This window comes from Chiloscyllium punctatum, chromosome 25, assembly GCF_047496795.1.
Source record: "Chiloscyllium punctatum isolate Juve2018m chromosome 25, sChiPun1.3, whole genome shotgun sequence".
NCBI classification, from domain to species: Eukaryota; Metazoa; Chordata; class Chondrichthyes; order Orectolobiformes; family Hemiscylliidae; genus Chiloscyllium; species Chiloscyllium punctatum.
This window is the reverse complement of record NC_092763.1, coordinates 23,405,538-23,693,895: the sequence shown is the minus strand read 5'-3', so window position 1 is coordinate 23,693,895 and position 288,358 is coordinate 23,405,538. Positions and strand designations below refer to the sequence as shown.

The following is a 288,358-nucleotide window of genomic DNA, read 5'->3' as shown; positions in this document are numbered from 1 at the left end:
TTAGGCAAATGGAATTTAATCCTGATAAGTATGAAGTGATGCATTTTGGGAGGACCAGTAAGGGAAGGATATACACAGTGAATACCTCGTAGGGAGTACTGAGAAACAAAGGGACCTTAGCATCCAAGTACACAGATCCCTGAAGTTGCCAACACAAGTAGACAGGTTAGTAAAGAAGACAAATGCAATGCTTGCTTTCATTAAATGGGACGTGGAATATACGTGCAAAGAAGTCTTGTTCCAAAATTATAAAGCATTGCCTAGGCCACAGATGGAATACTGAGTGCAATTCTGTTGCCACACTGTTAGAAGGATGTGATTGCATTGGAGAGAGTGCAGAGGAGATTCACAAAGACATTGCCTGGGATGGAAAGTCTCAGTTATGAGGGAAGGCTGGATTGGCTGGGTTTGTTTTTCCCAGAGGAGAGGAGGCTGAGGGAGGGTCTGATGGAGGTATTCAAAATTCTGAGAGTGTATGAGAGAGTGAGAACCTTTTCCCCATGGCACATGTGTCTATGACCGTAGGGCATAAAATTAAAGTGAGGAAGAAATGGTTTAGAGGATACCTGAGAAAATAAATTATCTCCAGGGTGATAGAAATATGGACAAGCTGCCTGGTAGGACAGTGAAAGCAAACACTCTATCAACATTTAAGAAGCATCTGGGTGAGCACTTACAAACTCAGGTCATTGTAGGTTATGGACCAACCACAAGGACTGGTGCTGGGTCCACTGCGTTTTGTCATTTATATAAATGATTTGGATGAGAATATAGAAGGCATGGTAAATAAGTTTGCAGATGACACCAAAATTGGTGGCGTAGTAGACAGTGAAGGAGATTATTTCAGAGTACAACAGGACCTTGATCAGATGGGGCAATAGGCTGAAGGGTGGCAGATGGAATTTAATTTAGATAAATTTGAGGTTGCATCACTTTGGTAAGTCCAAAATGGTAGGGTCCTGGGAAGTATTGCCAAACAGATACTTCACGGTAGAGGTGTATCGTTCCTTGAAAGATGAGTTGCAGGTAGACAGGATAGTGAAAAGGGTGTTTAGCATGCTTGTCTTCATTGATCAGAACATTGAGTGTAGAAGTTAGGATGTCATGTTTTGGCTGTACAGGACATTGGTGAAGCCACTTTTGGAATACTGCATTCAATTCTGGTCTTCCTTCTGTGGGAAGGATGCTCATCAACTTGAAATGGTTCAGAAAAGATTCATAAGGATTTTGCTGGGACTGGAAGTTTGCTCTATAGAGAGAAGCTGAATAGGCTGGGACTTTTTTCCTTGGAGATTCGGAGACTGAGGGGTGACCTTACAACGGTTTATAAAATCATGAGGGGCATGGATGAGGTGAACGTAGAATGTAGAAGAAGTTGTCCAACGTAGAAGAGTCCGAAACTAGAGGGCATAGGTTTAAAGTGAGAGGGGAAAGATTTAAAATGGGCCTGAGGGGTAAAATTTCATATAGAGGGTGGTACTTGTATGGAATAAGCTGCCAGAGAAAGTAGTGGAAGCGGTACAATTACAGTATTTAAACGGCATCTGGATGGCTATATGAATAGGAAGAATTCAGATGGATATAGGCCAAATGGGGGCAAATGGGACTGAGTGAGATTGGAATGTCTGGTCCACATAGACGATTTGGAATAAAGGTTCAGTTTCTATGCTGTGTGACCCTTTGACTCATTAAGTGCAGGTAAATAGGGTTCGAGTTGACCGGAATTCAGCTGGTGACATTGCTGACTTCATGTGTTGACTCTGATCTCCAGCTCTCTCACTTTCTCCCAGGTAAATAGTGTTAGTGTAGTTTGGTATTTGTTATGATTTGGAGATGCCAGTGTTGGATTGGGGTGTACAAAGTTAAAAATCACACAACACCAAGTTATAGTCCAACAGGTTTAATTGGAAGCACACTAGCTTTCGGAGCGACGCTCCTTCAACAGGTGATTGTGGAGGGCTTGATCGGAACAAAGAATTTATAGCAAAAATTTACAGTGTGATGTAACTGAAAATATACATTGAAACATTGATTGTCTATTAAGCCTTTCATCTGTTAGAATACAGTGATAGTTTCACTTCTTTTATGTGTAAATCATAAAACCTTTTTTTAAAAGTTGCATTCTCGGGTTAGCTGTTAACAATGGTGATAGCTAGACAATATGTTGAAGGTGTTAGCCCCTTGCGTTCTCTGTCTATGACCTGATGTTTAGATTGATTCTATTCTAAAAAGTGAGATAACAGAATTTTGCATAAATTCATGCAGTTTTTGAGCTCAAAGTTCGACATGAATGTATGTAGTTTTTGAGCAAAGTGCAACGTAACTCTGCGAGTACAAATTCACCACACAAAATATATGTGTGCATGTGTGTGTGTGTGTCTGTCTGGGGTGGGGGTTGTGAGTGTGAAAAAGTGTGTGTGTGTGTAGTGAGTGCAGAGTGTCTTAAGTCTGTGAGGGGTGCATGTGTGAGTGTGGGAGTGTGTGTGTCTATAAGGGTGTGTGTGGGTGTCTGTGTGCGCGTCTGTGTGTACCTGTGTCCGTGTGTATGTGAGAGTGTGTGTGTGTAGGAATATCAGTGTGTGTGTGTAGTGCAATGGTGATCACCTGTAATGTGACATGAACCCAAGGTCCCGGTTGAGGCCCTCCCTACGTGTACCGAACTTAGCTATCAGCCTCTGCTCGGCCACTTTCCTCTGCTGCCTGTCCCGAAGTCCACCTTGGAGGATGGTCACCCGAAGGTCCGAGGCTGAATGTCCTGGACCACTGAAGTGTTCCCCAACTGGGAGGGAACCCACCTGTCTGTTGATTGTTGTGCAGTGCCCATTCATCCATTGTCATAGTCTTTGCTCGGTTTCCCCAATGTACCATGCCTCCGGGCATCCTTGCCTGCAACGTATAAGATAGACAACGTTGACTGAGTCACATGAGTACCTGCCATGTACAAGATGGGAGGTGTTCCCACACATAATAGTGGTATCTATGTCCACAATCTGACACGTCTTGCAGCGTCCACCATGACAGGGTTGTATTGAGTTGTCCTGAGAGCTGAGCAGTTTGCTACGAACAATGATCTGTTTGAGGTTTGGCGGTTGTTTAAAGGCAAGTAGTGGAGGTGTGGGGAAGGTCTTGGTGAGGTGCTCATCCTCATTGATAATGTGTTGCAGGTCACGAAGAACATGGCGTAATGTTTCAGCCCCTAGGAAGCACTGAACAACAAAGGGTACCCTTCATTGGTATTTGTTGGTCAGCATAGACATGTCAGGCTAAAGGCCTGTTTCTATGCTGCATGACTCCAACTTCATTCTGATGCATTTCTTGTGGAATCGCAAGCTCTGTCTAGCACTTGCTGTTTGACAAGCAGATGAGCAGGTACTTTCTCTGACCTAATAACTCTCCGGCCCTGAGCAAAGAACAGCAGAGAAACGCTTCCCTAGGAACCTGATATAGGGAATGTTAGAGAACCTCAGCAGGATCCGTGGAGAGAGAAACAGAGTTAACATTGCAATGCATTCAGATTTGATTTATTGCTGTTGTTAGCCACCACTGTCACCCTCTAAACCCTTCTCCAGCTGCATTCCCCAGCTTACCCTGTGCCTCTTAACATGAACCATTGTACTGATATTTGGAGCAAATGATTTGACTAAGGTTGATCTTAGATTAAAAAGGTGAGTCATTTGCCAATATTGAACTTTGTGCTCCAATCACTAACCCTGCAAGGGAATTCTGCAGTGTAACAGTTCCTTCTCTTGCTTACTGTTTGAAATCTCTAATACTTCACCTATCTCCACAGTTGTTTAGATTTGAGCCCTCGATTCCCGGAAGGAGCCTATTTCTATCCAACCCATCCTACCTTACATCATTTTAAATGCACACTTTCCTCATTCCTGAAGAAGGGCTCATGCCAAAAACGTCGATTCTTCTGCTCCTTGGATGCTGCCTGACCTGCTGCGCTTTTCCAGCAACACATTTTCAGCTTTGATCTCCAGTATCTGCAGTCCTCACTTTCTCCCATTAAATAGCAGCACCCTCATGTTAAACTGTGTCCCAGATTCTAATTCCAAAACCAGGGGAAACAACTTATCTGCATCTACACTATTTCTCCCTCTAAGTGTTTTGTAGGTTTGAAGCAAGTGATGAAAGTTTTGATAATGAGCAGGATGAGACCTGACAGAAAGGGAACAAAGTGAATTTGAGACTGAGATGGAGCCATCACAGTTCCAGGAAAGGAACACACCGGTTTTGCCTGATTTCCCGATCCTGATCCACTAGAAAACCATGTTTCACTGTCCTTGTGATGATTGGCTACAATCAGAAGTGCAGACCACACTCTGTTGTACACATGGTGTGAGAGTTACTTCAGAATCCTTTAAACTGATGAAGGAAAGTACAATAGGGGGGAAAAGAAGGCTTTAACCTTTACAAATTCAAAAACAATCCATTCAACCAAATTTGAACTACAGTTTAAACAAAGGATCTTTATTCAATGAGTGGGTCTGACTAAGACTTCAACTCCACATTCTTGATGGTCCCACATATCTCTCATCTCTCCAAGTGATTAAGTTTTGTCATTTTTGGTTAGGACTTGTGCTTGGGACTAATGGCAAGGGTTCAGTCTGGGATTACACTGTTAGATATATGGTCAGGGTTAAGCTTTCGAACGCACAATAGACAACGTCAGTGTCACCAGAATTGTCCTTCCTCGTGTCATGATATTATTGGTATGGCTGCTAAACTTATCCAGTTGTGATTCATTCCTTTTGGGAAATTTCACCCAGGTCCAATCTGTGAACTGTTGTTGACATCTCCACAGTATCCAGGACTTCAGACTTAGGGATTTTTTTTAACAGCTGTATGTGGGTCCAGGTATTCTTTTGGCTAGTTTCAGTCCTCAAATGGTTTCAAAAGGTTTCCAATAATTACCCATCACCAAGATGCACCAGTTGGCATCAGATTCCACTGTGATATCTCACCCATTGCCTGACCTTTGATCTTCACTACAGCTGGTTTCATCACCCTGCCCATTCCCTGGTTTAGAACACAGAACATAGAATGCAGAACAGTACAGCATAATACAGGCCCTTCAGCCCTCGATGTTGTGCTGACCTTTTATCCTACTCTAAGATCAAACTTACCTACATACCGTACATTGTACTATCATCCATGTGCCCATCCAAGAGTTGCCGAAATGTCCCTAATGTATCTGACTCTACTACCACTGCTGGCAGTGCATTCCACACATCCATCATTCTCTGTGTAAAGAACCTAACTCTGACATCTTCCCTATAGCTTCGTCCAATCATCTTAAAATTATGCCCCCTTGTGATAGCCATTTCTACCCTGGGTAAAAGTCCCTGGATATCCACTCTATGTATGCCTCTCATCATTTTGTACATCTCTATCAAGTCACTTCACATCCTTTAGGGTGGTAGAGTGTCTCAGTGGTTAGCACTGCTGCCTCACAGTGCTAGGGACTTGGGTTCAATTCCAGCCTTGGGTCACTGTCTGTGTGGAGTTCTCCCCACGTCTGCGTGGGTTTTCACTGAGTGCTCTGGTTTCCTTCCATAGCCCAAAGATGTGCAGGTTAGGTGAATTGGCCATGCTAAATTATCCAGGGATGTGTAGGTAAGATGCATTTGTCAGGGATAAATAATGGGTCTGGGTGAGTTACTGTTTTGAGGGTTGGTGTGGACTTGTTGGGCCAAAGAGCCTGTTTCCACACTGAAAGGATTCTATAATCTTCTTCAGTCCAGTATGAAAAGCCTTAGTTCCCTCAACCTCCCCTCATAGGACAAGCCCTCCAGCGTAGACAGCATCCTGGTAATTTTCCTCTGCACCCTCTCCAAAGCTTCCATATCCTGCCTACGATGAGGTGACCAGAACGGAACACAATATTCCAAGTGTGGTCTAACCAGAGCTTTATAGAGCTGCAACATAACCTCTTGGCTTTTAAACTCAATCCCCCACTAATGAAAGCCAAAACACACTCTACACCTTCTAAACAACCTTATTGACCCGGGTGGCAGCCTTGAGGGATCTATGGACGTGAATCCCAAGATCTGTCTGTTCCTCCACTCTGCCAAGAATCCTGACTTTAACCCTGTAATCTGCATTCAAATTTGACTTTCCAAAATGAATCACTTCACACTTTTCCAGGTTGAACTCCATCTGCCATTTCTCAGCCCCACTCTGTATTCTGTCAATGTCTCGTTGTAACCTACAACAGCCCTCCAAACTGTCCACAACTCCACCAACCTTTGTGTCATCGGCAAACTTACTAACTCATCCTTCCACTTCCTCATCCAAGTCATTTATAAAAATCACAAAGAGCAGAGGTCCCAGCACCGATCCCTGTGGAACACCACTGGTCACCGAGCTCCATGCTAAATATTTTCCATCTGCTACCACCCTCTGTCTTCTATGGAGCAGCCAATTCTGTATCCAGACAGCCAGATTTCCCTGTATCTCATGGCTCCTTACTTTCTGAATGAGCCTACCTTATCAAACCCCTAGCTAAAATTGACCTGTTCCGATTCCCATTTTACTGACCAACTGTGAGTGTTCCCTGGATATGCTTTGAGACAGGAAGGCCATTCTCACTGCCACTTCCACACCATAAACAAGCAGGTGCTGTCCACCTCTGTTCCCCTGGTCTATCTTTAATTCTCCGATTTCTCCCACATCACGTGCTGCAGAATCAAGGAGCATGAATTCTTGTTGGAGACTGATAGAAGGGAGTTGATTGGGGGACACAAACCGAGGAACAAACCCAACAGGAAGGGGAAAGAAGCTGTGATTGGTGGATCAGTGCATATGGGAGGAGATAGGGAAGTTGTGGTTGGTGGATCAATGAGCATTGTGAGAGTGATGGAGAAGTTGTGATTGGTGGATCGGTGAGGGCTGGGTGGAGGGATGGGAACATTGTGATTGGTGGGTCAGTGAGGGCTGAAGGGGATGGCGAAGTTGTGTTTGATGGATCAATCAGATATGGGAGGGGATGGGGAAACTGTCATTGGCAGATCAATGAGCATTGTGAGGGTGATGGAGAGATTGTGATTGATGGATCAATGAGCAGTGGGAGGGAATGGAGAAGCTGTGATTGGTGGATCAGTGAGCAATTGGACCTATTGTGATTACTGTATCTGTGAACACTGGTAGGTGATTGGAAGGTTGTGATTGTTTGATCAGTGAGCACTGAGAGGGGATGAGGAAGCTCTGATTGGTGGATCAGTGAGCACTGAGAGGGGATGAGGAAGCTCTGATTGGTGGGTCAGTGAACATTGAGAGGGGATGAGGATGCTGTGATTGGTGGGTCAGTGAACATTGAGAGGGGATGAGGATGCTGTGATTGGTGGATCAGTGAACACTGAGAGGGGATGAGGAAGCTCTGATTGGCAGGTGGTGAACATTGAGAGGGGATGAGGATACTGTGATTGGTGGGTCAGTGAGCTCTGTGGGCAAGGGGGATCGTTGGGAACATTATGATTGTTGAATCAGTGAGCACCAAGTGGAGAATTAAGCATGACCTTGTAAGTGCTGCTTTAGAAATTTCCAGAGGTCAGTTTTATCTGGTAAAGTTTTGAGTAGATGAGGAAAGTCCCTCACATCAGCTGCCTCTGGGGAGTCAGGTTAGGCTCCACCTTGAGTGAGTGATACTCCACCTTTAACACATTTTAAACCATTCTTTTGTATTCCATTTTGCAAAATGTTTCTGAACAATTATTGTTCGCATTAATCAACATGAATGAGTTTGTGATGGTTATGTAGTTTGACAGCAAAAGAGATGAAAACTAGCCTCATGGGAATGCAATTATTAACCCTCCAGCAACTTATCTAAGTCATGTATCATCAAAGCCATGCACTGCCAATAAAAATACTTAAAAATTAAAAGAAAATATCGCAGGGAATGCTGAAAATACTCATCAGGACTGCCAGCATCGATAGAGGGGAATAGAAAGAGATGTTGTCTTGAATAAGCCTCTTCTTCAGAACAGAAGCAAGGTAGAAATGTATCAGACTTTGCATTTGAAAGTGAGAAGGATTCGAGGAAACGTGAGAGCAGGTCTGGGAAAGGGGAGAAGGTAGGCACGCTAAATTACAACAATATCATTGGCTTAGTTAGCCTTAAAGTTCATAGAATCTCTATAGTGTGGAAACAGGCCATTCGGCCCAATGAGTCGACACCGACCTTCCGATGAGTAACCCATCCAGACCCATTTCCCCACCTATTACTCTATATTCCCCCGACTAATGCAAATAATCTACACATCCCTGGACAGTATAGGCAATTTAGCATGGCCAATTCACCTGACCTGCACATCTTTGGATTGTGGGAGGAAACTGGAACAAACCCATGCAGACACGGGGAGAATGTGCAAACTCCACACAGACAGTCACCTGAGGCTGGAATTGAACCCAGTTCCCTGGAACTGTGAGACAGCAGTGCTAAACACTGAGATGGTTATCCACTCCTTTGTCTGTCCAACTGTTCTTCTTCTCTTCGGGCTCTATCCCCACTTACATTCACTCCTTACTTTCCACCCTCCCCACACTTTATCTTCCGTGTATGAACTGATACATTCCAAGCTACCGTCAGTTCTGAGGAAAGGTCACCGGACCCAAAACATTACTCTGCTTTCTCTCCAGAGACGCTGAAAGACCTGCTGAGCTTTTCCAGCAATTTCTGTTCTTGTTTTTGGTTTGCAGCATCCGCAATTCTTTCGGGTATTGTTTCTTATTAAGTGTGCGTTGAGTTTCACTGTCACTGCACAGCAGACCAAGGACAGAAATATGACAACAAGAGCTCAGCGCTGTGCACTACAATGGAAGCAAGAAGAAACTTGAGCTGTGAGCACATTCTGCAAAGCCATCACCCAATCTCAATTTATCTCCTTGATCTCGAGGCGACCACATTGAGGGCAGAGAATGCAGTGGAATAGATTGAAATAAGTGAAGCGATCATTTACCTGGATGGAGTGTTTGGGGCCTCAGAAGGAGTAAGGATAAAGCAACTAAATTATGTGGGATGATGCCATGTCAAGGGGGGTGAGATGTTGGGAATGATAGAGCAGACTGGTAAGGAGGAATTTTTAAAAAATTGTATGTGCTGATGGGATGTAGGCATTTCTGGCTAGGCCAGTGTTCCCTGCCCGTCCCATAATTATATCCAAGATGGTGGCGGAATGACAGGGCTGTGTGTGGGCTCTTGCCCAGGGTTCATCCGTTCCCATCTGCTTTCTTTCTGTTTCTTTTCATTTCTGCTCTTTATCTTCCATTTTCTTTCTTTTATTTTTCTTTTCCTTGGTGTGTTGGTTGGCGACATTGGTGCAGTGTCAAGAGTGGGCAGTGTGCGATGTGGCGGCAGCCTCCTGACGATTGGTAGTGGTAGCGGGGACATCCTCCTGGCGATCAGGGCTGGTGGCAGCAGCTGGTGGCTAGCTCCTCCAATGGCTAGAGATGGCAGCAACAGAAATCTTCAAGATGGCGACATGGGCGAGGAGACATCTCGGAGGAGGGCAGCTGGAGCAGAACTCTTGGCATGGTGGTAGCCTGGTCTGGCAGTGGAGTTAGGGACTTCTGGTTGTAGGGTGGGGGGGGCGAGTATGGGTTTAGTATAGGATTCAGCAGCAGCAAGGTGGGTGAGGAGATGGCATCTATAATGTGTTGGCTCCTACATTGGTGGGTCCTATGTGAATGGCAGTGAGGTGGTGGAGGAGGGGTGGCAGTGCAGTTTTCGATAGTGAGCCAGCTCAGGTCTAAAGACTCATGGTAGTGGGAGTGGAACAAAGACAAACTCTCTTTCAGCTCTATCTTTTAATTCTTAAACTGTTCAAAATGGTACCGGATTATGGCAACAGTTGAAGCTTTCACTGTATTCTGTATTCACTATGAAATGCAAGTGACAAGAAATCAGTCAGTACAGAATGAGCCATATTGCTGTGGGTCTGGAGTAGATTGCTCACATCCACAATATATTTTAAGAGAATTTGGAGATTTTGATATCCAAAGTTGCTTATCTCACTGGGATATGCACTTTATTAGTATCCATGAAGATTCAAAGAAGTTTGTGGACCAGACCAGGTAGGGACAGCAAAGTTTCTTCTTGACAAGGTACTGGTGAATGAGATGGGATTTCAGAGTGGTTGCATTGGCAGCCATTAAACCTGTAATTGAATACAAATTTCACCATCTGCTGAGATGAGATTTGAACCGCTGCCCCCAGACTATGAGGTAGAGGTACTGGGTTGATGGATCGTTGACATTACCACAATGCTACCTCATCCCCGCTTCGGAGTGCTGACAGGGGAGGAGAGGATATGTTTTGATGCGGGCCCCGTACTGTACGTGGCAAAAATGACAGAGGATGATCCTTTGAGTACAGAGGCTGGCGGGTTAGAAAGTGAGGAGAGGGGAACCCTGTCATGGATCCAGGATGGGGCGGAAGGGGCAAGGGCAGTACTCTCAGAAGGTGGTAAGACACAACAGGCAGAGCTATTAACCACTTGTTTGAGGACAGAGACAGACAATGCGGAAGCACTGTTGTGGAAGGTAGCATCATTGGACTAAATGCAGTGGAGAAACAGGGAGAATGGAACAGACTCCTTACAGGATGCAAGGCGCGTGATGTGGAATTGAAGTAACTGTGGAAGTCAGTGGACTTGAATTCCAGTCCCTCTGCAAAAATGGCAGCAATGAAAACAAACAAAAAAAGCCAATTTCTGAGGTGGCCCAACTGAAACTGAGGAAATTAGAAGCAATGACGATGTTTTTCAGTGTCAGGAAACAATCGTTCTGTCTTCAACAAGTTAGAAAAAGTTTGGGGAAGGGAGCTTGTGAAGGACAGAAACAAAAGGAAGGAGTCCCACATACCCCATAGCAACACCTTTTGTTTGGAGCAACAGAAATGAATTATTGTCACCAGCAGCAGATTGTTCAGGGAAAAGACAATGGAATGAATAATCCACAGCTCTGAAAACAACTGAAAAGCCCTCACAGCTATTCAATTTACACATGAGCTTCCAGTTGTTGGCCTTGGATCGTACATTCCCCTGAATGGATCTGTGTTAGTTGGAAGGACATGTTTACCCTGAGGTCTTTGATTCTGTGAAGCTTCTGCTGCAGACAGAGTACAATGCTTTTTGCTTCTTGACAGAGATAGAAGACGATTGCAGCATAGGGAGCTGTGGCTCTGCACTGTGAGCTCTCAGCTGTTATTGAAATGTTGACAATGCACAGAACAGGGCACTTAGGAAGAAACTCAAAACACCTACACATAAAAGCAGCTCTCAACAATTGGCCAAGGGCAGGCACACAGCCTTGAGGAACATTCTCAGTAGTCCCTACAACCTTTCAAAATAAATTGTGAATTCCATTAAATTGCTGTTTCAGGAGCTGGAAGCTTTGAATGATAAATAAACACCTGGGCTGTGTGCAAAACCTTCAACAGTTCTTTAAAAGTTGGCTGCTGGAACAAACTTCAAACAAGTGACTTGCCTGGAAGCCAGAGTCACAAGAAACCTTTCACTGACAAAGTACTGCCATCTCCTCTGCTCAGGCCCACACTGCAACTTGGTGTAAAAGCGGTGAAGAGCTTGGACACAGAGGCATGACAGTAACCTGTCGTTAAGTGGAGCTGGGCCAAGTCATTTCAGGTGAGCAACTCTTGTTCACCCAAGCACCATCTTGCCAAATGACCTCTCTCCAGGAGAGACAGCTGCTGCAGAATGCATTGGCACAGACACAGGCCAATGGAAAGGTTGTGCCAAAGTGATCCCATTTCCTGTCATTTGAATCTTCGGCAATGCCATTGTGTTCGTGGTCCACATGTTGCCATCGCGGGTGAAAGGGTATTTCTGCTTTCTCAACCCCTTTGTCAGTCCAATCAGCTGGGCTTCACTCAGCTATGAGAAGGGTCTCATCCCTCAGAGAGAGGCAACGATATTGTACTTAAGCTGACCCCAATCAAATCTGAATGAAGCTCGTCACGACACTTCTGATTTTCCTTGAAATTAAAATTCTCTCAAATTCCCTTTAACTGTCAACACTCTTTAAACACCACTACCCTTTCCAAGCCATACATCATCCTGACATAGAACGACAGAACTGTCACTGGATCTCACCCCTCGAATTCCCTCCCAAAAAGCAATGTCAGTTACTACACCAGATGGTCCACAGTTATTCAGGAATCATTACCTTTCTATGGATGATTGGAGATGGTCAACAAATTCTGGCATAACCAGCCGTGCCCATCTCTCATTATAAAGAAGAAAGAGGCGGGTTGAGAGTCAATGGGAATTCTGGTGAATATGACAATGCTCTTTTATGTTTTTCCTTTGTTGTGATCTAGTGACTTGATGCAAATGACTTTGACTTTGTCACAGCTTTTAAACTAGAACAATGGTAAAGAGAACACAGACCCACATAGTGTTCTCATGGCTACTGCACACTTCAGCATTATCTATGCCTGTTATTGTCAGACTGCAATCACTCAGTGGTATTTCAATTGAGAATTCCCCTCAGGTTCTATACAAAGAAAAGCAGCAAGCCACATAATGATAAACACAGGAAATAAAGTTGAATATTGAACGAGCAGAAGAGCAGTCGGAGAACTCCAACTTATTACACATTCCCTTTGAAAACTTTATGTTAAGTTATACTTGCATGTTCAGTCTGTTAATGGATTTCATATTGTTATGTTGCTGTGGAAAGATTTGACTCCAATCTGTCAGATTATTAATTTAGACTCTGAATTTCCAATTTCAGAATGTGAATGCTACTGTATCTCGACCGGACACCTCACAGAAATTGCAAACGCAAGTTGTTTTTGAAAGTGTTGCGCATAGGAAGAAGGTTTTGTATTTATATCATACCATTCACAACTTCAACACTTCCCCAAGTACTTCACAGCTGCTTAGTTACTGCTGAAACGTGGTCATGGTTGTCATGCCAGAAACAGGCCATCCAATTTGCAATCACCAAACAACGAGGAGATAAGATTAAATAATCCGTTTGGTGTTGCTGGTTAAGGGATAAATATTCCCCACAGCATGGGAGAAATTCTCTGTTCTTCTTCAAAATAGTACAGGTAGTTCTGGGATAACGTTGCTGAAGAATTAGGGAACGACATTTTTGAGAACACTTACCTCTGTTTGCAATATCATGATTCCAGCAAGGATTAGTCTACAGGCTTTGTTCTGCGCAAGCGCCAAAATCTCTGTGCCATTCTACACATGCGGTGATGTCAGCTGCTGACAGAGAAACCTTTTGTGAGAGGTACTACACAGAGAGCAGCTTTCTTACACTTTTCAATGTTCTGTGTTAAATTTGCTTTTGTTTCATGAATAAATATGATTTCAACCTTCATTTGGGCTGTGCTATACTTTGCGTTAGACTTTGGGTGATGTTTGAGCAATCGTGAATGAGGTCTTTTGCTGGTCTGCCACAACCCCACTTTTACCATCGGCCCCATTATTTACATTAAGTGATTTTCTATTAAACAAGGTTTTGCTGGAACACAACTGTGGACTTATAAGAGAACTAGCTGTACCTTGGAAGATTTTACATCTATGAGAGGGAAGACTGAATCTCAACATCTCATCCGAAAGACAGCACTTCAAGCAATGTGGCACTTGTTCAAAATTGCATTGTTGTGTCAGTCTAGATTGTACACTGAAGACTTGATGCAGGATTCTGACATTCTAACATGGAGGTGAGATGAGCTTTGTTGAGCAGTGGCTGGCACATGATTGCTATTCTTATTATAGCTTCTGCTTACTCAGATAGAGAATACTGACTGAATGTCACTGGATATGCAGATGCTAGAGTTAATGTTGTGATGAATTGCCAGAGGTCAAATTCTCTGCTAATTTGTACATGTCTTGATGTGCTCCTGGTCTCCCTGCTGTAAGAAAGATGTTGCGAAACTTGAAAGGGTGTTTCTGAGGTTTACAAGATGTTGCCAGACTTGGAGGATTTGAGCTATAGGGAAAGGTTGAATAGGCTGGGGCTATATTCCCTGCAGTGTCGGAAGCTGACCTAATAGAGATTAATAAAATCATGAGGGGCATAGATAGGATAAATAGACAAGGTCTTTTCCCTGGGGCAGGGGAGTCCAAACATGCACCACCCTCTCCTCCTCAGGTCCCCTTTAAATCTTTCCCCTCTCACCTTAAACCTATGCCCTCTAGTTTTGGACTCCCCTACTTTGGCTATGGAGAAAGACCTTGGCTATTCACCCTATCCATTTCCCTCATGATTTTATAAACCTCTGTAAGGTCATTCCCTCAGCCTCCAACGCTTCAGGGAAAACAGCCCCGGCTGATTGAGCCTCTCCCTGTAGTTGAAATTCTCCAATCCTGGCAACATTCTTGCAAATCTTTCCTGCATCCTTTCAAATTTAACTTGGTGATGGGATACCAGCCTCTGTGGGGTTGTTTCATTTTGTGAGAAGGTGTAGGGTGTGCTGATAAGGGCTTCATTCTAGGTATGGACAGAGTGACCTGTGATAGAGTTTTGAACGTGGTGGGACATATTGAGAACAGCAATCCCTCGAATTTTCCTCCCAAGCTGTGTGGACCTCTGAGGCCTCTGTGCTGCAGTGACTTCCAGACACAGATGTCACTGCCGTGTTCGGCATGCCAACGCCATTGCTTTGTGAGGGATATTGGAATGGCTGCTCAGCCAATGGTTCACATTCACTGATCATGCAAGAGCTAAGCCACACAGATGTGGAGTTTTGCACCTGAGATGCATGGGGACATGCGAGGAAAGGCACGCCCCTGCAACAGGGGACATGGCCTTGAATACAGTGGCCGTGAGGACGGTGGAAAGGAACAGTCAATAGCTTTGAAAAAAAGTCCAATGGTCGCCAAAGACAGGAAGCTACTTGCAGGGCTATGGAGATAGGGGTGTGAAAACGTAGACAAATCCAGTCAGTCCCAGACAGCAGAAAGGGTCTCAAAGTGCTAACAGGTCTGTCGATATGACTTTTTAAAAATTCATTTCTGGGATTTGGGTGTTTCTGGTTGTGCTGATATTTCTGATTACCTTGAGAAGGTGGTAGTGAGCTGCCTTCTTGAACCACTGCAATACTTGTGCTGTAGGTACATCCACAATGCCATTGTGGAGGGAGTGCCAGGGCTTTGAGCCAGCAATACTGAAGGAACAGTGATATAATTCCCAGTCAGAATGGCGAGTGGCTGAGAGGGGAAATTGTAGATGGACTGTTCCCATCTACTTGCTGCATTTGTCCTTGTAGATGGTCATGGTTTTGGAAGTTAGTTTTGAGGATAACACACACTAATGAAAATCTGCGTCAGTGGTGGAGATTGTAAATATTTGTGGATGTGGTGCTAAGCAGGTAGCCTCTTTATTCTGGATGGTGTCAAATTTCTTGAGTATTGTTGGAGCTGCAGTCATCAGACAAGTGGGGAGTATTCCATCACACTCCTGACTTGTGCCTTATGTATGATGGACAGGCTTTGGGGAGATAAAAAATGAATTACTCACTGCAATATTCCTAGTCTCTGGCCTGCTCCTGTAACCAGGTTTTTATATGGCAAGTCTAGTTGAGTTTCTGGTCAATGGTAACCCCCAGGAATGTCCAAAGCTGGTAATTCAATGATAGTTAGATTCTCTTTTTTGGAGATGGTATTTGCCTGGCCCTTATGTGTATTATAGAATCGTAGAATGCCTACAGTGTGAAAGCAGGCCATTCAGACAATCAAGATCTGACTAACCCTCGGAACAGCATCCGACCCAGATCAACTCCTCCGATCTTATTCCTGCAATGCTGCATTTCCCATGACTAATTCACCCAACCTAGACATCCCTGGACATCAAGGACAATTTAGCAGAACCAATCCACCTAACCTGCATATCTTTGGACTGTGGGAGGAAACCTGAACATCCAGAGGAAACCCCGTTTTATAGCCCAGACCTGGATGTTGTCCAGGTCTTGCTACATTTGAACATGGACTGCATCAGTAGCTGGGAAGTCACAAATAGCGCTAAACATTGAATAATCATCATCGAGCATCCCCACTTCTGATGGTGGGAAGGTCAATGAAGAAGCAGCTGAAGATGGTTAGGCCTATGACACTACCCTGAGGAACACCTGCAGAGATATCCTGGAGCTGAGATTACTGACCTCCAACAACCACAACCATTTTCCTGTGTGACAGATTTGACTTCAACCAGTGGAGAGTTTTCTCTTGATTCCCATTGACTGCAGTTTGGCCAGGGGTTCTTCAAATAGTAATATGGTTAAATGGTCAACTGGCCAAATGTGGCCTTGCTGTCAAGGGCTGTCACTCTGACCCCATCTTTGAAATTCAGACTTCTTAGCTATGATTGCATCAAGGCTGCAATGAGGTCAGGAACCAAGTGGCCCTGCCTGAACCCAAGCTGGGCATCATTGAGCAGGTTAGTGCTGAAAAGGTTCTGCTTGATGGCACTGTTGTTGACACCTTCCATCATTTTACTGATGATCAAGAGTAGACTGATGGGGCGATAATTGGATGGTTTGGATTTGTCCTGCTTTTTGTGTACAGGACATACATGGACAATTTTCCACATTGTTGGGTAGATGCCAGTGCTGTAACTGCAGTGGAATAGCTTGGCTATGGATATGGCAATTTTTGGATCCTTTCTTCAGTACTATTGCTGGCATGTTAGATCATCAGACCATAAGACATTGGAGTAGAATTAGGCCATTCAGTCTAATTGAGTCTGCTGTACCATGGCTGATATGTTTATCAATCACATAATCCTGCCTTCTACCTGTAACCCTTGATGTCCTCACTAATCAATAACCTATCTTTCTCTGTCTTAAATACACTCAATAACTTGGCCTCCACAGCTCTCTGTGACAATGAGTTCCACAGATTAACCATTCTCTGAACAAAGAACAAAGAAAATTACAGCACAGGAACAGGCCTTTCGGCCCTCCAAGCCTGCACTGATCCAGATCCTCTATCTAAACCTGTCACCTATTTTCCAAGGATCTACATCCCTCTGCTCCACGCCTATTCAAGTATCTGTCTAGATACATCTTAAGTGATGCCATCGTGCCCACCTCCAACCACCCCTGCTGGTAACGCATTCCAGGAATCCACCACCCTCTGTGTAGAGTACTTTCCGCGCGTATCTCCCTTAAACTTATCCCCTCTCACCTTGAACTCGTGACCCCTAATAATTGAGTCCCCCACTCTGGGAAAAAGCTTCTTGCTATCCACCCTGTCTATACCTCTCATGATTTTGTAGACCTCAATCACAACACCTCTCAACCTCTGTCTTTCTAATGAAAATAATCATAATCCATTCAACCTCTCTTCATAGTTAGAGCCCTCCATAACAAGCAACATCCTGGTGTGCTTACTCTGCACCGTCTCCAAAACATCCACATCCTTTTGGTAATGTGGTGACCAGGACGATACGTAGGATTCCAAATGTGGCCGAACCAAATACTTACACAACTGTAACATGACCTGCCAACTCTTGTACTCAATACCTCATCCAATGAAGGAAAGCATGCTGTATGCCTTCTTGACCACTATATCGACCTGCGTTTCCACCTTCAGGGTACAATTGACCTGAACACCCAGATCTCTCTGTACATCAATTTTGCCCAAGACCTTTCCATTTACCGTATAGTTCACTCTTAAATGGATCTTCCAAAGTGCATCACCTTGCATTTGCCTGGATTGAACTCAATCTCCCATTTCTTTGTCCAACTCTCCAATCTATTTATAATCTGCTATATTTTCTGACAGTCCCCTTCACTATCTGCTACTCCATCAATCTTAGTGACTGAAGAAGTTGGTCCTCATTGCAGCCCTAAAAGGTTGTCCCTTCACTCTGATGCTGTGCCCTTGGGTACTAGTCTCTCCTACTATTGGATAAAATCTTCTCCATGTCCATTCTATCCCAGCCTCTCAGTATTCCATAAGTTTCAATCAAATTCCCCTCTCTTCCTTATAAACTCCATCAAATACAGACCCAGAATCCTCAAATGCTCCTCCATAAGACAAGCCCTTATCCCTGGGATCAGTCTTGTGAACCTCCTCTGGAGCCCGCCCCCCCCCCCTCCCCCCCAAGCCAGCACATTCTTCCTTAGATATAGGGCCCAAAACTACTCACAATATTCCAAATGTGGTCTGATCAAAGCAATACATACTCTCTGCTTTTGTATTCTAGACCCTTCAAAATGCCAACTGAGCCTGCATGTTAATCTTCAGGGACTCCTGAACTAGGACTCCCAAGTCCCTATGAGCTTCAGATTTCTGAAGGCTTTCTCCATTTAGAAGATAGTCTGAGCCTCTATCCTTTCTACCAAAGTACTTAATCTCATATTTTCACACCTTGTGTTCCATCTGCCACTTTTTTGCCCAACTTGCTTGCCTGTCCAAGTCGTTCTGCAGCCTCCCCTCACTTCCTCAGCACAGTCTGTTTCTCCACCTACCTTTGTATCTTCTGCACCTTAGCCACAATGCCCTTCATCCAGATTGTTAATGTAAACCATGAATAGTTTACCCTCCAGCAATGACCCCTTCGCCACTCCTCTAATTACCAGCTGCCATCCTGAAAAAGACCTCTTTATCCCTGCTGTCTGCCTTCTGCCAGTCAGCCAATCCTTTATCTTGCTTAGTCCTATTTAGGCTCTTATCCTATTTAGCAGCCTCTAGTGTGGCACCTTCTCAAAGGCCTCCCTGAAATCCAAATAGTTCATCCCACTGGCTCTCTTTTATCTAACTTGCTCAATACCTCCTCAAAGAATTCTAACATATTTGTCAGGTCTGACCTCCCCTTAATGAACCTGTGTTAACTCAGCCCTATTTTACCATGCATTTCCAAGTACTCCACAATCTCATCCTTAATAATGGACTCTACAATCTTACCAACGACTGAGGTCAGACGAATGTGCCTCTAGTTTTCTATCTTCTGCCTCCCTCCCTTCATAAAAAGGAGTGTTATAGTAGCTATTTTCCAGTCCTCTGGGATCCTCCCTGACTTCAGGGATTCCTGAAAGATCACCACCAATGCCTCCACAATCTCCTCAGCTATCTCCTTCAGAACTCTGTGGTGTAGTCCATCTGTTCTGGATGTTTTACCCAACTTCAGACTTTTCAGCTTCCCCACCACCTTCTCCTTAGTGATGGCCACTACACTAATCTCTGCCCCTTGATCTCCTTGTAGCCCTGGTATGCTTCTTGTGTCTTCCACCATGAAGACTGATGCAAAGTACTTGTTCGGTTCATCCGCCATTTCTTTGCTTCTATTCCCACTTTTCCAGCCTCATTTTTCCAACAATCCAGTGTACGCTCTTGCCTCTCTCCTATTTTTTGGATATTTAAAAAAAATTCTTGCAATCTTCTTTTATATTACTAGCTAGCTTATTCTTGTATTTCATCTTCTCCCACTTCTTCCTTTTTTAGTTACTCTCTGCTGAGTTTTTAAAGGCTTCCCAGTTCTTTGGCTTCCCATTAACCTTTGTATGCTTAGTCTTTTGCTTTTATGCTGTCCATGACTTCCCTTTTGCCACATCCTAACCTCAGTATGATCCTTCCTCCCTGGGATAAATTTCATCTGCGCCTTCTGAATTTCACCCAGCATCCCCTGCTGTCATGTTGTCAGGTCGAATAGCCTTTGCAGTATCCAATGATTCTAATTGTTTTCTGACATCAATGGAGAATCGAATTAGCTGAAGACTGACATCTGTGATTCTGCAGACTTGTGGAGGAGGCTGAGATGAATCATCCACTTGGCACTTCTGACTGAAGATTGTTCCAAGTGTGACAGCTTTATCTTTTGCACTGTTGTGCTGGGCTCCACCATCTTTGAGGATGGGGATGTTTGTGGAGCTGTTATGAGACCGCAACTACTTCAGTTAAATCCTTAACCTTTTCCTGAAACTCAAAAGGGTTCAGAAAAAGATTTACAAGGATGTTGCCAGGGTAGGAAGTTTTGTGCTATAGAGAGAGACTGAATAGATTGGGACTATTTTCCCTAGAGCGTTAGAGGCTGAGGAGTGACCTTATAGAGGTTTATAAAATCATGACGGGCATTTCTATCTCAGATTTCTCAGATTTATTATGGATTTAATCCAGTGAACTGTGGAGTACTCTGGGTGGATTTAGACAGAATCTTGATTGATAAGTGAGTCTAGGATTCTAGAGACTGACAGGAAATTAAAACTGAGTCTCCAGACATATCAACAGTTACCTTCTTGAATGGAACTGCAGGATCATGGGGTATGAAAGTCTCTATTGCTTTCTTTACAAATTACCTTCCACCTGTACCCTCTTGTACTTGATTCTTCCAACAATTTCAAGCATTTGTCTCTCCCAAATCTATGCAGTTGTCTAAAGATTTAGAATAAGTGGGGACTGCAGATGCTGGAGATCAGAGTCAAGAGAGTGGTGGTGGAAAAGCACAGTAGGTCAGGCAGCATCTGAGGAACAGGAGAATTGACGTTTAGGGCATATAAGCCCAAGCATCGATTCTCCTGCTCCTCGGATGCTACCTGACCTTATGTGCTTTTCCAGCACCATACTCTCGACTAAAGATTTGGACTGTCTCTATCAAATTTCCTCCTGACATCTCCTCAACAGAAAAGACAATGCCGACTTATCCAATCTACTTAAAGTTCTTCGTTCCAGAAATAATTTCTGTGGATATTTTCTGTACCATCTTGGAGGAAAGAGGCAGCCGAACTGTGGGAAAACCACCATATACAAGGTTCCATTAAAGCCACACACTATCCTAACTTGGAAATATATCATTGCTCCTTGAGTGTTGCCAGTTCAAAATCCTGGAACTCTTTCCCTAACACAACTTTGGATGCGCCTGTAGTCCAAGGGGTGTAACGGTTCAAGAAAGCAGCTTTTTAAGGGCAATTAGGAATGAGAAATAAATGCAAGTTGAACCAGCAATGCCCACATTCCAAGACTGAATGAATAAATCTCTCCCCTTCTTTTTAAAGTATGAAAGACAGAGCTAGATACAATAGTCGAGGCCAAAGCAGAGTTTCATACAAGAACTTGCTTTTACTGTGTGCACCTATTGATAAATCCCAGGGTAACATAACCTTTATTAACCACTCTGAACATGTCTTATAACTTCCAATGCTTTTCAGATATGTACATCTGAGTCACTCTGCTCCTACACCCCATCCAGAATTCTGTCCAAAACCTTTCTAAATGTATGAGTTCTCAATTCTTTCTGCACTAACTTTCATCTGCCATTTGACATCCATTTCACCAACTAGCCTATATTCTCTGAAGTTTGAAGCAAATCTACCCTTCACAATAGCTCCAAGTTTTGTGATATTTGCAAATTTTACATTGTTATAACCAGAGCCCAAGGAAGGTTCTCTAATTTATTTTGGCTCCAGATAATCACAGTCATAGAGTTGTACAATATGGAAACAGATCCTTTGGTCTAACTTATCCATACCAACCAGATATCCTGAATTGATTTTGTCCTATTTACCAGCATTTGGCCCATATCCCTCTGAACCCTTCCTATTCATGTACCTATCCAGATGCCTTTTAAATGGTGTAAGTGTACCAGTCTCCACCACTCCCTTTGGCAGCTCATGCCATACACACATCTGCATGGAAAACTTACCTCTCAGATTCTTTTTACATTTTTCTTCTCTCACTTTAAACCTATGCCCTCTAGTTTTGGACTCCCCCACCCTGAGAGAAGGACCTTGGCTATTTACCCTATCCATACCCCTCATGATGTTATAATCCTCTAGATGGTCACCCCTCAGCCTCTGATGCTCCAGGGAAAATAGCCCCAGCCTATACAGCCTTTCCCTATAGCTCAAACTCTCTAGTCTCAGCAACATCCTTATAAATCTTTTCTGAATCCTTTCAAGTTTAACATCTTTCCTATAGCAGGGAGACCAAAATTGCATATAGTATTCCAAAAGTGGTTTAACCTATACAGCTGCAACATAACATCCCTATGCCTATACTAAATACATTGACCAATAAAGGCAAGCATACCAACCACCTTCTTCACCAGCCTGTTTACCTGTGACTCCACTTACAAGGAATGATGAACCTGTACCCAAGGTCTGCACCACAAGATGAGAAACCACAAATTATCAAGCTCTTGGGTGAGAAAAGTGTTTCCCTTCTTCAGTCACCCATCCCAGCTTGCCATGGTTCAAAATGATCCCCTCTTTTGTTGATACTGTTCTCCAAGATCCAAGTGAATTTATACTTTATAAGGAGCCAATTTCACTAGGTTTTTTTTAATTAACAAAACATGAGTTTATTGGTTACAAAAGAAGTAACATGTCCACACAGATTAGAAATGAAAAGTGAGTGCAAAGTAAGATAATTATTCAAAGATGTACAGAATTATTTCTTTGATTTTTTCATGAAAATTTGATAGAATACTAGAGAATGAACACTCATAGTTAAGAGTGAATCAAGATTCTTGGCCTTGGGGTTTATGGAAATTCCTTTGTCCTGGTTCTTTTCAAGAATGACGGCAATTAGAGTGAGTTGAACCCTTTCTTTACCTACAGTGCAGGGATGCTTAATGACTGTTCTCAAAGCCACCTGACCCTCGCTCACACTAGAACCACATTCTCACATGTGAGACGACTGATCTAAACCAAGGTTGAGGCTAGCTTTTAGCTCCATTATTGTGTATTCTTGGAAGGAAATTTGTAAATGGGTCTCTTATTCTGATTGCTGCCCTTTTCTTTTACCATTAAGTTCAGAGTCTGAGACAATTATTACAAATTAGTTAGTGGTGTATTTTGCCCTTTGAAATTTCTTTTATAGAAGTAAATGGGACATCCAGAGTTCATCTTCAGACAGCCTCTGGATTTACATCCACAGTCATTTTATCTGTATCAGTCCTCTGTTAATAAAAAAATGCAGAATTTAAAAGTTTGATATGTTCTTAGGTGATCTGAAGTTATGACCATTCAGCACCATCTCTTTGTCAATTATATACACTATGGGCAGCATTGTGGCTCAGTGGTTAGCACTGCTGCCTCACAGCGCCAGGGACCTGGGTTCGATTCCAGCCTCAGGTGACTGTCTGTGTGGAGTTTGCACATTCTCCCCATGTCTGACAGGTTTCCTCCAGGTGTTCTGGTTTCCTCCCACAATCCAAAGATGTGCCGAATAGGTGAGTTGGCCAAGCTAAATTGTCACATAGTGTTCAGGGATGTATAGGATAGGTGCATTAGTCGGGGTAAATGTTGAGGAAAGGGTTGGGGTGAGTTACTCTTCAGAGGGTAGGTGTAAACTTGTTGGGCCAAAGGGCCTGTTTCCATACTGTAGGAATTCTATGGACAGGAAGGACAGGGGTCGTTGAAACACAATCACAAATTTCTTCCAGTTCATAAAATAACTGTTAACCACCTCTGTCTTTTGTCAATCAGCCAATTTCAAATCCATACTACATCTTTTATTCCATAAAATTCAATTTAGCTCAAAAGTCTATTGGACAGCATTTTAGCAAACAATTCTGGAAGTTCACGTGCACCGTATCAACATTACCCTAAACAACTATCTGTTATCACAAAAACCTCAGTTAAACCAATTTGCCCTCAACAAATCTGTGCTGAATTCACCTAATATCGGTGTATCTGTTGGAGTGACAATTAATCGTGTCTCAAATTATTGGTTTGAGAAGCTTCTCAATCACTGAAGTTAAATTGATTGGCCTGTAGTAGCTGGGCTTACATTTAGATTCTTTTTGAGGTTGTTACATTTACAATTCTCCTGTTTTCTGGGGGCCATCCCTGAATCAACGAGAGCCTACAGAAGTATAGCCGGTGTCTCTACAATTTCCACGTTACTTCCATCAGCATCCTTGAATACATTTAATGGGGTCCTGATGTCTGAACTTAAGTCAACCTACCCAATATTTCCTGCTCATCAATTGTAGTGCCTGCAACGAGGTCAGCCAGATGGACCTATTAGAATATGAGTTCCCTGATTGGGGCTGCTAACCTGGTCCAATCAGGGGAGGCCTGACTGACACATATAAACAGGTGTGTCAGAGGCTCTGCTCACTCTGAGAGATGGCTCTGAACGAGCTGGAGTGGTCTCACATCAATAAAGGATGACTTGGTGACAGGATACCTGCCTTTGTGGAGTTACTTCATCATTTATAAAGCCATCATGTATCTGAACTGCCTCCTTATTCACCATGACCTGTGCAGCAGCATGTACCTTGGTCAAGAAGGATGTAAAGGATTCATTTCATCCCTTAATCTTGTTCCCTACCTCCATGTATAAATTCTCTTAGTGATCCCTGCTTAGACTTATTTTTCCATTATTGTTTACTTGCTTGTAGAAACTGTTTGTATTCCCTTTAATGTTACCCACTAATCTCTCGCATATTGCCTTTTTTTTTCTTAATTCCTTTTCAATTCCCTCCAAACCTTTTATACTCAGTCTGGTTCTCGGTATTATCCAAATAACATCTGTGTTGCATGCTTTTTCTTCATCCTAAATCGGTATTCCTTTGTCATTCAGGGATGTTGGCACTATCTTTCCTGTTCATGGGAGAGTGTCCTAACTGTGCTGGAACTCTGTTTTCTTTGTTGAGTTACAGATTTGCCTGCCAAGTTTCAAATCCAAGTTAACTTGGTCAGATCCAATCTTATCCCATTCAAGTTGACTTCTCACAGTTAATCATTCTTACTCTTGATGCTTCTTTGTTCTTTTCCAGTGACAACATAAATTATCCAACTCTCACTGTTCTCTGTTATATTCTCTCTCCTCAGCACTGCAATGTCCTCTTTAATCAATGCTCCTACCCTTCCACTTTTCTTATCTTTGCTGCACATCTTATATCAAGAAACAGTTAATACCCAGTCTGACTCTTCTTTGCAACAGGTCTCTGTGATAGTTGCAATATGATATTTCCACTTGACAATCTGAGCCTATAACACATCAATTTTATTATCCACATTCATGCACTGTTACCCCTAACTCAGATTTCACTATTATCCCTCCTATGCTGAACTCACTTATTAACTTGCCATTTTCTATTCTAGTCCTATCTATCTCTCCAGGTTTTCTGGGCTCTGGTGTTACCTCCTGGCACCCAGCTTAGGTTAAACACGCAGCAAAAGCACTTGCAAATCCTGCACCTATTTTCTGTTTCTAGTGATGCATAACAGAAAAAGCAAGGGTCCCAATAATGACCTTGCTGAATATCACTTCAAACCTTTCTCCAGCCCCCAAAGCACACTCAGACCACCACATTCTGTTTCCTAATTCTCAGCCAATTTTGTATCCATATTACTATTGTCCTTTTTATTCAATGCGCTAAAACATTTCTCGCAAGATGGTCAGCACGATGGCTCTGTTGCTTCACAGATGCCAAGGACCCAGGTTTGATTCTAGCCTTGGGTGACTGTCTGTGTGGAATTTGTACAAATGTCAGACCACATTTTTAATATTGTGAGCAGTTTTACAAGCCTCCAGAGGAGGTTTACAAGAATGATCCCAGGGATGAAGGACTTGTCATATGAGGAGTGCTTGAGGACTCTGGGTCTGTACTCAATAGAATTTCTAAGGATGAAGGAGGATCTGATTAAAACTTACACAATACTGAGAGGTCTGGATAGAGTGGGTGTGGAAGAGGAGAGACTAGGATCACAGCCTCAGAGCGAAGGGACAACCCTTTCGAACTGGCTGCTGTGGTGGCCAAATCATTGAGTGTATTTAAGACTATTCAAGATAGATAGGTCCTTATTTGTTAAAGGTTACAGGGAGAAGGCAGGAGAATGGGTTTGAGAAACGTATCAGCCACAATTGAACAGCAGAGCAGATGTGATGTGTTGAATGGCTTCATCCTAATCCTATACATTATGACATTATGATCTCAATTAGGTGGCAATCAAGTGGGCTGCTTTGGTCTGGATAGTATCAAACATCTTAATTGCTGTTGGAGTTACACTCATCTTAATAACTGGAGAGTATTCCATCTTTGTGCCATTTTGGACAGTTTGGAACCTTCGGCTGTATGGCAGAACAATCTGGAATATATCATAAGGGGAAGAAACAGGCTGCTTGGATTCTGAAGAAGGAGTCTGAGGAAGGGTCACCAGATCCAAAACATTAACTCTGATTTCTCTACACAGATGCTGCCAAACTTGCTGAGATTTTCCAGCAATTTCTGTTTTTGTCTCGTAGGTCTCAAGGAAAGAATTGATTTGTCTCGAGCCCAGGAACAGTTGTGCGCAATTACATTACTCAGTGTTGCCTGGAGAGCACCAACCAGCGTGAAGGATATAGAGGAATGAATCTGCAGGGTAATTACAAAGAGAGACCAGCATCATAGGGTAGTTCAATGTGATCTTTAATTACACTAATATAGGTTGGGATACTGGTAGTGAAAAGGGCAGTGAGGGGTGTTCCTGAACAGTGTACACTCCCTAGGCTCAGGAGAGGTGCCAAAAGAATGGACAATTGCAAACATTACATATTTGTTCATAAAAGGTTTTAAGAATAAGCAATTACAGACTGATCAGTTTAATTTCAGTGGTGGGGAAGTTTCGTGATAAAGTTGCCCAAGCTAGAGTTGGAAGTTGAATGGGAAAAGCTGGACTGATTAGGAAGAGTCAGCATGAATATTGAAGGATATCTATTTAACTTTCTGTAGCTATTTGAAGAACTAACACAAAGGCCAGATGATGGTAATATTGCTGATACAACATTACATGGTCTTTCAGAAGGCATCAATACTTGTGCCACATAATAGACTTAGAATCATAGAATTCCCACAGTTTGGAAGCAAGCTATTTGGCCCATCACATTCATACCTACCCTCTGAAGAGTATCCCACCTAGACCCATCACCCTACCAAACCTGTGTAACACAGCATTTCCGATGGCTAATCCACCTAACCTGTACATCCTTGGAAACTATGGGCAAGTATAATGGCTAATTCACCCTAACCTGCACATCTTTGGATGGTGGGACGAAACCAGAGCACCCAAAGGAAACCCACACAGACACAGTCATCGGCTGCCATCCTGAAAAAGATTCCTTTAGCCAATCCTCTATCCATGCCAATTTACCACATTAAACATACACTCTCATCACCACCAGCACACACTGGCAGCAGCACATAAGTTCCCTTCCAAGCCATGCACTGTCCTGACTCAAACATATACAACCATCCCTTCACCAGGTCAAAATCCAGGATCTCCCTCCCTAACGAGACTATAGGAAGATTCACATATTGACTGCAATAGCTCAATAACACAGGTCTTCGCCACCACGGTCCAGGACAATGAGGTACAATAACTAGGGCCTGTGGGATTCATTAAGCATGTTCTCAAGGGCAGTTAGATGAGTATTACATTGTTCATTTTTAAACGTATTCATGCAGTCGTGCTATGACATTGTGGGACTTGAACCTAGACTTTCTGATTCTGAGATAGTGACAGTACCACTGAACCTCAAAAGCCTTACCCAGATAAACATTAAATGCTTGCCTTATCAGCAGTGCTGACATCACTTAAATAAGACAATATGTGATTTAAGAATCAAACAACTTGCAATTATTTAATCAGCTTTGAGCTCACATCATTTACCACTTAATCAAATAGCTATTACACTTGATTTCCTGTGAATTAACAACTAGTGACCTTACAGATTAACTTAAGTTACAAGATAGTACATTCATTTCAATCTGATGACTACTTACGTTATAGCTGCCAGTGTAGGGGTCGTGCAGCACAGTGGTATTGTCCCTAGACCTGTACCAGGAGGTTCAGATTCAAATCCTACCTGCTCAAGGCATGTGTAACAACATCTCTGAGCAGGTTGATTTGGAAAATATCTTTCCTACAAGTAAGTAAGTGACATTACCAAATCCTCATCTCCTACTCACTTGGATCGTGCCTCACCCGACTCTGTTTCTCAGATTGGTGAATTAATAGAGGAAAATACAAGAAAGAGCAAGCTACTGATTATTTAATTTCTCACGAAGTATTCTAAAGAGACCAGTACAATCTGCTCACCTGTGACCAGGGAATTAGATTAGATTCCCTACAATGTGGAAACAAGCCCTTCCGTCCTCCGACCAGCAACCCAACCCCCTCTGACTAATGCAGCTAACACTATGGGCAATTCACCTGACCTGCACATCTTTGGACTGTGGGAGGAAACTGGAGTACCCACGCAGACAGGTGCCCAGGGCTGGAATTGAACCTACAACCCTAGCACTGTGAGGCAGCAGTGCTAACCACTGAGCCACCGTGCCACCCATGCTTCCAAAGCAGGACCAAGGTTGCTAAGCAATAGCTAGAATCACAGCTAAATATTCCATTACATAATCAAAAGAAGCCCCAAGTGCCTGATTGAAGATTGACTGAGACATGATTAGAATGTGCTCACATGGCTGCTGTGCTTGTTCCAGTTAGGAGTCCAGTAGCCATTCAATGACAATTGGAATTGGAGCAAAAGCAGACCTTGCAGAATGATTAAATGAAATCTTGCTTTGCACGTTGGGCAATGGGGATCTCAGCTGATCCCATTTATCCTGAACACATGACGACTGCGACAGGTTTACATTATGGCATAACCTGCTGATCCTCTGTGACATCAATGTTTGAGCTTCCAAGCTCAAGAGTTGAGTCGACTTGCTGGATGTGAACATGACTTTTTAATACCCAGCCACATGCTTCTGTCTGGCCATTTTGATGTTGTGAATATTTTCATTTGAGCAGCAAATGCTAGTTGCATTTATCTAAACTCGCTGATTTGGGAAAGGTATTGAGTCCAACACAATTGTCGAGTTCAATCATTGAAGGTACATTGTGAGGCCGAAGTTAATTAAGCAATATAGTGTTAAAATATGTTTTATAAGAAGTATATCTCTCACATTCTCAGGAACAATTCCATTAAGAGTTTTGTTGAATAATGTGGTGCCTATTGCCTGTCACCATCAGAGGGGGACTGAGGGACTGTTGCACTGTCAGAGAAGGCAATATATTATTCAGTCATAAAGATTGGAGTCACCTTTCATGATTAATTCTTGTTTTCTGTTTTGTGATTCTCCTGTGTCAAAGTAATACCTACTTTAAATCTCTTATCAGAAAAATGTCATGGCTTCATTAATAACATGCTGTGTGGACTAAAGAAAACAGGCCGGAAAATTCATCCCTGTGTGCAGAATCCACTTACATCAGAGCTGACTAAATTGCTGCCTCCATTGATCTAATGGAACAATGTTCAGGATTAATGAAAGGGAGTTAAGGTTTGCCGGTCAGTCTACATGTCTGGTGACATGCCAAAACGCAAGAGGTTTTAGTGAATCCTGGAGGAATTCCAACATGACTTATACCTTTACCTCCCTGTTGACTTGCTGTTGTATATTTCAATACATTGGAAAGGAACTCTAAATGCGTTGCTGGCACAGTGGGTATTGTCTTGGCATGAATCCTTCAATTGAGCTGTGAGAAGATGGATGCTTATACTGTTGCTTTTGCTTATACTGCCGCAGCAGCTCTGTGACTGAAAGCCATTTGCTTTTCAATTCCAAGGATTATCTAGAATCTTTCGAGACATCCAACTTCTCAGTTCAGCTTGGTTTACTCTCTTTACCTTGACTAGAGGTCACAAATTCTTCTCTGCTAATTGCCTTGAGGGTGGCTCGATGATTTTTCACTCACTATGTGCTGTGGCTTGGAATGAATGGCTAATTCCTCTTCATAACAGGACAAATGTTCAATTATTTACACTGGATATTTGGCATTGCCTGCTTGTGTTTCTGCTACATCTCAGCCTCCTTCTGACTATTCTTAATTTATGTTAACCCTCTGTGCCCATCTCCCTCAAACGAATAAATAAAAAAAAGAACTGTGGATGCTGGAGATCTGAAACAAAGACAGAAAATGGTGGGGAATCTTAACAGGTCTGGAACACTCTGTTCCAGGAGAAACTTCTTGCATTCTGAAAATGTTAATTCTGTTTTTCCCTCTACTGATGCTGCCAGACCTGCTGGACTTCTCCAGCAATTTCTGTTTCCGTGTGTCCTCCATCTTATTATGTAGCTTTCCCCTGAAGTGCCAACACTATCCTCTTCCCTGTGATAGTGAGTTCCACATTCTCTCCATCTCTGGGGAGGTTTCTTCTGAATTTCCATTTGGATTTCAGGTATTATATTGTGGGGAGTAATCTCTTCCTGTGTAGAGCTTTCCTTCTGTCTGTAGCCCCTATTCCATTTGTCTGTCATGCTACAGACCTCGTGGTAATGTGGTTCCATCCCCTTTATCTTCTGCAGACTTCAGCTTTGATTTTCATCTTGTGGTCAGGGACCCAGAGGCAGGAGGATTCTTAGCTCCACAAATCTGACCTTTAAAAGCTACCACCGGTACTTACAATTTTCAAAATGGATTGGAAGTAGGGCCAGGTGAGCTGGGAAGAGATCATAAGGCAAAGAAGCAACACTAGTCTATTTGGCCCTTTGAGCCTAATCCATCTTTCCTAATCCAGAGATCATGGCTGATAACCCTCAATTCCTGCCTTTTCTCCATAACCCTTGATTCGCTTACTGATTGAAAATCTGTTGATCTCAACTTTGAATGTATTTAATGACTTCACCGTGACAATCCTCTGGGGTAAAGATTTCAACAGATTCACCAAGAGAAGAAATTCCTCATCATCTCTATCTTAAAAGTGAAACCCCTTATTGTGGGATTGTGTCCTCCGGTCTTTACCCCTCCCACGAAGGGAAACAATCTGTCTATACCTACCCTGTCATGCCCTCTAAGAATTTTATGTGTTTCAATAAGGTCAGCTCTCGTTCTTCTGAATTTCAATGAGTAAAGGCCCAACGTCTCCTTAAGGCAGTCCCTTCGTACCCCTGGTATTAGCCTAGAGAATCTTCTCTGCACTGCCTCTGCTGCTTTACTTGCTGAACTTAGATGCTAGCTTTTTGCGATTCATGCACAAGGGCTCCCAAATCCCTCAGCTCTGTCGCCGAACACTGTCTTTCCCTATTTAAATAATATTTACCTCCTCTATTCTTTCTGACAAAGTGCTTAACTTTACATTTTTTCATATTACCTTCCAACTGCCAAGTTTTGCCCACTCACTTAACCTGTCAAGGTTCCTCGGCAGACTCTGCTTGTGGATGCAAAGGGTAACATGGAGCTTCTAAGCAAATATTTCCCTTTTGTCTTCAGCAGAGGATTATATGATTGTTGCCATGAAGGACAAGGCAGTAGCAATTTTGAAAGAATGCGAAGAGATAAAGAAGAGATACTTGAATCTCACCTTACAAAAGAATATTCTTTCAAAACATTGGCTGCCTACAGGAAAAGTTATTATCTTCTCATTAAACAAGAGCTGTAGGTAAGAGACAACATCTTCACTGCGAGTAGCAATGAGACAATAATTTTACACTATCGTTGCAGGAACTTGCTGTTCACCACCACTCAGTCCTTGCTCATTTTTCTGCTGCCTCATTGACCTTGACACTGCCCTTGCTATTTTTTCTTCCCTTTCCTTCTGAGGTGGCTCAGTGGTTAGCACTGCTGCCTCACAGCACCAGGGACCCGGTTCAATTCCACCCTTGGGTGACTGCCCATGTAGGGTTTGCACTTTCTCTCTGTGTCTGCATGGGGTTCCTCTAGGTGCTCCAGTTTCCTCTCACTGTCCAAAGATGTGGAGGTGAACTAGATTACCTGTAATATCCCAGGGATGCAGGTTAGATAGATTAGCCACTGGGAATGTTGGGTTACGGGGATTGGGTGGGATGCTGTTTGGTGGGTTGGTGTGGCCTTGATGGGCTGAATGGCCGTGCTGTAGGGATTCTGATTTTTATATATCTGGAATCTACAGAATGTCCTTCACTCTTACCATCAAATCTCCCATTTTGCTATTATCCTTGTTGATTGACCTGCCATGCCCAGTTTCAATGCAGACTGGTGGATGCCTATGCTGCCATAGTAAGTGCATGCATCTGGGAGTGTGGGCAGTGGCTGTGTTGATTTCTGAGTGAGAGGGAGATTTATAGGAACTATCTTAAAGATCTTTGGCATACATGTCAGGGAAAGTTTAATGCAGTACTGAATAGTAATTCCATGGTGAACTGGGTGGTACAATCCAGGGAATTATTGTTTCATTGTTGAGCTTCCAACTCTGAGGGCTTGGTCATATCTCCATCCTCCTCAACGTTAACGCAGAATTTGAAAATATAATTTATTTGTAGTGATAGAGGAAGCTGAGCAGTTAGTACATCTTCTAACCTTCCTTTGGTCAAGATGATGGCAGAGGTACTAGCACTTCTGACACAAACACATAATGCATGTTATAAACACACAGATGACTAAACTAACATTTTGCTATGATTGTAGCGAGCAAGCTTGAAACCTTTCAATGAAACATCTTTCTCAGCACAAGTTTATTTCAACTGCAAAGCTGATAAATCTGACTCTACGATGACACATAGTGACAATAAAGGATATTCAACTCAACACACTTGAGTCAGAGAGGATTCAAGTTTTTTTCTGTGTTCAGGTCTTGACATTTGAGCCCATATTTTGTATCTGCACTCCAATGAAGTGAAGATGTGATTCGGCATTAATGGACTGCTGGAATAATTTGATTGCTGACAATGGAGTTGATGAACAGACGTTGTGTTTATGGGCACCTAGTCATCATCAGCTGCATTGCACCAGCTCCAGCAATATTCAAGAAGCTGATACCATGCAGGATAAAGTGGCCCTATGGTTTACACCACACCCACAAATTTACACTCCCTCCATCACTGACACTCAACAGCAGCAGGGTGGTCTATCTACAAGATGCACTGCAGAAACTTGCATGCACCTTCAACAGCACCCTCCAAAGAAGAGTAAAGCCAGATGACATATTTTCTACTAATACTAATTTCCTTCAACTCTTTGTTCTCCCTTGTCACTTCAATCTTTAAATCCCAGAGATTTCTTGTATCTTCATCAGTAAAAACAGATATAAAGCAATCATTAATCATCTCTGCCAATTCTTGGTTCTTCATAATAAATTTCTGCTTTAAATGTACCTATGCTCATTTATAACAGTCTATTTTAATATGTTTTGCCAAATTGTGTTCATATTCTATTCCTCCTTCCTTCATCATTTTCTTTGTCCTCTTTTGCTGTCTGTCTAATGTCCCAATTCTCAGAGTTATCTCTATTTCCATTTATAGAGTCACAGAGTCATAGAGATGTACAGCACGGAAACAGACCCTTTGGTCCATCCGTCTATGCCGACCAGATATCCCAACCCAATCTTGTCCCACCTGCCAGCACCCGGGCCATATCCCTCCAAACCATCTTTCTTTTGATTTTATGTAATCCTTAAATTCATGGGAACATCACAAGGTCTTTTCTATCCAGTCACCAAACTGATTTGGAAATATATTGCCTTTCCTTCAGTGTTACTGGGTCAAAATCTAAAAAACTTTCTCCTAAACAGCAGTGTGTCTACTTCACCAAATGGATTTCAGCAATCCAAGAAAGCAGCTCACATCTACCTCTACAAGGGCAGTTAGGTATGGGTAATAAATGCTTGGCTATCCAGAGAAGTCAACATGCTTTAATCTAGCCTCAACAACTTTCAGGGTGCAAAAACTCAAAGAATATCAGTGAACTGCAGCTGACAAAGAACATTAGGGATTAGAGCAATGTGAAGTAATCGTGAAGAGGGGGAAGGTGGGATGTTCTTTGGAGAGTTGGTGCAGACTTAATGGGCCAAATGGCCTCTTTCTACACTGTAGGGATTCTATAATTCAATGGATAGTGTGAATATAAGTTATTAAAGTATTTGTCAGCCATAATGAATGATGGAGCAGGCTCGAAGGGCTGAAAGGGTTACTCTTCCTCCTATGTTCCAAAGAATGAATTAAAATAAAGCTTCATGTTTTCTGTTACCTAGTTCATTGGTGACAGATGGTGCCATTGGACAGCTCTCAACTCTATATGATATGACATTAATGAAGGGAGGTAACTGGCCAGTTGTTTGCAGAATAGCCAAGTGCTTGATAATGCATGTGAGAGAGTACCATGTCAGAAAGGCCTGACATGGTGTTTGACATGTTGCAAAATATTGTTTATGAACGTGGCAAACAGCAAAAACAGCTCAGAGCACAACAGAGGGAGGAAGTGGTCATTGAGGGCCAGAGTGTTCAGGAAGCCAGACTGATAATACCATATCGAAATTGCGAAATTATTTTTGGTCTTCTGCTGTTAAAGAATACTTGCAGAGTTTTGTTGACAGCGAGAAAGCATTCAATTAGTGTCACAGATATATACAGCACAGAAACAGATCCTTTGGTCCAACTCGTCCATGCCGCTCAGATATCCTAGTCCCATTTGCCAGAACCTGACCCATAACCTCCATATCCTATTCATATACCCATCCAGATGCCTTTTAAATGCTGCAACTGTACGAGCCTCCACCACTTCCTCTGGCAGCCCATTCCACACATGCACCACCCTCTGTGAGAAAAAGTTGCCTCTTAGTTCTCTTTTATAACTTTCCCCTCTCACCCTAAACCTTTGTCCTCCAATTTTGGATTCTCCAACCCCAGGGAAAATACTTTGTCTCTTTATCCTATCCATGCCCCTTATGATTTTATAAACCTCTATAAGGTCACCCCTCAGCCTCTGATGCTTGAGAGAAAACCGCCCCAGCCTATTCAACCTCCCCCTATAGCTCAAACCCTCCAACCCTGGAAACATCCTTGTTAATCTTTTATGAACCCTTTCAAGTTTCACAACATCCTTCTGACAGGAAGGAGACCAGAATTACATGCAATATTCCAAAAGTGGCCTAACAAATGCACTGTACAGCTGCAACAAGACCTCCCAAGTCCTGTACTCAAATCTCTGACCAATAAAGGAAAGCATACCAAACGCTTTCTTCACTATCCTATCTACCTGCGACTGTACTTTCAAGGAACTATGAACCTGCACTCCAAGGTCTCTTTGTTCAGCAACTCTCCCCACGACCTTACCATTAAGTGTATAAGACCTGCTCTGATTTGCTTTTCCAAAATGCAGCATCCCACATTTATCTAAATTGAAATCTAGCTGCCACTCTTCAGCCATTGGTCCATCTGATCAAGATCTCCTTGTACTCTGAGATAACCTTCTTCGCTGTCCACAGCACCTCCGATTTTTATGTCATCTGCAAACTTACTAACTATACCTCTTGTGTTCACATCCAAATCATTTTTATAAATGACGAAAAGCAGTGGACCCAGCACCAATCTTTGTGGCACTCCAGTCATCCTAGGCCTCCAGTCTGAAAAGCAATCGTCCACCATCACCTTTAAGCCAGTTCTGTATCTAAATGGCTAGTTCTTTCTGTATATCATGCGCTATAACCTCGCTAACCAGTCTCCCATGAGGAACCTTGTCAAATGCCTTCCTGAAGTCAATATATATATCACGTCTACCACTCTTCCATCATCAATCCTCTTTGTTACTTCTTCAAAAAACTCAATCAAGTTTGTGAGACGTGATTTCCCACACACAAAGCCATGTAGACTATCCCCAATCAGTCCTTATCTTTCCAAATACATGTAAATCCTGTCCCTCAGGATTCCCTCTACTAACTTGTCCACCACCAATGTCAGACTCATTGGTCTATAGTTCCCTGGCTTGTCCTTACCACCCTTCTTAAATAGTGGCACCACATTAGCCAACCTCCAGTCTTCCAGCACCTCACCTGTGACTATCAATGATACAAATATCTCAGCAAGAGGCCCAGCAATCACTTTCTTAGTTTCCCACAGAGTTCTAGGGTGCACCTGATCAAGCCCTAGGGATTTATCCACCTTTAGGCATTTCAAGGAATCCTTCTTTGTAAGATGGATATTTTCCAAGATGTCACCATCTATTTCCCTACATTCTATATCTTCCATGTCCTTCTCCCCAGTAAACATTGATGCGAAATACTCGTTCAGTATCTCCCCCAGCTCCTGCGGCTCCACACAAAGGCCGCCTTGCTGATCTTTGAGGGGTCCTATTCTCTCCTTAGTTACCCTTTTGTCCTCAATGTGTTTATAAAAACCCTTTGGATTCTCCTTTACCCTATTTGCCAGAGTTATCGCATGTTCCCTTTTTGCAGTTGTGACTTCCCTCTTAAGTATACTCCTACTGCGTTTCTACTCTTCTAAGGATTCATTTGATCTCTCCTGTCTATCCCTGACATATGGTCCCTTCATGTTCTTTACCAAACCCTCAATTTCTCTAGTCATCTAGCTTTCCCTACACCTACCAGCCTTGCATTTAAATCGAGGAGAAAGTGAGGACTGCAGATGCTGGAGATCAGAGCTGAAAATGTGTTGCTGGAAAAGCGCAGCAGGTCAGGCAGCATCCAAGAAGCAGGAGAATCGATGTTTCGGGCATGAGCCCGAAACATTGATTCTCCTGTTCCTTGGATGCTGCCTGACCTGCTGCGCTTTTCCAGCAACACATTTTCAGCTTGCATTTAAATCTATCAAGAATATACTGTCTCTCGACTCTCGTTATCTCATTTCTGAAGGCTTCTTATTTTCCAGCTACCCCTTTATCTGCAGACATCTGTCCCCAATCAGCTTTTGAAAGTTCTTGCATAATACCGTCAACATTAGCCTTCCTCCAATTTAGAACTTCAACTTTTAGATCTCGTCTATCCTTTTCCATCACTATTTTGAAACTAATAGAATTATGATCGCTGGCCCCAAAATGCTCCCCCACTGATACCTCAGTCACCTGCCCTGCCTTATTTCCCAAGAATAGATGAAGTTTTTCACCTTCTCTAGTAGGTACATCCACATACTGAATCAGAAAATTTTCTTGTACACACTTAACAAATTCATCTCTATCTAAATCGTTAACACCATGGCAGTCCCAGTCTATGTTTGGAAAGTTAAAATCTCCTACCAAAACCACACTATTATTCTTACTGGTTACTGAAATCTCCTTACAAGTTTGTTTTTCAGTTTCCTGCTGACTATTAGGAGAGTCTATAATACAATCCCAAAAAGCTGATCATCCCTTTCTTATTTTTCAGTTCCACCCAAATAACTTCCCTGGATGTATTCCCAGGAATATCCTCCCTTAGTACAGTTGTAATGCTATCTCTTATCAAAAATGCCACACCCCCTCTTCTCTTGCCCCCCTTTCTGTCCTTCCTATAGCATTTGTATTCTGGAACATTAAGCTGCCAGTCCCATCCATCCCTGAGCCACGTTCCTGTAATCGCTACAATATCCCATTCCCATGTTTCTAACCATACCCTGAGTTTATCTGCTTTCCCTGTTAGGCCCCTTGCATTGAAGTAAATACAATTTAATTTTTCAGTCCTACCTTGTTCTCTGCTTTGGACCTGCCTGCCCTGACTGTTTGACTCGTTCCTTTTCCCAACTGTACAAGTCTCAGATTGATCCCTTTCCTCACTATTTCCATGGTTCCCAACTGCATCTCCTCACTCCCAACCTAACTAGTTTAAATCCTCCCGAGCAGCTCTAGCATATCTACTGCCAATGTTTTAGTCCCCTTCCAATTTAGGTGCAATCCATTCTTCTTGTACAGGTTACTGCTACCCCAGAAGAGATTTCAATGATCCAAAAATGTGAGTCCTTCTCCCATACACCAGCTCCTCAGCCATGCATTCATCTGTTCTATCCTCCTATTCCTACCCTCACTAGCTCGTAGCACTGGGAGCAATCCAGATATTACTTCCCTCCAGGACCTCTGTTTTAAATTCCTGTCTAACTTTCTATATTGTCCCTTCAGAATCTCATCCTATTCCCTTCCAATGTCATTGTTTCCAATGTGTACAATGATCTCCTGCTGGGCCCTCTCCCCCTTGAGAATGATCTGCACCCTCTCTGAGATATCCTTGATCCTGGCACCAGGGAGGCAACACACCATTCTGATTTTGGGCTTCTGACTGCAGAAACGTCTGTCTGTGCCTTTGACGAGAGAATCCCCTATCACAATCAATTGCTTGGTACCCCATGTACCCCTCATTATATTAGACCCAGTCTCGAAACCAAACTTTGGTTATTTGTGCTACATTCCCCTGAGAGTCCATCATCCCATACATTTTCCAAAGCAGCATACTTGTTTGAAATGGGGATAGCCACGCAAGACTCCTGCACTACCTGCCTATCCCTCCTACCTTTCCTGGAGTTAACCCATATACCGGATTGTTTCTGTCTTTTCTTGCTTCCTATAACTGCCATTCATCACACCCCCTAGCTCTTGTAAATTCCTCATTGCCTCTAACTACCTCTCCAACCAATCCATGTGATATGATAGAATTCACAACCAAAGATACTTCCTGCAGACATAACCATCAGTTACATGGAAACTCTCCCTAAACTCCCACATCCACCAAGACAAGCATATCACTCTACTAAAGGCCATCCTTGCTCCTTCACAATCTACACACCCAGAAAATAGCATCATTGTTTTACTCCTAAAAACAGTGCTCCAGGCTAACTTAGTACTTATAATTTATATTTTAAAAAATTAATCAAGAGACAGATCTCAATAAAACATATGATCAAGAAAGAACCCACTCTACTCACTACTGTAGACTTACAGCAGGGTTACACATTAAAAACTATGCACTTCTCTGTTCCTGTGCTGTGAACTGTCCCACACAGGTTCCTCCAAGGTCAGTTGTGAATTTCCCTGTTTGGTAATTTTTCCTAGATGCACTCTGATGTCCGGAGATGCATGAAGTCAAACAGCAAAGACAGTAACTGTGCAGATTCACTGCGGTGTCAGTTAGCAGTGGAGGGCTCTTTCTCTCTCTCCCTCACTGACCATGCATGATCGTGGCTTTTTGTCTGTCTTTGTCCTTTTAAAAGTGCCGTTGTTTTGATCTTTTTTCCCCAAAGTTCCCGAAACAATGCAACAGCATATAAAACAGTAATTGCTGCTCCTGGAATTTGAGGAAATCATCTCCAACACCGAAAATACCTCAAAAAAAGGAGCAGCTCCTACAGCCACAATTTTTTCCTGCCCTCCATCTTGGATCGCCCAATTATTTAAGAAACGGATCACTCTGGCTTCTGCTTGCCATGAGGCTCCAAGGCACAGGAAGATCAGGTGATATTGCACAAGTAGGGGAGGTGACAGTCTGGTGATATGATTGCGATACTGATAATCCAGAGACCTAGGTAATGTTCTGGGGACCTGTATTCGATACCTGCCATGACAGATTGTGAAATTTGTATTCAATAAAAATCTGGAACTAAGACTCTAATGATGACCATGAACTAATTGTCAGGGGCAAAAAACATCTAGTTCACAAATATCCTTCAGGGAACATTAGGGAAGGGAAGACCTGGTCTGGCCTATATGTGATTCCAGACCCACAGCAATGTGGTTGACTGTTCATGCCCTCTGGGCAATAAATGCTAGCCCATCCCACAATGCCCACATCCCACGAATGAATAAGACAAAGTATTGATGTTATTCACTGTGTTTCATTCATATATCATGCAATAAGACCTTTACACCTTAATCACATGATGTACTTCAACCTTTAATTTGTTTGTCTTCAACATAGTATGCAAAAAATATACTCTTGAATCTCAAACAGTATGAAGCATTCCGGGTTCACTGCAGCATTGTGAAGCTGACTGAAGGCAATGTGAAGTAATCTGGGAGCAATGTGAAGCCGAATGGGAGCAGTTGAAAAGGTCAGGACTGGATTGGTGTGAATGGAGTCACTTGAAGTCAGGCATTGCCAGGGAGCAGTGTGAAGGTCAAGATTGGATGAAGCTATGGCTTCTGTGAATGAACCAGCCAGGAGTGTAAAAAATAATTGCAAAGTGAAATCACAGACCAAGGAGTGACTTGGGTTGAGTATACTGGCAAACTTTTAATTTAATCCAAAGTATCCAACTATAAAATGGAACTTGCTTGATTAATTGTTATAAAAAATCTAGAAAAAAGACAATTGGATATTTTATAATGCAATTAAAACCAATGTTTAATGAATCAATTAAATCAAGGAGATCAAAACAAATTTAAGTAAGGTTTCAATGAAAAATCCTTTTTTAGTTGTTAAAGTTTTTTTAGATGATAGGAGTTAAATAAAAGCATTTATTGTCTCCATAAAACAAAAAGGTGCCCGTTCTGGCAAAGCAGCTGATTGGCATGCAACTGGTGAGTCTCTATTTAAGTGATAAATTTATAAGGCTAATAAATATAGTCATTGCGGGGTGGCTATGACCTGCAGAGTGTACACCCTGTTCCCTGTGGAATTTTCAGGTCTATTCATAACTACATTTTGAGAATTATTGTGAATTGCGGGAATTTCTGGATCTGGGACTCTGAACTTTGAGCAGCAGCTGCAAACATTATAATTGAAGCATGAGTATTTCATAGACAGCACATTTACAGAAATGTTAGGAGGGAGTCTGAACAGCAAACGATTGTTGTCCACTGCTGTGCTTTTTCCGGCTCTACTCTTTATCCACTCTGAAGATAGTGAAAGAAGAATGAAGGTCTTATGTGCAGAATTCAGGAAGATAGTGAATAAGCTAGCAAGCAGGTCCTTTAAGGTAACAATTCCCAGCTTGCCTACTGTACACAGTGGCTCAGTGGTTAGCACTGCTGCCTCACAGCACCAGGGACCCGGGTTCAAATTCTACCTTGGGTGACTGTGTGGAGTTTGCACATTCTCTCCGTGTCTGCGTGGGTTTCCTTCGGGTGCTCTGGTTTCCTCCCACAATCCAAAGATGTGCAGGTTAGGTGAATTGGCCATGCTAAATTGTTAGGTACATTAGTCAGGGGTAAATGGGCCTGGGTGGGTTGCTCTTCAGAGGGTTGGTGTGGACTTGTTGGGCCGAAGGGCCTGTTTCCACACTGTAGGGAATCTAATCTATACTAAGTGCTGACGATCTTTAAAAATAGAAGGATAGAGCAGATGAATAGGTAGCATGATGGTGCAGGAGGAGGGGTGTCAGATTCCTGGGATACTGGGACCAGTTCTGGAGAAATGAAACCTGCACAATCCAGATGGATTGCATTGATATTGAATTACATTGTGTCCTTATGGGGTGGTTTGCTACTGTTATTAGTGGCTATCATGAAAATCTAGCTTATAGAATGGTAGGAGTGGATAATACATATTACTGGGAATGTTTAGGAAGTTAGGGAAGGAAAGGAAGATGGGTTGCAATTCTGATTAAGGAGAAGTATCAGTGAGTAATGATGTCCTAGATGGTTCAAGTGCAGAATTTTTTGTTAAAGCTAAGAGACAATAGAAATAGCAGGACATTGCTTGATGTGGTCTAAAGGCCACATAATTGTGGGACAGATAGAGAGGGACAAATTTGCAAGAGAATAACAGAGAAGTTTTTATGCAGGAACTATGACGATGTATGAGGAGATAAAACATAGGTTGGGGTAGTAACAGTCTAACAGTCTAAAGGGCAGATGGTAAGAGTTTCCATAGTGTATTCAGGTGAATTTGCCATGTTATTATGGTTCCAGTCTAATGATGGAGGTGCCATTGCTCAATTGGGTTCTTGAGTATGAGTCGGTTCGAGTGGATCAATTATCAGGAGGGGAGCATTTAGGGACAGTGATCATGGTATCATAAGCTTTAGGTTGGCTTTGGAAATTACTAGGAGCAGTCTAAAATTGGAATCATGAACTAGGAGGCAAGCAACTTCAGAGTGGATAAAGAGTGGAGCTGGAAAAAGCACAGCAGTTCAATGCAGCATCAGATGGGGGTGGGAGTTGATGTTTCAGCTCCTGGTGAAAGGTTCCGACCTGAAACATTGACTCCCCTCCTCCTCTGATGCTGCTTGACCTGCTGTGTTTTTTCCAGCTCCACTCTTTATCCACTTTGACCCTCCAGCATCTGCCGTCCTCTCTATCTCTAGTGGGCAGCACAGTGGTTGGCACTGCTGCCTCACAGCGCTAGATAACCGGGTTCAATTCCCGCCACAGGCAGTCGTCTGTGTGGAGTTTGCACGTTCTCCCCGTGTCTGCGTGGGTTTACTTCGGGAGCTCCGGTTTCCTCCTATAGTCCAAAGATGTGCAGATTAGGTGAATTGGCCATGCTAAATTGCCCGTAGAGTTAGGGGAATGGGCCTGGGTGGGTTGCTCTTCGGAGGGTCGGTGTGGACTTGTGGGGCTGAAGGGCCTGTTTCCACACTGAAACTAATCTAATCTAAAAATCAACTTCAATAGAGTGACAATAGACCTGGCTCAGGTCAACAGAAATCAGTAACTGGCAGGCTAAACAGTAATAGAACAATTGGCTTTTTTCTAAAGAAAAGATTATTTGTGTACAGTCAAAGCTTATTCCCTTGAGAGTAAAGGAAGGGCAAATGAATTCAAGAGATAAAGAGTACGACCAAGTGTAAACTAGGTGAATATGATGGATGTTAGGTAGCTAATTCAATTGAGTACTAGGCTAAATCCAAAAGGTGCTGAAGGGAAGTGAAGAAAAAAAATGAGAAAAGGGACTGACAGCTATCGCCAAATAAAATTCAAAAGTCTTCCAGAGAGTTATAATTATTAAAAGGGTGGTCAAACAGGAGTGGGGCCAAACAGAGACCTTAAGGATGATTTACAAATAACTGAGGGTACAAAATGAGCATTCAGGTTTAACCTCTGTGGTGAGTTGCTTTTGGAAACAATGATTCAGAATAAAAATAACAATGACAATTCAAAAAATATGGACTATATAGAGAAAGCCAGTACAGATTAGTTAAAGACAAATTGTATTTAAGTTCTGAAGAAGGGTCACTGGATCCGAAATGTTAACTCTGATTTCTCTGCACAGATGCTGCCAGACTTGCTGAGTTTTTCCAGTAGTTTCTGTTTTTGTTTTTGTCTCTGATATCCAGTATCTGCAGTTCTTTTGGTGTTTTGCATGCTTGAACCTATTGATCAGGTAGCAAAAGAGGATTGATAAGGGTAATATTAGCAATGTGGTGTACATGGACTTCCAAAACCCTTTAATAAAGTGCCGTGTAACAGGTTTGTCAGTGAAGCTAGAGCTCGTGGAATAAAATGGACAATGCCGTGGCTGTGAAATTGATTGACTGACAGGAAACACAGAGAGAGAACATTGAATTATTGTTTTCTTCAATGACAGGAATATAATGGGTTCCCCTGCATGTGAATCCCCTGCATTTCCTGATATATATTTTCAAGCTGGGCTATCCATCTTACATCTGACAAATAAAGGGATGGAAGTTAAAACTAAAACGAAGGATAGATTTTGAAGTCATAAACTGCCACATGCATATGAGAGAAATATTAAACCAGAAAGTCCCACCTTAAAAATGTTTCAACAAAGTGACTTAATTCAAACATTTCTTAAATCCAATTGACTTGATTCAACAATTCACTTAATTAACTTCTTTCACAAATTTATTGTAATTGATAATTTTAACCAAATAAATACAAAACACAATACTTTCAATCACACACAATTATTTTACTCAAAAAATATTATTTGACAAAAATTATTTATTTTCAATATGTATTGGCTCTTATTTGCTTTACAGGGCTTGAGTCTAATTTAATTAGATTTACATGTGCTTACTGTACATATTCTCATAGTCATTCTTTACATCCTCCATGTCATTTTCAGAACCCTTAGGATTAATCAACATCTAAATCTACTTCCTCAACGTTTGCTAATACTCTGATATTTCATAATCGGTGTCCATGGCAAAATCTGCTGTATCACTTTCTGCAACATGCAGTGGTACTATCTCCATTTTCAGCATTTATTTAAGCATTAAGTATTTCAGATTAGACCACAGCAGAACATCTCCCTTCTCCAGACAATATACAGATATTCCTTTACAATCCTACTCAGTTTCTTTTATGTTTTTCAAGTCATATTTTGATTATGATGTTGTTCACAGAAGGAGAAAATGCAGTGGATTAGATGGCTCACTTCCGGGTAACAGTTGTACTTAGCATTTCTGCAGGAAAAATTCAAGGTGACTTTATCCCTATTTTTTAGTAGCACAATATCCACATATCTCATCTACTTCCAAAATCATATTCTGGGTTTGACTCATAATTGTGATGAGGATCACAGATTAAGTTTCCCTTAACATGTCCTGGGGCTGAATAGTTCCATTTATTTTCTGTGTGTGGGAACAAATGTGTTCACTACTGACTAACATGTCATCCATACCAGAGAGCTACCTCAATGAAACACCCACCATTTAGCTCAGTGAGATCTGGAGACTGAGTGAGAATCTCACCCTATCACAGGCTTTGACCCAGGTGACCTTGTCGAAGTTGTCATCATCGCACAGATACAATGGAGATGGAGGAACTGAGAGAATGGAATAGAGTGTCTACGGGAAGCAGGATGTGAGCATGTACAGTCAAGGTAATAGTAGGAGTTGGTGGGGTTTGCCAACTCCAATAAGGAAGCCTTTTTCCTCAACTGAGGATTCCCCCTCACTGTAATTGACAGGACCCTCAATCATATCTGACCCATCTCCCTCACTTCTGCCCTCAATCCCTTTCTTCCCTCCCACAACAGCAATAGGATCCCCCTCGTCCTCACTTTTCATCCTATCAGCATCCACTAGCCACCATTTCCACCACCCCAGGTAAGATGTTACCACCAGACACATACTCCCCTCCCTTCCCTTCTCAGAATTCGCAGGGACCATTCCCTCTAGGATACCTTTGTCCACTCCTACTCCCCACACCCTCATGTGACCTTTCCATGCCATTGCAGAAGATGTAACACCAGTCTGTTTACTTCCTTCCTTCTCATTATTCAAGGTTCCAAACACACCTTCCAGGTAAAGCAGCGATTTACCTGCACTTCACTCAATTTAGTGTACTGTATTCCCTGCTCACACTGTCGTAATCATAGGATCCCTGCAGTGTGGAAACAGGCCATTTGGCCCAACTTGTTCACACCGACCCTCCGAAGAGTAACACAAAGAGACCCATTCCCCTGACTAATGCACCTACCTGCACACTCCTGAACACTAATGGCAATTTAACATGGCCAATTTACCTAACCGCACATCTTTGGACAGTGGGAGGAAACCAGACCCCATGGAGGAAACCCACACAGACATGGGGAGAATGTGCAAACTCCACACAGACAGTCACCTGAGGCTGGAATCGAACCCTGGCCCATGGCGCTGTGAGGCAGCAGTACTAACCACTGAGCCACCGTGCCATCTTGTCTACATTGTAGAAATGAAATGCAGACTGAATGATTGCTGTACATAACATTTACGTTCTCTCCAGAAAAGTGACCCTGAGCTCTAGTTGCCTTCCATTTCAACATGACACTGTGTTCCCTGGCCAACATCTCTGACTTAGGGCTTGCTACAGTGCTCCAGTGAAGCTCAGTGCAGGTTGGGAGAGCAGCATCGCATTTTCCACTTGGGGACCCTGCAACCTTCTACACTCAATATCAAGTTCAACAACTTTAATGCCTGAGCTTCTTCTCCCATGTCCTTACTCCAGCCATCACACACCAGGCCTTGTCATCACATGGGCTGCTACCACACACAGCCCTTAATCAGCAACTATCAGTCCCTATTAGCAAAATTCATTCTCCCAACTTTACCCAATTGCTGCCCAACTGTTTCTTTCTCTTTCCACCTCCACCTATCGTTTATGTTTCCTCCCAACACCCCTGCCCTTCTCGATTATATCTAGCAATCTTCTCTGAGCTACAAACAGTTTTGAAGAATGGTCACTGAACCCACAATGTTAACTCTATTTTCTCTCCATAGATACTGCCAGACCTGATCAATTTTCCAACAATTTTTGATTTCCAGTGTACTTAATATCTTGTGCTGGTTTTCTGTGAACATAGTAAATGGACCCAAGAAGGGTTATCTGTCTGATGGCGATCTGGCATTTCATGCTGTTAAATACCAATCCATTGTGGCAGTGCTGTGCCTTTAAGAGGTTAGTTTGTTATCTTTTTTAAAGAGAGAGATTGGAGGATGGGCGATGAGCAATCTATGAGAAGATAAACAACTTGTGAGGCTTTGGTGTTCTTTTAAAGTTGGAACAATAGAAGCACCGTGAGTGGTCAAGCACTCACAGAGCCAGGATTTTTTGTTAGCTTTCAGCAATTGTTGCAGGTTTGGAAGGCAATGAATCTATACCGGCTGTTTTTCTCTCTCTCTCTCAGAATTGTCTTTTGATGGAGAACAGCATGAGAGACAATTTACTTTCTGAATTTGCTTATTTGCTGAGAGTGCGTTTGTGGGATGTTACTATATTGGAACATTAATTAGTAATGGTTACTCTATTTATAATTCTGTTATGTTCTCCAATAGCATTGTTATCTCAAGGTCTTCTTTCTCTCATTGTATTTTGACTTTAGTATTTTAGTAAATTGTGTTTTGCTTAATGTTGAGTAGTTTGACCAATTAAAATGCATCTGGAACACAGCACCTCACCTTTACCTTTAAAATAAGAAAGAATTGGGGTCTATGCTACTTTCTCAATATACTTTGAGGGGGTCTGGTCTGATCCATGACACCATGTCATTGTGCCATCAGATGGTGAATGTTCTGTCTTTCTCTTACAGAGGACCATGACATCATCAATTTGTACAACCACAGCCAGGTACATTATTATGAATCATACCCAAGTGCTTTTGGTCTGGGCTGATTGACGGTCCAAGTGTCGTATCTGTCATAAACCATCCCCTCCAAATGAAATGTGAGCTTTTGGGATTCTTCAGCTAGATGGACAGAACTGTATCCATTGAGTATTGATTGAAAAAGAATATTACTCTGGAAAATTTATAATGCAATTCTTCCTGCATCAGTGTTTTGTGTGGACACTATTTTTTAAAAGGGAAAGGTTAGGATCCCTTGGATTTAGTTAAACTCTTATGGTGCCTCTTTCTTGAAGACATGTGATAGTGCTCCACCAATCTGCCTGATAGGTCACATTTCAAGTTATACCATTTTGCTCCAGCTCATTCAGTTCTGCTCAAAGATTGTCCTGACTGTGCATTCAGCAATGCCTCTGAGGATTTATCAATTGAATTAGATCATCTTTTAAAATGCTATGCTGCACCATCCTTAAAATTTCTAATTGCATCAAATCTGTCTGCTTACTGGCATTTGAGGTCATTGACTCAGTGTGTCACATGTAGCCTGTTCCTCCACACTGGGTGTGGTTTAATTCTTATAAATTGTGACTATTCTCAGATCATACATACTGGAAGTCCTGCCACTTCTGGATTGGTCTTATCTAACAAGTAGAAGATGTCCAGAAGCAAAATGAGCCGTGTATTGTATAGCAATGTGATTGTGCCAACATAGAGAATTGGTGATGTACCGAATAATATGAGATGGTCTCTTGTAGGCCGTACCATGGAGCAACAGTAGCTGAGGTACATGTCTTCAAAGAAACATAGAAGCAATTTGTTGGCACTGAGCCCCATGTCCATTTTACCTTCTAATATGTGTTTCCCAGCCTTTGCAGAACACATGATATTAATGATTGTAAAAATTTCTGATCACATTTATACTATCCATATGGCATGTGAAGTGAACAATATGAAGAGCTTAGTCATCTTCTGAAACTAGCCTTTCTTTTGGTGCGCTCTGAACATCATCAATGTGTTTTTGTTTGTGCACCTTCTTAACTCCTTCATTGCTACCATTGTTGTGGTGTTGTACTATGTTAGTCACCTGGGATTTGTTCTTTGGGTTTGACTTAACTTTGAAACCATATTTTGTGCATATTCCCAGTGTCCCTTGGTCCCATGTAGTTCTCAAAAAAGCTGGACTGCTTTAGGTTAGGTGCAACAACCAACAAATCACATGCTGACTGTGGCAATAGTGTTGGCTACATCAAAATCTTGTCATTGTTTGTTTGTTTATCACTATGGTTTCATATTTACATCCATCCTCAGCTCTTGTGTCAATGATGTGGCCCTTTCTCTTGCACAAAAGATCCAGTGGAGGTGATGACATTTATACAGTTTCAACAGTTGTAATTAAATAAAACTGGCATTAGATGCTGTTCATAATTAAATGTTGGCCTTCTATTGTCTTGTAGATCTTTGCTTTTGGTACAAGTAATACAATAGTTTCTTACTTCTTTTATTAGTTTTTCTTTTCTTTTCTCCCTTTTTATTACATGTTTCTCTTTTATTTGTTCCACCTTAAGAATTGCAGACTTGTAGCAGTAGATCTCTGACTCTAGTTAAATAAGTGGTGATGACATCACCCAGTTTTTCAAAAAATGTTGAACCAATTTGGAGAAAAAAATGGCAGGAAAAATTAATGTCGGGACATTGGTAAGGCTTCTTAATGGTAGTTTTTTTTGTGTTTTAAGTTGCATTTTCTTCTTCGTGATTTTACCTCCATTTCACTGCCATTTTTTTTAACAAATCAGATTAGCAGCTTGTCATATGTCTTTCTTCTGAAAGAGAGAGAGAGAGGGATACAAGGTATTTATACCTAACGTGGTAATGCTTATGTTACCTATCATATCATAAAAATCTGAGGTTGGGTATTATTGACTTGAAGTATCTGACAGACATAAACATTACAATTGAGCAGCATGCTTCCAGTAGCATGTCATTCTTCAAGTGATTCTGGGGTGAGAATTATCATGAGACCTTTATACCCTTAAGTCAAGTGCTGTGATATACAATGATGGTAGCATAAGCATGTCTCTTATATGATCAATACTGATCTACTGACAATGTGATATAATGCAACACTCCCAAAAGCCTTCCATGCACTTCCTTATCAAGAATCAATCTACCTCAGTCTTATAATATTTGAAGACTCTGCTATCATTGTTTTTTAAGGAAGAAAGTTCCAAAGAATCTCAGATTGTTTTCTGTATCACATCTCTATGACACTGGACTCCTTTGGCTATAAGTTCTGTGAGCATGATCTTAACCTCCACAACCACCTGATGAAGGAGCGGCTTTCTAAACACTAGCACTTCCAAATAAACCTATTGCCCACAACCAAGTGTTGTGTGATTATTAACTTTGTCCACCCCCAGTCCAACACTGGCATCTCCAAGCCAGAGATTTTCAACTCTCTGTAAGGATAAAATATCTCTCTTTCTGTCATCTCAGATGGGTAACCCCTTATTTTGGAACAGGAATATCCAGTTCTGCTTTCTCCAACAAGAGGAAATAACCTTCCCGCATATGCCCCATCAAGACCTTTCAGGATCTCAGATGCTCCAATTTGTTTATTTTCAGGTATTTATCCAATTTCTTTTCAAAAAGCCATGATAAAATCTGCCTTCATGCTCTGAGACAGTATATAGAACAACCTTGATTATCTGAACAAGATTAGTGGGGAGCATTTTGTTCGGATAACTGATTGTTCGGATAATGGATTGTTTGGATAACTGATCGTTTGGATAACTGATCTGATTATAAACAATGGAAGCATTCTCAGGTGTAAATGGAACCCCGTGACACAAAGCCCCAGCCAGAAGCACCAACTCATGTCTTACACCAGTCAATTTGATCCAATGAAAACAAGGGCATTTATGACAGCAGATAATTTTTAAAAATGGTTAAAATAGATTGAATTGTCCCATGAATTAATTAGCAGTATTTTAAAGAAAGGTTAAAGTGAATTGGAGCTTCCCAGATAACTCCAAACATTTGCAAGCGCAGTCCTGTTCCTTTTGTTTTATAAATATTTTTATTTTAAAAAAGATTTTAAAGATTTTTACAAAATTACAGAACTAGTACAAAATAGCATAACAACTTTATAATATAATAACAATAATAGGAAACAAACTACAACTCTACTCCACAAACTACTGAAACATGAAAAAAAAGCAAAAAAAACTCTACAAAACCTATAATGCAATAAATAACCAAGGAAAAAGAAGAAGAAAAATAAATAAAAAAACAAAATAAAACCATGCTATAAACCATGTTATAGCAAGGTAACTTAAGTTATATTCAATTAAATTACTACACTCAGTGCAATCTCACCGAAGCTCCCCACCAATGGGAGTGATAGTAAACAAACACGTATTTATTCAGGTTTCTTCCCTGCAGGGGCCCCCGGACCGCCAGACATTACCCTCACGGCTACACAAAGGCCCTGATCAGTATAGCCGACAAACCTGCATCAACATAATTCAAAAAGGGCAGCCATGTTCTGTAAAACAATTTAGTTTCCTGGTGCACCACACTCGTATGGAATGTGTTCCAGAACTAACCTATGCCAGCTCGAAAGTCCCGAGGGATTCTCTGACACCCAGCTCATTAGAATGTTCTTCCTCACACAGAACGAAAAATATTAAACATTTTCTTCCCATGCACAAGTCCCGTCCCTTTAACACCAAGCCATAGTTTGAGGCACTACAACACGGGTATAAGGTGTGCTACAGTAAACTTTCTGAAAGGGTTTTAATTACATTTTTTTGTTAGAAGTACCGAGATGCTAAATTGAATTTGTCCTGCATCGTTGGAAATTGACTTCCCATTTTGAATACAAACAATTGTCTCTATGCTGGGAATACTGGCTGTCACAATCATATCATTCGAACTTTTCTCATTCTCGATGATGACCAGATGTTGATAATAACAGTGATGACATTTGCATTGTCAACATGCCCCCAATAACTGTCTATTGATTTAGCTTGGTATTTGTCAATCATTCATCGGGAAGGTGATTTCCTTTGTGATGGCTATTAGCATCTCCTGCACATTATCACAGAACATCGGGAATTTACTGAAATTCCTATAACCTTTTGCTTCACCACATTTTGTATAAGAGGTTCCAAGATGCTAAATTGAATTTGACCTGCATCGTTGGAAATCAGCTTCACATTTTGAACACAAACAATTGTATCTATTCTGGGAATACTGGTCGATGATGACAGAAAATAGATGCCCCCCCAGAAACAATAAGTGAAAATATTTCACCAGCAGAACTAATTCGGAATGTGTGGAGCTACAATCCATTTGTAAAATCCTTTCCTGCTAGAGGGTATTTACACTGTAGAGTTTATCAGCATCTTAACGCATTAAGAAATGAAAACCACTCAGTAAAAATGTTACTGCAAGATAACATTTGGCACAATGGAAAGTATATGATTATCTTTGCAATAAATCTTGGGAAAGTACATTATTTTCAGATCAAGGACAAATTCTTAGTGGCTACGGTTGTGGGTAATTTATAAACCAAATACTTCGGTTGTTTAAATAAATACATGTCAACAAATGATCTTATAGTTCGTTACCATTCTTGTTGGATGTGGAAGAGAGAGAGAGAGAAAGAAAGAAAGAAAGAAAGAATGAGAGGGAGACAAAGAGAGCGAGAGAAGGTTTGTGAAGGTTTGTAGCTCAGGTTGAGGTTTAGGGTGTAGGTTCGCTCGCTGAGCTGTAGGTTTGTTTCATTACCTGGCTAGGTAAGATCATCAGTGGCGACCTCCAAGTGAAGCGAAGCTGTTGTCTCCTGCTTTCTATTTATATCTTTCTCCTGGATGGGGTTCCTGGGGTTTGTGGTGATGTCATTTCCTGTTCCTTTTCTGAGGGGTTGATAGATGGCATCTAGATCTATGTGTTTGTTTATGGCGTTGTAGTTGGAGTGCCAGGCCTCTTGGAATTCTCTGGCATGTCTTTGTTTAGCCTGTCCCAGGATAGATATGTTGTCCCGGTCGAAATGGTGGTTTTTTTCATCTGTGTGTAGGGCTACGAGGGAGAGATGGTCGTGTCTTTTTGTGGCTAGCTGGTGTTCGTGTGTCCTGGTGGCTAACTTTCTTCCTGACTTGGAGGTCGCCACTGATGATGTTACCTAGCCAGGTAATGAAACATCTGGATATCAAACCGACAGCTCAGCGAGCAAACCTACACCCTAAGAGAGAGAGAAAGAAAGAGAGAGAAAGAAAGAGAAAGAGAAAGTAAGAGAGGAGGAAAGAGAGAAAGAAAGAAAGAATAAATGACAGAGCCAGAGTGGGAGACCAGTTGCTGAGTAGGCAGTCTGTCTTATAAAGAATGTTTCTGCAGGTAGTGGCAGAGTTCGGTTTACGACCTCAAACTTCAGGACCTTAAAATTTTGTTCGGATAATCCAAAATTCAGATATTTGATGTTCGGATAACCAATATTCCTGATCCTAACCACATACTTTTTCTCTTTGTCACCATTGCTTTAGTTTGCCAGTCATCTCACATCATTGTCATCTGGTTGCCAATCCTTACACGAATGGAAGCAACATCTTTCTACCTATGCTGGTTAGATTTCATGATGATTTTGTGTGACTCCATCAACTTGTCTGTCAACCCTCTCTTCTTTAAAGGTGAACAACCTCAAACTTTCCAATTGGTCCGTTTAATTGAAGTCTCTCATCCTTAGAACATTCTCAGTTCTCTTAACCGCCTCCACTTTGAAATCTTCACATTCTTCCTAAAGTGTACTACCAAGAATTGACTATGGTACTAAGTGTTCTTCAAAGGTTCTCTTCAATGCCTCTACTTACAAAGTCCAGGATCCTGTATGACCTCTGAACCACTTTTTCAATCTGTACTGCTACCTTCAACAATTTTTTACACATATGGCAACCTGGTCCCTTTTGCTCCTATGCCTCTTTTAGAATAGTGACCGTTTTAAATGTTGTTGCTCCTTTAAAAACTGTGTTAAATTCCATCCACCTTGAATGCATTCATTCCACTGGACTGGGTCTATGATGTCTTGAAGCTGTCACTACCTTCCTAACAGTTCTCAACACTTCCACATTTTGGATCATATGTGAAGTTTGATACAGTATGCCCAAGTGTAATTCATTAACCTGTGTTAAGGAATATCAATCCTCGGAAATCCCCACTATATTACTTCCTTCAATCTAAAACACAACCATTTACCATGTCTGTGTCTCCTGCTATTCAGCTGCTAATGTCCTTTTTATTCCATTCACTTCATATTTATTTTATCCAATGCCTTTTGAAAAGCCAGACAGACGACATCCACTGCATTATCCTCATCAGCTCTCTAGATTTGTGAGCTTTTCACCTCCAAAAAGCAGTTGATACTGGACCAGTTAATACTTTCAAGGCTGAGATGAATAGGTTGCTCTTAGATAATGGTCTCAAGAGGTACAGAGCTGCTACAGGCAAATGGAGTTGAGATAAAGACCTGCCGTGGTCTAGCCGACTGGTGGAACAAGGTTGTGTGGCTGAATGTTCTGCTTACATTTCTATGTTCCTATTTCTGAGTTGGTGTTACAGACTCAGTAACAAATCAGGTAATGTGTCACTGCAATGTGTCCTCAGAAAGTGGTTGACATGCTGATGGCTTATAACCTAAAGGAATATTCCTTCCATCTCTGGATACTGGGGTTGGTATAATGTTGGAAGCTTCTTCTGTCACTTGACTAGAACTGTGCAAGAGCAAGAGTCAGTAACAGTCAACAACACTGGATTAGTGGTGCTGGAAGAGCACAGCAGTTCAGGCAGCATCCAACGAGCAGCGAAATCGACGTTTCGGGCAAAAGCCCTTCATCAGGAATAAAGGCAGTGAGCCTGAAGCGTGGAGAGATAAGCTAGAGGAGGGTGGGGGAGGGGAGAGAGTAGCATAGAGTACAATGGGTGAGTGGGGGAGGAGATGAAGGTGATAGGTCAAGGAGGAGAGGGTGGAGTGGATAGGTGGAAAAGAAGATAGGCAGGTTCGACAAGTCCAGATAAGTCAAGGAGACAGTGCTGAGCTGGAAGTTTGAAGCTAGGATGAGGTGGGGGAAGGGGAAATGAGGAAGCTGTTGAAGTCCACATTGATGCCCTGGGGTTGAAGTGTTCCGAGGCGGAAGATGAGGCGTTCTTCCTCCAGGCGTCTGGTGGTGAGGGAGCGGCGGTGAAGGAGGCCCAGGACCTCCATGTCCTCGGCAGAGTGGGAGGGGGAGTTGAAATGTTGGGCCACGGGGCGGTTTGATTGATTGGTGCGGGTGTCTCAGAGATGTTCCCTAAAGCGCTCTGCTAGGAGGCGCCCAGTTTCCCCAATGTAGAGGAGACCACATCGGGAGCAACGGATACAATAAATGATATTAGTGGATGTGCAGGTGAAACTTTGATGGATGTGGAAGGCTCCTTTAGGGCCTTGGATAGAGGTGAGGGAGGAGGTGTGGGCGCAGGTTTTACAGTTCCTGCAGTGGCAGGGGAAAGTGCCAGGATGGGAGGGTGGGTCGTAGGGGGGTGTGGACCAGTCCATACTCACAAATCAAAATCTCACATCGACCGAGTCTACATAGGTGCTTCTGGAAGGTCTTTGAATCCATGGCAAGTAGGTCTCCGACTGAAATGAATCTGGTTATTGTTGTACTTGGGCTTCCATGACATCAAAACATCACCTCAAATATGTATAAGAGCTCTATCTGTGTGAGTCATCTGTATGTCAAAGGTATCTCCTGTAGAAGCTTTTTGCTGCTGCAGTATAACAGTTATCCTGTTTCCCAAGGTCAGTCAAAAACACTGTTCTGGGTTTATCTACGATACCTTCTTAAATATCACATATCGCAACAAAATTTTCCCAGTTCTATAACTTTCAAGGATGTCAAACTTCAGGCTTGTTTTGTGGCATACCCTCCAAACTCAAGGATCATCTCCATTTGTATCCTGTGTGTTCTGTCTTAAACCTAGCTGACTCATTACGATTGATAATTTGAATTATGTTGTTAGATGCAGCATGACCAAGGTACTGTACAACATCAGTATGATCGATTAGCATTGAATGCACCTCATTCAGACAGTGATACATTCTGCTCATGTACGTTTCTACATTGCCCTGTTTCTGCATGGCAGCCATACATAATCTAACAGTTATTTTCTCCCTGACTATCCTACAAGGGGAATACATAACTCTTATTTTCCTTTCCACAATATTGCATCTCACATTTTTTTCAAATTGATCTTACTCAGTCTCATCGAGAGTCAGGAGTACTGTCTGCATTTTTTACTGCATAATATCCTTTCCTTGGTTTAATTCCCTTGCATATGATCAAGGTTTCTGGCCTTTTATTTATATCAAAAGAACAACAGGTTCTCTTAATAACATACGATGTTGGAGCTGAGGTGGTCCATTCAACCCATCGAGTCAGCTCTGCTATTCAGTGAGATTGTGGTGTTCAGATAATCTTAAATATCACTTTCTTGTCTTTTCTCTATAGTCTTGATTCCCTTACTATGTGTCTATCCTAGCATTGAATATCCTTTATGACCCAACCTTGACAACCTTCTGTGATAAAAAATTCCATAGATTCACTACACTCCGAGGGAAGAAATCCCTCTTTATCTCTGTCTTAAATTTGCACCCAATTTATTCTGATTTCTGCTCTTTAGTCATAGACTTTCCCACATCTACCCTTCCAAATCTACTAAGAATTTTGTCTGTGTCAATAAGGTTGCCTTTCATTCTTCTGAATTCCAACTTTCTCAACCTCTCCTCAAAAGACCTGACATAAGCCCAGTGAACCTTCTCTGGACTGTCTCCAACACCATGTTCTGTTCTACGAAGCCAGATGGTGATGGATGTTGCTAGATCCAGGCTGAGTGTTCCATTTATTTAGAGTGAAATAAGTATTGCAAGCATGTACCTTCTAACTCAACCACTCCACTGTTTCAAAAAAATGCCTTTTGATGTGAGCTTCCTTTCCTCCAACATAAGGTCAGAAGTGGGGATGTTTGCCAATGATTACACAATGTTCAGCACCATTCCCGACTCCTCCAATACTGAAGCGATCAGTAGAATTGTTACAAGATCTGGGTAATATTCAGGTTTGGATTGACAAGTGGCAAGTAACATTTGCACCACGTAAACGCCAGGCAATAGCCATCTCAATTAAGAGAGGATCTAACTGCTGCCCCCTGATATTCAATGGTGTTACTGTCATTGAATTCCCCACTATCAACATCCTTCGGCCGGTCATTGACCAAAAGCTCAACTGGATTTACCATGTAAACACAATGCAGGTCAGAAGCTAGGAGTATTGCGGTGGGTAACTCATCTCCTGATACCCCAAAGCCTGTCCATCATCTACAAGGCACAAGTCAGGAGTGTGATGGAATACTCCCCACTTGCCTGGATGGGTGCAGCTCCAACAACACTCAAGAAACTTGACACCATCCAGGACAAAGCAGTCCACTTGATAGGCACCACATCCACTCCCTCCACCACCAAGTTTCACTAGCAGCAGTATGTACTACCTACAAGATGCACTGTAGAAATTCACCACTTAAACAGCATCTTCCAAACTCATGACCACTTCCATTTAAAAGGTAAAGGATAGCAGAAACATGGGAACACAACCACCTGCAAGTTCCCCTCGTAACCATTCACCATTATGACTTGGAAACATATCACCGTTCCTTCAGTGTCGCTGGGTCAAAATCCTGGAATTCCCTTCCAAAAGGGCATTCTTGATCTACTACAGCACATTGACTGCAGCAATTCAAGAAGGCAGCTCACCATCACCTTCTCAAAGGCAGTTGGGGATGGGGAATAAATGCTGGCCCAGCCAGTGACTCCCATGTCCCATGAGTAAATAGAACAAAACTATGCTCCTTGACAATAGAGCATTTAGTACAATTGGACTCTCTCGGTTACTCTGTCAATTTCCTTTGGAGCTCATTCATGTGCATTTATCGTGAATATTTGTTTTTTGGAAAAAACTATTGTTGGAGAGTACCCAACTGAAATATTAAAATCAGTCAGCAAACTGAATGTCTGGCCAGGGAGTTTGTGACTCTTTTGAATGTTCCACTTAGTCCCTCTGCACCCTATCCTGATGCCGATGGTCTCTGGAATGTGGGTCCCTGAGTGCTTGTTGAACATGTCCTGTGGGAAATAATGTCCTGTGTTGTAGCTGAAGTGACTGAGGGTCCTCTTCACATTCTGTGGTATTTCTATGAAAAGAGAAGTCTATGCTGCATGAGCACATGAGTTGTGGCTGTGTCATGAAATTCTATTTCCAGCAATGCTGATGGTACACTTTCCGAACTCACTGAGCAACAAAGCTCCACCCGCAGTTGTATCAAAAGCCACTTTGATCAGGTGTTCAGTACAGATTCCATGGGCTGCCTCTATTTGCACTGAGATCTGTACTCCTAAAGGCAGAGCCTCAGAACCAATGTATTTGTGGATCTGGGAATCTGAAAGAAGCCAGATTTACTGGTAAAATCCAAACTGAAACAACTCCAGTTTAAGAGCTCCTTCTAACAGTTACACTACAGGCCTAAATAATTGTCCGATAGCCCAGCGTTGTGCCTTCCCTTAGCTTGTTGTGGTCCGCTTGATTGTGAGTACTGTGATGGCCTCCCATGCGATGTTTGTTCTTTATCTCTAACAGCTGAACTGAAACTTCTTCCTCGTCTTCTAAGGTCTAAATTCAGTATTTTGTCTGCACAACACCCAACAGCTGGTATCTAAACCAGCCACATTAATAACTTGGAAAAATAAATAGTGATCAATGGGTTATTGGCACAAACAATCCCAGGTAGTTCATATCATTGCAATGGTTCCAGAGCATCAGCTGTCTTGTTGGCATAGAAATGGCTTGCTTATGCATCTTGTGTTGCTTAGAAACAGTGGAGTCTACGAGTCAGTTAGTTGAATTAACCAATTGTTCACAAACTTTGGGGGCAATATTACATGCCCTGCCAACAGGCTGGCAGATAGTTGGGATGTAGAATTGAGCACCACTTCCATCAGCTAGCTGGCCACCACAAGCAGCAATGGTAACTGGGCCATGCTTTAATCGAAAGAATCAGTAATCCTAAAGAATGCACAGCACAGGAACAGGCCATTCATCCTAATTAATCTGGGCTATTTGTATCTTCCGTGGAATAAAGAGCAAAGGAGACAGCAAGATCTCACAGTGCATATGCTTTATCTACTTTATGTTAAATAAACCAACCTGATGATTTGCAATCATGCTTCATTTAAACAAAAAGTATGTTTTGACATGCCTTCGGTAAAGATGGAACACATTTGGAATACTACAGGAGTTGATATATACAGCAAGATATTGACATTATGATGATCAGATCATTCCATATTGGGCTACAGATGGTGCACTCATGATTATAAAGGATGTGAGTGCTTCTTGGAGAGACATGTGAGACCAATTCTGGGTAAAAGATAATGCAAAGTCTCAAAATTGCGGCATTGGACACTAATTGCTCAAAAATAGGAAGATGTGCACAGCATCCATATCAAATGATGAAAAGGCTAATGTGAAGTATTGTGTGTGTGAGTTCAAGCACTGCATGATGCACTTTGTAATACCTTGCTAGATTATAGAGTCTGAATGAGGACATTGTTTCAGTGAGTGCCTACTGTGTGTTGAGCCATATGCTACTGAGCTGTATTTCCGTATGGGCCCCACGGAAAGGCCGTCTTGTGAAATTGACAATGTAGTTTTCCTTTGTTGTCTGTTTCCTACAGGTAACGTCAACAAGGTGGATGAAAGATTGAAAAGTAGCCTGTGTGAGACACTTGACTAAGAAACTGACTTGCCTGGCAGGTTCAGACAGCAAGCTCACCCTTTCAGTTTGAGTCGTCACCTCCTTCTGCTGAGGGATACTGCACAGAGATTGTTCACTCCACTGAATAGCGGAGGCTCCGGGTCTCATCTGGAAACCTGACTTCTATCTTCAAATGTGACACTCCACAGGGTGTATTGATTCTCTGTTGAGTGTTTCATAGGACGGTAGAGCACTGACTCAGTGAGCCTTGATACGGACAAGCTGTTCAGCTTTATAACCTGGAAATTGCACCTCCGCCCCGCACCCCCCAACACAAAAGCAAGCAGCTATACAGGAAAAGAAGAATAAAATCTAGCTCCCAGCCCCTCATCCTTGCAAAGATCTTAAAAGGAATGTGCTTTCTGCAGTGAAGTCTAAGAGTTTGATACACATTTGACCATGGATTGCAACAACTTTGTAAAATGTTTTTCAGTTGCTGTGTTACTTGGAAGAATCACAGAATTACCAAGTTGCAGAAGGAAACCAGTCAGCCCTTCATTTCTGCACCAGCCATCTGAGAATTTTGACTTTTTACCAATCTCTATCCTTTCCCCCATACCTAGGCACATTCGCTGATTATTTAAATAAAAACAATCTTGATCAGATGGGCTAATGGACTGAGAAGTGGCAGATGGAGTTTATTTCAGATAGATGCGAGATGCTGCATTTTGGGAAAGCAAATCTTAGCAGGACTTATACGCTTAATGGTAAGGTCCTAGGGAATGCTGCTGAACAAAGAGACCTTGGAGTGCAGGTTCATAGCTCCTTGAAAGTGGAGCCACAGATAGATAGGATAGTGAAGAAGGCATTTGGTATGCTTTCCTTTATTGGTCAGAGTATTGAGTACAGGAGTTGGGAGGTCATATTGCCGCTGTACAGAACATTGCAGAGGCCACTGTTGGAATATTGCGTGCAATTCTGGTCTCCTTCCTATTGGAAAGATACTGTGAAACTTGAAAGGATTCAGAAAAGATTTACAAGGATGTTGCCAGGGTTGGAGGATTTGAGCTATAGGGAGAGACTGAACAGGCTGGGGCTGTTTTCCCTGGAGCATCGGAGGCTGAGAGATGACCTTATAGAGATTTACAAAATTATGAGGGGCCTGGATAGCGCAAATAGACAAAATCTTTTCCCTGAGGTTGGGGAGTCCAGAACTAGAGGGCATAGGTTTAGGGTGAGAGGGGAAAGATATAAAAGAGACCTACGGGGCAACTTTTTCACACAGAGGGTGGTATGTGTATGGAATGAGCTGGCAGAGGAAGCGGTGGAGGCTGGTACAATTGCAACATTTAAGAGGCATTTGGATGGGTATATGAATAGGAAGGGTTTGGAGGGATATGGGCCGGGTGCTGGCAGGTGGGACTACAATGACTCTCTGACTCTTGAATGCCTCAGTTGAACATACTCCCATTACACTTCCAGGCAGTATGCTCTGGATCCAAACCACTAACTGTGTGAAAAAAGCTTTCTTTTTAATCATTTCAATTTTCTTCTATTGCCAATCACTTTAAAACTGTACTCCCTGGTTTTTGATCCATTTACGAACAAGGAACAATTCCTCCCTATCTATTCTGTCCTGCCCCCTTGTGATTTGAAAGTTTCTATCAAATTTCTTACTTTGCTGCAAAGAAAATAGAACGTCTCCAATCTCGCCTCATCCCTTTCCTGAAACCATTCTAACAGACTCCTTCTACACTTTTCTCCTTTGTGAAATGTGATGGCCAGAACTGTGAACAAAGTTCAGAATGCCAGAGACATTGTGTTTAGATTAGATTAGATTAGATTACTTACAGTGTGGAAACAGGCCCTTCGGCCCAACAAGTCCACACCGCCCCGCCGAAGCGTAACCCACCCATACCCCTACATCTACATTTACCCCTTACCTAACACTATGGGCAATTTAGCATGGCCAATTCACCTGGCCTGCACATCTTTGGACTGTGGGAGGAAACCGGAGCACCCGGAGGAAACCCACGCAGACACGGGGAGAACGTGCAAACTCCACACAGTCAGTTGCCTGAGGCGGGAATTGAACCCGGGTCTCAGGCGCTGTGAGGCAGCAGTGCTAACCACTGTGCCACCGTGCCGCCCACAGGTCTCTCTACCTGTCCTGCAACCTCCACATATGCTCATAAGTCTCTGCTCCTGCACACAGTTTAGAACATTATTCTTTTAATTTTATTTCGTCTCTCCAAATTCTTTGTACCAAAGTGCATCACCTCATACTTCTCCAGATTCTCTCTGTTACCAGTGGCATTCCACAAGTCCCGTGACTGAATGAATAAGGTGGATCAACAGATCTCAAAGCAATATTTCAAAGACTAGGCGATGGTTCCTTGCCAATTCTTATCCATCATTAAAACAAATGATCCAGTCATTTACTTCATTTTGTTTCCATTTTTCCCACATTATAACAGTGACAGTACTTCAAACCACTTCATTGATTTAAAGCCTTATGGGGCATCCTAAGAATACGGAAAGCCCTATATAAATGAAATTAAAAACCACACAACACCAGGTTATAGTCCAACAGGTTTATTTGGAAGCACTAGCTTTCGGAGCACTGCTCCTTCATCGGGTGGTTGTTGCAAATTGTTTGATTTCTCTGTGCAGCAATTCAGCATTTCATTGTTCACTGTCTAGCAAAAGCAGTTAAGAATTAAAGTGCTCCTGAGATCTTCATGATCCTGGAAACTCAATATAAGAAGTTGTTGCTCCCGGTCAGTTCAGTCCAATGGGAGGAATGTCCCTGCAATTTACAGGTCAGTTGGCTTAACAGTTGGGGAGCTACGTGAGTCTATACTTAAAGTCAGTGGGGCTGAACACCTTGAACACTTACAGTTGATCAGAGAAAACCAGTATGGATTTGAAAAGAGTAGGTTTTTTAGATTAGATACCCTACAGTATGGAAACAGGCCCTTCGGCCCAAAAAAATCCACACCGACTCTCCAAAGACCAACCTACCTTTACCCATTCCCCCACCTTATATTAACCCCTTACTAATGCACCTAACACTTTGGGCAATTTAGCATGGCTAATTCACCTGGCCTGCACACCTTTGGATTGTGGGAGGAAACTGGAGCACCCGGAGGAAACCCACGCAGACACAGGGAGAATGTGCAAACTCCACACAGACAGTTGCCCAAGGCTGGAATCAAACCCAGGTCGCTGGTGCTGTGAGGCAGCAGTGCTAACCACTGAACCACCGTGGCGCCCAACATCATCATAAACTGGATTGAGAATTTTGAGAAGTGTTTCACAGTATCCCTACAGGTCATTTAGACCAACAAACTTACACCAACTCTCTGAAAACTATCGCACCCAGACTCATTTCCCTATTCTTTTCCCCGCAACCTCACATTTCCCATGGCTAATGCAGTGAACCTACACATCCCTGAACACTATGGGTAATTTAGAATGGCCAATTCACCTAACCTGCACATCTTTGAATTGTGGGAAGAAACCGGAGCACCCAGCATAAACCCACCCAGACAAGGTGGCACCCGATGCTGTTTATAGGATTTCTGGAAAACATTTCATAAAGTATCTCAAGGGAGACCGGTACACACAGGTGAAGTATATGCAATTGGAGTCTAGTTATTGGTCTGGTTGGGAAATTGATTCAATGGCAGGACAGAGATGAGGAGCACTGGGCAGGCATTTCTATTGGCAGCATTTACTCTGTCTCCATCCAGTCACACCTTTCCTATAATATGGCACCCAGAACTATAAACAATATCCCAGCTAAGGTCCAATAAAGATTTTATATACATTCAGCGTAGTTTCCTTGCTCATACAGAGTCATAGAGATGTACAGTGCAGAAACAGACCCTTCGGTCCAACTTGTCCATGCCAAATCAGATATCTCAACAAAATCTAGTCCCACCTGCCAGCACTTGGCCCATATCCCTCCAAACCCTTCCTATTCATATACCCATCCAGATGACTTTTAAATGTGGCAATTGTACCAGCCTCCACCATTTCCTCTGGCAGCTCATTCCAAACACATACCACCCTCTGCATGAAAAAGTTGTCCCTTTATACTCTATTCTTCTCTTTATAAATTGCCAGCATACTGTTTGCTTCATCAGGTGCTCTCTCCATCTGTTCTGCTACCTTCAATAATGGTTCACATTTACACACATATCTTCACCTCTTTAGAATTGTACCCCTTATTTTATGTTGTCTGTCCATGCTCTTCCTATGAAAATGCACCACCTCACATTTGTCTGCATTGAATCTGTTTAGAATGAATTAGTTTAGGATGGCATCATGGGTGGCACAGACATATTGGGCCATGTGCAGTACTCTTCTATGTGTCTCATCCACTAGCTGTGAGCAACCCGATTTTAAGTTACATCAAAAGCTGCATGAACTTCTGGCATTACTATGCAGCTTCTCTACAAACTAAATTCCTGTGTGCCATCCATCTGTCCACTCCACCAACTTGTAGAAACCTTTTGTAGTTCTACTTTGTCCTCCTCAGGATTCAAATCTTTCACAAACTTTAAATTTATCCCCTGCACACCAACATCTATATCATTAATGTATAACAGGAAATGCTAGGGTCACAATAACCATCCTTGGAGAACTCCAGTACAAACCTTCCTCCAGCCTGAAAAATAAATCCATTGACCATTTCCTATTCTTTCGACAATTTTATATTCCCATTGTTGTTGACTATTTTATTCCATGGGCTATACTTTCCCTCACAATTCTGTTGTGTAGCATTGTCTTAAATATCCTTTGGGGTACAGAATCAACCACGTCGCCAGCATTACCATTAACCTTTTCTGCTGCTACTTTAAAAATCTCCAGTAGGTTAGTTAAACAGGATTTCCCCTCATCTGCTGTGTCCGTTGCTCTCGATGTGGTCTCCTCTACATTGGGGAGACGGGATGCCAACTCATAGTGGGTGGCACGGTGGCACAGTGGTTAGCACTGCTGCCTCACAGCGCCAGAGATCTGGGTTCAATTCCCACCTCAGGTGACTGCCTGTGTGGAGTTTGCACATTCTCCCTGTGTCTGCGTGGGTTTCCTCCGGGTGCTCCGGTTTCCTCCCACAGTCCAAAAATGTGCAGGTTAGGTGAATTGGCCATGCTAAATTGCCTGTATGTTAGGTGAAGGGATAAATGTAGGGGAATGGGTCTGGGTGGGTTGCTCTTCGGCGGGTCGGTGTGGACTTGTTGGCCTGAAGGGCCTGTTTCCACACTGTAAGTAATCTAATCTAATCTAAAAAAAACTAATCACAGCGTGTTTCAGGAAACAGCTCTGGGACATACGCACCAAACAACCCCCACTCTGACCACTTCAACTCCCCCTCCCACTCCCCCAGGAACATGCAAGTCGTGGGCCTGCTCCAAACCACCCAATTGGAGGAAGAAAGCCTCATCTTCCACCTTGTGACCCTCAACCACATCAACTTCACGAGTTTTCACAGCTCCCCTCCCCCCACCTGATCCCAGATCCAACCCTTCAACTCGGCACTGTCCTCTTTACTTGTCCACCTTCCTTCTCACCTATCCGCTCTGCCCTCCCCAACAACCTATCACAATTACCTGCATCCACCTATCACCTTCCTAGCTATCTTCCCTCCAGCCCCACCCCCACCTTCCTATTTATCTCTCAGTCCCCTTTCCCCTTCACATTCCTGCTGAAGGGCTTATGCCCAAAACGTCGACCCTCCTGCTCCTTGGATGCTGCCTGACCTGCTGCACTTTTGCCTCTGCAGCCCTCAGGTTTTCCTGAAGAAGTCGATGCCAATTCTTCCTAAACAACCCACCTTTCTCCATGTGATTACTAGTCCTATCCCACATGATGGTCTTTATAAGCTGAAGTTAAATTGACTGGCCTGTAATTGCTGGTCTTATCTTGACGACCCTTTTGAACAGGGGAGCACAATTTGTAATTCTCCAGTTTTCTGACACCTCCCTTGACTCAAGGAAAGACTGAAAGGTTGTGGCCCATGACTCTACAATTGCATCTTGCATTTCCTTCAATATCCGTGAGGGCATCTCATCCACCCGCAGTGCCTTGTCAACTTTAAGTATCAACAATCCATCCGAGAATTCCTGCAAGCCACACACCATCTTGACTTGGAACTATTCCTTCATTACCTCTGAGTCAAAGCTTTAAACTTCTTTGCTAACAGTACTGTGGCCATTCCTACATCTTGTGACTGCAGCGGCTCAAGAAGGCCGCTCACCACCACTTTCTCAACAGCAATTAGGGGTGAGCAATAAATACTGGCCCAGGCCAATAAAGCCCACTTCCTCTGAAGGAGATTCTTAAAATATGCAAACTAGGGTCATTTTACAGAGACTTTAAAAGCTTAATCAATGTTTTGACCAAAGTTGTCAAGGTGTGAAATGGAAAATACAAAGTCGATAAAAAGAAAAATATTTTCTTTGCTGGAAGAGTTTTAGATTTGGTGATGGAGGTGGTGTTGGGAGGGAATCATTTAAATATTAGTGTATGCTTTTCCAGAAATGCATTTAAATGTAGAGGATGGTAGACACTTGGACTTACCACAAATAGCCATTGGTTCCAAACTAATTGGGAGAAAGTGAGAACTGTAGATGTTGGAGATCAGAGTCGAGGGTGTGGTGCTGGAAAAGCACAGCAGGTCAGGCAGCATCCAAGGAGCAGAAGAATCAATATTTCGGGCATCAGCCCTTCATCAGGAATGAGGCTTGTGGGCCAAGGGGACTAAGAGATAAATGGGAGTGGGGTGTGGGGTGGGGGGAAGGTAGCTGGGGATGCAATAGGAAGATGAAAGTAGGGGTGAAAGTCATAGGTCAGAGAGGAGGGTGGAACAGATAAGTGGGAAGGAAGATGGACATGTAGGACTGTTTGAGAGGATTGTGCCAAGTTGGAAGGTTGGGAATGGGATAAGGTGGGGGGAGGGGAAATGGGGAAACTAATGAAATCCACATTCAACCCTCAGACACCTTCCTCCCCTTCCTGAACCTCTCCATCACCATTTCTGATGACCGAGTCAACACAGACATCAACTACAAACCTACTGACTCCCACAGCTACCTGGACAATACCTCCTCCCACCCTGTCTCCTGTAAAAACATGATCCCTAATACCCAATTCCTCCACCTTCGCTGCATCTGCTCCCAGGAAGACCAATTCCACTATAAAATATCCCAGGTGGCCTCCTTCTTCAAAGACCACAATTTCCCCTCCCACATGGTCGATGATGCCCTCCAGAGCATCTTCTCCACATCCTGCACTTCCGCCCTTGAATCCCATCCCTCCGATCGCAACAAGGACAGAACCCCCGTGGTCCTCACCTTCCACCTCACCAACCTCCGGATGCATTGCATCATCCTCCGCCACTACCACAACCTACAAACAGACCCCACCACCAGAGATATATACTCCCTCCCCATCCCTATCTGCGTTGCAGAGAGACCATTCCCACTGTGATTCCCTTGTTAGGTCCACGCCTCTCCCACCAACCTACCCTCCCCTCTCGGCACCTTCCCCTGCCACTGCAGGAAGTGCAAAACCTGTGCCCACACCTCCCCCCTCACCTCCGTCCAAGGTTCTAAAGGTTTCTTTCATATCCGACAGAAATTTACCTGACTTCCACAAATGTCATCCACTGCATCCGTTGCACCTGATATGGTCTCCTCTACATTGAGGAGACAGGATGCCAACTTGCAGATCATTTCAGAGAACATCTCTGGGACACCTGCATTAAACAACCTCACCACCCTGTGACTGAACACTTCAACTCACCCTTCCACTCCACCAAGGACGTGCAGGTCCTGGGCCTCCTCCACTGCCAAACCCTAACCACCCGACGCTTGATCACGGGGGGGCGGCATGGTGGCATAGTGGTTAGCACTGCTGCCTCACAGCGCCAGAGACCTGGGTTCAATTCCTGCCTCAGGTGACTGACTGTGTGGAGTTTGCACATTCTCCCTGTGTCTGCATGGGTTTCCTCCGGGTGCTCCGGTTTCCTCCCACAGTCCAAAGATGCGCAGGTCAGGTGAATTGGCCATGCTAAATTGCCCGTAGTGTTAGGTAATGGGTAGATGTAGATGTAGGGGTATGGGTGGGTTGCGCTTCGGTGGGGTGGTGTGGACTTGTTGGGCCAAATGGCCTGTTTCCACACTGTAAGTAATCTAAAAAAAAAATGTGGATTTCAGCGGTGTGCCCATTTCCCCTCCCATCACATTATCCTAGTCCCAACCTTCCAACTTGGCACCGCCCTCTTGAACAGTTCTAACTGTCCATCTTCCTTCCCACCTATCTGCTCCACCCTCCTCTCTGACATATCATTTTCACCCCTGCCACCTTCAGCCACCAATCACATTCCCAGTTACCCTCCCCTCAGCACCCCCCCCCATTTATCTTTCAACCCCCTTGGCCCATAAGCCTCATTCCTGATGAAGGGCATATGTCCGAAACGTCAATTCTCCTGCTCCTCGGATGCTGCCTGACCTGCGGTGCTTTCCCGGCACCACAATCTTCCAAAATAATTGTTTATTTTAAGACTGAGATTGATACTTTTATGTTAACTAAAGCTGCTAATGTTCATATGTGGAGTCATGTTATGGATCACCAATGATTTCACTTAACAGTGGAACATGTTAAAGGGGTTAAATGGGTAGCTCAGTTTCTATCTCCTTAGCTACTCCTATCTGGTGCTCTTCATGAGATCCACAAATGTTTGGGTCCTTTCCCACACAACCAATGATGCATGAGCTCTTTCTGGTGTTTTCTGTAGGTTGTTTGCTGCCTCTTCCAACAATAATTTGAATTTATGCAGCACCTTTAAAGTTGTAAAATGTCCGTTGTAATCCACAGGCGTATTATTGGACAGTATCTGACACAGAGCCACAACAGAAGATCCAGAACATGCGAGCAAACACTTTGCTAAAGAGTGCCTTTAAGGATGCAAGTGTGAGTTCCTGCCAGGGGAATTCAACAGATTACGAACTTAGAAATGGAAGTAAGATGGACCAATCGAAGTCAGGGATTCTCAAGAGGCCAGAATTAACTGAGAGCAGAAATCTCGTGATTGTGGGGCTGAAAGAGATTACAGAGACAGGAAGGAGGCAACGCCCTGATGAGGTTTAAAGAAAAGAGAATCAGATTTTTAAAATGGAGGCATTGTTTAACCACAAGCTAACATTGGCGAGCACAGGGATGGGGGTTGTACAGTCATGCAGCCTAGAATAGACCCATCTACTCTGCTTTTTTAAACCACAGGTGTAAACAGAAAGGGTCAAGACTCCCCTGACACTGCCCCCAACAGAAACTCCTGAGATAGGGACAACATTGGGTGAAACACAGATTAAAGCCCACCCTACTCTTCCGACAGTTGAAGAAGGAACAAAGAAGATTGATGAGGGCAGAGTGGTAGATGTGATCTATATGGACTTCAGTAAGGTGTTCGACAAAGTTTCCCCATGGGAGACTGGTGAGCAAGGTTAGATCTCATGGAATACAGGGAGAACTAGCCATTTGGATACAGAACTGGCCCAAAGGTAGAAGACAGAGGGTGGTCATGGAGGGTTGTCTTTCAGACTGGAGGCCTGTGACCAGTGGAGTGTCACCAGGATCAGTGCTGGGTCCTCTACTTTTTGTCATTTACATAAATAATTTGGATGCAAGCATAAGAGGTATAGTTAGTAAGTTTGCAGATGACATCAAAATTGGAGGTGGAGTAGACAGCAAAGAGGGTTACCTCAGATTACAACAAGATCTTGACCAGATGGGCCAATCGGCTGAGAAGTGGCAGATGGAGTTTAATTCAGATAAATGCGAGGTGCTGCATTTTGGGAAAGCAAATCTTAGCTGGACCGATACACTTAATGGTAAGGTCCTAGGGAGTGTTGCTGAACAAAGAGACCTTGGAGTGCAGGTTCATAGCTCCTTGAAAGTGGAGTCAAAGATAGACAGGATAGTGAAGAAGGTGTTTGGTATGCTTTCTTTTATTGGTCAGAGTATTGAGTACAGGTGTTGGGAGGTCATGTTGCGGCTGCACAGGACATTGGTTAGGCCACTGTTTGAATATTGCATGCAATTCTGGTATCCTTCCTATTGGAAGGATGTTGTGAAATTGAAAGAGTTCAAAAAAGATTTACAAGGATGTTGCCAGGGTTGGAGGATTTGAGCTATAGGGAGAGACTGAACGGGCTGGGGCTGTTTTCCTTGGAGCGTCGGAGGCTAAGGGGTGACCTTATAGAGGTTTACAAAATTATGAGGGGCATGGATGGGGTAAATGGACAAGAACTACAGCGCATAGGTTTAAGGTGAGAGGGGAAAGATATAAAAGAGACGTGAGGGGCAATGTTTTCACACAGAGGGTGGTACGTGTATGGAATGAGCTGCCAGAGGATGTGGTGGAGGCTGGTACAATTGCAACATTTAAGAGGCATTTGGATGGGTATATGAATAGGAAGGGTTTGGAGGGATATGGGCGGGTGCTGGCAGATGGGACTAGATTGGGTTGGGATATCTGGTCGGCATGGACAGGTCGGACCGAAGGGTCTGTTTCTGTGCTGTACATCTTTATGACTCTATGACTATGACAGCGCTTAAGGCTGAATCAACTTTGTTAAATGAAACTAAAGACTCTATTACTCTGGAGGGAAATCAAAAATGAAGAAACAAACAAAAAAAAAGGCTCTCCCTTGACTCCATCCCCATCGACCTGTTTTGGGCAGGGGCTACAAGGGGCAAAGTAAAAATAAACTCTAAGGAAACAAAATAGATGAATCAATAAGTAAATCTCCTCTGCTCCATCCCCATCAAGAGCTTGTGGGACAGGGATGAGCAGGAGGCTGGAAGAACACAGCAAGCCAGGCAGCATCAGGTGGAGAAGTTAATGTTTTCCGTGTAACCTTTCTTCAGGACAGGGTCAACAATGGTTTAAATTTCTCTCTGTTCAATTCAACTAAATATAAAATTCCCCTTGCACTGATCCCTGTCAAGTGCATCTGGGACACGGTCAAGCGCATCTGATCCCTGTCAAGTGCATCTTTAGTTTCATTTAACAAAGTTGATTCAGCCTTAAGCTCTCTCACAGTATAGGCTAAAATAAAAGCCCCTTGGTTATTATAAGGGGTCCAAACTTGTAACCGAGGGAAAATAAAGTAGCCCTCTTCCTGCTATAACTCTCATCCACTTTCCAACACTTGGCTTGCAGCGTTGAGCGTGATGGCATTTCAAAAACTACTCCAAGTATTTTTTTAAAAGGTTGTGAGGGTTCCTGAAGAAGGGTCCAGCCCGAAACGTCAACTCTCTTGCTCCTGGGATACTGCCTGAACTGCTGTGCTTTTTCCAGCGCCACACTTTCTCAACTTTGATGTCTGTCTGCAGCATCTGAGGTCCCCGTTGTTTCCTAGTTGCCTCAACCATTCTCCCAGGCAGTGCAATCCAGACAACACCCCCCCTCCCCAACTCTCTGGGTGCAAACAAAAACAAAAACATTTGCTCAAATCCCGTTAAATCCCCCCCTTCACCTTCAAATTACTCCCCTCTCCTAACTGACCCTTCAGAGAGTGGCAGAGTTCTGGGTGACCTCTTGGGGAGAGAAGGTGGGGAGGCCGCAGGAGCAGAATAAAATTTGGACAAAAAAAAGGGCATAAGATCAGATGCCAGCTTTCGAGCAGGATTCACCTTGTGTGAGGGAAGATAATTGATCATAACCAATATCTTTGAACCTTGAGGCGGGTGAGTCTGGTAGTAGCGATTGGTATTAAACTGGGGCTCCTTTCGCATCCCCCCCCCCCCCCCCCCCCCCCCCCCCCCATGTTTCTGTTGATTGGGGTCGGATTTTAGTACATCTCACGACGAGGACATGCAAATGACTGTTTGGTCCACACATATCAGCATATGAGTGATGCAGAGAGAGAGAGAGAGCCTGCAGTCAACGTGAGAGAGAGAGAGAGACACAGAGCTGCTTCCGACCAAAACAAACTGCAAAGCGTGTACCTCCTCTTCTGCAGTCTCAGCCGCTCTTTTGCATGTTTTACTCGGAGGCGGCAGGAGAGCCAGATCTCAGGAGAATGGCTGAGAAACTGCACCCAGACATGTGCCTCTCCCGGGAGAACCGCGAGTCCGTGTCATCCCTGGGCTCGGATAGGTCACTGCAGCCTGAGGTTGGGGACGAGTCCTCGGACAGTGATGGAGAGGAGCAGGAAGGACCTCAGAAGCTGATCCGGAAAGTCAGCACCTCCGGCCAGATCCGCAGCAAGGTAGGGGCACCCGGGGGGGGGGGGAGACTGACTGCCCTCAGGTGCCTGCGACCCTGAGATTGGGAACTGTTGTCCCGGGCTGGTAGGACTGAGAGCCTGGTGCTGAGAAATGGGAGGGACTGTCCCCCTCTGGGAAAACTGTGACCCTGGGGGCGATTGTAACCCTGGGGAGGGTGTAGGGATGTGACAGTGTGACCCTGGGGGTAACTGTGGCACTAGTGGGGGTATAGGGCTGTGAGACTGCGACCCTGGGGTAACTGTGGCTCTAGTGGGGGTATAGGGGTGTGGGGCTGTGACCCTGGGGGTAACTGTGACACTGGTGGGTGTATAGGGACGTGACACTGTGACCCTGGGGGTAACTGTGATACTGGTGGGTGTACAGGGCTGTGAGATTGTGACTCTGGGGTAACTGTGACACTGGTGGGGGTATAGGGGTGTGGGGCTGTGACCCTGGGGGTAACTGTGACACTGGTGGGTGTATAGGGACGTGACACTGTGACCCTGGGGGTAACTGTGATACTGGTGGGGATATAGGGCTGTGAGATTGTGACCCTGGGGGTAACTGTGGCACTGGTGGGTGTACAGGGCTGTGAGACTGTGACTCTGGGGTAACTGTGACACTGGTGGGTGTACAGGGCTGTGAGACTGTGACTCTGGGGTAACTGTGACACTGGTGGGTGTACAGGGCTGTGAGACTGTGACTCTGGGGTAACTGTGACACTGGTGGGTGTACAGGGCTGTGAGACTGTGACTCTGGGGTAACTGTGACACTGGTGGGTGTACAGGGCTGTGAGACTGTGACTCTGGGGTAACTGTGACACTGGTGGGTGTACAGGGCTGTGAGACTGTGACTCTGGGGGTGATTGTAACCCTGATGGGGGTATAGGGGTTGTGGGGCTGTGTCCCTGGGAGTGATTGTAACCTTGGTGGGGGGAATGGGGTTGTGAGATTGTCACCCTGGGGGTAACTGTGTTGACTGTGATGGGGGTGGGGTGGGTGCGGGAGTTGGGTGTCACCCTGGGCTAGCATTACTGTGACCCTGGTGCTGTGTAAGTATGACCCCAATGTTGCCTGTGACTCTGGGGATGTATGACTGTGACTCTGGCGGTGACTGTGGGACACGGTACAGCCGGGTTTGGACATTCAGAAACCGCTTGGTAAAAAGGGAGCATGTCCCGACTAAAGCCCCTCTGCAGTGCCCGGTCTGTGAGCTCTGGAGTCGGCCACTGAGCCTGTATCGCCGGCCCCCCCGCCGCACCACAGTCCGACCAGGCAGACATCAGCGAAGCAATTATTTCCCTACAAAAGGGAGAGAGGAATTCATTCATCAGCTGGACAAACCAGGGAGACGCCAGCAAGAGAAAGATTATAAATACCGAGAGCGGACAACAGGTAGAGGTCAGAGAGAGAAACATATTGAAGCCAGTCCGGGAAGGGGAGAGGTGGCCGAGAGAGAAATAAAGAGAAAGAACCGATAAATAGAGAAAGCTGGTAGAATTATAGGGAGTGTGCAGAGGATAGAGAGACAGCGAGAAATGCCGAGAAAGAGAGAGAGATGGAATAAGGAGAGATAGAGGTCAGAGAGGGGACAGATGGATAGAGAGGAGGCAGAAATGCAGCAGACAGGTGGCAGCCTGGCTGAGCTCAGAGAGAAAACAGACAACAAAATACAGAGATGGGAGATAGCCAGAGAGTGTACGAACAGGAGAAAGAGAGAGAATAATTGAGAGGAGAGAGAGCTGAATCTGGCAGAGGGAGGTGAGTGAAGGTTTGGCCTGGATCATGCCCAGAGATTCTTTGGCAGCAGTTGGACTGTGTCCTCGACTCAAAGACAATTGATGGTTGGCGAAAGGACATGCACACAATCTAAGGAACAGGAGATTCGACGTTTCGGGCATTAGCCCTTCTTCAGGAATTCCTGAAGAAGGGCTAATGCCCGAAACATCGATTCTCCTGCTCCTTGGATGCTGCCTGACCTGCTGCGCTTTTCCAGCAACACATTTTTAAGCTCTGATCTCCAGCATCTGCAGTCCTCGCTTTCTCCATGCACACAATCTGTATATCAACAGGACAGGCAGCTCAGAGTGCAATGGTCAGTCGGCCTCAAAGCCGTACTTCATCAGAGGTGAATAGCTAGAAGCTGTGTGTCTGTGTCAGTTCAAAAGAAGAAAATGCCAGTGCAGCAAAGATCAGACAAAACCAAGACCTTCTGATATTGGGATGATTACATCAACATCAGTGCTGACAGTAACACTCCCACTCCCACTCACACTGACCCAAGAACCTGCTGAAACTGATCCTAATAACAGCCACACACTGACCGAATAACACACTCACACTGACCCTAATAACACTCACACTGACACTAATAACACACTTGCATTAACACTAATAGAAAACCCACACTGACCTAATAACACACTCACACTGACCCTAATACCACACTCACACTGTCCCTAATAACACACTCACACTGACCCTAATAACACACTCACACTGACCCTAATAACACACTCACACTGACCTAATACCACACTCACACTGTCCCTAATAACACACTCACACTGACCCTAATAACACACTCACACTGACCTAATACCACACTCACACTGTCCCTAATAACGCACTCACACTGTCCCTTATAACACTCACACTGACACTAATAACACACTTACACTAACACGAATAGAACACCCACACTGACCTAATAACACACTCACACTGACCCAAATAAAATACTCACACTGACCCTAATAACACACTCACACTGATCCTAATAACACACTCACACTGACCTAATAACACTCACACTGTCCCAAATAACACATTCACACTGACCCTAATAACACACTCACACTGACCCTAATAACACATTCACACTGTCCCTAATAACGCACTCACACTGACCCGAATAACACACTCACACTGACCCTAATAACAGCCCCACACTGACCCTAATAACACACTCGCACTGTCCCTAATAACAGCCCCACACTGACCTAATAACACACTCACACTGACCCTAATAACAACCCCACACTGAACTAATAACACACTCACACTGACCCTAATAACACACTCACACTGACCCTAATAACAGCCCCACACTGACCCTAATAACAGCCCCACACTGACCCTAATAACACACTCGCACTGTCCCTAATAACAGCCCCACACTGACCTAATAACACACTCACACTGACCCTAATAACAACCTCACACTGAACTAATAACACACTCACACTGACCCTAATAACACACTCACACTGACCCGAATAACTCACTCACACTGACCCTAATAACATACTCACACTGACCTTGATAACACACTCACACTGACCCGAATAACTCACTCACACTGACCCGAATAACTTACTCACAATGACCCGAATAACACACTCACACTGACCCTAATAACACACTCACACTGACCCGAATAACATACTCACACTGACCTTGATAACACACTCACACTGACCCTAATAACACACTCACACTGACCCGAATAACTCACTCACACTGACCCGAATAACTCACTCACACTGACCCAAATACCTTACTCGCAATGACCCGAATAACACACTCACACTGACCCTAATAACATACTCACACTGTCCCTAAAAACACACTCACACTGACCTAATAACACACTCACACTGACCCTAATAACAGCCCCACACTGTCCCTAATAACACACTAACACTGACCCGAATAACAGCCCCACACTGACCCTAATAACACACTGACACTGTCCCTAATAACACACTCACACTGACCCTCATAACAGCCCCACACTGACCCTAATAACACACTCACAATGACCCTAATATCACACTCACACTGACCCTAATAACAGCCTCACACTGACCCTAATAACACACCCACACTGACCCTAATAACATACTCACCTGACCCTAATAACACACTCACACTGTCCCTAATAACACACTCACACTGACCCTAATAACAGCCCCACATTCACCCTAATTACAAACTCACACTGTCCCTAATAACACACTCGCACTGACCCTAATAACAGCCCCACACTGACCCTAATAACACACTCACACTGACCCTAATAACATACTCACACTGACCCTAATAACAGTCCCACACTGACCCTAATAACACACTCACACTGACCCTAATAACACACTCACACTGTCCCTAATAACACACTCACACTGACCCTAACAACAGCCCCACATTGGCCCTAAAAACACACTCGCACTGACCCTAATAACACACTCACACTGACCCTAATAATAGCCCCACACTGACCCTAATAACCCAGTCACACTGTCCCTAAAAACACACTCACACTGACCCTAATAACACACTCACACTGACCCTAATAACACAGTCACACTGACCCTAATAACCAACTCACACTATCCCTAATAACACAGTCACACTGTCCCTAATAACAGCCCCACACTGACTCTAATAACACACTCACAGTGTCCCTAATAACACAGTCACACTGACCCTAATAACACACTCACACTGACCCTAATAACACAGTCACACTGACTCTAATAACACAGTCACACTGTCCCTAATAACACACTCACACTGTCCCTAATAACAGCCCCACACTGACCCTAATAACACACTCACACTGTCCCTAATAACAGCCCCACACTGACCCTAATAACACACTCACACTGACCCTAATAACATACTCAAACTGTCACTAATAACACAATCACACTCACCCGAATTGCAGCCCCACACTGACCCTAATAAGACACTCACACTGACCCTAATAACGCACTCACACTGAGGCTAATAACACACTCACACTGTCCCTAATAACACACTCGCACTAACCCTAATAACAGCCACACACTGACCCTGATAACACACTCACACTAACCCTAATAACAGCCACACACTGACCCTGATAACACACTCACACTGACCCGAATAACAGCCCCACACTGACCCTAATAACACACTCACACTGACCCGAATAACTTACTCACAATGACCCGAATAACACACTCACACGGACCCTGATAACACACTCACACTGACCCGAATAACATACTCACACTGACCTTGATAACACACTCACACTGACCCGAATAACTCACTCACACTGACCCGAATAACTTACTCACAATGACCCGAATAACACACTCACACTGACCCTGATAACACACTCACACTGACCCTAATAACACACTCACACTGACCCGAATAACTCACTCACACTGACCCTAATAACACACTCACAATGACCCGAATAACTCACTCACACTGACCCTAATAACACACTCACAATGACCCGAATAACACACTCACACTGACCCGAATAACTTACTCACAATGACCCGAATAACACACTCACACTGACCCGAATAACTCACTCACACTGACCCTAATAACAGCCCCACACTGACCCTAATAACACACTCACAATGACCCGAATAACACACTCACAATGACCCGAATAACTCACTCACAGTGACCCGAATAGCTTAATCACACTGACCCTAATAACAGACCCACACTGACCTAATAACAACCCCACACTGACCTAATAACACACTCACACTGTCCCTAAAAACACACTCACACTGACCTAACAACACACTCACACTGACCCTAATAACAGCCCCACACTGACCTCATAACACACTCACACTGACCCTGATAACACACTCACACTGACCCGAATAACTCACTCACACTGACCCAAATACCTTACTCGCAATGACCCGAATAACACACTCACACTGACCCTAATAACACACTCACACTGTCCCTAAAAACACACTCACACTGACCTAATAACACACTCACACTGACCCTAATAACAGCCCCACACTGACCCTAATAACAGCCCCACAATGACCCGAATAACACACTCACAATGACCCGAATAACACACTCACACTGACCTGAATAACTCACTCACACTGACCCTAATAACACACTCACACTGGCCCGAATAACTCACTCACGCTGACCCGAATAACTTAATCACGCTGACCCTAATAACAGCCCCACACTGACCTAATAACACACTCACACTGACCTAATAACACACTCACACTGACCCTAATAACAGCCCCACACTGACCTAATAACACACTCACACTGTCCCTCATAACACACTCACACTGACCCTGATAACACACTCACACTGACCCGAATAACTCACTCACACTGACCCAAATACCTTACTCGCAATGACCCGAATAACACACTCACACTGACCCTAATAACACACTCACACTGTCCCTAAAAACACACTCACACTGACCTAATAACACACTCACACTGACCCTAATAACAGCCCCACACTGACCCTAATAACACACTCACAATGACCCGAATAACACACTCACACTGACCTGAATAACTCACTCACACTGACCCTAATAACACACTCACACTGGCCCGAATAACTCACTCACACTGACCCGAATAACTTAATCACGCTGACCCTAATAACAGCCCCACACTGACCTAATAACACATTCACACTGACCCTAATAACAGCCCCACACTGACCCTAATAACACACTCACACTGTCCATAATAACACACTCACACTGACCCAAATAACACACTCAAACTGTCCCTAATAACACACTCAATCTGACCCTAATAACACACTCACACTGTGCCTAATAACACACTCACACTGACATAATAACAGCCCCACACTGTCCCTAATAACACACTCACACTGTCCATAATAACACAGTCACACTGACCCGAATAACTCACTCACACTGACCCGAATAACTTAATCACACTGACCCTAATAACAGCCCCACACTGACCTAATAACAACCCCACACTGACCTAATAACACACTCACACTGACCCTAATAACAGCCCCACACTGACCCTAATAACACACTCACACTGACCTAATAACACACTCACACTGTCCCTAATAACACACACACACTGACCCTAATAACTGACTCACACTGACCCTAATAACACACTCACACTGACCCTAATAACAGCCCCACACTGACCCTAATAACCCACTCACACTGTCCCCAATAATACACTCACATTGACCCTAATAACACACTCGCACTGTCCCTAATAACAGCCCCACATTGACCCTAATAACCCACTCACACTGTCCCTAATAACACACTCGCACTGACCCTAATTACACACTCACACTGACCCTAATAACTCACTGATATTGATGCCAGTGATCCACCCACACTGACCCTAATAACCCTCTCACCTCAATACTGCCTCTAATATCCCTCCTAACCCACTGGTTAATATTGATCTGAAGAAGCTACGCCCATTTACATCGACCCTAACAAGCCACTTAAACTGATGGTAGTCCTAATACATGCTGCTGTCCCTAGTCACCAATCACACTAGAACAATGCCAAATAAGCCAATCACATGGAGGGAAGTTCAGGATTCCAACCCAGTGACAGTGAAGGAATGGAGACATATTTCGAAGTCAGGATAGTGAGTGGCTTGGCGGGGAACCTGCAGTTGGTGATGTTCCTAAATATCTGCTTCCCTTGTCCTTCTAAATAGAATAGTTATGGATTATGAATATGCTGTTGAAGGATCTTTGAATTTCTGCAGTGAGATTTGTGCACACTTTTGCTACTGAGTGTCAGTGGTGGACAGAATGGATGTGTATGGATGTGGTGTCACTCAAGCAGGCTGCTTTGTCCTGGATGGTGTTAAACTTCTTGAATATGGGTGGTGTTGCACTGACCTAGGCCTCTTAGGAGTATTCCATCACACTCCTGACTTCTGCCTTGTCGATGGTGGATAGGTATTGGGGAATCAGGAGTTGAATTATTCACTGCAGGATTCTGAGCTTCTAGCCTGCTTTTGTAGCCACTGTATTTATATGGTGAGTCCAGTTGAGTTTCTAGTCAATTGTAATTCCCAAGATGTTAGATTGGGAGATTCTGTGATGGTAACGCCATTGAATATTAAGGGGCAGTTGTTAGACCGTCTCTTTTCAGAGATAGCAACTTCCTGGCAATCGTGGTGCAAATGTTGCTTGTCCCTTTTCAGCCCAAGCCTGGATATTGTCCAGGTGTTGTTGCATTTGAACATGGACTGTTTCAGACTGCTGATACCCCATGCATACTATTGCTGTCACTAATAACCCACTCACACTGATATTGACCCTAATAATCCATTCATATTGCCATTCTGATAAATAATCCACTCAGACTGGCCCAGTTAATATGATTTGACAATGAATACTGCTCCAAACACACATGTGTTTCTGTAACAAAATCTCTTTTAATATGGTGGTCAGCAACCTGACTAGATAACCATTGGGAATCTAATAGTGATGTGTGGGGCAGACAAGTTATCCTTTCAGTCCAATAAAATATGAATAGTGCATTGAATCTCTGTGCAGTATTCAGAGTTTGGAAGCTTCACCTTGCCAGGAGTCTTTAGTTTATAATTCAAATCTTGCAAGTTCTGACTCAGAGATGGCGAGGCTACGATTGAGCCAAGACTCAGTTCGATACTGATCATTACTCACTCATAATTATAAGCTGCAGATACGCTGATTTTAGCAACTGCAGTTAGTAGAAAGGACTTACGTTGGGAGGTGAATCACTTCAACACTGACAACAGTGTCCTACCATGTGAGACCTATATTTTCCACTACTGCGGCAGAGGAATGTGCTGACATTAAACTGTCTGTCAGAGACTTACTTATTTCATAGCTCCTTCAGTTAAGTATCAATTTAAAACACAGGCTCTATTAAGGGTATAATGCATGTAATTACTAACCATAACTATTGACACTTGCAGGGCTGTTAGATGCTGATCATTGATAATCATTTTACAAAGCAGATTTGGAATGGTAAAGATGGCTGGGATTGAAAGCTATCTGGATTCTGTGTACAGTTTTAGTAAGCACCCCCTTCCAATGTAGGCGTGATGAAATGGTAGTGCCGCTGGAATAGCCGTCCTGACCCCTGGTTAATAGACTCAAGACCCAGGTTCAAATTCCACCGTGGAAGATGGTGAAATTTGAATATGATTAAATCTAGAATCAAAAGCTAGCCTCATGGTGACCATATAATAGATTGCTGTAAAATCCTATCTGGTTCACCAATAAAGGAAGTACGCCACCTTTATGTTGGCTCGCTAACATGTGATTCATGGGAACAGGGTTAGGCCATTCAAACCTTTGAGCCTATTCCGCCATTGAATAAGATCAGGGTGGATCTATGGCCTAAATCCATATATCTTTGGCATTTGCCTATATCTTTTCACACCTTTGCTAAATAAAAACAAAATCTCAGATTTAAAATGAACAACTGATCTAGTATCAACTGCCATTTGTGGAAGAGAGTTCAAAATATCTACCACCCTTTGCGTATCGGAGTGCTTGCGAACATCTCTCCTTCACGCTCTGGCCTTAGTTCTCAGACTATGCTCCTAGTTCGAGAATCTCCAAACAATGGAAAGCGGTTATCTTTAACTCCCCTGACTTTTCCTGTTAACATAAAACATAGAACAGTAGATCTCCCGTTAACCTTCTAAATTCAAGAGAAATCAGGCCCAGTTTGTATAAGCTCTCCTCATAACTTAACCCCTGAAGTCTAGGTATCATTCTTGTAAATCTATGCTGTACTCCCTCCAATGCCAATATCTCCTTCCGAAGGGATGGTGCTCACATTACTTCAAGTGGGATCTAACTGGGATTTTGAATAACTGCAGCATAACTCCTGCATCCTTGTATTCCAGTCTTCTAGATATAAAGGGCAGTATTTCATTAGCTTCCTTCATTATTTTCTGCACCTGTTTGTGACCTTTTAAAGATCTGTTCACCTGAACCTCAAGTGTCTTTGGACATCCAATATATTTAACTTCATACCATCTAGACCTATCTTTTTATGGCCCAAAATGGATAATCTCACACTGAATTTGATCTGCCACTATCATCTACACTGTCTACAATGCAGCCTAACTTTGTGTCAAATTCGGATACAGTATATGACTCTTTCAAGTTGTTAATAAATAACCTGAATAATCAAGGCCCGAACACAGATTGTTGTGGAACACCACTGGTCATGGCCTGCCAATATGAATACCTACTCATTATCCCAACTTCCTGTCACCTGCCCTCAACCAATTTTCCAGCCGTGGTAGTAATGTGCCTTCAGTTCTGTGGGTTTCCATCTTATTTTACAGTGCCTTATGTGAGACTTTATTAAAAGCCTTCTGGAAGTTCATACAATCAGCATCCATCAACATTCTCCTTTGTCACTATCTTACCTGTTCAAAAACATTAAATGAGGTTTGTAAGGCATGACCCAACTGTCACTAATCCATGCTGGGTCTCCCTGATGATCTGAAAATTTGAGCAGTGCTCAGTTACCCTAACCTTTATTATAGACTCCAACAATTTTCTCATCACACGTTAGGCTCACTGGTCTGTAATCTTCCTCTTTTGCCCTTCTTACAAAGTAGAGCGATGTGTAATTTTCAACCCACAGGGGGACTCTTGCATTTAGAGAACTTTGAAAGATTATAGTCCCCTACTTCCTTCAACACTCTCGAGTAGAAACCGTTAGGTCCTCTAGATTTGTCACTTTTAGTTCCATTCATTGTCGAAGTTTTACTTACATTCCTTTTAACGGACCTACAGCAATGCGGTTGACTCATAAGTACGCAATAAAATTGCCTAGCAAGCCTAAAGAGCATGACTAAACTGGATGGAATGCCCAGCATTGGACTTGGCACCATAAATGACAATGACAAACCCAGTCTTGTTTACATTGTCGTACTCACAGAATTATTCTTAATACATGCTATTCTGGACACTGCCATTATCATCATCCCTGGGTATGTCCTGTCCCATTGGTGGGATAACCATATAATCTTATTGTATCAGATCAAACATCAACAAAGAAATGTCCTGGTGATTACCACCTACTCAGCTGAGGATTCAGTGCTGCTCTATGCTGAGCACCATGTTGTGCACTGAACTTGGCCAGTGCACAAAATGTCCTCTGGGTGGGGGATTTCAATGCCCGCCACTGAGTGGGGCTCAGCAGCAGCACTACTGATCAAGCTGATTGGGTGCTAAAGGGCACCACTGCTCAACTAGGTCTGTAGCAAATGGTGAGGGAATCAACAAGAGGGAGAAACATATTTAACCTCTAGCTTACCAAGCTGCCAGCTGTAGATGCATCTGTCCATGACAGTATTGGTAAGAGTAACCACTGCACAGTCCTTGTGAAGACAAAATCCCACCTTCACATTGAGAATAACCTCCATCGTATTGGCACACGCTAAATGGGATAGACTTTGAAATGATCCAGCGACTCAAGACTAAACATCTATGAGGCTGTGTGGGTCATCTGTAGCAATAGGATTGTATCCAACCACAATCGGCAAAAACATTTGCTCAACATATTCTTAACTCTACCATTTCCTTAAAGCTGGAAGATCAACCCTGGTTCCATGTAGAGTGCAGGAAGTTATGCCAGGAGCAGCACCAAACATACCTAAAAATGTGATGTCAACCTGGCGAGGCTATAGAACAGGACTCCTTGAGTCTCAAACAGCAGAAATAGCATTTAATAGAAATGACTAAGCAATCCCACAACAAACAGATTGGATCTAATGCATGCCTGATGGATCCAGTCATGGATGAATTAACAACTCGCTGGAGGACGAGGCTTCACCCTTGTCCCCTTCCTTAATGATAGGGAGCCCAGCACATCAAACCATTGTAAACATCCATCTTCAACTATCAGTGCCAAGTGAAGAGCCAGTTACCCTCCTATTGAGATCCCTAGCATCACGGATGCCAACCTTCAGCCAATTCAGTTCACTCCATGGGATATCAAAACAAACTGCTGAATGTACTGGATGCATTCATCCATGACAACATTCTGACTAGCGTATTGGAATCTTGTGCTCCAGATTTTGTCATGCCCCTAGCAAAGTGGTTTCAAACAGTTACAAGATTGGCATGGAAAATTGCCCAAACACATCCTGTGCACAAAAAGCAGGACAAATCCAAACAGGTCAATGACTGTGCCATCAATCTATGGTCAATCATCAGCAAAGTGATGGAAGGAGTATCACAACAGAGTTATCAAGTGGCAGATACTTAGCAATAACCTGCTCACTGATGCTTAGTTTATCCAAAATCTAGTTTGTGTTCCACCAGCCCATTGAGCTCCTGATCCCATTACAGTCTTGGTCCAAGCATGTACAAAAGAGCTGAATTCTTGAAGTGAATTGAGAGTGACAGTCTTTGACATCTAGGCTGTTTTTGATTAAAGGTAGCATCAAGGAGCCCTAGTAAAACAGGGATTAATAGGAATCAAAGGACAAACTCTCTCCTGGTTAGAATCACACTGGTACGTTCGAAGATGGTCGTGGTTGTTGGAGGTCAGTCATCTCAACTCCAAGACAAATCTGCAGGAGTTCCTCAGGGCAGGGTTCTAGGTCTAATCAGCTTCAGCTGCTTTATTGATAACTTTCTCTCCATTATAAAGTCAAAAGTGAGGATGTTCGCTGATGATTGCACCATGTTCAGCACCATTCGCAACTCCTCAGGTAATGAAGCAGTTTCTGTCCATATGCACCAAAATATGTCAAATAAAATTCATGCCAGACAAGTTCTAGACAATGACCATCTCCAGCAAGAGAGATTCTAACCATCATCTCTTGACACTCAATGGCATTACCATCACTGAATCCCGCACTATCAACATCCTGGCGATTATCATTGACCAGAAACTGAACTGGACTCACCATATAAATACAATGGCTACATGGGCATGTCAGAGGCTGACAATTCTGCAGTCACTTCCAGACTCTCAAAGACTATTCACCAAGTCTAAGGCATGAGCCAAGAAAGTAATGGAATGTTTTCCAATTGGCTGGTCGGGTGCAGTTTTCACAATATCTGAGGAGAAAACAGCCTGCCTAGCTGATACACCACCACTTTCAACATGCACTTTCCCGACTGACGCTCAAAACGCAGTAGTGTATACAATCTACAGCTACAGTATAGTAATCCACCAAGGTTCCTTCCATAGCATTTTCCAAGCCTACATCCTCTGCCAACTTGAAGGATAAGGGCATCAGATGCATGTGATTGCTGCCACCTGCAAGTACCCCTCGAAGTTGCACAAATCTTGACTTGAATTTATACTGCTATTCCTTCATTGTCGCTAAGTCAAAATCCTGGAACTCCCTAACAGTACAGTGTGTGGCCCGACATCACACGGACTGCAGCAGTTCAAGATCTGGCTCATACCACCAGGGTAATGAGGGAACGCCAATAGCTGCTGGCCCAGCCAGCGACACCCACATCCTATCAAAGAATAGCAAACCACCAGCACGCTCTATGTGAGATGTGAATCACTGTTTGCAATTTGAATGAATTGGGTAGGTTTGAAGCAGATTAATACCTGTGAACCTTCAGCCTTCACTTTGAACCAAAGCCTTCCACTTGGTAACATTTATGCCTGGTTGTTGCAGCAAAAGCAACCACAGGCATTGATATTGTGTACAGGCCCAGATTATTGTGACATTGTACCATATGCACTACTTGACACAGTGCCCAATTATGGGAGATCATGATGGTAGTCATCATCTCCTAGTTATTGAGTTTGCCATGGCATAAGCACTGTGATAATGTTGTACCTGACCTGAGTGTGTTTGATGGGAAATACAGAGAGAGCTTTACTATGTGCCTAGTGAGTGTAAGTCTCCCCTGGGAATATTGACAGAACTATATAGATTGAGCTTTACTCTATATATAAATCACCCTGTATTACCCTGGGAGTGTTTAAACAATCCATAGTGATTTCTGCTCTGTATATAGCCCAAAAGAGAAAATAAATTGTCAACAACTTGTAGTACTTGGAATGAATATATTGGTCATACTGAAGCTCCATTTTGTATTATACGACATTGTTGGACTAATATGTCTCATTCGAGGGGAAACATAATTTGTGTCTATCTATTCCAAGATGCAGTGCTGTACATGTTTCAATGACCTCCCACACGTGGTGAAGGTCAGTGGATCACATGGCATATCCTTGTGCCTGAACTGCTAGCCCCACAGACTGCTCTGTGCACCACATTGATATCAGTCATCAACTAACAATCTCTGTGAATCATTACTCTTACCTGTTGTTTCTCGGTTCATATCACCATCATTTAACACAACTGGAAGTCTCAAACCCACACCTCACAGCTTGCACACACTAAACTGTGACAGGCACAACACCCAAACTCATTTTCCAGCTTCAGTGGCTAACTGTCTGTCTTACACGTCAAGGTGGCACCCAGCCTAAGACAGCAGCAGATGGGTATGCATTTTCAAATGCTTGCTGCATTAGAGAGGCCTGCTGGAAAGTTTCCAGACAACCACAAGGAGCTGGGGCAAGACTGGCACCAATTTCACACATGGCTTTGCATTAAACTCACACGTGGTGACCCATTCGGGACACATGTAGACCCAAGCATGGACCCAAGCATGATGCAGCATCCAACAGCAGTGGAAACAAAAGCTGAGTGTTGCAGTAAAGGTCAGGCTGAGATCATACAAACTCAACTTATGGCCATGGAAGCTTTCATTGCTCTTCTGTAAGTCAATGTTGTTGCTATGCATGTTCAGACCATTGTCATTTGACTGCAGATACTATAGTACCTTATCACAACCTTGAGACATCAAGCACAACCATGGGAAGAAAAGTCCTGTGTGACCACTGATGCCTTCTGGATGAGCCCTACGCTGCCTCTTAGGGTCTTAACCTTCACCTAACACATTTCTATTAACTTTATTTCTCTTGGTCTGGAGCTTGGTCCTGCTTTGCTCAAGCTACATGACCAGTGATGGCTGTTGGATTCAGAATAACCCTGCCCCCTGTCCAACATATAAGCCATCCTCTCAGTCACCTGACTCAATGTTTCCCAAAGACAAATAAAACATCCCTGTTTCAGGATATAGAAATTAAGAAGTGTCCATTGCCTTTGTCACAACCTCTTGTCTTCCCAATGTGTAGAAAATAAGACAGCAAATTTACACATAGAAAGATTCCACAAACAATAATTAGATATATGACCAGATAGTTTGTTCTGGTGATCTTGATTAAGAAGTCATTGTTAGCCAAGACTCCAGGAAATGTTAGGATAAGTTTGGAAAAGCTGACACTGTTTTCCTTGGACACGAGAAGAGAGTGTTGCTGGAGAAGCACAGCAGGTCAGGCATAAGCCCTTCATCAGGAAACGTCAATTCTCCTGCTCCTCAGATGAGGCCTGACCTGCTGTGCTTCTCCAGCACCACACTCTTCGACTCTGATCTCCAGCATCTGCACTCCTCATTTTCTCCTTGGAGAAGAGAAGGCTGTGAGGAGATCTAATAGAAGTGACCTCATGAGAGGTCTGGACAGAGTAAATCAGAATAAATAAAATTACCACTTGTGAAAGTGTTGAGAATGAGAGGGCAAAGATTTAAAGCGATGACAAAAGAAGCAAAAGTGACAGGAGGAAAATGTTTTCATCTGTCAGTTAGCATGTGGGATGCACTGCCAGCGAGTGAAATGGCGACAGTCTCAACTGAGACATATAAAAGCAAATTAGATGGTCTTTTGAAGGGTAAAAATTCAGGGAAATGGCACCAGGTGAGATGGTCATGTGGAGGTGGTATCTATATGATGGGCTGAAAGGCCTCCTTCTGTCCTGTGACAGTTCTATGTGAACTCTTCTGTTGATCTTCAAAATAGTATCCTATAACCCTTTAGATCCATCTGAGAAGACAGGCAGGCTGTCTATAAACGTTTAAGGGAAAGACAGCAACTATAATGGTAGCACTGGATTATTAGTTTAGATAAGTCAAGAATAGATATTGTGAAGAATGAGACATGAAACCATACACACTTTGTTTGAAATGTAAAAGTCCTGCTAATTAAACTACAGTTGCATGATTAAATGGATCCCTGTCTGTGTCGAATTCTACTTCAATTGATGGAATCTTAAGTCCAGTATTAAGGTAAAATAGAAATTAGCCCACAGATGATGAGCCACTATGCTGCTGCATTAGAGTTGCAAATATTCCCTGTTTGTATTGTCTTTACTTTACATTTATCAGGACAGGAAAGCCAGAGGCAATAGTTGCTCAATAAAGCAGGTCATAACATCATCAGACCGCCAACTGAAAATCAAGTTCCTTTTTGTGAGACAAGAAGCAGATCAGACGCTTGGCTATTGCCTATTAACCTCTCCTCCCAACTCCCCAAGCAAATAGTAGACATGATCAGCAGTTTTGACACTCCTTATGTTTTCCACTCTGTCATTCATTAGATGTTGACAAAATATTTTTTGTGGCACTTTACCCACTGACTTCTCCTAAGGATTGCTAAAAGAACTGCAGTGAAAATGAGAATTTCAGAGCTCACGAACTTGCCTCAGCTGTGCCATCCCACTGTTACAGAATCTGCTTGAATCTTCTTTTCCATTGACTCTCCAATTTTCATTCTTAACTTTTCTTCTACCTTGGCTGCTGTAATAGACAATAGACAATAGACAATCGGTGCAGGAGTAGGCTATTCTGCCCTTCGAGCCTGCACCACCATTCAATATGATCATGGCTGATCATCCTTAATCAGTATCCTGTGCCTGCCTTATCTCCATAACCCTTGATTCCACAATCCTTGAGAGCTCTATCCAACTCTTTCTTCAATGAATCCAGAGACTGGGCCTCCACTGCCCTTTGGGGCAGAGCATTCCACACAGCCACCACTCTCTGGGTGAAGAAGTTTCTCCTCATCTCTGTCCTAAATGGTCTACCCCGTATTTTTAAGCTGTGTCCTCTGGTTCGGCACTCACCCATCAGCGGAAACATGTTTCCTGCCTCCAGAGTGTCCAATCCTTTAATAATCTTATATGTCTCAATCAGAGCCCCTCTCAGTCTTCTAAACTCAAGGGTATACAAGCGCAGTCGCTCCAGTCTTTCAGTGTAAGGTAATCCCAACATTCCAGGAATTGACCTTGTCAACCTATGCTGCACTCCCTCAATAGCCAGAATGTCTTTCGTCAAATTTGGAGACCAGAACTGCACACAATACTCCACGTGTGGTTTCACCAGGGCCCTGTACAGCTGCAGAAGAACCTCTTTGCTTCTATACTCAATCCCTCTTGTCATGAAGGCCAACATGCTATTAGCCTTCTTCACTACCTGCTGTACCTGCATGCTTCCCTTCATTGACTGGTGTACAAGAACACCCAGATCTCTTTGTACTGCCCCTTTGCCCCTAAATTGATTCCATTTAGGTAGCAATCTGCCTTCCTATTCTTGCCACCAAAGTGGATAACCATACATTTATCCACATTAAACTGCATCTGCCATGCATCTGACCACTCACCTAACCTGTCCAGGTCACCCTGTAATCTCCTAACATCCTCCTCACATTTCACCCTGCCACCCAGCTTAGTATCATCAGCAACTTTGTTGAATTCCATTGCATTGTATCGCCATTACGCCAATGTTATTGTGGCATATGAGCCTCTGTCCATTCTTATTCTATCAGCTTCCTGTCTATCTGTGCCTTTTCCAGAGGGAAGAATGTCAGTTTTCTCTATACATTGCTAGCTATTTGAGCCTGAATGGGAAGTGTTCACAGGCTGTTGGAACTTGGCTCCGATTTGCACATGGTCTTTCCAGCAGAAAGTAGAGGTGGGTCTAACTTTCTCCCATGCCTTCAAACCCAAAACTTAGTGGACGGTGTCTTACTCAATGCACCACCCTGTTTCTCTAATAGATGAAACATTGGCCTGGAGATCACACAAAGCTGAATACGATGGGTATTGGTGTTACTAGAAGAATCTTGGATACCCCCTGACCTTTCACCTCTGCAGGATCAGAGGTTCCTCCGGCCCTGATTCATGGGATGGTGGTGTGAGTTCAGGAGAGGAGGCATTTATACCATGACTTCCAGATCAACCTCAGCCTGTCCTCCTTCACAAGGATGCCTCTGGGATGTATGTTAACCCCCAGTGGGGATTTCCAATAGTTTGGTGGAGGTTGCTAATGCAAAGATGGCATGCTCTGGTGGGTTGTTCCTAAATGGGTCCAGCGTCTGATAATCAAGCATTAAAGCCACCATAAGAGCTGGACTTAACTTGGAAGATGAGGAAGCTCATGCCAGGCTCACTACATCCCCTAGGAACCTAGCAAAATGACAATGCCAACAAGTGGTAACAAGTAGAGGGTTTAATTGAGAGAAAAATCTGCCTGATTACAAGTGATGGTACTAGCAAAGAGAAAGAGAAATGGAATAGGAAAAGTAGCAGCACAAGGTCTCATCTTTGGACTTTTCCACTCATTCTATGTTGCAATTTTCAGGAGAGGTTGCAGAGAGGAGTTTAGTATCCAACATACGTGACCTGCAAGTGCATGACTGAAATCCTACCACTAGTTACCTTAAGAAGGAAGTGTCACATAATCTAAATAGCTGGTCAATGAAAGGGAAGAAAAGCCATCATTCTGTTAAGATTATCTGCCTACGGTTCCAAGTTACATTGTGTATTAATCCTCTGACAGTATTTTGCCTGTTCTCTAAAGTAACTTCAGTGAGAAAGCTAGTGAAAGCCTGAAAACTTCCACATCGACACTCTTCAGAAATGCAACACCTCTGCCAGGTTATTATCTGGAGCTCATTAGGCAGATATTTCCTTCCATTTTGCTCATGCTCCTTCTCTGCTCATAGAAGGAGATTTCAGTCTATATATATATACCCTCCATGTGCACAACATTTACCAGATACAGGCTTCAGTGCCCTCCCATCGGGTAGTTAATGTGTTTTGAGTACTCTAGGTTAAACTGCTGTATCTCACTCTGGCTCGATATAATACATGTTTGGCTTACCATGTGAAGCAGGTAAGCTGCACAGTAATTGTTGGAAATGACATTAGAGAGCATTTGTTTAACTGGTGTAGTAGGTGTATAAAGCACATTTCTTGCTCAAGTAATTATAGCACTGAGAGACTGAGGAGCCAAAGGATGGCCATCATGTCCCACAGCTACCTTGACTACACCTCCTTGCATCCTGCACTCATCGTCCCCACTTCTCCTCAATCTCCATTACATCTGTTCCAATGATGCTACCTTCCTCAGGGGTTATTCCAGCTTGTCTTCCCTTTTCCTAAACAGAGGGTCTTTCCCCTTCTCAACTATGGTTGACAGGTCCTCAGTCATGACTGTCCCATTTTGTCGTCATCATTCTGTTTCCCTTCCAGAATCAGGATAGAGTTCTCCTTGTCCTCGTTTTTCATCCCGCTAGTCTCCACATTCAAAGGATCATCCTCAATTATTCTTGCCTCCTCCAGAGGATGCCATTCAGAACCCTATCTGCTGTCCCCTCCACTGTTTGCATCCCACAATTCCCTTCACAACACCACGGCCCACACCTCGGTTGCTTCTCATATCTCCTCAATACCCCCTCCAATGGCACCTTCCCATTTCAATCGCAGATGTACCATTTGGCCTTTCATCTTCTCCCTCCTTATTGTCCAAGCTTTCAAACACAGCTCTTTGGTCAAGCAGCATTCTACCTGAACTTCGTTTAGTCTAATCTACTATATTCACTCTCACAATGTAGTATTCTTTACATTGGCGAGACCAACTGCAGACAAGCAAACCACGTTGTGGAACACCTGCATCCCATCCACAGGAATGACCTGAATCTTCCAGTTGCTTGCTATGTTAATACACTGCTTTATACTTGTGCCATTACTTTAGTCCTATGATAACTGTCATGTTTGTGTGTTGCCCAAGCCACAAACAGCACCTCATTTTCCTAAGTAGACACTTTACTGCTTTGAGTGCTCAACATTGAGTTCAACAAAATAAAAACCAAAAGAATGCTCAAAATCAGAAACTGAAACAGAAAATGCTGGAAAACTTCAATGGGTCTGGCATCATCTGTGGCGAGAAATCAGGTCAAGTGACCCTTCCTCAACAACTTTAGAACATGAAATCTGTTCTGCATTTTGATTATACCATGGACACACGTGCAAACTGTGTCATGTTTGTATGAGCTGGTTCTTAGCAAAACTAACCAATTTTCTGCACCCACCACTAGCACCTATTCTCCACCTATATCCAATAACTGCCATCATTAACACCCGTTGTCCTTTTGTTCTGGGCACCATCACTATCTGTTCCACTTGCTCCTCATCCTCCTTTTGTCAACAGCATAAAAAATCACAGCCTCATTCCATTTCAAAGGCGAATAATATTGAACTCCAAAATAGAATTCTAGCTTCTCTCTCCGCGAATGTTATCAAGTTTCTCCCAAGCTTTCCGTTTTCATTTATGATCTCTAAAAGTGCTTTTGTGTGGCCATCATGTCCACTTGTTCCAGAGGTTCTCTTGAATGTATTCCTAACTATTACCCCTTCCATGGTAAACGCAGCAAAAAGGTCAGCCATTGTAGAATGGTTTCTGTGATTGTCTGTGTAGCCTCTAAAAAATTGCATTTGTCAACAATTTGCATCGGAACTGCTTTAAGACATTTGGTGATAACAAGGTATTATATAAATCCCATCGTTTTATATAATTAAGATGCGTTCACAATGCATGCATATGGCTGTTGGATGAGTATCTAAGTTGATTTGCAATTCCAACTTCACCCACTCCCTCAGTATTGAACAGTAATCTATTGATATAAAAAAACCCACTTCTTTTGATAATGTGAAACTCAAGGATATAACCTTAAACTTAGTGTTATTCCTTTCAAGAGTATAATTAGATAGCTTTTTTTTCATACAAATGATGACAGAGGTCCTAAAATCTCTGCCATAAAAGGCTGTATATAGTCATAGAGCTATAAAGCACGGAAACATATGCTTCTGCTCAACTTGCTCATGCTGACCAGACATCCCAATCTGACCTTGTCTCATTTGCCAGCATTTGGCCCATGTACCTCTAAAACCTTCCTATTCATATATCCATCCAGATGCCTATTAAATGTTATAATTGTACCCACCTCCACCACTTCCTCTGACAGCTCGTTCCATACACACACCACACCCTGTATGAAAATGTTACCCAGCAGGTCCTTTTTTTAAAATCTTTCCCCGTCACCTTAAACTTATGCCCTCTAGTTTTGGGCTCCCCTACCCTGGGACAAAGACCTCGACTATTCACCCGACCTATGATTTTGTAAACCTCTATAAGGTCGCTCCACAGCCTCTAGGGAAAAATTGTCCCAGCCTATTCAGCCTCATCCTAGAACTCAAACCCAGATGTTAAACCATCTGGAATACTGAAGGCAAGGCTAACTTGTTTAGTAAGAACATCAACGAATATGGAACTGAGGTAAGGAAATAGATGTTGAGATGCAGATCAGCCATGATCTAATTAATAGCTCACTGACCTGAATGACAATGTCTTGTTCCTATTGATCTCACTTCACATGAAGTACATCTGTTGATTCTCATACCTTTATGTGAATACTGACTGAAATGGATTGCTGGGATTTACCAGTCATTTCATAACAAATTTATCTTATGGCCTTTATGGAGCATTTCACTCTCAGATGATGGCTGTGCATCAGACTGCCCAATAAGCAGCCATTGACCAAGGAGGTGCGGTTTCACAATGGGGAGGTAAGGATTTAGGGCTGAGATGAGGAGGAATTTCCTCATTCAGAGGATTTTAAATCTTTAGAATTCTTTACATAAGCAGGTTTTGGATCTTCCATTGTTGAATATATTTAAGGCTGAGATAGGTAGATTGTTGCTCACTCAAGGAATTAGGGGATTGGACAGGCAAGTGGAGTTAAGGCAGGAAATAAGGCACCATCATGTTAAATGGCAGAATAAGTTTGATGAGCCAAATGGTTTACTCCTGCTCCCATTTCTTATGGAAGTGCTGACAGAAGTGGAAAGGGGCAATGATTCAATTTATTGTCTGTTTTCTTCCAAAAACACTTTATTCAGTTCATTTCTATGAACGCGCATTATATTATTCCAAACTAATACTTAATGGGCATTCATTTCACTCTCACATTTTTTAAAGTTCAGCTTTGACTATCCAAGCCTTTAATCCTATTCAATAGAGTTACAATCCTGGACAACATTTGTGTCCATCTGTGCAAGACAGGTTTTGTTTTTTGAAAGGCTATGCTAATCTAACACCAGATCTTTACAAATGAGTGCTCAGATGTCATTGCATTCCACTTTGTGTTGAAAATCACGACAGGTCTGGATAGAGTAAGGAAGGAGAAAATGTTCCCACTTGTGAAATGATCACGATCGAGAGGGAACAGATTCAAAGAAATTGATAGAAGAAGCACAATGATGAGGGGAGAATCTTCACCCTATCCATAAATTAAAGAAGCATTGGCATATATTGTGGGAATTTAAATGAAACCATTATCAGAAATTGGAGATAGGTTCTGGGTAAAAGAGAAAAGACTCCGTATAAATCAGATTCTCATTGAATACTGCAGTGCAGAGGAATCAATTCAGCCTAATGTATCTCTCTGAAAGAGCTATCCGATTCATCCCACCCACCTGCTCTCTCACCAGCTCTTGCCTGAAAGGTCTTTTTGCATCTGCTTTGACTGACATTGTATATGGCTTTCAGAGTGAAAGAGTTAATACTGAGGAGTTCCATAAGCACCACCATTATGATGACATCATATGAATTTGTGGGCAGAACAACTTGGGGTCTCAAAGGGGGATGACCTCACATCCGGTCTTTTTCAAAGTCTCTGCAACAATGTTTATCATACCAATGTAACCTGTAAATAATTGATAAATCAACACTAAGCTAATCTTGTTTACTGCAAGCGACTCTTCTAGTTAGAACTGTCAGTGTTTTTCTTCTCCTGCACTAGATCAGGCCCTGTAGGTTCCTATATTTAAAGAGGGTAGCAACAGGAATCTTCACCATGAGTAGCAGCTAATCCAGCACAGTGAGCTGGCATGTCCATGCAATGGTATAGATTTGATTTGACTGCTTATACTACATGATTGAGCTTGAAGTCATCCACTCATATACCACAGCCAGTAACATGTGAGAGCTGCAGATTAAAGAACATTACAGGAGATATCCTCAATAAGAAAGAATACTCTAGTGAATGGCAAAATCATTTCAGCACAACCAACTGATGAAGGAGCAGCGCTCCGAAAGCTAGTGCTTCCAATTGGACGATAACCTGGTGTTGTGTGATTTTTTAACTTCGTACATCCCAGTCCAACACCGGCATTTCCAAATCATTTCAGATCTGCTAAGAGATATGCTGTAACAGGGGAGTGAGCAACTCCCTGAGGAAGGAGAATGAGAAATTCCAAAAGATGCATCTTAAAGTGATGTTCTGGGAGAGGGACCCTGATATGGTGTTCAGTGGTGAGCAAATAACCATTTAAGACTTTGCGAATTAATCATAAAATGAGCTTAAGTCAGCAAAATGTATGATCACAGTAGGTGGACATGGCATCAGAAATTAATATTTCATTCTAGAGATGGGCTGAGTAGAATACAGTGTTGGACAGCATAGAGAAAACAATTTCTGAGATTATGAAATTGGACACGAAATCAGAAGCTACTGATCCTGACACCTGAGTGTAGTAGATGCTGTGTGAGGGCTATGCATACTTTGGTGGAGGGAGGGGGGTGGGTGGAGTGCATGTGGTAATGGATGGGACATGAGGAATATGAGTGGGACCGACCAACATCACTGACTGACCGGTTACTCCACTACTGGTGCTCAGTAGCAGCAGTGTGCACTATCTACAAGATACACTGCAGAAATTCACCAAAGATCCCCAGGCAGCAGCTTCCAAACCCATGACCACTTCTATCTAGAAGAACAAGGACAGCAGATCTATGGGAACACCACCACCTTCAAGTACCCCTACAAACCACTCACCATCCCAACTTGGAATTATATCACCGTTCCTTCACCATTGCTGGGTCAACATCCTGGAATTCCCTCCCTAATGGCCTTATGGGTTAACCCCACAGCAGGTAGACTCCAGCAATTCAAGATGGCAGCTCACCAGCACCTTCTCAAGAGCAACTAGGGACAGGCATGAAATGCTGGCCAGCCAGCAACACCCACATCCCAAAAAATGAGTAAATGAAAAGGATATAAAAGGACATGGATGGAACATGGTTATGGGAGGGTATGGAGGGGATAACAGTATGAAGGAGAATGAAAGGGGATGAGAGGGATGAAAAATAGAATCAGAGGGCATATAAATTATATGGGGGAGCTGAGACTGATGACACCGTGAATGGAAGGTGATTGTAGGAGTTGAGAAACTCCAACCATACCCATATTCCAGTCGACAGATTGATGGTAGGTGTGGGCAGAGGTGACAGGTTTAGATTTCCAAAGTCAGGAAGTGGCCCACCTCATGCTTCCCAAGCCCAACACAAAAATCCATCACATTATGTGTCATCCGGCATGGTGGCTCAGTGGTTCGGACTGCTGCCTCACAGCGCCAGCAGTAACCTCGGGCGACTGTGTGTGTGGAGTTTGCAAGTTCTCCCTGCGTCTGTGTGGGTTTCCTCTGGGTACTCCAGTTTCCTCCCACAGTCCAAAGATGTGCAGGTTAGATAAATTTGCAATGCTAAATTGCCCATAGTGTTCAGGGATGAGTAGGTTAGCTGCATCAGTCAGGGGTAAATGTAGAGTAATAGGTTAAAGGAATGGGTCTAGGTGGGTTACTCTTCGGAGAGTTGGTGTGGACTTGTTGGACCAAATTATCTGTTTCCACACTGTAGGGATTCAATGATCTAGTGTCCAATGCCTGGTAATTCTTGAAAAATTCACTCATGTGACAAGGACGTTGCTAGCTGGCCAGCATTTATTGCCTGGCTCTAGTCGTCCTTGTGAAGGTGGGGGGTGAGCTGCTTTCTTGAACAGCTGCTGTCCACCTGCTGTAGGTAGACCCACAATGCTCTTTAGGAAGTAATGTGACAGAGGAGGATATCAGTTTGAGGGATTCAAGCACAAAAATGTTGGAAAATAAGGATGGCTTTGAGAGGCAATAACATATTCAAGGTTTTGGACTGAAAAGGCATCATTGTGTGTGTACCTTGCCTTTAATGAGAGCTCAGTTTAAGAACTCCGTGTGCTGTGTGTGTACAATGTTGCAATTCTATCTGTCTGTTAGTTGTGGTTTGGAAGCTACGTGCACAGAGATCAATTGAGTGGTATAATGTCAGCTTCATAGTTATAATGCATTTTACTGTTTTAAATAAACTAACCCACAGAGTTAAACAAATCCCAGAAAAGTAATTAAATATTAGACAATTATCATTAGCATGATTGGAGGGACCGGCAGTGGAAGCCATAGGGTGTGGCCTATTGTGCTTGACCAGTCAGAAAGCAAGTTAATCGACACATTAAATGCATTGGAGTGAGTTGGACACACAACTTGTCAGCAAGGAGACACATCCCTATCATGAGGCCAGTTTTATTCATTTGAGAAAGGCAAGTGAAAAAGGTGTGTGTTGTACTGATAGCAAGCAAAGAAACGTCAAAGGCATAGTGTTGGGATGAACAGAAAAGCTTAAATTGGGACTCAGGTGATTCTAACAGAATTTAAAATGTTGAAAGCATTCGGATCCATGGTATGTAGATTTAAGTTAAAGAAAACTGGTATTCAGTAGGAAGATAGGAGAAAGAAATACTTTATTTTTCAGACTTCAGTGGGCAGGAATGGCATTTAAGGAAAAAAAGCAAACAATGCTAGAAATTTAACAATAGTGCGAGAACAGTAGAAATGAGACAGGATTAGAAAGAAGCACAAAGGTTTCTGAGGTAACTGTATGATCTCTGCAAGCAGTAACCTCAGAATATTATTTGACTCACACAGGTGGGAAGGAAGTGCATTGCACATATGTGAGGTAGCAGAGCACATACAGGCTTTGGGTTTGACTGTACTCCTTCCACTTCTCTTGACCCAGTTTGAGGTCTATTCCCCTCTAAGTTGTACCCACAGGTACCACCTGATGTAATGCACAGCACTTCTAAGAAAGGAAGGTTTTTACGTTTCATCTCAATACTTTCAAAAGTACTCTGCAGTCAAGGATGTCAAGTCACCAATGCAAGCAATAGGAGATAGAAAGTTCTCAAAAGCATTAAAGTAATAAATGGCCAGGTAGCCTGTTCATATTAGTGCTGGTTGAGGAATAAGTATTGAGTAGGACACTGGGGAGAACTTGAGATTGACTCCTGGGAGAATAGATTGGCATATAATGAAAGGTGGAGTAGATTGAACCAACAGTTTAGATGTATATTCCTTTGGAAATGTATAAGATTCTGAGGGGTTTTGGCAAGGTAGATACTGAGAAGATGTTTCTTTGATCAGAGAGGCCATAATTTCAGGATGATTTCAATTAACAGTGAAATGAGGAATTCCTACTCCCAGAGAATTGTAGATCTTTAGAAATCTTGACCGTATCAGCTAATGGATGTTCAGTTTTGAAGGATGAGAAAAACATAGATAAATATATTTTTGGATTCTAGAGAACTGAAGGATTTTGGGAATTGGGCAGGAAGTTGGAATGGTGGTCCAAGGTCAGTCATGATCAGACAATATGGCAGAGCAGGCTTCTGGTCCTGTAGCGGGAGGCACGGTGGTTCAGTGGTTAGCACTGCTGCCTCACAGTGCCAGGGACCTGGGTTCAATTCCCACCTCGGGCAACTGTCTGTGGGGAGTTTGCACATTCTCTCCGTGTCTGCGTGGGTTTCCTCCAGGTGCTCCGGTTTCCTCCCACAGTCAAAAGATGTGCAGGTTAGGTGAGTTGGCCTTGCTAAATTGCCTGTAGTGTTAGGTGCATTAGTCAGGGGGGAATGGGTCTGGGTGGGTTGCTCTTCGGAGGGTTGGTGTAGACTTGCTGGGCCGAGAGGCCTGTTTCCACACTGTAGGGAACCTAGTCTTATTCTCCTATTTCTTAAATTCTAAATCCTACCGCCTATTTGGAAATAGTGCAATGGGCTGATGATCTTTCATACCCACATAAATATGCAGTTGAAGCTTCAATTTGATCCCCTCATCTGACCTAATAACCAGCATCTCTGATAGTGTAGCCCTCTTATAATTAAAGTATTGGCCCACATATGGGTGTTCGTATATTTAAATTAGAACATGAATCAGTGACCTTCTAACTTCTGAGAAAGAGAACCTGCCAATGAGTCAAAGCACACTGAGTGATTCCCTTATTAGGTTTATGCCTAATAAAGACGGATGAAAATTAAATCGAAACTGAAATGTAAAGTAGTAAAGAATGAATATGGAAAGTGTTATCAATTATGCAGTCGTGTAGTGGGGAACTGAAAAGGGAGATTACAAAGACCAATAGCAGATGCTAGCGGACGGCACAAATTCAGTTTAATAATCATATGAGAATACAGAAAGAGTTAAAGAATGTGTTTATAAAATTGTGAGGGGCATGGATAGGATAAATAGACAAAGTCTTTTTCCTGGGTTGGGGGAGTCCAGAACTAGAGGGCATAGGTTTAAGGTGAGAGTGGAAAGATATAAAAGAGACCTAAGGGGCAACTTTTTCATGCAGAGGGTGGGACGTGTATGGAATGAGCTGCCAGAGCAAGTGGTGGAGGCTGGTACAATCGCAACATTTAGAAGGCATTTGGATGGGTATATGAATAGGAAGGGTTTGGAGGGATATGGGCCGGGTGCTGGCAGGTAGGACTAGATTGGGTTGGGATATCTGGTCGGCATGGACAAGTTGGACCGAAGGATCTGTTTCGTGCCGTACATCTCTATGACTCTATGACTCTATGTGTAGGATTCTTCAAGAATGAAAGGATAATCTGATTGTGAAGAATGAAGGTGTTGGGTGGTAATAAATATTTGACACCACGTATTATTAATGATTGTGAAGTGAGAATGCACGTGTACAAGAGGATGTAGAGCTCTTATTAGAGATAACTTGAAAGGAAGGTGTTGAAATATTAACAGCACTCAAGTTGAAGGAGTTGTGGGGATCATCCTGGTGCACAGATCTAGTAAGATAAGCACTTCACAAAGACATTGCATTCTCTGCAACAAAGAAACAGTTCTGTCATTGGTGGTTTGACAGTGGCACAGTTTGGAGAACAATAGGTGTGTTGCTTGCCATGCTTTGGTCAAGAGGTATCTCTCAAACAACATCACTGAAACGAAGGATCTGATCATTGACATTGCAGCTTGTGTGCAAGTTGCTTATGACATTTATTTCAGTACAGCACTGAACCTACTTCAAGAAACACTTTGAACAAAAAGACTGTTATTTCACAGGATGTGGGTATCACTGGCTGGGCCAACATTTATTGACCTGTCTGAGTTGCCCTAGAGAAGATGACAATAAGTTACCTTCTTTAACGATTGTAGTCCAGATAGGGGCCCCTCTCCCCCTCTCCCCCTCCCCAGTCTGTGGTGAGGGACGGAGTTCAGGATATTGACCCAGTGATGCTGAAGGAACGGTGTTATATTTCCATCTCGGGTTGGTGTGTTTCTCAGAGGGAAGTTTGCAGGTGATGGTGTTCCAATGCATATTCAAGATGGCAGAGTTCACAGGTTTGGGAAGTGCTGCTGCAGGAGCTCCAGTGGGTCCCTGCCATTGATCTTGCTGATGGTACACGTTGCTGCTACTGTGCATCAGTGAGAAAGGGAGTGAATGTTTAAGGTGTTAGATGAGGTGCCAAACAACAGACTGCTCTGTTCTGGATGGTGTTGAGCTTCTTGAATATTTTTGGAACTACACTGATCCAGACAAGTGGGGCATATTTCATTGCACTCCTGACTTGTGCCTTGCAGATGCTGGACAGGCTCTGGAGAGTCAATGAGTGAGTTGCATGTTGCCAAACTCACAGCCTTTGATTTGCTGTCTTGTCGCTACAGTATGCTGATGCTGTTCAGTTTCTGGTTGATGGCAACCCCCAGGATGGTGATGATGAGGGATTCAGTGATGGTAATGTCATTAAATGTCAAGGAGGAATTGTCAGGTTTGCGCTTGTTGAACGGGTTTGCTAACTCTCTTGCACTCTTCAATGTCCTCTAGTTGCAGTACGTAAGTCTGTCTGTCTCTGTGTCCTCACCAACAATCATCCCAACTTAAACTTCCTTTTCCTCCCCAAGGCCCTTGAACAAAGTTTTATGTTCCACATCTGTGCTCATCTATCCCACAATTCTCAGTTCTGGGCCCCTCTCATGGCACTTAACAGTCAATTGCCAATTTATTGCTCTTGCAACTTGTTGAATTATCCCTCTTTGTCCTCTGCAACTTCCCATCAACCTTCCACGTATCACAGAATCCAATGCAACATCTCTCTATTGTTATCCAGCTTAAAGTAATTGCTCTTTTTGAGGATATAAAGAAGATATAGGAGCAAGAGTAGACCAGCTGCCCCCTCTAGCCTGTCTACCTGTTTCACTCTCATCTGTTTGATTGAAACCTGAGTGTTTCTAGTGATTTTAGTCCCACCTCTGGATGTTTACTTTGGAATCGTCCAATATTCCTTCTTTCTATCACCGCCCTCCTCCTAGCCTCTTGACAACACCATCCCTTCACAAATGTGGATTCAGCTCCCATAAATAATGGCACAAAGGCCATAATTGACTTTCACATTGTAACAGTTAGTTAAAAGAACAGGCAATGTTGAGTCAGACAGGATTTGGCATTCAAAATAGGGACTCTGCAATGAGAGGGCCGGCAGGTCAGAGCAAATGAAGTTCAATATGAACAAAGAGAAACTCCTGATATTTAGAGAATGGATGGACACCAAGGTGGGCGGGAACATGACGGGGAAGCATTTGAAATGTGTTGTGCGAGCAGTTTCAGCCTTGGCTCAGTGGTTCAACACTTTTCTCGGCATTGCAAAGTGTGGGTTTAAGACCCGCTCCACACTTTTGATCACAATGATATAGGCTAATGTGCAAATGCAGCACTGAGGGCGCCCTGCACTGTCAAAGGTGGCAGCAAGTGCTATGGGTGGTTTTATTAAAGAAGCACTACGCAAATGCAGTGTTTTTTGTTTTAGATCGAATGTTAAACCATTTGACTTTCCTCACAGTTAGGAGGAAGCAGTCCCATGGCACTATATGAATGGAGAGCAGGGGAATTATTCCCAGAATCATGGCTGATGCCTATCCCGCACTAATTGTGAAATTGGATTAAGTAGTTGCAGGAAAATAATTAGTTTGTTGAACTTTATGGCAAGGAATGTAAAATAAACATAAGCATTCCTACCATTGGCTGTTTATATTTCAGATTTGCAGCAAACATTATTTATCGTCTCTTCGAAGAAAGATTATGTGGTCATTGTTACATTACCGTGGTTGGATCTTGCTGTGCCAAAATGTGCTATTTCCAGCATTAAATCATGATTGTATTTCAAAACCTTGGCTGTAGACCAATCTGGGTTGCCTGGAGGCTATGAAAAGTAGTCACCTTTGTTTGAACGATGTGAGGTAGCCATATGCACTGTGACTAGGATGCCAATTTACTATAGAGCTCTTTAGCGTGGAAACATTTGGCCCAACAAGTCCCACACCAATCCATTCCCTTACCCTGTTACTCTATATTTACCCCTGACTAATGCACCTAACCTACACACCACTGAACACTATGGGCAATTTAGCATGGCCAATTCACCTAACCCGCACATCTTTGGATTGTGGAAGGAAACCCACACAGACACAGGGAGAATGTGCAAACCTGAGGCTGGAATTGAATCTGGGTCCCTGGCACTATGAGACAGCTATGCTATCCACTGAGCCATTGTGCTGCCCATTCCGCATAACGAGAAACTTCTGTAGTCCCATTGACACTGAAACTTCCCAATCCCGAATCTGTGCCTTTGGAAAGCATTCTCTGTTGAATATTGTAAAAAAACTTTATATTCCCCACTGTGATGTGATGTTACACTGTTGAACCAAATATCAAGTTGAGTTCAAAGCCACGGAACCCTGAATAAACTACATATTTGTGGTCATCACAACTTAAAGCCCAAGTAGACAACAGCAAGACTGATCCACAATGTTTGATGATCAGCTCAAGTAAGGTACAACAACTTCCGTTTGCATGTGGCATTGTTTTGAAAAAAAAAACTTCCCAAGGAGCATAAGGAGTTGATGCAGGACCGTTCAACAGTGTACCATCATATCACAGCAGAGATACAAAGTTTTTTTTTTACAATATACACAGCGTGTTTTCCCAAGGCACAAATTCAGGGTTGGGAAGGTTAGGTTTCGAATAGATTATGGAAGCTTTTCTTTGCATATGATGTGGAGGTGCCAGTCTTGGACTGGGTTGGATGAGGTTAAAAATCATACAACACCAGGTTATAGTCCAACAGGTTTATTTGAAAACACTAGCTTTCAGAGCACTGCTCCTTCATCAGGTGTTAGCAAAGCAACGCTCCGAAAGCTAGTGTTTTCAAACAAACTCGGATTTTAACCTGGTGTTGTGTGATTTTTGACTTTCTTTACACAGAGTGTGACCTACAGATGTATAGGTTTTCAAGTAAAGTGATGTTTGTAAAGTAAAGTAAAGTACTCATTGAACAGACAACTGGATGCTGTCATGGGGAAATAATCAGGTTGGTCTTGCTGAAGGACAACGTCAGTTCAGCTGAAGAGCCTTTTCTATTTGCACCAATCCTGTGAGTATGTTGGGACGTTGATTGTTACATACAAAGATTGTGATCGCAAAGCTGCAATTACCTCGCTTATGGTCTGTAATTTATCTCAAACAACATAAGAGGTGTTCAGGAATTAAAGTGCATTAGTTTTGGCTTCAATTTTCATGACTTTTCTTTAATCCTAGTTGGCCTTCCTGTAAAGTTGACAAAATTGTCCCCATTATATAATGCATCCCTCAAGCGTACAATTGCCAACTCTCCTGTCACCAACAGATAGATCATTGGCTGTTTTAGAACCATGTGAGGGCATAGTTGCAAACTGTAAAAGCTTTAGCTTTTTGATGCTTCCTTAAATTGATTTGCCTGAATCAATTTGGTTGCGTCTCATGTCAGAGATAAGATTCGCCACATTTCAGAACACAGGATTCAAGATGACATCATACAGATCGTGGAAACAAATGAAATTGTTGATTGTCATTTCTTACTGCTCCCTCTGCAACTGAGATTTCAAAGTTCCTTGCTGATGACTTGACATTGCTGGCTGGTGGATTGCTCTAGATTTCCTATCCACAGTAGGGCAGGTAGCTGCAGGTTTCTCGATTGTATCATGTTGAATAACTCATGGTTTCCTGGTTACTGCTTTAAGATTATCTGCTGCTCTCTTGCTTTGAAAACACACCCATTTGTTCTCTGGAGCTTTCTCATTGTACTGATTTGATTTATTATTGACACATATACCAATATGCAGTTAAAAGTATTGTTTAAAATGCTATCCAGACAAATCATCAGGGTAATGAAACAGAATATACAGTCACAGATACAGAGAAGGTGCAGAGAAAAATCAACTCTAATATACGAGAGGTCTGTTCATAAGTCTAATAACAGTGGGGAAGAAGCTGTTCTTAAATCTGTTGGTACGTGACTTCAAAGTTTTGTATTTTCTGCCGGATGGAAGGAGGTGGAAGAGAGGATTACCGGGGACGGAGGGGTATCTGATTATGTTGCCTGCTTTCCTGAGGCAGTGGGAAGTGTAGACAGAGTCAATGGAAGGACAGCTAATTTTTGTGTGGTACACTGGGTTGTATTCACAACTCTCTGTAACTTCCTGTTGTCTTGAGCAGAGCAGTTGCCATTCCAAGCTGATGTGCATCCGGATAGGATACTTTCTGTAAAAATTGGTGTCCATACGATTCATTGTGGACGTGCTGAATTTCGGCTTTCTGAGGAAGTAGGTGTGCTTTCATGACTGTACCATCAGCGTGGATGGACCAGGACAGATCGTTGGTAATATTTACTCCATGGACTTGAATCTCTCGACCACCTCCACCTCAGCACCATTAGTACTGTATTCCCCTTCAAGTCTTCAGTAGTGCTGTTCAGTCTGTGGGAGTCTTCCCCCTATTTTGCCTGCAATTCATAGAGAATGTGATCTAACTCCATTTTAACTATTTTGAAGGCCCTCTTGCTGCAAACATGCTGTAAGAAAATATTGTTGCCCATGTCCTTTGAGAGCACACTGATTATTATGTAATTATACCTTGGCCTGTTTGTCCCTTTTTAGTTCTCTAGAGAATTCCGTGTCTGCACTCAGACTCTCAGAGGTTACTTTGCCTGACTGAATTGCTGAAATACTTGGTCCCTAGCAACTCTGGTCTGTCCTTATTCTAGAGTAACGTTTTCTCACTCTTTTTGGTACTGCAAGCTCTTTTATTATCCTTAGGTATGCATTAGACTGACGACAGCTGTCTAGAGCAGTGTTTCATTCCTGCTGCAATACATGAATCCCCCTAATCTGCTCCTTCTGTTGTCAAAATCTCATCATCATCCTTGACACCATCATCCCAATTATCATATTTACATCCAATTGTACTACATTACAGCTGGATGGTTAGTTTAGTTTTTGTTTTCTTCTCCCTTTGTAGCTAGGTCTGGCATCTTTGGTTTCATTCTGGTGTGTGGCTCCTAGTTTATTGGTTACATGATGCTGCCTTGCTGTGAGTAAGTTGGTTGCATTAAGAGGAGATAGCTTTGGGCTACTCAGATGCTGAAGCCAAGCATTTCCTGTAGTGCTGACCCTGGGTTGTGCTGGGCAAGTTTCAGCTTATTTGGCAGAGTAGAAAGTGCAATATGGAAAACAGGAACTTAGTAGATAAATAGTCCATGATAGCAAAGTAATGTAGGTAGTGCCCATTTTATAAACAATACTCATTGTGTCCCATACAATTGGAGTGAATTGAATCATAGAATCCTTACAGTGCACAAGCAGACTATTCAAGTCCACACCAACCCTCTGAAGAGCATCCCACCCACACTATTGTATCTCCGCATTTCCCATTGCAAACCCACCAAGCCTAGACATCCCTGGATAATATGGGCAATTTAGCATGGCCAATCCACCTAACCTGCACATCTTTGGACGGTAGGAGGAAACCAGAGCACCCGAAGGAGCTCCACGCAGACACGGGGAGACTGTGCAAACTCCACGCAGACAGTCGCCCAAGGGTGGAATCGAACCCAGGTTCCTGGTGCTGTGAGACAGCAGCGCCAACCACTGAGCCACCATGCCACCCTACAGGACTGATTCAAGGCTGAGATGAGCAGATTTTTACTCAGTGAGGGATGCAAGGGCTGTGAGTAAAAGGCAGAAAAACGGAATTGAGGATTATCAGATCAGCCATGGTCCCACAGAATAGCAGAGCAGACTTGATGGGCTGAATGGTCTACTTTTGCTTCTATGTTTTATGGTCTTACATTGTTGGTTTGAAATCTTGCAGAGCATCATTCAGCTGTTGAGCTTCGACCATTATAAAAGTGAACACACTTAGAGGATTTATTATTGGCTGTGAGTGCTTTGTGGCCTCCTGGCGCCATGATATAAGAAATGGAAATGCTAACCTTTCCTTTCTTTATTGTATTAATCTCTGCAGATACTCTAAGGAAAGCGTGGAATGTAACTAGATGCTAATTGACGACCTGATACCATTTCAGTCATTTCATGGACTGAATGTTCCGACAAATCAGTGTCTAATTCAGAAGCAGGAAATGATTTAGGAAACTAATAGAATTCTAAAGGCTATTGCGAAGACAAACCTTCACACTCCAGCTGCTGCACAATTTTTCTGACTCTAGCTTGACAGCTCAATAAGGAACTAGGTAGATTTGAGCCCTGTGTTCATAGCTAAAGCTTTCAAAAATGGTTCAGCAGAAATGTGAACTATAAAGAAATATGAATCAGTTGACCAGAAAAACCTGACCTGAACGAAGGTGGAAGCAGTGTTGGCTCTGAAGAGAACTGCCAATCACTTGCAGAGAGAAGGAAGATGAGCATTTATATTGTGACCATTGCATGTCTAAGTGCTTTGCAGCCATTGAAGCCATTTCCTGTAGCGAATGCAGGAGTCAATATTTCTGGACACTCCTTGTTCCAGCCTCAACCCATCTACTGATGTTTCTATTTTTGACAGACTGGTCAGTCTCCCATTTTCACCCCACTTTAAATCCAACTCCTCCAAACCTGAATTCCATTCACCCATCATGTCTGCAATTGCTGAGCCACGTTGGTTCCAGGTTTGACTATCCCATATAAAATTCTGATCCTTGATGTCCGGAGTTGAACACAACACTCCAGTTGAAGCTGAAGCAATGAACATTTAGAAACAGAAGGTGCTGGGAGAACGTAGCAAGCCTAGCAGCATCTGTGGAGTGAGAGAAACAGAATGAATGTTTCAAGTCTGGCATGACTTTTATCCTTCCAGTTCTGAAGAAGAGTCTCTCTCCATCGATTATTTCAGATTTCCAGCATCCATGATATTTTGCTTTGATTTTGAAGGTTTTGTGTTCTCTCTTTTGGTCCCAGTGCCTCTATGAATAAAACTCTGAATCCTGTGTGCTTTAGTAACTTTGATTGTCTCTCAGTTCTAAACAAGCAGATTCTGAGCTTGACCCCTTTGGGATTCTCCCTCTTCACTGTTTGCAATATTCCATGACTGCCAAGAGTCTAAGGTCACAGTTAGTGGTAAGATAATATTGACTGAGTGCTGGATTTCCCAACCAGTCCTCCTCTGGCACTGCTACCCAGCAGTGACTCGGTTCCCTGCAGAGGTGCAGTCAAGCCTCTCATGTGTCATTCAAAGTGCACATCACAACTGCACAAATTCCTTTGTCACTTGGCATTCTGCCTCAGAGATTTCAGTTGGCTATGCCATATTGTCTTTGGCGTCAGTAGCAGCTGCTGATACTGGGCTGAGGTTTGCACATATTCTCTGAAGTCCCTTAAAAGGACTCGCACTGACAAAAGAAACTGCGACTTCACAGAAAAGCAACAAAGCGAACGAATGCCATCTGTTTGTGTCACATCCAAGCAAACATTGAGCAGCAACTGAAGTTGTGGACCAATGGTTTTAGTGTAAGTGTCTTTTTGCAAAAGTGTACTCTATTAGATGCAAGAGGATCACTGATGGAATGCTGTCAGGTTTTTAAGAAGAGATGTTGCATTTATTCCTTAACAATAACATGATGCTGCAATTGTGGAACAGATAATGGTGTCCATTGCTGCCATTTTAGGTCATTGTCTGATTCTGGTATTGACTATTATTAAAAAGAAGTTCAAAGTTTTATTTTGTCTTCAATAGTTCTTACTGATTTTCTCAAGGGGCTGAGAAATGGAATGACCCTAGAGGGGCTATTAATTTCAATGTTACTGTATAAGGAGGTTGATGAACCTGAACCCTCAGGATTATAAATGAGCAGAAATGTCACACTTTGCTAGTGCTTTATTACTTGCTCTTTATGGGAAAAAATGGTTTGCTGAGTTGGCTGGAAAGCTGGTTTGCAATGCTGAATAACACCAACAGGGTGTGTCCACCGTGAAGGACTCTCCTTCTTAACCTCTCCCCTCCCCTGAGGCATGGTGACCCTCAGGTTAAACCACCACCAATTGTCTGTATCTAATGAAAGAGTTGTGCTATGGTCCTTTGGGACCATAGCGACTTCACCTTTCTCATAATAAGTTGCTTGGATGGAGGTTAGAAAACATGTTCAGGACCAGTATATCACTTGATGAGTAGATTTACACAGGGAATCTCTGCAGATATTTCCTCCACAATACTGTATCATGGAAAGCTTAATTTATATGCAGCAGGATAAGCATTTTCATTCATCCTGATGTTTTGGTTCCGTAGAGAAAGACCTTCCTCATTTTATTTTCTTGCATTTTGGTGGGAGATTATTTTGATAATGATGCAAACAGGAGAAGGGGGATTGATTACACTTTATACATCTCACCCAACAGAAAGGAGGATCCAAACTGAACGCTAATATTGATACAATGAGAGAGGAAGAGAGGCAGTTGATTAAGCAGAGAAACTGGGAAACGGGACACAGAATAATATTGTATCTCTGCTGTTCTTCACAACAACCTGCAGTGCATCTGACCAGAGACTGATGACATATTTTCGTTGTTTTGTTAAAAAAAATGTTTTTCAAAGGGCTTGGAGTTCAAGATAGAAACAGGTGGTGGCCCAGTATCTCATCAATAACTACAGTCGACCCAATTATTCCTCAAGATTGACACACGATTTAATGCAACGAGATGCAATTCCGAGAAAGTTAAAAATCACACAACACCAGGTTATAGTCCAACAGGTTTAATTGGAAGCACACTAGCTTTCGGAGCGACGCTCCTTCATCAGGAGGACTCGATCGTAACACAGAATTTATAGCAAAAATTCGCAGTGTGATGTAACTGAAATTATACTTTGAATATCAATTTTTCCAAATAAACCTGTTGGACTATAACCTGGTGTTGTGTGATTTTTAACTTTGTACACCCAGTCCAACACCGGCATCTCTGAATCAATTCTGAGAAGGAATTGCATATCAGCTGGATCCAGACTCTAAACAAATAGAAGGAAATAAATTGCACTTTCAGACATATTTTACAATGTCCCAAAGAGTTTCACAGCTAATGATGTTTTTTTTAAAAATATGGCCACTGTAGTAATGTAGGGAAATACAATAGTCAATGTTCAAACAGCCAGCACCTACAAACAGCAATCTGGTGATGAGGGATGTTTTTGGGTTAGGACGCTAGGAAACGATCCCCCTCATGCCCGTCTTTGTTTCAGGATCTTTTGTCATCCACTGAAAAGGACGGGCAAGGGTTTTGTTCTTCTCAATGTTGAAGGAGAAACCTCTGACAGTCCAGCATACCCTTCGTAATGATCCTCCAACTGTACAGCAGCCTCTCAGACCTGCACTGTGAGCATCAGCCTAGTTTAAATGTTGCAGTGTAAGGAATGATACTTCAGTGCAACCCAGATGTGAGTATGTGATCCTCTGTTCCTGAACACCTAAAAGCATAGATCAATGCTGCTGTCAGGGTAGGTGTAAGAAAAAGAGCTAACAAAGCAAGTGTTGGCCCTATAGGAAATGAGCCTGGAGAATTAGTAATGGAGATTAAACAATGACAGATGAATTGGTGAGATATTTTGTATTGGTCTTCACTAGAGGGAATACAAGTAGCAGACCTGAAAAAAGCTATAAATCGGGAATTGAATGAGAGGGAGGAAGTCAAGAAAATTATAATTCCCAATAGACTGAATACATAATTGGAACTATGACTGGACAAGCCCCTGTCCTGATGGGATTTCATTCTGGGGTTTGAAAAGAAGCAGCTAACATCGTTTGAATTTTTCAAAACTCGTTAGATTCAAGAAGATTTCTTTAGATTGGAAACTAGTTCATGGAGCTGCTTTGTTTAAAAGAGAGAGGGAGACGGAAAGCAGGAAATTACAGGCCAATTAGCTTAGTGTCTGCCTTCAGGATAAAGGCAATACTGACAATGTTTTTTTCTCCTTTTAGCTGGTATTGCTGAGAGCAAGATCCATTTTTGATCTTGAGATGAAAGAGGCAGTGTCCCAGGTGATCACCATGATGTGGTGTCGGGGAATGGGCTAGACTTAGAACATAGAACGTAGAACATAGGATGTTACAGCACAGTACAGGCCCTTTGGCCCTCAATGTTGTGCCAACCTGGGAAATTAATCTAATACCCATCTAACCTGCACCATTCCATTATTATCCATGTGTATATCCAATGCCTTAGGGAAAATGTTAGAAGCTTTATTAAAGATGTTATGATTGGGCACTCAAATAAATTCAAGCTTGTCAAGCAGCGCCAACATGGTTTTTTTCCAAGGGAAATCATGTTTAATTAACTTATTCAAATTATTTGAAGAAGTAACTTATGCTGTAGATAAAGGGGAACCAGTAGATGTATTTTACAGAGATATCTAGAGGCATTTGATAAGGTGCCACATCAGTAGTTATAGTGGAAAATGAAAGTTCATGGTCTAGGGGGTAACATATTGGCATGGATAGAAGGTTGGCTTGCTAATAGATAGCAGAGAATAGGAATAAATGGATCTTTTTCAGGATGGTAGGATGTCATAACTCAGTGCTGGGGCCTGAACTCTTTACAATTTATAGAAATGATTTAAATGAAGTGACCAGAGGCACGGTAGCTCACAGAAAGGTCGGCAGGTGAGTGACTTGTGAAGAGCATTTCAGGAGCTGACAAATGTAAAGAGCTAGATAAAAGAGTGGACAAAAATCTGGCGAATGAACTTCGTTGTGAGAAAATATGAAGTTGTCCATTTTGGCAGAAAGAGTAAAAACAAAGCACACTGTCTAAATGGTGAGAGGTTTCAGAGCTCTGAGATGCAGAAAGATCTGGGTGTCCGAGTGCATGAATCACGGAAGGTTAGTATGCAGATACAGCAGGAAATTAGGAAAGCTAATAGAATGCTATAATGTATTGTGAAGGGCATTTAATGCTACAGTAGAGAGGTTATGCTTCAGTTATTTAGGGCATTGGTAAGACTGCATTTGGAGTACTGTGTACAGAACTGGTCACCATATTTATGTAAGGATGTTCATGCATTGAAAGCAGTTCAGAAAGGTTTACTAGACTAATACTGGAAATGAGTGGATTACCTTATGAGGAAAGGTTAAACAAGCTCAGCCTGTGTCCTCTGTAGTCAGGGGTGACTTATTTGAAGATTCTAAGGGGACTCGATCTGACAGCTGTTGAAAGGGTGTTTCCTCTGGCGGGAGAATCTAGAACTGGAGGTCAGTGTTTAAAAATAAAGTGTCTCCCATTTAAGAGGAAAATGATGAGGAAAATTTCTCTCAGAAGCTTGTGTGTCTTTGGAATCCCCTTCCTCAAAAGGCAGTGGATGGACCCATCAATAAATATTTTTAACACTGAGGTAGATGGATTCTTGATGCGCATGGAGATGAAAGGTTAGCAGGGATCAGTGAGAATGCAGAGTTGAGATTAAAATCATTTCAGCCATGATCTTATTTAATAGTAGGGCAGATCTGAGGGACTGAGTGGCCTACTCTTGCTCCTTGTTTGTACATTCAATTCTCCACATTTCAGCTTCAAGTGTGTGAGACGGTAGACTGGAGTTCAATGCTTTCTTTCTAGATGCCCATTCAACAAAATCAGTGGAAGAAGGGAATGTGAAGATAAACTCTTTCACTTTATGTTTTGGCGTTGTATTATGTGTCTTGCTTTATTTTCTATGTTTCAAGATGGTATCGGACAACTGAAGGATGTTAATACATTGAAAGCAGTTCAGAGAAGGTTTACTCAACTAATACTGGAAATGGGTGGCTTACGTTATGAGGAGAGATAAAACAGGCTAAATTGGGTGACAATGGCAACACTAAACACTTTTCACTGTATTTGTAATACATCTGACAATAAATAAATCAAATCCAATCCAATTTAAGCCAGAACGGAGGCTGCTGGAAATACTTGGCCTGTCAGACAGCATCTGTGAGGAAAAGATAGCTTAATATTCTAGATTCACATCTTCCTTCAGAGCAGTGAATGATTCATCCTGATTAGGTATCTGATAATTCAGTTGCAGTGAATCTTCAATTGACTGTTCAAAGATGATGTTACATATAGTATAAAATCAAATTAGATTAGATTAGATTACTTACAGTGTGGAAACAGGCCCTTCAGCCCAACAAGTCCACACCGCCCCGCCGAAGCGTAACCCACCCATACCCTTCCATCTACATTTACCCCTTACCTAACACTATGGGCAATTTAGCATGGCCAATTCACCTGGCCTGCACATCTTTGGACTGTGGGAGGAAACCGGAGCACCCGGAGGAAACCCACGCAGACACGGGGAGAACGTGCAAACTCCACACAGTCAGTCGCCTGAGGCGGGAATTGAACCCGGGTCTCTGGCGCTGTGAGGCAGCAGTGCTAACCACTGTGCCACCGTGCCGCCCACAAATGTGTTTCTCCTAATGATGTACATTCCTTGTAATGTTTACAAGTACACTTAATATATACAATATTTGTTGTAGCTGCATCTTGAAGCTTGTTTGCAAGTTCTGGTGATGACACATTCTGCCAATGTCAGTGACAGTCATCTCAGGTTTAGCCATCCCCTTTACCCACAGGGCACCCAGGATGTTCTGTGTGGACTACTGCCTAAGAAAGTTGTAACCAAGGGTGGTTTTCTGCATTAACTTTGTCACACTGACAGACAGTATGACATGATTCAGTTACAATTACCTTTGTGTGGTCAGGCCCATCCTTTGTGACATGGAAGACAATTGGAACCTCAGCACGTACTGACACCTTGTGGGTGCATGTAACTGAACCAAAGGTAGCCTTCAGGATAAATGTGACACTGAAAATGTTTCTTCTCCTTTTATCCAGTATTGTTGAGAGCACAGTCCATTTCTGACCTTGTGATGAAAGAGAAAGTGTCTCAGGTGATCACCATGATGCAGTGTTGGTGCATGGGTTAGACCTAAAACATAGAACACAGAACATAGAATGTCACAACACAGTACAGGCCCTTCCGCCCTCAATGTTGTGCTGATCTGGGAAATTAATCTGATGCCCATCTAACCTACACCATTTCATTATTATCCGTATGTATGTCCAATGCCCATTTAAATGCCCTTAACATCGGTGAGTCTACTACTGTTGCAGGCAGGCCATTCCACACCCCGACTACTCTCTGAGTAAAGAAACTACCCCTGATATCTGTCCTACGTCTATCACATCTCAATTAAAACTATGGCCCCTCGTGTTAGCCTTCACCATCCGAGGAACAAGGCTCTCACAGTCCACCCGAGCTAACCCTCTGATTATCTTATACGCCTCGATTAAGTCACCTCTCAACCTTCTTCTCTCCAATGAAAGCAGCCTCAGTTCTCTCAGCCTTTCCTCATAAGACCTTCATTCCATACCAGGCAACATCCTAGTAAATCTCCTCTGAACCCTTTCCAAAGCTTCCACATCCTTCCTTTAGTCACATACAGCAACACAGAAAGGCCCTCTCACCTGATGACCAGGTTCTTGCCTGCAATGCTTAGTAACTTTGTTACTAGTTACCAAAGAGGCAGAACAGGAGCCCATTTTATGCAGAGCAGGGGCTACTGTTATAAGTTTTGAAGCATGAGTTAGGTCGTCCTTGGGCCTGTGGGAGTTGGATTGTTAAAATGACTGATGGTTCCTTTATAGGCAACGCATTGGTAAGGTCAAGTTACAGAATGAAGAAGGGCTTGGCTGGCATGAAAAGTTCTACGCAAACAACAGCAAACTAAACCAAAATAAGAGTTTTTTTTGACGGTGCAGGGCAACTGACAAGTGAAACCAAGTAAGAAGTGTGGATATAACATTGCTGAGTGACCAGTGGTGTTCCATTCTCAATGCCCTGTTTTAGTCAGGACTAAAGACATGTATAATACTTACTTGGAGATGAGGAGAATGGGGAAAGTCCTTGCAGAGAGGATGGTTTAAGAGCATCTTGTGGAGTTAGTTCCAATTATTAAGTTCCCTTACTGGTAGCCAACAGATTAGAGCATTCAACGATTTACAACACTAAGATATGTTGTTTCTGTTCTCATTGCATGGACAGTGATCCAGCAGTTACCTGGTTGCTATAGAAGCAGTCTGACCTTTTCTTCCACTGGCAAGAAGCTGTGAAAGCATAACCATCTATCACAAATCCTTAGATTAGCTTGACCAACATTTATGTCACAGATGCTGGAATGTGGGAGCAGTGAAGGACAGTAAGAATTGTAGGGACATGGTAGGCAGCTCAGAATGGTAACTGAGCTTCCAGAAGCTTTGTCCCATTGAATAAATAAATATCAATCAGCGAAAAACACAGTGAAATCAGCCTTAATGTTAATCAATTTCACTTCTCCTACATTTAAACCTAATTAACAGCACTTTTGAAATTTTAAATTACTGAACTACCAGAATGGTTTTGCAGAAAACTTAATAGGAGCATGAGTTTAATTGGCAAAATCCAAACTAGTGTAAAGATTGTGTAAGTAAGCCAAGGTCTGTGATGGGATGGAGAGCTCTTTTATTTCTGTCTTTTGCGGTTATAATGTTTATGTTTTCAGGTGCTACAAAGTCTTACAATAGAGGATATCTTGTGTTTCATTAGAAACAGTTTTTTTCCCAGTTGATCATTTGATATATTCTCTCTCAGACTTTTGTTTGGTGCTGCTAGTCTTTCTGCATCTTAACGAGCTGGTCATTTTTCCTGCTTGGGCCAAGATGGTGCAACTGAGCTAACAGACTATTGACCAGGGAGATTACTTGCACTCCCACAAGTGTTGGGTCAAATGTCAGGTCATTCATAGTTAAGAGTTTAGTGGCCTTCATGGGTGGCACAGTGGTTCATTGGTTCGCACTGCTACCTCACAGTGCCAGGGACCTGAGTTCAATTCCAACCTTGGGCAGCTGTGTGGAGTTTGCACATTCTCCCCCTGTTTGAGTGGGTTTCTGCCGGGTGCCCCAGTTTCCTCCCACAGTCCAAAGATGTGCAGGTTAAGTGGATTGGCCATGCTAAATTGTTTATATTGTGCAGGCTAGGTGAATTAGTCTATGGTAAATATGGGATTATAGTGACAAGATAGGTGGTTGGGTTTAGGTGGGATGGTCTTCAGAGGGCAGTACAGACTCAATGAACCAAATGACCTCTTTCGGCACTCTATTAATTCTGTGAATGACTTAAAAATAGGCCTTCATTAGATAATGACCCATTCATTAAGCTTGTCCATTAACCACTAAGCAAAATCTTTTAAAAGGGTTGTTAAGTCATGAACACCAAGTTCCAATTCTAAGGCATCTAAAACTCTGACACAATGCATGGTAGATGACCCAGGCCCATCAATGATTCATAGAAATTCTGCTCTCTCTGAGGGACAACTGGACCAGTACTGCTGCTATTTACTTTGGAACATGATTGTTAGATGCTAGTGGGCGGGGAGACATGGTACTCCAGTGAAATTTTATACTTTGTAATTGATCATTTTATACCTTGTAACAAGTGTTCTCTAAAAACCAAACCGTTTATGTCGAAATATCAACCATGGACACCCATTCGATTCTTGTGTCTAAAAACTGTGAAAACCTGTTCTTCTCAAAATGTCACAAAGATATTCTCAAACAGAATTGATCAGTGGATTCTGGTAACTCACCTGTCAGCAGAGTGAACTGTTATCAGAGATCCTGCCACACTCCTGATGAAGGGCTAATGCTCGGAACGTCGATTGTCCTGCTCCTCAAAGCTGCCTGACTGGCTGTGCTTTTCCAACACCACAATCTCGACTGTTATCAGAGATCCAGCATCTTATCTCAGGCTGGCCTCCTACTGATACAAACCAACAGAATGTCTAGCAGAGTGCAGTTCAAAGATATCCATCTGCTATTCTGTCCACATTTCACTAAAGTATTAAGCTGAGTATTTTGATGGTGCTTTATTCAATGATCTTATCAAATAGATTGATTCACCTGATGGATGGGTCCCCATTCAAAGTGTAGGCATAGTTTTACAATTATGACATTTCGAAGGCTATTCTAATTTTGGATTGATGTTTAAAGACTATGTCTTGAATTAAAGATAGATTGAAGAAGATCAGGTGAGTTTTCAGAATCTGACTGACAGCAAGCAAGAGTAATTTGATTGCTCGAGATTAGGGGTGAGGGGGAAAGCAGAGATTGTTTTACGAGGAAGAAGTTTAAGCCTGGAGCCAATGAGCAGGCTGCGTGCAGAAAATATCCCAGAAAACATTCAAAAAGTAATCTATTCCAGGCGAAAGGACAGGTTTGCCAGATTTAAGTCTTTTGGAATGTCCATTCATGGTTTTGGTTCTGTTTAGTTGGGCTGTTTTGAAGAGCGTGTTTTTGGATATATTTTAGTTCACTTGCTTATACGTTTTGATGAGGTTGGTTTGTATGTTTTTGGTCCATTTTAGTGGATTTTCTGATTTACATTTGAGGTCGTCCTTTGTCAGGCAAGTTACAGTATTTTGATAGGGATCCTGGTGCAGGTTAGCATGCTTGCTGATGTCTTTTAGTTTTATTTTGATGAGGTTACTTATCACAGTTTTATTTGGCTAGAATTGTCAGTACAAGTATACAGTTGCTTTTGCTGTATTTTGGTGGGTTTTGGTAAATTTTGAGTATTTTGTTGAGGTTTACCATTGTACTTGGAGATTTTATCGTGGTGCTTTTGACTGTGGTCCATTTGCATTTGTCTGTGTACGTCATTAAATTTAGCTTTGCAGTGATGGTTTTACAAGTGCGTGTTGAAGGTTTTGTTGGCTGGCTTTCTGTTTTCCTTTGGCATATTTGGCCAGGTCTGTCAGGGAGTTTGGGCAGTGATTTAAATGTCATTGTCATTTTAGCTTATTTTTGTAGGTTTATACATACGTACATCTATATTTTAGTTGTTTAATGGATTCATTTGCTTATGCATTTTGATCTTTTAAATTTTGTTCTTGGTATTTTGCATCATTACTTGCTGCCTCCCACATTTGTCCTTTAGAAAGTGGTGGTTGGTGATTTTGCCAGAATCCCTACAATCGCAGAGAAAGGCCATTCGGCCCTTCGAGTCTGCAACAACCCTCTGAAGAGAATCCCACCTGATTCCTGTAACCCCACATTTCCAAAGGGAATCCACCTAGCTTGCACATCCTTGGACAACTTAGCATCGTCAATCCACTCTAACCTGCACATCTTTGGAGTGTGCGAGGAAACCCACATAGACACGGGGAGAACGTACAAACTCCATACAGACAGTTGGCCAGAGGCTGGAATCGAACGTGGGTCCCCAGTACTGTGAGGTAGCAGTGCTAACCACTGCGCCATCATGCCGCCCCCTTCTCTCGCCTCACTCATGGGCACTGGAATCTGTCGCCCTCCAGAAGCTGATACCATCATGCTCCATGTCTTCCCTTGTTCCCATTGCCATCTCTATGCGATCAGATGATTTATTGAATATAAAGTTGCAGATAAAGCTCATCTGCCTCAATTTGAAATGTAGAAGGTTCAGGTTAATGACCCCCCACTCCTCCAATCACGAAAATCTCTTTTTCACAGACTGCTTTGTCAGTCAAGATTGATGTTCTAAATCAATATTAGAGTGGTGCTGGAAAAGCACAGCAGGTCAGTCTATGAGGCCTCATTCCTGATGAGGGGCTTTTGCCTGAAACATCGATTTTCCTGCTCTTCAGATGCTGCCTGACCTGCTGTGCTTTTCCAGCACCACTCTAATCTTGACTCTAATTTCCAGTATCTGCAGTACCCACTTTTGCCTAGTTTTCAATCAATAGCTGAGTTTCCAATGTTATATTCTGTCCTTAAACAACTTCATCATTTCATTTCACTCTGTCCTGTCGCAGGTAAGTTGCTATAAAATATTTTCATCATCTTGTCACTCAATTTGCCTGATGTCCATAAACACTAATTCATTCAAGTTTCCATTGTTGGTCCATCTGCCAGTCCTTGCTGACTGACATAACTCCCAATTCCTCCAACTGTCCAGATCCTGAGGCAGTCCACGTCCACATGTAGCAAGACCTACACAACATCCAGGCTTAACCTACTAAGCAGCAAATAGCAGTCAGGAGCCATAAGATGGCCGTTTGAATAACTGGAAGTTTAATTATATCCACTTGACATTCAATATCATCATCATTGCTACGTTCTCTACCATTAAGCTTCTGGAGTTCAGTGTCAGCCAGTGATTTGCGAATATTGGCCTATTGGTCAGTTTCACAGATGCCGTGGTTGTAAGATCGGAGGTTATAGGTTCTGAGATGAGTGTTTTGCCTTGAGAACTCAAACAAAAGGTTCGAGTATTAAGTGTGATGGAATACTCTCCATTGATTTTATGGGCAGCAGAAGAGCATGTGGGATGTCGCTGATCGAGTCTACAAGATTCGAAGGCAGAGGGTGAGCAGCCAGAAGTTGTGGTGCACATTGGCACCAATAACATAGCCAGGAAGAGGGATAAGGATCTAAAAAGTGATTTCAGAGAGTTAGGTTGGAAGCTAAAAAGCAGGATGAGTAGAGTAGTAATCTCAGGATTACTACCGGTGCCACATGCTGGTGAGACGAGGAACAGGGAGCAAGTGCAGCTAAACATGTGGCTACAGGGCTGGAGCAGGAAGGAGGGCTTCAGATATGTAGATCATTGGGGTACCTCCTGGGGAAGGTGGGACCTGTACATGAAGGATGGGTTGCACTTAAACAGGAGGGGCATCAATATCTTGGGTGGGAGATTTGCTTTGGGCAGGTTGAAACTAGTTTGGTTGGGGGATGGGAACCAGAGCTACAGATCAGAGGAGAGAGTAATTGTTGAACAGGCAGAAATAGAATGCAGAGAGTCTGTCAGGAAGGATACACAGTTGATATAGGGCGCAGGGATAGGTTAAAGTGTGTCTGTTTCAGTGCAAAGAATGTCTGGAATAAGAGTGATGAACCGTACTGAAACTACGATGTTGTGGCCATAACAGTGACATAGACATCATAGGGGCAGGAATGGTTGCTGGATGTTCCAGGGTTTAGATCTTTAAAAAAGAACAGGGAGGGGTGTAAAAGAGGAGGTGGAGTAGCATTGTTAATTAGAGAGTGGATCACAGCTACAGAAAAGGATGTTGCTGAGGAGGGTTTGTCTACTGAGTCAGTATGGGTGGGAGCAGTCACCTTATTGGCTGTTTTCTGTAGAGCCCCCGATAGCAGCAGAGAGATGGAAGAACAGATTGGACAGAAGATCTTAGAAAGGTGCAGATGTAACAGAGTTATTGTTATGGGTGACTTAAACATCGCCAATATTGGTTGGAACCTCCTCAGTACAGATGGTCTGGATGGAACCGATTTTGTCAGGTGTGCCCAGGAGGGATTCCTGACTCAATATGTAGATAAGCCGACTAGGTGGGGGGCCATGTTGGATTTGATGCTCGGCAATGAGCCAGGTCAGGTGTCAGATTTCTCAGTGGGAGAACATTTCAGTGACAGTGACCACAACTGCCTCACCTTTACCACAGCCATGGAGAGGGATAGGAACAGACAGTATGGGAAGGTATTTAATTGGGGGAGGGGAGATGATACTGCTATTAGACAGGAGCTGTGGAGTATAAATTGGGAACAATTGTTCTATGGGAAATGCACAACAGAAATGTGGAGGATGTTTAAGTTGTTGCAAGTGTTAGATAACTTTGTTCCACAGAGACAGGCAAGGAATGGTAAGGTGAAGGAGTCTTGGATGACAAGAGCAGAGGAGCTTCTTATCAAGAGGAAGAAGGAAGCTTACCTGAGGTGAGGAAGCAAGGGTCTGGCACAGCTTTATAGGATTACAGGGTAGCTATGAAAGAACTCAAAAATGGACTGAGGAGAGCTAGGAGGGGGCATGATCTTTGCATCCTCACTCTCCACAGGAGTAGTACCAGCTGATTGGAGGGAGACGAATGTTGATTCTCTGTTCAAGAGAGGGAATAGGGAAATCACTGAAAATTACAGACCAGTCAGTCTTATGTCTATGTTAAGCAAGGTATTGGAAAGGATTCTGAGAGATAGGATTTATAACTATTTGGAAAAAACATAGTTTGATTAAAGATCATCAGCATGGCTTTTTGAGAGGCAGGTCATGCCTCACAAGCCATATTGAGTTCTTTGAAGATGTGACATGGCAAGTTGATGAAGGTTGAGCAGTGGATGTGGTGTGTATAGATTTCAGTAAGGCATTTGATAAGGTTCCCCATGGTAGGCTCATTCAGAAAGTTAGGAGGTATGTGATACAGGGAAATTTGGCTGTCTGGATAGAGAATTGGCTGGCTGAAAGAAGACAGCGAGTGGTCGTGATTGGAAAGTATTCCGCCTGGTGGTCAGTGACCAGTGATGTCTCGCAGGGATCTGTTCTTGGGCCTCTGCTCTTTGTAGTTTTTATAAGTCACTTGGATGAAGAAGTGGAGGGGTGGGTTAGTAAGTTTGCTGATGACACAAAGGTCGGTGGTGGTATAGATCGTGTCGAGGGCTATTGCAGGCTACAACAAGACATTGACAGGATGCAGAGCTGGGCTGAGAAGTGGCAGATGTTGTTCAACCTGGATAAATGTGAAGTAATTCATTTTGGAAGGTTGAATTTGAATGGCGAATACAAGGTTAGAGACAGGATTCATGGCAGTGTGGAGGAACAACGGGATCTTGGGGTCCACGTACATAAATTCCTCAAAGTTGCCACTGAAGTTGATAGGCTTGTTAAGAAGGCATATGCTTTTTTGGCTTTCATTAACAGGGGGATTAAGTTGAAGAGCCACGGGGTTTTGCTGCAACTCTATAAAACCCTGATTAGACCACACTTGGAATATTGTATCCAGTTCTGGTCGCCTCATTATAGGAAGGATGTTGATGCTTTAGAGAGGGTGCAGAGGAGATTTACCAGGATGCTGCCTGGATTGGAGGGATTGTCTTATGGAGAGAGGTTGAGTGAGCTGGAACTTTTCACACTGGAGAGAAGAAGGAAGAGAGGTGACTTAATAGAGGTGTACAAGGGAATGAGAGGCATAGATAGAGAAGATAGCCAGAGACTTTTCCTCAGGACAGAAATGGCCATCACAAGGGGTCATAATTTCAAAGTGAGTAAAGGAAGGTCTAGGGGAGATATCAGAGGTAAGTTCTTTATGCAGAAAGTGGTGAGTGTGTGGAATGCCCTGCCAGCGATGGTAGTAGTCAGTGTCATTAGGGACATTTAAGCAACTGCTGGACAAGCTCATGGACAGCAGCAAATTAAGAATGTTTAGGTTGAGTTGATCTTAGATTAAGATAAATACTCGGCATAACATAGTGGGCTGAAGGGCCTTTATGCTGTACTTTTCTCTGTTCTGTGTTCACAGAGGCACAGTGGTTAGCGCCAGGATGCAGGTTCAATTTTCGCCTTGGATGACTGTCTGTGTGAAGTCTGCATGTTCTCCCTGTGTCTGCCTGGGTTTCCCTCTGGGTGATCCGGTTTCCTCCCACAATCCAATGTGGATTGGCCATGTTAAGTTGCCCCGAAGTGTTCCTGTATGCTGAGGCTAGGTGGACTAGCCATAGTAAATGCAGGGTCACAGGGATAGGGTGGAATGCTTTTCTGAATGCCAATGCAGACTGCTTGGGCCAAATGTTCTCTTTCTGCATCGTAGGGATTCTATGATTTGCCTATGAATAGGGAGAAGGCAAATGCTGGAGATCAGGGTTGAGAGTATGGTGCTGGAAAAGCACAGCAGGTCAGGCAGAATCCGAGGAGCAGGAGAATCAACGTTTCGGGCATAAGCCCTTCATCTGCAATTATAGCCGAAACGTCGATTCTCCTGCTCCTCGGATGCTGCCTGACCTGCTGTGCTTTTCCAGCACCACATTCTTGACTTTGCCTACGAACAGCCAGACCAATATTCAACAAGATGAGAATTTTACAACTGGGCCATTTTCTATCTTATTAGCCAATATAGGCCAGTGTACAGGAGTGAACAGGAATTAGTGAAAATTGGAAAATGGGCAGCAGAATTTCAGATGTATTCAAGTTTATAAAGGGAAGAAGATTAGATTACCTACAGTGTGGAAACAGGCCCTTCAGCTCAACAAGTCCAAAGAGTAACCCACCCAGACCCATTTCCCTCTGACTAATGCACCTGACACTACGGGCAATTTAGTATGGCCAATTCACCTAACCTGAACATCTTTGGACTGTGGGACCAAACCGGAGCACCCGCACACAGACACAGGGAGAATGTGCAAACTCCACACAGACAGTCTGCCTGAGGCTGGAATTGAACGTAGGACACTGGTGCTGTGAGACAGCAGTGCTAACCACTGAGCCACCATGATAAGCAGGAGTCCATGATAAGCAGGAGTCCAAGAAAGCATTGATTAGCCATTAGTCTACATATCCAAATTATCTAGATGAGGGTTTCAGTTGCAGATTAGCTGTGATGGCCAATGTTAAAGAGGTGAACATAAGCAGTATTGGTGATGAAGCAGAGCTGGATTTGGAAGCTCTGATATTATGCTGGATTTTGTATTATCAGCAAAAGATCATGGCCAGAGGATGGTTAAGGAATGTAGTTTGTGGGAATATCTTCCTAATATTCAGTTAGAGAAAACATTTGTTCATTCAGTGCTAGCAAGCAGTGACAAGGCAGAAATCAGGAAGGTGATGCCATACTCTCCACTTGCTTAGAGTGTGCAGCATCAATAATAGTTGCATAAACTTTGACAAAAGCACTGCCTCTCACTGAGTTCAGGGGCTCAACATCCCTGATATCTATCCTTTTATGTCAACCAGGACTCCCTGATTGGACCAGACTAACAGCGCCAATCAGGGAACTCATATTCTATGAGGTTCAGTTGGCTGACTTCACTACAGTCACTACAGGCAAGATATCACTGTTCTTGCATTATTGTTGGCTCAGTCCGCTGAAAATGGCACCTAACATTATTACCTGCACCACACAGACTGCAGTAGTACATGTGAAATGTTCAACGCTACCATCTCAAGAGCAAGTCGGGATGGGCAATAAAATGCTGACCTTGCTAGCAATACTTATATTTTGAGAAATAAAGGTCAGAGCTCCAGCATTATTGCCTACCTCTCCTCTCCCTGTCAGTATCATTACGTTTCCTCAGCAAACTACAAACTCCCGATGCTGCTGACACGACACAATCCAATTCTGTAACTCTCACGTCCAGGTTTGCTTCTAATGAGCTATTTATCCAGTCTGTTCCGAAAGTTTTAATAAAGGAGGTGATAATAGATTTTGGAGGAACTGTGAGCTTCATCTATCCTTCTGACTGTGTTTCATCCATACGTCCCTCCAGTCCAAAACCATTCAAGTGCTTTCAATCCACTTTAATCCTTTGTGCGTTTACAGCCAAGCTCTTGAAGGCTGAGGAAGAATAATTTAAACAATGCTTCTTGGCTGCAGCACCTGTTTGAAATGCTATCTTCTTGATTTCAGAATATTGCTGTCACAGTGTGATTTGTCAATATATTTTTTGAGGAGCTGTCAACAGAACATCAAAACATAAGATCTAGGAGTGGGAGTAGGCATTCTGGCCCTTCAAGCCTGCTCTGTCATTCGGTAAGATCATGGCTGATATCTTTGTGGACTTACCCGCCTGCTCACCATAACCCTTAGTCCCTTTACTCTTCATATATCTTTGTCTTAAAAAGACTCAATGAGGAAGCCTCAACTGCTTCACTGGGCAGGGAATTCCACAGATTCACAACCCTTCTGTGGGAAGAGATTCCTCCTCAACTCCTCCTAAATCTGCTGTGTCTTATTTTGAGGCTATGCCCCCTATTTCTAGTTTCACCCGTCAGTGGAAACAGCCTCCCTGCTTCTATGTGATCTATTCCTTCATAATTTTGTATGTTTCTATAAGGTCCCCCTTCATTTTTCAAAATTCCAGTCTACTCAGTCTCTCCTCATTAGCCAACCCTCTCAATTCAAGAATCAGTATAGTGAACCTCCTCTGCAACCCGCTCTAGTGTCAGTACATCCTTTCTCAAGCAAGGAGACCAAAATTGTACACAGTACTCCAGGTGTGGCTTTACCAACACCCTATACAGCTGCAGCATAACCACACTGATTTTAAACTCCATTCCTCTAGCAATGTTGACGGCTGAATGCAAGGTGCTGTGTAACAATCTTATAAGTGAATGTATTTGGGGTTCACATTTATGAGAGCTACTACAAAATGTATCAGGGCACAGTTTGCTCAACATGCAGCTATACAACTGAGGATAAATGTTTGCAGCCCTTCTAGAGAACTCACAGACAACAGCGGTTCCTCGTCTGAATGCCTTAATCTCTACGACGTTTTGATGTCACTTCACGAATCTTTACTGATGGCCTGTCCCGGCAGTGAGCTTGAGCTCAGCACATAGGTCTTTCGATTTGTTTTTGTTAAACTGCAAACATTGAACATAGGCATTTTGTTAAAGGATTTCCAGAAAGCAAGACAAATTGCATTGTACAGTGAGATATCAATATTTGTGGAAGTGATGGAAAGGAATCACTATGTGCTTGTTATACACTAATGTCTTACTGTATTAGTGACAACAGACGAGAGCAGGGCCATACTGGTTACTGGTTATATCAAAGCATGCCACAGGAGGAAGCAATTGTCCATATGTGCTGTTTGCAGTCCTACATTAACCCTATTCTCTTGATCTCTCCCCACAGTACAGTATTAATTTAAAACTATTCCCACTGCTCTACTGATAATTCCATACTAGGCTAAAGCCAATTCTCTCCTACTCTCTTATTAAAGCACTGTAACAATCCCAAACTTATTCCACTACCCGAATAGTTCAAAATAACCTTGTATCAATCTCAAACTAATCTCACTGATCCCCTGTATAAACTATGTCTAGCCCTGTATAAACCCCAAATTAAACCTGCTCCCTTGTTCTCTCACTATACTGTGGTAAATCCCCCACATCAAATGGTTAACTCGTGAAAACTGTAATGGTTACTGCCGCAGCAGTTTCCCTAAATAAAGCAGTCAATTCTCCAAAACGTGTCTATGAAGAAGTTTCCTTACAACTTCACTTGGGTTGTGTGAGAAATTTGTGACTGATTCCTGATCCAGAGAGGAAATCTCCTTGCCATTTTTGCTCATTTGAAACCATAATTTTTTTAAAAAGCCCTCCTCTGTCTTCCCATTGTCATCTGACTTCTAGTGAATCAGTCTAAACATCTCAGGTCCCAAGTAATTGAAAGAATATATGCATTAGAGTACAAATGAAGCACAGAACCAGAACGTTAGGCACCTTCTCGTGTCGAAGAGAGAGAGCAGTGTGTTCATTACTGGATCGCAACTGAACAGACACAATATTTTTGTGACTCAGTCTGCATGATTGTGTAGAGATAAAGATCCAAAAATTACACGATGTTACCAGCGTGTGAATTGTTCTGACATTTATTTCATTTTCTCTTCACTGTTTCAGTCAAAATTGCCCCCAACCTTGTTTCTCAAGTATGACTGTTTTCTGAAATTTCCAAAACACTGAGCACAGACTCCCCTTCTGGACTTTTTGAGGTTCATCAAGAAACATTGCCAGTTCTTTGTTGACCCTGGACTTCAATCTCCCTCTTCTCTGATCAGATTCGATCCCAGACTCAGACAACTGTTCGTTGTGAGTTTGCCTATCCTACCTGTGGGTTTTCTCTGGGTGCTCCGGTTTCCTCCCACAGACCAAAGATGTGTAGGCTAGGTGGGTTAGCTATGATAAACTTAGGTTTACAGGGATAGGATAGGGGGATGTGTCCAGATGGGATGCTCTTTGGAGGATTGGTGTAGACTTGATGGGCTAAATGGCCATCTCTACACATTCATGCAGACTGAGTCACAAAAATATTGTGTCTGTTCAGTCTGTTCCACACTGTAGAGATTCTATAATTCTATGATCAAAGCCTGTAGATCTTGCGCCTAGTTAAAAAATACACGTGAGGTGGTTTGAATCATGCTCATATCCTCTCTAAGCTGTGCTGACACACTGGCTGCCATTTCCAGAAACTGCCACCATTTTGGATGTTGGAGAAAAATAATCGGGGGAATGTAGCTGATGAGTGAGTGCAGAACAGCATTATAGAATGGATCAAATAAGAGCAATTTCTGTACCTGGAGAGTGGTGAGACTGAGGAACTTGCTGTCACATGGAGTGGTTAAAGTAGAGAGCAAAAAAAAGAGTCACTGTAATCTTCCCAGACTGCAAAGCTGCTTTCTCATTAGAGAGAGAGGGCGAGAGAGAAAACTGATGGTGTTCAACCTGAGGGCTCCTACACATCAAGTGAGGAGGCAAGCTGAGAAGGAAAGTTCTTCATTGAAACCTCAGCCAGTGTAGGAATTGAACCCATGCTGTTGGTGCTACTCCTGTATCACACACCAGCTATCCAATCAATTGAGCGAACTGACCTACCACGAGAGGTTCAAAAGGAAAGCTCTAGATGATCCATGCATGTTTGAGGCAGGAATTGAGGGACAAAGGCTTGTGAAGAGGGCAAATTGACCTACAGGGCTGAATGGCCTTCTCCTGCACTGCAGTTTCTGTACTGTATTATTAGTAAGCAAAGGAGCCTGTGGGAAAGTGTTGAGCTTGAACTCTCGTCTTGTTTGTCCAGACTGCTATAAGCAGGATGAGTAGGCACCTTTTTGTCCTTAAGTGGGTAGCATGGTTGTGATCTTTAATGATTCCCCTCCTGTGAGGGTAAATATCACAGCCAGTGGGACTTAGGGTGGAGCTGGACAGGCCATCTGCATCAAGACCTCTAGCAAAGATGTTGATGCAATTTCCAACACCACAGTATGTCAGAGAGAGGTTGGTTTGACAAACAACTGAGGACATTTATTGTAAACATCCTCACTGAATGAGTCAAAATATCTTATCAGATTAACTCAGAACCTTAGTTCTGGTCAGGTTTAGCAAAACTGCTGAACCCCTGGTACAGCTATTTTCTATATTTAACCTCGTGTTGAAACCACATTTCTATTGTTTAATTCTCTGTTTCTTTTTGTGGAATGAGATGGTTTTGCAACAATGAATGAATTGACAGTGAATAACAAGGCCATTCGCTTTTATCTATTTCCAAACCCACGCTCCACTGCAGCTTTAAATTGGTGCATCCATCCTTCTGACCCCTTTTAGTCCTGACAAAAGGACAATCTTTTCTAAAAATGAACCCTTGATAGTCATGTTGTCAGTAAAGTATAAGTCAAGTCGAAAATACAATGGAAAACCAAGAAGAATGCAAAGGTTCGTAGGGGAGATGAAAAAGCAAATTTCTTAAAAGCAAAGAGAGATTGTGAGAAAATACTGGCAGTCAACATAAAGGTGTGTTTCAAAGACTTCTATAGGTTTGTAAACAGTGAAGGAGTGGAAAAATGAGAAAGGCAGATTTGAGACCATAAAGGGTTTTGCATACGGAGGCAATGGGTATTGCAGAAGTGTTAAATAAATACTTTGCATCAGTCTTTACCAGAGAAGGAGAAGCTATCCAGGCCAAGATGACAAAGGAGGAAACTTTGTCACTAGAATGATTCAAAACTGATAAGGACGAAGTGTTGGCTAGATTGATGGCAACTTGAATTTGATGAGGCACTGGGATTGGAGGGGACGCATGCAAAAATCTTGAAAGAGCAAAAGTTGAGATTGCAGGGGAGCTGGTTATAATCTCAATCTTCCTTTGACTTGAAGGAGGTGCCAGAAGACTGGAAAGTAGCTGACATTATGGCCTTGATCGAGAAAGGCTGTAAGGATGAGCTCAACAATGGCAGACCAGTCAGTGTAACATCAGTGGTGGGGGATGCTTCTGGAATCGATTATTTGAGGTAGACATAGTAGTCACATGGAAAATGGTGGGTTAATTCAGAAAGGTCAGCCTGGATTTCTAAAAGGAAAGTTGTGTTCAGCTAACTTGCTGGAGTTTTGTCAAGTGGGAACACATAAACTTGATGAGGCCAGGGATGTTCATATGATTTACATGGACTCCAAAATGTATTCCACATAACAGTGAAAAAAAGTGATATGCTGTGGAATTAAAGGAACAGAAGCTATGTATTTTGTGAAATTGGCTGAGGAATAGGAAATACAAAATAATGGCCAAGAGATATTTTTTGAGCTGAAGGATCTTTTCTAGTGGACATCTCCAAGGGTTGGTCTTGGGACCTTAGCTGTCCCTGATGTCCTAGGTGTGCAAGGGATTATTTGCACATGACATAAAACCTGGAAGAATTGTAAGCTGTGAGGAGGACAGTGTGGAACTCAAAAAGGACATTGACAAGTTGGCGGAATGGATAGACAGGTGGAAAATGAGTTTCAGTGCAAAGAAGTGTGAGGTGATGCACATTGGTCGAAAGAGCATTGAATGACAATATAAAAGATGGGGGGTGTGCAATTCTAAAGTGGGTGCAGGAGCAGAGTCCGGTCCAGAAATCCATGCTACGGAGGCTTCAGGGGCAGTTTTGTCAGCAGCATCCCATAGCCACTTCAGATATCCAGGAGCCATGGAGGGAACAAAAGAGGAACATGTTTGCCTCAATTATTTCTTTTTATAATTTCTCTCATTAAAATGGTGCTGGATTATGGTGACTTTTCACTGTACTTTCATAAATATAAGTGACAATGAATTACTACTGTATTCCAAATCACTGAAGTTGGCAGGACAGGTTGAGACAGCATATAATGTCCTGGGATTTATTGACAGGAGTCAAGAGTATAGAAGAGAGGAAATGATGTTGAACATGTACAAGACACTTGTTAGACTTCAGCTTGGATATTGTGAACAGTTATGAGTGCCATTTTATAGAAGTGATGAGGAGACAGCAGAAGCAATTTACAAGAATGGTTCCAGAGATGAGAAACTGCAGTTAGGAGGACAAATGAGGGAAGTTAAGACTGTTCTCCTTGAAGAGAAGAAGGTTAAGATGAGATATGTTTGAGGTTTTCAAAATAACTTGCAGGCTGGAAAGAGTAGATAGAGAGATACTATTCTTGCTTGTAAAAGGAACAAGTATGAGAGGACACAGATTTAAATTGATTTGCGTGAGTAGGAAATGAAAGGTGAGGAGCAATTTTTGAAATGCACTGCATAGAAATGTGGTGGAGGCAGGTTGCATTGAGAGAGCATTGGATGGTTATTTGGATGGAAGTAGTGTGCAAGGATACGGGGAACAGGCAGGAGATTGGTACTGGGTAATGATGCTCATCGGAAGAGCTGGTGCAGGCACAATGGGCTGAATGACCTCCTTATGCACCATAACAATTCTGTGATCCTGAGAGGCCAATTGGAAAACAAATTTGCACTCAGCATGCTCAGCATTTATTCTTGACTTCCCTTTACCCTGGCAGGTAATGATAGGCAGTCACCCCTCCCACTATAAGACCCTGAGTCAGGTTCTGCAGCATAGCATCGAAACAACAGTAGTTTATCTCCAATTCAGGAAGTCATTAGGCTTCTTGAGCATTATTGGAGCTGCACCCACCCAGGCAAATGGGAGTATTCCAGCACATTCCTGACTTATGCCCTATAGATGGTTGACAGACTTTGGGGAGTCTGTTGGTTGGCTACTCGCCACAATATTCCAAGCCTCTGATCTGCTCTTGTTGCCACTATGTTTATGTGGTGAGTCCAGTTGAGTTCCTAGTCAATGGTAACCCTCAGGTACACCATCCAGGACAACGCAGCCTGCTTGATTGGCACCACATCCACAAGCATCCGCTCCCTCTTCCATCAATCCTCGGTAGCAGCAGCGTGTGCCATCTACAAGATGCACTGCAGAAATTCACTAAAGATCCTCAGATACAAATCTCAAGAACCCTCCCATCTGGAAGGGCAAGGACAGCAGATTCTTGGGAACACCACCCCCTCCAAACTCCCCTCCAAGCCACTCACCATCCTGACTTGGCAATATATCACTGTTCCTTCACTGTTGCTGGGTCAAAATGGTGGAATTCCCTTCCAAAGGGCATTGTGGGTCAACCTACATGAAATGGACTGTAACCATTCCAAGAAGGCAGCTCAGCACTGTCTTCTCAAGGACAACTGGGGATAACTGGGCAATAAAATGGTGGCCTGGCAGCATCGCCCATTTGAAATTAATAAAGAAAGGTGCTTCTCAAAGAGGAATGTAAGACCATAAGACCATAAGACATAGGAGTGGAAGTAAGGCTATTCGGCCCATCAAGTCCACTCCGCCATTCAATCATGGCTGATGGGCATTTCAACTCCACTTACCTGCATTCTCCCCGTAGCCCTTAATTCCTTGTGACATCAAGAATTTATCAATCTCTGCCTTGAAGACATTTAGCGTCCCAGCCTCCACTGCACTCCGTGGCAATGAATTCCACAGGCCCACCACTCTCCGGCTGAAGAAATGTCTCCATATTTCTGTTCTGAATTGACCCCCTCTAATTCTAAGGCTGTGCCCACGGGTCCAAGTCTCCTCGCCTAACGGGAACACTTTCCTAGCGTCCACCCTTTCCAAGCCATGTATTATCTTGTAAGTTTCTATTAGATCTCCCCTTAATCTTCTAAACTCCAATGAATACAATCCCAGGATCCTCAGCCGTTCCTCATATGTTAGACCTACCATTCCAGGGATCATCCGTGTGAATCTCCGCTGGACACGCTCCAGTACTAGTATGTCCTTCCTGAGGAGTGGGAACCAAAACTGGACACAGTAGGAATGCTGCTCCCACACTTAAAATTGTAGAGTCATTGAATGGTTACTGCACAGAAAAAGGCTGCTATGTCCTTCATGTCTGCACTAGCTTCTGAACATGTTCACATCTGTGTCTCACAGCTGACAGTACACACCTTCCCTATATGGACCAGGCCCACACTGGGTGCTATATATGTTCACTCTCCATAGTGAAGTCAATTTTGTCCTGGCCTTTGTGAAGACTAGTAGGAAGCAGTGCTCATAACAGGAAGCTAATACGCAGAGAAACTGAGTGGTTGCCCTGCTCTTTCACTCCCCCGTACTAACCACTGCCACCTACGCAGCAGTATTCTTACTGAGAGTTACGTGGAGTGGTGTCATGGTTAACTCAAGCCAGGCCTTTGAATTCAAGCTGGGTTTCAAAACTAAAGAAAACCCCAGAGAAACCATCTGGGGTTGTCTCATCTAAAATACTGCTACTAGGACAACCAAGGCCACCAGCTCTGCCTCTCTTAAGTTGTGTGTGTGTCATGAAGACTGCGACAGATTCTCCTCAGATCATAATCCCACGTGAAAGCTCCTGTGCATTTTTAAAGGATCTCACATGGAAGAATTCCTATTCCACCCTCAATGACTGGCCTTGCCAGGGGTCAAAGATGGACAAATACTCCAACTGACAAATACTTCACTGACTCTCCAGTGAGTCAGTCATCCAGAAATGAATCCTTTATGCGCTATGTCTGCCGGCTTCTTAGAGCAAGAGTGTTACTTGTTCTCTTATTTCGAATCTCTACTGTTAGATTCACACACAACACCCCTCCGTTAACACTGCCTCCCCTTAGTACATTGACAGAGGTTTGGAAATCATTGGCAGAGCCAGCCTTCATTACCCCTCTTTCACTGCCCTTCAGAAGGGGCCAGTGGAACGTTTTTTTTAATGTAGTTGAGTGGCATTCCAGGCCATGAGTTACCAGCAAGAGTCAAGAATATTCCTGCAGGTGTGAAGCCACATATTCATTGGATTTCCATATCAGAATCTGGGAATATCTGGTTATTTCATGAGTCCTACAAAAGACACAGTCGTTTTTATGCCAGCTTTATTAAATGATCTGAATTTAAATTCACCACACAAATTTGAATCCAGGTATCTGAATTGCTAGTCTAATAACATAGCCATTGTGTCAGCATAGCCCATGTATGTGTCACTGTGATGTCAGGTAAAGAGTATTTTTCCCTTTGTTACTCAACAGTTTTACCCCATTGTTTGGTTACTCTTCCTGGGTTGATTAACTAAATTACTCGGCCTTATTCTGTTCTCCTAATGTGGGTACTTTTTCAATTAGCTTCTCCAGGAATCTTATCTAATCCCAGTCAATGGAACCTTAGAAATCCAATTCATGAGAATCCAATCCCAGTGAATGAAATCCCAGTTAATATAATCCCAATTAATACAATCCCAGTGAATACAATTCCAGTAAATACAACTCCCACAAATGTAATCTCAGTCAATGCATTCCCAGTCAATACAATCCTCGTGAATAAAATCCAGTGAATGCAATCCCAGTGAAGACAATCCTGTGAATGCAATCCCAGTGAATGCAATCCCAGTGAAGACAATCCTGTGAATGCAATCCCAGTGAATGCAATCCCAGTGAAGACAATCCTGTGAATGCAATTCTAGCAAACGAAATTCCAGTGAATACAATCCCGGTGAATGAAATCTCAGTGATTGTAACCCTGGTGAATACATGATTTGGGGGTACCGGTGTTGTACTGGGGTGTATAAAGTTAAAAATCATACAACACTTGGTCCTCGTCCATCAGATTTATTTGGAAGCACTAGCTTTCAGAGCACTGCTCCTTCATCAAGTGGTTGTGAGAAGAAGCAGCACTCTGAAAGCTAGTGCTTCCAAATAAACCTGTTGGATGAGAACCAAGTGTGTGATTTTTAACTTGGTGAATACAATCCCAGTGATTGCAATCTTGGTATATACAATGAATACAATTCCCGCTAAGGTAATCCCAGTTAAAGTAAGCCCAATAAATACAAACTCAGTGAATGCAAATTCACTTAATACAACAGATACAATCGCAGTGATTGCAATTCCAGTGAATAAATCACAGTGAATGCAATCTCAGTGATTGCAGTCTCAAGATATTAATCTTAATTATTGGAACCCCAGTGTGTGGAGAATGCAATCTCAGTATATGAAATCTATGAGAATGTTATTATCATAACTGCAATTTCTGGGAATGCATTTCCAATGAGTGTAATAGCAGGGAGAGTGCTTGCACAGTGATTATCGCTACAGTGAATTCGAATCAAGAGAAAACCAGAATAAATTTTTAGAGGAGATGAAGTGACTCAGAAGTAAACAGCATCAGCTTTGTACAGTTGACATGAAGCCTTGTCTATGAGGAATGAACACAGCTCAGTTACGCAGAAAATCTAAGCGCCATATATGGGCCCAGGCATAATGTATTTCTCCAGAAGAGGCTGATCTTTGGGAGCAGAAAAGAGGAATGTCTCCCCTGTATTACCGCAGCTTGGTGCTCTCTGCTTGTCTGATAGCCTGCACACAGTTGAAGCCATTAAAAAACAGAGAGAAGATGCAGGGATCCATGGCAACATAGACCACTTGTTGCTATGGAGAATGGAACCCGACTTGCGTTGCTCTGCTGAGTTAATCTTGTAGCCAAGCAAGTCAACAACTACCATTATACAAAGTGAAATGATTAATTCCAGAATAGCCTTTGTGTAAAGACTGCAGTAATGGGTTGGCACTGTAATGAAATGCAGCAATGCTACGTTTTAGTGGAATGATATTCACAAGACTGAAATAAAATAAAGAAACCTTACTAGAAGCAAGTGATGGCTAGATTATATGTTTTATTAACCTGTTAAAGGTGAGATATTGTTTAACACAGTGAGAAATGTCAATTCACACGCAACAACAGAAATTGCTGAAGAAACCCTGTTTCTGTTTTTGTTTCAAATTTCCAGCACTCGCAGTTCTTTTATTTTTGACAAACATCATTTCTTCAGATGATGAAATAGGCACCAACAGCATAAGATCAGTCCTAGCATTTGAATGGTTGAGTATAACAGTGTTTAAAAATCTTTTAAAATAAGAGAAAATGTTTTAAATATTTAAAAAGCAAATCTTACTGCAGGCTTGCCTAAATCTTTATTCACGGTTTAATGACATCCAGGCTTTATTATTCTCCTGCATTCCTGGCCAACCTCTGCTGTTTGACAATGTGTAAAATTTAGGCTATTTCCAGACTTGGCTGTCAATGTCCCAACCTGCAATGCTGCGACCCAGCCAATTTCTCAGTGTTCGTCATTCTAAACTGTATCATGATGAGGAAATGACTCAATTTAACAATTCTCGCCAGAATTTCTCCTTGAGCCTAGACCCTCATTATTTTCTTTAGGCCTGTAAGCCCCTGAACCTCTGCGCTCCATCAAATCAGACCTTAGTGTCCCTGATCTCGATGACTCCACTCTGAGCAGTCACAGCCTTCAGCCACCAAAGCTTTGTTTTCCTTGCTTGACAACACTGAAAATGACTTATAGTATGTCTATCCTACTTGCTGTGCTGTTTTCAGAGGACATATACCTTAAGATCTCCTGTGATCAGTTTGATCTGTGTTGTTTTAGACTTCTGCTTCACTTACCACTTGAATGGTTTTCTCTATACTCAAGTGTTCTTTGGCTGGATTAAATCTAAAAAAAAGTCTTCAGCACTTCCAACAACAAGTCTCTTTCAGGAATTCTGATTTTCAAACACCATAGTCACATTTTTCCAGTGATCTGTAGAAGTGATCAAGGAAGTTATCTCTGGATCCCTGGAGCTAAACTGTTCTATGTACTCTTGCTTGTTCATGGATTTTATTTGTCCTGAGGTAAAAGTAATTGTCAAAGACATTCAGTGCTTTTTACCTGGTTGTGGGGTGGAGGTGGGGGGGGGGGGGAGGGGGGAGGTGGGGTGGTGGAATGTGCTAACAGATAATCAGCTATGTACCCAATTGTACATAAAAAGTATATTTACTTGTTCAACTTCTGATTTAGTATCTAGTTTAGAAGATATTCTGGTATACGAAGAATTATTTCGTTCCATGGTGTCTAATTCTGCATTCTATATGGCTCATCTCCGAAATGAAATCATCTTGGCAATATTATTTCTGCTGCATATCACTGTAATGTGATTATCTTTTTTTTGGTTGTTTTCAAGACTGTGTAACAATACAGCTGCTGTACACTGCTGTGCTGGAGGGTTTTCACATGTTCCTACAATCAAAATGGAAGATTTGCACCTTTTTGAAACTTTCTGTGATGTATCCTACTAATCACAGAGTTAATAAACAACTATTGTTACCTATTGGCTTTACTAAGTGAATCCTGCTGCTTGTGGCTTTAGTAATGGTTCCCCTTATCTTATTGGCTTCACCAAGTAACTACCATTTTTCTCAGCTACAGAATATGAATGGCATTTCTTTTATGTTTTCTCCAGATCATTCCCACTGTCTACATCTTTACACAATATAATCCTTGCTTCCACAATATTTTTCCTGGATAAGTTCTGATAAATGTAGTTTTGAATAAATTCTTCCTGCCTTTGTTGTGGTTTCAGTAATGGATCTCCTGACTTTTTTTGCAGTGTTCTTAATCTCCTAATTTTCATCTTCCAATAGATTTTATTGGTTTATGTTTCTGAATTGTCCTTTTTATTGTTTTAATCTGACTTTGGGATGTTCCCAGGTCTGCAACCTTTCTTTAGGTTGCTCTGAAGTCTGCTCACTACAGCAATAATGCTCAGTGCTTACATCTAGCTTCCCCAGCCTGCAAACTCTACTGCTGGTTTACATTTTTTGTTTGCTCACCAGGGATCTCAACTATACTTAGGTAGCCTTTGAAGTCTGTTTGCTCTCCTGCTAAACTGTTCCTACAGATTATCAACATTAAATACAATTTGTAACAGTTTTGGCGTGACTAAGTGTCCAGTTGAATGGAGTTCCTAACTCACAATCGTAGCTAAGTGTATCTTCCTGGGTCTGAAGCGTTCTTACCATTGATTTTGCATTCTTGCATCATGCCATGGTGGTGACCAGGTTCTTGAATGTTCAGCTCTTCCACTTGCTGACTATTGTCTTGCGCAACTTCCTCAAAGCTGTGCCTGAAGGAATCTTCAAACCCCCAACCTACTGCCAGCTCAGTAGAGTCCACACCTACTTGCCACTATGTTCAATGATAAATCCTCACCACTACTCATCATCCCCATAGCCAACAGTACTTTTCAGCATTAACCCTTTCAGGCCTTACAGAACAACTGGGGGCAAGGTTAGAATGTGGAGTTGAGGCCATAATCAGAGCAGCCATGATTTTGTTAAATCAGGGAGCTGACCCATACTTACTCTTAAGTTGCAGGTATGAAGACAGATAGAGGTCCCTTACAGTTAGAAACACATGAATTCATAATGGACAACAAGGAGATGGCAGACCAATTGAACAAATACTTTGGATCTGTCTTCACTAAGGAGAACACAAAAATCCTTCCAGACATATTGGGGACAATGGGTCAAACGTGAAGGAGGAACTGAAGGAAATCCTTATTATCCGGGAAATGGTTTTGGGGAAATTGATGGGAATAAAATCTGCTATTCCCCAGGGCCTGATGCACTGAATCCTAAAATACTTAAGGAAGTGGCCTCAGAAATATTGGATGCATTGGTGATCATTTTCCAGCATTCAACCGACTCTGGAAGAGTTCCAATGGACTGGCTTCCAATGGTCGGGGTGGAAGGTGTTAGTAAAGTGGATGAACTGTTCACCCTCCTCGTGGGAGCACAAGGTAGCGCTGATACAGTCATCGATGTAGCAGAGGAAAAGGTGGGGGGTGGTGCCAGTATAGCTGTGGAAGATGGACTGTTCCACATAACCTATGAAGAGGCAGGCATAGCTGGGGCCCATGCGGGTGCCCATGGCTACTCCTTTGGTTTGGAGGAAGTGAGAGGTTTGGAAAGAGAAGTTGTTCAGAGTGAGGACCAGTTCAGTCAGTCGAAGGAGGGTGTCAATGGAAGGGTACACTGTGGAAGGGTAGCAACACGATGGCTGGACGAAGAGCGCCTCGTCTTCCGCCTAGGAACCTTCCAACCACAAGGGATGAACTCAGATTTCTCCAGTTTCCTCATTTCCCCTCCCCCCACCTTGTCTCAGTCCCAACCCTCAAACTCAGCACCACCTTCCTAACCTGCAATCTTCTTCCTGACCTCTCCGCCCCCACCGCCACCCCCACTCCGGCCTATCACCCTCACCTTAACCTCCTTCCACCTATCACATTTCCAACGCCCCTCCCCCAAGTCCCTCCTCCCTAACTTTTATCTTAGCCTGCTTGGCACACTTTCCTCATTCCTGAAGAAGGGCTCATGCCCGAAACGTCGATTCTCCTGCTCCTTGGATGCTGCCTGACCTGCTGCACTTTTCCAGCAATACATTTTCTGCAGTTATACAGGGCCTTGGTGAGGCCACACCTTGAGTATTGTGAGCAGTTTTTGTCTCCTTAATCTGAGGAAGGACATTCTTACTATTGAGGGAGTCCAGCAAAGGTTCACCAGACTGATTCTCGGGATGGCAGGACTGACATATGAGGAACAACTGGATCGACTCGACAGGGCCTGTAGAAGAATGAAGGAGGAGTCTCATAGAAACATATAAAATGGTGATAGGACTGGACGGGCTAGATGCGGGAAAAACGTTCCCGATGTTGGAGAAGTCCGGAATTAGGGGTCACAGACTATGAAAAGGTGTAAGCCATTTTAGGACTGAGATGAGTAAGAATTTCTTCACTCAGAACCTGTGGAATTCTCTACCACAGAAAGCTGTTGGGTCCAGTTTGTTAGATATATTCAGGAGGGAGATGGATGTGGCCCTTATGGCTAAAGGGATCGAGGAGTATGGAGAGAAAACGGGAGTTGAATACTGAGTTTGCATGATCTGCCATGACCATACTGAATTGTGGTTAAGACTCAAAGTGCAGAATGGCCTACTCCTGCACCTATTTCCTATGTTTCTATGTATGTTTGCCTATCCTAATGAATGTGATTCATTGTAACGAGCACACGGATGTGAAAAATATAGATGATATATTACACTTTTTGAAGAATAATCATTAGTAGATAATTTACTATCATTGTCTGGTGGAAGTTCTGGTCTGATAAATTTGCAGGCATGAATTATTTGGTGAATGTGTAATGCAGTGGTGTTACATGACTCGATCTTATTTATGGACAGATGCAATTCACATTGTGAAATACAGTGTATAATGTATATCCAGAATGATTCATATTCAGTGTGAAAAACTGATTGACAATAATATATTGAATGAGATGTTTTAAGTGAGTGTGAAATCCATATGGATATGATTTATGCTTGGGAATCAATAAGCATTGCTAAATGATGAATGTTAAGTTTGTGATGTGTTCTGTGGAATGTGAAGGTATAATTTATGGCGTGTGTGTGTCAGATCCATGCTCTTGATTTATTTGATGGGTTCTAGGCTTGGAACACATATGTTACTCCCCAGCATTCCCCTGCATCAATCAAAGGCAGCATTGTCATGCTCCATTGTCATCAAATGCTCCATTATTGGTCGTGTCAATAGATGGGGTTGGTCAGAAATGCAGAGGTCAGCTGTGGTGTGAGCTGACATTTTGGTAAGAGGCAGATAATTTACCTTTCACTTCATTTCACGAGCTTGCTCACTATAGCAAGATGACTACACAGTGTATGACTAGAGTGTGCCATCAAAGAAAGACTTACATTTCTGTAGCGGCCTTCATGACCTCAGCGTGTCTCAAAGTGCTTTACAACCAATGAAATGCTCTTGAAGTGTCATCACCTGTCATGCAGGAAACTAGTAAAAAGCTGCTGTTATTGTTAAAAGCTGTCAAGCAGATTTCTCTGAAAACGATAGAGTTTGCAACAAAAGGAGTGCTGACATTCTGAAATGACCTGTCTCAGGGTTGTACCTTCCTCAGCAATAAACTCTGTGTCTTCAATGCCTCTTAGCCTGAAATGCTGACATCCATCAGTGCAAACATTGCCCCAATGTACACTTGAATTATTCCTCATAGTAGGGTTCCAGTTGGTGGTATGACAAGCTTGTGTCTAATTGCACTTCGGAGAAGAATCTCAGGATGTTTAATTACATTAAAAATGCTGTTTAAGTATAGATTCTGCTTTGTTGGATTATGCCAAGATTCATTGGAATGCATCTTTTGTGAGAAATAGACTTTTATATTCTGCTGACCTGAGGGAAAATATTGGTGCAAATGACCAAAAACAATCCCAGATTTGTAAATGCTGGAGTTACCTTGTCATGAAACAAAATTTCACGCATGTTGATGCAACTGGATAAAGGTGGATTTTTAAAATATGCTTATGGGATATGGGCACCACTGGCTGATCAGCATTTCTTGCCTATCCCTAGTTGCCCTCGAGAAGGTGGTAGTGAGCTGCATTCTTGAACTGCTGCAGTCCAGATACTGATGGTTGACCCACAATACCTTTAGAGAGGGAATTCCAGGATTTTGACCCAATTTTGATTGAGAAGCAAGCTTGAATTGATCACTCTTATCATTATGGGATTTACCCTTTCCCTTTCTTTTTGGTGATTTGTCAACGTTTTTGGCAGCTTGGGTTATAGAGTTTGTAGACACAGGGAGGGACATAGAGACCAGAAGAAAGAGACCATTTGAAAATTGGAAACATAACCAAGAGTAGTTTTGAGGGATGGGGTAAATGTCCAATGGGTAAAGGATGGTAAAGAATTTCAAAGGACTTGGGAGTGAGACCCAAGGCAGAGCATTCTAAGGCACAGTGCAGTCAGCAGGCAAAGACTGGCACCTTTTCTGATGACATACCATGTGGCACTTTCTGTATTTAAACCTTGCGCGCTTGAGGATCAGGATGCTATTCTGCTGTGATGGGCATCACAGTTAGGTCCAGTCCTGCTCTTATACAGCAGCCAGGAGAAACGCTGCTCCAGAAAGAGTCGCAGGATCAAGGAGCCGGAACACCGTTATTCATCCCAAGCCTATCCCAGCTCCAGCTCTGTCATATTTGACTGGGATCAGCTAATAATAATTGAGCCTGCTCCAGCCACCCCATCCCCCAAGACCTGAATCAGTGTTAATCTATAATCTAACTTTTACCAACTCCCCTGAAGGGAGCTCTTAGCAATACCACTGCAAGCTTTCAATTCCTCTCAGTGATAGTTTTAATCAAATCCATCTACTTTTTCAATGTCAGACGCTGTCGATCTTGGCTTCAAATCCATTTTAGAGACTTGAGCCTGTAGTTCTGCCCAGCACAAAGGAGAAAGTGCAGACTGCAGGTGCTGGAGATGAGAGGCAAAGAGTGTGGTGCTGGAAAAGCACAGCAGGTCAGGCAGCATCTGAGGAGCAGGAGAGAGGCGTTTCAAGCACAGGCTCTTATCAGGAATTTTCTCTGCTTTACCAGCACCACACTCTTCAGTTCTGCCTAGCATTCCAGAATGAGTCCTGTGTTGCAGAACAGGAGGAGTTTTTAAATGAAATATTAAACTAATGCCCTGTCTGCTCACTCCTGTGGATGTAAATGATTCAATATGACTATTGAAAGGAGAGCAATGCATTTTTCCTGATGTCCTGGACAATATCTATCTCTAAACTGAACAAAGCCAACCTGTTCATGATCTCATTGCTGTTTCTGGTGGCTGTGTTTGCCACCTCACGACAGTGACTCTGCTTCAGCAGTGCTTCAGTGACTGTGGTCCTGAGGTCAATGAGGGCAACTGTAGGAAAGCAAGTCTTGTTTTTCTCCTGAAGGTACCTTAATGCATCAGAGTGAGGGAATGTGTAGGCAGGGACTGTTCTCTCTCTTGCACTCTATTACTTCATTGAATCAACATCTTGATGTTGTCAGAAACCAAATGGATGACTTGTCAAATTGTCAGGGGTGGTACGGGTGGTTGATTCTCAGTTCCTTTCCTGTTTTACACATTGTGTTTTTCCCTCTGACTTTACATTAACTCTAACTAATGCAACAGACATTTCCTCTGTGGTATTTCTGTTCACTCAGATAAATCCTGATTGGCTAGGATTCAGTTCAGCCACTCCAATGCTTGAACCACAAGTCCCGTGGATGAGGTGATTTATTACGTTTAACGTCTTGTCCTTTAGTGCAAGCCTGACTGTGGTTTGCTAAACTTCTGTGTTCAGATTCAAGAACTGACAACCAGCAGACAACAGCCAGTGGAAGCACACTCACTCTTATTATCTTACAGCATAACTTCCAACATATCGGGGTGGCATGGTGGCTCAGTGGTTAGCACTGCTGTCTCACAGCGCCAGGGTCCCAAGTTTGATTCCAGCCTTGGGCGACTGTCTATGTGGAGTTTGCACATACTCCCCGTGTCTGCGTGGGTTTCCTCCCACAGTCCAAAGATGTGCCGGCCAGGTGAATTGGCCATGCTAAATTGTCCATAGTGTTAGGTGCATCAGTGGGTTACTCTTCGGAGGGTCAGTGTGGGCTTGTTGGGCTGAAGGGTCTGTTTCCACACTGTGGAGAATCTAATATCCAACAGTAACGCTGAACAACACTGTACCGGCCTAACCCACAGTCTGCTGTGTCCGTTGATGAATGGTCTTGCTATGCTCACCGCTTCCAAAGGCTTCAGTTAGAGTCATAGAGATGTATAGCATGGAAACAGATCCTTCATTCCAACTCGTCCATGCTGACCAGATATTCTAACCTAATTTAGTCTCATTCGCTAGCATTTGGCCCATATCCGTCTAAACCTTCTTATTCATATACCCATCCACATGGCCTTTAAATGTTGTAATTGTACCAACCCTCACCACTTCCTCTGGCAGCTCACTCCATACAAGCACTACCCTCTGCATGAAAAAGTTGCCCCTTAGGTCCCTTTTAAATTCACCCTCAACCTGTGTCCTGTAATTTTGGATCAAGTGACTGACATTCAAGGTTTAAAAGAAAGAATTTATATCGCTCTAACTCCTCTTACAATCTCAGGCCAAGTATTTTCTAGCCAATTAGGTACTTACTAATTGGTGTTCCATTGTAGGAGATGCAGCAGCTAATTTGCCCATAGCTGCATCCCGAAGGATATATTGAGCAGTTTTCTTATATTGTTGAATAACTAATGGCTGCAACACCAGGGACAAACCCTATTCTTCTTTGAATCCCAATGGGATCTTCCATCTGCCCCCAAGGTCCATAGGAGACTTTGGTTTACCATCTGATCTGAAAGATAGCATCTCCAACAGTGCAGCAGACCCACAGTACCACACTGGCTTTCAGTCGAGATTAACTATTCAAGTCTTTGAATTGTGATGGAGTAGTGCTCAATCTGTGACCTTCTGAATGTGATTGAGACTGATACACATTATTTCACAGCTAATTTGCATATTTGGCTGTCATTAACACTCCTGTAGTGTTGAAAATACAGCCTTGGAGAGTCATTGGGTACCAACTGAAGCTGCTTAGTGAGGAGGTAGGGTCAGTTTCATTAATTTAAAACAAGACACAGTTTGATGGGTCTTTATATGGTAGGGGATTTAAGGGTTATGGGGATAACGCAGGTAGGAGGAGCTGAGGCGATGGATAGATCTTAATGAATGGTGGAGCAGGCTTGATGGGCCAAATGGCCTACTCCTGATTCTATTACTATGAAACGGTGAAGGAATTAACAATGTGTGGCATGCTAACAATTCACGGGGGACATGTTCAATTTGTCAGAGGCATGTTTGCCAATGCCACGTTGCTTCCTAGCTGTTCTATTGTACAAATACAAACTGGCTGCCCCTACATTACTCCCAGTATTATTGTCACTCTCAGTCTTTTGATTTTGGTTACTTATAAGTGATTGCACCAGGGAGCTACCAACAAAAGTTACGATTGTCTAATTAATTGTTGATGTAAGATCATTATACCTCATTAATTAATCCAGACAGCAACAGGACATTGTGAAGAAGCATTGATAGATTGAGTGAGCAAGTAGGAAAAAAATGGCAACAAAGTCCAAGGTGAGAAGGCACAAGTCATCCATAGGGCGGAAGTGGGTACTGCAGATGCTGAAGATTAGAGTCAAGATTAGAGTGGTGTTCGAAGAGCATAGCAGGTCAGGCAGCATCCGAGGAGCAGGAAAATCAATGTTTCGGGCAAACTTGCTTGAAATGTCGATTTTCCTGCTCCTCGGATGCTGCCTGACCTGCTGTGCTTTTCCAGCACCACTCTAATCTTGACGCAAATCATCCACAGTTCACCCAATGAATATTGGAGTATTCTTGAACTGATGAGAAATTGGCAGCAACAGAGAAGCAAAGGATACAAGTCATTAAAAACTGATAGACTGAGACAAGGATCAATTGAAACGATAGTGAAACCTTGACCTTGATTACAACAAAGCTGATAGATTTAGAGAATCAGAAAATGGTTACAACATAGAAGGTGACCATTCAGCCAGTTTTGTTTGTGCTGGCTCCCTGTAAGAGTGAATCCATCAGTCTCCCTGCTCCTAATTTTCCTATAGCCCTGTGATTGCTTTCCCATCAGGGGCTTACTCAACTCTTTTTAAAAATCATCTTGGAACCTACCTCCATCATAATCTTAGGCAGGTGCATTCCAGATCCTATCCAGTCAATGAATGAGAAAAAATGTTTTCCTTCTGTTGCAGTTGGTTCATTTGGTCGTCATCTTAGAGTCCTCCTTTTTTTTCACACTTCCACCAAATGAAACAACTTTTCTGCACCTACTGCCTGGGACTTTAATCACCAGAGTGTAAGAGGTTGAGGGGTGACTTGATCGAGGTTTATAAAATCATGAGGGGCATAGATAAGTAAAAGTCTTTTCCCTGGGGTTGGGGAGTTCGAAACTAGGGTGCATATTTTTAACTTGAGAGGAGAAAGATTTAAAAAGGACATAAGGGGAAACTTTTTTTTAACATTGAGATTGATTCATGTGTGGAATGAACTGACAGAGGATGTAGTAGGTGCAGTAGATACAGTTACAATATTTAAAAGACATTTGGATCAGTACATGAATAGGAAAGGCTTGGAGGGATCTGGGCCAAATACAGACAAGTGGGACTAGTGGCTTTGGGAACATGTCTGGACTAGTTGGACTGGTCTGTTTCCATGATGTATGACTCTATGAATCTTTACTTAGACCCCCTTTGAACAACTTTTTCAGATCTCCTCTGAACCTTCTTTCTCCAAAGAGAACATTTCCAGTTCTTCCAGTCTTTCCATATCAGCCTCTTATCTCCGGAGAAACTCAGCAGGTCTGGCAGCACCTGTGGGGTGAAAAGAGAGCTAATGTTTTGAGTCCAGTGACCCTTCTTCAGAACTGAAGACGAAAATCAAGACGTAAACGTTTTTTTTTTCTCTCCACAGATTCCACCAGAGCTACTGATTTTCTCCAGTACTTTCTCGTTTTGTTTGTATCAGATCTCCAACCTACACAGTCCCTTGCTTTAATCAATCTGACATCCGTCATATACACACATTATTCTCAACTACTCTTGTCAATGGAGATGAAGAGTTTTTGTTTTCCCGAATGTGGATGATCCTCAAAAGCATCTGCATTCCCTCACCTTTAAAGACAACCCTTTTTTGTTTTCCTTCATTCTGTCGTGTCTCACTAGAAATCAAGTGCTGATATTCCTGGAGTCAACACATGGAATTTCCTAATTTACCTGTCTTGGAGACCCAGATTGACAGAAAGCGTGGACTATGTTTCCAAACCTAACAAAAAATCATCACGATTAATTAGACTGTAACTACATGTAAACAATTTGGGTGGCTCAGTTGTTAGCACTACTGCCTCACAGCGCCAGGGACCTGGGTTAGGTTCCTGCCTTGGGCAACTGCCTATGTGGGGTTGGCACATTCTGCCCGTGTCTGCGTGGGTTTCCTCCGGGTGTTCCGGTTTCCTCCCACGGTCCAAAGATGTGCAGGTCAGATGAATTGGCCATGCTAAATTGCCCATAGTGTCAGGGGTGAATATAGGGTAGGAAAATGGGTCTGGGTGGGCTACTCTTCGGAGGGTCGGTGTGGACTTGTTTGACCTGTCAGCATATAACACTACGAGTTAAAAATAAACTCAACATATAAATTGTCCCTTACATAGACACAAAGATTTGGGTGTTATGGATGGAGGGAAAAATTAGGAAGCTCTTCAATAGTTCCTGAGATGGTTGTTAGGGTTCTTGTGCTGACAAAGACATTGGTCTGCCTTTCTCAGATGTTCCCATTAGTCTACAAGCTGCACAGAGTGTCTGGTTCATTCATAAATGATCTTTAACTTATTCACTAAAAGTCAAAGCTTACAGCGACTCCTGAAGGAAAGATTAATTGGTTTTCTTCAGCCTTAGAGTGGCTTTCACTGCAAACAAAACAGATAGCTCCTGAACTGATGGAGATCTGATAAACATCTCTCTCCTTTGTTCACAGTCTCAAGCTGATCAGTTGCCTGAAGACCCAAAACAGCACGGTGGCTTAGTAGTTAGCACTGCTACCTCATGGCACCAGGGACTCAGGTTTGATTCCACCCTCGGGCGACTGTAAATGTGGAACTTGCACATTCTCCCTGTGGCTGCGTGGGCTTTCTTACAAATTCCAAAGATGTGCAGGTTAGGTGGATTGGCCATACTAAATTGCCCATAATGTCCAGAGATTTGCTGACTAGGTGGACTAGCCATGGGAAATGCAAGGTTACAGAGATGGGATGGGGTGGGTCTGGAATGTCCTTTAGGAGGGGTAGTGTGAACCTGATGGGCTGAAAGGCCTGCTGCCACACTGTAGGATTCTATAGTTGTTATACGTTTTGTTCTTGACAACTAAGTGCTTGTATAAAGACTGGGCAAGAGTGAAAACTATACGGTTGGCTCTGTTGTGGTGCAGTGATAGTGTCTCTTACTCTGAGGCAGGAGGCCCAGGTTCAAGTCCTATGTGTTCCATGTGAAATGTGTCATAATATCTCTGAATATATAGATTACAATATCTATAAAAACTATAATGAAGATTGACCAGAGAGGTATAGGAATGACACACTTGAAACAATTGAGAGACTTTGGAAACTGAATTTGTTCCCTTTCAATTCGTGAAGACTTTACTGATTTGGAGATGCAGGTGTTGGACTGGGGTGTACAAAGTTAAAAAAAATCACACAGCACCAGGTTATAGTCCAACAGGTTTAATTGGAAGCAGTAGCTTTCGGAGCGCTGCTCCTTCATCAGGAGGTTGTGGAGTATAAGATTGTAAGACACAGAATTTATCGCAAAAGCTTACGGTGTGATGTAACTGAAATTATAAATTGAAAAAGACCTGGATTGTTTGTTCAGTACAAAACTTTGAAGACTTTCCAGTTGTATTTGAGAGGAATATAAACCAGTTGATGATTGAGAGATGTTTCCTGCCAATAGGTTATTTCTAGATTGAGGAAGAATGTACGTCGTATGTAAAGGTTGCATCAGGCTTGGCTGAGGTTAGGCATTTCTTCATTTTGCAGATGAGAGTTGACTAATGGATGAAGTTCCAGGTTGGTGTGGTACTCGTTGACCTTCATCAAACCTCAAAACGAGAACTAGTTTCTGCTTGGGGTAGAGATCACGCCTTAAAAAGAGTTTTTTTTTTCAGTACAACGGCCATGCATGAACGCAATAGGCTGAACCACTGCACAGGAGCAGGGGGGGATGGGGGGGGCAGAATTTTAAATCAAAATGCTCCAGGCTCGAAATTCAGGTGTCAGCTTCTGTAATTTTGATGCTGTTGTAAAAATCGGTGCACCCAAAGATAACCCCGCCCAGAACTGGCCACATCCCCAGGCTGAAATGAAAAATAAGGTGATGAGATTTCACCGAGACCAGGTTAATTGGCAAGATTCAAAGTTATAAACTACATCAAACCTTCCAAGAAGAAATCTCGAGAGATACTTTCCAATTGATCGTGGAGTTTTACATCGTTTTGGTCTCTTTCGAGGAGATCACATGACTGCTGGTGAGTGTGGGGCTCAGGGAATTGTTCTGCTGATGATGGTTGTACCGGTAAAATTGTGTGAGGCAGACATGGTGGAGTTGGTGACTTAGCACTAGGTTTCGGCAGGAGGCCTGAGAATTGGGCTTTGCACAGATAGGATTTCTCAGCCTTCAATACAGCAGGACACTTCTAACAAAAACTTGCACAGAAATGTTTCCCCTCTGGAACTGAGAGGCATTCTGGGTCAGCGCAAGGAAGGAGGAGGATCCATCTGTTCCTCTGAGTATTTGTCTTCCATCCCTTTCCTATTCCTGTGCCCCCTGTCAGGCTCACCACTGTCCTGCTCGAGGTGGACTCCTACTCTCAGGTGACAGCCTGTTGCTCAGGCCTGAGACTCTCTCTGTGTTCAGTTTCATTTCCATGGGATTGAGTGGACAATTCCAGGCCCCAGCACTTTTCACCACATTTGACAGTGTTTGCTCTTTATGTTTTACACACTTTTCTCTTCCTACTGATCCCACCATAATTCCACTTCCTATGTGAGCTGAAAGTCCTTGCATACAATGCTGAGCATTTGTCAGAGCACAGGGACTGTCCCTCTTTATCTAATCCCATGCTGTTCCTTTCCTGCAAGTGTTTGATAGAGAGAGTGTAGAGGAGGCTTTACTCTATATGTAACCCTGTGCAGTACCTGTCGTGGAAATGTTTGATGAGGACAGTGTAGAGGTAGCGTTATTCTATATCTAACCCTGTGCTGTACCTGTCCTGGAAAGGTTTGATAGGGACAGTGTAGAGGGAGCTTTACTCTCAGTGTCATAGAGTTGTATAGCACAGAAACTGACCCTTTGGTCCAACTCATCCATGCCGACCAGATATTCTAAATTAATCCAGTCCCATATGCCAGTGTTTGGCCCATATCCTTCTAAACCCTTCCTATTCATGTATTCATCCAGATGCCTTTTAAATGTTGTAACTGTACCAGCCTCCACCATCAGCTCATTCCTTACCCTCTGTGTGAAAAGGTTGCCCTTTTGGTTCCTTTTAAACCTTTCCCTTCTCACCTTAAACCAATCCCCTCTATTTTTGGACTCCCCTATCCTGGGAAAAGATCTTGGGTATTCACCCTATCCATGCCCCTCATGATTTTATAAACCTACGTAAGGTCACACCTCAACCTCTGACAGGGAAAACAGCCCTAGTCTATTCGGCCTCTCTCTATAGCTCAAACCCTCCAACCCTGGCAACATCCTTGTAAATCTTGATTTTGCCTTTGTGTTTTCTCTCTCTTCCTCTGGGCACCATCTCTATCTATTCCCCACCATCATCAGCACAAATACCAATCATACCCAGCTGCTAAGAGTCACTGGGCAAGATTAGATTAGATTAGATTCTCTACAACGTGGAATTGGGCCCCTCGGCCAAACAAGTCCAGACTGACCTTCCGAAGAGTAACCCACCCAGACCCACTTCCTTTTGACTAATGCACCTAACACTATGGGCAATTTAGCATTGCTAATCTACTTGACTTGCACAGCTTTGGACTGTGGGAGGAAAATGGAGCACCCAGAGGAAACCCACGCAGACACAGGGAGAATGGGCAAACTCCACACAGTCGCCCAAGATGGGAATTGAACCTGGATCTTTGGCACTGTGAGACCATTGTGCCGGCCCAATTAACTCTATGAAGTTGCCAGACCTGCTGAGTTTCTCCAGCACTTCCTGTTTTGTTTGTTTTAGATCTCCAGTATAATTTAATTAAGTGCCTTTAGTGTCATGGAATAAGAAATGAGGAAATCTTTGCTTAAACTGGAAATGTCCTGGTCATTGTCCTCCCTGGGCCATGACAGTCCCTGTTGATGGGTGCTCATACCCTCTGATCGGAAGCTAATCCTACGGAAATCCCTGGTGGAGCCTTGTGTCTGGGACCTCTGCTGTCTGCAGAAAAGAGAGGTGCTGGAGACAAGAGGAGAATCATAGAATCTATACAGTGTGAAAGCAGGCCATTCAGCCCATCAAGTCCACACCAACCCTCTGAACAGCAGCCCACTCACACCCGCACACTCCCCCATCTCCCCACTCTGCATGTCCCATGGCTAATCCATCTAACCTGTACATTTTCGGACTGTTGGAGAAACCTGAGCACCCAGAGGAAACCCAAGTCGACACAAGGAGAACGAGCAAACTCCACACAGACAATCATTCAAGGCTAGAATCAAACCTAGGTCCCTTGTGCTGTGAAGCAACAGTGCTAACCACTGAGCAGCCACCGTGCCTCTGTTATCAAATCTTTCATCGTTCTGTCGGGCAGAAGGTATAAATGCTGGTATGCACATACAAATTGATTCAAGAACAGCTTCTTCCCCGCTGTTATTAGACTTCTGATTAGACCTCTCAAACTTTAAATTTAATGTTGATTTGACTCCTTGTGTATCTTCTCTGCAGCCATAACTTTGTATTCCTTGCTCTGTTCTATTACCCTAATGCACCTTGTATGGTATGATCTGCCTGAACTGCAGTTCCTCTGTATTACAGCAACAAATTACATTTATATAGCTGTATAACAAAATGCCCACAGGGGATTTCTAAAGCAAGATATGAATTTGCATAATGTAAGGGGATTTTTGGTCAAGTGACTCAAAGTTGGTCAAAGAGATAGGGCGATTTGAAGGCGTACGCTTGCTGAGGATTGAGATCTCAGAGGTCGGTGGGGCTGAGGGACGGCTGGGAGGGGCAAGACCATGGAGGAATCTGAAAACAAGAATATGAGAATGTTACAATCTGGATTGTGATAGCCATGTTCTCCAGCACCACACTTTGGCAAGGGTATGAGGATCGTGGTGAGGGCTGTGGAGGAGGCTTACCAGCATGGCACTGCGGATGAGGGATTCGTGATCACAGGGTGAGGCTTGTTAAACTCTGATTGTTGCTCATGATGCAAATGAGACAGAGGCAGATTTGATTACAGTGGGCAAAATTATGCCAGACAGACAGGGAGAAATGAATATTTTGCATTGGTTTTCACTGTGGAGAAACAAATGGAAGCTAGAGAACTCAGGGAAATAAATATTGATTTTTTAAAAAAGAACAGTTATTATTATAGAAGAGGAAGTGCTGGAGGTTTTAGAAAATGTAAAGGTGGATAAATCTCCAGGATGTGATCTAATGTATCCCAGAATGCTGTGGGATGAGGGGGGAAATCACGGAGACCCTTGTAGATATATTTACGTCATCTATAACCACAGGGAGTGGTGTCTGATGTCTTGAGGGTGGCTGATGTTGTGCCTTTATTTAAGAAAGGTTGTGAGGAGAAACTGAGGAACTAGTGACCTATGAGTCTGACTTCAGTTGTGGGTAAATTGTTTGAGGTGATTGTAAGGATTTATAAACATTCAGGGAGGCAAAAATTGCTTTGGGGTCGCCAGCATGGTTTTGTGTAAGGAAAATTGTATCGCACAAATTGATTGAGTTTTTTGAGGAAGTTACCAAAAAGATTGATGAGGACAGAGCGATAGATGTTGTTTACTTGGGTTTTAGTAAAGCTTTCAACAAGGTTCCGGATGATAGACTAATTAGTAAAGTTAGGTTGCATAGGATTCAGAGCGAGCTTACCAATTGGATAGATAATTGGCTTAACGAATGGAGACAGAGAGTAACGGTGGAGGGGTGTTTTTTGGACTTGAGACCTGTGACCAGCAGTGTTCCACAGGGATCGGTGCTGGGCCCACTTTTGTTTGTCATTTATGTAAATGATTTGGATGAGAAGACAGAGGCATGGTCAGTAGGTTTGCAGATGACACCATCATTGATGGCATGGTAGACGGCGAAGAAGGGTTTCGAAGATTACAAAGAGCGCTTGATCAAATGGGTCAATAGGCTGAGGAGTGGCAGATGGAATTCAATTTGGATGAATGTGAATGATTGCATTTTGGTACAAACAGGAGCATAACATTGTAGTGGTGTAGAACAGAGGGACCTAGGGGTTCTCATACATAATTCTTTGAAGTTTGCATCACATATTGACAGAGTGGTTAAAAAGGCATTGAGCAGATTTGATTTCATTGCTCAGCCCTCTGGGAATAGAAGTTGGGAAGTCATTTTGAGTTCTTCTGGAGTACTGTTCTGGTCACTCTGTTATAGGAAGGATATTATTTTTATTATTATTGTTAAGGTAGTAAGGATTCAGAAAAGATATACCAGGATGTTGATGGGTAGGGAAAGTTTGAGTTATAAAGAAAGACAGGATAGGCTGGGAATTTTTTTCACTGGAGAATTAGAAGTTGAGAGGTGACCTTACAGAGGTTTATAAAGTCATGAGGGGTATAGATAGGGTTAAGGCCAAGGTGTTTTTTTCCCCTAGGTTGGGGGATTTCAAGACTGGGGTGGGGCACATTTTTAAGGTGAGAGGAGAGAGATTTAAGAAAAACATGAAGGGCAAATATTTTACACAGGGTGGTCCACGTGTGGAATGAACTTCCTGAGGTAGTAATGGATACAGGCAGAGCTATAACACCTATAAAAAAACACTTAGTACTTGAGTAGGAAAGGTTTGGAGGGCTATGAGTCAGGAGCAGGCAGGTGGGACTAGTTTAGTTTGGAATTATGTCCGGCATGGTTGGAATGAAGAGGCTAATTCTGTATGCCTGGTCTGCTCACTTATGCCTGTGTTCTACACCTGTGCATTAAGCAGGCTGTGAGTGTGTGGCAGAACAGTAAGCATGAGCAGACACCAATCAGGACTGGGCAGCAATGAGGGAGAGAGACAGACCGGGGATTAAGAGACATCCCATGGAATCACATAGCCAGGCAAGAGGCTGGAGGGCAAATTCCAGACTGTCCCAGATTAGTCACCACAGTCCCATCGGTTGTCATTGAAGAATTGGTCAAGAGAAATTTCAGTACTTAAATTTGAATGAGGAATTCTGGGAAAGATGGATTGGATTGGGAGTGATAAGGAGTTTAAGGAGCGAAAAGGGGCTGGAGATCATAGAATCCCTACAGTGTGGAAACAGCCCACACCGACCCTCTGAACAGTATCCCACCCAGACCCATTCCCCTACCCCATTACTCTACATTTCCCCTGACTAATGCAGCTTTTACATCCCTGAACACTTTGGGCAATTTAGCATGGCCAATTCTCCTGATCTGCGCATCTTTGGATTGTGGGAGGAAACTGGAGCACCCGGAGGAAACCCACACAGACATTGGGAGGATGTGCAAACTCCACACAGACAGTCGCCCAAGGCTGGAATCGGACCCGGGTCCCTGGCCCTGTGATGCAACCGTGCCACACTAGTTGGAGCATGAGTTGGCAAGAAGTGTGGGGTCAAGAATAGATTCCTTGAAGAGAAGTGAGTGATGATAGCAGTTCCACAAGGAGAGTGCACTGTTGACAATTTCAGTGAACATGGGTTGCGGGAAGGGCAAGTTGGGTGGCTTAATGATGTCATGAGAATAGGACGGAGAGTTAATAAGTAGGGCCTGTGAATAAGATGAGCTCAGAGAGGGTGTGAATGGAGGCCTAAAGGAAACTAGAGAAAAATACAAGTTCAGGACTAGGGCAGTGATAAGTAAGGATGTGGTTAAACTAGAAACACATTTAAACAAATCTTGTGAAAGTGAGACATTGCTCCAGGATCCCAGGAAGCACGTTGCTGATATTCATATTTCACAACTCTAGGGCATCCCAGAGTGTTTCACGGTCATGTTGAAGTGTAGTCAATACTGCATGTAGGAAGTGCTCCCCAAGTTGTAGAGCTTCATGCAAATATCAAGGGATCATGAGTGGAAAGAGTCAGTTCTGATTTGTTAGTTCAGAGATGAATATTTATTAGGAAACTGCTCATAATACCCTTGCTCTCCTTGGAATAATGCTTTGGGTTCTTTTGCATCAGCTGAGATGGCAGATGTGAACAAGCCAAAAGAAACCTCAAAAACTACAGTTATCCCTTTTTCATTCTTGGAAGTCTTCAGAGTGTGGGTCCAACTCAAACATCAGAGGCAGGAGTACTCCCACTAAGGCAAATCTGACATCGTAATGTGCCCAGAATATGACCGTGCAGATTGATCAAAACAAAAGGAGGGACAGAAATGCTGTTGCGATAAGTTTACAGTCATCCAGAACAGAATGGGCCAAATTATCCAATCACAGATTTGAATCACAGGATAGAAATCACACTTTAAAAGGTCAAACATATACAGATAAAGAGAAGGTAAATCAATTGCTTTATTATATTAACAGTTTGCAGGAGCTAGGCACTTATAAATACCCTTAAATCCCCAAATACAGCACAATTATAAAACATAAATCCATATCAATTGGAAAAAAAATTGCTGAGATTGTGAAGAATTAAATTGATAACTCCTTTTCACATTAGGCACGAGGTACGTACTGGAAGCCACATATAATAAGATACAGGCACTGTGTCTGTTTCAACAAATGAGGCGGGAGCCATTCTCAAGTCCATTTATCACAACAATACCTTGACCAATTAAGACATGCCTGGTTTAAACTTTTTAAAAGATCACCACACTGCCCTCTCCCAACACAAAGTCCAGGATCCTATGTGGTTTACTTCATAACATAATTCTCATCCTGCCCTGCTACCCTTAAAGGTTTCTGTATGTAAGCCTCACTTCTCTCTGACCCGGAATTCCCTTTTATATTGTACTGCTTAGATTCTAACAAACTTGCCTCATTGGGATCTCACCTTTCTGTATTAAATGTTACCTGCCATGTGCCTGCTTACTTCACAAGCCCATCAACATCCTCTTTCAGCTTGCGATTATTTTCCAAATTGACTACAGGGAGAGATGCTGACATTAATACTGTGCAAGATTACACAACAGAGTAATACAATATTAAGAGAGGGGCTGTTGAGTTTGCAACAGTATTTCCAATACATATAAGACTATGTACTAAAACTTTATTTTAGTGGAACACCTCTTTCAATTCTTTCATGGATATTTCCTCTGGGGTTCCAATGTGAAAATGTCTATGTTAATTTGTAACACCAGTAGGTGGCACTCTAATAGAGATTCCTATCTAAAGCTGATCTCTGTGACACCAGCAGATGGTGTAGTATTATCCTTCACCCCATCCCCTACAAAATCCACCTTTCTCAGTAACTGAAATTTCCAATATCCAAAATACCGTTATAAACAGAATAAACTATTACATTTCACAGTAATATGATTATTATGAAAGCAAATTACTGGTGATGCTGGAAATCTGAATCAGACAGAGAGAATGCTGGAGAAACTCAGCAGGTCTGGCAGCATTTCTGGAGAAAGAAACAGAGAAGCAATGTCTGATCCTCACCCCTTCTGTCCATGTAAACTATCAACACGTTACCAAGCCCTTTGTTCTCTGCACAGTCCACATCCCATGTTGACCTTTCCCTTAACTCTAGGTCTCAAAACATGCTCCCCCACTCCACCCCCCGCCCCCAACCATGAGATTTCTAGTTGCCACAGTAATAAAATAGGTTTTCTCAAAGTCACAAATATCATGCGGCAATGATGGATATTGGTTCTTTGTCCTTCCATTGACAAAACTCGCCTAGTCAAGTTTCTTGTCTGTATTAACCTCTGAGCATTCACGTGATTCTGCCCCTTTTCCATCAAGCATCTTAAAGCCTTCTATGACCCACCCTCACGTTCTCCGGAATCTCCAGGGAGTACAATAGGGTGTGGCATCTTGTGTGAACTTGAGATGTTTAATGCATTTCATATCATTTCCCTGCACAGATCCTTTCAAGTGCATTCTGACAGAATGTTATTTTTACATTGAAGAGTAATGATTACACAGTTAAGTGTAGAAACATGGAATCCCCACAGCAGGGATGCAGGCCATTCAGCCCATCTTGTGTCACTGACCCTTCAAAGACCATCCCACTGAGACCCACCCCCCGACACTATCCCAGTAACCTTGCATTTCCCATGGCTAACCCACTGAGCCTGCACATCCCTGGACACTATAGACAATTTCCCACGGCCAATCCACCTGACCTGTACATCTTTGGACTGTGGGAGGAAACCGGAACTCTTGAGGAAATCCACAAAGGCATGGGGAGAATGTGTAAACTCCACACAGACAGTCGCCTTTCTGGTCATCATACGATAAACAAAAGGTTATAGCAGCATTGGAGAGCATGCAGAGGTTTCCAGGAATGCACATCAGAAAGGCCAGGTCCCTTTTCTCCTGGAAAAACAAAGTTGAGGGTCGACCCGATAGACATGTTTAAAATTCTTAAAGATTTTGATAGACTGGGCACAGGTTGGTCGATCCCATTTATGGGTTAAGTGCCTTACTGGAAGCAGTCAATGTAAGAGAATTATCAAGCAATCCAATTGGAAATTCAAAAGAAAAGTCTTTATTCAAAGAGGAGAACATGGAACTGGTGTGGTTGGGGTGAATAGCATTAGTGTGTTTAAAGGGAAACCAGGTGACTGACAATGTTGGATTGAAATGAGCAAAGATGCTAGGGATCGGGATTGGAGCATAACCACTAGCATGGACGGATTGAGCTGTATGGCCTGTATTTGTCCTATAGATTATATAAAATTCTATGCATTCACCTTAAAATTCAAACTTTTGACCAGAATTTTGACTGCTTGTCGTATTTCCTCCTTCATTCACTCCACGTTTGCATGATTACAGTCCTGCAGAATGCCTTGGGTCATTTTCCTATGTTAAAGCTGCCACATAAATACAGGATGTCGATGGCATTAGGAGTGATGTTGGAATCCCGATTGTGTAGAAAGAAGCCATTCTATCCATCGAATTCCCTACACTGACTCACTGAAGAGCATCCCACCCCACTCCCGCACCCTATTCCCATGACCCCAGATTTACCACAGCTAGATACACATCCATGGACACTATGGGACAATCCACCTAACCTGCATATCTTTGGACTGTGGAAGGAAATTGGAGCACCCAGAGGAAACCAGAGCACTCAGAGGAAACCCACGCAGACACGGGGAGAATGTGCAAACTCCACACAGGCAGTCACCCGAGGCTGGAATCGAACCCAGGTCGCTGGTGCTGTGAGGCAGCAGTACTAATCACTGACTCATCATGTTCATGGACATTTTCTTACAAGTGATGGTCATTACCTGGCACAAACCTGGTCTGGATGTTATCTGAATATACTGGGCTTAGATTAGACCAACAAGTGCTGCTCCATTTTCAGGAGAATAGTTCATGGAGTTCAGCAGAGAGAGAACTCTCACCAGGCCTCCTTGTAAAGAAAAGCAAAGGGCACAGGATGAGTGTGGGGCTCACGGTTCTCTGTGTCTAACTGCCTATTTTTAACTCTATCTAACAGAGATCAGTGATTGCTGCTGCTTTCTGTGCACGAGCCATAACCGCATCACGGTTTCTTTTTGTGAATGATTACAAGTCACTTAATGAAATTGATAGCTGAGCAGTTTGATGTGCTGGGCAAAGGATGTGGTTTCATTTAATTATCTCCACCGAGCATTCTGCCAGCTTAGCTCCCCTCTGTAATACAGACCAGGTTTGTGAATTAATGCTCTGTTTACTGGTAACATAAGCAGAGTGAGAGAACTCCCTTTCAACAACTGTCTCACACATAAGCTGCAAGAAACAACACTGTTCGACACCAACTGCCTCATATACAAAGCAAAACAGGTCCAAAGACAACTTCAGGAAAATGTGAAACTATCATTCATTGTTCTAAAAGCCTATCTGGTTCACTCATGTCTTTAGGGAAGGAAATCTGCTCTCCATACTGGGTCTGGCCTACATATGACTCCAGACCACAGCAATGTGATTGATTCTTAACTGGCCTAATAACAAGCCTCTCAGTTCAAAGACAAGTAATCCCTTCCTAAATCTCATGAAAGATTAATGTCATTACAAGCTCAAAACCATGGCTCCAGCTCCAACAGTTGTACTGAATAACTGAGTTCCTTGCCTACGGCCTCACTTCCACCTTTGACATGTGTATCCCTATTAAAAGCTTAGTTCTTGCCTATTAAAGTCTTTTGCCCTTCCCTCCTGTATCCTAACAACAACCAACAGGTGTGAGGAGCTTACAGAATTCAGTGTCTCCCATACACTGTCTATTCCATATAAAACCATAAGAAATAGGAATAGGCCCTTCAGCCCTTCAAGCTTGTTCTGCCACTCTTTAGGATTATAGCTAATGCGATGCTCCTTGTGTCCGCATCCCTGCCCTTTCCCCATAACTGCTGATTCCCCTATTAACACCATTCAGTTGCCATTCATTGATTTATCCCATAACCAGTTATGCCAAACATGCTCCCCACCCTGCAGCTGAATTAATATCATTCTCTGCTCCTACTTCCAATCATGCCCCCTTCCAAGTCCATCTTATCTGAAAGACCCAAATCATGTTCTGTCAATGCAGTTAACACCAAACCATCGTCTGCTAAGTTTCCCTTCCGAACACCCATGTTAACTGATGTTGTCAATAGTTCTGAAAGTATTGCTTTCCCTCCTTTCAACAACTGCACGTACCTCTTCATCCAGGTTTTTGAGTTCTTTCAGAGCCTCACCCCTCCCTATCACAGTCATCACAACCAGATATACATTCTTCTGAGGCACAAGCATTCCATTAATGAATGTTCTGAATCAGCAGCCGTGCCTTTAGTCACGGAAACCCTGAACTCGTCAATCTCCTGCCTGAACCCACAGTCCCCCTCTCTCCTGCTTAAACCCACTGTCCCCTCTCTCCTACTTAAACCCGCTATCCCCCTCCCTCCTGCTTAAACCCACTGTCCCTCTCTCTCTCTCTCCTGCTTAAACCCACTGTCCCCCCTCTCTCCTGCTTAAACCCACTGTCCCCTCCCTCCTGCTTAAAACCAATGTCCCCCCTCTCTCCTGCTTAAACTCACTGCCCCCCACTCTCCGGCTTAAACCCGCTGTCATCCTCTCTCCTGCTTAAACTCACTATCCCCCTCTCTCCTGCTCAAACCCACTGTCCCCCTCTCTCCTGCTCAAACCCACTGTCCCCCTCTCTCCTGCTCAAACCCACTATCCCCCTCTCTCCTGCTCAAACCCACTATCCCCCTCTCTCCTGCTCAAACCCACTATCCCCCTCTCTCCTGCTCAAACCCACTGTCCCCCTCACTCCTGCCTAAACCCACTCTTCCCCTCTCTCCCGCTTAAACCCACTGTCCCCCCTCTCTCCTGCCTAAACCCACTGTCCCCCTCTCTCCTGCCTAAACCCACTGTCCCCCTTAATCCTGCTTAAACCCACTGTCCCCCTCCTTCCTGCTAAAACCCGCCGTCCCCCTCTCTCCTGCTTAAACCCGCTGTCCCCCTCACTCCTGATTAAACCCACTGTTCCCCTCTCTCCTGCCTAAACCCGCTGTCCCTCTCTCTCCTGCCTAAACCCACAGCCCCCCTCTCTCCTGCCTATACCCGCTGTCCCACTCTCACCTGCCTAAACTCGCTGTCCCCCTCTCCTCTGCTTAAACCCACTGTCCCCCTTCCACATGCATAAACCCGCTGTCCCCCTCTCCCTTGCTTAAACCCACTGTCCCCCTCTCTCTTGATTAAACCCACTCACCCCCCTCTCACCGGCCTAAACCCACTGTCCCCCCCTTTCCTGATCAAACCTGCTGTCCCCCTCTTTCCTGCTTAAACCCACTGTCCCCCTCTCTCTTGTTTAAACCCACTGTCCCCCACTCTCTTGCTTAAACCCACTGTCCCCCTCTCTCTCCTACTTAAACCCGCTGTCCCCCTTAATCCTGCTTAAACACACTGTCCCCCCTCTCACCGGCCTAAACCCACTGTCCCCCCCTTTCCTGATCAAACCTGCTGTCCCCCTCTCTCCTGCTTAAACCCACTCTCCCCCTCTCACCTGCCTAAACTCGCTGTCCCCATCTCTCCTGCCTAAACCCACTGGCCCCCTCCCTCCTGCTTAAACCCACTGTCCCCCCCTCTCTCCTGCTTTAACCCACTGTCCCCCCTCTCTCCTGCTTAAACCCACTGTCCCCTCTCTCCTGCTTAAACCCGCTATCCCCCTCTCTCCTGCTTAAACCCACTGTCCCCTCTCTCCTGCTTAAACCCGCTATCCCCCTCCCTCCTGCTTAAACCCACTGTCCCTCTCACTCTCTCTCCTGCTTAAACCCACTGTCCCCCCTCTCCTGCTTAAAACCAATGTCCCCCCTCTCTCCTGCTTAAACTCACTGCCCCCCCCTCTCCGGCTTAAACCCGCTGTCATCCTCTCTCCTGCTCAAACCCACTGTCCCCCTCTCTCCTGCTCAAACCCACTGTCCCCCTCTCTCCTGCTCAAACCCACTGTCCCCCTCTCTCCTGCTCAAACTCACTGTCCCCCTCTCTCCCGCTTAAACCCACTGTCCCCCCTCTCTCCTGCCTAAACCCACTGTCCCCCTCTCTCCTGCCTAAACCCACTGTCCTCCTTAATCCTGCTTAAACCCACTGTCCCCCTCCTTCCTGCTAAAACCCGCCATCCCCCTCACTCCTGATTAAACCCACTGTTCCCCTCTCTCCTGCCTAAACCCGCTGTCCTACTCTCACCTGCCTAAACTCGCTGTCCCCCTCTCTCCTGCCTAAACCCACTGTCCCCCTTAATCCTGCTTAAACCCACTGTCCCCCTCCTTCCTGCTAAAACCCGCCGTCCCCCTCTCTCCTGCTTAAACCCGCTGTCCCCCTCACTCCTGATTAAACCCACTGTTCCCCTCTCTCCTGCCTAAACCCGCTGTCCCTCTCTCTCCTGCCTAAACCCACATCCCCCCTCGCTCCTGCCTAAACTCGCTGTCCCCCTCTCTCCTGCTTAAACCCGCTGTCCCCCTTAATCCTGCTTAAACCCACTGTCCCCCCTCTCACTGGCCTAAACCCACTGTCCCCCCCTTTCCTGATCAAACCTGCTGTCCCCCTCTCTCCTGCTTATCCCCACTGTCCACACTCTCTCCTGCTTAAAACCACTGTCGTCTTCTCTCCTGCTTATATCCACTGTCCCCCCTCACTACTGCTAAACCCACTGTCCCCCTCTCTCCTGCTTAAACCCAATGTCCCCTTCTCTCTTGCTTAAACAGGCTTGCCCCCCTCCCTCCTGCTTAAACCCACTGTCCCCCCTCTCTCCTGTTTAAACCCACTGTCCCCCCTCTCTCCTGTTTAAACCCACTGTCCCACTCTCTTCTGCTTAAACCCACTGTGCCCTCAGTCTCCTGCTTAAACCTGCTGTCCCCCTCTCTCCTGCTTAAAACCGCTGCCCCCCTCTCTCATGATTAAAACCGCTGCCCCCATCTCTCCTGCTTAAACCCGCTGTCCCTCTTCCTCCTGCATTAACTCACTGTACCCCTCCCTCATGCTAAAACCCACCGGCCCCCTCTCTCGTGCTTAAACCCACTGTCCCACTCTCACCTGCCTAAACTCGCTGTCCCCCTCTCTCCTGCTTAAACCCGCTATCCCCCTCTCTCCTGCTTAAACCCACTGTCCCCTCTCTCCTGCTTAAACCCGCTATCCCCCTCCCTCCTGCTTAAACCCACTGTCCCTTTCTCTCTCTCTCCTGCTTAAACCCACTGTCCCCTCCCTCCTGATTAAACCCGCTGATCCCCTCTCTCCTGCTTAAACCCACTGTCCCCCCTCTCCTGCTTAAACCAATGTCCCCCCTCTCTCCTGCTTAAACTCACTGCCCCCCCCTCTCCGGCTTAAACCCACTATCCCCCTCTCTCCTGCTTAAACTCACTATCCCCCTCTCTCCTGCTCAAACCCACTGTCCCCCTCTCTCCTGCCTAAACCCATCTTCCCCTCTCTCCCGCTTAAACCCACTGTCCCCCCTCTCTCCTGCCTAAACCCACTGTCCCCCTCTCTCCTGCCTAAACCCACTGTCCCCCTTAATCCTGCTTAAACCCACTGTCCCCCTCCTTCCTGCTAAAACCCGCCGTCCCCCTCTCTCCTGCTTAAACCCGCTGTCCCCCTCACTCCTGATTAAACCCACTGTTCCCCTCACTCCTGCTTAAACCCGCTATCCCCCTCTCTCCTGCTTAAACCCGCTGTCCCCCTCACTCCTGATTAAACCCACTGTTCCCCTCTCTCCTGCTTAAACCCGCTATCCCCCTCCCTCCTGCTTAAACCCACTGTCCCCTCCCTCCTGATTAAACCCGCTGATCCCCTCTCTCTTGCTTAAACCCACTGTCCCCCCTCTCCTGCTTAAAACCAATGTCCCCCCTCTCTCCTGCTTAAACTCACTGCCCTCCCCTCTCCGGCTTAAACCCGCTGTCATCCTCTCTCCTGCTTAAACTCACTATCCCCCTCTCTCCTGCTCAAACCCACTGTCCCCCTCTCTCCTGCTTAAACCCGCTGTCCCCCTCACTCCTGATTAAACCCACTGTCCCCCTCCTTCCTGCTAAAACCCGCCGTCCCCCTCTCTCCTGCTTAAACCCGCTGTCCCCCTCACTCCTGATTAAACCCACTGTTCCCCTCTCTCCTGCCTAAACCCGCTGTCCCTCTCTCTCCTGCCTAAACCCACAGCCCCCCTCTCTCCTGTCTAAACCCGCTGTCCCACTCTCACCTGCCTAAACTCGCTGTCCCCCTCTCCTCTGCTTAAACCCGCTGTCCCCCTTCCACATGCATAAACCCACTGTCCCCCTCTCTCCTGCTTAAACCCACTGTCCCCCTCTCTCCTGCTTAAACCCACTGTCCCCCTCTCTCTTGTTTAAACCCGCTGTCCCCCTCTCTCTCCTCCTTAAACCCGCTGTCCCCCTTAATCCTGCTTAAACCCACTCTCCCCCCTCTCACCGGCCTAAACCCACTGTCCCCCCCTTTCCTGATCAAACCTGCTGTCCCCCTCTCTCCTGCTTAAACCCACTCTCCCCCTCTCACCTGCCTAAACTCGCTGTCCCCATCTCTCCTGCCTAAACCCACTGTCCCCCTCCCACCTGCTTAAACCCACTGTCCCCCCTCTCTCCTGCTTTAACCCACTGTCCCCCCTCTCTCCTGATTAAACCCACTGGCCCCCTACCTCCTGCTTAAACCCACTGTCACCCACTCTCCTGCTTAAACCCACTGTCCCACTCTCTCCTGGTTTAACCCACTGTCCCCCCTCTCTCCTGCTTAAACCCACTGTCCCCCCTCTCTCCTGTTTAAACCCACTGTCCCTCTCGCTCCTGCTTAAACCCACTGTCCCCCCACTCTCCTGCTTAAACCCACTGTCCCCCTCCCTCCTGCTTAAACCCACTGTCCCCCCACTCTCCTGCTTAAACCCACTGTCCCCCTCCCTCCTGCTTAAACCTGCTGTCCCCCTTTCTCCTGCTTATCCCCACTGTCCACACTCTCTCCTGCTTAAAACCACTGTCCTCTTCTCTCCTGCTTATATCCACTGTCCCCCCTCACTACTGCTAAACCCACTGTCCCCCTCTCTCCTGCTTAAACCCAATGTCCCCTTCTCTCTTGCTTAAACAGGCTTTCCCCCCTCCCTCCTGCTTAAACCCACTGTCCCCCCTCTCTCCTGTTTAAACCCACTGTCCCACTCTCTTCTGCTTAAACCCACTGTGCCCTCAGTCTCCTGCTTAAACCTGCTGTCCCCCTCTCTCCTGCTTAAAACCGCTGCCCCCCTCTCTCATGATTAAAACCGCTGCCCCCATCTCTCCCGCTTAAACCCACTGTCCCCCCTCTCTCCTGCCTAAACCCACTGTCCCCCTCTCTCCTGCTTAAACCCAATGTCCCCTTCTCTCTTGCTTAAACAGGCTTTCCCCCCTCCCTCCTGCTTAAACCCACTGTCCCCCCTCTCTCCTGTTTAAACCCACTGTCCCACTCTCTTCTGCTTAAACCCACTGTGCCCTCAGTCTCCTGCTTAAACCTGCTGTCCCCCTCTCTCCTGCTTAAAACCGCTGCCCCCCTCTCTCATGATTAAAACCGCTGCCCCCATCTCTCCCGCTTAAACCCACTGTCCCCCCTCTCTCCTGCCTAAACCCACTGTCCCCCTCTCTCCTGCCTAAACCCACTGTCCCCCTTAATCCTGATTAAACCCACTGTTCCCCTCTCTCCTGCTTAAACCCGCTATCCCCCTCTCTCCTGCTTAAACCCGCTGTCCCCCTCACTCCTGATTAAACCCACTGTTCCCCTCTCTCCTGCTTAAACCCGCTATCCCCCTCCCTCCTGCTTAAACCCACTGTCCCCTCCCTCCTGATTAAACCCGCTGATCCCCTCTCTCTTGCTTAAACCCACTGTCCCCCCTCTCCTGCTTAAAACCAATGTCCCCCCTCTCTCCTGCTTAAACTCACTTCTCTCCCCAATCCGGCTTAAACCCACTGTCCCCCTCTCTCCTGCTCAAACCCACTGTCCCCCTCTCTCCTGCTCAAACCCACTGTCCCCCTCTCTCCTGCTCAAACCCACTGTCCCCCTCTCTCCTGCTCAAACCCACTGTCCCCCTCTCTCCGGCTTAAACCCACTGTCCCCCTCTCTCCTGCTCAAACCCACTGTCCCCCTCTCTCCTGCTCAAACCCACTGTCCCCCTCTCTCCTGCTCAAACCCACTATCCCCCTCTCTCCTGCTTAAACTCACTATCCCCCTCTCTCCTGCTCAAACCCACTGTCCCCCTCTCTCCTGCCTAAACCCATCTTCCCCTCTCTCCCGCTTAAACCCACTGTCCCCCCTCTCTCCTGCCTAAACCCACTGTCCCCCTCTCTCCTGCCTAAACCCACTGTCCCCCTTAATCCTGCTTAAACCCACTGTCCCCCTCCTTCCTGCTAAAACCCGCCGTCCCCCTCTCTCCTGCTTAAACCCGCTGTCCCCCTCACTCCTGATTAAACCCACTGTTCCCCTCTCTCCTGCTTAAACCCGCTATCCCCCTCTCTCCTGCTTAAACCCGCTGTCCCCCTCACTCCTGATTAAACCCACTGTTCCCCTCTCTCCTGCTTAAACCCGCTATCCCCCTCCCTCCTGCTTAAACCCACTGTCCCCTCCCTCCTGATTAAACCCGCTGATCCCCTCTCTCTTGCTTAAACCCACTGTCCCCCCTCTCCTGCTTAAAACCAATGTCCCCCCTCTCTCCTGCTTAAACTCACTGCCCTCCCCTCTCCGGCTTAAACCCGCTGTCATCCTCTCTCCTGCTTAAACTCACTATCCCCCTCTCTCCTGCTCAAACCCACTGTCCCCCTCTCTCCTGCTTAAACCCGCTGTCCCCCTCATTCCTGATTAAACCCACTGTCCCCCTCCTTCCTGCTAAAACCCGCCGTCCCCCTCTCTCCTGCTTAAACCCGCTGTCCCCCTCACTCCTGATTAAACCCACTGTTCCCCTCTCTCCTGCCTAAACCCGCTGTCCCTCTCTCTCCTGCCTAAACCCACAGCCCCCCTCTCTCCTGTCTAAACCCGCTGTCCCACTCTCACCTGCCTAAACTCGCTGTCCCCCTCTCCTCTGCTTAAACCCGCTGTCCCCCTTCCACATGCATAAACCCACTGTCCCCCTCTCTCCTGCTTAAACCCACTGTCCCCCTCTCTCCTGCTTAAACCCACTGTCCCCCTCTCTCTTGTTTAAACCCGCTGTCCCCCTCTCTCTCCTCCTTAAACCCGCTGTCCCCCTTAATCCTGCTTAAACCCACTCTCCCCCCTCTCACCGGCCTAAACCCACTGTCCCCCCCTTTCCTGATCAAACCTGCTGTCCCCCTCTCTCCTGCTTAAACCCACTCTCCCCCTCTCACCTGCCTAAACTCGCTGTCCCCATCTCTCCTGCCTAAACCCACTGTCCCCCTCCCACCTGCTTAAACCCACTGTCCCCCCTCTCTCCTGCTTTAACCCACTGTCCCCCCTCTCTCCTGATTAAACCCACTGGCCCCCTACCTCCTGCTTAAACCCACTGTCACCCACTCTCCTGCTTAAACCCACTGTCCCACTCTCTCCTGGTTTAACCCACTGTCCCCCCTCTCTCCTGCTTAAACCCACTGTCCCCCCTCTCTCCTGTTTAAACCCACTGTCCCTCTCGCTCCTGCTTAAACCCACTGTCCCCCCACTCTCCTGCTTAAACCCACTGTCCCCCTCCCTCCTGCTTAAACCCACTGTCCCCCCACTCTCCTGCTTAAACCCACTGTCCCCCTCCCTCCTGCTTAAACCTGCTGTCCCCCTTTCTCCTGCTTATCCCCACTGTCCACACTCTCTCCTGCTTAAAACCACTGTCCTCTTCTCTCCTGCTTATATCCACTGTCCCCCCTCACTACTGCTAAACCCACTGTCCCCCTCTCTCCTGCTTAAACCCAATGTCCCCTTCTCTCTTGCTTAAACAGGCTTTCCCCCCTCCCTCCTGCTTAAACCCACTGTCCCCCCTCTCTCCTGTTTAAACCCACTGTCCCACTCTCTTCTGCTTAAACCCACTGTGCCCTCAGTCTCCTGCTTAAACCTGCTGTCCCCCTCTCTCCTGCTTAAAACCGCTGCCCCCCTCTCTCATGATTAAAACCGCTGCCCCCATCTCTCCCGCTTAAACCCACTGTCCCCCCTCTCTCCTGCCTAAACCCACTGTCCCCCTCTCTCCTGCTTAAACCCAATGTCCCCTTCTCTCTTGCTTAAACAGGCTTTCCCCCCTCCCTCCTGCTTAAACCCACTGTCCCCCCTCTCTCCTGTTTAAACCCACTGTCCCACTCTCTTCTGCTTAAACCCACTGTGCCCTCAGTCTCCTGCTTAAACCCACTGTCCCCCTCTCTCCTGCTCAAACCCACTGTCCCCCTCTCTCCTGCTCAAACCCACTGTCCCCCTCTCTCCTGCTCAAACCCACTGTCCCCCTCTCTCCTGCTCAAACCCACTGTCCCCCTCTCTCCTGCTCAAACTCACTATCCCCCTCTCTCCTGCTCAAACCCACTGTCCCCCTCTCTCCTGCTCAAACCCACTGTCCCCCTCTCTCCTGCTCAAACTCACTATCCCCCTCTCTCCTGCTCAAACCCACTATCCCCCTCTCTCCTGCTCAAACCCACTGTCCCCCTCTCTCCTGCTCAAACCCACTGTCCCCCTCTCTCCTGCTCAAACCCACTGTCCCCCTCTCTCCTGCTCAAACCCACTGTCCCCCTCTCTCCTGCTCAAACTCACTATCCCCCTCTCTCCTGCTCAAACCCACTGTCCCCCTCTCTCCTGCTCAAACCCACTATCCCCCTCTCTCCTGCTCAAACCCACTATCCCCCTCTCTCCTGCTCAAACCCACTGTCCCCCTCTCTCCTGCTCAAACCCACTGTCCCCCTCTCTCCTGCTCAAACCCACTGTCCCCCTCTCTCCTGCTCAAACCCACTGTCCCCCTCTCTCCTGCTCAAACCCACTGTCCCCCTCTCTCCTGCTCAAACCCACTGTCCCCCTCTCTCCTGCTCAAACCCACTGTCCCCCTCTCTCCTGCTCAAACCCACTATCCCCCTCTCTCCTGCTCAAACCCACTGTCCCCCTCACTCCTGCCTAAACCCATCTTCCCCTCTCTCCCGCTTAAACCCACTGTCCCCCCTCTCTCCTGCCTAAACCCACTGTCCCCCTCTCTCCTGCCTAAACCCACTGTCCCCCTCTCTCCTGCCTAAACCCACTGTCCCCCTCCTTCCTGCTAAAACCCGCCATCCCCCTCTCTCCTGCTTAAACCCGCTGTCCCCCTCACTCTTGATTAAACCCACTGTCCCCCTCACTCCTGATTAAACCCACTGTTCCCCTCTCTCCTGCCTAAACCCGCTGTCCCTCTCTCTCCTGCCTAAAGCCACAGCCCGCCTCTCTCCTGCCTAAACCCGCTGTCCCACTCTCACCTGCCTAAACTCGCTGTCCCCCTCTCCTCTGCTTAAACCCGCTGTCCCCCTTCCACATGCATAAACCCACTGTCCCCCTCTCTCCTGCTTAAACCCACTGTCCCCCTCTCTCTTGTTTAAACCCGCTGTCCCCCTCTCTCTTGTTTAAACCCGCTGTCCCCCTCTCTCTTGTTTAAACCCGCTGTCCCCCTCTCTCTCCTCCTTAAACCCGCTGTCCCCCTTAATCCTGCTTAAACCCACTCTCCCCCCTCTCACCGGCCTAAACCCACTGTCCCCCCCTTTCCTGATCAAACCTGCTGTCCCCCTCTCTCCTGCTTAAACCCACTCTCCCCCTCTCACCTGCCTAAACTCGCTGTCCCCATCTCTCCTGCCTAAACCCACTGGCCCCCTCCCACCTGCTTAAACCCACTGTCCCCCCTCTCTCCTGATTAAACCCACTGGCCCCCTACCTCCTGCTTAAACCCACTGTCACCCACTCTCCTGCTTAAACCCACTGTCCCACTCTCTCCTGGTTTAACCCACTGTCCCCCCTCTCTCCTGCTTAAACCCACTGTCCCCCCTCTCTCCTGTTTAAACCCACTGTCCCTCTCGCTCCTGCTTAAACCCACTGTCCCCCTCCCTCCTGCTTAAACCCACTGTCCCCCTCCCTCCTGCTTAAACCTGCTGTCCCCCTTTCTCCTGCTTATCCCCACTGTCCACACTCTCTCCTGCTTAAAACCACTGTCCTCTTCTCTCCTGCTTATATCCACTGCCCCCCCTCACTACTGCTAAACCCACTGTCCCCCTCTCTCCTGCTTAAACCCAATGTCCCCTTCTCTCTTGCTTAAACAGGCTTTCCCCCCTCCCTCCTGCTTAAACCCACTGTCCCCCCTCTCTCCTGTTTAAACCCACTGTCCCACTCTCTTCTGCTTAAACCCACTGTGCCCTCAGTCTCCTGCTTAAACCTGCTGTCCCCCTCTCTCCTGCTTAAAACCGCTGCCCCCCTCTCTCATGATTAAAACCGCTGCCCCCATCTCTCCTGCTTAAACCCGCTGTCCCTCTTCCTCCTGCATTAACTCACTGTACCCCTCCCTCATGCTAAAACCCACCGGCCCCCTCTCTCGTGTTTAAACCCACTCTCCCCCTCTCACCTGCCTAAACTCTCAAATTATAAACGACCCTCTTCCAATGAATTGCCCTTTGTACCGCATTGCAGGGGCTAGGTAAATGCAACTCATTGCTGTTGCTATGTCTGTCCTGATTAGGCGATGGTTTGGGTAGGTAGAGCAGAGTGTATTTGGTCTGCGCAAAGTCTGATGGTTCTTGTCTGTATATTTTTCTTGTTCATTATCTTATCCTGCCTGCACTATTATGTTACACCTGTCTTCCTGTCACCTTGTCAGCTGAGTGTACCGTACTAAACCTGCCCTTTCCATTTCATTCAGGCACAGGTTGAAGCTCTGTCTGTAACCACTGCATAATCTCGGGCTCTAACTTTTTATTTCTTACAGTCTCATTCTCTCTCACTCTCTCTCTCTCTCTCTCTGAGACTCTCCTTGTAGCTTCTCCTGTGTGCAATCGGTTGAAAGAGCACATTCACATTGTAATTGGAGAAGACATTTCCTGCTATTCTAAAACTGCCATACTCTCATTGCTGTGATCTTGCTTCTCCTCCTATTTCTGGGCAGTTATCTCACCCAGCAGGTCTCTCCTGTCTTTCCAAGCAGGGTCTGCTCACTTGCTGAAAGCCGATCCTTGATCTTTCACTCACTTCCTTATTACCCAAGACTTAGGTGCACAGACCCATCCCACTTTGCACAGCATGGAAGCCAATTGGTTCAGAGGTCTGGGGCTGGGAATTTTGGAAAGTATTCTTTTCGATTCTTTGCACAGCACCCTGCTTTCAGAGTCATATACACACACATGTCTACACAGCCTCTCTCTGTCTCTCTCAGTCTCACACACACACTCATAGCACTTGCACACTCTATCACTCACACAGCAAGCATTTGCCCTGTAGATAGAATCAAAGCAAAGACGCACACATTTACAAGACGTCTCTCTCTCACACATTCACAACAACCTGTCCACAAGGCACACAGCCAATCCCTCTCTTACATATACTCAAACATCCTCTGAAGGATTTAACCCAATCACCGCTGTTTGTAGGATTATGACAAGAGGGAACATTTCTTTCTGATGTCGGAGAGCTCCTGTCAGCTCCTGAGAAAACAACATATTGTCTCCAGTTCACAGGTTTGATATTTTGAATAGTTTATTTTGGGGTGGGGGGGGTGGTTGCAGTGAATGAAAAGTTAAACAAGTTGATATCTGTCGTTTCTAACTTGATTGCAGTCACGATCCAATGCCCTCTTTTGACTGATTGGGAAACAAGGAGATAGGGAAGGAGTGTAAAAGTCTAACACTTTGTTTCATTTGGCTGTTTTGGAATGAGTATTCTGAGATACGTCTTAAAATGCTCCAAGAGAGGGGTAAGGAGCTGGAGAAGTTGGTCCATTTTGAGGGGGAAACCAGGAGATTTTTAAACTTTAACAAAGGTTCCGCATGGTAGACTAATCCGTAAAGGGATCAGATGGGATTCAGGATGAACTTGTCAATTATACACAAAATTGACCTAATGGCAAGAAACAGAGAGTGGTAGTGGTATTTTGGACTGGAAGCCTGTGACCAGCAGTGTTCCACAGGGATCGATGCTGGGTCTACCTTTGTTTGTCATTTATATAAATTATTTAGATAAGACTGTAGGAGGTAAGTTTGCAGATGGCGCTAAAATTGGTGGCATAGTGGATAGTGAAGATTACCTAAGATTACAAAGTAATCTTGACCAATTGGGCTAGTGGGTTGAGGAGTGGCAGAAGGGGTTTAATTTGGATAAATGTGAGGTATTGCACGTTGTTAAAACAAACAAGGGCAGGACTTATACAATTAACGGTGGGGTGCTGCTTGTGCTGCAGAACATAGAGACCAGGAGTTTAGGTATGATTTAGAGGGGCTGGTATTGGACTGCAGTGGACAAAGTTAAAAATCACACAACACCAGGTCATAGTCCAAAAGATTTATTTGGAAACTCTAGCTTTTGGAGTACTGCTTCTTCATCAGGTGATTGTCCTGATGACTATCTGATGAAGGAGCAGCGCTCTAAAAGCTAGTGCTTCCAAATAAACCTGTTGGACTATAGCCTGGTGTTGTGTGAGTTCAAGTACATAATTCATTGAAATTTGCATCACAGGTAGACAGGCTGGTTAAGAATGTGTCTCGCACTTCATTGCTCAGATCTTTGAGTATAGAAGATGGGACATCATGTTGACATTGTACGGGACATGGGTAAGGCCTCTTTTGGAATACTGTATGCAGTTCTGGTCACTGAGTTATAGGAAGGATTATTAAACTGGAGAGGGTTCAGAAAAGATATATAACAATGTTGCCAGGAATGGAGGGTTTGAGAAATAAAAATAGACTGGAAAGTTTGAGACGTTTTTCACTGGAGCATAGGAAACCTTCTTTGTGTTTATAAAATCATGAAGGGCCAAGATAAAATGAATGAGAAAGATCTTTTCCCTTGGCTGGGAGAATTCAAAACTCGGGGTATATTTTTAAGGTGGGAGGAGACAGATATAAAAAGGACATGAGGGTTACCTTTTTACACAGAGAATGGTTTCTGTGTGGAAAGAACCGCTAGAGGAACTGGTGGATGCAGGTGCAGATACAGTGTTTAAAAGGCTAATGGATAAATACTTGAATATGAACGGTTTGGAGAAAGTGAGGACTTGCAGATGCTGAGATCAGAGTCAAGAGTGTGGTGCCGGAAAAGCGCAGCAGGTCAGGCAGCATCCGAGGAGCAGGAGAATCGACGTTTTGGGCATAAGCCCTTCATCAGTAATGAGGCTTGTGGATCGGGGCTGAGAGATAAATGGGAGGGGGGTGGGGTTTGGGGGAAGGTAGCTGGGAAAGCGATAGGCGGATGAAGGTGAGGAAGAAGGTGATAGGTCAGAGGGGGCAGTGATGGATGGGTCCAGAGGATGGTGCCGAGTTGGAGCTTGGGACTGGGATAATGTGGGAGGTGGGGAAATGAAGAATCCGTTTGAATTCACATTGATCCCGTGTGGTTGCAGGGTCCCAAGGCGCCCTGTGGCTGAACACTTTAACTCCCCCTCCCACTCCGTCAAGGACTTGCAGGTTCTGGGCATCCTCCGCCTTGGGACCTTGCAACCGCATGGGATAAATTGGGATTTCAACAGCTTCCTCATTTCCCCTCCCCCAACACTATCCCAGTCCCAGGCCTCCAACTCGACACCACCCTCCGGACACGTCTATCACTGCCCCGTCTGACCTATCACCTTCTCCCTCACCTTCATCCACCTATCGCTTTCCCAGTTACCTCCCCCAACCCCACCCCCCCTCCCATTTATCTCTCAGCCCACTGATCCACAAGCCTCATTCCTGATGAAGGGCTTATGCCCGAAACATCGGCTCTCCTGCTCCTCGGATGCTGCCTGACCGTCTGTGCTTTTCCAGCACCACACTCTCGACTTGGATGTATATGGGCCAAGCACTGACAGGTAGGACTACTTTAATTTGGGATTATGGTCAGCATGGACTGGTAAGGATCTGTTTCCATGCTGCATGACTCTATAAATTAAAAGAATTTAAAGTTTTCCACAGAGGATGAGATTGTGCGGGTGTAGGAATATCTCCAAATCGATTGCCTGTTGATAGGCATCAGTGGTTAGCACTGCTGCCTCACAGCGCCAGGGTCCCGGGTTCAATTCCTGCCTCAGGCAAATGACTGTGTGGAGCTTGCACATTCTCCCCGTGTCTGCGTGGATTTCCTCCAGGTGCTCCAGTTTCCTCCCACAGTCCATAAATGTGCAGGTTAGGTGAATTGGCCATATTAAATTGTCCGTAGTGTTAACTGAAGGGGTAAATGTAGGGGAATGGGTCTGGGTGGGTTGCTCTTTGGCGGGTTGGTGTGGACTTGTTGGGCCGAAGGGCCTGTTGCCATACTGTAAGTAATATAAATCTCTGTGGACAGCTGTAGCTGTTTGGATCACAGGCCAGTCATGGCGGCGGGGGGGGGGGTCAAGGTGAGTAAAAGACCTACAAGATTAAAAAGTTGAGTTGATGTTTCAAATGTGGAAGGTGTTTCTTCCTGTGAATGTTTTTGAATTGTGAGTTTTATTATTGTGAAATGACTCTGAGAGGTTTAGAACAGCCAGTTAGCGGCAGGATATTTAATGTTAGGAATTCAGATACCATTCAGAAGACTCCTGTGTCTGCCAATTGGAGTTTGACCTTATTAAGTCACAGAGCTGCAATTCTGCTGAATCCAAATCATCGAATCTCTCTGGTGCATTGTCCCATTAAGTCTTCATGAACCTCTGAAGAGTGTCCCATCCAGACCCATCCCACAAGGCTGTCCCTGTGATACTGCATTTCCCCATGGTTACCTGCCTAGCCTGTACAGCTCTGGATGCTATCAACAATTTCCTGTGGCCAATCCACCTAACCTGCACATCTTTGGACTGTGGGATAAAACCGGAGCACCAGGAGTAAAGCCACGTAGACACATGGAGAATGTACAAACTCCACGCAGTCGCCCGAGGCTGGAATTGAACCGGTGTTGTGAGGCAGCAGTGCCCCTGAGCCATCCAAAATTCCTGACAGATACCTGCCATATTATGTCATACGGTTACTGCAAGATTTATGACAAGCCTGGAGTGAAGTGGTTTGTTTTGCTTGATTGCAGGATTGCATAGGAAATGCAGGAAAATTTCTTCAAATTTCAGCTGCATATATATTGCGCTAGAAGTGAATGGCATCTGAGAGACAGGGTTTATGATTACTTGGAAAACCGTAGTTTGATTAGAGATAGCGTGGCTTTGTGAGGGGCAGGTCATGCCTCACAACCCATATTGAATTCTTTGAGGATGTGACAAAACACATTGTTGAAGGTAGAGCAGTGGATATGGTGTATATGGATTTTAGTGAGGCATTTGACAGTGAGGAGTCACAGCGATTGGGATTTTAATCTGACAACTTCCATTAAGTTGAGCTCATCCCAAACTGTTGCTAGCTGTTAGTACCTCATGAAAACCACATTCATCCATCATCTTACTCCTGTGACCTGGTCCAATGACAATTCAAATTAAATATTGTCATTATGCTCCTGAGCAGTGCCTTGGGATAGGTTATCATTTTAGTCCAGTTTATTGTTCTTGCTTTTCCTTGCATACCACAGCAGGCCATTGGTTCAAGTCCTACTGCAGGATTTGAGCACATAATTCAAGCTGACACTGCAGAGCTTGATATGAGGGAGTGCTGCATCAGTGGATTGTCATCTTTCCGATGAACCATTAAACTAAGGTCCTGTTTCCCTCTCAAGTTAAATCAAAACATTCCTATAACACCAATAGCATGGTATTAGCCCTGCTATCTTGGCCAGTATTTAACCATCATATATCATCATTAATGCAGAATAACTGGTGATTATTATATTACTGATATTAGCAAAGGAAGGGCTGCACTAAGTATCCCTGCTTCCCACTGTTGTAGCAGTGATTGTGTAGCACAGGCTGAGATTCAGGTCATTGGGACTGCCCTAAAGATGTTAGTTCATTGCAACTGGTTTTGCAGTAGACAGGAGACCAGGGACAGCTCATGCTCTGCTGTTCAGATCACCCAAACTGTAGCTCGTAACAATGGTGATGGATATACTGGATTGGTTCTCCATCTTTGTATAAACCATGGAGAATCTCAGAAAATTATAGACAATCTGCCCACCATTCCCTATTAATTTATTTCAGTTGAATAACATTGAATAAAGGAAAGGCTGGCCTAAATTGGGAGCAGATGTTCTCAGGGAAATGCGCAACAGAAATGTGGAGGTTGGTTTCGGAAGCACTTGCTGCTGGTGCTGGATTGGTTTGTCCCACTGAGGCAAGGAAGGGATGCTAGGGTGAAAGAACCTTGGGTTACAAGGGATGTGGGACATCTAGTCAAGAGGAAGAAGGAAGCTTATTTAAGGTTGAGGAGGCAAGGATCAGACAGAGCTCTAGAGGGTTACAAGGTAGCCAGGAAGGAACTAAAGAACACATTTAGGAGAGCTGGAAGGGGGCATGAAAAAGCCTTGGAGGGTAGGATTAAGGAAAACATCAAGGCATTCTACACTTATGTGAGGAACAAGAGGATGACCAGAGCGAGGGTAGGGCTCATCAGGGATAGTGGAGGGAACTTGCACTTGGAATCGTTGGGGTGGGGGGGGGGGGGGTGTGGAGGTAGGGAAGATTCTTAATGAATATATTGCTTCAGTATTCACTACCGAGAGGGACTTTGGCATTTCTGAGGACAGCATGAAACAGACCAATATGCTCGAACAGTTTGATCTTAAGAAGGAGGATGTGTTGAAAATTTTGAATAACACAAAGATAGATAAATCCCTGAGGCCAGATGGGATTTATCTAAGGTTACTACAGGAAGCGAGGGAAGAGATTGCAGCGCCTTTGGCGATGATCTTTGCCTCCTCACTGGAGTAGTACCAGATGATTGGAAGGTGGCAACTATTAGTCTCTCTTTCAAGAAAGGGAATAGGGATAATCCTGGGAATTATAGACCAGTCAGTCTTATGTCTGTATTGGGCAAGGTATTGCAGGGGATTCTGAGAGACAGGGTTTATGATTACTTGGAAAACCGTAGTTTGATTAGAGATAGCGTGGCTTTGTGAGGGCAGGTCATGCCTCACAACCCATATTGAATTCTTTGAGGATGTGACAAAACACATTGTTGAAGGTAGAGCAGTGGATATGGTGTATATGGATTTTAGTGAGGCATTTGACAAGGTTCCCCATGGTAGGCTCACTCAGAAAATAAGGAGGCATGGGACACAGGGAAATCTGGCTGTCAGGATACAGAATTGGCTGGCCCATAGAAGACAGAGGGTGGTATTAGATGGAAAGTATTCAGCCTGGAGCTTAGTGGCCATCCATAGGGATCTGTTCTGGGACCTCTGTTATTTGAGACTTTATAAATGAACTGGATGAGGAATTGGAAGGGTGGGTTAGTAAGTTTGCCGATGACACAATGATTGGTGGAGTTGTGGATAGTGTGGAGAGCTACTGTAGGTTGCAATGGGACATTGACAGGATGCAGAAAGGGTGATAGTGGCTCAGTGATTAGCACTGCTGCCTCACAGTGCCAAAGACCCGTTTAACTCCGGCATTGGGTGACTGTGTGGAATTTGCACATTCTCCCCGTGTCTGCATGGGCTTCCTCCAGGTGCTCTGGTTTCCTCCACACTCCAAAGATGTGCAGGTTAGATGAATTGGCAATGCTAAATTGCCCATAGTGTTCAGGGATGTGCAGGTTCGGTGCATTAGTTAGGGGTAAATGTGGAGTGATAGAGGACTGGGTCTGGGTGAGTTACTCTTCAAAGGGTCAACGTGGACTTGTTGGGCCGAAGGGCCTGTTTTCATACTGTAGGAATTCTAATTCTAAAACTAGGCTGATAAGTGGCAGATGGAGTTCAACGTGGAAGTGTGAAGTGATTCACTTTAAAAGCTCGAATTTGAATGCAGAATCCAGGGTTAAAGGCAGGATTCTTGGCAGTGTGAAGAAACAGAGGGATCTTGAGATCTTTGTCCACAGATCCCACAAATTTGCCAGTCAAGTTGATAGGTTTGTTAAGAAGACATATGGTGTGTTGGCTTTCATTAGCAGGGGGATTGGGTTTAAGAGCTGCAAGGTTGTGCTGCAGCTGTATACAGACCTGGTTAGACCACGTTTGGAATAATGTGTTCAGTTCTGGTCGCCTCATTATATGAAAGCTGTGGAAGGTTTAGAGATGGAGCAGAGGAGATTTATCCGAATGCTGCCTGGACTGGAGGGCATGTTTTAAGAAAAAAGCCTTAAGCTCCCTCAACCTTTTATCATTGGAGTGAAGAAGGATGAGAGGTGACTTGATGGAGGTGCACAAGATGATAAGAGGCATAGATAGAGTAGATAGCCAGACGCTTTTTCCCAGAGTGGAAATGTCTATCATGAGGGGGCATAATTTTAAGGTGATTGAAGGAAAGTTTAGGGGAGATGTCAGAGGTAGGTTCTTTATACAGAGATTGGTGGGTGTGTGGAATGCACTGCCAGCAATAGTAGTAGAGTCAGACACATTAGGGACATTTAAGCGACTTTTGGATAGGCACATGGAAGATAGTACAATGAAAGGTATGGAGGTTAGTCTGATCTTAGAGTAGGATAGAAGGCCAGCACAACATCGAGGGCCGAAGGACCTGTACTGTGCTGTACTGTTCTATGTTCTATGTTCTGTCTCTCAATTAAGGACTACTCCTTGGGGATCTAGCAGCAATAAGTTAAGTCCCTTATTCGCATGATGTGGGCTTCAGGGTTTGAATGGGGATGGGGGTTCAGTGGTTTTGAATCTGGGACAGGCTTCTTTGCCATCCGGGCACCCCCCAGATCTGTGCAATTCCAGGAACACCCCCTTAACTCAGCAGATAGGTCACATGGCCTCCCAGCCAGGAAACTAGCCACATTTCTTGCCCGGTGAGGAGGCAGGTGATGAGGCGATGGTGAGGTACAGCCCTTTGGTGGTCATTAAGTGACCACAAGAGTATAACCACCTGTCTTACAGCAGTGCCTCATTGTTGAGCTGATGTGAAGGAGTGGGTTTCTCTCCTGAGCGAACTCATTTCCATCTCTCCTTGTCTGTCTCACCCCTGCAGGGATGTTAAAATCACATCCTTAGTGTGATTGTATTGTGTGGTGGATGTGGGTATAACATGTTATAGTGCTTCATAGCGTTATATACATGGATATAGTGTAATATACAGTGTTTTATAGTGTTATGTGTAGGAGTATGGACTAGTATGAGAATGTGTGCTATTGTGTAAAATACCGAGCTCTGGTGTGATGTGTGTGAGTATGGTGTGTGATTATAGTAGGCAATGGTGTGTGTACGGGACTATAATGTAGTGTGATATAATGTGCTATTCTATAATCCACAGGTGTGTGGTACAGTGTGATGTCCTGGAATATGGTGTCCTATTTCAGATTTACCCCAGTTGGCATTGCTAATTGTATCAAAACAGCTCTGACATGGCGGGTGGAGTGTGGATCTGGATGATAACTGTTCTGTGATGTGCAGAAATTTGAAAATGAGCTGTGCATTAAAACATGAGACCGCTTGGCCCAACCAGCACATGCTGGATTTTTACTTTCCCTGTGAGCCAATAGTTAGAGTTACATTCCTCTGTTCTCAGTTGCTGTTGCATTGGTTTCCTCTTTTTACATATGATCGAATCTGGATTTTAGGGGAACCAGCAAAGTTAGGGCAGCCCTTCCCTGTGCTTGAATCACCTCTTGTGCAACAATTGGATATCCTCCGTGACTTGAGCTGTTTGGCTCCAAATCTCTGGAATTCCTTCCATGCTACTTTCCTCACACCCTCCTTAAAATCTACTTTTAAGTGCTTGACCCCTGTCTTCACCTCTCTCGTCACTGAATCAATGCCAATTCTTTATCTGCATCGACTCCAGTGAAACTGCTTGGGCTGTGGCACTATATCAATGCAGGGGGGGTGGTTACAGTGGTAGTAGAGAAAAAACGTGCATTCCTCTGGCGCCCATTTTGGGAACATGCCCAACCCTTTCACTCACTCAGTTAAACAGCAAGGTTTCACATGGCAGGACAGTGGCAGACCTTCTTAAAGAAGTATTTCTGCAGGCTATTTTAGGACAGGTGTCCACACGTGTGAACATGGTTATTTATGGCCGAGTTATTTTTGAAAAGGACTACCCAAGAATGTCACATTTTTAGTTGCTCCAATTATAATTAAGAAGTATGTGAAGAGAGATTAGGAAGCTGGTAGACCGCATTACTGTCCCGCCCTTATCCAGAGAGCCTGTTTTCATTCACAGGCAGCAGCAGTGGTATACTGGGGAAGGTAAATCCCTTTCACAGCCTTCCTGTTGCTTGATACTGAATTCAGCCACTCGCCTTTGAGCCAGCGATGACATTGTCAAGCTTAGATTTAAACATCATACATCACCAGGTTATAGTCCAACAGGTCTATTTTGCTATAAATTCTGTGTCTTATGAATCCTGCTCCACAACTACCTGATGAAGGAGCACTGCTCCAAAAGCTAATACTTCCAAATAAACCTGTTGGACGATAACCTGGTATTGTGTGAATTTTAACTTTGTCCGCCCCAGTCCAAAACTGGCTCCTCCACATCATTGTCAAGCTCGGCACAGCAGGTATGAACTTCCTTTCCTTCAGGCACTTTCAACAGAGTCGGGAAATGATATGAGTTAAGGGCAGGCCATGACGACATCATCCCCATGGGCAACGTGCTGTCAAGAGAGAGGACAATGCATTATTTATATTGTCCTCCACCCATAGTGTAAGAGGAAGGAAGAACTTGCATTTTTACAGCATGTTTTGTGGCATCCTCTCAGATGATCACTCCTAGTAACTTGTGGTATTAGCTACCTCTGCCAGTATGTGGTAAGACTTTAAGACGCAGGAGCAGAGTAGGCCATTCAGTCCCTCTCATTCTCATTCAATGGCTGATCTGATAACCCTCAACTCCATCTTCTTGCCTTTTCCCCATAACTCTTGATTCCCTTCTTGATTAAAAATCTGTCTGCCTCACCCTTGAATATACTTAGTGACCTATCCACTAACAACACTCTGTGGTAATGAATGCCTATACTCCGAGAGAAAAGAATTCCTTCTCATCCTTATCTTAAATATGTGACCCTTTATTCTGAGTTCATGCAAAGGTTGATATAATTTGCTGCTGCCAAGCCTCCCTTCTTTTGTGAGTAAATTTGTATATATTCTCTAACATTTCCCAGTACGACAGGTAATTTCATTGGAACCTATGAAATGTTTAAAGGAATTGACTAGGTAGATGAAGATACAACGTTTCCTCTGGTTGGGAAGTCTAAAATCATAATTTCAAAACATTTATAACCAAAATAAGGTGAAATTATTTGACTCAGAGTTGTGAATGTTTGGAATTCTCTACTCTGAAGGACTATGGAAGCTAAGTCTTTGCAACTGATAGATTTCTGATTACAAGTGGCATAAAGGTTTATAAAGATAATGTGGGTAAAAGGTGTTTGATCAGCTTTGATCATATTAAATCAATAGAATCCTACAGGGTGGAAGCACGTCATGCCGCCCATCAAGTCCACACCAACCCTCCAAAGAGCATCCCACCCACACCCATCCTCCTATCCTATCCCTGTAATCCTGCATTTCCCATGGTTAATCCACCCAACCTCCACATCTCTGATCACAATGAGTCCATTCAGCATGGCCAATCCACCTAACCTGCACAACTTTGGACAAGGGAAGGAAACTGGAGCACCCAAAGGGAACCCACACAGGTGTGGGGAAAATATGCAAATTCCACACAGTCACCTGAGGCTGGATTTGAACCTGGATCTATGTGCTGTGAGATAGCCGTGCTAGCCACTGAACCACCCTGCCACCCTTGGACCATAGAATGAGTTCAATGGGTCGAATGGCCTGCTCCTGTGAAAGGTGTATTATCATTATCATAGAGTCCCCACAATGTGGAAACAAGCCATTTGGCCCAACAAGTCCACACTGGCCCACCGAACAGTATCTCACAGATCCATTCCCCTACCCCATTACTCTACATTTACCCTTGACTAATGCACCTAACCTACACATCCCTGAACACTACGGGCGATTTAGCATGGCCAATTCTCCTAACCTGAACATCTTTGGATTGTGGGAGGAAAACAGAGCACCCGAAGGAAACCCACACAGACACGGGGAGAATGTACAAACCACACAGTCACCCGAGGCTGGAATCGAATCTGAGTCCCTAGCACTGTGAGGCAGCACTGCTAACCACTGAGCCACCATGCTGCCATTATGTTATCAGTTATTTTGAATTGGGATTGTTTTAAAAACAACAGGCAGATTGATATTGACCAGTTCTATGAATTTTTGTTTTGCTTAATTTGAAGGTGAGCAAGTCAGTCTAGAACAGTGGCCCAAATCCAGTATTGCTCTAAGAGCAAGCTCTCAAAACAGCAGTGAAATGAACAACATTATGGTATTGTTGAGAGATAAATATTTGCTAGGGGTCCACTGTTTTCCTTTAAATAAGGCTGTGATTTGGTTTTACATCCACCTGAGATTGTAGAGGCAGTCATAACTAAACAAAGCTTCCTCCGACAGTATGGCCCAGTCCATTGTGATATTGGAGTGTCAGCCTGGACAATGTGCACAAAGTTAGGGACGAATGATTTGGAATAGATGGATGATAATGTGGGAAGAAAAAAGGATGTGTGGCTATTATCTATTAATCCCAGAGGAGCTGCCCATTACTCATTATGTAAATTCACAAAGAGACTGGTCTAACCTGCTCAATCAGACCTGGGTGTCAGGAGCTGAAATATGCAAATGCCTTCAAAAAATTGGAGGAAACAGCTTGACTGTAAAAATATACACTGGCTTCACCTGGCAGAGGTGAGAGAGTAGAAACTGAAATAAGTAAGCAGTCTCGCTTGAATCAGAAGGCCCATAGGCCACAGGTCTCTCTCTAGAGGCATGGGCACATCATTTGAGTTGACACCCTCGCTCAACACTAAGGGTTAGAGGTGCTGTCATTTGAAACTCCAGTCTCTGAAGACCAAGTGGACCCTCCTTTATTCCCTTTCAATTTGTGAGTGATTATATTCAAAGGAAATGCCTCTGAGAGCTAACACTGAGTTGTTTTGAGGGGCTTGGGGTAGTAATGATTGTACACTTCAACCGTAGGGTAGTTCTGTTTAGAGGGAGTATGAATCATAACCTTGTTGTCCCTACATTGGACCAGTGCTCTTTGTGATTGCATCTTCCCATCCCGGAGTTTCAGGTCCTGGATATCGTGCTTCCATATGCTATTGGATTATTGGATGCAATGAGAGTGAATGTGGGTTCAAATCCTATCCTGAAGGCAATCATTTAGAACTGAAACTACAGTGTAGTACAGAGGGACTGTTGCATCAGCAGAGATGTCATCTTCCAGCAGAGATGCTAAACTGAGGCCCTGTCTGCCCTTTTATGTTAATATAAAACTCTGAAGACACTCTTAAAGACATTAAGATATTTTGGGGAAGCTCAACTATGTTCTCTCCCACATTCCACTTTGACTGGCGTCATGAAAGCACACTGTCTGTTCATTGCTGTGCAAATTCCCTGCCATGGTTTCTATATAATAATTGCAGCCACATTTCCAAAGGATTAACTCAGCTGTGAAGCACTGTGGAACATTCTGAGACTGTGAAAGGTGCCATGGAAATGCACAATCTCTCAATAAGTTGATGTCTAATTCAGTGAAAGCAGGTGGACAGAGTGGTCATCCACAGCAATGGGCAATAAAGTGACCCTTCAGTGTCAAATTAATTAAATGGACAAGTGCCGTCCAATCAGTGCTTGGGAGTGGACAGGGGTTTAAAAAAAAATTAGCAAAGTGATAGTGTCACAATCTCTCGGCTAGGAGGTTCAAGTTCCAACACGTCCAGGGGTGTGTCAGAGTATGTCTGAACATCTTAATTCAAACTATCTAATAATCCATTTATCAACACTTAACTGAATCTGATCTCAACCAAACTTTTCAAACAGATAAATTCCCCTGATATGACAGGCTTTTAAAAACATTTCAGCCTCACGTGATTTGGTGTAGGCCTAAGTTGATAAGCCTTGATTTTGTGTGGTCATGTTGATGCTGACTCACTAACACTCAAGGTACATGTAAGCACCAAGTCAAAATCGACTTTTGTGAGTGAATCATTGGTTGAGTTCATCAGTGTCATTGTGCAGTCAGTCATTAACCCTGGTGACGAAGACAGAGTCCAAATGTTTTATTTTAACCCATAGTCAGTCTCTCTAATCAGCATCTTTACTGTGCTCTGGCAGAAGATCAAGATTGTGTTTTATTCCCCCCCTCAACCCTGCTCGTATCATCACCTCTCCATACCTGCTACATTCCTCACAGTCAGCTGGACTGTGACTCTGTATGGAAAGGTAAAAGCAGCAACGTGAGAGAACTGGGATTTTACTTTGGTGTGAGGCTGCTGGGAGCTGTGGCAGAGAACTCTAGCCATTTAACAGCAGGTAAAGAGGAAGATTTACCCCTGTTCAGTCGTGTGTGTGTGTGTGTGTCCGTCCAGTCATGATCAGATCCAGCAGAGGTTCAATACTGAGTGCAAAGAGAAGATGAACTTGGCCTTCCGAAAGGGCAAACTATTGGCAGTGGCTTAACCCTCAGATAGAGCTGATAGTTTGGATCAGTTTAATCATTTGTAGATGTGGCATGATAAACTATGCTATGGGATGGGTATTGAGATGTATTGTGCAGTAACAGAGATCTCTTTGGTTGAGAAGTGAATAAACATTTACTAAATATTCAACCTTGCCTCTGAATGAGAAAGTTGTGTGTAAATCTCTCTCTAGAGACATGAGTGTTTAATCTAAATTGACACTCCAGTGCAACATGAAGGGAGTGCTGTGTATTTGGAGCTGCCATCTTTTGAATAAAAGTTTAAACTGAGATACTGTCTGATCCGTTAGTCCAATATAAAAGATCCCATTGTATTATTTCAAATTTTTAAAAATGCATTATTTATAGGGTTCTAGCCAGTATTTATCTCTTAGCCAGCATTGTTAATGAAACAGATAATCTAATCATATCATGACAGTTTGGGGGTTACAGTGGCCAGTACAGGCACCTGCATTTTCTATATTACAACTGTGTCTAACATTTCAAACATAACCGATTCTTCTCAAAGTGCAGTGGGACGTCTGAGGTTGTGAGATGTTTTACGTAAATGCAAGTTCGTTTTTTTAACGGTTTGCGACACAGTAGGATTAAAAAGAGAAAGTCAATAACAGTTGTGATTAGTAGCTGCTAAGTTTGGGTTTTACAGGAAGGGAAGACAGACAAAGTTGAGTTACATGATTTTCAGGCCCTTGGAACGAGATGGTACAGGGATGTGAACATCGCTGACCAGCCCAGCATTTATTGCCCATCCCTTATTCCCATGAGAAGGTGGTGGTGAGCTTTTTTCTCTAACTGCTGCAGTCCATGTGGTGCAACCACGGTGCCATTACAGGGAGAGTTCGAGGATATTGACCCAGTGACATGGAAAGAACTATGATATATTTCAAAGTCAGGTTGTTGTGCTTCAGAGGGGGCGGTGTTCCCGTGCATCTGCTGCCCTTGTACTTCTAGATGGTAGTGATTGTGAGTTTGAACAATGCTGTTGAAGGAATCTTGATGAGTTGGTGTAAATCTATTTTGTAGATGGTAAAAAATTGCTGCTACTGAGGTTGGTAGTAGACCAAGTGATTGTAAATATGATGCTGATCAAGTGGGCTGTATGGTCCTGGATGGTGTCGAGCTTATTGGAGCTGCACCGATCCAGGCAAGTGAGGAGTATTCCAACACACTCCTGACTTGGGCCCAGTATATAGCGGACAGGCTTTCAGAATGATTCTTCCAGCTAGTTTTGACATGTTCTTACAGCCACAGTATTTATTTTGCGAGCTCAGTTCAGTTTTTGGTCACCAGTAACCTCCAAGATGTTGACATTCAGTGCTGGGAAATGTCATTGAATATCAAGTGGGAATAGTTTAATTCGGTTTTGTTGGAGACGGTCCTTGCTTGGCACTAGTATCAATATAAAAGAAGTGTCAATATAAATGCAGTAAGGCTGGAAAGACCAAATGGAGATTGTGAAAGTGAATTGGCTCATCAAACACATGTTAAGGGCGGCACTACCAAAGTTGTTGGAATGTCTTTCATTAATTCTTAATGTACAGCATTCGAGGAGTGCCAAATTCTCCGAGGGTTGTAAGGCAGCAGGAGATTACAAGGAAAGGAAAAGTCATGCAAGGACTTGAAAACATGAGTGAGGATTTTAAAGTTGAGGTATTCTAACACCAGGAGTCATCGGTTTGGGAGCTGAAACATGCTGAGGGAATGGGGGGGTCAGTCCGACTTTGGATACAGCACATAGAGTTTTGGATAACTTCAAATTTACTGAAGGTCAAAGATGGAGGGCTAGCCAGAATAATATCATTCTAATTTTGTTTGGAGCTAACAGAATTGTCACAGTGCAGGAGGAGGCCATTCATTCCATCGTATCTGCACTGACTCTGTCAGCATTTTGATTTAGTGCCAATCTCCTGTCTTTTCCCTATAACTCTGCCCATTGCTTCTTTTTAAATAATTATCCAATGCCCTCTTGGCTGCCTCAATTTGTCTGTGCATCCACCACATCTCCAGGCAGTGTATTCCAGCCCCCAACTCCTTGTTGCATGAAAAAAGATTTTTCACACCTCACATCTGCTTCTTTCACAACACATTTTAAAATTGTGCCACTTCATTCTGGATGTGTTTACAAACAGGAACTAGTTTCCTCCTATTTACTCTGCCCAGACCCTTCATGGTTTTGAAAACCTATATCAGACCTCCAGTTTAAGGAAAACTCCCCCAGATCTAGCCTCTTAACCAACGTGCCTCATCCCTCAAACCAACCTTATAAATCTGTTCTGTCATATCTCAGTGCAGTCACATCTCTCCTATAGTGTGATGCCCAGAACTCTAAGCACAATATTCCAGTTGAAGTCTGACAAGAATCTTATGTAAATTCATCATATTTTCCCTGTTTTTGTTCTCTATGCCCTCACTAACAAAGTCCAGAGTAATGTATGAATCATTAATAGCTCTCGCCACCTGTCCTGCCATTTTTACAGACTTACGTACATATAGTCTCAGCTCTCCCTACTTCTGAGCCAGCAGGTCTGGGTTCAAACCTCACCTTCTCCAAAGGTTTTCAATAACATCTGAACAGGTTGTTTAAAAATATCTACACACACACAAGCCTCTCCTACACATCTTTAGAATAGCACTATTCACTCTCGGCCATCTATTGTCTTGGTCACCCACACTTTTCCATATTGAACATTATCTGCTCCCTATCAGCCCACTCCATCAAGTCGTCCATATTTTACATTGTTTTCCTCACAGTTTAAAATCCTCAAATTTTGTTGCCTGCAAATTTGGAAATTGTCTCCTGCACACCATTTAGATCTTGTACTTAGAAAAAACAAGGTTTCTGCTATTTGCCCTTGGGGAACTTCACTACAAACCTTCCTCCAGCCAGAAAACATGCCCATTATCCATTTTGACTTTCTTCTTCCTAGAATGCAGGCAATTTTGTACCCGTATTTCCCTTGTTCATTTTATTCCATGACCTATAACTTTCCTCACAAGTCTGTTATGTGATTTTACATTGAACATCTTTCGGAAGTCAGAAGCAAAATCAGAAAATTGCTGGGAAAACTCAGCAGGTCTGGCAGCACCTGCGGAGAGAAAGCAGAATTAACATTTCGGATCCAGTGACCCTTCTTCAGAACAGAAAGCCCTTGTACACCATATCTACCTTTTCTGTTACCTCTTGACAACATTCCAGCAAGTTGATTAGACAAGACTTTCCCTCAACAAATCTGAAATTACCCACATTTTTCCATTTGACTATTAATTCTGTCCCAAATAACTTATTTGTAGAAGTCACCTCACCATTGAAGTTTTACCAACTCGTCTATAAATACTGGTCTTATCTTGACAACTTTGTTTTAACACTTCTCCAGTCCTTTGACACCACACCAGTATCCAGGGAAGATTGAAGGTTAATTGCCAGTGCCACTGCAATATCTCTTGCTTACATTCATATCCATGGGTTCATTTTTTTTTCTGGTTCAGGTGCCTTATCAACTTTAAGTATCAAGAGCTTATCTAATATCTCCTCCTTATCAATGTTGTACCTTTCTAGTGACTGCATTTCATAAGAACATAAGAAATAGGAGCAGGAGTAAGCCATTCAGCCCCTCAAACTTGACCTGCCATTCAACAAGATCCTCATGTACCAGGACAGCATTTGCCTCATTGGTAAAGACAGTCACAAAGGATTCATTTAACACCTTGCCATTGTCTTCACTTGATCACCCTCCTCCTTTTTCCAATTCTTTTACTATTTATGGGTGGCATGGTGGCACAGTGGTTAGCAATGCTGCCTCACACTGCCAGAGACCCAGGTTCAATTCCCACCTGTCTGTGTGGAGTTTGCACATTCTCTGGTTTCATCCCACAGTCCAAAAAAAGGTTAGGTGAATTGGCCATGCTAAATTGCCCGGAGTGTTAGGTGAAGGGGTAAATGTAGGGAATAGGTCTGGGTGGGTTACTCTTCGGAGGGTCACTGTGGACTTGTTGGGCCAAAGGGCCTGTTTCCACACTGTAAGTAATCTAGTGGAAGTAGAAGACTTCAGGATTTCCCTTTACGTTAGCTCCCAGTCCTTTATCATCATCCCTCTTTGCTTCTTTCATTTTCACCTCCCTTTGAACCATCTGTATTCAGCTGAATTTTTTAGATTACTTACAGTGTGGTAACAGGCCCTTCGGCCCAACAAGTCCACACCGACCCGCCGAAGCGCACCCATCCAGACCCACTCGCCTACATTTACCCCTGCACCAAACAGTACAGGAAATTTAACATGGCCAACACCTAACCTGCACATTTTTGGACTGTGGGAGGAAACTGGAGCACACGGAGGAAACCCACGCAGACACGGGGCGAATGTGCAAACTCCACACAGATAGTCGCCTGAGGCGGGAATTGAATCCGGGTCTCTGGCGCTGTGAGGCAGCAGTGCTAACCACTGCGCCACCGTGCCACCTATTTTTAACAACCTGAGTTACCCCAACTTGGTTTTATATCTGAGTAGAGATTATCATATTTATTTACCACCCGATAGCCGCCATCAGCACAGTTTTTCTTCCTTAGCTTGATTTTATCTCTTCGCTATCCATACACCTCTGGGTTTGTTTGTCCCACCTTTTCCTTTCAAAGTAATAGACCTTGACTATGCCCAGAGCATCTCCTTTTTGAATGTAGCCCATTGTTCAGCTACTGTTTCTCCTGCCTCCAGTCTATCCAGGTCAGCTGTTCCTGCCCCATTGAAATCATGTCTCCACCAGCTGATTAGCTTAACTCTGGATTGACCAATATCATTTTCTTAACCTATCATCCTAAACCTTATGACATGCTTATCACCGTTCACTAAATATTCCTCACTCTGGCAATGCCTTCTTTCTTATTGGTTTCAACACTTGCTGCTGGACTGAATTATCCTGAACATAATGTAGGTACACTTCCTCCTGCACTACTGCTATCCCAGTTGATATATGGCTAATTAACGTCCCTCATTGTAATTATCCCATGATGTTTACATCTCTCTATAATTTCCTTAATGATTTGTTCCTCTCCATCCTTCCCACTAGCTGGTGTCTATAGACAACACCAAGCAATGTAATTGCACCCTTCTTATTCCTCAGCTCCAACCAAATTGATTCTATCTTTGGACTCTCGGAAACCGTCCTCCTTCTCCAATTTTGCAACGCCCTCCTTAACCAAAAATACAACTCTGCCTCCTTTTTCCTTTCTTATCTTTTCCAAACACCAGCAATACTAAAAAAAACTCAGACCTGTCTTCCCTTGAGCCAAGCCTCTATTATCGCCGCAATCACATCATCATATGGCAGTCTATGCATGTAACTCTCTGTCTTATTAATGAAACTCTGTGCATTCACAAACATGCAATGTAACTGTGATTTGGTCTTCATTCCTGTCTCCATTAATCTGACTCCATCTATTAACTTACTATTTTCTACTTTAGTATTATCTGCCCTACCCAACATTTCTGATAATGCTCTCTAATCTCTCCTTGTTCCCACACCCCTGCTCAGTAAGTTTAACCCCTCCCTGTTCAGCACTAGGAAATCATTCACAAGGAACTTATTCCCAGCTCTGTTCAGAAGCATCCCTATCCAGCTTGTACAGGTGTCATCTCCCCCAAAGCCAGTGTCCCAGGAATCTAATCTCCCTCCTACACTATCTTTCCAACCATTCATTCATCTGTTTTTGTCTTCCTATTTCTGTACTCACTCGCATGTGGCACTGGGAGTAACCTGGAGATTACTATTGAGGTCATGCTCAGTAATTTTCTACTTTGCTTCCTAAATTCTAATTGCAGCACAACATCTCACCATCTACATTGTTGAAACCAACTTCAATCACAGCCCTGTCTGTTTGCCTTCCCCGACAAGAATATTCTGCATCTATTTGGTGATATCCTTCACTCTCGCACCTTGGAGGCAGCACACCACCCTGGAGCCACATTGGAGGCTGCAGCAATGCCAGCCAATTCCCCGACTTAGAGAAACCGTTATCAGTTTTATTATCTCCTGTCTCCTCCAGCTGGGCCACATGTGGTGCCATAGGCTTGGCTCTTGCTGCACATCTCTGGGAATCCATCAACTTTATCAACATCCAGAACGGAAAATGGTTAGTGAGCAGGACCTCTGGAATCTACTGAGGAATATACACAACTCTCCACAAAGCACAAGACAAGCTTTTCACTTGGTCAAACTGGCCTACAGTACCTTGAGTATTACTTTACTTAGTGTAACTTTAGATCCTTTTGTTAACTTTAAAAAAAAACTAGTCTTAATTTTATACTATCAGCGAGAACTTACTCTTATTCTATGAACTACAAAGTAAAAATGCTTCACTCTTATTCAAAAAACAGCTCCATGTTCCGTGCCCATACATTCTTACTTTAACTCTGCCAGTCGACAGAAAAAGTATAGTTTGGGGTTTCAGCAACAAATGAGGCAAAGGTTCTCCTATCTATGTAACAACATGCCTCTGTAATAAGAACCAGTGTTGCATTATGAAGACAGCAGAAATGCAGCAGCGAGAGTACAGAGTTGGAGTATTAACAGATGTGCAGTTGGACTATTAAGAGGCACAGAGTATGAAGAAACAATATTAACGGACATGGATTGGAATATTAGGTGACATGGAGTATTAATATACGGAGTAAGTCAGTATTAAGAGATGGAGAATTGGAATATTAGCAGCTTGGATCTTGAAATAGACAATAGACAATAGGTGCAGGAGTAGGCCATTCAGCCCTTCAAGCCTGCACCACCATTCAATATGATCATGGCTGATCATCCTTAATCAGTATCCTGTTCCTGCCTTATCTCCATAACCCCTAATTCCACTATCCTTGAGATCTCTATCCAACTCTTTCTTAAATGAATCCAGAGACTGGGCCTCCACTGCCCTCTTGGGCAGAGCATTCCACACAGCCACCACTCTCTGGGTGAAGAAGTTTCTCCTCATCTCTGTCCTAAATGGTCTACCCCATATTTTTTAAGCTGTGTCCTCTGGTTCGGTACTCCCCCATCAGCGGAAACATGATTCCTGCCTCCAAAGTGTCCAATCCTTTAATAATCTTATATGTTTCAATCAGATCTCCTCTCAGTCATCTAAACTCAAGGGTATACAAGCCCAGTCGCTCCAGTCTTTCAGCGTAAGGTAGTCCCGCCATTCCACCCGAAAGGAATAGCCAAACCTTTTGCCCAGGTATTCTTCACATTTGTGACAGACAAAAGACAAGGAGTAAACTCAGATGTTACTTAAACAAACCCTTCTTTATTTAACCCTTCAGAAACTAATACCCAAACATAGAACATAGAACATAGAACATAGAACAATACAGCACAGAACAGGCCCTTCGGCCCACGATGTTGTGCCGAACTTCTATCCTAGATTAAGCACCCATCCATGTACCTATCCAAATGCCGCTTAAAGGTCGCCAATGAATCTGACTCTACCACTCCCACGGGCAGCGCATTCCATGCCCCCACCACTCTCTGGGTAAAGAACCCACCCCTGACATCTCCCCTATACCTTCCACCCTTCACCTTAAATTTATGTCCCCTTGTAACACTCTGTTGTACCCGGGGAAAAAGTTTCTGACTGTCTACTGTATCTATTCCTCTGATCATCTTATAAACCTCTATCAAGTCACCCCTCATCCTTCGCCGTTCCAACGAGAAAAGGCCGAGAACTCTCAACCTATCCTCGTACGACCTACTCTCCATTCCAGGCAACATCCTGGTAAATCTTCTCTGCACCCTCTCCAAAGCTTCCACATCTTTCCTAAAGTGAGGTGACCAGAACTGCACACGGTACTCCAAATGTGGCCTAACCAAAGTCCTGTACAGCTGCAACATCACCTCACGACTCTTGAATTCAATCCCTCTGCTAATGAACGATAATACTCCATAGGCCTTCTTACAAAATCTATCCACCTGAGTGGCAACCTTCAAAGATCTATGTACATAGACCCCAAGATCCCTCTGTTCCTCCACCTGACCAAGAACCCTACCATTAACCCTGTATTCCGCATTCTTATTTGTCCTTCCAAAATGGACAACCTCACACTTGGCAGGGTTGAACTCCATCTGCCACTCCTCAGCCCAGCTCTGCATCATATCTAAGTCCCTCTGCAGCCGATAACAGCCCTCCTCACTGTCCACAACTCCACCTATCTTACCAAACGTAAAATATACATTCATTGTAACATTTAATTCTTACTTAATCTATTTTAACTTCAACTTAACTTACTTCATTTAACTTCACTTTACCTTAGGTTTAACTTAATTCACATTTAACTCTAACTCTATAACTTTGGCTTGAAACACATACTACCCTGATGTGAGTGAACTGGCCAACTTTGCTCTCAGCATAGATCTTGCCTTCGTTCTTTGTCTTCTCTGAAGATGACTTCAGGGCAAATGCTTCTCAAATATTGGTCTTGAAGGCTCCTCCTGTGAAATCTGACTTCTGCTAACCTTTATCACAAAATGTGCCCAAGGGTGGCATGGTGGCTCAATGGTTAATACTGCTGCCAGGGACCTGGGTTCAATTCTACCCTTGAGTGACTGTGTGGAGTTTGCACATTTTCCCTATGTCTGTGTGAGTTTCCTCTGGGTATTGTGGTTTCCTCCCACAGTCCAAAGATGTGTAGGTTAGGTGGATTGGCCATGCCACATTGCTCATACTGTGCAGGCTAGGTGGATTAGTCATGGGACAATGCAGGGCTATAGGGCAGGGGGTGTGTCTGGGTGGGATGGTTTTTGGAGGGTTGGTGTGGGCTGAATGGCCTGTTTCCACACTGAGGATTCAATAATTCCAGAAGCTCCTCTGGTACTCAGCCAATGAATTGACCAAAGCCTGATCACAATGTTTGGTCCCAGCCAATGGTGTTTACTGGGAAACAGCTCCCAAATGTTTATGTATAGTCTTAAACAGTCGCACGCCATGCTCCATATAAGGTAATAGTGGCGGCAGTATGTCAAGCAGGTTACCCTTATTAGGTCAACACAGGTCACAGGTTACAAGGTCACAACGTGATCTGGCTGCAGTTTTAACTGAGGTCAGAGTTTAAGCTACCTTCACCAAAATTCCCAGCATGCTTGATTGTAGCTCTTAACCAGACTCCTAGCCATTTCTGCTGCTCGACACGTAACCACATGGTAGTGAAGTGAATCTCAAATCAGATGTATAAGTTGAAAATAGGAGTGATTTCTCCACAAACTTTCTGATCGAGAGCTACTCAAAACATATTTTAGCAGGTCATTTTTGACTGTGAAACAGTGGAATTTTTAAAATTGATTTCAACAACTTACATCTGGCGTTCATTCAGCCACACACCCTGTGCAATTACAACACAAAAGCTTCAGTAAACAGTAAAAACTATTTCCTCATTGCCAGTATAGTATATTATCATATTCAATCCTAAACTGATCTTATAACGTAAATCAGTATGAAAAGGGATTTGGTCCATATCAAGCCCCATGTTCTACGTGCTGTTGGAGTATTCAATGGGAACAGTGTAGCAGTTTTACTCTGTATCATACTCCATGTTGTACCTGTCCTGGAGTGTTTGATGGGGACAGTGTGGAGGAAGCTTTACTTTGTATCTAAGCCAGTGCTGTTCCTATTCCTGGGAGTGTTTGATGGGGACAGTGTCGAGAGGTTTACTTTGAGTTTAGTTCCAGTTTGAATAAAATAGAGAAGGTTTTACATTGTATCTAACCCCATGCTACACCACTCTCGGGAGTGTTTGGGAAAGGGTTGAAAGAGCTTGAATTTCAGCCTAAAAGAGTGAAGGGGACTATAGTCTGTATCAAATCCTGTAATGCCCCTGTCCTAGAATTGTTTGGTGGGAACAGTGTAGAGGCAGCTTTACTCTGTTTCTAACCTTGTGTTGTAACAGTGTTGGAAGTTTGATAGGTACAGTGTGAACTTTACTTACAACTGAAACAATTGAAGGCAGTTTTCCTTTCAGGTTAAAAGACTCAAGGAAGCTTACAATTTAAAATAATAGCGGGATCATTTCTCAGCATCTAACCATGTGCTTTCCCTGTACTGGGTGTGTTTGATGTGTTCAGTTTAGACGAAGTTTTACTCTGTCAGGAACCCTATGTTGGACTTGCTCTGGGAGTGTTTGATGAGGAGAATGTAGAAGAAACTTTACTCTGTGTCTAACCCCATACTGTACCTGTCCTGAGAGTGTTTGATGGGACAGTGTAGAGAGAGCTTTACTCTGTCCAAGATTTTAAGCAACACAAACTCTGTGTTACTTTAACTGGGTCACATCTCTAAATATAGAATCTTTGTTTGAACTGAAGCCAGTATTGAGCAGGCGCTATAAATATCTCAGAATGCAGGCTTTCATTTCCTCTTTGATCTCCTAATCTCTGCTCTTATTGGAATCCATATGCATTTGTTTACTTCAATGACTTTTATGTTTTATGAAAACAATGTCACTTCACAGTTTGAATATTGTGGTACTTTATTGATATTAGCAGTGCAGTTCTGGGATAGGCTTCCTTTTTTTGCTTTGCTTTATTTGCATGTACTTTCTTTAGACACTTTACATATGTGTCATAAGAATGAATGAGAAACATTCCAGCTACTTTAGTCACTGATATTCTGAACTGGACTCTCCAGCTTCATATGCCCCATCCCATATATTGTTCTGTCTCTCCAGTTACACTATGAGTAAATTAAACTCTGTGTACCCCATCGTCAAAGTTTTCAGTAAGGGATTGTGAACTTACAACTCGATTCTCTCAGTCTGGACTTTTCTTAAAACCCAAACATACTGGAACTGATTCACTGCTTATTGATTTCCCCATGACTTAACTCTTTAATATCATGTACATGTCCTATACTCTAGACCTCAAGTATAACTTGTGATCACCATTCACAAATTGAGAACATCCCAAAGAACTTTGAAAACAGTTTTGTAATGCAGTTGGCAATTTGAGGGTAGCAAGGTCCCTCAAAGTGAATTAATTTATTTTAGATTAGATTACTTACAGTGTGGAAACAGGCCCTTCAGCCCAACAAGTCCACACCGCCCCGCCGAAGCGCTGCCGTGGGTCTGCTTCAGGCCTACCTCACCGATGCAGCTGCTGCTGATGCCGATGCCGCTAGGTTTTGTAATGGGGCCAAACACGCCTCCGCAGCAGGCAGGAGCCAGTGTGAGAACCGCCTCACCAGTGCCGAGCCTGCTGAAAACCCAAGTTGCCACTGATGCCACCACCATGAGACCAACCTGCTGGGCCGACTCCAGCCCATGCTGCTGGTCCTATTCGAGTACATGCTCTGGGCCCACTCCAGTCTGTGCTACTGGGCCCACTCCAGTCTGTGCTACTGGGCCCACTGCAGTCTGTGCTACTGGGCCCACTGCAGTCTGTGCAGCTGGGTTTACTTGGCTCCCTTCTGCTGGGCTCATTCGAGTCCATGATGCTGGAGCCTGCTCGAGTCTGTCCTACTGGGGACCCTTGCCGCCAATCCTATTGCTATTCTCTAAGAGGTACATAAAAATGGAAGAGAAAAAAAGAACAAGAGGAGAGAGAAACCCAAAGGAAGGAAATGAAAAGAGAGGCGGGCAAGCCCCCGACTCAGAAGCCCTACTCCACTTGCCAGCTTTCCGGAATTTGGAAATATAATGGGCGAGGATGGAGGATTCCATAGTCAGTGCCAGCCAAGAGACCAACAGAGAGTACTCATGTTACCTCAGTTTAAAATCTCAACTGGAATACAGCAGCATTCCCTCAGGACAGCACTGAGAGTGTCAGCCTGGATTATATGTGGGGAGAAGGGGTGAACGCACAATCTTAGAAGCTGCAGTACTAACGGTACCACGACTGACTGATTTGGAAACTATCACAAGCCATCTACTAATTTAAGCATTGGGTGTGGTGAAAGCAGTTTGGTTAGGGGTGCTCTGCATTCTGTTGCACACTGAGAAGTGAATGGATTAACCACAAATATTTCCATTCCTTACTGATTCAGCTCTGGTGACGTCTGAAGGTTTTAAGTGTATGTCTCCAGTGATAGGTTTGCTGCTGGTTTGACTGCACCTGGCTGTTACTTCTCCACAGCTGAGAGTGAGAGTGGGATCGGTGCCTTTGGAGGGCGAGGGGTGGGGTGGGTGGGCTTCGTGAAGCTCAAGGGGGATTTCTTGGGACACAGACATTACCGCCCCCGCCAACTCCAGCTAACGGATTGTTTTCACTTTGTGGGACCCATCGTGCTCCCCAGGAATGGCACCACAGCCTCTCCCCTGTGTGGATTGGTGTGGAAGGTGGGTGGCCTGACAGGGATCCATCCGTGTTTGCCCCACTGCATGGCTCTGCAACGCTCTGCTCTGAGCTACAATGCTGTAAGTAGTTTCCTTTTCTAACACACTGATTCAAAGAGCTGGGGTCTTAGAGCTAGTTATTGCTTAATCCAAAAGCTGTTGTGACAAACACAACTCTCTAACTATTGGCTGGGAGGTCCTTTTCCCAGCCTCAGACGGAGGGTGGGGCTTAGCTTACATCAAAGGACAGTTGCGTTCATTAGGGAGTTTGGAGCTTAAGGACTTCACTGATTCCACACTGTGTTGTTTTAAGGGGACTTCTCACCCCTTATTCCTGACATCTCTGTGTCAAAGTTGCAATCTTTCTGTGGTTCAGTGGGAAGTCCTGTCACTTCCAGGGTCAAAAGGTTGTGGGTTAAAGTCCCAGGCCAGAGTTTCTCGTGCAAAATCCCGTCAATCCAGAACAATACTGAGGCACTGTCTGAAATATGATTTCTCAGATGCCCTACGGCTGTGGAGGAAGAAGGTCTCAAGATGCTACTTTGAAGAAGGAAGAAGAAGGGGTGTTTTGCCCCATATCTTGGTTAATATTTACCCCTCAACTGTCCCAACTGAAAACAGATGATCTGGTCATGAATCTCGGTGGGATCTTGGTGTGCACAGACCAGCAGTTGCACGCTTTACATTCAGACAGCGTCAAGAGCACTTTCTTGGAGGGGGAAGGGGGCACATCCAGAGGCTGCAGGAGACGCCAATCAAATGCAAGGTTTGTCTTGACCAGGCCTGCCCTTGCCCTGAGCACCGTGTTTAAGATTAAAGTGAGTAGATTCCCACTTGCTGTGATCATCTCTGGAGTATGCATTGTGTAAATGGTAAGGCAGCTGAGTGATTGCAGGGTTTAAAAATAGAATGAAAGTGGAAGATGTGCAGGAGGGCTGCAGGGTTGGGCTGTTGATCAGAGGGAGTGTGTGCAGGAAGAAAGGCTACAGCCTGACATTGTATGTCAGAGTGAGGGCTGGTTCTGAAATAAACACTCGCCTGGATCTCACATCTATTTTTAGACATAGCTGCTATTTTTACAGCAGACGCTTCACATCTGTGTTTACAGAGGAGTTCATTATGGTCAGGTAACAATTCAGTCTGCTGTGTATTTATACTATACCGACGTAAACAAGCACAATTAAAATATCCCGACAGCTTAATCCCAGCACTTAGCTTATCCTCAGCAGCCTCTGACAGACCAATAGGAGATATGAAGTCTTTATTTACACTGGCTCAGTAACAGTAGCTGCACCATGTTTACACATTCAGTCACATTTATTTTGTGTGGATGATGAGGGGACCTCATTGTGGGACGGGACAGAGGGCTGGTCCAGAGGAAGATTTCAGGGCACCCACCAATCTGACCATTTGCCTTAACTGTACCTTCCTGTCAGTGATTGAAGCCAGATGGGCACTGAAAACCTCGTCCCCCCCCCACCCCCCCCCCCCCCCCCACCCCCCAAATACATCGAAAAATCTTACATTTGACCAACATTTCAGTCTCAGGTTTAATGACTTGAACTAAACTTCTGAGTATTTGCCACCCTGAGCTACACAGGGGCCATTTCTGATTCATGGACCAGCCCTCTTCAGCTTGCTTAGCACCCACTCACCACCCACATTCACTCTCGCCATCACCCTCACACAGTGGCAGCATCATGGGCAAGAAGCATTGTGTTCACCAAGACTCCTCTGACAGCACCTTCCAAACCCATGACCACTTCCATCTAGAAGGACAAAGGCAGCAGATACATGGGAACAGCCCCTCCTCCCACAATTTCCCCTCCAAGCCACTCATTTGTTGGAAATATTTTGCCTTTTTTTCCGTGTTGCTGGGGCAACCTCTATGCCAAGACTCTCCCTCTCCTTGTGAAATGTTACCCTGCATGGCCCATTGGTAGCCTTTCTAATATTGAGCAACTGCAAGTACGTTTTTTTTCTGTTTGATTTATTGTTGTCACATGTCGCTAGGTACAGTGAAAACTTTTCTTTTGCCTGTAGTGCAGGCAGATCATACCACACAAAGTGTATTAGGGTAACAGAACAAAGCGAAGCATACAAAGTTACGGCTGCAGAGAGGGTGCACAAAAAGCGCGATTATAATTAAATTTAAAATTTGAGAGGTCCATTCAGAAGTCTAATAACGGCAGAGAGGAAGCTGTTCTTGAATGTGTTGGTGCATGTGCTTCAGCGTATAGATCCTCTGTTCGACATTGTCTTGCTAAAAGAAAATCCAATCGGTGGTTGATGATATAACAGCAGACATTATTCCTGTTGGGAGAGCTACTTTTAAACTTGTTCACTGTTATTTTGATAAATGTGGATACCCAAAGTTAGATTTTGCCACGTGTTGAAAGCTCTCTCCTGTACCTGAGGTAGCAGCTTCAGAAAAAGAGCAAAGAACATCTGGTTCATCAACTGACCTGCCACAAGTACTGCAGGCAGCCATTTTGCTTTGCCAATCCCATCATTCCTTTCGTGTAGCGTCACCTTGGCCTATTTTTATGCTTTAAAATTATAACTTAGCCGCTGCCAAAAATAGATTCTGTTCCCGTAAAATAGAAATGGTTTGCACCCCCGCAGTTTCCTTTTGAAAATCCTAGGCCAAAATTATAGCATGCTGCTCCTTTAAGTAGAGTCTACCTTTAATTTGTTTACATTTGAAGACGAGGGACATGAAAGCAGTTTGGGTGGTGCTGTTCGGATCTTGGCTTCAAACTCACTTGGGCTGGTAAAATGTAAGACTTATCCATGAGTTGCCTGGAGCAGTTCAAGGTAAACTGCGGTTGGAAGTGTTTCCAACTTAAATGATTGAAAGTCTTCCCCACAAAATTAGTCCAAGTGATATCCAATTGGAAATGCCATATGGAGAATCCAATGTTGAGAAACTATGCGGAAAAGAGGAGAGACATAATCGACCTATAGAATTAAAGTCCATAATACACTCCCACTAAAACAATTTCATGGTACAGACTAGAAGTTTTACATTAAAGCCTCTGTGTTTCACTCCATATCTAATCCTGTTCTGTACCTGGGGGTGCTTGATGGGGACAGTGTTGAGGGAGCTTTACTTGTGGAGGGAGTTGAAAAACTCCACAGAAGCCGGTATCTGATCGCCAAGTCACCCTTTATTTACAGGTGGAGAGTCCTTGACACTGATCCAGCTCCCTCAGAGCCAGCTCTCAGAGTGAACAGAATCTCTGACACTCCTGTTGTTATCTATTAGCCAGGGCTATGGCTGAATGAGGTTAAGACCCCAATCAGAGAACTCCTATTCTATGAGGTTCACCTGGATGACCTTGTCACAATCACTACATCCCTCCCCCTCCGAGTCTGAGGACATTGGCTGGTTCCTTTTGTTTAGCTCTTCCAGGTACCGGGTCGGGTTCCTCCAACTCTGTTTCCGATATGGCCAACTTCTCGACAGAAATTCATTCTCTTATTCAGGTGGCTAAGGAATTGAGGTGGTGACACCCGCCGTGTCCTTTTCAGATTCTGAGGTTTCTTCCATGCTTGACAAAGAGGGAGAACCCACAGGTGCCGGAACAGTTGGAAAGGGTGTCAAGGAGGTGGGCATATTTTGTTCCTGCAATCTTTGTGAGTTTGTAGTTTTCATGTGGTTCACATGCTTGTTCAGAACTGTCACATCTACCTGACCTTTATACATCACTCGACCTGATCTTGTGTTGGCCATACCTGTTACCCACGTAGGGCCTTTCCCCTGGTTCCGACACTAAACTTTGCCAAACTGTCTCTCTGACTTAATGCAGTCTTGTTTTGGGCACTGGCACTCTCCTCCCTCAGAACTGGGGAGATCAGTTTAATCAGGTGTGGAGTCTTCTTCCCATTGGCAACTCTGCTGGAGCTATCCCTGTAGCTACGTGAGAGATGGTCCGAATAATCAAACAGGAACCGGGACAGTTTGGTATCCAGTGAGGTTGTGGGCTATTTCTTTAAGCCTGCCTTCAAAGTTTGGACTGGTCTTTCTGCCAGACCATTGGATGGTGGATGGTATGGAGCTGTCTCTATATGTCAAATGCCATTCGACTCTAAAGTACTCAAATCCCTGCTGGTAAACAATGGCCCATTATCTGTGACCAACAATTTCCTGAGTCTGTGCATTGCCAAAGATGCACACAGTTTTTCTATCAACGTCCCCTGATGAATGAACTCTATGCATGTCCAACCACTTTGAGTGGGCGTTCACAATGACTAAGAATATTCGTTCAATGAAAGGACCTGCATAGTTAATGTGTAATCGAGTCCAGGGTTTACCCATTGAATGTGTGGGAGCTGCTGGTGGTAAATATTTGTCCTTTTTGGCACTCTGGGCAGGGCCTCACCAATATGGCTCTGTCAGCATCCAATCCTGGCAAGCCAAAATAGCTTCAGGTAGACTTCAGCCGTGGGCCAACATTTTCAGTTTGGAAACCTCTGGTTGACCCTGATTAAGTTTGGCAAGTATCTGGCAGCAGACTTTGCTAAGGACAATCACTCTTGCTCCCCAGAAATAGTATCCCATGCCTTTCTGTGATCTGGTCTCTCCAGGTCTGTAAAGATTTCAACTCTGATTGTGGTGGCCCTTTGGATTCCTATATCATCACCTGTTTCAGTTTTGCCAGGTCTGGAACTTTCTGTGTCCGACGTCTAATATTGTCAGCTGTGACTGGATGTGTGTCCAGTCAAGTTATAGCCAATATGAGCTCTTCCAGTGGCTGCACCACCGGTGATGTATCTACCGGGGGAGGCGGCTCAATGCATCTGCATTTGCTATTTGGTCTCCTGGTCAGTGTTCCAACTTGTTATTATATGCACTTAGTATTAGAGCCCACTGCTGATTTCCACATGAAGCTATGGTGGAACTGCCTTGTCGTCTTTAAGTAGATCTAGCAAGGGCTTGTGGTCTGTTACTTTCACAAATTTATGTCCATAAAGGTATTGGTGGAACTTCCTGACTCCAAATATGACTGCCTAACCTTTCTTCTCTAACTGGAGATATTTACATTCTGCATTTGCCAATGTCCTGGCTGCCTATGCTGTTGGATGTTCCTCTCTGTTGACTCTATACAGAGAGGCATTGCATCTTAATATGAGATCTTGTTTGGGATGTAGTGTGTTAACACCCAAGAGGATAATATTTGTTTCTTCACTTCTGTGAAAGCTACAGTGTGGCGACGTATCTATTTCCAAGGCTGACCCTTTTCTAAGAGTTGATGCAAAACTGCCAGGACGGAGGCCAGGTTATGTATGAACATTCTGTAATAATTCACCAGCCCAAGGAAAGACCAAAGCTCCAATACAGGTGTGGGAGCCGGGCACCTTTGATCACCCTCACTTTATCTTCCAATGAGTGTCACCCAGTCTTGTTCACTCTGTAACCCAAGGTCACTCAGGGTGTCTGGAACACACATTTTTCCCTTCTAAGGCATACACCCACCTGGGAGACATGTTTAAGGATCACGTCCAAGATTTGTAAATGCTCTTCATTGGTCTTGTCTGTTATTGGCCCATCATTTAGATAAATGGCGACCTGAGAAAGATCTTGTAATATGTTACCCATTGACCATTCAAAATTTGCATGGGCTGATAATATCCCATCGCAGTCTCGTTTATTGTTAAAAACCCTTAGGGTATTTATTGCAGCATACTTCTGGGAATCCTCATCTAACCACAATTGCAAATACATATGGCTCATGTCCAGCTTCAAGAAGGACAACCTCCCTGCCAGGTTTTTATATAATTCCTCTATGTGAGGGACTGGGGATTTATCCAGGATGTGAGAATCAGTTCACTGTTTGTTTGAAAACCCCACCAAGGTGAACCTACCCTTCAGGCTTCACAATCAGTATGACTGGGGGCTGTCCATTCCACAAACTGTATTGGTTTGATGATTCCCTCATTTTCCAGCCTCCTGATTTCTGCCTCTCCTTTAGCCCATGAGGCAATTGGCACTGGGCAGGCCTTGCAGAATCACGGAATTGCTTGCTGGTTAACATGTCAGGTGGCCTTGGCTCCTTTGATAGTCCCCAGACCTTCCTGAAAACCTTTTGGGTATTTAATTAGGACAAGGTAGCACTGACAGGGACTACTTACGGACACAGAGATGGGCTCAAGTGCGTATACTTCAATGCAAGGAGTATCAGAAATAAGGTGGGTGAACTTAAGGCATGGATCGGTACCTGGGACTACGATGTTGTAGCCATCACGGAAACATGGATAGATGAGGGACAGGAATGGCTGTTGGAGGTTCCTGGTTACAGATGTTTCAGTAAGATTAGGGAGGGTGGTAAAAAAGGAGGGGGGGTGGCATTGCTAATTAGAAATGGTATAACGGCTGCAGAAAGGAAGTTTGAGGGAGATCTGCCTCTGGAGGTAGTATGGGCTGAAGTCAGAAATAGGAAAGGTGCAGTCACCTTGTTGGGTGTTTATTATAGGCCCCCCAATAGCAGCAAAGATGTGGAGAAACAGATTGGGAAACAGATTTTGGAAAGGTGCAGAAGCCACAGGGTCGTAGTCATGGGCGACTTCAACTTCCCAAATATTGATTGGAAGCTCTTTAGATCAAGTAGATTGGATGGGGCGGTGTTTGTGCAGTGTGTCCAGGAAGCTTTTCTAACGCAGTATGTAGATTGTCCAACCAGAGGGGAGGCCATATTGGATTTGGTACTCGGTAACGAACCGGGACAAGTGGTGGGCTTGTTAGTGGGTGAACATTTTGGTGATGGCGACCACAATTCTGTCACTTTCACCTTGGTTATGGAGAGGGATAGGTGCACACAACAAGGAAGTTTTTACAATTGGGGGAAGGGAAATTACGATGCTGTAAGACAGGATTTGAGGAGCATACGTTGGGAGCATAGGCTGTCAGGGAAGGATGTGGTGGAAATGTGGGACTTTTTCAAGGAGCAGATACGACGTGTCCTTGATATGTATGTACCGATCAGGCAGGAAAGAAATGGTCGTGTGAGGGAGCCTTGGTTGACGAGGGAGGTTGAATGTCTAGTAAAGAGGAAGAAGGAGGCTTACATAAGGTTGAGGAAACAAGGTTCAGACAGAGCAGTGGAGGGATACAGGATAGCCAGAAGGGACCTGAAGAAAGGGATTAGGAGAGCTAAGAGAGGGCATGAAAAATCCCTGGCGGATAGGATCAAGGATAACCCCAAGGCATTCTATGCGTATGTGAGAAACCTGAGAATGACGAGAACGAGGGTAGGTCCGATCAAGGACAGTGGTGGGAGACTGTGTATTGAGTTGGAAGAGATAGGAGAGGTCTTGAACAAGTACTTCTCTTCAGTATTTACGAACGAGAGGGACTGTATTGTTGAAGAGGAGAGTGTGAAACGGACTGATAAGCTAGAAGAGATATCTGTTAGGAAGGAAGATGTGTTGGACATTTTGAACAACTTGAGGATAGACAAGTCCCCCGGGCCTGACGGGATATATCCTAGGATTATGTGGGAAGCAAGAGAGGAAATTGCAGTACCGTTGGCAATGATCTTCTCGTCTTCACTGGCAACGGGGGTGGTACCAGGGGACTGGAGAGTAGCGAATGTTGTGCCCCTGTTCAAAAAAGGGAATAGGGATAACCCCGGGAATTACAGGCCAGTTAGTCTTACTTCTGTGGTAGGCAAAGTAATGGAAAGGGTACTGAGGGATAGGATTTACGAGTATCTGGAACGGCACTGCTTGATTAGGGACAGCCAGCACGGATTTGTGAAGGGTAGGTCTTGCCTTACAAGTCTTATTGAATTCTTCGAGGAGGTGACCAAGCATGTGGATGAGGGTAGAGCAGTGGATGTAGTGTACATGGATTTTAGTAAGGCATTTGATAAGGTTCCCCATGGTAGGCTTATGCGGAAAGTCAGGAGGCATGGGATAGAGGGAAATTTGGCCAATTGGATAGAAAACTGGCTAACCGGTCGAAGTCAGAGAGTGGTGGTAGATGGTAAATATTCAGCATGGAGTCCAGTTACAAGTGGAGTTCCGCAGGGATCAGTTCTGGGTCCTCTGCTGTTTGTAATTTTTATTAATGACTTAGATGAGGGAGTCGAAGGGTGGGTCAGTAAATTTGCAGATGATACAAAGATAGGTGGAGTTGTGGACAGTGAGGAGGGCTGTTGTCGGCTGCAGAGGGACTTAGATATGATGCAGAGCTGGGCTGAGGAGTGGCAGATGGAGTTCAACCCTGCCAAGTGTGAAGTTGTCCATTTTGGAAGAACAAATAAGAATGCGGAATACAGGGTTAATGGTAGGGTTCTTGGTCAGGTGGAGGAACAGAGGGATCTTGGGGTCTATGTACATAGATCTTTGAAGGTTGCCACTCAGGTGGATAGAGTTTGTAAGAAGGCCTATGGAGTATTATCGTTCATTAGCAGAGGGATTGAATTCAAGAGTCGTGAGGTGATGTTGCAGCTGTACAGGACTTTGGTTAGGCCACATTTGGAGTACTGTGTGCAGTTCTGGTCGCCTCACTTTAGGAAAGATGTGGAAGCTTTGGAGAGGGTGCAGAGAAGATTTACCAGGATGTTGCCTGGAATGGAGAGTAGGTCATACGAGGATAGGTTGAGAGTTCTCGGCCTTTTCTCGTTGGAACGGCGAAGGATGAGGGGTGACTTGATAGAGGTTTATAAGATGATCAGAGGAATAGATAGAGTAGACAGTCAGAAACTTTTTCCCCGGGTACAACAGAGTGTTACAAGGGGACATAAATTTAAGGTGAAGGGTGGAAGGTATAGGGGAGATGTCAGGGGTGGGTTCTTCACCCAGAGAGTGGTGGGGGCATGGAATGCGCTGCCCGTGGGAGTGGTAGAGTCAGATTCATTGGCGACCTTTAAGCGGCATTTGGATAGGTACATGGATGGGTGCTTAATCTAGGATAGAAGTTCGGCACAACATCGTGGGCCGAAGGGCCTGTTCTGTGCTGTATTGTTCTATGTTCTATTCTATGTTCTATGTTCTATCATTCAGGCAGCCATTTGCTAATTGAAAAATGTTGAGGCAATCAAGGTCAATCTTTCTCACCTAATGCCATCCCATCAAAGCTTGGACGTAAGCCTTTACTACAATCAGTGGTAACTGAACCAGCTGCTTCTCAGAAGAGACCGAAACTGCAGGCGTCCCTTTAATCAGTAATGGTTCCCTGGTATAGGTAAACGCCTGCTCCAGTTCTGACCACCATTAGAACTGGGTAACCATTTAACCAGATGTTTATTTTGATTGGTTCAGATTTGGATGTTGCTAAGCAATTAGACTGTTCCAAACAGGTGGACATTCCAGGGCGTGCACTCTCCTGGATGCCAGCCTATGAGTTCTCTTACTCCATTTGGGTTTAGAGGGACTCCTTTGCTGTCTCAAATCCACATATTGGTAGCAACCGCAATGGCTTGCTAACTTAGATCCTAAAGAAAATTTTAACCACTTGGTCCAGGCTTAGCTTTGTTTAGGGGTTTTTCTGTGGGCTGACCTGGAGTCTGCCTGCTCAGGATAGGTCCTCAGTGAGGCTCTGTGATTGCCTTCATTCAAGTGGTCTTCCCAGGCTCAGTGATGTCCACGTCCATCGGCATACCCTGGAACTCATATGCACCAGTTGCTGTATTTTCTAACGACAAAACCAGTTATAGTGCCTGTTTGAATTCCAGTTGGACTTCAGCTATTAGGTGCTTTTGCATAATTACATAATTAATCCCACTTTCATTACCACTAAAATAACTCCAGAGGCTGGTATCATAGAACGTAAAACAGTACAGCACAGTACAGGCTCTTCAGCCCACGATGTTGCATCGAGTATTTATCTTAATAAAAGATCAACCTAACCTACATACCCCGCAATTTACTGCCATCCATCCAGCAGTCACTTAAAGGTCCCTAATGTCTCTGACTCTATTACCACTGCTGGGACGGCATCCCACACACCCACCACTCTCTGCATAAAGAACCTTCCTCTGACATTTCCCCTAAACCTTCCTGTGTGCCCTGGGGAAAAGTCTCTGTCTATCTTCTCTATCTATGCCTCTCATTCCCTTGTACACCTCTATCAAGTCACCTCTTCCTTCTCTCCAGTGTGAAAAGCCCTAGCTCACTCAACCTCTCTTCATAAGACAAGCCCTCCAATCCAGGCAGCATCCTGGTAAATCTCCTTCTTCCACCCTCTCTAAAGCATCTACATCCTTCCTATAATGAGGTGACCAGAACTGGACACTAATCTGAATATAGTCTAACTAGGATTTTATAGAGCTGCAGCAAACCTTGTGGCTCTTAAACTCAATCTCCCTGTTAATGAAAGTCAAAACACTATACTCCTTAACAACCCTATCACCGTGGGTGGCAAATTTGAGGGATCTGTATACGTGGACCCCAAGATCGCACTGTTCCTTTACACTGCCACAAATTCTGTCTTTAACCCTGTATTCACCATACAGATGTGACCTTCCAAAATGAATCACTTTGCAGTTATTCAGGTTGAACACCATCTGCTACTTCTCAGCCCAGCTCTGCATCCTGTCAATGTCTTGTTATAGCCTGCAACAGCCCTTGACACAATCTACTACACCATCGACCTTTGTGTCATCGGCAAACTTACTAACCCACCCCTCCACTTCTTCATCCAAGTCATTTATAAAAACTACAAAGAGCAGAGGCCCAAGAACAGATACGTGAGGAACACCACCCATCACCGACCACCAGGCGGAGTACTTTCCATCTGTTACCACTCGCTGTCATCTTTCAGCCAGCCAATTCTCTATCCAGACAGTCAAATTTCTCTGTATCCCATACCTCCTAACATTCTGAATGAGCCTACCGTGGGCAGTCTTTACTGAAATCCATTTACACCACATTCACCACTCAACCTTCATCAACTTTTGGATTAGTGGTGTTGGAAGAGCATGGCAGTTCAGGCAGCATCCGAGGAGTAGCAAAATCGATGTTTCGGGCAAAAGCCCTTCAAGATGCTGCCTGAACTGCTGTGCTCTTCCAGCACCACTAATCCAAAATCTGGTTTCCAGCATCTGCAGTCATTGTTTTAACCTTCATCAACCTGTCTAGTCATATCCTCAAAGAACTCAATAAGGCTTGTGAGGCATGATCTGCCCCTCACAAAGCTATGCTGACTATCTTTAATCAAACTTTGTTTTTCCAAACAAACAGTCTTCAATCCTATCTCTCAGAATCCTTTCCAGAACCTTGCTTACCACAGACCTAAGACTGACTGGTCTGTAATTCCCAGGGATTTCCCTATTCCCTTTCTTGAACAGAGGAACAACATTCACCTCCCTCCAATCATCCAGGACTATTCCCGTAGAGACTGAGGATGCAAAGATCATCACCAGAAGTGTGGCGATCTCATTGCTCGCTTCCTGGAGTAACCTTGGATATATCTGGTCTGGCCCTGGGATTTATCTATCTTTATGCTTCCCAGGATTTCCAGCACATCCACATCTTTAATATCAATCTGTTCAAGCCTATTAACCAGGTCCATGGTGTTCTCACTATCAACAAGGTCCCTCTGTCCAGTGAATACTGAAGCAAAAAACTCATTTTAAGGCCTCCCTACCTCTTCAGACTCCAGGCACAAGTTCCCTCCACTACCCCTGATCGGCCCTACCCTCTCTCTGATCATTCTTTTATTCCTCACGTAAGTGTACAATGCCTTTGGCTTTTCCCTAATCCTTCCCACCAAGGCTTTCTCATGTCCCCTCCTAGCTCTCCTCAGTCCATTTTTGAATTCTTTCCTAGCTACCCTGTAATCCACTAAAACTGTGCCAGATCCTTGGTTCCTCAACCTTAAGTAAGCTTCCTTCTTCCTCTTGATGAGAAGCTCCTCTGCTCTTGTCACCCAAGGCTCCTTCACCTTACCATTCCTTGCCTGTCTCTGTGGGAGGAAGTTATCCAACACTCGCAACAAGTCCCCCTTAAACATCCTCCACACTTCTGTTGTGCCTTTCCCGTAGAACAACTGTTCCTAATTTATACCCCACAGCTCCTGTCTAATAGCAGTATCATTTCCCCTCCCCCAATTAAATACCTTCCCATACTGTCTGTTCCTATCCCTCTCCATGGCTGTGGTAAAGGTGAGGCAGTTGTGGTCACTGTCACTGAAACGTTCTCCCACTGAGAAATCTGACACCTGACCTGGCTCATTGCCGAGCACCAAATCCAACATGGCTTCCTGCCTAGTCGGCTTATCTACATATTGAGTCAGGAATCCCTCCTGGACACACCTGACAAAAATCGGCTCCATTCAGACCATCTGTATGAAGGAGGTTCCAATTAATATTGGGGAAGTTGAAGTCACCCATAGCAACAACTCTGTTACATCCGCACCTTTCTAAGCTCTGCTGTCCAAACTGTTCTTCCATCTCTCTGCTGCTATTAGGGGCTCTATAGAAAACACCCAATAAAGTGACTGCTCCTTTCCTGTTACTGACTTCCACCCATACTGACTCAGTAGACAAACCCTCCTCAGCAACATCCTTTTCTGTAGCTGTGATCCACTCTCTAATTAACAATGCTACTCCCCCTCCTCTTTTACACCCCTCCCTGTTCTTTTTAAAAGATCCAAACCCTAGAACATTCAGAAACCATTCCTATCAAATCCATGACTTCATTATGGCCACTATATCATAATTCCAATACTGATCCATACTCTGAGTTCATCACTCTTATTCCTGACATTCCTTGAATTGAAACAGACACACTTTAATCTATCCCTTTGCCCTATCAACTGTGTATCCTTCTCTACAGACTCTCTGCATTCTCTTTCCGCCCATTCAACAACTACTCTCTCCTCTGATCTGTAGCTCTGGTTCCCATCCCCTTGCCAAATGGGTTTAAACCCTCCTGAAGTGCTCTAGCAAATCTCCCACCCAGGATATTGGTGCCCCTCCTGTTTAAGTGCAACCCGTCCTTCATGTACAAGTCCCACTTTCCCCAGAAGGTACCCCAATGACCTACATATCTGAAGCCCTCCTCCCCATAAAAGCCCTGTAGCCACATGTTTAGCTGCACTTGCTCCCTGTTCCTCGTCTCACCAGCATGTGGCACCGGTAGTAATCCTGAGATTACTACTCTACTCATCCTGCTTTTTAGCTTCCAATCTAACTCCCTGAAATGATGTTTTAGATCATCCATTTTCCTGGCTATGTCATTGGTGCCAATGTGCACCACGACTTCTGGCTACTCACTGTTCCCCCTCAGAATCTTGTAGACTCAGTCAGAGACATCCTGGACCCTGGCACCTGGGAAGCAACATACCTTCTGGGAGTCCCATTCGCGACCACAGAATCTCCAGTCTCTTCCTCTAACTATTCAGTCTCCTACCAGTAGCACTTTTCTATTCTCCCCACTTCCCTTCTGAGCCACAGAGCCAGGCACAGTGCCAGAGACCTGGCCACTATGGCTTTCCCTGGTAGTTTCCCCACCCAACAGTATCCAAAATGGTATACTTATTATTGAGGGGAATGGCCATAGGGGATCCCTGCACAGTCTGCCTGTTCCCTTTCCGTAACCCATCTATCTTTTCCCTGTACCCGAGCTGAGACTACCTCTCTGCAAATCTTCTGTATTACTCCCTCTGCCTCCCGAATGATCCGAAGTTCATCCAGTTCCAATACCCTAATGCGGTTTTCAAGGAGCTAGAATAAATATCACTCTTTATTTGCACACCCAGAGCCCTTGACACTGATCCAGTTCCCTCAGAGCCAGCTCTCCGAGTGAACAGCATGTCTGACACTCCTTGTTTCTACCTTTATAGTCAGGGCTCCCTGATTGGACTAGATTAACAACTCCAATTAGGAAACTCATATTCTATGAGGTTCACCACCCTGACCTTATTAAGATCACTCTAGAAGAATTACTCTGGATCTCACATCTTGTTGTTCCTGCTTTGGGCATATTTGAAAAGGAGGGTGTTGAGGGTGTTTGACAGTGTATGTAAAAATGAGCTATCCCTTTCCTGGATGTGTTTGATGGGGACAATATGGAAGGAGACTTCCTCTCAGATTAGAAAGAGCAGGGTGAATTTTACTTTCACAAAAATAGTAAAAGAGTAGAGTGAGATTTAATTAGTTTAAAATAGTAGGGCCAGCTCTACATTTTGTTTCAGAGTTGAGAGAGCTTTGCTTTCAGTTTAAGAATAGAGAGAGCTTTCCTTTGTATCTAACCCTGTTCTGAACCTGTCCTGCAAGTGTTTGATGGGTACAATGTACAGAGAGTGTTATTCTGTATTGAATCCAGTGCAGTAGCTGTCCTGTGAGTGTTTCATGGGGCAGTGTAAAGGAAGTTTTACACTGTATCTAACCTTGTACTGTGCCTGTCCTGCGAGTGTATAGTGGAACAATGTCAAGGGAGGTCTACTTGCAGTTTAAAAGGGAAGAGTGAGCTTTCATGTGGAGTTTACCCTGTATTGACCATGTCCCAGGAGTGTTTGATGAGGATGGTGTCAAGGGAACTTGACTTTCTGTTTACATCTCATTTAAAAGAGTGGAGCAAGCTTTGTTCTGGATTTAAGCCTGGACTTTCCCTATCCTGGAACTGTTTGATTGGAACGGTGCCAAGAGAACTTTACTTTCTGAGTACTTTTAAGTTTACAAGAGGACAGCAAGTTTTACACTGGATTTAACCCCTGCACTGTCTGTGTCCCAGGAGTGTCTGATGGAGATGGCGTCAATGGAACTTTCCTTTCAATTTTCAAAGATTAGTGGGAGATTTGTATCTAACAGAAATACAGTATAGCATCCTCTACATTGTCACATCAAATGCTCCCAGGCCAGGTACAGCATGGGGTCAGATATACAGTAAAACACCCACTACACTGTCATATCCCATGACTGGTGAAGCATGGGTTAGATAGAAAGTAAACCTCCCTCTAGAGGGTCCCATCATACACTCCTGGGACAGCTATAGCACAGGGCTAGATATGGATCCCTGGCTGTATTTAATTGGGACAGTCAAGAAGGAAATTTACCCTTTATATATCCCTGCACTGTACCTGTGCTGGTAGTGTTTGATAGGGAAAGTGTAGAAGCAACTTTACTTCTGTATTCAACCCCATGCTGTACCTGCCCTGGAGTGTTTGATGGGATAGTAATTGGGTGAATGGGCTTTGTTTTGTATTGGTCTATACATGCCCTGCAAGTGTTTAACACCACTGTGGACGAGGAGTCTGTCAGTGTTGATAGGTACTGATGAATAGTGATGATAAACCAACGTTGAGAGACATTCAGAGGATGAATTCAGAATCCTGAATCATAAGTCTCACCAACCAGAACATGGAGAAGATGTTGGAGAGTCTCATCAACAGCTGGTCTTCCTTCCTTCTCTCCCTCCATTCTCTAAGAACTGATCCAAGACATTCAGAACCATTCCAATATTCAGAGAGAGGATGGAAAGGGGACATTGTGATGGATTTGTCATCCCACATTCAGTTTAATACATCTCAAAACTTCCTTGCTATATGCTGAGAGTATGTGAGTTTTGCTGCATGGAATTTTCTGAAGCCTCCAACTGTATCTGTTTGTGATTTGGGATGAGGGGGATGTCTCATGTTCATAGGTGTTGGCAAATGGCACTTGCGTGGATATGAAACAAAACTGTGAGGTTGGGGGGGGGGGGGTGCGTAAGCGGAGGGGGTGATGTGGATTGAACATAACACCATGTTTTACAGTTCCTGTGGAATAGGACTGGTTTTGTCAAAGAAAGGAGCAATAGATGACCTGTCTTTGATCATTAAGGTGCGAAAAGGAGAAAGCGGAGAAAGTGGGACACACACAACATCTCAGACAAACCGTCCTGATGAAGGTTTGCTCAGCTGAAATGTCAGAACTGCTTTTTTTTTCCTATTCAACAATACTGAGCATTCTTATAAACAAAGCAACTCGCCCCTTCCCCAAGCTAATGGACTATTTGAAAAGTCTGAGATGCCTATTTGGATCTGCACCTGTAGCAGAAACTAATCAACTTATCTTTGGCTCTTACCCTATCTATGTATTAACTTTTGTAGAAATTTGTTGACTAGTTTTTGAGATATATTGTTTATATGCAAACAGAATGACAAGCAACAAATAACATACCCTCTGCCCACCTTCATTCACACCATTACAAAGGATTGGACTCATTTAATCCATTTTTAACCAACAGAGTAAAGACACGCTCTGCAAATGCTATCGTAGTCCATATCATATCACAGCTTTTCTTTTAAAATCACTCATGAACCTTATTCCAATTTCTTTTAACAGAAGAGCATTAATGAAGGCTTGTTACTGAAGCAGACCAGCTCATTCCAGAGGTGGAAGAAAAGATACTTTAAGCTCAGAGGACGAACTCTATACTGGGCCAAGGATTCAAAGGTAAAGCGATCAGGGCTGACACTGTTCACACTTGTCAACTGAAGCAAGGCGTGTTGCTCATCATTTTCCAATGAGTTGATAAGGAATCTCACCCAGACACAAAAGAAATCACTAACACTTAGGACTGCTGCTAACCAATCCCTACTGTAACAATAATATGGGGGGCATTAGCATTACATACTATCAACATAATTATCTCAAATCACCTTGCAAATGATTAATCATCTTGAATGGTATCATGAATTTGCTAACACAGACATAACTCAGCAGCAATACATAATCAGCAGTGGGGTGGATACTGTACTCTGGTGGTGACTGAGCAGGAATGTTGCTTGGGTCATTAAGGATAATGGCAATCCTAATAATATCATTCCTGATAATTCAACTCCAGACAATTCCAATCATATACCACTCCTGACAATTCCAACCTGAACAATTCAAATCCTGATAATTCCATACCAATGCCATTCCTGACAATTACAACCCAGACAATTCCAATCCAGTAGCAATCCTGACAATTCCAATCTGGATAAATTCAATCCAGTGTCATTCCTGACAATTCCAATCCAGGAAATTCCAATGCAATTCCTGATAATTCGAGTTCTTGATGCTCAAATTTTTGACTTGACTATCCTAACAATTCAACACGTGGCAATTCCAGTAGGTCCAAGTGTCAGCACCTAAACATGAACTTTGCAAACACTTGTGCAGCAAGATTATTTCAGACTCGGTCATGTACCTGGGTCTACAACAGACAATCTATGCTCACATACACATTCGTTTGCAGGAGGTTGCCAAGCCTCCTTCACAGGTAGATAGCTGAAGGCAACACAGCCTGTTTGGGTGACGTGTCAGTCAGGAACAGAGCAGGAGCATCTAATTTTCCACGACCTCTTTTAGGAAATTATCCGTTTTAAACAGTCCAGGTGATAGAATGAAACAATTGTCAATCTTATAAGACTGTCATGGAGTCTCCACAGAATTAAAACTGTCTTCTGTCAATAAATTGAAAGTCATATCATTAAAGATGATCCATGGGTTCATTTGTATTTAAAAGTTTTGTGTGTTTATGACAGAGACATAAATAGCGGTAGGAATAGGCTATTTGGCCTTTCAAGCCTGATCCCCCGTCATCACGATCAGGGCTGATCATCCAACTCAGCATTCTAGTCCTGCTTTCTCCCCATACCTTTGATTCCTTTAGCCCTAAGAATTCTCTCTGATTCCTTCATCAAAAACAGGAATTATAGGAAAGCTGTCTGGTATGTTTGTCTGATGACTAAGAATCACATAGCAGTACAATGAAAGATCTGCCGTCACTGCTCGATTGCTTGAGGAAGACCATGCTGTATCCAGCACAGGGCAAGGCAGAGAGACATACTTCCATGAACTTCCATGAAGCTTATCCAATTCCAAGATATTCTGTGGCTGCTTTTCTAGCTCCTATGTTTCCTGCCGGGAGTCAGTCCTGATACTAGCTCCATCAGCCAGAATTGTTACATCGATATGTCGAGGAGTACACTCTCCAAGACCTACATCTCTGTTCCAAATCTAGCTTTTGTTTCTTCCATCTTCCCTCATCTTTCTCCTGTACTCTTGTTGAATAGAGAAGTTTTATGTAGAGTTGAAAGGGAAGGATATATGCCTTGTTTGAAAGACAGTACCTCTGATAGTGCAGCACTCTCTCAGCACTGACCCACTGACACTGCAGTACTCCCTCAGTACTGACCCTCTGACAGCACAGCTCTCTCTCAGTACTGACCCTCTAACAGTGCAGCACTCCCTCAGCACTGACCCACTGACACTGCAGCACTCCCTCAGTACTGACCCTCTGACAGCACAGCTCTCTCTCAGTACTGACCCTCTAACAGTGCAGCACTCTCTCAGCACTGACCCACTGACACTGCAGCACTCCCTCCATACTGACTCTCTGACAGTGCAGCACTCTCACAGTACTGACCCTCTAACATTGCCGCACTCCCTCAGCCTATCTTCTTTTCCACCTATCCACTCCACCCTCTCCTCCTTGACCTATCACCTTCATCTCCTCCCCCACTCACCCATTGTACTCTATGCTACTCTCTCCCCACCCCCATCCTCCTCTAGCTTATCTCTCCATGCTTCAGGCTCACTGCCTTTATTCCTGATGAAGGGCTTTTGCCCGAAACGTTGATTTCGCTGCTCGTTGGATGCTGCCTGAACTGCTGTGCTCTTCCAGCACCACTAATCTAGTATTTGGTTTTCAGCATCTGCAGTCATTGTTTTTACCTCGCACTCCCTCAGCACTGACCCTCTGGCAGTGCAGTACTCCCTCAGCATTGACCCTCTGACAGTGCAGCACTCCCTCAGCATTGACCCTCTGACAGTGCAGCACTCTCTCAGCACTGATCCACTGACAGTGTGGCACTCCCTTAGTACTGACCATCTGACAGTGCAGCATTCCCTCAGCACTGACCCTCCAACAGTGCGGTGTTCCCTCAGTACTGACCCTCTGACAGTGTGGCATTCCCTCAGCACTGACCCTCTGACAGTGTGGCATTCCTTCAGCACTGACCCTCCAACAGTGCAGCATTCCCTCAGCACTGACCCTCTGACAGTGCAGCACTCCCTCAGCGCTGACCCTCTGACAGTGTAGCACTCCCTCAGCGGTGACGTGACAGTCTGGGTTACTTGTTTCAATCTTGGGAGTTGGGCATCAACCCACAATCTTTAAGTTCAGAGACTACCCACTGCCTACTTACCCAAAGTACAATATAAAGTCCTCTTTCACACCAAACCTCAAGCCCATCCACATTTGCTGATTCCTGTTTAGGCTGTATTCTGATTGTAATTTGTGTTTTGATTGTAGCTTTGGTTTGTTTATAGAACATAGAACATAAAATAATATAGCGCAGAATAGGCCCTTTGGCCCTCGATGTTGCACCGACCTGTGAACTAATCTAAGCCCATCCCCCTACACTATCCCATCATTATCCATGTGCTTAAGCAAGGATTGTTTAAAAGCCTCTAATGTGGCTGAGATAACTACATTAGCAGGCAGGGCAAAGAACTTGCTGCTGACATTTGTCTTAAACCTATCACACCTCAATTTGTAGCTACATCCTTATATACAAGTTGATGTCATCATCCTAGGAAAAGGACTCTCACTGTTCACTCTTTCTAATCCTCTGATCATCTTGTAGGTCTCTATTAAATCCCCTCCAAGCCTTTTTCTCTCCAATGAGAACAGAGCCAAGTCTCTCAGCCTTTCCTCATAAGACGTTCTCTCCAGACCAGGCAACATCCTAGTAAATCTCCTCTATACCTTTTCCAATGCTTCCACATCCTTCCTGTAATGGAGTTGTAGCCTGTATTCTAATTTAGCTTTATTCAGATTACAGTCTGCGTGCTGGTCCTCTGACAGTGTGGCACTCCCTCAGTGCTGGTCCTCTGACAGTGTGGCACTCCCTCAGTACTGTCCCTCTGACAGTGTGGCATTCCCTCAGTACTGTCCCTCTGACAGTGTGGCATTCCCTCAGTGTTGGTCCTCTGACAGTGCGGCACTCCCTCAGTGCTGGTCCTCTGACAGTGTGGCACTCCCTCAGTGCTGGTCCTCTGACAGTGTGGTACTCCCTCAGTGCTGGTCCTCTGACCCACACTACTTCTGATCTAATTACCCAAAGTACAATATAAAGTATTCTCTCACACCTAACCTCAAGCCCATGCACATTTGCTGATTCCTGTTTAGGCTGTAGCCCATATTCTGATTATCACCCATGTCCTGATTTAGCCTGTATTATGATTTAGCCTGTATTCTGATTTAGCCTGCCTTATTCACCTGCACCCAAAGTCCTGCTCCTGTTTCAACCTGTACTCTGATTGTGATTTGTTTTGTTTCTCTCATTCCAGTCCTTAATATTCGATGAGGTTGACCTGTCTAATGCCAGTGTTGCTGAGACCAGCACTAAAAACATTAACAACAGTTTTACCGTAAGTCGTTGCTTTTTCCTGATTTGATCTCTCTGTTGAGCAGTGACCACTGTACTGTCTTTCCCATAGTGTCAAAAGAATCCTCTCTCTGAATCTGGAATTATGTTGAACTCCCTGTAACCCTCTCCCAATTAAAAGTTGTGAAGTTATCTCATGGTGGCCAAAATAAATCTCTCTGTGTTATGTCGCTGGCAATTACTCTACAGTGAGGGTCAAACTGTTCCGCAAATACTGTGAGCTGGAGAGTGTGCTAAGATATAGGAAGGCTGCACCTGTTGAAGTCAAAGTTTTTCATAATTGTGGGTATTAAATTGTCCAATGTGATGGCACCCTGTGACTCATGGTGACCCCCAGTTAGAGTCAGCAACTACAGGCAGTACCTTCTCGTGAAGCAGGCTTGCTAAGCACTCTACCATGAGGGACAGGCTGTGTCTCTGCACACGATCAGCTCCTGAGCCAGCAATCCACCCAAATGAAACAACGAAAAAATTATGAGAAGGTTTCAGTCTGGTTGACACTGGTAGGGGTGGCTAATTTCACCCACCCGCCAAAGGGTTAATCATTGACTGGCTGGAAATTAAACCAAGGAAGACATGTGTTGATATGGCACCTCCCACGATATCAGGATGCCTCAAAGCTCTTCAGAGGCAGTGAAGTCCTTTTGAAGAATATTGCCGTGTAGGAAATACAACACCAACAAGCAAGCAATGTGATGCAAACGTTTGGTGATATTGGTCAAAGACTAAATCACAAAATTTGTACAGTGCTCAAAGAGGCCATTTGAGTCCACACCAACCCTTCAAACAGCATCACACCCAGATCCAACTCCCCACCCTATCCCTGTGACCCCACATTTCCCAAGGCTAGCCCACCCAGCCTGCACATCACAGGCAATTTAGCATGGCCAATCTGCATGACCTGCATGTCTTTGACTGTGGGAGGAAACCAGAGCCCCAGGCAGACGGTGCAAACTTCACACAGATAGTAGCCCGAGGCTGGAATTGAACCTGGGTCTTTGGCGCTGTGAGGCAGCAGTGCTAACCACTGAGCCAATATGCTCTAAGATAGTGCAGTTTGTATACAATTTATTGTTTTACTACTGGTTTTATCCTTTACAATTATTGCTTCATTACCTACTCTTTACCAGTTATAAAGATGGTGGATTGTTTTATAGTGCAGAACAACATTCAGTCTCCTCGGTTTTCTGGGCCCAGCAAGTAGCTTGGAAGAAAATTGTAGAAAACATCGTTAATATGCAGGAAGCATATTGTGTTTGGACATTGTTGGTTCCCTTTATGCCTTTTCAGATGGCACTGGCCATAATGAGATCTCAGAATTAACCGCTGCTCAAACTGAGATAGAGACACCCAGGGCTAAACATAGGCTCCATCAGAAAAAGGGTTCTGTATTCTAAATTGAGCTTTATTTTCAGATCATTACGCCTTTCCGAAAATTAATCCTGTGTGCAGAGAATAGGAAAGAGATGGAGGATTGGATTACTGCACTGAAGTCTGTCCAAAAACTTGAGAATTATGAGGTAAGGAAATAGAAGTGTCAGTTCTTTTCACACTCTGTCAGAAATGACATCTGGTCCGTCCCTGGAACATTGCACCCTAACTGTCAATCTGCTGTTCATTCTCCCATGCTGTGGCTGCCTGTGAGGGGTTATATACTCAGCTCCACATGTGTTTGTGTGTGTGTGTTCTTGTTTGTGCATGTGATTGTGTGCATGTATGTGAGTGTAGGTGTGTCTGAGTGCCCCTGTGTGCACATGTGAATCTGAGTCTGTGACATGTGTCTGTGACGTGTGTGTGTGTGTGCATCTGTGTGAGAATGTGTACCTCGGTATGTAACTGTATGTCTGCCTGCCTGCATGGTGTTTTTGTGTCTGTGTTTACATTTAAGATGGGGCACCACATACATGGACTCTGGAAATGTGTTTAAATGTACGGAATAGAGTCAATGACAATCAGAGTGCACAGAGAACGACAGAGCTGATTAGATGTGTGGGAGTCAGTTAATAATAGGATGGAGTTTAAATGCATTTTGGAATTAATGTTGAAGTAGAGCGCGTGATAGCGGAGAGGCAGTGGAAAGAAGAGTGGATGGATGGATGATCATTTCTATTTAGAGACATCTACATAAATGCTGACTGTCTATGCACTACACTAAGTGGTGCTTCTTGCTCAGGGTGTGGTGACAATGGCCGGATGTTTGAAAGCACATGTCTTACCTCTGCATTTGATGCCCTCCCTCTGAGCTTCAAACTGAGCACGTTTGTCATTGGGTCTTCCTCAGGCCAGCCAGCTGAACATGGAGCATTTCTCAGGGATGCACAACTGGTACGCGACATCCCACGCCCGCCCCACCTTCTGCAATGTCTGCCGGGAGGCCCTGTCAGGAATGACTTCTCACGGGCTCTCTTGTGAAGGTAGGAGGGTCCTTGCTGTGAGCTTGAGTGACTTCATTGCCTTGATTACTGTTGCATCAACATCACAAAACAGTAGGGAGTAAATATTTTAAAAATTGACACCTGAAATTACCTGGGAAGTTATTTTTCTTTGGCTCCACAGCCTTATGTTGCCAGGATGTTTCATCCAAACACTGTGTTAGTATTAAGTGTAACGTTCTGGGAATGTCCGAACAGTTCACCAGGAAAACAGCCAGCTCAGTCCTCAGCAGTATCAATCATATGATGGAGGGAACAATTCACAGCAGGAAGCAGCTTGGAGTGAATGGAGCCCCAGGTAGTGAGAGATAGCAGAATGACCATTTAAAGGAATGGAAGAACTTATATCCCTTACCTGAGATGGCAGAATTGGGGTCAGAATGAAGATGGGCAATTTTATCAATAATCTTATCACAAGGCATGGTTAGGTGTACCACCATTTTTTTTTTATTGCAATACAAGTCAGGGTCTGGTCCAGCCTGTAGGATTGGCTTGGAGCCTCCTACAATTGAAGATTTATCTCATGGGGACTCCTGTGATTGACCGCAAGACACTGGGGTTGGGCTTAAAGCAGTATAGCAAGGTCACAATGCACCCAGATTGCAAAATGACCTGACTATATGTTCATTCTGGCAACAAGGATCGACCAGTTTCTGCAGCACAGAGGATTCTGGGAGTTTCAGCGACCATATTGATCGTAGTCAAGTTGGGTTGTTGGAATTGGGAGATGGTGAAATAGGGGTGCAATGTCGAAGTTATTTTGGAGGCAGGAAGTCTTATGTTGATGCCTTCAATAATATACTCCAAACACAGTTGGTAATCTGACCAGCCTGTGGACTGGTGACCATCTCCTTTAATATCACTTTATGCAACTTTGGGTCAAAATATGTACTAAAATGATCCTCTGAAGTGGCTTGGAGCATTTCATTACACTATATGAAGGCACTATATAAAGATCAGTTGTTGTTGTAGAGTTAGTGTTGGCTATCAAGGTTACTTGTAATGGTGAGGTACTATACAGATCGGTAATTCTGCGTACAAATCAGTTTAATCCTGTCTGGGACGTATCAAATGGCCCCAGAGTATGTGGGGTTTCTGAGCTATGGCTTTCTTAACTGGGAGCTGTTAGGCTGAGCATGTGGTGGGTCTGCTGCTAAAGACAACACACTGAACCTTTGCTTTTAAATTGACAGTGTGTAAGTTTAAAGCTCACAAACGATGTGCTGTTAGAGCGATCAACAACTGCAAATGGACCACACTGGCCTCTGTAGGAAGTGATATCATTGAAGATGAGGATGGGGTAAGTACAATGGTGACATCCATTGAGTTCTATTAATAGAGTTTAAAAAGGGCTGCTTATTAAATTCATTCATTATCTCTAAATTAAAAATCAATTTTCGACGAAAATGACTCGATAATAATGAATGCATCCCACATGATTGGAGATCCCTCACTCACCTTGATCTTTGCTCTCTCTATTCTTTGTTTATTGATCTCTGAAGATTCTTTTCTCAATCTTTCTCATCACTAGCTCATCGATGTACCTACTCCCTTTCCCTTCATCCTCACAGGGGGCAGCACAGTGGCTCAGTAGTTAGCACAGCTATCTCACAGCGCCAGGGACCTGAGTTCAATTCCAGCCTTGGCTGTGGAGTTTGCACATTCTCCCCCTGTCTGCGTGGGTTTCCTCCGGGTGCTCTTGTTCTCTCCCGCAGTCTGAAGATGTGTAGGCTAAGTGGATTAGCTGTGGGAAATACAGGGTTATGGGGATAGAGTAAGAGTCTGGATGGGATTCTCTTTGGAGGGTCAGTGTGGACTGAATGGCTTGCTTCAACACTGTAGGGAAACGATGATTCTCACAGCATTGAAATCAAGCAGATCACATCATTTGCATGCAGTTCCTCTGATAGGTTCCATTTACTTACTAAGACCACTGATGCCCTGAGAGTTAACACCCAATGGTTGCTCACTTGCCCTGCCCCTCCCAACTCTGACATGACCATACAAGCTAACGAGTTATTGTTCCTGAGGTGGGATCAATATCTCAGCTGGAGGCTGAACCTGTCAAGGATCAGGAGACAAACTCCGCTTAGAATGTAGAAACGTCCAGGTGACATGGGACTTCAAAAACAGAAAATGTTAAGGACGGTATGCACCTGGGACTGAGGTTTCACCAGCACCAATTACAATGGGACACTTAGATCTGAAAGTTTGGCACTAGCATGGGGAGTGGAGAGTCTGAAGCATTGGGCTCCACTAGAATTGCTTCTAAACCCTGTCTTGTGCTTCCATTACAAGCCTGGTGATATTTCTGTCACTTATTATTTACAATTGCTCACTAACATAATGGGGTGTGGGCGTGCCTGATGGTTTGATTGATTGTTGGTGCATATTAAGATGCGTTAACATTGCATTAATGTATACACAGTAGGCATTGGTGGGTTTGGAGACCATGTAGGTGCCAGATACAGCATTGTGATGGTGAACTCACCTCCAGCTCTGCTCTGTTGCAGGTTGCCATGCCTCACCAGTGGCTGGAGGGGAACCTGCCCGTCAGTGCCCGATGTGCTGTCTGTGATAAAACCTGTGGCAGTGTCCGGAGACTGCAGGACTGGAGGTGCCTGTGGTGCAAAGCAATTGTAAGAGTTTCCTCGGGATATTGAAAATACCCGCTCAATCAATCACGGAGGGCGCGGTTACACAGGATCTTTTAAAACCGAAAAGGAGATAGCAATGTATAATCTTGGGCAGGGGTTGAATTTTCTCCCAATATTGTCCCTCATGGGGGCATCCAGTCAAGGGGATGGTCAGAATCTGCGAGGGGTTGTTCAGCCAATCCCAAACTGCTTCTCTCCTCAATGAGCCTATCAGCAGCAACCGGGGCAGAACGACCGTATGATTGGGTAAACAATGAGAAGGGCATTGGTGACTGGGAGCTGGTCAGCAGGGAGCTAGAGCTGGAGGGTTCTGGCCAAAGGAAGGGGATTGGGTAAGGATCATGAAGTACAGTTGATTTGCCCTGGAGTGGAGGCAGAATGCCTGAACATTGTGAGTTGCTTCCAGGGAGGGGCAGGGGCAATCCCACACAGTGTGATTTGCCCCAGGGAGGGGGGTACCACACAGTGTGATTTGCCCCAGGGAGGGGGGGTACCACACAGTGTGATTTACCCCAGGGAGGGGGGGGGGGGTACCATACAGTGTGATTTGTCCCAGGGGAGGGGGCTCACACAGTGAGATTTGTCCCAGGGGAGGGGGGGTACCACACAGTGTGATTTTCCCCAGGGGAGGGGGGGTACCACACAGTGTGATTTTCCCCAGGGAGGGGGGTACCACAGTGTGACTTTCCCAAGGGGAGGGGGGTACAAGAGAGTGTGATTTTCCCCAGGGGAGGGGGGGTACCACACAGTGTGATTTGCCCCAGGGAGGGGGATACCACACAGTGTGACTTTCCCAAGGGGAGGGGGGTACAAGAGAGTGTGATTTTCCCCAGGGGAGGGGGGGGGTACCACACAGTGTGATTTGCCCCAGGGAGGGGGATACCACACAGTGTGACTTTCCCAAAGGGAGGGGGGTACAAGAGAGTGTGATTTTCCCCAGGGGAGGGGGGGGTACCACACAGTGTGATTTGCCCCAGGGAGGGGGATACCACACAGTGTGACTTTCCCAAGGGGAGGGGGGCACAAGAGAGTGTGATTTGCCCCAGGGAGGGGGTGTACCACACAATGTGATTTGCCCCAGGGGAGGGGGGGGGGGGGGAGTATCACAGTGTGATTTGCCCCAGGGGAGGGGGGTTCACAGTGTGATTTTCCTCCGGGAAGTGGGGTACCACACAGTATGAATTTGACCCAGGGGAGGGGGGGTTACCACACAGTGTGATTTGTCCCAGGGATGACTCCCTGTAGTGGGATAGATTTCTTTTCCCTGGGCAGTAAATAACGATGGGTAAGTTAGAGTCAGAACAGAACAAAGTTGCCCATGTAAAAATGAAAATCTTCACTCAGGGCATCCCTAATGAAGTCAAGTAATGTGCCGCAAGCTCCCATGAACTATAATGAGATAAGGAGCACACAGGCTGTTTTTAATCATGTTAATGGGAGGATCAGTGTTGGGCCTGGGTACTGTGGTGGTGATGGTGATGCAGGGACTCTAGTTTCTGGAGTTTGACTTCGACCCACCTGTTTTGACTCAGAAATGACCAATCAAATGATCAGTTATGGGTTCCGTTTGATTTTGCTTCCAATTGTATGAAGAGGAGTTTAATCAGAGGCCTCTCTTCTGGACCCACCATTCACCCGTCCTGATGTTCCCCTCTCTCTCTCTCTCTCTATATTGCCTGTGTGATGCACTGTGTGGTACAGATTATCCACTAAATTGCCAGCACAGCTATCAGCTCGATGCACTCACTTGTTTCTGTGAAAAGTGAGTCAGCAAATTGGGAGCATTGATTTGAAATGGGACAGCTGCTATGTGACTCAGAAAAGAAATGGTTTAATTGTAACTCTGACTGGGTTGAATACATAATCTGTGCTGCGATAGCAGGTCTCAGTCTGTGCAACAGTAGGAGTGCTATAATTATGTGAATATGGTAGCACTGTGGTTATGTCACTGAACTAATCACCCTCAAGCCTGGGCTAATGGTCCGGAAATGTGAGATCAAATCCCATCACAGCAGTCAGGGAATTTAATTCTGGTTAATTAATTCAATCTGGACTGAAAAGGCTGGTGTAATGGAGACCCAAAAATACAAGATTTTTCTAAGACCCAATTGCTTCACTCATAACCCCAGGGGGAATGAAAACTGTCGTTTTTGCCTGGTCTGACCGCGTCTCACTCTACATCCAACAATGCACTTGAACCTTGACTGTCCTCGGAAATCATGTGGTGAAGCAACTCAGTTGTATAAAGAGAGGCTGTAAATACAGGCCTTGCCAACCATAATCCACAAATAAGTTAAAACAAAATTGACTTTGTGATTCCAACATGAGAAAGACAAGTCAAGCAATACTCTCTCTTTTGGAAAATAATTCGGTGAGCCAGGCTGATAGTGAAAGTGTGGCACTGCAAGTGTTCAGTACGGGTTTACTGTGCTAACCAACTCAGGCTAGTTTGCAATACAGAGTGACGCCAACAGCTTGGCTTCAATTCCCGAACCAGCTGAGGTGACCTTGAAGGTCCCATCTTCTTGACCTCACCCTTGAGGTGTGATGACCCTCATGTTAAACCACCACTAACCATCTCTCGCTCTCTGTGTCACTCTACATTTCTCTCTAATACAAGAGCAGCGCTGTGGTTCTAGTGATGACTAGTGTTACTGCCTGTGCTGATTCTCCCTCTGCTCCTGATACTCCCTCTCCCCTGATTCCCAGTCTCCCTCTGTTCCTCATATCCCCCTCTCCCCCCGATTCCCAGTCTCCCTCTGCTCCTGATACCCCCTCTTCCAATTCCCAGTTTCCCTCTGCTCTTGATACCCCCTCCCCTTTTTCCTAGTCTCCCTCTGCTCCTGATACCCCCTCTCCCCCCCATTCCATTCTCCCTTTGCTCCTCATAACCCCTCTCCCCCATTCCTAGTCTCCCTCTGTTCCTGAAACCCTCTCTCCCCCATTCCCAGTCTCCCTTTGCTCCTCATACCCCCCTCTCCCCCAGTTCCCAGTCTCCCTCTGTTCCTCATACCCCCCTCTCTCCCCATTCCCAGTCTCCCTCTGCTCCTCATACCCCCTCCCCCATTCCCAGTTTTCCTCTGTTCCTGATGCCCCTCTCCCCCGATTCCCAGTCTCCCTCTGCTCCTGATACCCCCTCCCTTTTCCCAGTCTCCCTCTGTTCCTCAAACCCCCCCCGATTCCCAGTCTCTGTCTGTTCCTGATACCCCTCTCTCCACCAATTCCCAGTCTCCCTCTGCTCATGATACCTCGTCTTCCACTTTTCCCAGTCTCCATCTGTTCCTGATACCCCCTCCCCGATTCCCAGTCTTCCTCTGCTCCTCATACCCCCTCTCCCCCAGTTCCCAGTCTCCTTTTGCTCCTGATAACCCCTCTTCCCCGATTCCCAGTCTCCCTCTGCTCCTCATACCCCCCCTCTCCCCCCATTCCCAGTTTCCCTCTGCTCCTGATACCCCCTCCCACAATTCCTGGTCACCCTCTACTCCTCATACCCCCCTCCCATGATTCCCAGTCTCCCTCTGCTCATGATTTTCAGATCCCTGTTCCCAATCTCCCTGTCCTCCCCATCTCCCCGCAAATTCCAATCCCTGAATTATTTTTCTACCTCTACCTTACTTCCTTATTCCCTTAATCCTAATTCCTCAATTTCCTTCCCACCCCATCCTTCAATACCTCACCTGAAAACATTTCTGCTCACTTTGCAATGATTACCAATGCTGCAATGGCAGATTTAATCTCACCTGCTACCCTGGGGTAATTGGGCTCATTAGTTTTGCATATGTAGTCCACTCCTGCTTTCTTTCATGACCAGGACCTCTCTCGCCTCCTGGACTGAGGATTACTGATCCCTCTTCTACTTCACGTGAGAAATTAGACAGAGAGGGGGATCAGCATAAATGATACGTTTCTGATCATGCGAATCAGAACTCCGCCTTGACTGTCCAAGTTTGAACACATTCACGTCCAGCAAGAGTCAGTGTGGGTCGTGTTGGATTGACATCCCAAGTGAAGTCTTCCAAAGAATTGGTCTGCACAGTGTCATCTCATTCACTAATCAGAAACTAGTCTGCTTCGCTGTCATATCCATTTATCGCTGTCGTTTACCTCAATCCCGTTTTTTGACTTTCCATGACCAAACACTTTCCCACCCCACCCCCCCCACACACCCCCCCCACCCCCCCACACCCCCCCCAACCCCCCCCACACCCCCCCCCACACCCCCCCCCCCACACACCCCCCCCCCCCCACCCCCCCACCCCCCCCACCCTTGTCCAGCAAGCATCTGAGCGATCACAGTTGTATCTATCCCAGAATCCACAGCCTTCTGGAAGAGTTCCAGATTTCCCTGTGTGTGAGAAGTGCTTCCGGATTTTGTCATTTCGGACAATTAATCCATGAAGGGGTTAACTGATGTCACCAGGTAGGCACTGCCCCATCAGGATATAAAGTACTGTTTGTAGGAGGAGCTAACCAAACTGTTGTTGTAAAGGCTATATTCCATGAAACTAAATTGCAGATGCTCTTGTAGTGAAGTGGTGGTCGTTCCTCCCTCTGACTTAAAGGCTTGAGTTCTCCTCCCACCTGCCTGCACAGGTGTGTCGTGAAGTGTCTGAACATGTTGATTTAAAAATATGATAAAGTGAAATAGCAATATGTACTTGCTCTTAAATAATAAGAGTACTTCTTACTTAAAGAGCTCTTAACTCTAGGCTGAGCTCTCACAAGAAGCTATCGTGTAACTCAGATGCAAGAGGTATTACCCAGTATAACCCTATTCTGCTCAACAAGAGTGAGGCTGCCCTGTTACTGAAGTTTTCTGTGTGGGCTTCCTTCCCCATTTGATATCAGTAACTGAGGCTAATGTTTTGAAAAGGGGAAGGATTGGTGGCAGTAAATCGATTGAAAGCATCTTAAATGAAACCAGAGGCTGCAAAGAGATTCCTCAGTAGCCTGTTTCTAATTCTGTCCCATGTTCTGTACTCACCATTTAGAGGAACTCATTCCTATCTGTCAAAACCTATTACTTTATTTAAAAAAGGACATGACCTTGTTCTTCTATGTTGGTGGAAATGCCAGCCAAATCAAAATAATTTATCCATATAATTTAACCATAGATGCTCTAATATAATTCTCATGAATCTACATTGTACACCTTCAAGGGTAAACTGTGCATTCTGACATGTGATACCCAGAATGTTGGATTATCTTATTGCTACTATCACCTTCAGGGTCAAGAGACACGGTTAGGGAGATGGCAGTAGCTGATGCTTCCGCCCCGCATACCCCCCACCTCCCTTACAACCCGGTTAGGCTGACACTGGGGAAGAGCCATCTGATAGCAGTTGCCAAAAATAATTTCCTATGGGCCTGGCATTCACTCAAGTGAGCATTCAAGAAGCATTGTGTCATACAGAAGCTTAGCCAATTCAATCAGTAAATTAGCAATGAAATCATCACCTTGTCTCCGGAAATCCTCTCACTGACCTCACCACGAAGGTGTGGGGCTCAGCACATTCTCTCCGCTGAGTAAGGAACTCATGAAATGCAGTCATATTGAATGGAACTCAAGGTCATAATTCAACACCCTTCTATTGTGGAAGGGGTGTAGGCTATTTGGAAACTGTATAACAAATGCAAATGCAGTCAGATTAAGCACAACAGTGAACAGTTGGTAAAGCTTCTTCACCACTTCCCCTATTAAACACTGCCAGGTCAGGGACAGCACAGGATGGGACATAGAGTAAAGCTCCTCAACACTGTTCCCATCAAACACTTTCTGGACAGGTACAGCATGGGGTTAGACACAGTACAGCTTCCTCTACCCCTGTAAAGTGGATGTGAAGTTCCTTCTATGCTGTCCCCATCTGGTACTCCTCAGATATGCGGTTAACTCTTAATTATCCATGTGTATATGATGGTGACTTAGCAATTTTGATGCATGCCCACTATTTGTATCGTGGGGCTGGGTTCAGGGATAAACAAGAAGGTGCACCCTTCTGCTCTGCATGCCCCCTTCCCACTTGAAAACCCACCCAACAGGGGCACTTAGTAACCAGTCCCTTGTGTCAGCTGATGAAGACATTTTAGAATGTTGAGCAAGCATGTGGTTCATGTTTATAATCATCCTTGAATTGACTGCTATTTATGGAGTGATTTTTTTGAAGGCTTCAGAAGTCAATCGAGATGGTGATATCTGTAATGCTCCATTCTTGCTTCATGGAGTTGTATGGAATTTGACAGCACACAGCCCCACTGTTGCTGTTTCTGTTCCACACGAGAGTCCTGTGTCACTTCATCTCATCTGATCAACACATCCTTCTATTCCTTTCTATCACATTTCCTATCAATCCCCACATCATTTATTCAAATGGAATAGAGAGAAAAACAGATTCCTTTAAACTCATTTCCACTCTCAAGATCAAGCTTTGGATCATTTTAATCTTCTTTAAGTATAAATAAGATCTTTCATAATCAGACCCTCTTCCTGATGCGCTGTGAACACAGATAGTAGTCTCATAAGCCTGCAAGGAATTTTGTTTATGTGAGGCTGGGTGCGGAGAGTGACAATCTGCTGTTGTCATCTTTGTGACCCAGGCCTTCTCCTGTTCTGATTTTTACTGGAAATCTGTATGGGGAGCTTTGTTTGAGCACGTGTGCCCTGTTTTTCAGGTCCACAATATATGCAAGGAGCAGTTAGACAGGAAATGCCCGCTGGGCCAGTGCAAGCTGTCTGTCATTCCTCCAACAGCCCTGAACAGCATCGACCCAGACGGTGAGTAACTGAAAAGGCAGAAGTCCCGCAGTAACTGAGTATTGTCATCCCACCCTCTTCAATCCATCAAACCAATGGAGGGGAACAGCAATTGGTTCAATGCCAGCAGAAGAGCTTTGTGCAGAATACACATGGACATAGACATTACACACAGAGCCCCCCTGCCCCACACACACACATGCACACACAAACACAGAGACGCACAGACAGACACGCACAGAGACATACAGACACACAGAAACACACAGACAGACAGACACACACAGACAGACAGATACAGGCACACACACATACACAGACACATATACAGGCAAACAGACACACACACAGACAGGCAGACAATCCAAAGATGTGCAATTTAGATGTTTTGGCTGTGCTAAATTGCCCATAGTGTTCAGGGATGAGTGGGTTAGGTGCATTGATCAAGGGTAAGTGCACAGTATTAGGGTAGGGGAATGGTCTGGGTGTGTGACTCGTCGGAGGGTCAGCGTGGGCTTGCCGGGCCAAATGGCCTGTTTCCACACTGTAGGAATTCTATTCTATTCTAGACAGATAGACAGACACGCACACAGACACAGACACCCAGACAGACACTCGCGCACGCACACACGCAGAGTGATAGGCTCAAATACATAGGCATTCGCAAACACTAATCAGCAGACACGTTCACACACAGACCCAGGCAAAATGATACAAACAAATGCCCATATGTACATAGGTGCTCCCAGAAATGCACTTAAATACACACAGACAAACATAGAATGATATAATCACGCAAAATTGTAAGCACCCACATGCAGTGTAAGTGCATGTTGATTGGAGGGAGGGAGACACATGGATTTGCTTAAAGACTTAAGTGTTATAAGGGATCCGTATGGTGAGACTGTCTCTTTGAAAGGAGTTGTGATGCTGAGGTTCCCTTCTTAAATGGTATCCTGGGAAGGAGACTCTTTTTATGATGTAAACTTTCCTGTTTTATGATCCTTTTATTTTTGCACAGAGCAAGTGTTGTTTTATGTCAGCACACAGCGACACCCAGCTCTGATTACAAATTGCTTTCTAAATCTCAACTTCTCACTCTGGGTTAGGCAGGGAATCTCCACTTTGGTACCGTGAGTGTTCACAAATTGGTTTTTAAAAATGACTTCTGACTCAGCCATGCAGCAATGAGCTATCAAGTCTGATGGTTGCTATGGAAACATGTTTCAACGTAGTGAAGATATAAATGACACAATATAGTGAGATTAAACATGACTGGAGCATTACACATAATGCTCCCATCTCGGCCATTTAGTCAACTCATGTCTGATCTTGCTTGCCTATTTTAAATATGTTAAAGGAGCAATTCCAGTCAGGATTGTTTCCCCAGCACATGCAGGGGGTCGTGGAAGAAGTCAGTTCATACCACATTGTCCAGGAGCTTTATCTCACAGAAGATAGGGAATGGCGAGACTTTTGGGAAGTGTCAGTCTGATCACTGCTGTGAAGTTAGCGAGAGGCTGAACAGCACTCACCTATACCTCCTGGTTCACTGTAAGCTTTTTGTACATGGTTTCATTTTGAATTAACACAGCAGTGAACGGACTGAATGTTGTTATTGAACTGCTGAATGGACCTCTCTAATTTCAAACCTAATGTTGATCTTGCCTTACACACCTCCTGTGCAGCCATAACCTTGTGTGCTTCACTCTGTCTAAGCACCATGCTTGCAGTGATCTGCCTGTACGGCTCACAAAACAAAGCTTTTCATTGTACTTAGGTACGTGTGACAACAATAAATCAAAATCAACTCAGTCCCAGGCAGAGGCTGGGTTAGTGCTGAGAATATAGGTCCATTGTTAGAGGTCACTGCGCACTGCTCAGGAATAACTGCCATTGGATAATCCCTGCAAAAATATCAGTGCAACTTGCGTTTAGCCTAAAGGATACATATGATCCCCTGTGTGTGTGACTATCGTTCCCAGAAGGAAGAACCAGTAAAAGTGTTGAGTGACACTTACTTGAAAAAGAGCTCAGTTATGGCCAGTACATCTATACCCAAGTATGACTTATTTTCCCCTCTGGGATCGTGTGTTAGTTTGTGGCCGTGTGTGTGTGAATATTGCCCTGTGGGTTGTGAAGGAGTCATTAAGGAAAGTTCATCTTGTTTTATGGATTGGAATTGAGAAGAACCATGAGTAAATGTACAGACCTTGTGAGTTGCATTTACTTTATTGATACCTGTAAAATCAGGGTAATAGAGTCATACAGCATAGAAACAGACCATACGATACAACCAGTCCATGTCGACCATAATCCCAAACTAAACTAGTCCCAGTTGGCCCATATCCCTCCATATCTTTCCTAATCATGTACTTATCCAGATGTCTTTTAAACATTGTATCTGTTTTGGATTTAGGTTTGCTCACTGAGCCGAAAGGTTCATTTCCAGACATTTTGTTACCTTATTAGGTAACATATTCAGTGGACCTCACGCGAAGCAATGCTGAAAATTCCTGTTTTATATTTATATGTTTGGGTTTCTTTGGGTTGGTGATGTCATTTCCTGTGGTGATGTTACAACCTCAAACTGAGCTACAAATTGTAACTGTACACGCATCCACCACTTTTTCTAGAAGTTCACACCATACACGAACCACTCTCTGTGTAATAAAATTGCCCCTTTGTGTCCTTTTTAAATCTTCCTTATCTCACCTTAAAAGTACACGTGACAATCAATTCAATTCAATTCAAGTACACTCCCTAGTTTTGAAATCCCCATCATAGGGAAAAGACACTTGTCATTCCTCTTGTCTATGCGCTTCATGATTTTATAAACCTCTATAAGGACATCCCTCAGGTTTCTATGCTCCAGTGAAAATATTTCTGGCCTAGCCAGCCTCTCCTTATAATTCAAACCCTCCATTCCTGGCGACTTCCTGGTCAATCTCTTCTGAATCATCTCGAGCTTAATAATATCCTTTCTATAACTGGGTGGCCAGAACTGGACACAGTGCTCTAGGAGAGGCCTCACCAATGTGCAGCATAACCTTAACATAACGTCCCAACTCCGATACTCAAACGTTTGAGCAATGATGTCAAAAGGTGTGGCGCTGGAAAAGCACAGCAGGTCAGGCAGCATCCGAAGAGCAGGAGAGTCAATGTTTTGGGCATAAGCCCTTCATCAGGAACACCTTCATTAGGGTCTTATGCTCGAAACATCGACTCTCCTGCTCTTCGGATGCTGCCTGACTGGCTGTGCTTTTCCAGCGCCACACTTTTCGACTCTGATCTCCGGCATCTGCTGTCCTCCCTTTCTCCTAGGTCTGAGCAATGAAGGCAAGCGTGCTAAATGCCTTCTCATTATTCAATGGGTGTTCCTGCATGGATGAATGAGGCAGCTGTCTGCATAAGGAATTGTCAGGAGGTTGGAAGGGCTGAGACACTAAAGGAAGTGAAGCCTGACAGTGCTGTTCAAGCCCAAATCTTTTTGAATCTCTTCTACATTGTTTTCAAGAAGGGACAGTGTGGGTGATGTGGGGGAATGAGGTCTGGCCTTGGAGGGAAGTACTTGAGAGGGGCTTCTGCCTTAAAGCTGGCTCAGCCCAAACTGATGGAGCATCAAGGTCATCAATTCCCACGCGCTTATTGACATCTCCCCTCCCAAGGATTGGGGCGTATTGCAACGCCTCAGCACATAGGCCCAGGAAATCAGAGCTTGGAGCTGCTGTGGGGTACTGTCACAGGTAACGCCCTCTTTACATAATGGGGTGGAGAGGATGACCTCCCAAATATCCTCATTATCTGTCAGATTCCGGTCCTGGGGACCATCCCCTGGAAGTCTGACCCTACCCAGAGCAAAGGAAGAGTAGAAAATATGAATGTCTCATCGTGGATATCTGAAAATGAAAGCAGATTCATTTCCAATTAAGATTGGGTTTCTCTACTTTTCCCCTCTGGTGATGTACCTGGGAATTTCCCGATCCGCCTATCTTATTGCCGTTGTGCATACAGTGTCCTTTCTTTAATCTCTCAGTTGGAGTAACATTGCTGAGCCTTGTGTTCTGTCCTTGTCTTTGTTCAGGGTTCTGGAAGGCCACTTGCTCCTCATCCTGCAGCAGTCCCCTCCTGGTTCTGGTGAATTCCAAAAGTGGTGATAACCAGGGAGTGAAGTTCCTCAGGAAGTTCAAACAGTTGCTGAACCCAGCGCAGGTATTCGACCTGATGATTGGTGGGCCCCACCTCGGGTAAGTCCAGCTACCATCTGTGCACCGGCTGTCTCATGGCTTATCATTGTTAAACATTCCTCAGCACTTCCACTTAACATTTCACTTTGTTCAGTGCAGTTTCATATCAGCTACTTAACACTAGTATCAGCAACTGTGACGCAAACGAAAAGTTCAGCTTTTTCTTTGGTGCTGTATATTGAAGGAGGAATCTTAGCCAAGGCAGGAAGAGAGATATCTGTCCTTTGTTAACTGGAATCTTTTAACTCAATTGAAAGATGACACCTCTGACAGTGCATCATTCCCTCAGTGCTGACCCTCTGACAGTGCGTCATTCCCTCAGCGCTGACCCTCTGACAGTGCGTCATTCCCTCAGCGCTGACCCTCTGACAGTGCGTCATTCCCTCAGCGCTGACCCTCTGACAGTGCGTCATTCCCTCAGCGCTGACCCTCTGACAGTGCGGCACTACCTCAGCACTGACCCTCTGACAGTGTCCACTCCCTCAGCACTGACCCTCTGAGAGTGCATCATTCCCTCAGCGCTGACCCTCTGACAGTGCGTCATTCCCTCAGCGCTGACTCTCTGACAGTGCATCATTCCCTCAGCACTGACCCTCTGACAGTGCATCATTCCCTCAGTATTGACCCTCTGACAGTCCATCTTTCCCTCAGTATTGACCCTCTGACAGTCCATCATTCCCTCAGTATTGACCCTCTGACAGTCCATCATTCCCTCAGCACTGACCCTCTGACAGTGCATCACTCCCTCAGCACTGACCCTCTGACAGTGCATCACTCCCTCAGCACTGACCCTCTGACAGTGCATCACTCCCTCAGCACTGACCCTCTGACAGTCCATCATTCCCTCAGCACTGACCCTCTGACAGTGCATCATTCCCTCAGCACTGACCCTCTGACCGTGCAGCACTCTTTCTGTACTGACTCTGACTGCACGCTCCCTCGGTACTAACTGCCTGACATTGCAGCATTCCCTAAATACTGCCCCTCTGATAGTGCAGCATTTCTTCTGTACTGACCTTCTGACTGCACATTACTTCCTCAGTGTGGAGCCCTCCTCACTGAGTGTTTCTTCTTCATTATAAGCCCCTTAGATAGTCCAACATTGCAGCCCTTGTTTAGTACAGATCCTCAGAGTGTGCAGCACCCCTTTACGCTTGCCCCCCAACAGTCCAGGACTCCGTCAGTACAGCTCCTGAAATAGTCCCGTACTGAGATTATGCTGCACTATCTACCTGTAGACACATGTCTTCAAGGTCTAATACTGTGCTGGTGCGGCAACTCTATCATTACTTCCAATGGAGCTGTTTGGCCAAGATAGCAGAGTGAATTTGCTGATGGGATGACTGAACCTGGTTTTCAGTTATGCAAAGACAAATGCAAATCTTTCCAAACTCTTTGCGAAGATTGGCATGGGGTTTACTTGAAGCTATTCCTATTTAATGCTGGAGTTTCATCAGCAATTCCTGCTGCATTCTGTGCACATTTCAAACGCAGTACAAGAGCCACCGTATGGGTGAAGGAGGGAGGTTACTACAACACTCAGGGCGTGTGATTATTGTCGTTTCCTTGCCTGATCTGGAGTGGAGCTGTAACTGTGTTTGTTCCCTGGCAGCCTCCGTCTGTTCCAGAAGTTCTCCACATTCCGAATTCTGGCCTGCGGAGGAGATGGGAGCGTGGGCTGGGTCTTGTCTGAAATCGATAAGATGGGTTTACACAAACAGGTCAGTGAGTGATACCGGCTTCGGTGTGTTTTATATACTTAATCCGGAGAGTTGGTTTACTTTTAATTAACTCTTATGATTCGTGTTTAGTTGATGTAATACTGAGCAGAGACGGATAAAGGTGGGACTGAGACAGACAGACAGATTGACAGGTGAGAATGGGACTGAGACAGACAGGGGAGAGTGGGTCTGAGACAGACAGGGGAGAGTGGGTCTGAGACAGACAGGGGAGAGTGGGTCTGAGACAGACAGGGGAGAGTGGGTCTGAGACAGACAGGGGAGGGTGGGACTGAGACAGACATGGGAGGGTGGGACTGAGACAGACAGGGGAGAGTGGGACTGAGACAGACAGGAGAAGGTGGGACTGAGACAGACAGGGGAGAGTAGGACTGAGACAGACAGGGGAGAGTGGGACTGAGACAGACAGGGGAGAGTGGGACTGAGACAGACAGGCAGGGGAGAGTGGGACTGAGATAGACAGGGGAGAGTGGGACTGAGATAGATAGGGGAGGGTGGGACTGACATAGACAGGAGAGGGTGGGACTGAGACAGACAGACAGGGGAGAGTGGGACTGATATAGACAGGGGAGAGTTCGTGTGAGACAGATAGACAGACAGATCGACAGGCAAGGGTCGTACTGAGATAGACAGGGGAGAGTGGGAGTGAGATAGACAGACAGGGGAGAGTGGGACTGAGATTGACAGGTGAGAGTGGGAGTGGGAAAGGCAGGAGAGGGTGGAACTGAGACAGACAGGAGAGGGTGGGACTGAAACAGACAGACAGGGGAGAGTGGGACTGAGACAGACACGGGAGAGTGGGACTGAGACAGACAGGAGAAGGTGGGACTGAGACAGACACGGGAGGGTGGAACTGAGACAGACAGGAGAGGGTGGGACTGAGACAGACAGGGGAGAGTGGGACTGAGACAGACAGACAGGGGAGAGTGGGACTGAGACAGACAGGGGAGAGTGGGACTGAGACAGACAGACAGGGGAGAGTGGGACTGAGACAGACAGGGGAGAGTGGGACTGAGACAGACAGGGGAGAGTGGGACGGAGACAGACAGGAGAAGGTGGGACTGAGACAGACAGGGGAGAGTGGGACTGAGACAGACAGGGGAGAGTGGGACTGAGACAGACAGGGGAGAGTGGGACTGAGACAGACAGGGGAGAGTGGGACTGAGACAGACAGGGGAGAGTGGGACTGAGACAGACAGGGGAGAGTGGGACTGAGACAGACAGGAGAAGGTGGGACTGAGACAGACAGGGGAGAGTGGGACTGAGACAGACAGGGGAGAGTGGGACTGAGACAGACAGGGGAGAGTGGGACTGAGACAGACAGGGGAGAGTGGGACTGAGACAGACAGGAGAGAGTGGGACTGAGACAGACAGGGGAGAGTGGGTCTGAGACAGACAGGGGAGAGTGGGTCTGAGACAGACAGGGGAGAGTGGGTCTGAGACAGACAGGGGAGAGTGGGTCTGAGACAGACAGGGGAGAGTGGGTCTGAGACAGACAGGGGAGAGTGGGTCTGAGACAGACAGGGGAGAGTGGGACTGAGACAGACAGGGGAGGGTGGGACTGAGACAGACAGGGGAGAGTGGGACTGAGACAGACAGGGGAGAGTGGGACTGAGACAGACAGGGGAGAGTGGGACTGAGACAGACAGGGGAGAGTGGGACTGAGACAGACAGGGGAGAGTGGGACTGAGACAGACAGGGGAGAGTGGGACTGAGACAGACAGGGGAGAGTGGGACTGAGACAGACAGGGGAGAGTGGGACTGAGACAGACAGGGGAGAGTGGGACTGAGACAGACAGGGGAGAGTGGGACTGAGACAGACAGGGGAGGGTGGGACTGAGACAGACAGACAGGGGAGACTGGGACTGAGATAGACAGACAGGGGAGACTGGGACTGAGATAGACAGACAGGGGAGACTGGGACTGAGATAGACAGGGGAGAGTGGGACTGAGACAGACAGGAGAAGGTGGGACTGAGACAGACAGGAGAAGGTGGGACTGAGACAGACAGGAGAAGGTGGGACTGAGACAGACAGGAGAAGGTGGGACTGAGACAGACAGGAGAAGGTGGGACTGAGACAGACAGGAGAAGGTGGGACTGAGACAGACAGGAGAAGGTGGGACTGAGACAGACAGGAGAAGGTGGGACTGAGACAGACAGGAGAAGGTGGGACTGAGACAGACAGGAGAAGGTGGGACTGAGACAGACAGGAGAAGGTGGGACTGAGACAGACAGGAGAAGGTGGGACTGAGACAGACAGGAGAAGGTGGGACTGAGACAGACAGGAGAAGGTGGGACTGAGACAGACAGGAGAAGGTGGGACTGAGACAGACAGGAGAAGGTGGGACTGAGACAGACAGACTGGGAGGATGGGACTGAGACAGACAGACGGGGAGGATGGGACTGAGATAGACAGACGGGGAGGATGGGACTGAGATAGACAGACGGGGAGGATGGGACTGAGATAGACAGACGGGGAGGATGGGACTGAGATAGACAGACGGGGAGGATGGGACTGAGATTGACAGGGGAGAGTGGGACTGAGACAGACAGGAGAGAGTGGGACTGAAGTTGACAGACGGGGAGAGTGGGACTGAGACAGAAGACAGGGGAGAGTGGGACTGAGACAGAAGACAGGGGAGAGTGGGACTTAGATAGACAGACAGGGGAGAGTGGGACTGAGATAGACAGACAGGGGAGAGTGGGACTGAGATAGACAGACAGGGGAGAGTGGGATTGAGATAGACAGACCGGGGAGAGTGGGACTGAGATAGACAGGGGAGAGTGGGATTGAAGTTGACAGACGGGGAGAGTGGGACTGAGACAGAAGACAGGGGAGAGTGGGACTGAGATAGACAGACAGGGGAGAGTGGGACTGAGATAGACAGACAGGGGAGAGTGGGACTGAGATAGACAGACAGGGGAGAGTGGGATTGAGATAGACAGACAGGGGAGAGTGGGATTGAGATAGACACGAGAGAGTGGGACTGAAGTTGACAGACGGGGAGAGTGGGACTGAGACAGAAGACAGGGGAGAGTGGGACTGAGATAGACAGACGGGGGAGAGTGGGATTGAGATAGACAGACGGGGGAGAGTGGGATTGAGATAGACAGACAGGGGAGAATGGGACTGAGATAGATAGACAGGGGAGGGTGGGACTGAGATTGACAGACAAGGGTGAGACTGAGAGTTGGACAAGCAGTCAGACAGGAGAATATGAGACTGAGAGATGGACAGATTGATAGACAGGAGAGGGTGGGATTGAAAGATAGACAGAAGAGGGTGGGACAGAGACAGTCAGACAGACAAGAAACAGTGGGACTGAGACGAACTGACAGGAGAGGGTGGGATTGAGAGACAAACAGACAGTCAGGAGATGATGGGACTGAGACAGACAGGAGATGGTGGGACTCAGACAGATAGACAGAGAGGTGAGGGTGTGTCAGAGAGAGACAGACAAGGGCAGGACTTGGAGGCAGACTGTGATGGAGGCTGAGAGTGAGCAGACAGTGATGAACAGAAACAAGACCAGAAATTGTTGGAGAAACTCATCTGGTCTGGCAGCATCTGCGGAGTGAAAGCAGAATTAACATATCCGGTCCAGTGACCCTTCCTCAGAGCTGTCTGACAGATATCTGACTGTGAGCTAGTCTCGATTGCTGAAGTGTTTCACTCTCTCTCTTTGCCAGTGTAAGCTGGGCGTGCTGCCCCTGGGGACAGGCAATGACCTGGCGAGGGTACTCGGCTGGGGTGGACTATGTGACGACGATGCACAGCTTCCTCAGGTTGTGGCCAAACTGGAGCGTGCCACCACCAAGATGTTGGACAGGTAACGGGGAGGTGTGCTTGTATTGGTGTATCCCTGTCCCATGGCCATCCTCCCTAACAGGCAGCCTCCTTCCTTTAGAAATGATGCCACACAATACAAGAAAGAGGCTATTTGGCCTCTTGTGTTTGTGCCAGCTCTGAGTGAGCTATCGGTCCCCCTCATTCCTATTGCTCTATGCCCATAACCCCGAAAACATTTGTAAAAAGTATTTAACCACCTCCTAAATTGCTGGAGAGACTCAGCAAGTCTGGCAGCATCTGTGGAGAGAGCTAACATTTCGAGTTCAATGTGATTCTTCTCTGGAACTGAAGATTGACAGTCCTGAAGCACAATGCATCAGACTCAAAACATTCACTCAGTTTCTCTCTCCGCAGGTGCTGCCAGACCTGCTGAGCTTCTCCAGCAATTTGTGTGTTTGTTTCCGATTTCCTGCATCCGCACTTTTTTAGTTATCCAATTTCTGTTTGAAAGTTCGAATTGAATCTGCTATCATCAGTCTTTAAAGACATTGCATGCCAGACCCAAACCAATCACATTAGGATCATCCCTCCAGTTCTTTTGCTAATTGTCTTCAACATGGACCCTCCAGTTACTCCCTTTATTTAGTCTGTTAAAATTCCTTGCTTTTTAAACCCCTGTTATACACAATGTCTGAACTCTGTTTGAACTCCCACTCCCCTTTTCTACACCCTCACTGCAGAATCCCAGAGCGTCCTCAGTCAGTTCCTGTTCACCTCGTCCCACCCTTCCTCAGACACTCTGCTCATTTTGTAAACCCACACGTCAGCCATTCCTTCTTCAGATTCATTACCTCTTCTACCATCACCTGGGGTGTACTCTACATGACAAGGCTTCCCCAGAACACCTCAAAGAAAGAAGGTACAGGGTGAGAGCAAGGGCGAACATCCTGGCAATATTCTGAAGGGCTCACCTTGCAGTGTGATCAGGGCTGGGTGTAGGACTCCCTCTGCTGGTCCACACACTGCAGTCATCTACCATCAGGCCCAAGTAAACCAAATAGTATCTTTCCATGCACTGTGTATTACATACATTGAATGAAGGGTTTCACAATCAGAGTCCTTTATAATAAACAGATATCACTCATCAGTTCTCCCTATTACACAGAGAATCCCCCCATCACTGCCCCCCTATCACTGCCCCCATTACAGAGAGAATCCCCCCATCACTGCCCCCCTATCACTGCCCCCATTACAGAGAGAATCCCCCCATCACTGCCCCCCTATCACTGCCCCCATTACAGAGAGAATCCCCCCATCACTGCCCCCCTATCACTGCCCCCATTACAGAGAGAATCCCACCATAACTGTCCCTATTACACAGAGAATCCCCCCATCACTGCCCCCCTATCACTGCCCCCATTACAGAGAGAATCCCACCATAACTGTCCCTATTACACAGAGAATCCCCCCATTACTGCCCCCCTATCACTGCCCCCATTACAGAGAGAATCCCACCATCACTGTCCCTATTACACAGAGAATCCCCCCATCACTGCCCCCCTATCACTGCCCCCATTACAGAGAGAATCCCACCATCACTGTCCCTATTACACAGAGAATCCCCCCATCACTGTCCCTATTACACAGAAATCCCCCCCCCATCACTGTCCCTATTACAAAGAGAATTCCCCCATTATTGTCCTTATTACACAGAGATTCCCCCATCACTGTCCCCTATTACAGAGAGACTCCCCCATCACTGTTCCCTATTACAGAGACAACCCCCCCATTACTGTTCCCTATTACAGAGAGAACCTCCCCCATTACTGTCCCCTATTAGAGATTACCCCCATCAGTGTCCCCTATTACAGAGAGAATCCCCCCATTACTGTCCCCTATTGCAGAGAGACTCTTCCCCCCCCCCCCATTACTGTCCCCATTACAGAAAGACTCCCCCCCCCCCCATTACTGTTCCCTATTACAGAGAGAACCCCCCCATTACTGTTCCCTATTACAGAGAGAACCCCCCCCATTACTGTCCCCTATTAGAGATTACCCCCATCAGTGTCCCCTATTACAGAGAGAACCCCACCCATTACTGTTCCCTATTCAGAGAGACTCCCCCCATTACTGTCCCCTATTACTCAGAGATTCCCCCATCACTGTCCCCCAATACAGAGAGAATCCCCCCATCACTGCCCCTCAATACAGAGAGAATCCCCCCGTCACTGCCCCTTTACAGAGAGAACCCCCCCGTCACTATCCCTGTTTCACAGAGAATCCCCCCATCACTGCCCCCTATTAGAAAGAGAATCCACACATCACTGTCCCCATTACAGAGAGAATCCCCCATCACTGTCCCCTATTGCAGAAAGACTCCCCCAGCACTGTTCCCTATTACAGAGAGAATCCACCATTACTGTCCCCATTACAGAGAGAATCCCACCATCACTGTCCTTATTACACAGAGATTCCCCTATCACTGTCCCTATTACAAAGAGAATCCCCTCCATCACTGTCCCTATTACAAAGGGAATTCACCCATTACTGTCCTTATGACACAGAGAGTCCCCCATCACTGTTCCCTATTACAGAGAGAACCCCCCCATTACTGTTCCCTATTACAGAGAGAACCCCCCCCATTACTGTCACCTATTACAGAGATTACCCCCATCAATGTCCCCTATTACAGAGAGAATCCCCATATCACTGCCCCCATTACAGAGTGACTCCCCCCATTACTGTTCCCTAATACAGAGAGAGCCCCCCATTACTGTTCCCTATTACAAAGAGATTCGCCCCATCACTGTCCCCCAATACAGAGAGAATCCCCCCCATCACTGTCCCTGTTTCACCGAGAATCCCCCCATCACTTCACCTTTACAGAGAGAATCCGCTCATCACTGCCCCCCAATACAGAGAGAATTCCCCCATCATTGCCCCCAATACAGAGAGAATCCCCCCCATCACTGCCTCCTATTAGAAAGAGAATCCACACATCACTGTCCCCATTACAGAGAGAATCCCCCCATCATTGTCCCTGTTACAGAGAGAATCCCCCATCACTGTCACTATTAAGGAGAGACTCCCCCCCATCACTGCCCCCTCTGACAGAGAGAATCCCCCCATTACTGCTCCCTGTTACAGAGAGATCCCCCCCATCACTGTCCCTATTACAGAGAGTGTCCCCCCATCACTGCCCCCAATACAGAGACAATCCCCACATCACTGTCCCTATTACACAGAGAATCCCCCCCATCACTGTCCCTATTACAGAGAGAATCCCCCCATCACTGTCCCTATTACAGAGAGAGTCCCCCCATCACTGCCCCCAATACAGAGAGAATCCCCCCATCACTGCCTCTACTATAGAGAGAATTCCCCTATCACTGCCCCCTTTTACAGAGAGAATCCCCCATGACTGTTTCTATTACATTGAGAATCCCTCCATCAAAGTACATATTACAGAGACAATCCCACCATTACTGCTCCATATTTTAGAGAGAACACTGCTATCACTGCCCCCTATTACCGAGAGAACACCGCTATCACTGCCCCCTATTACCGAGAGAACACCGCTATCACTGTCCCCTATTACCGAGAGAACACCGCTATCACTGTCCCCTATTACCGAGAGAACACCGCTCTCACTGTCCCCTATTACAGAGAGAACACCGCTATCACTGTCCCCTATTACCGAGAGAACACCGCTCTCACTGTCCCCTATTACAGAGAGAACACCGCTATCACTGTCCCCTATTACCGAGAGAACACCGCTATCACTGCCCCCTATTACCGAGAGAACACCGCTATCACTGTCCCCTATTGCCGAGAGAACACCGCTATCACTGCCCCCTATTACCGAGAGAACACCGCTATCACTGCCCCCCATTACAGAGAGAACACCGCTATCACTGTCCCCTATTACAGAGAGTTTCACTTTTTGGAATACCCTTGATTGACCCTGTCTCACCTTCTGTGAAAGTGTAATGATGCTCCGCTTGTCATGCCTCTAGGAGCCTTCCCAGTTGAATGATGGGTGTTTGTTTAATTGGGGAATGGGGCTACTCATGTGGTAAATAGTTTTGAGACAGAGGACAGCACCTTCACCCCCGCAGCTCTGAGTAATGTGAGCCGAGGAGTGTCTGACTGTGATGACTGGCTTCTCTACTTTCTATCCCACAGGTGGAGCATCATGACTTACGAAGCAGCCACGAAACCACTTCCCATCATAACAGGAGATGAAGTTTACAATTCCCAGGTGCAGATATGAGATTCGCATGGGTCATAAACTATTGTTAACAGAGTCCAACATTTATCTGAGAAATGTATGGGGACAGAAAAAAGGCACAAGTTTTACATTTGTGTGTCCGGTATTATGCATTTCAGAAAATTATAGCTCCACAACACCCAACACACAGCCAATTAGGTTCCACAGAATTTCCAACATCAGGTTTTGACATCAAGGCACAGTATCATTGCATTCTCATTGGGTAGATAAGAGGAAGAGAGCCAGGGATTGTTCTTATTGTTCACTTCTTATTGTTAATGTCTCTACAAAACCTGTTGTACAGCTTGTCCCTACAGTCTCTGTTGTACAGTCAATACCATTGTACAGTTAGTATCTCAAACATCTCTCTATTGTGCAGAAAGTGTTTCCTACAATATCTGTTGTGAAATAAGTGCCTCATACGCAAAGGTGTGTGGGTTAGGTGGATTGGCCATGCTATATTGTTCACATCAGAGTGGTGCTGGAAAAGCACAGCAGGTCAGGCAGCATCCAAGGCGCAGGAAAATTGACTTTTCGGGCAAAAGCCCTTCATCAGGAATAGAGGCAGGAAGCCTCCAGGGTGGAGAGATAAATATGGGGGGTGGGGGTGGGGGGAAGTGGGGGTGGGGCTGGGGAGAAGGTAGCAAAGAGTACAATAGGTGAATGGGGGTGGGGATGGAGGTGATAGGTCAGAGGAGAGGGTGGAGCAGATAGGTGGAAAGGGAGATTGGCAGGTAGGACAGGTCATGGGGACAGTGCTGAGCTATATTGTCCCTTGTGTTCAGGGATTCGCTTTGGGAAATGCAGGGCTACAGGGATACAATAGGGGGGTTGGTCTGGGGTGTGGGTCTGTATGAGATGCTATTGGGATGGTTGGTGTGGATTCAATGGGACGAATGGCCTGCTTCCACACTGTAGGGATTCTATGATTCTTTCATTCCTGTTATATCTCTCCTATAGACGTTATTGTACAGTCAGAGTGTTGTATGGTCCCTGTTGTGCAACCATTACTTCCTATATTCTCTGTTGTACAGTCACTGTCTCCTACAATACCTATTGCACAGTCAAATTCTCCGACAGTCCCTGTTGGACAATATGAATATGGTGAGGGGTCATGGTTGTTGGTCTGATAATCCGTTCTGTTGCTGTTGTCTTTTCCCAGGATCCAATCTCTCAATACGCCGATTCAGTTGTTTATCATTTAACAAAAGTCCTCGATTCCGATCAACACTCTGATGTGATTTCCTCTGCCAGGTAAACTTGCTTCTCCTTGTTCAAGCTTCAACACTGTGTAGGTTTCCTGGTTTTAAAACTGCTTAAAGAGGGTCTGTTCAGCAAGCCGGCGCAGACAAGAACCGCTCCCACAGGTTGCTCTGATCCTGGAGAGTTTGGCCTTGCCAGGGCTTGATGGTGGATATCATTCACCTCAACCCTGTGCTTTGATACACCATGCATCCCATGCCCTATCCACATGGGTCACCATGAAGGGTGTCAGGATAGAAACGTATGCAATGCAATGGCCTGAGATTCCTCCCAGAGATTGTGGGCAATACCAACATTTAATGCTCACCTCTAACGGCCCTCAGATAGATTCACCATTTCAGAGGGCAGCTGTATGGTACAGGAGCACAAATACCACAAGATTCCCCTCAGGGACTCCCAGTTGCAATGGGAGCCTAGAGTTGGCATTGATCACAGAGGAGGGGTTGGGAGGACATGATCAACTCTGAAGCCTCAATGTCTCTACCAAGACCTTTCAGAGTCATGTGCCTTGACACCTCTGTGTGGTCCCTGTGGGTTCATGCGTGAGATGAGTGTCAGCCTTCAGGGGCAAGTGGAAAAGGTCTCGCCCCCAGCCGTGGCCCATGTGAGTGCACCAGCTTATTGTGGAGAGAGCCTTTGCAGTAGAGGCAGAGATCACAGAATCTGCCTGCCCTTTCAATGCAAGGAGCCCTGGGCAACAGACGGTACATTGATGCAGGTACAGTCACCAGCAGTGATGTGTGAATTGTCTTTGAAAGTAAAGCCATGGGTTGGAGTTAGTTTGAAAGAGGTCAGACCACGTAGGTCCTGTCTACATGTCAGAGGATGGTACCGTGCCAATGATTCAGGGCCCATCCATGGCACTGAGGCCATCTATTCTACCAGCCTTTACAAAATGTCATTCTGTAAAATATAAGGGCTCCAATGACATAGCATGGTTAAAATCAGGACAGATTCTGGAATACAGAACCTCATTGGAAGCTCCAGACATTGGCTATACATTAGTAACAAAGTCAGAGCATTACTGCAAGCTCCAATTACTCATAGTGACAGAGTAGAGATGAAGTTAATCCTGGTCACTCATTCTGTTGGAACTGGAGATCTGGGTGCAGAAGGGGTACATTTCAGTCCTAAAGATACCTCTCTGACAGAGCAGCTTCATGCTGGCAGGCCAAGATTGCATCTACGTCACTCTACACCCCTCCCTGGTATTAATATCCTCTTCCCCTTTTCATGATTCCCTTCTGCTGGTTCTGCAGGTTTCTCTGTGGGACAGTAAGTGACTTCATTGCTGAGGTTGGTAAAGCCTACAAGAAAGCTGAGGATAACAAGGAGGAAGCTGACACCATGGCCAACAAGGTGGGTATTTTGGTGATGGAAATAACATAGAACATCGAACTTTACGGCTCTTCAGCCCTCGATGTTGTGCCGACCTGTGGAACCAATGTGGAGCACATCCAACCTAAACTATTCCATTTTCATCTTTATGTTTATCCACTGACCATTCAAATGCTCTTAAAGCTGGTGAGTGTACTACTGTTGCATGCAGGGTGTTCCACACCGTTACTACTCTGAGTAAAGAAACTACCTCGACCTCTGTCCTATATCTATCACCCCTCAATTTAAAACTGTGTCTCCTTATGCTAGCCATCACTGTCTGAGGAAAAAGGATCTCACTGTCCACCCTATCTAATCCTCTGATTATCTTGTATGTCTCTATTAAGTTACCTCTCAACCTTCTTCTCTCTAATGAAAACAGCCTCAAGTCCCTCAGCCTTTCTTCATAAGACTTTCCCTCCATACCAGGCAAATTCTCAGTAAATCTTCTCTGAACCCTTTCTAAACCTTCCACATCCTTCCTGTAATACGGTGACCAGAACTGTACGCAATACTCCAAGTACGGCCACACCAGAATTTTGTACAGCTGCAACAAGACCTCATGGCTCTGAAACTCAATCCCTCTACCAATAAAAGCGAACACTAATAAAAGCGCCTTCTTAACAACCTATCAACCTGGGTGGCAACTTTCAGGGATCTATGTACATAGACACTGAGATCTCTCCGCTCATCTACACTACTAAGAACCTTACCATTAGCCCAGTACTCTTTATTCCTGTTACTCCTTCCAAAGTGAATCACCTCACACTTTTCCACATTAATCTCCATTTGCCACCTCTCAGCTCAGTTCTGCAGTTTATCTATGTCCCCCTGTAACCTGCAATGTCCTTCAGCACTGTCCACAACTCTACCAACCTTAGCGTCATCCACAAATTTACTAACCCATCCTTCTTCGCAATCATCCAGGTAATTTATAAAAATGATAAACAGCAGTGGCCCCAAAACAGATCCGTGCGCCACACCACTAGTAACTGAACTCCAGGATGAACATTTCTCATCAACCACCACCCTCTGTCGTCTTTCAGCTAGCCAATTTCTGATCCAAACCACCATATCACCCTCAATCCCTTAACTCCATGTGTTCTGCAATACCTTACCATTCAAAGTTTGGGAGAAGATTTGTAGCTCGGGTGCTCGTTGTTGTGGTTCTGTTCACCGAGCTGGGAATTTGTCTTGCAAACATTTCGCCCCCTGTCTAGGTGACATCCTCAGTGCTTGGGAGCCTCCTGTGAAGCAGGCTTCACAGGAGGCTCCCAAGCACTGAGGATGTCACCTAGACAGGAGACGAAACGTTTGCAAGACAAATTCCCAGCTCGGCGAACAGAACCACAACATACCTTACCATGGTGAACCTTATCAAACCCCTTACTGAAATCTATATACACCACATCAACCGCTTTACCCTCATCCACCTGTTTGGTCACCTTCTCAAAGAACTCAATAAGGTTTGTGAGGCATGACCTACCCTTCACAAATCCGTGTTGACTATCCCTACTCAATTTATTCCTTTCTGGATGATTATAAATCCTATCACTTATAACCTTGTCCAACACTTTACCCACAACCAAAGTAAGGCTCATTGGTCTATAATTACCAGGGTTGTCTCTACTCCCCATCTTGAACAAGTCAACAGCATTTGCTATCCTCCAGTCTTCTGGCACTATTCCTGTAGACAATGATGACATAAAGATCAAAGCCAATGGCTCTGCAATCTCCTCCCTGGCTTCCCAGAGAATCCTAGGAAAAATCCCATTCACCCCAGGGGATTTATCTATTTTCACACTTTCTAGAATTGCTAACACCTCCTCCTTGTGAACCTCAATTCCATCTCATCTAGTAGCCTGATTCTCAGTATTCCCCTCGACAGCATTGTCTTTTTCCAGTTCGGAATGCTGTGAGCTGGGTAAAAACTGAAGTAGCCAATTTGAACTATAGAGTCAAGCACTGGAGCCGACTTTTTCTACAGTGTACATTTCAAACAACCTAATACTGGATTAGTGGTGCTGGAAGAGCACAGCAGTTCAGGCAGCATCCAACGAGCAGCGAAATCGACGTTTCGGGCAAAAGCCCTTCATCAGGATTAAAGGCAATCAGCCTGAAGCATGGAGAGATAAGCTAGAGGAGGGTGGGGGTGGGGAGAGAGTAGCATAGAGTACAATGGGTGAGTGGGGGAGGAGATGAAGGTGATAGGTCAAGGAGGAGAGGGTGGAGTGGATAGGTGGAAAAGAAGATAGGCAGGTCGGACAAGTCAAGGAGACAGTAACTGAGCTGGAAGTTTGAAACTAGGATGAGGTGGGGGAAGGGGAAATGAGGAAGCTGTTGAAGTCCACATTGATGCCCTGGGGTTGAAGTGTTCCGAGGCGGAAGATGAGGCGTTCTTCCTCCAGGCGTCTGGTGGTGAGGGAGCGGCGGTGAAGGAGGCCCAGGACCTCCATGTCCTCGGCAGAGTGGGAGGGGGAGTTGAAATGTTGGGCCACGGGGCGGTTTGGTTGATTGGTGCGGGTGTCTCGGAGATGTTCCCTAAAGCGCTCTGCTAGGAGGCGCCCAGTCTCCCCAATGTAGAGGAGACCACATTTCAAACAACCTGTCTGGAAATGTTGTGACACACTCTCTTGGGCCACTGGGACTTGAACCAGGACCTTCTAGCCCAGAGCTAGGGACACCAAACCCACAGCTCTGTTCCTATATACAAACCAGGAGATGATCTATGCGAAAAAGTTAGCCTTCAGGTCCTTTTTAAGTCTTACTGCTCTCACTTTGAATGAATGAATTGAATGATTTATTATTGCATACATCTTGGGAGATACAGTGAAAAGTGTTCTGTCATCCAGTGCCATTTAGAGATAGAAAAGAATAAAAAGGAAGTACTTAAATAGAGTGCATCCTCATCTTACTTAAGCTTAAACCTGTGCCCTCTAGTTTTGGACTCCCCTACCCTCGGAAAAAAATCACAGCTATTCACCCTTTTCTGTGCCCCTCGTGATTTTATAAATTCTATGAGGTCACCCCTCAGCCTCTGACACTCCAGGGAAGAAAGCCCCAGCCTATCCAGACTCTTCCGACACCTCAAACCGTCCAGTCCCAGCAACATCCTTGTAAATCTTTTCTGCACTCTCTCATGTTTAACAACATTCCTGCTATAAAAGGGTGACCAGACTTTGCTCAATAGCAACTCAGAATATCTCCTGATGGGGTTGAGGTGACCGTGTTTTTGCTCACTCAGTGTGCCACGTTAACCCAGAAGCTGGACTCATTGGTGAAGGCTCTGACTGATGAGGCACAAGCTGTTATTGTCCCCGCTGGCATCTCCCCACCAACCACGACTGGACAGGAAAAGAAACAATGGACAGAAAATGGAGGGCACCCAGAAAAGGCTCCAGATGCAAACACTGTACCCAAAATCTTCAAGTCAAAGGAACAACTTATGTTGCGAGCCAACAGCTTGAAGAAAGCACTGCGACAGATTATCGAACAAACAGAAAAAGGTACAGTCACAAAATGATTGTTGTTTCCATGGTTTGTCAATCAAAGGATTAGGACAAGGTCAGGACAAAGGATTGGAGCTTCCTCTATATTGCACCAGCATGAAATAGGTCAGACTGTAATGTTTCTCTGGACACTAAGTCCCATACTAAATGGGTCAGACTGTAATGTGTGCCTGTACACTGGGTCACATACAGAATGGGTCAGACTGTAATGTGTGTCTGTACACTGGGTCACATACAGAATGGGTCAGACTGTAATGTGTGTCTGTACACTGGGTCACATACAGAATGGGTCAGACTGTAATGTGTGCCTGTATACTGGGTCACATAGAGATATGGGTCAGACTGTAATGTGTGCCTGTATACTGGGTCACATAGAGATATGGGTCAGACTGTAATGTGTGACTGTATGCTGGGTCACATACAGAATGGGTCAGACTGTAATGTCTGCCTGTACACTGGGCCACATACAGAATGGATGGGATGCGATATCAGAAGCTCACTATTAAACCCTTGTATCCCCTCATAGTGCTGGATGAACAAAACAGACAGAGTCAGGTGATACGCAGCTCTTCTGCAAACTTTAACCTTCTTGGCACTTCAGTCGAGGGAGAGAGTTCCGAGGAGCTGAAACCAAAAGCAGGCGGGACAGGTGAGTCATTCTGTGCTGAGAACAAGTGGTCATGTGGGGATGAGAGCTAGTGGATCTGCCCATCAGTGGGACACGTGTCCTTTCTGAGCTCCTACCCCACTGTGGAAAAGGATACTGTTTATACCAGCCTTTTCTGTGTAACCTCATACAGCTTCTGATGTCAAAATGGAGGCTGTCTCCTTCTCTGTGTATGTGCCCAGATTCTGTACCTGCCGGAGAAGTGCACACTAGTGTGCTGTTAGGACTGAATTGGCTGTGTGATTTCCGGGAGCCTGGGCACCTGACTTTCCCTTGACCCCCTGGAGAGCTTCATTGCTTTGCTTTGAGCTGAGCAAGAAGTCCTGCTGGAGATCAGGAGCTCGCAGCATTCACAGAGATATGGCCTACCACGCTTATATTTGGCTGTCCAATTGAGCATTGTGACTTAGTGCCATGCTCCTGCCTTTTTCCTGTAATGCAGCATATTGCTTCTATGCAAATCCCTCTTGGATATCTCAACCGAACCCGCCTCCACCATAGTTCCAGACCGAAGCACTCGCTGTGTGAAAAAACATTTCCTTACCTCAGATTTGCTTCTTTTGTAAATCACTTGAAATCTGTGCCCTATTGTTCTTGAACCACATTGTTAGACCGAAAGCTGAACTCTCCTCGTGTGGCAATAGCCATCCTGCTGGGCCACCCAGTGATACCGTAGAACAACATTTACATAGACTTAATGTACCTAGAAGAGCAAGATGGTTTTCCTTGACATTCACCATCTAAGAGCTCTCTTATAACATTCTCAAGGGCAACTAAGGACAGGCAATAAATGCTGGCCCAGGCAATGGTACAGATGTCCCAAGAGTGAATAAAAAAAAAAGAACTTGTTAGCATGTTATTGATCCGTTCCCATTTAACATTCAAAGTGGCCAACCATCTCATACTTCAATACTTTACACTCCTTGAATGACAATAACCACTTTTCAATGACTGCATTGTAATAGAGATGTTTGTGATGTTTGTTGTGACCAGTCAGACTGACAGAAACTTGCAATTTTATGTAAACCAAAGGAAATGTTCCAAATTATGAGGGGCATGGATAGGATAAATAGACAAAATCTTTTCCCTGGGGTCGGGGTGTCCAGAACTAGAGGGCATAGGCTTAGGGTGAGAGGGGAAAGATATGAAAGAGACCTAAGGGGCAACATTTTCACACAGAGGGTGGTACGTGTATGGAATGAACTACCAGAGGAAGTGGTGGAGGCTGGTACAATTGCAACATTTAAGAGGCATTTGGATGGGTAAATGAATAGGAAGGGTTTGGAGGGATATGGGCCGGGTGCTGGCAGGTGGGACGAGATTGGGTTGGGATATCTGTTTGACATGGACGGGTTGTGCTGAAGGGTCTCTTTCTGTGCTGTACATCTCTATAACTAAATGACTGGAGACATTCATTATTCATTAAAGCTATCTAATAAACCAAAAACAGTGGAAAGAAAGTATTTTAAAACTGATACCTCTGTGAGTCAACTCCATAAAGTGCCCTTGCAAATCATAATCCAAAGCAATAATAACACAATCGAATCACAGATTCTTGAAGCAAAATCTGGAATTAGATCTGGAATGTGAACAGTCTTCAATTGATATCCAGAAGTAAAGAAAAATATTCATATCCTATGAAAAAGTGCTTGATGGTGTTTGTCACCAGGAGTTGGTGGATATGTTGCTAAACTGTGACATTGACAGTGGAGCTGTGAGATTTTTTCAGAGTCTGTAACTGAATCAAACGGCAAGCCTGAGTCTAGAAGGATAATCAAACATGTTTCCAATTAAAGAGGGGAGTACAAAAAGGCTGTGAACTGAGGCCAAACGTATTCAGCCATGACAGAGAACAAATAGTCAGCGAGTCAGATGATGATAGAAATTGGAGGCAAGAACGTAATAAACACGCAGTAGACTGACGGCACAGAGCGACTTCCAGAATCAGGAGAAGCCCAACAGAAACAAAGGTAGAATGTGGAAAAGCTCAGCAGGTCTGGCAGCATTTGTGGAGAGACATCAGAGTTAATGTTTCAAATCTGGAACTGATGGTAGCTAGGAAAATGTAAGTTTATGTGCAGAAGATAGGGTGGAGGCAGGGGGTAATAAGGAGGAAACAGTAGGTAGGACAAAAACTACCAAAAAGTGAGAAGAACAGTTGAACAGAGGAGTGGAAAATGATCTGGCTAGGAGGGTGAATGTGGACTGTTAGCGGCTAAGAATAGGTTGTGTAACAGCAGACTATGTGCTAACAAGGTCTGATGTGTGGGGGGCATTGGGGTAAACCCGTCAGAGTATTGTGGATTGAGTGAAGCCCAGAAGTTTAGAACATAGATTTAGTATGTACACCAAAATCACTAAAACTGCAATAGAAAGAATACATGACAAGAAACGAATTTGAAATAGATGGCGTGGCACTGGGACATGTCAATACATTTGTCTCCTTTGGATAAGTGATTACAGTTAATGACAGATGCGATGCTGAATTTAGAAGGAGGATAGAGAGTCAGAAATAATGTTGTTAAGCTGAAGGGGGTGTGTGAACAGCAAGAAAACATAGACAAAGAAAATACTTTGAACATTTTTTCACATTCCTGAATGTCTCAGAAATCTGGAATAGGTAAAGATATCAGGAAGAAAATAGGATTCTTTGAAATATAGAGACTAAGACATGAGCTAAAAATTATGTATGCAGACCCTGACAGAAAAGAGGAGGTATTTGAAATTGCACTAAATAAAAATAAAATTCTTAAATAGTGACATCCAGAAAAGAAAATGTCAACATTTCAGGCATTTGATCAGAGCCGGATGGCTGGAGAGATCACTTCGAAAGGACAGCAGCAAGGCAGCAAGAAGAAACTTTAACTCTGTGTTGGGGCGACGGTCATCACAGCAGTTATAGATGAGACCCTCACCGGGACAGTGCGGAGTGACCCTCACTGGGACAGTACAGGAGTGACCCTCAGTGGGACAATACAGGAGTGACCCTCAGTGGGACAGTGCGGAGTGACCCTCAGTGGGACAGTGCGGAGTGACCCTCACTGGGACAGTACGTAGCTTTAACCTGATCCTTGTTTGACTGTTGCACTAACAGGGGGAAGAAGAGGAACAGTGACTTCGATGACATCCACCATATTCCTTGACCAATCTGATGGAACCAGCACTCTCAGTTTCCCTGAAGATCCCAGTACAATGTAAGTGAATTTGTCATAAATATCTCAGACTGACTGAAACTCAGAATCTCGAAATCATACCGAGACCATCTGTTCGCTTCCTATTTGGTTCTTTGTTTACTGCAAAGGAATTGGAGTATGTATCAGAAATAATATGGAGCTGCCAGTGTTGGACTGGGGTGAACAAAGTTAAAAATCACACAACACCAGGTTATAGTCCAACAGGTTTATTTGGAAGCATACTAACTTTTGGAGCACCGCTCCTTCATCAGGTGGTTGTGGAGTATAAGATTATAAAACACAGAATTTATAGCAAAAGTTTACAGTGTGATGTAACTGAGTTATATATTGAAAAAGACCTGGATTGTTTGTTAAGTTTCTCATCTGTTAGAGTGACCACATTGGTTTCAGTTCTTTCATATGTAAATCGCAAAACATTTTTAAATGTTACATTCTCAAGTGCTCTTTCACAATTGACGTCGTGTCGGCCCAGATAATGTATTGAAGGTGGGAGCTTCCCTGTGTGAGATTGCACACAATGGGCAGACTGATTCTAATCTAAAAATCAGATTATGGAAATCTTACATGGATTCATGCAATTTTCGAACGAAGTAAAATGTAATCCTACAAGTACAAATTCACAACACAAAGTTATATGAGTATGTGTGCCAGTGGGTGTGTGTGTGTTGGGGAGGAGTGTGGTTTATGAGTGTCTGTAAGAGAGTGTGTGCATGTGTGTGAGTGTAAAGGGGTATAAGTCTGTGAGAGGGTGTGTGTGTGTGAGCGTGTGAGAGACTTATTAAACAATCCAGGTCTTTTTCAATATATAATTTCAGTTACATCACACTGTAAACCTTTGCTATAAATTCTATATTTTACAATCTTATACTCCACAACCACCTGATGAAGGAGCAGTGCTCTGAAAGCTAGTGCTTCCAAGTAAACCTGTTGGACTATAGCCTGGTGTGTGTGATTTTTAACTTTGTATCAGAAATAAGCATCCATAAAGTTTGGTGAATACAGCTCCAAGACAGCAGCTTTCGAATGGAAACTGCTCTGTGTATTTATCATCATCAATAGAAGGACTATATTTTCAGAGGTGAGGAGGGGTTCTGGTACAGTCTGAGTGAGATAAAGAGTAAAGCTTGTTTGACACTGTTCCATCAAAGACTCCAAGTACAGGCGCAGCGCAATGTTAAATACAAAAAATGCTTCCACTACTGTTTTAAACTGAAAGTAAAGTCCCCTCTACATCATCCCCATCAAACACTCCCAGGACAGGGACAGCATGGGATCAGATATAGAGTAAACCTCCTGCTATATTGTCCCCACCAAACTCTCTCAGGACAGGTACTGCATAGGGTTAGATACAGAGTAAAGCTCCTTCTACACTGTCCCCATAAAATACTCCCAGGACAGATACAGCACAGGGTTCAATGCAGAGTAAAGTTCCTTCTACACTGTCCCATCAAACATTCCAAGGATGTGGACAGCACAGAGTTGGATAAAGAGAATAATTCACTTGATACTGTCCCCATCAAACTGTTCCAGAACGGGCACAGCACAAGGTTCAATGCAGAGTAAAGCTTTGTTTACACTGTCTCCATCAAACACTCACAGGACAGGGATAGCATGGGATTAGATACAGAGTAAAGCTGCCTCTACACTATCCCCATCAAACACTCCCAAAACAGGCACAGCACAGGGTTAGATACAGAGTAAAGCTGCCTCTACACTATCCCCATCAAACACTCCCAAAACAGGCACAGCACAGGGTTAGATACAGAGTAAAGCTGCCTCTACACTATCCCCATCAAACACTCCCAAAACAGGCACAGCACAGGGTTAGATACAGAGTAAAGCTGCCTCTACACTATCCCCATCAAACACTCCCAAAACAGGCACAGCACAGGGTTAGATACAGAGTAAAGCTGCCTCTACACTATCCCCATCAAACACTCCCAAAACAGGCACAGCACAGGGTTAGATACAGAGTAAAGCTGCCTCTACACTATCCCCATCAAACACTCCCAAAACAGGCACAGCACAGGGTTAGACACAGAGTAAAGCTGCCTTTACACTCTCCTCCATCAAACATTCCCAAAACAGGCACAGCTCAGCATTGGATACAGAGTAAAGCTGCCTCTACACTGTTCCCCATCAAACACTCCCAAAACAGGTACAACACAGGGTTAGATACAGAGTAAAGCTGCCTCTACATTGTTCCTCATCAAACACGCCTAGGATGTGTACAGCACAGGGTTGGATACAGAGTGAAACTTCCTCTATACTGTCCCCCATCAAACATTTCTCCTGGTTGTGCACAGTTAAAAATGATTAATGAGAAGGTTCAGTTTATAGCAGCAGAGAAGTAGTACCGAGGAGTATAGAAACTATAGAGGTGAAATCGGAGCAGCAGCATAGAGGAATAAAGCAAGGAGAACTGAAGTGGTGTTGGGCTAGGAACAAAATACTCCCCATTAAAATGTCTTCAGAAAGAAGAAGGAAAAAGGAGGTGACAGTTATAATCACTAATAAATTATGACTTGCTGCAACAGGAGTGATACACTAGAATGTTCAAAGTTGCTACCTATTTGCTTTGTTACACAACTCTTTAGGATCTGGTGCCATGTTAGGTGCTGACTAAATCCCACCCCCAACTCATGAGAAGATGATAGAAGAGAAACTCCATATTCAAATTGTAACAAATGTTAAAAATCTTACTCCAAGAATAAGGTGGACATTATCTATTCAGCTAAACTGGAACAGAACATCCTTTGTCAAAGAGAGTGAATATTTCTTAAAATATTAACTTCCTTAATCAACGTGTTTCAAACCAATGAGGAATTAGGCTGTCCTGATCACATTCTGTCAACGAAGTTGAGCATGTGCGGTGAAGGAGAAACATTAGGTAGTAGCGATCATAATATAAATATGACTGAAGTAACTGTAATGAGAGCAGCAAAGAGTCCAAAGCACTCTGTAATGTAGATTGCAAAGTAATCTAGGTCGTAATGTTTTGAGGTGGTCCAAAAGCAGAGGGATCTGGATATACATAATTTCAAATCCTTGAATTGATAAACTTGTTGAGAGAGTTTGTGGGAAATTTGACTTTCTTAAAATCTAGGATGCAATAACTGATAGAATAGCAGAAGCAGAATCCACAGGAATTTTAATCCACATTAGTCATATATTTGAAGAGAGTTTATTTGGAGTGTCATGGAGTAGAAAGCTGGGATGTGAGTTAAATTCAGATAGCACTTCTGCGAAAAGCAACAACTCAGTCATGACAGGCTGAAGGGCCTCTTTCTGTGCTAGAACATTCTAGAACTTTACAATTCTTGTGATACTGAGCCTATCGTTCTAGGTCTTTCTCTGAGAGGTGCGTCATGAACAACTATTTTGGAATTGGATTAGATGCAAAAATATCACTGGAGTTCAACAACAAGAGGGAAGAACATCCGAAAAAGTGCAGGTACAGGATGTCAGTTTCCTGTCTTGGTGGTCTCGTTCTTATGTATTTGGAATGACACTTACAGACAAACTGTGTCAGATTTGGTGCGTGGTGTACAGGGTATAACACAGACTGAGACTCAGTGCCCGGTGTACAGGCTGTAATACAGTGTTATCAGTGTTGTACATATTACTTCAGCTCACAACATTAGAGACAGAATACATTGGTAATTTGATGAGCAACTGTGCATTTTTCTAATCCCCAGGAGCCGGACTAAGAATATGATGTGGTACGGAGTGCTTGGCACCAAAGAACTTCTTCAGAGAACGTACAAGAATTTAGAACAGAGAGTTCACCTGGAGGTATGATGGCCAGTTGCTAGTGCTCCGTGTGATAGAAACAGAGGAAGGCTGCTAACACTGGACTGAACACTGGTTGTACATTTACAGACTGGATTGGCCCTAACAAAAACTAGAATCTGGCTAACAGATTGCTCAGATAGAAAAGAGATATTTCTACGTTTGATATGTTCCCTCTCCACAATCTAAAAAGGATCACAATATTGTAAAAGGCAATCTTTTCAGAGCTTTACTTTGCACCTAACCATCTGTACTCATCCATGGAGTATTTCACACAGTGTAGAGGGAGGTTTATTCTGTATCTCATCCTGTGCTGTCCCTATCCTGGGAGTGTGTGATGAGGGCAGTGTCGAGAGAGCTTTACACTGAGTCAAACACCGTGCTGTCCCTGTCCTGGGAGCATTTGATGGGACAGTGCAGAGGAAGCTTTACTCTGTACCTAACCCCGTGCTGTTCACATCCTTGGAGTGTTTGATGTGGCAGTCCATGGAGAGTAATTAGATTAGATTCCCTACAGTGTGGAAACAGGCCCTTCGGCCCAACCAGTCCACACCGACCCTCTGAACAGTAACCCACCCAGATCCATTTACCCCTTCACCTAACACTACAGGCAATTTAGCATGGCCAATTCACCTAACCTGCACATCTTTGGATTGTGGGAGGAAACCAGAGCACCCGGAGAAAACCCACGCAGTCAAGGGGAGAATGTGCAAACTCCACACAGTCAGTCACCCGAGGCCGGAGTCGAACCTGAGACCCTGCTGCTGTGAGGCTACTGTGCTAACCACTGAGCCACTGTGCTGGCACGGTGGCACAGGGGTTAGCACTGCTGCCTCACAGCGCCAGAGACCCGGGTTCAATTCCCGCCTCAGGTAACTGTCTGTGTGGAGTTTGCATGTTCTCCCCTTGACTGCGTGGGTTTTCTCCGGGTGCTCCAGTTTCCTCCCACAATCCAAAGATGTGCAGGTTAGGTGAATTGGCCATGCTAAATTGCCTGTAGTGTTAGGTGAAGGGGTAAATGGGTCTGGGTGGGTTACTGTTCGGAGGGTCGGTGTGGACTGGTTGGGCAAAGGGCCAGTAAGTAATTTAATCTAATTGTGTGGCTAGGAATTACACAGAAAGATTGATGCTACTGGCGGCTGGATTCAAGTAGGAGGGAGCTGACCAGGTGATATCCAAATGAACCAGGAAAGACAGAAGCAATACTGGGATGATTGGTGAAGTCATAAAATAAAGATATAGATTAAAAAAGGAAAAACCCGGGATGAATAAGGAAGGACTGATTTGAAAAGCTGAGTTTTGGGGTGAGCAGAAAGGAATGGGAATAAAGCTGCACTGGGATCATTGTAAAATTGCAGGGTTGAGGAAGACTGGGATGAGGAACAGGATATAGTGAAGGTCTAGCAAGAGGAGTATGTGAGGGAAGCACTGAGATGGTTATGAAGTGGAAAATCTGGGGCTGCACAGGGAGAAAGTTAAAATCCCCTCAACACTTGGCATCAGCCTTGCTCTGGAGCCAATATCTCTGCTCTTGTCCTCCACTCAGTTTCATGGGTGGAGCCTCAGAGATTTTTACCTCACGTCCCAAAACTCTCTCACCTGAATGTTTCATGAGTTACTTATCTCCCAATGTACATCAACTAATTCCCCCTAAAAACCCTTATATCAAAGGCCTACAGTGACTTCACTATTCTGGCCTTCAGTCAGTCAAAAAAGTAATATTATTCACAGCTCAGAATACAGGAACAGGATGGGATTGTACAGTCCCTTTAGCCTGTTCTCCCATTCAATTCAATTGTTTGCCTTAAAATTTCATTAAGCTATCTAAGATTCATAACTCTTGGCAGAAATTTTAATCACCATCGATGTCAGTCTTGAAAATTTTTGATTTTGATTAAGTTTGACTTATTATTGTCACGTGTACCTAGGTACAGTGAAAAGTTTTGTTTTGCATTCAGTACAGGCAGATCATTACCATACAAAGTGCATTAGGGTAATAGACCAAAGTGAAGAATACCTGCAGGGAAGGTGCACAAAGAGCGAGATCAACATAAAATTTAAAATTTGAAAGATCCATTCAGAATTCCATTCATAACAGCAGGGAAGAAGCTGTTCTTGAAACTGTTGGTGCAAGTATTTAAGCCTTTATACCTTCTACCTGACGAAAGGGGTTGGAAGAGATTATATCTGGTGTGGGAGGGGTCTTTGATGATGTTGGCTGCTTTCCTGAAGCAGCAAGAAATGTAGATGGAGTCAATGGATGGAAGGTTGGCTTGTGTGATGGACTGGACTGTGTTCACAACCCTCTGTAGTTTCTTACAGTCCTGAGCAGAGTGGTTGCCATATTAAGCTATGATGTATGTCAATGGAACCCTAACATCCATTCCCTTTTGGGAGAGAGGTCCAAATTGCCACTGCACTTTGTGTGAGATAGTGAACATGGTGCAGTACTGCAGTATGTGGCAGCTCAGTCTTACAAATCAATTCCATAAATGGTTTAAAGAATACAGACATTACAACACCAACAATTAGCTGTTGGAGTCGAGTATTCAGATCTTGCAGGATTCTGCTGTCTCCATTTTCTTTTTGACTGGGTCTTGTAATGTTTGATGTCTGATGTGTAGAAGGACATTCCTACAGATTTCTTTCTGTCTTTATGTTACAGTGTGATGGAGTGTCCATCTCACTCCCTAGTCTCCAGGGGCTAGCAGTGCTTAACATCCCCAGTTACGCTGGTGGGATCAACTTCTGGGGAGGAACAAAGGAGAATGATGTGAGTATTTCCATGCATTGTGTGGGTCATTTATATATTACACACAGATACAAGTGAATAATATGCACAGACACTGGTGTGACACAGAAATGCACTTAAGCATATAACCCAAGGACTATTTTATATTTTGCATTTGGACATTCAAACAATTTAACAAGGGAGTCTTCACATCAGAACTCACGATAAAGGTGGAGTATTGATATCTCCCTATGGGGTATGCTTGAGCATCATGTACATATACAGTAATGACCTGCAATTGTTGTGGAAGGAAGTTTAATCTGGATGAAAGTTTCTTTTCAGTATATTAGTGAGTCTTAGTGAAATAGCAAATTAGGATTTAATAATTTCATTTTGAGGCTGGTTTTGGAGGTTTCTCTTGGAGTACAGTGAATAATTAGGCAGTGTTCTTGTTCTCCATATACATGCAGGCACTGCCTAGTTCCTGTCTGGAATGTTACAAAATCTGAGGATAGGCAGAGTTGGGATTCCCCTCATAGTTAGGTAGTACACTGACACTCAGTACTGAACAGTTAAGAACTAGGCAGTGAGATACGGGGAGAGTAGGAAGCTGCTTTCTAATTGGATTTCAGGAAGCACCAGCTTTTTCAAAAGGGGAAAATTAGGAACAGGAAGCATAATTGGCATGGGTCAGGCATTGCTGAGGCAGGGAGCTGGAAGATTGTGATGGGAGAATGATACACAAACACAGAATGGTTCAGGCACAGGTGCAGGCCAGCAGTTAAGGAAGGGGCTGTCACAGTCCCAGACATCGGTTCTGGAGTCTAAGCCAAGAATTCCAGTAACCCGATGCTTTTGTTCCAGAATTATGGAGCACCATCCTTCGATGACAAGAAGCTGGAGGTTGTGGCCGTGTTTGGCAGCATCCAGATGGCGGTTTCCAGGGTCATTAATCTGCAGTATCACCGGATAGCCCAGGTGGGTCTGGGAGAAGGGGCGATATTATGGGACAGCCCAGGTGGGTCTGGGAGAAGGGGCAGTATTATGGGACAGCCCAGGTGGGTCTGAGAGAAGGGGCAGTATTATGGGACAGCCCAGGTGGGTCTGGGAGAAGGGGCAGTATTATGGAACAGCACAGGTGGGTCTGGGAGAAGGGGCGGTATTATGGAACAGGACAGGTGGGTCTGGGAGAAGGGGCGGTATTATGGGACAGCACAGGTGGGTCTGGGAGAAGGGGTGGTATTATGGGACAGCACACGTGGGTCTGGGAGAAGGGGTGGTATTATGGGATAGCACAGGTGGGTCTGGGAGAATGGGCAGTATTATGGGACAGCACAGTAGAGTCTGGGAAAAGTGGGAGGTATTGTGGGACTGGACAGGTGGGCCTGGGAGAAGGGGGAGATATTATGGGAGAGCACAAGGGAGTCTTGGAGAACGTGCAATATTACGGGATAGCAAAAGGGAGTCTGGGAAAACGAGTGCTATTATGGCATAGCCTGGGGGAGTCTGGGAGAAATTGCGATATTTTGGGATGTTCTGTGCCAGTTAGAGAATGTTGATATGGGAGTGTAGCGGCATCCAAGCTTGGCTCAAATTGTTTTTGCTTTGCAAAGTGGATGTCACGCCATCCTGCTCCCAATGGTTTGTGGTTTATTGGTGCTTCTTCAAGCAGCTGGAGCTGTTTAAACTATATGGTTTTATTTAAATTATTAGTTGATTCACATCTTCCTCAGGCAATGGGAAAGCGTTTGGCATTAAGTCCCCAAAATACACATAACCATTCTTTCTATTACTATCTGGGAATGTAAGTTCTTTTGCATGTTAAAGTTTGGAGAATTTTAAATTGCTCGCTGGATTTACTCAGGTGAAGTTCATCACCAGAATGTATGTGCCTCAGGGGATTGGATGTTCTCGTTTGTTCTCATTCTCATTCCTCAATTCCATTTAATCTCCCTCAATCAATGTAAGCTCAAAGAAGAGTATAAATATGCTTCCTTTCCCTACTTCCTTCAAAACTATGAAGGGTAGTGAATTCACAGGGAGAAACAGTTTTCAGTGACAGTAAGGCCCATAACCAGAAGGAAATAGATTTAATAAATTTGAGGAAAGTACCAAGTGTGAGAGGACAAGAGTTATTTTTACACAGCCATCGATACATACAGTGCAGAAAAGGCAGTTCAGCCCATCAGGTCTGCACTGACGATAAGGACCATTAAAGGCATGCTAATTGCAATTTCCTGCACTTGTCCCACACCCTTGAATGTTATGATATTCCAAGTGCTCATCCAAATATTTTTTTAAAGGTTGTAAGGTTACCCTCCCAGGCACTCACCACCCCCTGAGTGAAAAGCTTTTTATTTCCCAAATCCCCTCTGAATCTCCTGCCCCTTACCCTAAAACTATACCCCCCTCATGATTGACCCCTTAACCGAGGGGTGCAGCTGTTCTCTGTTCACCATATTGGTAATAATCTCATTTACCCCAATTATGTCTCCCCTCAGTCCTCTCTGCTCTAAAGAAAACAATCCAAGCCTATCTCGTCTCTCCTTAAAACTCAATTTCTCCATCCCAGGGAACATCCTGGTGATATTCCTCTGTAAACCCTCTAGGGCTATCACATTCTTCCTGTAGTGAGGTGACCAGAACTGCACACAGTACTCCAGCTGTGGTCTGACCAACATTCTGTACAACTTCAACATTACCTCCTTGCTCTAATACTCGGTGGCATAACTGATGAAAACAAGTGTTTCATTTGCCTTCTTAACTATCCTATTCATGTGCTCTGTTGACTTCAGGGATCCGCAAATAATTACCTCAAGGTCCCTCTGTTCCTCCAACCTCCCCAGCGTCCTGCCATTTGTTAAATACTCTCTCGTCTTGTTTCTCCTTCCGAAGTGCATCACCTTACAATTAGCAGGTTAGTTACCATCAGCCACTGGTCTGTCCATCTGACTGAGCCATCTACATCTTACTAACATCATCTTCACCAGTAGTCACCCTACCAATGTGGGCGGCACTGTGGTTAGCACTGCTGCCTCACAGCGCCAGAGACCCGGGTTCAATTCCCGCCACTGTCTGCGTGGAGTTTGCACATTCTCCCCGGTTTTCTCCCGATGCTCCGGTTTCCTCCCACTGTCCAAAGATGTGCAGGTTAGGTGAATTGGCTATGCTAAATTGCTCATAGTGTTAGGTGAAGGGGTAAATGTAGGAGAATGGGTCTGGGTGGGTTGCGCTTCGACAGGTCGGTGTGGACTTGTTGGGCTGAAGGGCCTGTTTCCACACTGTAAGTAATCTAATCAATCTCGCAAACTTGCTTAACATTCCTCCACATTTTCAACCATATCACTTATGTACAGAGGAACCTTGATTATCTGGCATTCGAATATTGGATTATCCGGCAAGATCACAAGGTCCCGATGTTCGATGAGATGATGTTATCCGGCATTCGATTATCCAAAATTCGATTAACTGAACGAAATACTCGTTGCCCATGTCCTTCGGATAATCGAGGATCCTCTGTATATAACAAACAAGGGTTCCAGAACTGATCCTTGTGCTACACCGCTGGACACCAGCCTGCAGTCAGTCGAACAGCCTTCTATCATTCCACTTTGTGTTCTATTGGGAAACCAGTTTCTGATCCATCTCGCCAAATTTCCCTGCATTTGGATTGCACCGCCTGTGGTGGTGGTAGAAACAAACTCAATGGCAGCTTTTAAAAGAGAATTGGGTAAGTACTTATAAAATAAATACTTTGTTGGATGAAAGGAATAGAGAAATAGCATGGAACTAATTGGATAGCTTAACGAATGATTTAGCACAGATATGATGGGCTGAATGACATCCTTCCATGTTGAATGAATTTGATTTTCTGAAGATGAAGGCTTGTTTTGAATTTCCTGCCTTGTAGTGTCGTATGGTGAAGATTACCATCAGTGGGGATGAGGGAGTGCCAGTTCAGGTGGATGGTGAAGCCTGGATCCAACCTCCAGGAATTATCAAGATACAACACAAGAACAGGGCCCAAATGTTAACAAGAGACAGGGTGAGTATTCAGTACTGTTGTCACTCTTGTTTTTAACCCATATGTGCAGCATTCAGATAGTTTGTAGAGTGCTGGTGGGGATTGTGATCATTCCTGATGTGCACTGAGTGGGATTTCTGTCAAGGTGGCAGCAGTGAGGTGTGCAAAACCCTGAGCAGAGTCATGATGGTAATTGGCAACTGAGTTTTGGGATCCTTATTAATGCTGCTGTTGTATGAAACCTTGGTTTATCATCAAATGCATGTACAGCTCAGTGTGAGAAGTGAACAATGAGAATAAATATACCCTTACTGGTAAGAGTGGAGGGGTGGAAAGATCCATGGCGAGTGATGTAAAATCCTTTAAAGCTTGCACTTAGTTTTATCAACTTTAGTTATGGAGTCATAGAGTCACATAGTTTAGAAACTCCAGTCCATGCTGACCATAATCCCAAACTAAACTGGTCCCACCAGCCTGCACTTGGCCCATATCCCTCTGAACATTTCTTATTCATGTACTTATCTTATTCATGTCTTTGCATAACTGTACCCACATCCATCACTTCCTCTGGAAGTTCACTCCAGCCACTCTCTGCGTAAGGAAGTTGTCCCTCATGTCTTTCCTAAATCTCTTTCCTCTCACCTTAAAGAACATGCCTCCTATTCTTGAAATTCCCCCATTCTAGGGGAAAGATACCCACCATTTACCTCACCTATACCTGTTATGATTTGACAAACCTCTATAAAGGTTATATCTCCACCCTCTCTGTTCCAGTGAAAAGAAAGAGTTGAATGTATTTTAGGTTATTCCATTACCTGGTATCCAACTGCCCCATCCCCACTGTCCATCCTGTCCACATATCTCACAGGGAATGTCAAGAATTTGGGAGAGGTCAAAAAGGTGGAGAGTTAGGAGATTAGGCGTAATCTTAATGAAGGGACAATAAGACTATTCCTGTCTCTAACTGTGATATGTTCATCCTCATGGTATCCTGCGCCTTTGGAAACCGATTGGATGAGTTTTTACCTAAAAGGACAATTCTTGACTCTGACTAGAAATAATCTTTACTCCCCACCTGCAATATTTTTATTAAAAAAACGTTCAAAGCAAATGAGAAAACACACACATTATTTAAGGTTGCCGAATGCTTTTTCATCTCTTAGGAGTAAAGATAAATCTTGAAAGGTTGACACTTTCAGTGACAGAATGGGTGGAAAAAGGCAGTGAGGCTTAATACACAGCAGCATTGAGCTTTCACGTGAGGTTAAAATGCTTGTTTGGAAAATTACTTGAGGGATATGGAACAATGACGCAGAAGGGAGGGTAACAATGCAGATGAAGCACGATTTAGGGTGAATGATGAAGAGTGTAGAATGAACCCTATCACATGTACCTGTACATCAAATGTGTGTACTCAGGAAGGATAAAGGAGGACATTGGATTAAATAGTCTGACCCATGGTGACTCGATATTGGAATGTTTTAGCAAAGGAGCTACTGAGGTAAAGATAAGAACATTATTCGTAAAAGAAGAGGAAATGAGAAAAAGGAAAGGAGAGAAATACCTTTGTTACGTAGATGGTAGTTTCTTTACAGAGAAATGTGTGTAGGAAGCTCTGAAATGTTATGGCTAACCCCTTGTGGGTTCTTCGCATGTTCCTCTTCAGGCCTTTGAAAGCACTTTGAAGTCTTGGGAAGACAAACGGAAAGGAGACTCCCTGAGACAGGTGACTCGGGCCCGCCTGAGCTCTCAGCAGTCCATGGAGTTTCTCACGGAGGACGAGATGGCTGAGATGCAGCAGTTTGCACAGTCAGCAGAAACACTGATCAACAGGTAGGTATCATGATTCAAAAAGTTTCCATCACCAACTAACATTGACAGGATTCATTAACCATCCCATCACTTCTGTTAGTAAGTTTCGAATGAGTATTCATTATCAATATGAGAAGAGTCGCAGGTTGATAGTGGTCTGCTTTCCTTTATTGGTCTGAGTATTGAGTACAGGAGTTGCGGCTGTACTGGACATTGATTAGGCCACTTTTGGAATGTTCCGTGCAATTCTGGGCAATTGGATAATAGAACATAGAACATAGAACAGTACAGCACAGAACAGGCCCTTCAGCCCACAATGTTGTGCCGACCATTGATCCTCATGTATCCACTTTCAAATTTCTGTGACCATATGCATGTCCAGTAGTCCTCTTAAATGTCCCCAATGACCTTGCTTCCACAACTGTTGCTGCAATGCATTCCATGCTCTCACAACTCTCTGTGTAAAGAAACCGCCTCTGACATCCCCTCTATATTTTCCTCCAACCAGCTTAAAACTATGACCCCTCGTGTTAGTCATTTCTGCCCTGGGAAATAGTCTCTGGCTATCGACTCTATCTATGCCTCTAATTATCTTGTATACCTCAATTAGGTCCCCTCTCCTCCTCCTTTTCTCCTTTTCAGAGTACATGAATATTCTGGGAGATCATATTGCAGCTGTACAGGACATTGGTTAGGCCACTTTTGAAATATTGCTTCCTATCAGAAGGATGTTGTGAAACTTGAAAGTGTTCAGAAAAGATTTACAAGGATGTTGCCAGGGTCGGAGGATTTGATCTATAGGGAGAGGTTGAATAGGCTGGGGCTGTTTTCCCTGGAGCATTGGAGGCTGAGGAGTAACCTCATAGAGGTTTATAAATTATGAGAAACATGGATAGGGTAAATAGGCAAAGTCTTTTTCCTGGGGTGGGGGAGACCAGAACTAGAGAGCATAGGTTTAGGGTGAGAGGGGAAAGATATAAAAGAGACCTAAGGGGCAACTTTTTCACGCAGAGAGTGGTGTGTGAATGGAATGAGCTGCAAGAGGAAGTGTTGGAGGCTGGTACAATTGCAACATTTAAAAGGCATCTGGATGGGTATATGAATAGGAAGGGTTTGGAGGGATATGGACCAGGTGCTGGCAGGTGGGACGAGATTGGGTTGGGATATCTGGTCGGCATGGATAAGTTGGAACGAAGGGTCTGTTTCTATGCTGTACATCTTTATGATGAAGCCAGTACAGTTAAGGATGCTCATTAATTCAATGAGACCGTTACATTCTCCAGCTGATTAATGCTGAATATCTTCTAGTGACAGTTTGAGATGACCCCACCCTTTCTGTTTTACAGGATCATTTACAAAATTTATGGATCATCTACTCATTATCAAACATGAGATTCATCAATCAGCCACTATCATTAACAATGCTCAGCAATCACGCCATCCACTTTAGTTCACAATATACATTGATCACTCACACACTATCATTAATGACATTCATTAATTACCCACCCACAGCCAGACCCATCTCTGCAAAGGTCTTGACTTTCACTGATGTGCCATGAAGAAAGCAATGGATTGGGAGAATCCCATTTGTTGTTGGAGTTAAATAAGGTTGTGTTTGCGGCCTGGCCAGTGTCACAATTTACTGATTGGGAATGTCTCTTTCCAATTGCCCTGAGCAGTGAGATCCTTGGCTCAAGGCATTGACTTTTTTTAATTGAGAAACTAATGCAGGCCAAAAGGAAGAGATGGGAATTCAGGAAATCATCAAAGACAGGTCAAATATATGTGAAATTTAACATTGCTGTGAAGGATCACAGTCTACTCTGAAAGATCATGGGAAAGGTCAGTGCCTACAGCGCAGGATAACACCAGGGGAAAGGAGGAGGGGATAAGGAAAGGGGTATAGGGAAAGATAGTCTATATCGCCAAATGCCGTCAGGGCAAGGACCAAAGTCCGGCAGTTTGAGACATCTCCTGAAATCTGATAGAGTCAGACGTTATGGACAATGCCTTTAGTGCAGAGTGCAGTGCAATGAGTCACAACATCTGTGCACGTCAGAGGCAGAATGATCAAGGCCCTTCCTGATGAAGGGCTCCTGCCCAAAATATCAATTCTCCTGCTCCTCGGATGCTGCCTGATCTGCTGTACTTTTCCAGCACCTATCTAATCTTGACTCTAATCTCCAGCATCTGCAGTACCCACCTCTGCCTAGAGGCAGAATGTATCAGGCCTCTAGTGACTGAAGGCAACAAGAGAGAAAGCTTGGAACAACAGTACATTTAATAATCAGGAATTATCGTTGAGGTGAGAGAAGGTCAGCTATCCAAAAGGTGAACAGTTTCTGAGGTGCTTTAGAGCTACTTTCAATGAGACCGTTACATTCTCCAGCTGATTAATGCTGAATATCTTCTAGTGACAGTATGAGATTACCCCACCCTTTCTGTTTTACAGGATCCACCATGCAGCTGAGAGACAGAAGATCATTGAGCAGGAGTTGGCCCATGCAGTGAATGGATGCTCCCATGTACTTAGTGAAGTCTTGCCAAAGCAAAATACTCCTGAGGTAAGTTAGCTTTATTTAATATCCCCCCAGCTCCAAATACTGAGACTATGATTCCTGGAATGGGGTAATGTCCCTTCAACGGGTTTAATAAGCTCCACTTTGATCCGTCACAAGACAGCCCAGGGAGAAGGTCTTCAAACAACATCAGGAGTTATGATCAATGTGTAAAGTAAGCTGCTTCTGCACTATCCCATCAAACATCATCAGGAGGAAATGGGTCATTCATTCATGGGATGGCAGGACTGACGTACGTAGAGAGACTGGATTGATTCAGATTGTATTACTTGAGTTTAGAAGAATGGGGAGGGTGGTGGTTGAGCTCATAGAAACCTATAAAATTCTAACGAGACTAGACAGGGTAAACGTAGGAAGGATGTTTTCAATGGCCAGGGTTTACAAAACCAGGAATCATAGTATAAGGATGCAAAGTAGACCTTTTATGAGTGAGGTGAGAAGAAATATCTTCACCCAGACATTGGGGAGTCTGTGGAATTCTCTGTCGCAGAAAGCGGTTGAGAGCAAAGCATTGAATGTTCTCGAGCAGGAGTTGGGTATAGTTCTTAGGGCTAAAGGGGTCAAAGAAAACAGGAACAGGATACTGTGTTGGATGCTCAGTCATGATCTTATTGAATGGCAGAGTAAGGTAAAGGACTACTTCTGCTCCTATTTTCATTACTTCTACTTATCATCAATGACTCAATGGATTAGGTTTTCACTCCTGATTTAAGGCACCCACCTTGTGAAAATAGGCCCCAAGATGGTGGGAACTTCATTCTGATAGGGAGATGTGTGTGTGCAGAATGGAGTCAGACTAGCTAACCCAGGCCTAGATGAAAGGTAGCCACATGCTATAGAAAACAGAGTTGGGATAATGGGGGCATTTAGGGTGGGAATCAGTGCTGAGGCCACAATTGTTTACAATATATATGAAGGACCTGGCTGAGAAAAAAAACTTGTAGATGACAGGAAAAATAGGTGGGGTGGCAAGTGGTGATGATGATACAATAAGAAGAATATACACAGGTTATACAAGAGGCAAATACTTAGCAAATGGAATGCAATGTGGGGAGGTATGAGATTATGTGCTTTGCTAAGAAGAATAGAGAAGCCAAATATTATTTAAATGGAGAAAGACTGCAGAAAGCGACTGAACAGAGGGATTGAGGACCGAGTCATGAAAAGTTAGCATCCAAGTTCAGCAGAAGACCAAATGCCATGTTGGTTTTCTTTAAAGTGAACACAATATAAAAAAATTGGGAAAAGGAAACAGAAAAAACTGTGGATGCTGGGAATCAGAACCAAAAATAGAAGTTGCTGGAAAAACTCAGCAGGCCAGGCAGCATCTGTGGAGAGAAAGCAGAGTTAACGCTTCAGGTCCAGTGACCTTTCTTTAGAACTTCTTGTGAAGATTGGTCACTGGACCTGAAGCGTTAACTTCTGCTTTCTCTCCACAGATGCTGCCTGACCTGCTGAGTTTTTCTAGCAATTTCTGTTTCATTTTCTGATAAAAATTGGAAGACCTTGCTAAAATAATCCAAGCCACTAATTGGGCCACAGCTTGAATACTGTGAACAGCTTTGAGCCCCGTGACAAAGAAAGGATGTATTGTCATTGGCGGCAGTCCTGAGACAGTTTACTAGGTGGATGCTGGGTATGGAGGGGCCTGCTATTTGAGGAGAGGTTGTGTGGGTTGGGCCTGTACTCACTGGAGTTTAGAAAAATGCAAGGCAAAAGTTTGAAGCCTACAAGATTCTTGTGGACTTGATAGAGTAGATGCAAAGACATTATTTCCCCTTGAGAGAGTGTTTAGGACCAGAGGGCAGAATCTCAGAATAAGGGATGCCCCTTTTAAACAGAGATAAGCAGGAACTTTTTCTCTCAGAGGACAGTGGATCTTTTCTACAGAAGGCTATCAAGGTCAGGCCCTTAAGTGTATCCAAGGCAGGAATAGAAAGATTGTTAATCAGTAAGAAATTAAAGATTCCTCCGGGTGCTCTGGTTTCCTCCCACAGTCCAAAGATGTGTAGGTTAGTTGAATTGGCCAAGCTAAATTGCCCAATGTGTTCAGGGATGTGTAGGTTAGGTGCAATAGTCACGGTTAAACGTTGAGTAATTGGGGAGGGTAATGGGTCTGGGTGGGTTACTCTTTGGAGGGTCGGTGTGGACCTGTTGGGCCGAATGGTCTGTTTCCACACTGTAGGGGTTATGGGGGATTGGTAGGAAAGTGGGGTTAATGATTCTCAAATCAGCAATGATCTTATTGAATGGCAGAACAGACGCAATGGGCTGAATGGCCTACTTCTGCTTCTACAAATTATGCTCTTTAAAGGCCTGTACTAGCTCGATAGGACTTTGTCCTATTTGTTTTGTTAAATATTTACCTTTCTATCCTTCATGCCTAACACCCACTCAATCTGGCAAAACATGCTAACACATGACAATGTGTAGCCTCTCATAACTCTTCTGGATTAGTGGTGCTGGAAGAGCACAGCAGTTCAGGCAGCATCCATGGAGCAGCGAAATCGATGTTTCGGGCAAAAGCCCTTCATCAGGAATAAAGGCAGAGAGCCTGAAGCGTGGAGAGATAAGCTAGAGGAGGGTGGGGGTGGGGAGAAAGTAGCATAGAGTACAATAGGTGAGTGGGGGAGGGGATGAAGGTGATAGGTCTCTTCGACCAACTTAGTGTTAACTCATGCCAACCCATTCTATTTTTTTCTTTTCCTTTTTTTCTTTTTTTTCTCTTTTTTTTCTTCTCTTTTTTTTAAATTACCCCCACACTACCGCCTAATTGCGGCAGTGCTTATTTTTTTCCCCAGCACCCATGGTGTGTGTGTGCAGGTGTGAGACGCAGTGAGAGACACAAGGTGCACGAATATTTATTCAATTTCCACCACCAGGAAGATAGGAAAACACCCAAGTGGCCAGTGACAAGCACTGCCCTTCACATCAAAGGGCAATGCTGTGTGATCAAAACAGTGAAGGGGAGGGTAGGGACGCCAACCCATTCTATTTTTTTTTTCTTTGTTTTTCTTTCTTTTTTTTTCTTTTTTTTTCTACCCGGGCCCTAGGTCCTGTTTATTCTTTTTTTTCTTTTTTTTTCCCTTAACCCCCACACTACCACCTAAGTGCGGTAGTGCTTATTTTTATCCCCAGCACCCATGGTGTGCGTGTGCAGGTGTGAGACACAGTGAAAAGACACAAAGTGCATGAATCTTTATTCAATTTCCACCACCAGGAAGATAGGAAAAACACCCGAGTGGCCAGTGACAAGCACTGCCCTTCACATCAAAGGGCAATGCTGTGTGATCAAAACAGTGAAGGGGAGGGTAGGGACGCCAACCCATTCTATCTGACTACATCCTTTTCCCTTATAGGTTACATGCTAATTCATCCAGTCTCTACCAATGTTTGATGTCAGGGGCCATACTGAGATCAAATTAAATTCTAAATACAAATCACAGTGCTCATTACATTCATGAAAGCACATTCAAAACATTTAAATTCCCTTAAGTAGTTAATCTGGTATAAAAATAAATACTTATATTCAGAACTTGACAACAAAAACAGCTAATCCTTTCAACACCTCTGAGTGTCAACACCTCTGACTACAGACAGTACCTCCTCCCACTGAGATAACGATAAGCTGTGAGAACAACCAAGCATTCATATTACTGTAATTATGTCACTTAGGGTTTATGTCAACAAACAACCATTATTGAATTGAATTAAATTTATTGTCATGTGTACCGAGGCACAGTGAAAAGCTTTGTCTTGCGAGCAACACAGGCAGGTCTCAGAGTTAAGCAGCATAGATAAGTAAATAAGTAAACGAAAACACAGGTACAGGCGAATGTTAAGCGTTTGTGAGTCATAGTTACTAGTAACTTTAAAAGTATACTATTAAGTTTGAAGAGAGTAGAATGATTGTAGGAAATTGGAAACTTAGATCTGCATGCAGGAGCTCGCAAGGAATCGACCATATCTGGTGCCAAAGAATTCTATTTCAAATCCCCCGGGTATGAACAGGCTTTTCTTTTCAATTTTAAAAGCCATTTTAGAAACTTTGCATTGTCACAGTTCGACAGACATTATCTATCTTCAAACAGCATCTTCTGTGACCTATAACTGCCACATTACAGGGTAAAGTTTTTACCCCAGCACTGAGTGCAAATCTCCTTTCTGCATTCAAAGTTCCCATATGTTCCCTGCCCCCGCCCCCCACCTGTACAGGTAGAAATATAGCCTACCTGAAATGGTCAGTTCTCCCAAATATGAGATGTCTGTGAAAATTCATGTCTGTGGTTCCATGACAGATATATCATTGGTGATGTATATTTTCGAATCAACTTGTTCAGAGATGTTATTACACATCTCTGGAGTACACCTGAGTGCAATGGGCTCAGAGCTAGGAATGCTACAATTGTGCCACAGGACCTTTTCTACTCTGTTTGATTAGCAAATGCAAATAAACTCTGCTCAGAACTCATCAACTAACCTCAAAATACTGCACATGTGTTATTATTTAGTTGCAAGTAATAAATTTAATTGAAACCAAGTTTGAGCTTGTTTGCACTGCCTTTGGAAAGTCCATCCGGCTCCCTTATGCCAATTTGGGATACATGGGAAAGAGAGGATTTGCACTCTGGCTTCGGTCTGTTTGGAGTCCGATTGCACATTCTGGGAAGGGGCACTTTGCCAGTTTTCTTCCCTTCTTCCACAGGTAGTGCCTTGTGAACTGCAGTGGACACCAGCCCCTCATAGAATCCCTACAGTCTGGAAGCAGGTCATTCAGCTCAAGTCCACATCTACCCTATCCCACCCAGACCTCCCCTATCCCACCAACCCTTTCCCTGTAAACCTGCATTTCCCAGAGCTAATCCACCCAGCTTGCATATCCTTGGACATTATGGGCAGTTTAGCCTGGCCAATCCACCTAACCTGTGCATCTTTGGACTGTGGGAGAAAGCCAGAGCACCCAGAGGACTCTGCAGACTCCACACAGTCGCCCACGGCTGGAATTAAACACTGAGCCACCATGCCACCTGATCTTTGTAAATACAATGATGGATACCTCTGCCTTCTGGTCCCATAACTTGGTTTTGTGTTTCTTTCAGGCTATGAGCAGGAATGCAGTTGTGGATGTCTTCAGTAGTGTAAAAGCCCTGTGCACAGAGACAAAGGCGCTTCTCGATGGGAAATTACTGGTACGTGAGCTGGATCTGCCAACACGAGCCGCTGAACAACACGCTACTCATTCAAATCATTTACTTGGTCTTGAATATCATTGTTATTTGCAGGAGATTGCTGTGGGTAAATTTCTTGCAACAATTTTAATAATACGATGAGAACTCTATGCTAGGAGTATTTCTCAGTTGTCAGATGTCCTGAATTTCTGATGAATTGGAGATTCCTTTTGACTGAAGACACTATCTTCAGCTCAAGCCATAAGTGTCTTTCCCTCGCCATCTATTCCATCCCCCTTCCCAGCAATTGTCTGAGACTAATCGCAGACTATTTGCTCCTTCAATCTCATAACATCCCAATGAATGAGCCTCCCACCGCACGTCGTTGTCAGAGATTTGCTCTGCCTAGTTCCAGCTTGAAATCAGAACTCACCAGAGGGTGATGGTCAAGGTGCGTTTCTGTGACTGGAAACCTGTGACCAGTAGGATTCCACAAGGATCAGTATTCGGGCTCTTGCTGTTAATGGTAGATAAGTAACTTATGTACAAACATAGGAGGGTTGTTGAATAAGTTCACAAATAAAATGAAAATTAACGGGATGGTAGCTAGTGAGGGGTATAGCCTTAGATGACAGGAGGATATGGAGAGTCTGGTCAGAAGAGCTGATCGATCTGGACAAGTGTGGGGTGATGCACTTGTCCAGGCATCATTCCCTTGCCTATTCACAGCTACAATGTCTTTTTCCTTTGAACATAAAGATGAGAAATATTCATTTAAGACCTCACCCACATCCTCTGGCTCTACACATATATTACCTCTTTGGTCTCTCTTGGGCCCCACTCCTTCCTTGGTAAATTCCTCCTACTCTTTCCCTGTCAATCATTGGGTGAAAAGGTTTCTCCTCACATATCCTCTAAACTTCCTGCCCTTTACCTTAAACGTAGGCTCTCTGGTTAGTCTGTCTAGTCTTCTACCTAATGTACAGGCAAGGGAGTACATCCAGGCATAGAGTTATAGAGCATGGAAGCAAACCTTTGGTCTAACTCATCTGTGTCAACCAGGTATCCTAAAGCGATCTAGTCCCATTTGCCAGCATTTGGCCCCGATCCCTCCACATGACGCACAGTAGAATCCTGGACAGAATCATGCATCAGACGTACATGGAGGGATGTATTTAAGACTTTAAGACATCAGAACAGTTGGACAAAGTGGTTAAGAAGGCAAATCGTTTACTGGCCTTTATTGGTTGAGGCATCACATTTAAGAGAAGGGAGGTTATATTGGAACTGTATAAGATGTTGAGTAAGCTACAATTGTATGCTGTTTTGGAATGCACATTACAGGAGGGGTATGATAGCACTGGAGAGGATGCAGAGGAGATTTACCGGCTTGTTGTCTGGGCTGGAGAGTTTCAGAGGTATATAAAATTAAGAACTGCATGGATAGAGTAGACAGGAAGGAACTGTACATTAGGTAGAAGACTAGACAGACTAACCAGACAGCATACGTTTAAGGTAAAGGGCAGGAAGTTTAGAGGATATGTGAGGAGAAACCTTTTCACCCAATGATTGACAGGGAAAGAGTAGGAGGAATTTACCAAGGAAAGAGTGGGGCCCAAGAGAGACCAAAGCGGTAATATATGTGTAGAGCCAGAGGATGTGGGTGAGGTCTTAAATTAATATTTCTCATCTTTATGTTCAAAGGAAAAAGACATTGTAGCTGTGAATATCAGTTGGAATAGTCATGATCTAGAACACATTATGATAAATAAGGAGATTATTTGACGTTTTAAAAGCCATGCATTCCAGGTTGCTATAGGAGACAAGGACAGAGAATGCTGGAGTCCTGGAGAAGATATTTAATACTTTGTTGGCCACAGGTGAAGTGCCAGGTGACTGGAGTGTAACTAGTGTAGCTCCCTTGTTCAAAAAGGACAACAGGGATAGGCCAGGTAATTACAGACCAGGCGAAAGTGAGGACTGCAGATGCTGGAGATCAGAGACAAGATTAGAGTGGTGCTGGAAATGCACAGCAGGTCAGGCAGCATCCGGGGAGCAAGAAAATCAACATTTCGGGCAGGAGCCCTTCATCAGGAGTGAGGCTGGGAGCCTCTGGGGTGGAGCGATAAATGGGAGGGGGTGGGGCTGGGCAGAAGGTAGCTAAGAGTGCAATAGGTGCATGGAGGTGGGGTTAAAGGTGATAGGTTGGAGAGGAGGGTTGAATGGATAGGTGGGAAAGAAGATTGGCAGGTGGGACAGGTCATGAGGATGATGCTAAGCTGGAAGGTTGGAACTGGGGTAAGGTGGGGAGAGGGGAAATGAGGAAACTGGTGAAGTCCAGTCAGTTTGACGTCAGTGTTAGGGAAATTATTGAAAAACATTCTGAGGGATAGGATTCATCAACATTGAAAAAGTCAGGAGGTGGACAGGTATGGTCAGCATAGACTTGTCAGAGGGAGATTCTGTGACTAATTTAGTCGAATTCTTTGAAAAGTTAACTAAATATATTGAGGGCAGTGCAGTTGATGTGATTTTTATGGGCCTCAGTAAGGTCTTTGTCAAGGTCCCACGTGGAAGATTATTCCAAAAGATAAGATCCCATGGGATCCAAGGGAGGTATGAAAACTGGATCCAAATTGATTTGTTATCAGGAATGATAGGGTGATAATGGAGGAATGATTTTGTGATTGGAAGCCTGTCACCAGTGGGATTGAACCTGGGATTCTTTTTGTTATGTACATTAACAACTTGAATGTGAATGCAGAAAGCATAATTATTCAGTTTGCAGATGACAGGGACATCGTTAGTATTGTTAATAGTGGTGAAGATGAGCTACAGTCTGATATTGAGCAACTAGTAAATTGGGCAATGTAATGGCAGATGGAATTTAATCCTAGTAAGTGTGAGGTGATGCATTTTGGGAGATAATAAGGGAAGGAGATACATAATGAATGCTACGTCTCTAGGGAGTACTGAGAAAAAAAGGGACTTTGGTGTACAAGTCCATAGATCCCTGAAGATGTCAGCACAGGTGGTCAGTGTGGCAAAGAAGGCATATGGAATGTTTGTCTTCATTAGCCATGGGATAGAATATAGGAGCAAGAAAGTCTTATTACAACTTTATAAAACATCAGTTGGCCACAGATGGAAACTGTGTGCAATTCTAATCACTACACTACTGGAGGAATTAGATTCATGACAGTGTGGAAACAGGCCCTTCGGCCCAACAAGTCCACACCGACCTGCTGAAGCGCAACCCACCCAGACCCATTCCCATTCCCCCACATTTACCCCTTCACCTAACACTTCAGGTAATTTAGCATGGCCAATTCACCTAACTTGCACATTTTTAAGACTGTGGGAGGAAACTGTAGCACCCGGAGAATGTGCAAACTCCACACAGTCAGTCGCCTGAGGCGGGAAATGAACCCAGGTCTCTGGCGCTGTGAGGCAGCAGTGCTAACTACTGTGCCACCGTGCCGCCCACTGATTGCACGAGGGAGAGTGGAGAGGAGATTCACCAGGATGTTGTCTGGGATGGAAATTTCAGCTATGAAGAGAGACTGGATAGGCTGGGTTTGTTTTACTTGGAGCAGGGAGCGTCTGGTGGGGGGAAGATGGATCTGATTGAGGTAAACAAAATTACGAGAGGCTTAGTGTAGACTATAAGAACCTAATCTCCATAACAGGTGGGTCTAAGACCAGAGACATAAGTTTAAGATGTGGGATAAGTGGTTTCAAGGAGATCTGAGGAAACTTTTTCTCACCCAGAGAAATATGGAATGTGCTGCCTGAGAGTGTGGTGGAGGCAGGTACTCCCACAACATTTAAGAAGCATCTGGACAAGCACTTAAAATGTTACGGCACTGTAAGCTATGGACCAAGTGCAGGTAAATGGGATTAGAGTAGTTTGGTGTTTGTTGGTCAGCGCAGACATGGTGGGCCAAAGGGCCTGTTTTGATGCTGCATGATTCGATGACTATATGACTCAGAAGATGGTGGGGATCTAGAACTCACTGTCTGTACGTGTAGTTGAGGTAGAAACCCTTATAACATTGAAGAAATATTTAGAGGTGACTCCTTGATGCCAAGACATGAAAGGCTATTGGCCAACTGTTGGTCAATTGATTTGGATAGGCGAGGTGCTTGTTTTTGACTGGCAAGCTCAAAGAGCCTTTTTGCTGTTCTGCAGTCGACCCTAACTATAACTATGGCTTAACTTCAGTCCTTTGTCAGCTTATTTGGTCAGCTTCATTCCTGCCTGCATTGCTTCTAGACTTACCCTGAGAATTGATTATTCCAATGGTGTTTGGACAGAGGAAACAAAGCATTCAAGTTTTATAAAACAAATTGGAGACATTGTGATCACATTATTACAATGTGTTTGAAAAAAGCTAAGTGAGTATCTGATACCTCACCAAGATGGAGTTGGTGGTATGGTGTCCCACCTATCTTTCCTGAAATGGCTTGAAGTCACCAATCAAGTGGCTACTGGGCAGTGTCATAACATATATGGTCCTCAGTGTGTGGTCAAAACATTTGGAAGTTGAAAGATTAGATTTGTACAGACAGATCATGTTTTACCTTCAGGGACAATGAAGGTGGAAACAGGTGAGAAGTATGAAATGAGACTGATGAATTGGATAGATGGGATATCAATGAGTTACTAATAGTTACTCCAATGTAAAGTCTGCCTGAAACCACTTAGGAGTTCTGTCAGAGTCAGTCAGAAATGTTTGAAGGAGAAAATTCAATTCATGATTAATGATGAAACATCTCCTTAATGAGAAGAAATGTCACTTCAGGCTATGTCAGGTCAAGTTTTCTTCTCTATGTTCTGTAAGTTTAAGTCAAGAAAGGAGCTATCCCTTTAAACCAGTTAAATGAATTTGTTAGTAAATAGAAAACAGGAGAGGTAATTAAGTTGTATAACATTCATTAAGGAGTGATGAGGATTGTAGCAGCAACCTAGCACCGTCTTGTGTATCAAATTAAGCCAGTTCACATTGTACTGCACAGTCTTGGAATCTGTCTTTCGATGGAGATGGGGAACTAACACATGAGTTATCAGATTCTTTTAGCACCCACCCATCTCCATTCCCAGTCCTAGCAGGAGCTAAAAAGCTGACTTGTGATGTGGAACTGAGGAGTTGTATGATTGATTACTGTATTTTGGAATTGGATTCAAACGAAGTTTGCATAGTGCCCAACATTGGACCTGTGGGACTATTCCTAAACATTTTATGCTGCCACTTGTCCCTGTTTCTGAACTGTGTTAAATGGTTCACTTTATTACATTTATAGAGTCAGAGAATCAGAGAGGTGTACAGCAAGGAAGCAGACCCTTTAATCCAGCTCGACCACACCAACCAGATACCCAAAACTAGTCTAGTCCCACCTGCCAGCACCCGGCCCATATCCCTCTAAACCCTTCCTATTCATATACCTATCCAAATGCCTTTTAAATGCTGTAATTGTACCAGTCTCTACCACTTCCACTGGCAACTCATTCCATACATGCACCACCCTCTGCGTGTAAAGGTTGCCTCTTAGGTCCCTTTTATATCTTTCCCCTCTCACCCTAAACCTATGCCCTCTAGTTCTGAACTCCCCACCCCAAGGAAAAGACTTTGTCTATTTACCCTAACCATGTCCCTCATGATTTTATAAACCTCTAGAAGGTCACCCCTCAGCTCCAGGGAAAACAGTCCCAGCCTTTTCAGCCTCTCCCTATAACTCAAACCCTTCAACCCTAGCAACATCCTTGTAAATCTTTTCTTTATACAGGAGTTGGAGGCCCCCTTTGAAGAGGAATTGCAGACTTCGCTAAGTGATGTTGAGAATGACCTCCAGAAGCTGGCTGAGCTCCACTGGCTGGGGCATGCTATCCAGACAAGTGATGTGGAGGTAAGTCGGTCTGTCCAGGTTTGTTCACCAGAAGATAAAAGCCAACTAATCCCTCATTCGGGCAATGTGGAGCTCATGGATCTCAATAGCACCTGCTGCCTACACACAATGTGTCATTCACTCGATGTGTTTGAGACAGGATACCAAAAAACTCTCCACGTTCCAGCCTCTCTCTGTATGACATCAGTTTCTGATGTTGTTATACTCAAGGGAGCTCATTGAACAGAACCAGAGCCAAGCTTGATACACTTTAATCAACATTATATATAGAAACACATGAAAAATGTTCACTGCCTAACAATTTTAGTTTAGTGACTCACTAATTAATGCTCACTTCCTCCTTTTGACTAAATTCTACCAATATACAATTCAAAAATGTTATAGCTGTCAATAACATTACCTGAACAATTTGCATACTTCTTTTGGATAGTAACAACACCAGCATCTTTCTGTCTGTTCCTGAATGGGATAATCAAGATGATTCACCTCCTGGTCATTGTGACTAAATCTATCACTCCTCCCTTTTGTGATGCACCTGAAGTAAAAGGAAGCTTCTCACTGATTTACAGTATGGACAGCAAGGAAATGCAGAGACATAGAAATTAGGAGGAGGAGAAGATTATTTGGTTTTTTGGGGCTGATCTGTGATTCAATATGATGTGGCTAATCATCCAATCCTGTTCCCACTTTTACCTCACACCCTTTGATTCCTTTAGCCCTAAAAGCCCTATATAATTCTTCCTTGAAATCATTCAATGTTTTGGCCTCAACTGCTTTCAGTGGCAGAGGATTCCACAGGCTGATGACTTTCAGGATGAAGGAATTTCTCTTCATCTCAGTCCTAAATGTCTTGTCGCATATCCATAATTTACATGACTAAGGATGTGTTGCATTTGTCTTTGCACCTTTTTTGGAGCTTACCCAATAACACAGGACTTATGCATAATGTTTATGTCAGTGGTATAAATCCGAAATTACTTCAAATAGCAAAGCTTGGCTTAGGATTTACGTTTGCTCATAGTAAGATGACCACCTTTCATTTGGCTCATCTCCCAGTAATCAGGGTGTTGACATCACTGTCAATCTCGATCAATTAGGACACCATGGAGCTTGAGATGAGGTAAGGAAGTCTCCCAGAGGTGGAGGGCTTTCCCATGTTAACTGTTCCTGCCAGGCACAGCATAATTACAAGTTATGTACTCTGCTTATGCTGTTTTCTGAAAGAGAGAATCTAAGATTTATTCACCTTTGAGATAACCCTTTGTGGGTGGCACTGCTGTCTCACAGTGCCAGGGACCCAGGTTCAATTCCTGTCTCGGGCAACTGTCTGTATGGAATTTGCGCATTCACCCCATGTCTGTGTGGGTTTCCTTGGGGTGCTCCGGTTTCCTCCCACAACCCAAAGATGTGTAGGCCATGTTAAATTGCCCATAGTGTTAGGTGCATTAATCAGGGGTAAATATGGGTATGGGTGGGTTACTCTTTGGAGTGTCAGTGTGGAATTGTTGGGCTGAAGGGCATGTTTCCATACTGTAGGGTATCTAATCATAACATCAGCTACTAGGACTGAGTTGTGGGTCATTGGCTTGAGTGTCAGAGCATATTGTCCAAGGATTGACATCCCCAGGTGTGTGACTGGATAAATCTATCATGTAGGCATAGTCTAAACTGAGTTATGATCACACATGAGGAATGAAGGCAAGAAGAGAGAAAGTGCCCATGTGTACATTGCTGGTCTTGTTGGCACCCTGCCAAGTTTGAATGGAGGATGGGGTGATCAGGTTTATCCAGGCTGAAGGAGATAAGGCAATGAACTTCATATGCCAAGTATCTTTGCTCATGGTCCTTTATCTTCTCAGAACAAATGAAAGGGCGGAGTCCTTGTGATATAATTTTCTTTTTCTCTTCTCAGGACCACTCGAAGGGAAGCAACAAGAGCAGCATTAAGATAAGAATAAAGAACATGTCGAGAAAGGAGAAACTCCAGAAGCAAAAGTCAAACAGTTCTTTGCTGGGTGAGTCCAGAATTATAAACCAAGAGCAATTAAATTGTTTGGACTCTTAATGAAATAACTTGATTTAATGAAGCTCTAACCTCAAGGACCTCCTTTCACTTTCTCCTGGTGTGTGTCAGCTCTGAGAACCTTTTGAATATTATTGAAATATTTGGAGAAATGTTCATCCTGACCATCCACCCAACTTGACCAATGGGTTAGGGGTGAGGGTGCTTTTGGAAGAATTGCACTCAATTGCAATTCAGGATCTTAGCAGTTTAATCCGTAGGGTAAACAATCTGGAATAACTATCCACTGACTTGGAAACAACACATTCATGTTCTGGCATCTAAAAAAAAATCAAATGCTGGCCTTAAAAACAAGTGGAATGTTTACTTCCGTTCACCAATGTAGGCAAAATGATAGGTGTGTGCATGTACTCTGCTCACATCACCATTTGCAGTAAAATTATCCCTCATGTTTTACGTTACATTTTACAATTACAGACATCCAAACGTAGCCTGAAAACCAATCAGAAAAAGTTTGGAATGCTGGCAGTTATAATTGCTAAGAGCATATTTAGCATCTCTTGATGGGCACCGAAACTTAGCCACCAAGCCCAATACATGCAAAATACTAGTGAAACATTTATAATGGATGAAATGACTCATCTCTTAGAACTATCATATTGGGACACCTTTTACGTAAACATCTGAATGAAGCCCCAAGATTAAAGTGTACAATGTGACTGGAAATGATAGAAACTGTAACAGGAAGCTGAAGGGTTCTGAAAAGGGGAAGTGATGATACACATACATAGAAAGAAGAAGAAATATAATCACAGGTAGTTCAGATTTCAGCATCAACAGTCAAGCTAGTATCCACAGCCAGTGCAGTAACCTTTGAAGGCTAGGTCTGATGGTGTGTATGGCCTCAGGCTGAGCTGCTTCTGCCCACTATCTGTCACCACCAAAACTAAACATCCACTCCACTCTTACCAATTTGTGACAAAATTTAAAAAGGGAAGCCATCAGGAATTGTCAACATACACATCTCTGACCAGAGTCTGCACGGCCACTACCCTAACCTGTCAAATGTTAATTTTGATCTCTCTCTGTGGCCGTAACACTGTATTCTGCATTCTGTTCTGTGACCCTGATGCACTCTGTATGGTATGATTTGTGAATCGAGCTTGCAAAACAATATTTTCCACTGTATCTCAATCCATGTAACAACAAGAAATCAAACTCAAACTCAAAAATCTGGCCACTGTTCCCACACTTGTTATTGAATTGACATCACTGGCAGGAATATCTGTCAGATTTTTTCAGTCCCTACTTGGAATGTGAGCAATTTGTTTTTGGAATCTTTCCCATATCACTTCCTTTGAGATTTCTTACTCTCAGCCGGGCTATGTGAGATTATAATGCAGTCAGGCAGGCAGTTTGAGATTATCACAGTGGCAGGTCCTTCTGCCTCAGTGTGTGCACTGTGTAACTCCAGTTATAAACTGATTACCCAACTTCACATTGAAAATAAACTGCACCCACCGTGGCAGACAGTGAGCACATTTGTAACAGGATGCTGAACACCACTCAGAGTCAAACTGTGCAGATGGAGGCCATTCAGCCCTTGCAGTTTAGGCTAGGGAAACACACAGGGGGCAAAGGCTAGGCCAGAACTCACCCTGACAGTTTGGTGAAGCCAAGTCTCCTCCAGCTTCACCTCAGTGTTGCATGCTTTCTGGGTCATGAGTGAAGCCGTTATTTCAGACATCGAGTGTATTCACTATCTTGTAGGGTGCTGGTGTGTTTGCTATTGCTAAGCAGGGCTCTGCTCTTCCCTGAGATGGTGCAGACATGAGGCACAAGTGGCTGCAGTCCTTCAGATCAGGGGAATGCAAGGACATTTTTGCACAACAGATGTTTGAATATACCTTTTGTAGCTGGCAAGGCAGCACCTAATATTCCTGTTAGCTGTGGCCAGTTCCCTCATCCCATTCCTTCCTGTAAATTACTCAGATAATAATAATGGTGACCTCAAGCAGGTCACAATGACATGTTTTAAAGAAACTGTCTGTGATACACAAGGCCTAACTATGAAATTGAGATGGAGTTGGCTTCAGAGCAGTTTGATTTATGTTCTTCCTTCATTGTTGGCTTTCTTCTGTTTCTTCAGGACTCCCACACCCTTGGCCAAAGTGGTCACATTTGAACAGTGTTAGTGGAATGGAAGGAGACTAAATCAGGGCATTGAGCCTAATCAGACATTCAATCAGATCCAGTGTCTGACTCTATACTGCAGCTTTTCTCCTTTTCCTTATTTGAGGCATTTTTAAAAACTACAATTGTCCCCTGGAATGAACAGCCTTTGTGTGCAGAAGTGCTATCTAACATCACAATCTCACTCCGCTTTCTGGAATGCACCCCTCAGTACCATTTTTGTCTTACTACAAAAAGAATTCTTTATTCAGAAATCTTATGAAAGAGATTACCAAGTATTTTGCCCTGAAAACTACAGAAATTTCCATTAAAATTCAGCTTGTCTTCACTCAAAAATCCTCACTCTCAGGTGTCTCAACACAATTGTAATACTCTTAATAATTACAATGTATGTTTCATTCAGGCTTATAACCCAAGAGAAAATCACTTCAAATTGAAAATTTTAGAATGTGTAATGGAATTTCACTTTACCCCAAAAGGCATAATTCACATTGCAGTGCCTCAGTACAATTTAATTACAATTGATACTTGTACCACGCATTTCCTGTTGTTTAATCCTAGGGGTTCTTTCGTTTCTAGCACTTCATTGTACCTTCACTGAAAAGCCTTCATTATTCTTTTTGTAAACATGCTTTATTCATGCGAAATTTGCAAAACCATATCAGAAAGCTTTCAAATATTAGAGAATCGGCAATTAAATTCAGCCTGTTATCAAATCACATGTTGCACTCTTAGGCACCTCCATGCTATTACAATATTCCTATCTGCACTATCCAGTATGGTAAGTGTTCAGCCTGAGAGAAAATCATTTCAAACTGTAAATTAAGGAAAATGTGATAGAAATAAACTCTTCTCTACAATGCACCATGTTCTACACTATGAGGTGTTTCAACACAATTTCACTTCTGATCGTTCAAATGTTTGTGCTTTGTGAGACACATGCTCTGGTGGTCATTATACTTTCCAATCCCTCATGCACTATAACTTTCAAATCCTTTAGCTGTATCTAGGTCACTGCACTCTGATAGCTGTCATAGCTGAGCCAGTGTCCTTTAGTATGGGGTCAGGGGTACAGAGTCCGGCAATGTCCCAGTCCACCCTCCCTCAGCCCTGACTCCATCCCAAAGCAATGAAAATTACTTTTTTTCTCCCTTTTAGCTCATTTAAAACTCTTGAGAATTTTGGCAAGTCAGAGTAAATGTCTGCGACAAAGATGTAATTGCATGCTGGGATATCTAGCTCCATGGATTTCAAAATAGTGGCTGCAGCTTTATGATGTTCAACATGGTGTTCTTTTTGTTATCAGGGTCACTGGGGTTGGGGGGAGGGGGGAACTAGAATTGCACACTAGTTACTTGTTCCCTAGCAATCTGAAATTCAAGCAGCTGTAGGTTTTTGCTCCACTTCTGTTAAAACTTGCTCATTTTGATCAATAAATCTGCATGTCATCTTCTTTGGTTTGCCAACATATACTGATGTCATTGATGAGATAGTTAACTGTGATTCAGTGCGCAGCATTCTTGCCTCTGAGTTATAAACTCAAGGGTTCAAGCTCCAGCCAAGACATTTAACAATGTAGTGATGTTTTTCAGATGATACATCACACTAAGACCTTCTCGGTCTTCCAAAATGGGTGATAATTCTATGATATTGTTTTGAAGAGGATCAAGGGAGCCTTCCCTGGTGCTGGTCAATATTTATATCTAAGTCAATATCATTTAAGAGATATAGCTGGTCTTTCCATGCTGTACATCTCTATGACTCTATGACTCTATTATTATGTATCACTGTTTGTGGGATCTTGCTTTGTGCAAATGGTCTGTTGCATTTCATACATCACAACAGTGAGTACATTCAAGATGGTCTCATCTGCTTTAAGATATCCTATAGTCATGAAAAATATAGTATTAATTTGTTCATGAATTAATGCTCTATGCCTCCCGCTCTCTTTCAGCTGTCTCCTTCTCTGTCAACTCATGACTCTCCTCATCTTTCTCCCTTTACACCTCTCACTTCTCACCTCTCACTCCATCACTCCCTACCTCCTCACCCCATCACTCCTTACCCCCTCAATCCTCACCCCCACACTCTTCATATCTTACTCCATTATCCCCTCAATCCTCACCCCCACACTGTTCATATCTTACTCCATTATCCCCTCAATCCTCACCCCCACACTGTTCATACCTCACTCAGTCACCTCATCAGTCTTCATCCCCTCACCCTGTCACACCCTGTGATAGAAGACAGTAGCCTCAGTCACCCCAGTTGACAACTTACCATCTTGACAATCTGGAACAGGAGTCCTATCATTTTAGCAATGGGAACTGACCAATGTTCTGGAATATTCTGTTTGCTTGGTGAAGGAGATAGACCTGAAACAATTACATTATTCTTATTTTTTTTAAGGATCCGGGGACAACCAAGGTGGGCCACAAGACACGTATACTGCATGGTATTAAAGAGATCGGTCAAAATGCAGTCACCTCTGATTTGTAGCAACCAGACAAGCAACCAGAGGGCGATTGTTGCTGAAATATTTCAAGTGCTGTAATGGGATGTGTTTCTCCATTTGATTTTTGATTCTTCATGGGCTGCTTGCCTGACTTTGCTGCCTAGAGGACATCAGTAGTACTCCCATGTTGTTGAATGTCAAAGAGAATGAACTTCTTCTCTGTGCAATTCCTCCTTAAGGCTTCGGCACTGCATGGCCAGGCACATCTCACAACCTATCCCACCTGTTGATCATGGCTGCAGGGGTCGCCATTGTAACTGCTGCAAAAACTGTGACTAACAGGAACCTCCGTCTGGAGTACAGGAGCTGCTCGGTGGCAGGGAGTCACATAGCCGATCGTCCATGAATAGAACTGATCTTTGCTCAAAGTGTTGAAGCACTGCTGCATGGGTGCAATTCTCTGTGTCTGTGGCTCCAATCAGATTTGATCTGAAACATTGAATTCATCGTCCGCAAGAAGGTGGATCATTCATTGGCCCAGGCCTGTGATTCCAACAGTCAAACCTCATGGCTTTGTGACTGACTCAATGCCTTTATAATGTTGGGGAGCTGTCTTTTAATTCAGAACTTGAAGTTATGCTTTCACGCTGAATGGTGGGAAGCCTTCATTAATATTGCCCACTCTGCATGAACTATCACCATTTCAAGCCATGTCCTCTGCTTCACAGTGGTTACAGGGCAAACACAAGACATAGCTCCCTTACCTGATGGACTCTGACATTGAAGGTTCAGGTGGCTGTGGAATTATCCTGATAAATCTGTGGTACCATGTTATGGTGACAATCAAAACGTCAATCTTTACCAAAGTGTGATTCCTGCTCAATGTGTTGCAGTGTCCTGAGTGCTGGTGAATAGTGTTCATGTCCAAGCAAGTTATTCATTGTGCTAAAGAGTAGGGACTGAATGTATGAATCACAGCACAGTTCAGCAGTGCTATCTAAGGATGAGGGCCATCGAGACATTCAGCTGGAAATTAGCTACCCCTTTAAAGGAGAGAGGGTGATTTTCACTGATCACCTTCCCCCCCGTACAGTCTGCAAATCATGGACTCCATCTCCTTTTAGGAGTGTTTGTTGGGGGACAGTGTAGAGGAAGCTTTATTCTGTAACTAGCCCTGTGCTGAATATATCCTGGGAGTGTTTGATGGGGATAGTGTAGAAGAGGCTTTACTCTGTATCTAACCCCGTACTGTCCCTGTCCTGGGAGTGTTTGAAAGGGATTGTATAGCAGAGGCTTTACTCTGTACCTAACTGGGAATATCCAGATGCAGAATTAGCTTTAGCATACCTGAAAGTCTTGAACTTTCCAACATAGTCAGCGCTTCCTGTGACTTCCAACGATATGCTCACAATACGTGATTGATATTAAATGTCATGGTTTTAAAATGTATTTTTATGGGAGTCATCAGATTATTCCATGATCTGCAAGTCCCCATGTGGAATAGCATCCACACCAAGCACTTCCTCCAATGCACATTTCCTTATGTGTTTCCTGGATTCTGGCAGAATCCTCCTTGGCTGGGTCAGTTCCTGATCCTAGGAGCAATGAGAAAATTGCTGTTTGATTTTTCCAATCGTCCTGAGAGCAGCTCACTCTGACCCTATTTTGGGATTGCTTAGTTTACAGCATTTAACAGGAACGTTGCTCAGCAACATAACTTTACCTAGTGGCCTCTGATCTTGGAGAGCCACTGGTGGACATACTCTGGCCTGCTTCATGGAGTAGTGACTGTAAAACTGGAGTTGGCACCTCCGCTTCCCCTCATCACACTCAAAGCGCATGCTGTCAGCTCTGCTGCAACTGCTGTATATTGTGCAAACAGCTAAACCCTTTCACCATTCTCTAATGGATTGCCATAAACCACAGTCACCGGGTTACTTGCTGTAAATGTAATGGTGTAACTGGGGCCTCAATGTGTGTCTCTTTCCCATCTTTTGTGTCAGGATGGGACGGGTACATTATCTCACTTTCTCATTATCTCACAGGTAGAACTTGAATATCATCTCAGACTTGTACACATTGTCTCACAGCTGAGTTTAGTACTGGGGGAAGTGCACCAATATTGAAAGTGCTTCCTTTTTGATGCAATGTTAAGACAAGGCAATACCTGCTTGCTCAGATTCATGTGAAAGATCCCACGGCACTATTGGAAGAGCAGCAGAAGGTGGAGTGGGGTGGGAGCTGGGACAAATCACCAAACCCTTGCCCACCATTTATCCCTGAACCAATCTCTGGATCCAATTGTCTGGTCATTATTGCAGTGCTGTTTATGAGATCTTGCTGTGTATATGTTGGCTGCTGCATTTCCTACATTAGAACAGACTATGCTTCAGAAATACCTAATTCGCTGTAAGGCGCTTTGGAACACCCTTGATCCAGGGGAGATTTGACTTAAATGAATGTTCTTTATTGAATTCCTACATTCGCCTTAGCCTCTTCCCGCTCCGAGCTGGGAATGTGACTGAAACGTTGTCTTCAACGTGGCTCAGTAACGTCTTGGTGAGTGTCTGTGCTTTGCGAACCCCCGACTGTGCTCCACATTGTTTACATCTGTATGTAGCACTTTGGTTGTATAAAGAGCAAACCCAGGAGATTTATTTATTGTTTGATGCCTAAGAGATGATTTATAAAGAAATTCCTTTAATTTTGTTTTGCACATGTGGAATGAGGTCAAAGGTACTTCATTGTAATAAAACAAAACCTCCGAGATGATTAAAAGACTGTGTGTGGCTGTCTTGCTCTCTGCCTGCCTGGGGGTGGGATTATTTGGAGGGGAGGCTGTAGAGGACAAGGAGTGACAGGAGATGGGGTTATTAACTGAGGAGGGGCTGCAGGGGATAGGGTAATTATCTGAGAGGGGCTAATGGAAATGGAGTCATAATCTGAGGAGGGGCTAATGGACCAGAGTTATTATCTGAGAATGGGCATCACAGTGTGCCAAGGGTTGGGGATATTATCTGGGGGAATGATTGAAGCAGACAGGGATGGGATTACCTGAGTAAGTGTCAGGTCATGAAGCTGATGACAGGGCTGTCTGGAAACGCAGTACATGGTCCGAAATCACATCAGGGAATGCTATGATGCAGAGTACGATTGTTCAGCCCTCCATGCCTGTGATGAAAGAGCTACAGCCCCCACCCCTTCATTCCTTACATGCCTACAGCTGTAACCTTGTCAAGTGAGTTGTGAATCTGCTTCCAGCATTGTGTCGGGTAACGCACCCCAGATCATAGCAACAAGCTGCTTAAAAACATCAAGATTGACAGGAGGGGGTGGTGTGAGGTCGGATGGTGTGAAGGGGAGGGAGTAATAGGAGGTGGTGGTGAGAGGGAGAGGGAATAGCGTGAAGGGATGGTCTGAGGGGGTGGGACTGAGTGAGGGGGAGGGAGGGAAAGCTATGAGGGGGACAGAATGGTGTGAGGTGGGGTGGTGTGAAGGGGATGGAGTGATGGGAGGGGATGGTGTGGGGAGCGGATAGTGTGAAGGAGTCATGTGAGGGGTAGGGGACTGTGTGAGGGGGGAGGGGGGATGTGAAAGGGAGGGAGTGATGGGTGGGGGTGGTGTGAGGGGGAGGGGATGGTCTAAGAACTTGTGTCCAATCTATTAGCAATATGTGATTGGACAGAAGATTTTGTGTAGGAAGTTAAGAAGCAACCTTACAGAAGTTTATAAAATCATGAGGGGTATAGATAGGGTTAATGGTGGTGTCCCTTCCCTCGGATGGGGGTTTCAAGACTAAGGGCATATTTTTAATGTGAGAGGAGAGAGATTTAAAAATGGTGAGGGGCAATTTTTTTCAACACAGAGAGAGGTTCGCATGTGGAATGAATTTCCTAAGGAAGTGGTAGATGTGGTACCGTTACAACATTTAAAAGATATTTGTATAAGTACATGAATAGGAAAGGTTTGGATGGATATAGGCCAGGAGCAGGCAGGTGGGACTAGTTTGGTTTGGGAATATGTTTGGCGTGGACTGGTTGGACCGAAGGGTCTGTTTCCGTGCTGTTTGACTCTAGTTTGTGCTAAAGATATTTATGACACACTGATAATGTCCCTACCTCTGAGCCTGAATGTCCAGATTGGCTGTGGGGTGTATTACAGTAAGTCCAAACAGACTGATCAAAAATACTTTTTGTTATGTGTAAATGTACTTATGAATATATGTTACAGATCTCAAATTCTTCTCTTACAAACATGAGCAACCCAAGGTAGAAGCACCATTTACAGCTCAAAGCCAGGTGTCTTTCAGCTGTCTATTTCCAGCCTTCTTTACGACTCCCTCTCTGCTGGCTGGCTGGGTGGCTGGTTTGCATTGCAGAGTGATTCCAGCAGCATGGGTTCAGTTCCCCCACTGACTGGTGTTACCATGAAGGTCCCACCTTCAGAACCTTGCCTGAAGCGTGGTAATCCTCTGGTGAAACCACCACCATCCATCTCTCTCTCTGTAATGAGAGACCAGTCTACGGCCTGCTCGCTGTTGTTGACTTCACATTTACCTGAGTTTAACCTGGCCTGTAATGCTCAGATAGAGCAGCGGCCCTGTTTCGGGACAAGAAGGAGTTATAGAGATGAAATGGGCTCCACCTGAACCAGATAATGGCCTTGTACCTGACCCTGTCCCCGATCCCTCGAACATCATGGCTTCACAACCCTCAGCTCTCTCACCAATACACCTCCTCCCCAAACTCCAAACACTAAGTTTTAATCCAGGAGCAAATCACTGCAAATGGTGGAATCTCTACTGAAAACAACAAATACTGGAGATCATAACAGGTCAGACAGCATCCATGGAGAGAGAGTAGATGATTCTTCGTCAGTTATAATCCATTGCTGAATCTTGGAAGAGTGATGAAAAACCCACAAATGCCATTAGGTTTTAATCTTGTGTGTTGTGTTGGTACCAACCACTGGTGCCTTGTGGTTGGGGTTAGATTAGTAGTTGCCACCACGCATCCTGCTTGTACTTGTCTAAAGCAGCTGGAATGTAATCAGTGGTGGAGGAAAGAGCACAAATTACTCTGAGCAGCAAGGTTTCCATAACAAGATAATATTTATCGCACTTCAGCAGTAATGAACATGTTTCTTTTCTGCTGAAATATATTAGCTATTATAACAAGCAATAGAGAACGTAGGAGCATTGCAACAGGAACAGGCTATGCAACCCCATTTTTAAAATGATCATAGCTGATCTGTGGCCTAACTCCATGTGTCTGACTTGGCCCCCATATCCCTTATTACTTCTGCTTAATAAAAAATTGCGTATAGCTCAGATCGAAATGTAACAATTGAATTCACATTGACCACTGTTTGAGAAAGAGAGTTCCAAGTCTTCATTGCACTTTGTGTGTAGAAAAGCTTTCTAATATCTCTCCTGAATGATTTGGTCCAAGTTCTTAGACAATGCCCCCGATTCTAGAATCTCCAACCAGTGGAAATAGTTTATCTTTACCTTTCCTGTTAATATCCTGACTACCTCAATTAGAACACCCCTTAACCATCTAAGGTCCAGACAAAAAGGCTGAATTTGTCTAGTGTCTTTTCATAACGTAACCCCTGAAGTCTAGGTATCATCCTTGTGCACATATATTGAACGCCGTCCAGGGCCAAAATATTCTTCCTCAGGTCTGGTGCCTCTGGGGCATCTCACACTAGGGTTTTTTTTAATTGCGGCATAACATCTGTATTCCTATACTTTGACAGGAAGGAAAGAAGTCCGTTAGCGTTTTTGACTAATTTCTGCACCAGTTCATGGCATTTTAAAGATCTGTGCACCTGAACCCTCAAATCTCATTGGATGTGCAATATATTCAATTTGGTTCATCTTTTGTTTTGGCTTGCAGAGTCATACAGCTCAGGAACAGACCCTTCGGTCCAACTCATCCATGCCAAACATAATCCAAAACTAAACAAGTCTCACTTGCCCGTGTTTGGCCCATAGCCCTCTACACCTATTTTATTTATGTACTTGTCCAAATGTCTTCAAATGTTGTAACTGTGCCTGCATCCACCATTTGCTGTTCAAGAGCACCTTCTGCATTTACAGTTGTTATTTGGTGAAGTCAGGAAGTAATATAAGCTTCTGTATTTATAGAA

The 288,358-nt window shown here is 44.3% G+C and overlaps 1 protein-coding gene across 3 annotated transcripts; it reads left to right on the top strand.

The window, feature by feature from the left end:
* The first annotated feature begins 70,371 nt into the window (after positions 1–70,371).
* Positions 70,372–284,967, top strand: LOC140495751 (diacylglycerol kinase eta). 3 transcript variants are annotated; one of them, XM_072594818.1, is made up of 28 exons: positions 70,372–70,708; positions 209,525–209,635; positions 213,524–213,604; positions 215,037–215,141; positions 215,903–216,035; positions 217,247–217,353; positions 218,567–218,692; positions 225,380–225,482; positions 229,546–229,708; positions 231,321–231,429; positions 235,139–235,278; positions 239,424–239,499; positions 240,671–240,762; positions 242,031–242,130; positions 245,393–245,654; positions 246,184–246,306; positions 249,419–249,518; positions 252,865–252,972; positions 253,217–253,313; positions 255,976–256,083; positions 256,906–257,019; positions 259,952–260,086; positions 261,732–261,898; positions 264,333–264,444; positions 269,559–269,648; positions 275,415–275,534; positions 277,447–277,549; positions 282,160–284,967. In XM_072594818.1, exons 1-28 carry the CDS (start codon positions 70,478–70,480, stop codon positions 282,210–282,212), a joined length of 3,369 nt encoding a protein of 1,122 aa, XP_072450919.1. In that variant the 5' UTR covers positions 70,372–70,477; the 3' UTR covers positions 282,213–284,967. The 3 variants fall into 3 exon arrangements, with proteins under 3 accessions (XP_072450919.1, XP_072450920.1, XP_072450918.1); XM_072594819.1 differs by lacking the exon at positions 70,372–70,708 and adding an exon at positions 193,281–193,331; XM_072594817.1 differs by lacking the exon at positions 70,372–70,708 and adding an exon at positions 193,545–194,068.
* The last annotated feature ends 3,391 nt before the right edge of the window (positions 284,968–288,358 follow it).

Coding starts and splice junctions, on each gene's coding strand:
- LOC140495751 (XM_072594817.1), top strand. CDS start 193,739: ATGATTTCTCAGATGCCCTACGGCTGTGGAGGAAGAAGGTCTCAAGAT. Junction 253,314..255,975: donor AACAGAGAGTTCACCTGGAG/GTATGATGGCCA, acceptor TTTATGTTACAG/TGTGATGGAGTGTCCATCTC. Junction 269,649..275,414: donor TTCTCGATGGGAAATTACTG/GTACGTGAGCTG, acceptor TTCTTTATACAG/GAGTTGGAGGCCCCCTTTGA.